The sequence below is a fragment of the Aspergillus lucknowensis genome, assembly GCF_044049455.1.
Source record: "Aspergillus lucknowensis strain CBS 449.75 chromosome Unknown BJX67scaffold_33, whole genome shotgun sequence".
NCBI classification, from domain to species: Eukaryota; Fungi; Ascomycota; class Eurotiomycetes; order Eurotiales; family Aspergillaceae; genus Aspergillus; species Aspergillus lucknowensis.
Window position 1 is genome coordinate 1 of NW_027263577.1, and position 257,278 is coordinate 257,278.

At 49.3% G+C, this 257,278-nt stretch overlaps 97 protein-coding genes and 1 non-coding gene across 98 annotated transcripts; 52 read left to right on the plus strand and 46 right to left on the minus strand.

The window, feature by feature from the left end:
* Nucleotides 1–1,803: 1,803 nt before the first annotated feature.
* BJX67DRAFT_382944 (uncharacterized protein) lies at nt 1,804–2,433 on the plus strand (the record flags this gene model as incomplete). The annotated part of the gene is made up of 2 exons (XM_071033331.1): nt 1,804–2,025; nt 2,098–2,433. The coding sequence occupies 2 exons, from the start codon at nt 1,804–1,806 to the stop codon at nt 2,431–2,433; spliced, it is 558 nt and encodes a 185-aa protein (XP_070884180.1).
* A 1,516-nt stretch (nt 2,434–3,949) lies between these two features.
* On the minus strand, nt 3,950–5,305 carry BJX67DRAFT_382945 (uncharacterized protein; the record flags this gene model as incomplete). Its single annotated transcript, XM_071033332.1, has 2 exons — nt 3,950–4,684; nt 4,760–5,305. The coding sequence occupies 2 exons, from the start codon at nt 5,303–5,305 to the stop codon at nt 3,950–3,952; spliced, it is 1,281 nt and encodes a 426-aa protein (XP_070884181.1).
* Nucleotides 5,306–6,073: 768 nt separating this feature from the next.
* On the minus strand, nt 6,074–7,749 carry BJX67DRAFT_358973 (inosine-uridine preferring nucleoside hydrolase-domain-containing protein). Its single transcript, XM_071029615.1, has 3 exons — nt 6,877–7,749; nt 6,513–6,802; nt 6,074–6,441 (listed from the first exon to the last, which is right to left on the minus strand). The coding sequence occupies exons 1-3, from the start codon at nt 7,249–7,251 to the stop codon at nt 6,174–6,176; spliced, it is 933 nt and encodes a 310-aa protein (XP_070884182.1). The 5' UTR covers nt 7,252–7,749; the 3' UTR covers nt 6,074–6,173.
* Nucleotides 7,750–8,184: 435 nt separating this feature from the next.
* On the minus strand, nt 8,185–9,822 carry BJX67DRAFT_358975 (NAD-dependent succinate-semialdehyde dehydrogenase). Its single transcript, XM_071029616.1, has 2 exons — nt 8,393–9,822; nt 8,185–8,347 (listed from the first exon to the last, which is right to left on the minus strand). Exons 1-2 carry the CDS (start codon nt 9,757–9,759, stop codon nt 8,227–8,229), a joined length of 1,488 nt encoding a protein of 495 aa, XP_070884183.1. The 5' UTR covers nt 9,760–9,822; the 3' UTR covers nt 8,185–8,226.
* A 715-nt stretch (nt 9,823–10,537) lies between these two features.
* On the plus strand, nt 10,538–12,029 carry BJX67DRAFT_389438 (uncharacterized protein; the record flags this gene model as incomplete). The annotated part of the gene is made up of 3 exons (XM_071034497.1): nt 10,538–10,938; nt 11,005–11,341; nt 11,419–12,029. The coding sequence occupies 3 exons, from the start codon at nt 10,538–10,540 to the stop codon at nt 11,767–11,769; spliced, it is 1,089 nt and encodes a 362-aa protein (XP_070884184.1). The 3' UTR covers nt 11,770–12,029.
* Nucleotides 12,030–13,683: 1,654 nt separating this feature from the next.
* BJX67DRAFT_373303 (arrestin family protein) lies at nt 13,684–14,982 on the plus strand (the record flags this gene model as incomplete). The annotated part of the gene is made up of 5 exons (XM_071031377.1): nt 13,684–13,736; nt 13,784–13,927; nt 13,973–14,267; nt 14,312–14,731; nt 14,782–14,982. 5 exons carry the CDS (start codon nt 13,684–13,686, stop codon nt 14,980–14,982), a joined length of 1,113 nt encoding a protein of 370 aa, XP_070884185.1.
* A 403-nt stretch (nt 14,983–15,385) lies between these two features.
* On the plus strand, nt 15,386–17,551 carry BJX67DRAFT_186154 (major facilitator superfamily-domain-containing protein). Its single transcript, XM_071025251.1, has 4 exons — nt 15,386–15,663; nt 15,708–15,783; nt 15,830–16,140; nt 16,187–17,551. Exons 1-4 carry the CDS (start codon nt 15,472–15,474, stop codon nt 17,267–17,269), a joined length of 1,662 nt encoding a protein of 553 aa, XP_070884186.1. The 5' UTR covers nt 15,386–15,471; the 3' UTR covers nt 17,270–17,551.
* On the plus strand, nt 17,551–19,166 carry BJX67DRAFT_186224 (uncharacterized protein). The gene has a single exon (XM_071025252.1). The coding sequence runs from the start codon at nt 17,833–17,835 to the stop codon at nt 18,868–18,870; it is 1,038 nt and encodes a 345-aa protein (XP_070884187.1). The 5' UTR covers nt 17,551–17,832; the 3' UTR covers nt 18,871–19,166.
* A 261-nt stretch (nt 19,167–19,427) lies between these two features.
* Nucleotides 19,428–22,413, minus strand: BJX67DRAFT_359008 (ankyrin repeat domain-containing protein). The gene has a single exon (XM_071029617.1). The coding sequence runs from the start codon at nt 22,367–22,369 to the stop codon at nt 19,886–19,888; it is 2,484 nt and encodes an 827-aa protein (XP_070884188.1). The 5' UTR covers nt 22,370–22,413; the 3' UTR covers nt 19,428–19,885.
* A 1,145-nt stretch (nt 22,414–23,558) lies between these two features.
* On the minus strand, nt 23,559–24,641 carry BJX67DRAFT_382953 (uncharacterized protein; the record flags this gene model as incomplete). The annotated part of the gene is made up of 1 exon (XM_071033333.1): nt 23,559–24,641. The coding sequence occupies one exon, from the start codon at nt 24,639–24,641 to the stop codon at nt 23,559–23,561; it is 1,083 nt and encodes a 360-aa protein (XP_070884189.1).
* A 2,563-nt stretch (nt 24,642–27,204) lies between these two features.
* Nucleotides 27,205–27,900, minus strand: BJX67DRAFT_359010 (uncharacterized protein). The gene has a single exon (XM_071029618.1). The coding sequence runs from the start codon at nt 27,843–27,845 to the stop codon at nt 27,330–27,332; it is 516 nt and encodes a 171-aa protein (XP_070884190.1). The 5' UTR covers nt 27,846–27,900; the 3' UTR covers nt 27,205–27,329.
* A 3,315-nt stretch (nt 27,901–31,215) lies between these two features.
* On the plus strand, nt 31,216–32,310 carry BJX67DRAFT_359011 (uncharacterized protein). Its single transcript, XM_071029619.1, has one exon. The coding sequence runs from the start codon at nt 31,871–31,873 to the stop codon at nt 32,150–32,152; it is 282 nt and encodes a 93-aa protein (XP_070884191.1). The 5' UTR covers nt 31,216–31,870; the 3' UTR covers nt 32,153–32,310.
* Nucleotides 32,311–32,495: 185 nt separating this feature from the next.
* Nucleotides 32,496–35,389, minus strand: BJX67DRAFT_382956 (prion-inhibition and propagation-domain-containing protein; the record flags this gene model as incomplete). The annotated part of the gene is made up of 4 exons (XM_071033334.1): nt 32,496–33,548; nt 33,646–33,901; nt 33,961–34,282; nt 34,339–35,389. 4 exons carry the CDS (start codon nt 35,387–35,389, stop codon nt 32,496–32,498), a joined length of 2,682 nt encoding a protein of 893 aa, XP_070884192.1.
* Nucleotides 35,390–38,099: 2,710 nt separating this feature from the next.
* Nucleotides 38,100–38,366, plus strand: BJX67DRAFT_359019 (uncharacterized protein). Its single transcript, XM_071029620.1, has one exon. It carries the CDS (start codon nt 38,122–38,124, stop codon nt 38,347–38,349), a length of 228 nt encoding a protein of 75 aa, XP_070884193.1. The 5' UTR covers nt 38,100–38,121; the 3' UTR covers nt 38,350–38,366.
* A 312-nt stretch (nt 38,367–38,678) lies between these two features.
* On the plus strand, nt 38,679–40,054 carry BJX67DRAFT_382958 (uncharacterized protein; the record flags this gene model as incomplete). Its single annotated transcript, XM_071033335.1, has 2 exons — nt 38,679–38,777; nt 38,849–40,054. The coding sequence occupies 2 exons, from the start codon at nt 38,679–38,681 to the stop codon at nt 40,052–40,054; spliced, it is 1,305 nt and encodes a 434-aa protein (XP_070884194.1).
* Nucleotides 40,055–41,141: 1,087 nt separating this feature from the next.
* BJX67DRAFT_373308 (uncharacterized protein) lies at nt 41,142–42,232 on the plus strand (the record flags this gene model as incomplete). The annotated part of the gene is made up of 7 exons (XM_071031378.1): nt 41,142–41,234; nt 41,302–41,430; nt 41,541–41,624; nt 41,666–41,692; nt 41,725–41,748; nt 41,782–41,878; nt 41,943–42,232. 7 exons carry the CDS (start codon nt 41,142–41,144, stop codon nt 42,230–42,232), a joined length of 744 nt encoding a protein of 247 aa, XP_070884195.1.
* A 407-nt stretch (nt 42,233–42,639) lies between these two features.
* On the plus strand, nt 42,640–43,526 carry BJX67DRAFT_389441 (uncharacterized protein; the record flags this gene model as incomplete). The annotated part of the gene is made up of 1 exon (XM_071034498.1): nt 42,640–43,526. One exon carries the CDS (start codon nt 42,640–42,642, stop codon nt 43,450–43,452), a length of 813 nt encoding a protein of 270 aa, XP_070884196.1. The 3' UTR covers nt 43,453–43,526.
* A 1,097-nt stretch (nt 43,527–44,623) lies between these two features.
* Nucleotides 44,624–45,749, plus strand: BJX67DRAFT_382960 (GPI anchored serine-threonine rich family protein; the record flags this gene model as incomplete). The annotated part of the gene is made up of 6 exons (XM_071033336.1): nt 44,624–44,681; nt 44,751–44,829; nt 44,886–45,017; nt 45,093–45,268; nt 45,351–45,609; nt 45,680–45,749. The coding sequence occupies 6 exons, from the start codon at nt 44,624–44,626 to the stop codon at nt 45,747–45,749; spliced, it is 774 nt and encodes a 257-aa protein (XP_070884197.1).
* Nucleotides 45,750–46,346: 597 nt separating this feature from the next.
* On the minus strand, nt 46,347–46,724 carry BJX67DRAFT_382961 (saposin domain-containing protein; the record flags this gene model as incomplete). Its single annotated transcript, XM_071033337.1, has 2 exons — nt 46,347–46,594; nt 46,670–46,724. The coding sequence occupies 2 exons, from the start codon at nt 46,722–46,724 to the stop codon at nt 46,347–46,349; spliced, it is 303 nt and encodes a 100-aa protein (XP_070884198.1).
* Nucleotides 46,725–50,025: 3,301 nt separating this feature from the next.
* On the minus strand, nt 50,026–51,974 carry BJX67DRAFT_389443 (nucleic acid/nucleotide deaminase domain-containing protein; the record flags this gene model as incomplete). The annotated part of the gene is made up of 2 exons (XM_071034499.1): nt 50,026–51,578; nt 51,620–51,974. The coding sequence occupies 2 exons, from the start codon at nt 51,972–51,974 to the stop codon at nt 50,026–50,028; spliced, it is 1,908 nt and encodes a 635-aa protein (XP_070884199.1).
* A 1,213-nt stretch (nt 51,975–53,187) lies between these two features.
* On the plus strand, nt 53,188–54,694 carry BJX67DRAFT_373311 (uncharacterized protein; the record flags this gene model as incomplete). Its single annotated transcript, XM_071031379.1, has 4 exons — nt 53,188–53,555; nt 53,588–54,326; nt 54,364–54,564; nt 54,605–54,694. The coding sequence occupies 4 exons, from the start codon at nt 53,188–53,190 to the stop codon at nt 54,692–54,694; spliced, it is 1,398 nt and encodes a 465-aa protein (XP_070884200.1).
* Nucleotides 54,695–56,372: 1,678 nt separating this feature from the next.
* BJX67DRAFT_389449 (major facilitator superfamily domain-containing protein) lies at nt 56,373–58,166 on the minus strand (the record flags this gene model as incomplete). The annotated part of the gene is made up of 4 exons (XM_071034500.1): nt 57,798–58,166; nt 57,026–57,747; nt 56,765–56,976; nt 56,373–56,704 (listed from the first exon to the last, which is right to left on the minus strand). The coding sequence occupies exons 1-4, from the start codon at nt 57,975–57,977 to the stop codon at nt 56,373–56,375; spliced, it is 1,446 nt and encodes a 481-aa protein (XP_070884201.1). The 5' UTR covers nt 57,978–58,166.
* Nucleotides 58,167–58,377: 211 nt separating this feature from the next.
* Nucleotides 58,378–60,674, plus strand: BJX67DRAFT_359026 (fungal specific transcription factor domain-containing protein). Its single transcript, XM_071029621.1, has 3 exons — nt 58,378–58,437; nt 58,490–58,655; nt 58,711–60,674. The coding sequence occupies exon 3, from the start codon at nt 59,083–59,085 to the stop codon at nt 60,595–60,597; it is 1,515 nt and encodes a 504-aa protein (XP_070884202.1). The 5' UTR covers nt 58,378–58,437; nt 58,490–58,655; nt 58,711–59,082; the 3' UTR covers nt 60,598–60,674.
* A 134-nt stretch (nt 60,675–60,808) lies between these two features.
* BJX67DRAFT_373313 (ABC transporter substrate-binding protein) lies at nt 60,809–61,744 on the minus strand (the record flags this gene model as incomplete). The annotated part of the gene is made up of 1 exon (XM_071031380.1): nt 60,809–61,744. The coding sequence occupies one exon, from the start codon at nt 61,742–61,744 to the stop codon at nt 60,809–60,811; it is 936 nt and encodes a 311-aa protein (XP_070884203.1).
* Nucleotides 61,745–62,487: 743 nt separating this feature from the next.
* BJX67DRAFT_382967 (glutathione S-transferase family protein) lies at nt 62,488–63,307 on the minus strand (the record flags this gene model as incomplete). The annotated part of the gene is made up of 2 exons (XM_071033338.1): nt 62,488–62,709; nt 62,789–63,307. 2 exons carry the CDS (start codon nt 63,305–63,307, stop codon nt 62,488–62,490), a joined length of 741 nt encoding a protein of 246 aa, XP_070884204.1.
* Nucleotides 63,308–64,845: 1,538 nt separating this feature from the next.
* Nucleotides 64,846–66,686, plus strand: BJX67DRAFT_359028 (uncharacterized protein). The gene is made up of 4 exons (XM_071029622.1): nt 64,846–65,045; nt 65,091–65,193; nt 65,245–65,405; nt 65,458–66,686. Exons 1-4 carry the CDS (start codon nt 64,982–64,984, stop codon nt 66,309–66,311), a joined length of 1,182 nt encoding a protein of 393 aa, XP_070884205.1. The 5' UTR covers nt 64,846–64,981; the 3' UTR covers nt 66,312–66,686.
* A 2,732-nt stretch (nt 66,687–69,418) lies between these two features.
* On the plus strand, nt 69,419–69,885 carry BJX67DRAFT_382969 (uncharacterized protein; the record flags this gene model as incomplete). Its single annotated transcript, XM_071033339.1, has 2 exons — nt 69,419–69,578; nt 69,644–69,885. The coding sequence occupies 2 exons, from the start codon at nt 69,419–69,421 to the stop codon at nt 69,883–69,885; spliced, it is 402 nt and encodes a 133-aa protein (XP_070884206.1).
* A 181-nt stretch (nt 69,886–70,066) lies between these two features.
* Nucleotides 70,067–71,086, plus strand: BJX67DRAFT_186307 (uncharacterized protein). The gene has a single exon (XM_071025253.1). It carries the CDS (start codon nt 70,247–70,249, stop codon nt 71,042–71,044), a length of 798 nt encoding a protein of 265 aa, XP_070884207.1. The 5' UTR covers nt 70,067–70,246; the 3' UTR covers nt 71,045–71,086.
* A 92-nt stretch (nt 71,087–71,178) lies between these two features.
* Nucleotides 71,179–71,883, minus strand: BJX67DRAFT_359033 (uncharacterized protein). The gene has a single exon (XM_071029623.1). The coding sequence runs from the start codon at nt 71,485–71,487 to the stop codon at nt 71,212–71,214; it is 276 nt and encodes a 91-aa protein (XP_070884208.1). The 5' UTR covers nt 71,488–71,883; the 3' UTR covers nt 71,179–71,211.
* On the plus strand, nt 71,584–73,510 carry BJX67DRAFT_186317 (SGNH/GDSL hydrolase family protein). Its single transcript, XM_071025254.1, has 10 exons — nt 71,584–71,883; nt 71,939–71,945; nt 72,015–72,051; nt 72,111–72,163; nt 72,210–72,331; nt 72,381–72,399; nt 72,446–72,535; nt 72,585–72,678; nt 72,734–73,030; nt 73,082–73,510. Exons 1-10 carry the CDS (start codon nt 71,679–71,681, stop codon nt 73,385–73,387), a joined length of 1,230 nt encoding a protein of 409 aa, XP_070884209.1. The 5' UTR covers nt 71,584–71,678; the 3' UTR covers nt 73,388–73,510.
* A 958-nt stretch (nt 73,511–74,468) lies between these two features.
* On the plus strand, nt 74,469–75,592 carry BJX67DRAFT_359040 (Rieske (2Fe-2S) protein). Its single transcript, XM_071029624.1, has 3 exons — nt 74,469–74,716; nt 74,764–75,286; nt 75,345–75,592. Exons 1-2 carry the CDS (start codon nt 74,474–74,476, stop codon nt 75,001–75,003), a joined length of 483 nt encoding a protein of 160 aa, XP_070884210.1. The 5' UTR covers nt 74,469–74,473; the 3' UTR covers nt 75,004–75,286; nt 75,345–75,592.
* A 929-nt stretch (nt 75,593–76,521) lies between these two features.
* BJX67DRAFT_359046 (putative DSBA family oxidoreductase) lies at nt 76,522–77,802 on the plus strand. Its single transcript, XM_071029625.1, has 5 exons — nt 76,522–76,840; nt 76,891–76,969; nt 77,015–77,055; nt 77,119–77,243; nt 77,313–77,802. The coding sequence occupies exons 1-5, from the start codon at nt 76,807–76,809 to the stop codon at nt 77,709–77,711; spliced, it is 678 nt and encodes a 225-aa protein (XP_070884211.1). The 5' UTR covers nt 76,522–76,806; the 3' UTR covers nt 77,712–77,802.
* On the minus strand, nt 77,803–78,677 carry BJX67DRAFT_359050 (CFEM domain-containing protein). The gene is made up of 2 exons (XM_071029626.1): nt 77,967–78,677; nt 77,803–77,917 (listed from the first exon to the last, which is right to left on the minus strand). The coding sequence occupies exons 1-2, from the start codon at nt 78,193–78,195 to the stop codon at nt 77,874–77,876; spliced, it is 273 nt and encodes a 90-aa protein (XP_070884212.1). The 5' UTR covers nt 78,196–78,677; the 3' UTR covers nt 77,803–77,873.
* A 311-nt stretch (nt 78,678–78,988) lies between these two features.
* Nucleotides 78,989–79,752, plus strand: BJX67DRAFT_373318 (glutathione S-transferase family protein; the record flags this gene model as incomplete). Its single annotated transcript, XM_071031381.1, has 2 exons — nt 78,989–79,141; nt 79,192–79,752. The coding sequence occupies 2 exons, from the start codon at nt 78,989–78,991 to the stop codon at nt 79,750–79,752; spliced, it is 714 nt and encodes a 237-aa protein (XP_070884213.1).
* A 23-nt stretch (nt 79,753–79,775) lies between these two features.
* Nucleotides 79,776–80,771, plus strand: BJX67DRAFT_186451 (uncharacterized protein). The gene has a single exon (XM_071025255.1). The coding sequence runs from the start codon at nt 80,017–80,019 to the stop codon at nt 80,581–80,583; it is 567 nt and encodes a 188-aa protein (XP_070884214.1). The 5' UTR covers nt 79,776–80,016; the 3' UTR covers nt 80,584–80,771.
* Nucleotides 80,772–81,300: 529 nt separating this feature from the next.
* BJX67DRAFT_373319 (uncharacterized protein) lies at nt 81,301–82,669 on the minus strand (the record flags this gene model as incomplete). Its single annotated transcript, XM_071031382.1, has 5 exons — nt 81,301–81,760; nt 81,829–81,971; nt 82,039–82,257; nt 82,306–82,410; nt 82,469–82,669. 5 exons carry the CDS (start codon nt 82,667–82,669, stop codon nt 81,301–81,303), a joined length of 1,128 nt encoding a protein of 375 aa, XP_070884215.1.
* An 888-nt stretch (nt 82,670–83,557) lies between these two features.
* Nucleotides 83,558–85,445, plus strand: BJX67DRAFT_389464 (putative GABA permease; the record flags this gene model as incomplete). The annotated part of the gene is made up of 6 exons (XM_071034501.1): nt 83,558–83,716; nt 83,768–83,838; nt 83,905–84,018; nt 84,072–84,154; nt 84,233–84,610; nt 84,658–85,445. The coding sequence occupies exons 1-6, from the start codon at nt 83,576–83,578 to the stop codon at nt 85,443–85,445; spliced, it is 1,575 nt and encodes a 524-aa protein (XP_070884216.1). The 5' UTR covers nt 83,558–83,575.
* Nucleotides 85,446–86,321: 876 nt separating this feature from the next.
* BJX67DRAFT_389467 (phosphotransferase enzyme family protein) lies at nt 86,322–88,271 on the plus strand (the record flags this gene model as incomplete). The annotated part of the gene is made up of 5 exons (XM_071034502.1): nt 86,322–86,457; nt 86,489–86,953; nt 87,051–87,160; nt 87,208–87,286; nt 87,340–88,271. The coding sequence occupies 5 exons, from the start codon at nt 86,322–86,324 to the stop codon at nt 88,041–88,043; spliced, it is 1,494 nt and encodes a 497-aa protein (XP_070884217.1). The 3' UTR covers nt 88,044–88,271.
* A 228-nt stretch (nt 88,272–88,499) lies between these two features.
* BJX67DRAFT_382980 (uncharacterized protein) lies at nt 88,500–94,543 on the minus strand (the record flags this gene model as incomplete). The annotated part of the gene is made up of 4 exons (XM_071033340.1): nt 88,500–90,690; nt 90,740–91,484; nt 91,562–92,655; nt 94,179–94,543. 4 exons carry the CDS (start codon nt 94,541–94,543, stop codon nt 88,500–88,502), a joined length of 4,395 nt encoding a protein of 1,464 aa, XP_070884218.1.
* A 1,043-nt stretch (nt 94,544–95,586) lies between these two features.
* BJX67DRAFT_382981 (uncharacterized protein) lies at nt 95,587–95,946 on the minus strand (the record flags this gene model as incomplete). Its single annotated transcript, XM_071033341.1, has 1 exon — nt 95,587–95,946. One exon carries the CDS (start codon nt 95,944–95,946, stop codon nt 95,587–95,589), a length of 360 nt encoding a protein of 119 aa, XP_070884219.1.
* Nucleotides 95,947–97,835: 1,889 nt separating this feature from the next.
* Nucleotides 97,836–98,462, plus strand: BJX67DRAFT_359058 (cysteine-rich secreted protein). The gene has a single exon (XM_071029627.1). The coding sequence runs from the start codon at nt 97,964–97,966 to the stop codon at nt 98,444–98,446; it is 483 nt and encodes a 160-aa protein (XP_070884220.1). The 5' UTR covers nt 97,836–97,963; the 3' UTR covers nt 98,447–98,462.
* A 185-nt stretch (nt 98,463–98,647) lies between these two features.
* Nucleotides 98,648–98,990, plus strand: BJX67DRAFT_359059 (uncharacterized protein). Its single transcript, XM_071029628.1, has one exon. The coding sequence runs from the start codon at nt 98,667–98,669 to the stop codon at nt 98,925–98,927; it is 261 nt and encodes an 86-aa protein (XP_070884221.1). The 5' UTR covers nt 98,648–98,666; the 3' UTR covers nt 98,928–98,990.
* A 318-nt stretch (nt 98,991–99,308) lies between these two features.
* On the minus strand, nt 99,309–100,367 carry BJX67DRAFT_382984 (uncharacterized protein; the record flags this gene model as incomplete). Its single annotated transcript, XM_071033342.1, has 2 exons — nt 99,309–100,093; nt 100,154–100,367. The coding sequence occupies 2 exons, from the start codon at nt 100,365–100,367 to the stop codon at nt 99,309–99,311; spliced, it is 999 nt and encodes a 332-aa protein (XP_070884222.1).
* Nucleotides 100,368–101,295: 928 nt separating this feature from the next.
* BJX67DRAFT_359064 (cytochrome P450) lies at nt 101,296–103,847 on the plus strand. Its single transcript, XM_071029629.1, has 5 exons — nt 101,296–102,123; nt 102,215–102,431; nt 102,481–102,549; nt 102,602–103,204; nt 103,268–103,847. The coding sequence occupies exons 1-5, from the start codon at nt 101,911–101,913 to the stop codon at nt 103,687–103,689; spliced, it is 1,524 nt and encodes a 507-aa protein (XP_070884223.1). The 5' UTR covers nt 101,296–101,910; the 3' UTR covers nt 103,690–103,847.
* Nucleotides 103,848–103,999: 152 nt separating this feature from the next.
* Nucleotides 104,000–105,570, minus strand: BJX67DRAFT_389475 (uncharacterized protein; the record flags this gene model as incomplete). The annotated part of the gene is made up of 3 exons (XM_071034503.1): nt 104,952–105,570; nt 104,511–104,861; nt 104,000–104,481 (listed from the first exon to the last, which is right to left on the minus strand). Exons 1-3 carry the CDS (start codon nt 105,043–105,045, stop codon nt 104,000–104,002), a joined length of 927 nt encoding a protein of 308 aa, XP_070884224.1. The 5' UTR covers nt 105,046–105,570.
* BJX67DRAFT_359069 (serine/threonine-protein phosphatase 2B catalytic subunit) lies at nt 105,281–107,802 on the plus strand. Its single transcript, XM_071029630.1, has 4 exons — nt 105,281–105,711; nt 105,781–106,112; nt 106,174–106,431; nt 106,482–107,802. Exons 1-4 carry the CDS (start codon nt 105,603–105,605, stop codon nt 107,364–107,366), a joined length of 1,584 nt encoding a protein of 527 aa, XP_070884225.1. The 5' UTR covers nt 105,281–105,602; the 3' UTR covers nt 107,367–107,802.
* A 128-nt stretch (nt 107,803–107,930) lies between these two features.
* Nucleotides 107,931–110,185, plus strand: BJX67DRAFT_373328 (CeGAL family transcription factor; the record flags this gene model as incomplete). The annotated part of the gene is made up of 5 exons (XM_071031383.1): nt 107,931–108,029; nt 108,090–108,181; nt 108,238–109,215; nt 109,275–109,926; nt 109,970–110,185. 5 exons carry the CDS (start codon nt 107,931–107,933, stop codon nt 110,183–110,185), a joined length of 2,037 nt encoding a protein of 678 aa, XP_070884226.1.
* Nucleotides 110,115–112,034, minus strand: BJX67DRAFT_186571 (general substrate transporter). Its single transcript, XM_071025256.1, has 2 exons — nt 111,660–112,034; nt 110,115–111,605 (listed from the first exon to the last, which is right to left on the minus strand). Exons 1-2 carry the CDS (start codon nt 111,882–111,884, stop codon nt 110,250–110,252), a joined length of 1,581 nt encoding a protein of 526 aa, XP_070884227.1. The 5' UTR covers nt 111,885–112,034; the 3' UTR covers nt 110,115–110,249.
* A 183-nt stretch (nt 112,035–112,217) lies between these two features.
* BJX67DRAFT_359074 (glycoside hydrolase family 32 protein) lies at nt 112,218–114,474 on the plus strand. The gene is made up of 2 exons (XM_071029631.1): nt 112,218–113,830; nt 113,886–114,474. Exons 1-2 carry the CDS (start codon nt 112,321–112,323, stop codon nt 114,329–114,331), a joined length of 1,956 nt encoding a protein of 651 aa, XP_070884228.1. The 5' UTR covers nt 112,218–112,320; the 3' UTR covers nt 114,332–114,474.
* Nucleotides 114,475–115,242: 768 nt separating this feature from the next.
* On the plus strand, nt 115,243–116,456 carry BJX67DRAFT_359076 (NmrA/HSCARG family protein). Its single transcript, XM_071029632.1, has one exon. It carries the CDS (start codon nt 115,381–115,383, stop codon nt 116,323–116,325), a length of 945 nt encoding a protein of 314 aa, XP_070884229.1. The 5' UTR covers nt 115,243–115,380; the 3' UTR covers nt 116,326–116,456.
* A 16-nt stretch (nt 116,457–116,472) lies between these two features.
* On the minus strand, nt 116,473–117,369 carry BJX67DRAFT_382991 (oxygenase MpaB family protein; the record flags this gene model as incomplete). Its single annotated transcript, XM_071033343.1, has 1 exon — nt 116,473–117,369. One exon carries the CDS (start codon nt 117,367–117,369, stop codon nt 116,473–116,475), a length of 897 nt encoding a protein of 298 aa, XP_070884230.1.
* Nucleotides 117,370–120,447: 3,078 nt separating this feature from the next.
* BJX67DRAFT_389482 (S-adenosyl-L-methionine-dependent methyltransferase) lies at nt 120,448–121,818 on the minus strand (the record flags this gene model as incomplete). Its single annotated transcript, XM_071034504.1, has 4 exons — nt 120,448–121,216; nt 121,280–121,403; nt 121,450–121,579; nt 121,651–121,818. 4 exons carry the CDS (start codon nt 121,816–121,818, stop codon nt 120,448–120,450), a joined length of 1,191 nt encoding a protein of 396 aa, XP_070884231.1.
* Nucleotides 121,819–122,194: 376 nt separating this feature from the next.
* BJX67DRAFT_382993 (uncharacterized protein) lies at nt 122,195–122,777 on the plus strand (the record flags this gene model as incomplete). Its single annotated transcript, XM_071033344.1, has 4 exons — nt 122,195–122,344; nt 122,394–122,407; nt 122,456–122,537; nt 122,601–122,777. 4 exons carry the CDS (start codon nt 122,195–122,197, stop codon nt 122,775–122,777), a joined length of 423 nt encoding a protein of 140 aa, XP_070884232.1.
* Nucleotides 122,778–123,449: 672 nt separating this feature from the next.
* On the minus strand, nt 123,450–124,681 carry BJX67DRAFT_186594 (nucleoside phosphorylase domain-containing protein). Its single transcript, XM_071025257.1, has one exon. It carries the CDS (start codon nt 124,308–124,310, stop codon nt 123,480–123,482), a length of 831 nt encoding a protein of 276 aa, XP_070884233.1. The 5' UTR covers nt 124,311–124,681; the 3' UTR covers nt 123,450–123,479.
* A 525-nt stretch (nt 124,682–125,206) lies between these two features.
* Nucleotides 125,207–128,673, plus strand: BJX67DRAFT_373335 (uncharacterized protein; the record flags this gene model as incomplete). The annotated part of the gene is made up of 3 exons (XM_071031384.1): nt 125,207–126,665; nt 126,715–127,955; nt 128,515–128,673. 3 exons carry the CDS (start codon nt 125,207–125,209, stop codon nt 128,671–128,673), a joined length of 2,859 nt encoding a protein of 952 aa, XP_070884234.1.
* A 1,232-nt stretch (nt 128,674–129,905) lies between these two features.
* On the plus strand, nt 129,906–131,464 carry BJX67DRAFT_359083 (uncharacterized protein). Its single transcript, XM_071029633.1, has one exon. It carries the CDS (start codon nt 129,920–129,922, stop codon nt 131,357–131,359), a length of 1,440 nt encoding a protein of 479 aa, XP_070884235.1. The 5' UTR covers nt 129,906–129,919; the 3' UTR covers nt 131,360–131,464.
* Nucleotides 131,462–132,445, minus strand: BJX67DRAFT_389485 (S41 family peptidase; the record flags this gene model as incomplete). The annotated part of the gene is made up of 1 exon (XM_071034505.1): nt 131,462–132,445. The coding sequence occupies one exon, from the start codon at nt 132,443–132,445 to the stop codon at nt 131,462–131,464; it is 984 nt and encodes a 327-aa protein (XP_070884236.1).
* A 1,423-nt stretch (nt 132,446–133,868) lies between these two features.
* BJX67DRAFT_359084 (uncharacterized protein) lies at nt 133,869–134,833 on the plus strand. The gene has a single exon (XM_071029634.1). The coding sequence runs from the start codon at nt 133,999–134,001 to the stop codon at nt 134,656–134,658; it is 660 nt and encodes a 219-aa protein (XP_070884237.1). The 5' UTR covers nt 133,869–133,998; the 3' UTR covers nt 134,659–134,833.
* Nucleotides 134,834–135,801: 968 nt separating this feature from the next.
* Nucleotides 135,802–137,512, minus strand: BJX67DRAFT_359085 (histidine phosphatase family protein). Its single transcript, XM_071029635.1, has 3 exons — nt 136,887–137,512; nt 136,704–136,833; nt 135,802–136,650 (listed from the first exon to the last, which is right to left on the minus strand). Exons 1-3 carry the CDS (start codon nt 137,488–137,490, stop codon nt 135,843–135,845), a joined length of 1,542 nt encoding a protein of 513 aa, XP_070884238.1. The 5' UTR covers nt 137,491–137,512; the 3' UTR covers nt 135,802–135,842.
* A 297-nt stretch (nt 137,513–137,809) lies between these two features.
* Nucleotides 137,810–138,520, minus strand: BJX67DRAFT_383000 (uncharacterized protein; the record flags this gene model as incomplete). Its single annotated transcript, XM_071033345.1, has 1 exon — nt 137,810–138,520. The coding sequence occupies one exon, from the start codon at nt 138,518–138,520 to the stop codon at nt 137,810–137,812; it is 711 nt and encodes a 236-aa protein (XP_070884239.1).
* A 1,782-nt stretch (nt 138,521–140,302) lies between these two features.
* On the plus strand, nt 140,303–141,092 carry BJX67DRAFT_359088 (uncharacterized protein). Its single transcript, XM_071029636.1, has one exon. The coding sequence runs from the start codon at nt 140,436–140,438 to the stop codon at nt 140,907–140,909; it is 474 nt and encodes a 157-aa protein (XP_070884240.1). The 5' UTR covers nt 140,303–140,435; the 3' UTR covers nt 140,910–141,092.
* A 732-nt stretch (nt 141,093–141,824) lies between these two features.
* BJX67DRAFT_383002 (thioredoxin-like protein) lies at nt 141,825–142,314 on the minus strand (the record flags this gene model as incomplete). The annotated part of the gene is made up of 2 exons (XM_071033346.1): nt 141,825–142,002; nt 142,094–142,314. The coding sequence occupies 2 exons, from the start codon at nt 142,312–142,314 to the stop codon at nt 141,825–141,827; spliced, it is 399 nt and encodes a 132-aa protein (XP_070884241.1).
* A 363-nt stretch (nt 142,315–142,677) lies between these two features.
* On the minus strand, nt 142,678–144,515 carry BJX67DRAFT_383003 (major facilitator superfamily domain-containing protein; the record flags this gene model as incomplete). The annotated part of the gene is made up of 7 exons (XM_071033347.1): nt 142,678–143,231; nt 143,287–143,790; nt 143,850–143,945; nt 143,996–144,170; nt 144,236–144,287; nt 144,332–144,408; nt 144,456–144,515. The coding sequence occupies 7 exons, from the start codon at nt 144,513–144,515 to the stop codon at nt 142,678–142,680; spliced, it is 1,518 nt and encodes a 505-aa protein (XP_070884242.1).
* A 361-nt stretch (nt 144,516–144,876) lies between these two features.
* On the plus strand, nt 144,877–146,777 carry BJX67DRAFT_359092 (Zn(II)2Cys6 transcription factor domain-containing protein). The gene is made up of 4 exons (XM_071029637.1): nt 144,877–144,997; nt 145,043–145,585; nt 145,648–145,866; nt 145,942–146,777. Exons 1-4 carry the CDS (start codon nt 144,924–144,926, stop codon nt 146,762–146,764), a joined length of 1,659 nt encoding a protein of 552 aa, XP_070884243.1. The 5' UTR covers nt 144,877–144,923; the 3' UTR covers nt 146,765–146,777.
* On the minus strand, nt 146,778–148,855 carry BJX67DRAFT_359094 (S-adenosyl-L-methionine-dependent methyltransferase). Its single transcript, XM_071029638.1, has 4 exons — nt 148,680–148,855; nt 147,483–148,606; nt 147,326–147,434; nt 146,778–147,268 (listed from the first exon to the last, which is right to left on the minus strand). The coding sequence occupies exons 1-4, from the start codon at nt 148,797–148,799 to the stop codon at nt 147,080–147,082; spliced, it is 1,542 nt and encodes a 513-aa protein (XP_070884244.1). The 5' UTR covers nt 148,800–148,855; the 3' UTR covers nt 146,778–147,079.
* On the minus strand, nt 148,856–150,613 carry BJX67DRAFT_359099 (Zn(II)2Cys6 transcription factor). Its single transcript, XM_071029639.1, has one exon. The coding sequence runs from the start codon at nt 150,468–150,470 to the stop codon at nt 149,016–149,018; it is 1,455 nt and encodes a 484-aa protein (XP_070884245.1). The 5' UTR covers nt 150,471–150,613; the 3' UTR covers nt 148,856–149,015.
* A 47-nt stretch (nt 150,614–150,660) lies between these two features.
* Nucleotides 150,661–152,400, minus strand: BJX67DRAFT_383007 (glycoside hydrolase family 13 protein; the record flags this gene model as incomplete). Its single annotated transcript, XM_071033348.1, has 1 exon — nt 150,661–152,400. The coding sequence occupies one exon, from the start codon at nt 152,398–152,400 to the stop codon at nt 150,661–150,663; it is 1,740 nt and encodes a 579-aa protein (XP_070884246.1).
* Nucleotides 152,401–152,655: 255 nt separating this feature from the next.
* BJX67DRAFT_186835 (MFS maltose permease MalP) lies at nt 152,656–154,579 on the plus strand. The gene has a single exon (XM_071025258.1). It carries the CDS (start codon nt 152,840–152,842, stop codon nt 154,463–154,465), a length of 1,626 nt encoding a protein of 541 aa, XP_070884247.1. The 5' UTR covers nt 152,656–152,839; the 3' UTR covers nt 154,466–154,579.
* A 752-nt stretch (nt 154,580–155,331) lies between these two features.
* BJX67DRAFT_383009 (uncharacterized protein) lies at nt 155,332–155,800 on the minus strand (the record flags this gene model as incomplete). Its single annotated transcript, XM_071033349.1, has 2 exons — nt 155,332–155,575; nt 155,664–155,800. 2 exons carry the CDS (start codon nt 155,798–155,800, stop codon nt 155,332–155,334), a joined length of 381 nt encoding a protein of 126 aa, XP_070884248.1.
* Nucleotides 155,801–158,331: 2,531 nt separating this feature from the next.
* On the minus strand, nt 158,332–160,579 carry BJX67DRAFT_359105 (C1 family peptidase). Its single transcript, XM_071029640.1, has 4 exons — nt 160,324–160,579; nt 160,167–160,255; nt 159,254–160,114; nt 158,332–159,197 (listed from the first exon to the last, which is right to left on the minus strand). Exons 1-4 carry the CDS (start codon nt 160,442–160,444, stop codon nt 158,763–158,765), a joined length of 1,506 nt encoding a protein of 501 aa, XP_070884249.1. The 5' UTR covers nt 160,445–160,579; the 3' UTR covers nt 158,332–158,762.
* Nucleotide 160,580: 1 nt separating this feature from the next.
* On the minus strand, nt 160,581–161,843 carry BJX67DRAFT_359108 (uncharacterized protein). Its single transcript, XM_071029641.1, has 2 exons — nt 160,967–161,843; nt 160,581–160,903 (listed from the first exon to the last, which is right to left on the minus strand). The coding sequence occupies exon 1, from the start codon at nt 161,704–161,706 to the stop codon at nt 160,981–160,983; it is 726 nt and encodes a 241-aa protein (XP_070884250.1). The 5' UTR covers nt 161,707–161,843; the 3' UTR covers nt 160,581–160,903; nt 160,967–160,980.
* Nucleotides 161,844–164,567: 2,724 nt separating this feature from the next.
* BJX67DRAFT_359109 (uncharacterized protein) lies at nt 164,568–166,305 on the minus strand. Its single transcript, XM_071029642.1, has one exon. It carries the CDS (start codon nt 165,952–165,954, stop codon nt 165,664–165,666), a length of 291 nt encoding a protein of 96 aa, XP_070884251.1. The 5' UTR covers nt 165,955–166,305; the 3' UTR covers nt 164,568–165,663.
* BJX67DRAFT_359112 (uncharacterized protein) lies at nt 166,306–167,916 on the plus strand. The gene is made up of 3 exons (XM_071029643.1): nt 166,306–166,550; nt 166,607–167,018; nt 167,090–167,916. Exons 2-3 carry the CDS (start codon nt 166,956–166,958, stop codon nt 167,594–167,596), a joined length of 570 nt encoding a protein of 189 aa, XP_070884252.1. The 5' UTR covers nt 166,306–166,550; nt 166,607–166,955; the 3' UTR covers nt 167,597–167,916.
* Nucleotides 167,917–168,054: 138 nt separating this feature from the next.
* BJX67DRAFT_359113 (cytochrome P450) lies at nt 168,055–170,103 on the minus strand (the record flags this gene model as incomplete). The annotated part of the gene is made up of 4 exons (XM_071029644.1): nt 169,735–170,103; nt 169,584–169,679; nt 168,730–169,528; nt 168,055–168,670 (listed from the first exon to the last, which is right to left on the minus strand). Coding segments are annotated over exons 1-4 (1,442 nt in total), but the record flags the coding sequence as incomplete, so codon positions are not given.
* A 314-nt stretch (nt 170,104–170,417) lies between these two features.
* BJX67DRAFT_359117 (uncharacterized protein) lies at nt 170,418–172,032 on the plus strand. The gene is made up of 6 exons (XM_071029645.1): nt 170,418–170,720; nt 170,771–171,155; nt 171,210–171,395; nt 171,451–171,481; nt 171,563–171,569; nt 171,633–172,032. Exons 1-6 carry the CDS (start codon nt 170,571–170,573, stop codon nt 171,966–171,968), a joined length of 1,095 nt encoding a protein of 364 aa, XP_070884254.1. The 5' UTR covers nt 170,418–170,570; the 3' UTR covers nt 171,969–172,032.
* Nucleotides 172,033–198,720: 26,688 nt separating this feature from the next.
* On the minus strand, nt 198,721–200,928 carry BJX67DRAFT_187008 (Zn(II)2Cys6 transcription factor). The gene is made up of 5 exons (XM_071025259.1): nt 200,760–200,928; nt 200,599–200,702; nt 199,891–200,536; nt 199,123–199,838; nt 198,721–199,062 (listed from the first exon to the last, which is right to left on the minus strand). The coding sequence occupies exons 1-5, from the start codon at nt 200,835–200,837 to the stop codon at nt 198,819–198,821; spliced, it is 1,788 nt and encodes a 595-aa protein (XP_070884255.1). The 5' UTR covers nt 200,838–200,928; the 3' UTR covers nt 198,721–198,818.
* A 128-nt stretch (nt 200,929–201,056) lies between these two features.
* Nucleotides 201,057–202,576, minus strand: BJX67DRAFT_359126 (putative MFS maltose permease). Its single transcript, XM_071029646.1, has 3 exons — nt 201,330–202,576; nt 201,228–201,273; nt 201,057–201,170 (listed from the first exon to the last, which is right to left on the minus strand). The coding sequence occupies exon 1, from the start codon at nt 202,555–202,557 to the stop codon at nt 201,352–201,354; it is 1,206 nt and encodes a 401-aa protein (XP_070884256.1). The 5' UTR covers nt 202,558–202,576; the 3' UTR covers nt 201,057–201,170; nt 201,228–201,273; nt 201,330–201,351.
* Nucleotides 202,577–203,286: 710 nt separating this feature from the next.
* Nucleotides 203,287–205,174, plus strand: BJX67DRAFT_389488 (glycoside hydrolase family 13 protein; the record flags this gene model as incomplete). The annotated part of the gene is made up of 3 exons (XM_071034506.1): nt 203,287–203,358; nt 203,421–203,841; nt 203,895–205,174. 3 exons carry the CDS (start codon nt 203,287–203,289, stop codon nt 205,172–205,174), a joined length of 1,773 nt encoding a protein of 590 aa, XP_070884257.1.
* A 242-nt stretch (nt 205,175–205,416) lies between these two features.
* BJX67DRAFT_383020 (uncharacterized protein) lies at nt 205,417–207,157 on the plus strand (the record flags this gene model as incomplete). The annotated part of the gene is made up of 3 exons (XM_071033350.1): nt 205,417–206,162; nt 206,213–206,660; nt 206,726–207,157. The coding sequence occupies 3 exons, from the start codon at nt 205,417–205,419 to the stop codon at nt 207,155–207,157; spliced, it is 1,626 nt and encodes a 541-aa protein (XP_070884258.1).
* Nucleotides 207,158–208,812: 1,655 nt separating this feature from the next.
* On the plus strand, nt 208,813–210,201 carry gprD (the record flags this gene model as incomplete). Its single annotated transcript, XM_071033351.1, has 2 exons — nt 208,813–209,391; nt 209,467–210,201. 2 exons carry the CDS (start codon nt 208,813–208,815, stop codon nt 210,199–210,201), a joined length of 1,314 nt encoding a protein of 437 aa, XP_070884259.1.
* Nucleotides 210,202–210,368: 167 nt separating this feature from the next.
* BJX67DRAFT_t72 lies at nt 210,369–210,466 on the plus strand. Its single transcript has one exon. It is a non-coding gene; the product is annotated as a tRNA-Pro (tRNA).
* A 632-nt stretch (nt 210,467–211,098) lies between these two features.
* BJX67DRAFT_383022 (NADP-dependent oxidoreductase domain-containing protein) lies at nt 211,099–213,406 on the minus strand (the record flags this gene model as incomplete). Its single annotated transcript, XM_071033352.1, has 6 exons — nt 211,099–211,294; nt 211,340–211,503; nt 211,556–211,685; nt 211,734–211,804; nt 211,849–212,745; nt 212,801–213,406. The coding sequence occupies 6 exons, from the start codon at nt 213,404–213,406 to the stop codon at nt 211,099–211,101; spliced, it is 2,064 nt and encodes a 687-aa protein (XP_070884260.1).
* A 615-nt stretch (nt 213,407–214,021) lies between these two features.
* BJX67DRAFT_359133 (uncharacterized protein) lies at nt 214,022–215,474 on the plus strand. Its single transcript, XM_071029647.1, has one exon. The coding sequence runs from the start codon at nt 214,094–214,096 to the stop codon at nt 215,435–215,437; it is 1,344 nt and encodes a 447-aa protein (XP_070884261.1). The 5' UTR covers nt 214,022–214,093; the 3' UTR covers nt 215,438–215,474.
* A 20-nt stretch (nt 215,475–215,494) lies between these two features.
* BJX67DRAFT_383024 (HET domain-containing protein) lies at nt 215,495–217,795 on the minus strand (the record flags this gene model as incomplete). Its single annotated transcript, XM_071033353.1, has 3 exons — nt 215,495–217,314; nt 217,383–217,627; nt 217,686–217,795. 3 exons carry the CDS (start codon nt 217,793–217,795, stop codon nt 215,495–215,497), a joined length of 2,175 nt encoding a protein of 724 aa, XP_070884262.1.
* Nucleotides 217,796–218,344: 549 nt separating this feature from the next.
* On the minus strand, nt 218,345–219,478 carry BJX67DRAFT_383025 (uncharacterized protein; the record flags this gene model as incomplete). The annotated part of the gene is made up of 1 exon (XM_071033354.1): nt 218,345–219,478. The coding sequence occupies one exon, from the start codon at nt 219,476–219,478 to the stop codon at nt 218,345–218,347; it is 1,134 nt and encodes a 377-aa protein (XP_070884263.1).
* A 2,461-nt stretch (nt 219,479–221,939) lies between these two features.
* BJX67DRAFT_359137 (uncharacterized protein) lies at nt 221,940–223,300 on the minus strand. The gene has a single exon (XM_071029648.1). It carries the CDS (start codon nt 222,929–222,931, stop codon nt 222,440–222,442), a length of 492 nt encoding a protein of 163 aa, XP_070884264.1. The 5' UTR covers nt 222,932–223,300; the 3' UTR covers nt 221,940–222,439.
* On the plus strand, nt 223,230–224,411 carry BJX67DRAFT_187071 (ankyrin repeat domain-containing protein). The gene has a single exon (XM_071025260.1). The coding sequence runs from the start codon at nt 223,527–223,529 to the stop codon at nt 224,151–224,153; it is 627 nt and encodes a 208-aa protein (XP_070884265.1). The 5' UTR covers nt 223,230–223,526; the 3' UTR covers nt 224,154–224,411.
* On the plus strand, nt 223,663–224,954 carry BJX67DRAFT_359138 (uncharacterized protein). The gene has a single exon (XM_071029649.1). The coding sequence runs from the start codon at nt 224,189–224,191 to the stop codon at nt 224,471–224,473; it is 285 nt and encodes a 94-aa protein (XP_070884266.1). The 5' UTR covers nt 223,663–224,188; the 3' UTR covers nt 224,474–224,954.
* A 1,504-nt stretch (nt 224,955–226,458) lies between these two features.
* Nucleotides 226,459–227,623, plus strand: BJX67DRAFT_389498 (uncharacterized protein; the record flags this gene model as incomplete). Its single annotated transcript, XM_071034507.1, has 1 exon — nt 226,459–227,623. One exon carries the CDS (start codon nt 226,459–226,461, stop codon nt 227,374–227,376), a length of 918 nt encoding a protein of 305 aa, XP_070884267.1. The 3' UTR covers nt 227,377–227,623.
* Nucleotides 227,624–227,801: 178 nt separating this feature from the next.
* BJX67DRAFT_187084 (Zn(II)2Cys6 transcription factor) lies at nt 227,802–229,720 on the plus strand. Its single transcript, XM_071025261.1, has 3 exons — nt 227,802–228,285; nt 228,335–228,782; nt 228,835–229,720. The coding sequence occupies exons 1-3, from the start codon at nt 227,874–227,876 to the stop codon at nt 229,520–229,522; spliced, it is 1,548 nt and encodes a 515-aa protein (XP_070884268.1). The 5' UTR covers nt 227,802–227,873; the 3' UTR covers nt 229,523–229,720.
* BJX67DRAFT_187085 (putative MFS multidrug transporter) lies at nt 229,721–231,759 on the plus strand. The gene is made up of 3 exons (XM_071025262.1): nt 229,721–230,089; nt 230,139–230,956; nt 231,011–231,759. The coding sequence occupies exons 1-3, from the start codon at nt 229,919–229,921 to the stop codon at nt 231,591–231,593; spliced, it is 1,572 nt and encodes a 523-aa protein (XP_070884269.1). The 5' UTR covers nt 229,721–229,918; the 3' UTR covers nt 231,594–231,759.
* A 71-nt stretch (nt 231,760–231,830) lies between these two features.
* BJX67DRAFT_383030 (BTB/POZ domain-containing protein) lies at nt 231,831–232,288 on the minus strand (the record flags this gene model as incomplete). The annotated part of the gene is made up of 2 exons (XM_071033355.1): nt 231,831–232,195; nt 232,267–232,288. The coding sequence occupies 2 exons, from the start codon at nt 232,286–232,288 to the stop codon at nt 231,831–231,833; spliced, it is 387 nt and encodes a 128-aa protein (XP_070884270.1).
* Nucleotides 232,289–236,320: 4,032 nt separating this feature from the next.
* On the plus strand, nt 236,321–238,256 carry BJX67DRAFT_359144 (aminoglycoside phosphotransferase family protein). Its single transcript, XM_071029651.1, has 3 exons — nt 236,321–236,817; nt 236,877–237,258; nt 237,313–238,256. Exons 1-3 carry the CDS (start codon nt 236,419–236,421, stop codon nt 237,936–237,938), a joined length of 1,407 nt encoding a protein of 468 aa, XP_070884271.1. The 5' UTR covers nt 236,321–236,418; the 3' UTR covers nt 237,939–238,256.
* Nucleotides 238,257–239,430: 1,174 nt separating this feature from the next.
* On the plus strand, nt 239,431–240,381 carry BJX67DRAFT_383032 (uncharacterized protein; the record flags this gene model as incomplete). The annotated part of the gene is made up of 1 exon (XM_071033356.1): nt 239,431–240,381. One exon carries the CDS (start codon nt 239,431–239,433, stop codon nt 240,379–240,381), a length of 951 nt encoding a protein of 316 aa, XP_070884272.1.
* Nucleotides 240,382–243,442: 3,061 nt separating this feature from the next.
* Nucleotides 243,443–244,792, minus strand: BJX67DRAFT_383033 (BTB/POZ domain-containing protein; the record flags this gene model as incomplete). The annotated part of the gene is made up of 1 exon (XM_071033357.1): nt 243,443–244,792. One exon carries the CDS (start codon nt 244,790–244,792, stop codon nt 243,443–243,445), a length of 1,350 nt encoding a protein of 449 aa, XP_070884273.1.
* A 638-nt stretch (nt 244,793–245,430) lies between these two features.
* BJX67DRAFT_383034 (uncharacterized protein) lies at nt 245,431–246,285 on the minus strand (the record flags this gene model as incomplete). Its single annotated transcript, XM_071033358.1, has 1 exon — nt 245,431–246,285. One exon carries the CDS (start codon nt 246,283–246,285, stop codon nt 245,431–245,433), a length of 855 nt encoding a protein of 284 aa, XP_070884274.1.
* Nucleotides 246,286–251,760: 5,475 nt separating this feature from the next.
* BJX67DRAFT_187126 (SDR family oxidoreductase) lies at nt 251,761–253,062 on the minus strand. Its single transcript, XM_071025263.1, has 5 exons — nt 252,822–253,062; nt 252,714–252,772; nt 252,291–252,665; nt 252,048–252,245; nt 251,761–251,996 (listed from the first exon to the last, which is right to left on the minus strand). Exons 1-5 carry the CDS (start codon nt 252,895–252,897, stop codon nt 251,913–251,915), a joined length of 792 nt encoding a protein of 263 aa, XP_070884275.1. The 5' UTR covers nt 252,898–253,062; the 3' UTR covers nt 251,761–251,912.
* A 635-nt stretch (nt 253,063–253,697) lies between these two features.
* On the plus strand, nt 253,698–255,406 carry BJX67DRAFT_187128 (uncharacterized protein). The gene has a single exon (XM_071025264.1). It carries the CDS (start codon nt 253,794–253,796, stop codon nt 255,222–255,224), a length of 1,431 nt encoding a protein of 476 aa, XP_070884276.1. The 5' UTR covers nt 253,698–253,793; the 3' UTR covers nt 255,225–255,406.
* Nucleotides 255,407–257,278: the final 1,872 nt, after the last annotated feature.

Genomic DNA, 257,278 nt, shown 5'->3' on the forward strand with positions numbered 1-257,278 from the left:
TATATTTTTTTATATATTTATAGAAAGTAGTATACCTATTAAATCTTTTTTATTATTTTTTTAATTTCCTAGTATCCTTTAAATAGTAGATTATAATATTTCTAAATTACTTTTTTAACTATTTTATTAGATATTATAATTATTTTATTCTATAATAATATTCTATTACTTTCTTTAATATTATTTATATTAAATCTCTAGGTTTGGATTATTCTATCTTCTTTTTACTCTTTCTTAAGTTATATAAAAAACTTATAATTATTTATTATAACTACTACTACTAGTTATATATCTTAATTAAATTATAACCTATTTTTATTAATTTTTAGTATATTTATCTTAGGATTCTTAATATTTATTATATAATTAGGGTTTCTACTTAGTATATTTATTATAATATTTCTTTTACTATTAATATACTTAATCTTGAATTAGTATTATAAAAGCTCTTAAGCTTATTATACTTGTTATTTTTTAAGTTCTTTTATTATTATAAAGAATATTAAATTCTTATAATCTATTTAGATAATTATTTTATGCCTTATATCTTGTAAGTAATATCTTTAATACTTAAATCTTTTAATAATTACAAGCATCTTTTAGTTATATATATTATAATTCTATTTAGCTTAGGTTATTTTTCTTAAATAAAATAAAATAGGTTATAATTTCCTATTATTATTTTTTTATTTAATTAATATATCTATTTTTATATAGTTCTACTATTCTGGATTATATAATTATAAGATTAGTACTTTCTTAACTATTTTCTTTACTAAATCTATTAATTCTTGTTTAGCTTGTCCCTAGATAAATAGTATATTATCCTTAAGTAATTCTATTATAGGTTATAAATTTTGTATATATTAGTAGAGATATTCTTATATATATCCTAATATCCCTAGAAATCCCTATATTCCTTTTTTATTAATTAGTATTGGCCAATTCAATATTATATTAACCTTTTCTTGCAGTATTTACCATCCTTCTAGTATAAGTTTTATATCTAGATATTTAATCTTTATAGCATCAAATTTGCACTTTTTAATACTTAGTATTAGTCTAGCTTATAGCATTATTATTATAACTTCTTAAATATATTCCTTATATTCCTTAGGGTCTTCCAAATAGACTATTATATTATTACTCCCTTATCACCCTGAAAACAAATCCCCTCCACCCCTCTCGAAAGAGGACGGTTAACCTACTAGCGCGTCTATGGAAGTGGAAAGTCAAGACTGCCTGATGGCCGTCCTGGATCGTGTTATAAGTACGACGTCTACCAACACGAGATATAGCGAGCAACTGATGCCACTCCCACGTTCCCTTGGACTTTGACGGCTGCGGAATTTAGGAATGCTTCTAGAACAATGATGCTGAGATGCAATTTCATCTTACGTATCGCGACCCACAGCTCGGGTTCAGCATCCGAGCTGTTCACCCACGGGGCTTCAACCACGTCTCTTCCAGCTTCCTGGATAAGTCTGGGTATGTCTGAGGTATTGCATTGGTCGAGATTACGGGGCATTGGAACTCCACTGGCAAGCCCTCTTGGTAATTCGATCCGAAACTGAGTTCCATAGGACGAAGGAATGTGCCTCCCCGTTTGTTTATGTACTCGGAAGGTGCACTTTCCATACCTTCCATTTTGCCTTCCATTCTTCATATTTACTCCTTCATTGTGTACATAGACACAATGTTTCCGAAAGACACAGAGATGAGCGATGATATTCAACATCCATGCAGAGAGCCATTGCTCCGACACCCAAGTCGCTCTGAAAGAGGACGCTCTTCCCCAGCATAATGGCCGTCTCATACGATCTCTCTCTCGAAGGGCGAGCCCCCACAATCCTGCAAAAGTGCACTCGGGACGGAGTCCCCATTTATTGTGTGCTCATAGTGATCTGCTTCCCACTTCTTTCTCTGCTACAACTCGGCAATGGGTCCTCGCAAGCCCTGATCTGGCTCACCAATATCCTCACTGCCAGCGGCCTGGTCAACTATTTCATCATGTCAGTAACATATGTATGCCTTTATCGCGCTTGTAAAGCCCAAGGCGTCGATCGTACCACGTTCCCCTATTACAGCTGATTCCAGCCGTACGCGGCCTGGGCCGGAGTCATCGGCGAGGGCCTGATTATAGTTTTCTATGGCGACGCAAGTTTCAAGCCTTGGGATATCGCCAGCTTCTTCACCAACTACACCATGGCTCTCTTGGCTCCGGTTACATTCACCTTTTGGAAGGTTGTCCGACGGACCCGATTCATTGGTCCGTTGGAGACCGACTTGGTGTGGGAACGGCAGACTGTAGACAGCTACGAGAGGTCGACGCTGTCACAACCGCAGGGGTTCTGGGTCGAGTTTAAGATTCAACTACACGTGCCTCGTCTCGGCAATGGCGGGTTTGAAACCAGCCGTGTCAGCACTCACTAGCGCATTGGAATATCATGCTTGGGCAAGAGAGCTGGCGGGGATCCTACCGCTGTCTGCTTTGATTGACTTCATCGACATTCCCGGAAAGATTCATATCCTCGAAATGACCGGTACCGTTACCCTGTGGAGTTGGCCGATTACGCCGTCGGGGAGCCGTTTGTTGTTGTCCGATTATCATACACATAATGAGTGCTACCTCGATAAGTTTGGAAACAGCATGCGATTATTAGCGCTGGATGGCCGGTATGGGGATCAATATGTCATAAGCAGCCCTGAAACAGTCCGGCTATGTCTCTCGTCTCACGAACTGCGGGAGATTAGGAACGACCACAAGAATATGCGAGGAAAGGATTTACGCATTCACCACCTAGAATTTGTTCGAGTCACCCGGTCAGCCGGAGGTCCCTGTGCCGCTGGGAAACACAGTGGGACAACGCGCCCTCCCTCAGCGTAGTTCAATCGCCTCTACCTCAACCGGGGTGCTGAAATCACTGCTTCGTATGCGCTCGTGTCTGCTATAGGATGGTTGCTCTCGCTGGGTATGGCGATCGTAAGTGGCATTCTCAGGTGCTATATATCGTTGGCATTTTTGCTAGTCGTTCCAATCACCGGCTCAATTGTATCTATGATTTACGGCACCAAGCCTCGAAAATTGCTTGTGGATGGAGGTAGTTCTCACGAACGCCTGATTGTGGTGGTCGAACATATGAATTCGGCCAAGTGGATGGTGTTCTATGGGGAAAGCACCATTGTGAATTCACTGCTCAACTGCCCCCTGGAGCCCAATGGACTTATGCTGTCCTCGTCCGCGGCGCGCTGGTTGAAAATCATTCTCATCCTCAACCAATGGGGCCTTGTCATCGGATCTGCAGCCATGAGAGGCTGGGATGCACTTTTCGTGACATTCTGGGTTCTCTTCTTCATCATCTCCCACGCCTATTTGATTCCTCCCTGGCGAACCGCGAAAGTGTGGATGCGGCTCAATGCGAATATCGGTCTTCAACGGTTTGGGACCAAACTTAGTTCGCGAAGGGCGTTGATGAATACTATTATTGCCCTGAATCCAGATTCCTTTTCTTCTCCCGCCTCTGAGCAGAAAGTAGAACAATCTAGAGTCAGTGAAGGGGGTATGAGTTGGGTTGACCCTGTTCTAGCGACGGGAGACAGCAGTTGCCGATGGCAAAACGCGACGCGAAGAGCATTAAAGGAGGCTGAAGAATAATACTATAGTGAAGAAATAGCGTCATCGGCATGGCATGACGAGAGTGGGCAGTTGCTAAGCACGGATTGGAATGCAGACTATCCGAGTTGCCGTGAGAACTACTGGGAACCGTTTGTTCTCGAGGGATTCACATGGGGGCTAGGGTCCGGCAAGAGGGATTAGTACCAGGTTGACGAGTAGCGGTTGAGGTCAAATGTAAATCTTATCAGTATAGACCGTGCCTCAAGGGGGCGTTTGGGTATGAATCCTGCTTAAGAACCGGAATTATGCTTTAATGATACAACAGAACTTGAGCTACCACCCACTTCCCACACGCTTTGGGCCTAATCTGAGCTTTCCCTGCTTCTTGCCCTGGCGCAGCTTCCACACACGTTGTACGTAATCAACTGCAGTTTCCTGACCCAGCTCGCTCATTCCACTTGTATCACCGATAGTTAACTTGACTGCGCCAAAGCTGTCGTCCTCTAAGATTCGCTTCAGGCGGACTGTGCCGATGTATTGGCAATGAATTTCCGATGTCCGACTGTTCTTCACCTTGACAATGACGGCTTTCTTGAGATTGCGGTCATAGAGATCCAGGAGCAGCAAATGTTGGGTGATGGTAGTAGATGTACCTGTCAAAATTGCCCCGATCTCGATATTAGGGGATTGTGCCCTTTCCCTCTGTTCTAGCTCAGGTCGTGTAGTTTCGTTGAGGTCGACAACCCTCCAGACAGCCGCTGCAGCCCCATCACTTGCGATGTCAGCTTTGGCCAATAGTTCCGGTCTCCCTAGTGCCTTGGGGACAGTGAGTAAATTTGAAGGACACCAGCAGAATGACTTAACATCCATTCCAATCTCGTTGTGCAATAGATGCTGGCAGGGGATACGTTTGAGCGCGCGAACAATGCGCTGGTAGATTTCGGGAGATGTCAACCCCTCGACTGAAACTCCAGTCAATAGACCAGCAATTATGGGCAGATCAGAGGTATAAGTGGAGTGGCGAGAGTTCAAAGCAATCAGAAGTTCGTTCAGGTTTGCGACGACATTCTTTCTGAGAGTTCAAATTATAGTCGATGCCAGCTGATGAGGAAGACTGGAGGGCTTCTTGGGTTGGGCCAGAACTTCATCATCGAGATCAAACTCCCCATCTTTGAAGATAAAGATGACTTTCTTACACTTTGGTAGCTCTAGCGCGGTCCATGCTCGGCTAAACCAGGGTGACAAGATAATGGGACGGGCGGCAAATTCCATGTCATCCCTTACTGCACACTCCAGAAGAAACCGGTCATGAACCAGGGTTAACCCAGCCTTGGCATACATTTCATGCATAGTAGCAACTGCCTGTTTGCGTAGAGGCCCGTTATTTTTGGGAAGAGAGATGGCGTCCCACCAAATTCCGGCAAAGTCTCTGTCCTTTGCAGGTTTCGCAAAGTAACTGAAAAGGCATTTGTTGACATGCACCTTGTCTGGATCGGAAGCATTTTTATGATCAATTGGAGCTCCGGTACCATCAGCCCATGTATGCGAGATTGCGATGAATTTCTCATTTTCATACACCAGTCTCTTGCCGTCAATATGCCAGGCTGTAGCGCCGGTCGTGGGGTTACAAACAAGACTATTGTCGAACTCTATCTGTTCACACGATGCTGGTGAATCGCAATGATGCATTGGGGGCCTGGTCGAGTGATCCCCTGTTGCAGGCGGGCACGAATCATCACTGCATTGCCTGTGCTCCTCTTGAACAGAGAAACGCGTTAGCGGGGATGGGAAAAGCATAGGACCGAACAATGCTGAATGCTCGGAAGGCAGACTGTTAAGAATAGAGTTGACGCGATGTGCGCATATTTTCTTAGTCGCCCGGGCCTTGACGGTGACCAGCTTGTTGTTATCGCCTGCGACGGCATGGACCACATCTTCCGTCCGTCCTGCAAAGCTGGGATGCCATCATCATCAGCGTCTGGATTGTGCTCTGCTCCATCTTCGTGACCTACATCTACCCGCCCGAGCAGGCGGCTGGTGACTGGCTGCGCTGGCACTGTGGGCTGGAACTGGTGCGCATCAGAGTTCCGTTTACTTCGCGGCGGCCGATGCTAGGAGCTTTGATCTATATAAACCCCGACCGGGTGGAGACGGACTGGCTGAACCTCGTTTTGGCGGATTGCGATGAACGGCGAGGCTGGCTAGCTGCTTTGTTTGAGCTCATCGAGCGGGGCGAGTCTTCAGAGAAGTATCAAGATGAATACTGGTTGAAATATGTTCAGCAGAGTGTCTACATGGGCGCTAGAATACAAGCGGAGCTGGAGAACTGGGGCATCAGAAGACCTGTACCCGAGTCCTGCTAGGCGAGACTTGTTTTCCATTGTGTTATTTGCAGTCGGACTTGGGGTTTAGAGGTGTTTGGGGATGGCTAAAAGTAAAGATTGTCTACCAGAAGGATTCTATTACGGCACCACACATGCATATTTTAAGCTCAGGAAAGTATCTGTAGGAGGACGTGCTGGTAATCTTAAAATGCTGGCGACCTGACCACGTCTACCTAGATCGGATAATGGTTGCAGTGCGCGTGATTAATAGCCCCCTGCATCAACCTATCATCAATTATATCAGCTGCCATCTGCTCAGATACCGCCAGTTCTAGATACTGGTGTTTCCAGCCAGTATCCCCCTGCCTCCAGGCGTTTCGACCATCAGGATAGACATGGTTACGTCCTGTATCGTTCCCGACATAAAAGAGACGCCCTAGACCCTCGATGGCATACATGACCGTGAGAGGGTCCCATGAGTTCCTCGATTTATTATAGCCACTATCGTTCACTTAGTTTCTTGTGGTATGTGCAACGTAGTGATGCGCGCGAAGAGGATGTGGAACACAGACCTATACCATGTGTACGCGGCACGAACGGGATCGCCCTCGGGGCCATCGGAGGTCAAGGGAGCTCCCGTGAAGACGCGCCTCCCGACTTGGTCTCCGATAAATGTGATGGGGCCAGGCCATGTATTTACGACGTGGGCGGTCGCAGAGGAATTGTACCCAAAGAAATTGAATTCGTATCCAGTGGGATACGAACCGCCCATCACGACGAGTTCTTTTACTTTTTCCATCACCAATTGCCTTCCGGTACGAGGCGAGTATGCGTCCGGTCCGGATGAGAGGAGGCCCGACAGCTATGAGCGGGGCCCCGGTGAATGTCAGCAGGCAGGTAGAATTCGGGAGAAGCAGAGTAGGTAGGTGGGAGTACGTTATCAAGAAATCCAATACTAGTGACCGTCACTGCGTGGTCTTGTTGCTCGGAGAGGACTTTTCGGTACAGCTCGACAGGGTCCCATGTGCCGCTAACATCGCCCCATGGAAGACTCGCATTGTGTCGCCAATGGTATGCAACCTTGCTAGCATATTCACCATTCTTGTACTCATAGTCATCGAAAAAAGTAGCGTTTGTAAACGGTCGCTTTAGCCCTAATGGGACGTGGGCATGGTTGTAGTAGCCGAGAAGGCCGGACGCGGCCAGGCCACCGTAGGCGGATGGGTAGTTGATGTTCACCCCCAGGAGTTTTACCCCTGGATGAGTACAGGCTAGAAGAAGGGCGCCTGCATCGCTGAGAGTCAAGGACATCAGTAGGGGCCACGGAAGAAAGCTTCAAGGAGAAAAGGAAAAAGCTACGAGCATACTCAACATCGCTGTACAGATCTGTATCAATGATAACATTCTTTGTGAGAGGAATGACCGCTAAAGCGATGTTTGCTAGGCAAAGAAGAAGCCCCAGGGTGCAATCTGCAGATTTCCAAACTGGTCGCATTGTTGCCACTGAGCTTTTGATAATAGCTATTTACGAGAAATCTTTTTAGTATTTATTGGTTGTGGTTGAGGTGCGATTTTCGCTCTTGCGAGGGGTGTCTTCCCAAGGAACAACTTGAACTGAGAGGGAACAAAAGTCGATCTGAAGCTGTCGTGTTTCTTCCGAAGAAGGACACTCAATGAGGCTCACCGCTCACCGCTCGCCTCTTTAGCATCCGGCCTCTTTGGAGCAAAAGGCTGTGAGAAAAAGCCATCGGGCTTGCTCGGGGCACGCCAATCTTGCTTGGGGCACACACTCCTCCGCTCGGGACACACTGTGAAGCCGGAGATGACACCCGGGCACTCCTGTCGAATTTGTACTAGTCCCGAAGAGGAACGAGAGTCTGCTCTGGTTGTCAAAAAGCGTGGAGTCTCCAATTCTCGGCTGCTTGAACAACATGGGTTCGCAGGAGCGCAGTCGCTGATTGGTTGCTGAAACCGCGAGAAAGGATCCACGGGTCAAGCAGATTTAACTTCGGGAGTCGATCGGGAGGAGAATCAGATTCCTAAAAAGCGAAAGCTTGAAGTTTATATCCACATAAGCCGAGCCGACGATAGCACGTTCCACAAACCCTTCTGGATCCCTGTGGAGTCTTGTCCGCAAGTGGCTTGATTTATCGATCGTTCTCGAGAGTTGGAGGGTGAAAAACCCTACCCGAGAGGGTCTGGCTTTCCGACTCAGCGCCTGGCAGACCGTTTGGGCTAAGAGTTGGCGAGAGGAATCGTCAGATTGATTATGCTAAGCTTATTTATCTACAGGTGAGAATAGATCGTGTTGATGCCCCCAGTAATAACGGTCTTGATGGTCATGTAGTCCTCGACGCCATACTTGCTTCCCTCACGTCCAAAGCCAGAGTGCTTCACTCCTCCGAATCTGCACAGGTCAGTATAGACTATTCAGAAAGGGTGAAAGACTTACGGTGCTGCTGCGTCTGATATCACTCCAGTGTTGATCGCAACCATGCCGAACTGCAGGCTCTCCGACACCCGATGCGCTTTCGCCACATCTGTGGTAATAATGTAAGAAGCTAAACCGACATCGCACTTGTTCGCCCGCCGGATGACCTCCTCCTCTGTGTTGAACTTGGCGAGGGCAGCGACTGGACCGAACGTCTCCTCATTCATGACCGTCATTGTATCGTCGACGTCGGCGAGGATGGTCAGCTCGTGGAAGTTCTTTCCAAGAGACGGTAGACGGTTGCCTCCGAGGAGCACCTTTGCATTCTTCCTCACGGCGTCCTTGACGTGTTCTTCCACCTTGCCCACTCCCGTCGTTAAGGGCCCGTGGGTCACCGAGGCGTCGTCGAGGCCATTGCCAACGCGATACTTGCTGACCTCCTCGACGAGCCTCGCGCTGAACCGGTCGTAGATGCCCGCCTGCACGTAGATCCTGTTCGCACAGACACAAGTCTGCCCAGTGACCTTGAACTTGCTGACAAGCGCACTGCTCACTGCAACTTCAACATCCGCATCGTCAAAGACAATAAACGGCGCATTCCCACCAAGCTCCAAGCTCAGTTTCTTCAACGTCCCACTCGACTGCCTCATCAGCAACTTGCCCACGCGCGTCGACCCCGTAAACGAAATCTTCTTGACATCCTCCGCCTCACACAGCGCAAGCCCTAAGCGAGGGGTATTCTCCAACGCAGTAACAACATTCACCACACCCCTTGGCACCCCCGCCCGCTCTGCAAGACACGCCAACGCATTCGTTGAAAACGGCGTCAGCCCATCCGACTTCACGACAACCGTACACCCCGCCGCCAGCGCCGCCGCGATCTTGCGCGCCCCCATCGCCATCGGGAAATTCCACGGCAGAATCAGCCCACATACCCCTATGGGCTCCTTAATCACCTGTGTCCGACTACTCGGGTTACTGTGCGGTATCACATCGCCGTAAATCCGCGGCGCCTCTTCGGCAAACCACTCGAAGAAGCTCGCGGAGAAGAGGACCTCGCCCTCGGCGTCGGGCTTCGCCTTACCGTTTTCGGCGGTAATGATCCGGCCGAGATCCTCTTTATTGGAGACGAGGAGGTCGGAGATCTTGCGCAGGATGCGGCCGCGTGTTCGGCCAGAGAGGGCGCGCCAGGTCGGGAAGGCGGCTGAGGCAGCGGCGATTGCGTCGCGAAGGTCGTCTGTTGTCGATTCGGGGCATGTTCCAAGGACGCAGTCGGTTGCTGGATTTGTTACGGTGAATGTTTGCGCGGATTGGGAGGGGAACCACTGGCCGTTTCGGTAGGAGGATTCGATGAAGAGGCTGGGGTCTTTGAGGGCGAGGGAGGCCATCTTTCAGAATTATTGAGAGGTTCAGAATATGGACAGAATGGAGATAGTTTTGGAAGGTGAGGAGTATTAAGAGTATCTGCATCGAGATGAGGGGACTTCCCCGCTCATGGGGAGAAGGGTCTCGGCTCGGCCTCAGAGACGCTAGGGTTCTGGACCCGAGATGGCATCGGCTGATCTTTGAGCGGTGGAGATGCTCTTTGGGGCGATCTCAAGTGAGTCCGGACCAGTTGGATCTAAATGGTCCAGCTTCATGTATCTTGTTTTTCAACCTAATCTTTGAGCACCACTACGTAGCTTTCGATGGTCTCGTCGTGAGGAGTGCCATATCGCTTCAATTGGCGGACGAAATCATCCTGAAGTTGAAATATTTACCCTTTTTAGAGAATCTATCCCGGCAATGAGCTCAGACCTCCGTCAAGCTGCCAGCTCACCAAGTCGAGTCGGGACAGGGAACCGAAAATCTGCCGCTTGCTCTCAAGATAGGCATCTGGTGGACTAAGAATAGACTCGCGACAGTGACCCGAGCCGTGCATATCGGAATACAGCCGTGAATCTAGACCTCACGGGTCGGAACCGGCTCGAGGAAATGATACCCTTTACACGCTTTCCGAATGTCCCATGACTATAGCCCAGACAATACCCCAGAATCAGCGACTTGAGGTCGGCCCCCGATCTATAAGTAAGCCCTCGCAAACCCATCTGATGCCCAGATCCAGCAGCAATTAGCTTCTTCAAGACGAACACATTCATACTCATAGCATTAACTTAATATCCCATCATGGCACCAGCAGCCCTCCTTCCCACAGTGACATCCACTCTGCCATCCACAATCCCATCCACCGTCCCACCCACGGTCGTCGGCCCTACAACAAAACGAGCCACGCGCCCAACCAAGAAGCTCCCCAGATCCCTAATCGAGAATGCCAGAGTCGAGCAGCCCGTCCCCTTCAACCCAAATAAACACCTCATCTACCAAGCCCCTGAGAAGATCCACAAAATGGCAGACTTCGGCCTCGACGGCGCAGGGATCTCCCCGAATGCCATCTCAGAGCCCTTCCCGCTCTTCACCGAAGAAGCTATCAGGCAGATGCGCGCGGAGATCTTCAGTGAGCCCGTCCTGGCGGAGTGTCAGTATGCCTCGAGCTTCTGCACGAATATGATTCGGGGGATGGGACATGCGTACGCCTATCCCTTCCCTTCCCTTCCCTCCATTGCACAAGAAGGGAACTAAATAACAAGTAACAGCCGCGCCCCCTTCATCTACGACGTCTGGAAATCCCCCGAAGTCCTCTCCAAGATCTCCGCAATCGCCGGCATAGACCTCATCCCAGCCTTCGACTACGAAATCGCCAACATCAACATCGCCATCAAGGACGACGACCACCAGGCAAACGGGAACGGCAGCACCGCCGCCATAAAGTCATCCATCACAGACGACAACGTCCCCGCCTTCGCGTGGCACTACGACTCCTTCCCGTTTGTCTGCGTGACCATGCTCTCAGACTGCACGGAGATGGTCGGCGGCGAGACCGCGATCCGGTTGCCCTCGGGGGAGATTAAGAAGGTTCGCGGGCCGGCTATGGTATCCCTCCCATCCCCCCCCAAACTCTTCTTTCCCATGCCCTATCGGAAGTATAAGACAGAGACTAAGAAGAGTAGGGCTACGCAGTCGTCATGCAAGGCCGGTACCTCGAACACCAAGCGCTAAAGGCGCTTGGCGGCCGCGAAAGAATCACAATGGTGACGCCTTTCCGCCCCGTCGACGCGCTGGTGCGCGACGAGACGATCCTCGTCGGCACGCGGGGAATCAGTAACCTGGCCGAGATGTATCCGCAGTACTACGAGTACCGGCTCGAGGTGCTCGAGGAGCGGGTGCGGGCGCAGAGAAAGGCGGAGCGAGCGAGGGAGGTCGCGGGGAAGACGTTTGATGTGGAGGCGAAGAGGGCTTGGTTGAGGGAGCAGAGGGAGTTTTTGGATTCGATGTTGAGGGAGATGTTTATTCCTGAGTAGGTGGATGGAAGATGAAAGATGAAAGATGAGGGTGACTGGTGACTGGTGACTTTAGCGCTTGCATTTGTTGACGACCAGATTGAGCCTGCCTGCGTTTGGCCTTACTTTCTTGCTATAATGATGAAATTGACTGTGTTTGGCTCCGTCTTCTGGCTTTACTCGAGATGATTGCAATCGAAGTGATCGGAGGCCAACTTATGCTCGTATCTCTCTTCCATCAAAAACCAGCTGAGCAAACCAGACGAGTCTAGAACGGGCACGGAAGGTGAGTGGAAACCTGAGACAGTGATGCTATCCATCGCTAAAATCTTAGGACGCAAATAAGGCGAAACACGGGTCGAAGACTGATTTCAAAAAGCGGTCTCCATGAGTCCAATCGACTCACCCGTGATTCCGCACAGACAAGGCTTTCCTTTTTTCAAGAAGGGGGTAATGAGGTGGCATCGCCAGTGTATGGATCTGTTAGATATTTGGTCGCGGCCATACAGATAAGTAGACTCTAAGAGTCAGAGGGAAGAATTCATGTTTGGAGATTGAGTAAACCAGCATTTCCGGCGGACAAACTCTCAGAATCCTTTATCCCGGAAGTAATAACATCTGGAGAGGCCTTGTTACATCGGCCGAGAATTTCATTTTCCTGAGGAAACACGTTGACAATGTCCTCCAGGCGGACTGCCACCCTCATTGTCGACAAACTCCAGGGAAAACCTGCTGGCTCCAACTCGCAAGGATTATCCGACCGGGAGCCAGAGGATTCCCTGCCGGCCGTCGGCTTCTGCACCCGAGAAAGGCAGCACCAGGGTCGATCCTCCTAAGGGCAAGATCTTATCATCGGCTGGCAGTCCGAGATAGCTTCAAGGCGAGCGATGATTTGAAGAAGCCCAGCTCACTAAATCTCAAGCTCCGCTCAAATATCGACTGGCTTCTCGTTGACGTCGGACACAAGAATATCTGCTGCAACACAATTCACAAGATTGAGCTGCCTCCGCAGATGTCCCGATCGCCCGTGTTAACAAGGCTTGAAACAACTGGATTGAAGTGTGCACTCGAGAACGGCACACACGGAATCCTTCCTTGTTCCAGGCTCGTGCCGTGACGGATATGGGAGGACCACGAAATGTGTTCAGGCAAGTGTTTGATGCTGCGAGTGGGCAGGAATCAATCAATGGGCACCCAGCTCGCAAGAAGTTCCAAATGTGTCACCGACGGGCCCGTTCCAAAAAGACAAGGTGTCTGCAAAAGGTGATCCCGAGAATTCGGACAGAGAGGCTCCGGCGCCAACGAAGACTCCACTCTCAGTGACAGTTGGCTGACAGGGTCCAAGGGCAGTTCTGACAGCTACCTGTTTGTTTCTCAACCATCGCATCAGGACATTGCAGACACACCATTGGATCAGTCGACGGCTCTGAAAAGAAGCGTTGAGCGATGTGGATGGCCCAGCAGAGGTCATGAGAACATGCGAACGTCAGCGCTGGTGCCTGAATCCTTTTTCTGGTGATCGTCACGGATGCTAAGATCGTTACGGGTTAGTTTCGCAGCCAGCCGCCTGAGATCATTTCAGTGTCATGGCTTCTGGATTGAAATTTTCATGTGCAAAGCGACGACACACTGCCGATCGGGCCGAGTTCAAAGTTCTAATCGGCTCTTCGAGTTGTGAACAGCCAAGTCAATGGCTGTCAATCGTTAACAGAGGAGGCAATGTCGAAGGTCAAATGCTGTCATGCCATCGTCTCCGGTGTCTTCAGTTCATCCGAGGCCCGGCTTCCTGACATGGGGGCTTCACGTTATGTTGCTCGACAACATTCAAGCCACTCGTCCTTCCGTTTGTCGACATTGCATTCGGATTCTAAACAAGATACTGCGACCCATTCGAAAACAGTCCCAAATCGTTAGCCGTTCTCTTTGGCAGCAATGATGCCGTACCCGAAAGGGGAGTGTGTAAACAAGAGCGAATACGTCGATGTTGAGTACGTCACCCACGCTACCAGAGGGCGATTCTGACCCGTCCTGATAGACTGGATCAAGAGGACGTCGTCTTCCAAGGGTCCGAGGATGAGGCGATTGGCGTCTACCTGGGCGGTCGTCTTGCCTTCAGGTTCAAAGAGCCGACGGCCATCACACACATTCGGTTACACCTGTCTGGTGTACGCCGAGTCTCGTGAGTCCACCGTGCGATCAGTCCCTTCTCAAACTAACTTTATAGTGCCCCTACTCGAGCCGGATGGATCAGAACATCGAGAGAGTCAGAGTTCTACAAGCGAACGTGGGAATTCCACGATGCGTCCCAGACCGCGCCAGAGATTCTCCCCGTTCGACACCACAAATACCCTTTCAGCGCGGTTCTCGAAGGAACTCTGCCCGAAAGCATCGAAGGTTTTAGAGATGCCTCCATCACGTACTTCTTCAAGGTGGAGATCGGTCGGAAACATGGCAAAGATGTTAGCTACCGGAAGCCGTTGCGCATTATTCGGATTCCGAAGCTGCAGGCTGTTGATACGGTACGTCATTCAACCAATTAGTATATGTTTCCTAACAAAGGCAGACGCTTGAAGAAGTATGGGCGAACAAAATCGCGTACCAGGTCCATATCCCCAGCAAAGCCGTCGCTTTCGGGACAGCCATCGACGTGAACTACGGCTTTGTCCCCCTTTTGAAAGACTTGAAGATCGATCGCATCGAAACGCAGCTCTCAGAGCTGCGCGAATTCACTCTCAATGAAGACGATCTGGTTTTGGCTCGCAACTCTGACTCAACCAGGATTTTATCGAGCGATCGGTATACAATAGATGAGGGCGCACAGGACCCAACAAGGCCAAAAGGTGGTTGCCAGTTCTCACACTCGATTCCTCTCCCACAGAGCCTACGGCAGTGCGTGCAGGACACAGATACAATGGGGATTAGAGTCAAGCATAAACTAAGAATCTACGTGCGGATGCAGAATCCTGACGGCCACTACAGCGAGGTATGATTCTTCCAGCTTCTAGGGCTTGCGAGCTGAGCTGACAAATACAGCTGCGCATCGCAGTCCCCGTCTCGATTTACCTATCCCCGTCTTACAGGGTCTGGGACGGCTGTTTTACGGGAGAGGCCCCTCCCCCAGCTTTAATCGCGAGTGGCGACGGTGAAGAGGCTCCCCCAGCGTATGGGCAGCACGAGATGGATCGGATTTACGAAGGACGTGACGAAGGTGCGGGCACACAACTCGTTACGTGAATGCATTCCCATCGTGAGATAAATGCGGGCACTGTATGAAAACTCCCAACTCATGCTCTCTAGTCGATAGACAGTAATCGTAATGTTGAATTTTGCTTGAAGCAGACATTATGTGAGCACACTAACCCAATGCATCCATGGATCCATCCAAATCGGCCCAACAAACCATCCGCCGGGCCAACCCTCATGAACACGAGGTCTCCAATCGGTGCCTCATTCCTCCGATCTCTCGCTTCGCGCTTTATGGCAGCCTCTCGTTATCCTCGTTATGACTTGCCCAAGTAAGTCGTGACGAGGTTTCTAATGACTCAATCGGTGACTATGTTGACCCGAAGGAAAATTCATCGCGCCACATAATGTTATGTGACCCAGGACAATGTATATATCACCAGCGCTCTGTTCAGTCCCAAAAATGGAATCTCATGCTCGACAAGTACACTTCTCTTGCTGTTCACGCTGGCCCCAAGCAACCGTTCTCAACAACCCACAATGACTAAAGATGAGACTTCTCTGGCTGAGCCCGATGTGGCCAGCTCTGGGCAGGCCACTCCTGTTCCCAAGAATGAAGCTGTAGAGACGGAGTTTAGACTCGGGAGACGAGGTATTCTGGTGTTCCTCACCCTCACCGTGTTGACCCTGATGGTTGCCCTCGATGGCACATCCATCTCCGTTGCTCTACCTGTTTGTCTCCCACGTCCGCCATTGGAACCAAGCTCACAACCCAGATCATCACAAGAGACTTGAAAGGCACCGCAATCGAAGCCTTCTGGAGTGGAACCTCATTCCTTCTCGCGTCAACAGGTGCGCAATTCCATCGTCTCTCCTGGGCCAGAGTTAACAAAGGCAGTCTTCCAACCCAACTTCGCCTCCCTCTCCGGCATCTTCGGTCGACGACCGCTGGTCATGGTCGCTTTGACCCTCTTCTTCGTCGGAACCGTCGTCTGCGCTGTCGCAAAGAACTTCACCTACATGCTAGTCGGACGGTCGATTCAAGGAGCCGGAGGCGGAGGCGTGATGGCGCTGACCGAGGTGATCGTCACCGATATCGTCCCCCTCCGCCTTCGAGGCCAGTACTTCGGCATCCTCTCAGCCATGTGGAGTATCGGGTCCGTTACCGGTCCGATTCTAGGTGGTGGATTTTCGCAGGATGTCAGCTGGGTATGTCGCCCAGGAAGCTTTGTCGTGTCTAGCTAATCGAGTCCAGCGGTGGATCTTCTATATCAACTTCCCCTTCATTGGAGTTGGAGCAGTCTTTATCGTCCTCTTCCTCAAGCTGAACATCATCCCCACGTCTCTCGCCGAAAAGCTCCGTCAAATCGACTATGTCGGGACCATCCTATTCGTCGGCAGCATGTCCTCATTCTTAATCCCACTGACATGGGGTGGTGTTCTCTACGACTGGGATTCATGGCGAACCCTGGTCCCCCTGATCATTGGAGTCGCTGGCCTTGTCGTCTTTGTATTCTACGAGTACCGCTACGCCAAAGACCCCATCATCCCGCCTAAGATCTTCCAGAACCGCACCGCGTCCGTCTCCTTCGCCGGTAGCTTCCTGCAAGGATTTGTCCTCTGGTGCCTCCTCTACTACGAGCCCCTCTACTACGAAGCCGTGAAGGGCTACTCCCCCATCATGGCCGGCGTCGCCCTCTTCCCCGCAACCTTCACGGTGGCACCCAGCGCGGGAGTCGTCGGCTTCCTCGTCACCAAATACGGGCATTACAGATGGGCCGCCTGGCTCGGTTGGTTCCTGGGCACACTCGGCCTCGGCCTCCTGTGCTACATGGACGTCGACACGAGCATCCCCGCATGGATCTTCATCAACATCGTCCCGGGCATCGGACTCGGCCTGCTCTTCTCATCGCTCGCGTTCGCGATCCAGGCGTCCGCTACGAGCGACACGCTCGCAATTGCCGTGGGCATGTTCAGCTTCTTCCGTGCAATGGGACAAGCCGTTGGCGTGGCGATTGGCGGCGTCGTCTTCCAGAACCGCATGTATCACAATCTGCTGCAGTACCCCTCTCTTGCGCCCATGGCGAGCGTGTATAGTCAGGATGCGGCGGGGCTGGTCGAGGTCCTCAAGGCCATGCCGGATGGGCCTGATAAGCTGAACATGCGGACTGCGTACACGGATAGCTTGAGGATTGTGTATGCAGTCTGCTGTGCGGTCTGTGGGGTGGCGTTTGCGTTGAGTCTCTTGACTGAGAGCTATGATCTCAACCGTGCGCTCGAGAGTAACCAGACGCTGCGGAGTGAGAAGAATCCGAAGGCTGATGTGGAGGCGGAGTAGGCTGCGGGTTATAGAAGTTAGATTTGATAGACTTGCTTCAGCGTGGACAACTAGACATCTCTCCCATCATGAGTTTAATGTTAATCAAGCGTGAATCTTCCTTTCACAATCCTGACCGAAGCGGAACAAATGCCAAGCCGAGATCATCGCTGGATCCTATTTTTGGAACTTGAATACGAACCTCGCGTCGAAGTCAATGATGTCGACAACCCTCTCTCTCAAACATGTTCCCTGCATTTTCCTCGTTTTCAGCCGTGATCTTCATCATTTATTTTCGGCCCTCGTTCTTGGCTCGCCATTCTTCAAGCCAGAGCCTCGTGTCCTCGAAAACCTTGTCGAGGAAATCCCTGGTGGTTCACGTCTCTCAGAGCCTCGCCAAGCAACTCACTGTTGCTCGCACACGAGGCACCTCGATGATTGGCCTTCAAGCCAGATTGAGAAGCATGAGTCGAGATCAGGATCCGAGCACTCCACCACCCTCATGAATCAATTCTCGTTTATGAGGGGAAAACGTCCTCTCGTCTCTCTCCAACCTCTCTTCCCATCATCAACCCAACGCCAAAATGCCATCACGACTGACGACCCTCCTCCTCACAACCACCCTCTCCCTCTCACTCCTCCCCTCAACAGCAGCATGGACCTTCCTGTGGGAGAACCCGGAAGGCTATAAATCCATCGAGCCAGGAAAATCGGAAGAGCTTGCCCACCCATGCAAACGAATCAACCACCCGAAGGGCGCATACTTCGAATTCGACGCCGAAGATGACCCCGTGACCATCTATCTCTACGGGTCGACAGACTGCTCCGGTACACCGGGTGGAGAGGCAAGTCACTGGCTTGCGAAGGACGCATCGAAGCCAATTCGGTCGTTCGAGGTCGTAGATGACTCGGAGCCAGAGAGTTCGTCGTCGACAACACCGACATTGACAACGACGACGATGACAAGATCAACGACGACTAAGACGCAAAGCCCTACCACGACAACAACAACAACAGAGACAGCATCATCGACCCCCGTCCCTGCAGACTCGGACTCGGACTCAGACCCAGACTCAGACTCAGGGTCCTCAATATCCGCCGGCGAAGTCGCAGGCATCGTCGTCGGCCTCCTCGCCACAGCGGGCCTCATCGGCGCAGCAATATTCTTCCTCCGCCGACGCAACAAGAGACTCCAACAACAACAACAACAACAAGAAGGGCAAGGAGGACATCCTTACCCGCCCTCCAGTTCGATTTTCCACTCGCCCCCACCCCCAAACCCCCCCATCGCCGCCCACGGCTACGGATACAGCCACAGCCACAACCACAACAACAACAACCAGCCACCCTCGCAGTATTTTCCGTACTCGCCTCTCCACGACGGGTCGCGGGAACCTGTTACTGAGGTCTCGTCTTTGGGACGGGCGCTATGGGATCAGGGTCAGAAGGCGGGCATGTTTGCGGGGGGTGGCTCTGACATGACGACGGTGGCGGGAGGTGCTCCGCCGCCTGCGTACACGAAGCAGATTCGGGTTGCCGAGCTTGCGGGGGATGGAAGTCGTAGCGAGCTGAGTGGGAGCCAGGCGGTTAATGAGATGGATGCGATGGGGAAGCCGTTTTAAAATTGACTGCACGGGTGGGAATGGTTAGCATTGGAATTGTCTATTGGGTTCAGTTTAGTTCATTGGGACATGGGCGTTTTGATATGAGTATATATACACATATATATATATACATATAATGACAGCGGGATTCTGCATTAGGGTATGTTTGGACTATCGTGAGATTCTGGCAGTGGAGACGGACAAGCTTGAAGCCTGGTCGAGGGGCAGTTTTCTCGGCTCTTCCCACCCTTTTGTATTGGTAGTTTAGATGAGATATTAATGGCGGAATCGTCTAGTTATCTACCACACTGTCTGTAGTTATTGATAGGGCATAGCATCAGTCATCTCAAGATCGACTTATCTTTCTTTCTCTCTCATGTGATGTGCACAGAGAGGAGACCAATGCTGTTCAGAGCATGCATCAACCTCTTCTTCTGGACCAAAAAAAAAAAAAATAGTTTTTAGGTGGGAGGCTAGCACAATTTGGGCTTTCTGATTGTATGAATCTACGAAGCAGTGGAATGGCGGTACTTAGTATTATTAACGCCTCGGCTGTGGACTGGGAACTGGAGGCCAACGTATTCGGTCCATCATTCAGCAGCGAAGGCAGACGCAGACATACTGTCACTTAAGATGGGCTTTAACAATCTGAAGAACTAGAGTGGCTGTTATGAACACCAAGAGTGCAACAACAGTTAAGTGGCCAAATAGAATTACAGATCTACCTCCTCCAGAAGATTTCCACCCCAACTGCAGACATTATTCAATATTGGGGGTGCCGCAGAAACAGGGAGAATTGTTGAAGCAGTCAGCTCAGCCACCAATGTTGGACTACCGATCCCTAGGCCACTATTGAGAAGAGTTGTCAATTGCTCCGCCAAAACTGGCTGAATACAGCTTTTGTTTCTTCTGACCTTCATCGAATGATAGCACAAGCATCTTGAGGGCAGCGCATGTTCTGATATTCGGCCAAGGAAATATTGCCAGGGTGGTAAAATCCCCATGACGCAACGATGCGTGAGGTGCGGAGAGATTATTGCTTCTTCTCACGCTGGGCAAGAAAGTCGGTGATAGACTGGACGATATCTTTCGCCCCTCGATCCATGGCCAGGTCTAGAGCTGTCTGACCACGGGTATCACGGGCGTGAGCATCGGCTCCCGCTTCCAGGAGGGCAACCACGGCCGCCCCCTGACCACATCGTGCCGCCACCTGCAGCGCCGTGTGCCCCCGAGGATCTCGCTCCTCCACACTCGCCCCGTGCGATAGTAGCAGATGGATCAGGTTTGGAGAACCTCCTTCGGCGGCTTGCAGCAGCGGAGTGATGCCCGCGTCGGTCTTCAGGTTCGGGTTTGCCCCACGGGCGAGCAGAAGTTGCATCGCCCGCTGCTCCCCCTTTAGGGTTGCCACGTACAACGGCCGCCATCCCAATCCCTGGTCCTCGTCAATACTGATCGTGCGCGTCAGCTTGGTAATGAGCGGTTTTTGGAGAGTGAGAGCGGCTGCCGCCAGCGCCATCGCCTTCACCCGTCTCCGCAGAGTCTTTGGGGCAGCGGTGAGTATTTTGAACACCCGATTGACATTTCGCTGTCTGACTGCATGGTGAATCAACCGCTCCACCTGCGGAAACGGCTCTGCATCCAAGATGTAGACCAAATCGAGATGGCCTTGTGTGGCAGCCACCTCAACCGGAGTGTGACCTTCCCGATCCTTGACAGAGGCCTGGGCGCCGCTCTGTAGCATGAGCTTCGCTATAGTTGTGTGGCCACACTGCGCTGCCTGGTGTAAGACCGTCCGCCCGTCAACCAGCTCGTTGAGACCGTCCCTGTGCTGTTTTAAGAGAAACGGCACCAGTATCTGCTCGTAGGCTGGAGGAAGTTTCCGTGCTGCTAGCGCCGGGAGATGTCGCTGGATGTCCTTCTCCCGGAGGAGCAGTTGCTGCATCACCTGGACATGGCCCGCTTCTGCTGCCAGGAGTAATGGCGTCATTTGTTCCTGGTCACGCACTAATGGATCGGCTCCTTGCTGAAGCAGCACACGAACCGTATCCAGCTGATCCGACATGCTTGCATGGTGTAGGGCCGTAGAACCCCGGGCACAGCGCGCATCAACAGGCCATCCGTGACGCAAAAGAAGCCTGATGATAGCCATCTCGCCCGAGAGGATTCCTATATGTATTGGAGTGACTCCCTGGGCGATGGCGGGAGACACCCGGCTCTGGTATTCCTCCCACCGAACCACTTGCAGGAGCGCTGCCACGACGTCGGCCTGGCCGTATCGTACAGCAAGATGGAGCGGAGTCCATCCGCTGCTGTCAGCCATGTAGGGGTCGGCTCCGTGGTTAAGCAGCCGCTTCAGGATCTCTACAGACCCTCTTGCAGTGGCGATATGCAGCGGGGCCAGTCCGTTTGGATTCATCGTGTTGACCTCTTTTGCATACTTGGGCTGAGCCAGCAGCATGGCCAGGACCGACCCACAGCCCAGCCGCACCATGGCATGCAATAGAGTCGCTGGATGCTGCGGGTTTTGTTCTCGATGCAACAGGGTCACCACCATCTCCCCTTGCTGCATCAACACGCATGCTGTCCCGCTCCGATCCCTACTCAACGCACAGTCCAGTGCCGTAAACCCTCGATGGTCCTTCCAGTTGCCGTCCAGACCGGGTCGCTGCTGCTCCAGGAGCATCGACACGACCGCTGCCCGTCCCCAGCCGGCGGCCTCATGCAACACCGTGGTGCGATCCACCGACCCAGGACTGGCTCCCGCATCCAGCAACAGAGTCACAATCTCTGTGTGGCCATATCTCGCCGCCAGTTCTACGGCCGTCAACGTCGTCAGATGTCCGTTAGCATCCTCCTTCGTGCTTCCCTCGCTTCCCTCCCAACCCACAACGGCATCAACCGGGACCGGATAGCCCAACAACAGAGTCACCACGGCTTTCCGGCCGTAGGCGCTTGCCAGATGGAGCGCATTCCACCCCTTCTCCCCGCCCAGGTTGGGGTCGGCCCCGGCCTGCAAAAAGGCCTGCGTGCGGTCCGCCGTGGAGGCCTTATCTGCTACGATGGCCATATGCAGAGGGGTCCAGCCGGATGTGGTCTTGACGTCGATTTCCAATGTAGACTCAGTGACCAGGCGCCGGAGATTGTTGACAGTGCTGCCGGCCTGGGCAGCATGGTGTAAGACTGTGTATCCGTTTTCTCCGACCTTGGTGCTCAATCTCCCTGTATCTTTCCATGTTCGCCAGACCCGACGCACCCGACCAGGAAGAGATACGGTTGATTCTGCTCCGGGTCCTAGCTCGGGCGGCGGTGGTGGATCTCTGACGTCTGTGGTGTGGTAGGAGGGAGCGGGTGAGGGCGGACGGGTTTCGCCCCGCCCCGTCTGAGCAAAGATATCAGAATAGTGGGGCGGGGGGTCAGAAAGCATGCCTTTTTCCATCTTCGTGTGAAGATCCGATTCTGTCTCAGGTTTGGTGAAGAGGCATCGTTGTTGAGAGAGAAACGTCCGCATCACCACCATCACTATTTGAAACAACCAAGCATCACGAGAAAGAAAATTGCCCAGCGAAATAGGTGCAATTGCCAAGCGTGGCGCAACAGAGCTTCAAGGCGGATTCCCCACCTGCGACGGAGGGGATACGCTGTCTCTGAACACAGCCACTGGGCCAATCCGCATGGTCTCGAGAACGGGGTCTTGGCCGAGATTCCCATCACTCGTCAACTCGTACATACGGAGAAGTCGGCTGGTCGGGATCGCCAGGAGCCTGCCGCCAAAGCCAGTTGAGTGTCTACGAATTGAAGCTGAGTATGAGTCTTAGGGGCTGAGAAAGTTTCGATGGGATTATTTTACCGCCCACAGCATTCAATGTAATGCATGGGCCGGAGTGGGATGATGGAGACAACAGTCGCCAACACGGTGGTCTACCGGCTCTCTCACTCGCCAGAGCTGTTGACGTCGGGGTGCGGACGTCCATTCTTAACCGACACCGTGCAGGAGCCAATCAAATTGCCTCTCCATTCTCTTTCCCACCACTCTGTTCCTCCAGAATGCGTCAATTACGTGCTGTTGGAAATGTCCTGAGGGTGGGACCGGTGTAGTTGACCCCGTGGGGACCGAGATCCGGGGTCCAAACCTCCGATGCCACAATGGTTTTTCGGGCCCACCTGCTTTTTGAAGCTGTTACTCGCGCTGTTACTCGCATTTTTTTTTTATAACCTTGGAATAATTAGTGAGCAACTTACCCGGAGCAACCTATACGGCGATCGACAAACCGGATGGTCAATTTCACCATCCAGCCTATCAATTAACATCCGTTAAGTGCATCCCCAAGCTTTGGAGATGTCTGGACATAGACCACTCCGGCGCTCAATCCCGCTAAGCTTGGCATTCTTCCCTCCCCGCCGGACGGGGCTCGACCCACAGACGCCCGGATGAACAAGAACAACAGATATCTCCCCTATTGTTAATCGGACATGTCGAGGAAGTTCACAAGGAGCTACGGTCCTAGCTAGGAAGTAGGGATCTAAACCGACGAGCACCAGCAAAGCGATCAGGTGAAAGACACACCACCCCACCTACGGGGAAAGGATCTCGGGAAAATGCTTCAACAACAAATAACAATGCGCGAATGAGGAGCAAAAAGATTTCAAGAGTAAATCATACTCGTAATGTAAGATACCCTTACCCTTCCTAGCTTTCTATCGGCGGGCTAAAAAGGCTTATACCACAATTTCTCCATCCTATTCCCAGGCCGCCGCGAAGCGCGCTGCCAGCGCCAGGGATGTTCTGAATGCTCCCAGAGCCTATACGTATCATATCGAATAATTCCTAAATTGCGCTCGCCCTGAATAACGGAGTGAAAGCCATCATAGTTGTAGAGAAGCATGCGACTCTTTGTATCACAACAGCGACACTCATATTGGTATCCCGTACATCGCGCGTAACGTCCGTAGATCCAAGCGAGAGCGTGCATGTGCGGACAGAGAAATATGCCCTCGGTATTGTGCGGCGGTCGATAGGCGTTAAGCGATTCGACGGCCTCTCCTAGGGCTTTGTGCGGCAACGACCAGTATACGTTGTATCTGGTTGTGACTATCAGACAGCTGTCTGCGTCGAGGGTAACCATGGTCGTGAGAGCAACGAAGGCGTCGGGTTGGCTTGTAACGGAACAGTTATGAAGAAGGCACCGTTTATTTTTAATTACTCGGAATTGAAATTCCTGACGGATGTTTCGGTGAAGGTATCGGCTTGGTACTCCTCTCTGTATCCAACTGGCCAGTTGCACACCATTCGAGTAGGTTAAGGCGAGGCACGCACATAGATCGACAACACCTACGTTGTTGCCGCAATACCGACTTGACGGCGGGACTCTATCTACAGCCCACCGATCAAACTGGTAGCTTCGGTGGAGCTTGAGACAGTCGCAACAATATAGCCAGCGGGAGTCTTCGAGCTTGAGCAGGAGGTTATTCCGTGGGATTTCCGGGTTACTGCCAAATAGCTCGTATGGCGAGTCACCAAAGGGTGTTATTGGGCTGGTCAGATATCTCGGCCAGGCCAGTCGTTCATCGTCAAGGGCGGAGTGCAGGAGTTGGTAGAGAGGCTTGCAGGTAAGCGCAAGGCATACTTGCGACACAAGTGGTAGATGTGGTACAATGAGTAGGAGAATATCGAGGGGTAACTCAAGTAGGGGAGATCTCGGGGGCTCTCCATGCGAGGATAGAAGCTCGTAGTTCGCTCGCCGCTTGGAGAGTCGAACAAAGCCTAAGAGCTTGTTGATAAAGTGCGGCATTTTAGGGCTTGCTTCAAGATTTGTTAAGAGGGAATTTTCGTATGAGTTGAGGGGCTGTCCGCATCGTCATTGTGCCTTATGACTCTACCATGCGGATCTCGTTTACGGACGAAACATCCGACAGAATAGAATGCCGGGAAAGTATAAATAAAGTCTTAAGACGACCGAGGAATGACTAACGGAGGGCCATCAGCCCTGCATTGTATAGGAAAATCAACCCCCTTTTGCAACTATTGTACACAGCAGCATGATCCAGAACCTTCGAACAGCATCCGGGGTAGCATGCCAGCCTGTCCCATAATCAAAAACGGCCAAACTAGCTATATCCTTCACCGAATATTCAATTTGAATGTTGCATGCGCCGGTGTGGTGGTGCTCCGGGACCGTAACCCAGTCGGTGCGGTATCTCGGGAAGCTCGAAAGAGGGATGGTGTTTGTGCTCCATCCGGGTGGGTTCTTTTGAACATCACGAAGAGAGTTGGGAATCTGCGCATCGTGGAAAATGGAGTGTGTGGGGGAATGGTCGTCGAGGGAGGTATGGCGAATTAGGATTGTCAGGACAGGACGCGTGCCTGCATGAGATCGAGGAAGGGGGAACGCCGCAGGCTGTTGACCGATAAAGGTAACGCACACCCAATGCAGGATCGAATGTGAACTCGTCTTGGCTTCACCCGAAGGCTACTAGTCACCAGCACTGCGTAGAAGTGCGAGTTCGTCGCTGGTGGCCCCTCGCCACCATCCAGCCGGCCCTGAACCGGAGGGGTTCATCGGGGGTGACTTTCTCCACCTCTCCCTCGGACGCTGTGGGAAACCCGCCGTGGATCACTGGAACTAGTCCAGGATCCGGTGAGCTTTGCTCACATACCGGCGGACCGCAATCTCCTGAACGGCATGCCTTTCGCAGCAAGCAGACCCTGCGTCCTCCCTCGCGTTCAGTCTGTCTACGACAGCTTTTAGCTCGGTTAGCATCAGGTCGTTTCGCTCCAGGCTTGCCTCAATCCTCGATTGCCATTCCTCGTGATTCTTGCCTTCCGATTCACGGGTTTGGAACTCTTCATCAAGCCGCGTCTGGATGCCGGACTGGAGACGATCCATCCGCGTCCGAGGGTCCTTCATTCCCGCTTCAAGGGCAGCAAGCTCAGTCCTCGGAAGCCCCTCAGCGTCCGAACTGGCGTCAGTGGTCTTGTGCTTCGCCTCCCGCGCCTCGTCCCAAGCACGGGGCCAGATCCACTTGACGCCAGGCCATCGTTGGGCCCAGTCCTTCCCGACGAGAGAGAACAGAGAGGTGAAGAAAGTCAGGCTGTTCCAAACATGTTCAGCTGCGGACTGACTCATTGTGTAGAATGGGATGTACTTAGCTTTTGTGTGTGCGTTGGTACGTGATCGTAAGAACCTTTTGGGGGGGGGAACGCAACAGATTATAACAGCGAGTGCAGCTCCTACTCAACAGGAAGGAACGATCATGGCCACAACGATGTGTAAGTAGCAGAGGAGCAGCGCCCAGCTGAAGAGGAAGGGGCGATTCGCAGTTGGAAGACTGTTCTGGGGCGTCACAGCGAGATTAAACGGGGGGATATCTATGCGGGTGTTTGTACGTGCTCCCGTGGATATATCGAGGTGGACACAAGCTTTTCTTGAGTGTGACCATGTCTGCCTGGCTTATGTGGTGCGAACTAGAGTCATTTGTTTGGGAGGCGGAGCAGAGCGAGACTAGATATCACGGACTCGAGCATAGGGCAGGAAGTATTCTGTACGTTGGATTCATCTCCTGTGTCTCTGGAACATGCTGCCGGGATGGTATCTGGAATGAACCTGGCTCTAGTGGGGGTCGGATCGATACCACCAGTGTAGACGACGCCGTGAGGAAGGACGAGGTTGTAAAATCTCGATTCTGTGATGGGTAGGGAGGCCAGGGACAAGATACCCGTAGCACCACGACCTTAACCAGGTGGTGAGATTAGCCTGCCGTAACGGATGATCGTACTGCTCACCATCCGATTTTTCAATCGGACCCGTATCTCTGCTCCAAACTGTAGGTAAATGCTCGCTCGCTCGAAAGATGTGGATCATAATCGTCACAACCCCCCCCCAAGGGGGCGGAACCACATGGGCTCTACGCTCCAGGTGTCTCCATTCTCTGTTAACAGCCAATCCAATCCGCTTTTCACAAGTGTTCATGACTGATAAGGCTGAAATGGATGCGTCCTCGGGGTCGAGCCATGACGACCGTCACTCTGGCTCTCCCGTTAGTTCTTATCAGCGTGGTATCAAATATTAAAGTACTCACGGAAATTAGCTGTGCTTGCTAAATGGAGAACACTACAGAGGTAACAACATAAGACCAAGTAGATTCCCACGGGCTTTGGGCTATCAACGAGTCTAGGAAATCTCTATAGAATGGTTACCAAGCTGGTTGGACGTGGATGCTAGCAGGGAACCATCAATGACGGGCACTCAAAAGAGCACGTTTAGCTTCAAGTGTTTTAGGTGGCTAGTTACATTCAATGTTTTCTGTCGACTTTCCGTCCTTTCGGGCTGCAGGGGAGATACCTCGCCCCATTTCCCATTGACAAGCCTGGAGCAACCAGATCCGAGAGACTTTCACCATTCGCGGAAAAGGTGGTCATTATCGTTTCCGATACAAAGTCACTGGGGAAAGGCCTTCTATCAGGTAAACCGAAGGTCATTTTATACAACAGAAAGCCCCAGCTCCCTATCTAAGAAGATGAGAATCTTCGCCGCGAGACTAGTATCCTGGTACGTCCTCTCCAATCGCAGTGACTCCAAGAACCAGTCGCCACCCTTCTCCCTCCAGGTCTCATAATAATACCCTCCGCCTCGAATCTGTACCAACCCAGCCGTGTGCTTGAGGATGATTTGGTCTTCCATGGCCCAGATGGCTCGCACCTCGTCGGGTCCTTTTTGGTGCAACTCGCCGGGCCCGAACATATGCAATGTTTGCGCATCCGTAAAGAACTTGCGGAAAAAATTCGTAAATGTCGTGGCAGTCGGAAAGTGAAATGAAGTCCCCCCAGATTTTAAGATGGACCCGTCAACGTCGTGGAAGCTGAGAGTGGCATCGCGCAATGCGACGTCTTCGAATCTGTCCCATTGCTTGGTGTCGATGTACCGGCCGTATTGTGATTTCTTCCGGACAATGACTTCAGCGATGTCGAGGGGGACGATGTCGGCGGGTGCTGGCATGGCGAGCTGATATTTTTGTGATAGTTCACTGATAGTCTGGGGTGCGTGCTATTTAAGATCTGGGGTAGAGGTGTGGTTGCAGCTCGCGAGGACTCGTTTTTTCAGTTGCGCGCCACAAAAATGTTTAGTAATAGGCTTGGTGGTTAGGTGACCTATAACATGGCTCCTGAGAATTTCATTCTATAAGACCTCTTATAAATACTTACTAGTACTATTGACTTTAAAATAGCAGCTTTAGCTACTAATATAAGTTAAATACTTAAAAACTCCTTAATAATTACTTTATTAACTACTCTTTCTATTATAATTGCTTTTTTCTATTTTCTAATTACTAATTTATTAGTTTAGAAGTAATATAACTAGTACTTATATAAGACTGTTAGATTAGGGGTCCGCCAATCGATCCGTAGGAGAACGCCTAAGGATATTCTTGACAGGATAAAGAGAATATAGATTGTTAGGGTCAAATAAAGTATAGAAAGAGGCAGATAACTTAAAGTAATTGGTAAACAATAGATATATTATTAATCTAGTAATAATAGATAGAGAATAAAACTATCTAAATATAGGTAATAATATGTCAGAGAACTTGGACATTGACAGCCAATGGATCTGCTGTGCCGCAGCGCCAGGCCACAGCATAATGGAGGAAAGATGTGCTGACCTGGTTATATCAGGTAATATAATGCTAGGGCTAATCTAAACTATAATAGTATTAGGTAATCTAATATAATTAGATATAGCAGAGCAGGTACTTTAATATAAGTATTATATAGTACTTGAAGATATTATAAAGATAAATATATAAGGACTGCTATTACCTATATCTAGAAGTTTTGTTTACTATCTATTATTAACTAGATTAATAATATACCTATTATTTACTAATTACTCTTGATTATCTGCCTCTTTCTATACTTTGTTTGACCCCAAACATTCTATATTCTCTTTACCCTGTCAAGAATATCCTTAGGCATTCTCCTATGGATTGATTGGTGGACCCTAATCTAACATAATAGTCCTTATATATTAAGTCCTATAATATTACCTAATACTATATACAAGATTGCCTGCTTAGATATATTAGATTACCTGATACTACTATAGCCTGGTTTTGTCTTAGCATTATATTACCTGATATAACCAGGTTAGTATATTATTATTTCTTAGTATTATAGTGCAGAACTGTAGTATAGCAGGATCTATTAGCTGTTAATATCTAATTCTCTAATAATCCCCCTTCCTTAAGGTTTTTGTCCCTAAAAATATAATAATTATAGTGGGTTAATATTGACTTCTAGTGTTAGATTTGGGTCCACTGATTGATCCATAGGAGGATGCCTAAGGATATTCTTGACAGGGTAAAGAGAATATAAGATGTTTGAGGGTTAAACAAAGTATAAAAAGAGGCAGATGATCTAAAGCAATTAGTAAACAATAGGTATATTATTAATCTAGTAATAATAGATAGTAAACAAAACTTCTAGATACAGGTAATAGCAGTTCTTATATATTTATCTTTATAATATCTTCAAGTACTATATAATACTTATATTAAAGCACCTGCTCTACTATATCTAATTATATTAGATTACCTAATACTACTATAGTTTAGATTAGCCCTAGCATTATATCACCTGATATAACCAGGTCAGCACATCTTTCCTCCATTGTGCTGTGGCCTGGCGCTGCGGCACAGCAGATCCATTGGCTGTCAATGTCCAAGTTCTCTGACATCTAGTTCTTGACAGCCATGGAAGCCACCTCATGCCTGCCTTCGATAAAGCATCTAGTGATAATAATATTATACCTATCTACATTCCTCCTTATTTATTGCATCTCTTGCAGCCACTAGATGTTGGTTATTTTGGTCTATTAAAGCGTGTATATAAGGAATTGGTGGAGTGCAGGATACGCCTGGGATTTAACTCTATCAACAAATTAGACTTCTTAAAGGCCTATCTAGAGGCCCATAAGAAGGTATTTACATCTAACAATATCTAGAATGGCTTTACTGCTGCAGGATTATTGCTATTTAACCCTCAGCAAGTTATTAAGAGGTTAAATATCTTATTCCACACGCCTATCCCCCTAGAAAGCTGTGGAGGTGCCTTTATATCTTCCTCAATGCTAGCAACGCCACCGGTTGTTTGTCAAGGACTCAGTCAACAAACACACCATTTATGCGATACAAGCGGAATGGAACCGGGACGTGCCCATCGTGGAGGCTCTTCTCCGGATATCTCTGTTTCTGAGTCAACCCCCAATGAGAGTTGAACTGGACTGAACCTGATGAACCCTCGACCATGCCCAACTCGTCAAGATTCTCCTATTTCGGTCAAGGGCGGCGATCGTGCTCTGAGATGTCGCTGCAATTGGCGCTTACCGTGGAACGCTTCGGGGTCTCCCGCCAGGGTCTGACTGTTCGATGTTGAGCTCGGCCTCTGCTTGGCGATCCTCGAGGGCCGTCAGGGGTATTGGCCACTCCTGACTTCGGAGGAGTCTACCTTGGCATTCGCTGCGGCTCCTGCCTTGCCCCAGCAATTTAGCACTGCAGGATGGGTTGCAAGTGGAGATCATCCTCTGATCATCATGAAAAGAAGGGTTGAGTTCACCATTCGACTGCTCGAAGGTGAACCTAAATTGCATGCATGAAAAATGCTATTACTAGACACACTTGCAATTACAAGCCCTTGTGGAGTTGAAGCTGAAGCACAACTTTAGCATGGTCCCAACAAGGGAACCATGAAGGGGACTTTCCTTTGCGTTACTCTCAATGTCAATTGGACTGTGGTGATCAGCAAGCAGCCTCAATGCCATTGTGCTGTTTCCATCAGACACTGACCATGATTTTCAACGCTGTGACATCCACTTGACTACCCTGAGGGATTACGTTGACTACTCTCATAGAGCGCCCGCTCAACGCCATTGATAGCTCTGCTCCTCCTCGATACCATGGATCTGCACGACACCTGCACATGCCGGTCCCAGAATCCGCCTTTTTCTTTGGGTCAGTGGACGGTGAATATCAGTTGCAGCAGTTTACCAGATGATGCTTCAGGATTGACAGACTTGAACCCTGAAAGTGACCCTGTTTCTCTATCATTCCCGCGAAAAAAGAAAAAAGAGAAGGCTCTGGTAATGTGAGTTCTTTTTGAATAGGCTCCTGAAGGCGCGTTGAACCCTTTTGTGCTTCACGCAATGCCTGCAGAGAGGGTGGAGTGGGGGAGTTACATTATTATTGCCAAGTTGCCAGGCAAGAGCAAGGATTTTTGATCATGATGCACTTGTCATTTCGCTGTCATTCTTTTCCCTCGCCCCATTGCTTGGATGGCTCGACGTCTCTTGAATGACTCACCGACAATTCCTTCTTTTCTCTGGGCGTGTACCCCCAGTCGGCCAGAGGACGCCAAAAAATACTTCCTCGAACTCAGCCACCACCCACACCTCAACATCACCCAATCTTCAGCTCAACTGGACGCCCGCTCATCACATGGCTGAAAACCGAAACTATTTTCCGCAAGTCGGACGGACCTGAGGGTCTGGATGGAGCCTCCCCTTCATTGGCCCGCCAAGATCCAATGCGACCCATCTCAGCCCTAAGGTCGAATGAAGGGCGAAAGATGGAAGAAGCGGCTGAAGGAGCAAATGCCAAGGAGTATTCAGGGCTTGAACCTCTCAGGGCCAGCGCGGAGCAGCGAGTCTGCTTGGCATCGTTCTTGGCCTCGTATTGATGGTGAAGAGGTCTGAGGAGCCTATAAGGGGGAGGACAAAATTAAAAGAGAGTTTGGGCATTCTTGGGAAGGGACGATGGGAATGGGTTGGGCGGAAATATAAAGCGTGGTGATTCCATGTCCTGAGTCCTGGTGGAGAAATTGCATTCTTCATCCATCCTCATCCATCATATCCTTCTTGGGCCAGACGACCGAGCTCGACCCTATCGTCCAGGCCACTCACCCATATCCTCACCTCTCACCCCTCTCACTGGACCACCCGCCTCTCAAACCTTCGAGTCATATAACCCCATGTCCAAAATGGCCTCCCCCGACGGCGCCCCCGGCAAAAGCAAAGCCCTCCTGTCCTTCGTGATCCTCGTCTTCTTTACGAACCTTGGCATCCTCGCCCTGCTGGGTGTCCTCGTCTCCCAGGCCTTTGTTGTCAATGACAAGCTGCACACGGGCGACGCCACGGTCATCGCGCATATCGCAGAGGATATCCTTCCCGTTTCCCTTGTGACCATGCCCTCGCCGGTTTACGTGAATGTTATGAATACACCGACTGTGACTGTTCGGGCGGATGTTTCTTGATTGTGTCTAGCTAGTTTGAGTTAGACTATAGAAGGGATGAGCGGTGGAAAGGGTTTCAAGGGGAGTCATGGCAGTGAGGAGGATGGGGTAGGACGGGGTTGGATGGTTTTATCTGCGAATAAGTACATAGTGAGCAGACGGACCTGGGATGATACCAGCAGACCATGTACTTAATCAGTCTAATATAATATCTGTCCAGGTCGCGATCTCGCTTAAAAACAACAAACCCAAGAGTACAACGATTGAGTGGCCAGATAGCAGTACAGATCTGCCAGACGATCTCAACCCCAAATACATTGTTCATTGTTCAATTTTTTTTTTTTTTTTTTGGTAGTAAGCAACCCTAACAAGCGATAACCACCCCAGTCCCCAACCCCTCAGCAGACGCAGCCATCAACGCACACTTGAAACAACACCCGCCCTCCCCCTCACGGTTCTTCCAGACCACCGCATTCGTCCCCGTATGGCAGCACCAAGCCCTAGCAAAGACCTCGCTCTGCGCACCGCCAGCCGCATCAATGACGAGAATCGCGGTTCCTCCACTCGCACCCCCCCGCCTGGGGACTTGCGCTAAACTCTCGATGCTGCAGATACGGAACGTGTATTGCGACCCACGGTCTGGATCCACGCGGTGTGTGCCGCGGCACGGCGGAGCGGCAACGAACACGCTGTTTGTGTACAGGGTGAATGTGCTGAATGTGCGAGGCCGATGGAGGCGGAAGTCGAGACGCACGGTGTAGGGTTGTGCGTCGTCAACCTTGGTTGATGCGGCTGGGGCCTTGGATAGTCGGACTGTTTGCAGGGTAACAGCGTCTGTGTCCGATGCTTGCGAAATGGCTGGTGGTGGGGAGGGGAGTGTCCATCCCGTGCTGCTGTCTGTCGTCACGAGGGGGTTGTGGTCGTGCCCTCCCTTGTCGCCCCCTTCCGTGTCGGCATATGGGGGCGGGTGGGCTGAGATTGCGATGAGGAGGCCGTACGTGCACTCGGGAAGTGCGGGTGAAAGGCAGGGGCCAACCCAGCCGCCGAGACACTTCACATGCCCGCGATTCGAATCAGACAGGAGGGAAAGCGGCGCTAGAACCTTGCCCACAACGGAGCGATAGTGCCAGTACGACGCCTGTGGGTAAACGATGCCGTAGTTGCCCTGGCGCGCCTGGACCGTCTGGCGCGGCAGTCGGGTTCGCAGCGTAGGGGAGAGCCCGTACAGCGCCGTGAGAATGGACACGGGGAACGTGGTCCCCGGGAGAACCAACCCGGCCACCCAGTCTACGAGGGAGACCTCGACGCTGGGGTTCTGAGCGCCGAGACTCTCGCGGGCGCGGGCGACTTCGGCGTGAACCTCGGTTGCAAACGGCCACTGCATCTGGTCGACGAAGAGAATGATCCCGTCCAGCTGCTGGTGCATCACAGTTAGCGACCACTTATTACCCCCCCTGCGGCATGGGGTGCATCTTCTCCGCCCACAGCTCGGCGGCGATCATGTCGAAGAGAACACTGCAGGTGATCCCCCCATACCAGCACGAGTTGTCCCGTCGAATGCGGAGCAATGCCTCGCGTGCAAGAAGCAGCTTGCGCATGAAGTCGATGAAGCTGAAGGACCGAGTCGGGTCAATCTTCTTGTTGCACGCAAGGAGAAAGATGCTGCGGCGGTGTTCAACACTCGGCACTGGGGAGATGCTTAGGGCCCCGAGGAGGTCGGTGATTTGGTGGCGCAATTTCACCTCCTCGCCGGGGTCTAACCATGCGAAACTGACCATCCAATTAGTTCCAACTAGTTGCTATACTACTAGCAGAGGTGGTGATCGTACTTGCTGGGGCCGATGAGTTCCCGCACCGTGTCGAACCCCTTTCGGTCAGTAAAGTCTTCTCCGAGACCTTCACGAATTTGATTCCACTGGCTGTCAATCGCGTCGGAGGTAAGTGATTTCGATTGCGCGGCGTGCCATGTGGGTGGTGGCTTGTCGCTCGAAGCAGGTTTCGCTATTTTCTTCCACAGTGTGATTTCCCTGGCGAAGCCAGCCAGGGACGTTGACCCAGGCGACCAGCCGGTGTATTTCGCGTCAGTGTTGATCTCGAGTTCAAGAAACGGTTCGGCAATGGCTGATACGCTCTCCGGAGTAAACTGCAAAGCTTTTGGTGTGTTAATTACGCAGCACGACGGCGGAGGGCCAGATGACACTGCTTACCAAACGCTGGATGAATTGGCTGGGCCTTCGACTGTTCTATTTCTTCTCCAAGCCCCACAAGCCAATGATAGCAAGCGAGGGTGTCTGGCTTGGAGTAGAGCTTTTGTATGACCAATGCCCCGGCATTATCGTACGGCTCGGTCGGGGGAGCGGTTGGTGCTGGACTCGACGGATCATCAAGCGTCGCCGCGATCAAGGCCTGGACCACCGACTGCGAAGACGCAGCGGTGGGAACCGGTCTCTCAGGTCCAGAGCTCTGTGCGGGCTTGACCTGCACTGCCCTGGGGAATACCTTGCTCGTCGCAGCGCCGCTGGCTGTGGAAAGCATCTCCAGTCGCAGCGAGGCCGTCTCGGCGATGAGATCGGTCGCATCGTCTGCAGCGGCGACGAGGGTCTCCAGCTGCTCCAGATCGCTGCTTCGCATGATCTCCGCGCGGAGCTGGACGCGGCCTTTGTCGCGGATCGCCGGCAGCAGCGACGCGAGCGAGTCATTGATGGCCTTGAGCTCACCGAGCAGCGCCCGGAATTTCTTCTCGTCGGTGACAGCCCATCGGGCTTTCTTGAGAGACGACGTCCCCTGCTGTGACTGGACGTGTCGTTCGTGGAACCTCGAGTATGTTTTCTGGAAGGTGGCCAGCAGCATCTCCCTCGTCGGCGTGGTCTTGACAACGGACCCTGTGTCTATACTTGCCTGCGCTGGGGCAAGCCCATAGCGCTTCTGCAGCAGCTCCAGATCTTCAAAGTAGCGTACAAAGCACGCCAGCAGCCCCGCGACCGCCGGACGCAGGGTGTTTCCTCGAAGCGACTCGTCCAGGACCGCAAGCTCGTCCTCGGTGATCTCCTGCTCGCCTCTCTCCACGCTGATTTCGGTGATCCCCACAGCATCTCCCCACACCATGAGCCGCACCCGCTCGACTTCGATCTTCGTTTGCAAGATCTGGCGGTTGACGCCGTATCTTGCGGCGGAGGAGATGGTATCGAGCGTCTCGATGCAGGTGTCGAAGAGGGCGGCCAGCCCCACGATCCCTACTGCTGTGCTTGCGATCTCCATGCTGAGAAAATGAAATCACTCTGCGCGTCCAGGTTCCTTGATTCTTGCAGACGCGGGGACGAGATCCTACGCCAAGACGACGATGATCGTATTAAGTGTGGCGGAGCAGAGGCTCTGCGCCCGACAGGTGATGCCACAGGTGATCCCATCTCACAATTCGGGATTGACAATACAAATCATAATGGCTATCTCTTACGGTAGACACCTCCCCTAGAGCCGACTCCAGATCACACACCCAAGAGCAAGCCCACCCTTGCTGGCGGTGCTGACAGCACACGCGAAGCACGCCCCCCTGCCGCGGACGAGCACGGCGTGCTGGCCGTACTGAGAACACCAGCCTCGCGCGGCCAGCTCGCACTCTCCTCCCCCGGTCGCATCAATAATAAGCACTCTATCATCATTGTGCACGTACCACGGTAGCTGGCTGATCTGCAAAATGTGCTGCATCTTCGGGATGTCCTGGTTGTGCACGGCATGCGGCCCATCGATGCATGTCGGGGCAGCCAGGAAAGTCACTTTGTTGTACAGGGGGAACTCAATCGGCAGCTTGTTGATGAAGACTCGCAATATAGCTCTCTGCTCCGGCTCCTTGGCCTTGCCGTCGCTCTTCTCTGTATCTTGTTGACTTGTCAGAACCGACGCTGTCTTCTCAAGGCAGATTGCGGCGAACTCGACATGCTCCTGCGAGCCTTGTGGTCCCACGGGGACAACCCAGCTGGAACGGTCTTGGATGCCGCGCAGCCATTCTGCCGATGATACGCCATCCTCCCTGCGATGGAATAATGGTGGGAAGCGGTCCGACTGCTTGTTGGGATCGAACTGGGGGAAGGCTGCCTCTCTGGCATGGGCGCGCCACCAGCCATCGGTGGCTCGCTGATCATCCCCGTCACCCCCCGCGACGACTGGACATGGACTAGGGCCAATCCAGCCATTGACTTCCTGAATCCCCTTCATCCCCCCGAGCACACGGCCCAGGACCGTGTTTGCCCGCCAGTAGGATCGGTCTCCCACCACAAGCCCCGACGCATAGTACTCGGCTGCCCCAAGATGTCGCAGGCTCGGCGTCGCATCCACAAGCGCCGCCATAATGGTAAAGACAAACATGTTCCCGGGCAACATTAGGCCATAGAGCCAGTCGAAGAGATGGCACGAGGTGTCCAGGCGGCGGCCGGCCCGTATCCCCGCGTACACCTCCTCAGCAAAGGCGCGCATTTCTCTGAGCGCCGGCCACGCCATCGCCTCGGCGAAGCGGACCAGCCCCTCGACCTGCCGGTTGTGCACCAGACTATGCAGCTCTACAAGCTCTGGGTCTTCCTTTGGGTTCGGGGTTTTGATCCGGACGCCGGCGAGCCACCGCTCTGAAGCCTGCATCGCGGCAACGATACGGGGGCTTACGTTCCCAAATGCTACGTCCTCTGCACGCTGCACCATCCGATTCCGCAGCTCGTGGGCGAGCACAACCAGCACAAGGAACTGGGAGAACGCGGAAGGGGGGCTCAAGGCGATTTGCGACAGGGATGGGCCTCCCAAAACATTTGGGAACGTGCGGCTGCGGTTTAGACGCATCAGGATCTCCGGCACGAGGGTCATTGATGATGTTCCGCCTTGGGACGCAAGACTTTCCAACCCCATAAAACGCAGGAGTTCCTTGTCGGCGGCCTCCTCGTTAAGAGGCCGTGCGTCGCCGGCGACCTGTGCGCTGCGGACCCGCTCCACGAGACTTTGGATGGAGGGCGCTGGGGGCTCGTCGGTGTCGCTGTAGAACGTGGCGGACGTGTCGTTGTTGCCCCTCGTCCATGCGTTGAATTCCGCCATGTACCCATCAATGCTGCGTGTCCCTGGGTATTTGCCCACGAAGAGATGGCGGGACTAGGGCCATGAGCTACAGGCTTCCATACTTGCATGGCTAGGGGGCATACCTCGGTGTCATGCTTGGTAAAATCGCTCTGGTCATGCCCCTTCTTGTCGGACACACCCATCAGAGCTGTTCCGCGATTAGTTGTGCGCTTTCGTAGCTCGGCCACATACCCCATGCAGGATACAACGGCTTGACATGTTCCCTCTCCGCGTGTCTCTGGACGATGAAATCATCCGGGTCCATACCGTAGAAGTCCGGACAGGCGTATGTTTCGCCATCGCTCATCCAGAAGTAGCTGAATCCCAGTGACCCTCGTAGCTCCGTCCTCCTTCGCATCGTGTTGCCCAACTTTGCAAGCTCCCTCACCAACAAGTCGTATTGGACCTCTCCGATGCTCTCATTGTCGTCCGCATCTGCAACATCAATCCCCGGCGCGCCGCCCACACTCGCCGAGGACTGGGACAGCTGAGTGATTCGGGAGCTCGCCGCATCTGCCAGCTCTGCCCCCCCCGCCTCGAGGTCCGAAACGGCCTGCTCGATCACCTGGAGGCCGACCACGTCCGCCGAATGCTGGATCTCCGCCGCCATGGTGCTCCGAGCCCGCACATCCACGTCTGGAAACAGCAAGAACAGGCTGTCGTTGAAATCGCGTAGATCGTCGACAAACCGCTGGAACCGCTTCTTGTCCCGGATGGCCCAGCGCGCCGTCTTCACCAGCGAGGTGCTCTGCTGGAGGCCCGATGCCGATGCCTGCAGACGGGCATACGTTTTCTGGAAGGTCGTTGCAAGAGTATTATTATTGCCATCCCAGCTCCCCTCCGTAAGAAGCCCATGATCATCATCGGGCATCACCTCCAATCCGTATCGCCGCAACATGGCCGAAGTGTCCTCAAAAAGCCGCCGCATGCAGCAGAGGATATCCGAGACGGCGTCCACAATCCGCTGCTGTCCGAGGCGCGCGTCCAATCCACGCTGTGTCCGCTGGCGCGAACCTCCTGATTCACCCGCTTCTACAGCGGTGAGGTTGGACAACCCCACGCCATCCCCCCAGAGCGCGAGGCGCACTCGCTCAATGCCGACTTTGGTGGCGAGCACCTCGTAGTCTGTGCCGAGCCGGCGGCCGCACTCGATGGCCTCGTGGAGCGACAGACAGGTCTTGAACAGGGAGAGGAGGGAGGCCACGCCAATCGACACTCCAACTGGCTCCATCCTTGCGTTGTGCAGGCAGGAAGAAACTTGGCTGCGGTTCGCCTCGTATTTATCCTCTTCCACTAGGATGAATCCAGGCTGGCGCGGCGCAGGCCTGCAGGCCAAGAATGACACTGCCCCTCATCGTTGAAGCGGGGCGGGGGGGGGTGAGGCTCAAGTTCCTTTCATTGTTGTCAACCCGTCGCAAAGAATCGCAGTCCCAGCCAGCACGAAATCACGGAAATGCCCCTTCCAATGCAAGTTTCCCTCCCCCTGGCACTGCACCTGCGCAGTCCAGTCACATACGATCTCGTCTCGAACCGGCGCTGGAAGCCCGGAGAGGTAAGAGCACATCCACACCGGTAGACCGAAGACCACACAGCATTACTAGTAGCCTTGCTCATAGAAACCAGAAGTTCGACAACGGCCGCACGCTAAATCAGTTTGGCTTCCTCGAAGAGCACTCCGACCGCGGCAAGGCAACCCTGCTCTTCGCCGCGATCCTCCGCGCCATCTTCAACCATCCAGACTGGGCACAGCTGCACGCGTTCTTCACCGCGCGGTTCAACAACAAAAGCAAAGACAAAGACAAGACAGGGCAGCAGAGCAAGAAAAGTGTCAGCCCAGCCAGTCGCACACTGTACCCGTTTGATAAGGAGAGCCTATTCAGCAGCCGCCAGACGCCCAAAATCGTGGACTTCCGCACGGATCTCGAGTCCGTGAATCTGCCCGCCGACTTCGCATCGCTCCTCGCGACTGCAGGCCGCACGTCGCGCTCCCGCATGCTCGGTCCAGACCCCCAGCCTGCCGCCATCGGGCCCGCGATCAGCGCCGCGTTCGGCGCCGGCGCGTACATGGACCTAGTCTACGCGGGCCATCCGCCAGGGAAGTACCCCGAGCTGCACTGGATCGGCGAGCAGCTGTACGGGTGGCCCGACGGGGAGCTTCAACCGCTGACGCAGGCGACGAGCAAGAAGGGCGGGCGCGGGCGGTATTGGGCCGAGTGGGCGGCGCTGTGGAAGGAGATCGCCGAATGGGTGTACGAGCACGATAGCACGGCGCTGCAGCTCCGGTTCCTGGGGTCGCACAGCTACAAGTATCGGCTGAGCGAGGAGGAGAACCGGTCGTTCGACCACTTTGGAAAGGTTCCGCGCGCGTACCTGGCGACGGACGCGATCAATGCCGCGGATGCGATCCGCGATGTCTTTGCGCAGCTTGCGGCGGAGCCCGTGCGCTTCCAGGGGATTGAGTGGTCGTATTTGGAGATAGACGTTCCGTCTGCTGTGAGCGAGCAGTTCTATAAGCGCTTTGGCACGGCCGGGAAGTCTGAGCCCTCCGAGAGGTATGCGGAGCTTTTGCGCGCGGTTGGAATGGGCTCGTCGCTGGTGTATGACGAAGTCAGTCCTGTCGCTCTGAAACCGTGCCCTGCTACGTTCCGTGGAGCCGCGTGGGAGGCGTGGCTGTTGTCAATCGAGGGGGGCGACGTTGTCGTTGTCGAAACGGTGTTTCAAGCTCTCTGGGCAGTCACTTTGCTCTCCCAGCTCCCGTTGGACATTCGCATTCTGGACGAAGGGGAGAGGTTTCCCAAGTGCCGGGATCCGACGGAAGTATATATATAAGCTTATATATGAACAGATAATATATAGTTAAATACCCCCCTAGAATTTTGCCTTGTTTTTTATATTAATATACTCTATCTAGCTAGCAAAGATAAACTACGATTGTAAATATAGATAGATTACTAGCTACCACATAGCCAGCTAGCGCTATTTATGTCTTGTCCTGAGAGGATACGCCAATTCCCAATAACACAGGGTTACAGGCACCTGGTCTAGTATACCTGCCCGGTTAGCGCGCATAGGTCGATGCGTCTGCATACTCTGCCAGTTACGAGAATCTGTTAAGTAAGGCAGAGATATTAGTACTAAACGAGATATCACTCCACTCTGCCGAATAATAGAAAGAGTAGAGACAGGTGGGAACTGTGGCAGAACGCGATGCAGCCATATATACTACCCAACGGCATAGATTGAGACGGAGGACCTCGTAGAATACTGCGAGGGGCCACCGCATGCTACGTCTACTGCTCCACCCGCAGACTTTGGCACTGGCAACAGCGCTCTATAATACCAAATATCTCCAAATACTTGACATAGCGCGCTCGTGCTGCGACCGTACGGGCGACTGCCTCATCTAGCCCCCTTCGGCGTTATCCTACTTTTGTTAAGGATATCGGCATTGCGCGCGTTTTCTTGCTTATCTAAACCCTAGTCTACGCGAGTAAATAATACTGCGTTATAGTACGAAAGCTTATTGTTATCTAGCAAATAGAGAATCTAGGTACCACGCGTTGCAGTAATATATCCTAACTTCGTTCGGTGTGCTCAGAACGAGACCCAGCTCGCTCGAACGGAGACGCACACAAGGAGGTGCTCGCTCGACTGGGTCGAGATTGGCTTAGGCCCAGCGGAGTCTGTTCACATGGGCCGGGTTGTCAAGATCCTCCGAAGCAGTTGTCCCGAACTTATTGACGCCCCAACCTGGAGGACGGATCCACGTCACCTCAGCCCGTCTACCGGGGGATGCCACGTCGTCTGTAATCATGGAGGCCCCAGTGGCCCTTTCGGTTCGTAGATAACACCCGGAAAGCACCCTGCGGCCCTCCTGGGTCACCTCGACATACAATCCCATTCAACATCAATCACCATGCCCAAACGCGTCTCGGTCCTAGTCATCGGCGGCTCCCACGCAGTCCTCGCAGTAAGCCAGAAGCTGCTCCGACAGACCTCGCGAGTGGCAGTTACCCCTCCTTATCCCTTCCAAACAGTATTACTTCAACATTGCCTCTTCCCGGTTTCTTGTTAAGCCTGAGAGCTTCCTACCAAGCAAGTATCTCTACTCCATCCCGGACGCGTTCCGCGAGTACCCAGTGGGCGCCTTTGCCATTATCAAGGAACTCATTATTAAGATCGACTGCTCCACAAAATCTGTGTTCGTCGCTTTAGCCGCATGGCTTCGACTACCTTGTCATCGTGTCGGGCAGTACAACGCCGGCGACGCTGGGACAGACAGGGTTGAGACTGCCCCTCAATGGCTTTGTCTGAGGATAGAGCGGGGGCTATATATGAGGCGCAGGAGAAGCTGCGTGCCGCCCGGTGGATTCTCATTGGTGGTTCGGGGCTCCTTGGGGTTGAGATCGGAGGGAACTGTCCAAGGCTCTGGGTCCCAAGAAGGTCACCCTAGTGTCGCGAGGCAGTGTACCGCCGACGAGGCAACCGCGCCTGTGCAGAGGACGGTGCTGACCCATGCCAGGGTCGTCGACGCAGTGTACAAGGCGCACAACTAGGTTTACAAATTGAAGCTGTCCACGGGGCACGCCTATAAAGTCAATACATACATTGCTACCATGGGCACAATCCCAAATAACGCACTTATCCCGAAGAGTAGAGGGATAGGTAGATGCCTACGAACAGCTTAGAATCTGGGAAAACAACGTTAGCTATATAGGCACGTATGCTGTTAGTAACATTACCTGCCACCCCTACCAGCTGTTTTCGCGCGTTTCTCTGCAGGGAGAGACAGTAACACCAAACATTGTGGTGGCAATTGAGAATAGGGTGCAGGTTGCTATGTACTCAGCAGCGGCCTTAAAAAATAATAGTTGTCCCTGTAGGACAATCATCGGGGACAGGGTAATCAGGGGCTGGATGCTTTTTGGCTGCCTGGTTCGGCTCTTCAAGTACAAGGATTTTTTGACGTACCAGGCTCCCAGGTTCTTACGGGGTCAGACGGGTTGAGTCAGTCTGCTACGTGGTTTTCTTTCTTCTGTTGGATCTCAATAATGCACATATACTGGATCTAATACATCTGCTTTACCATGTTATCTCCAGAATCCCTAGGTAGCTCACAGGTGGGCTGGCCAGGGTCATTGGCCCTGCCTGACACGTGAATTAGTAGGGTTTCATTACGGTAATTCGTCTCCCTGCAAAGGGTACTCACATGGTCCAAGCTGTGTTCTTTAGGGGAAGGGAATTTTGCCAAGGAACCCATTGCCAAAGCTGAGAATCAGATGGATTTAATACATGGCGAGCTGCTCCCCTGGTGTTTCCACAAAGAACCTGGCATTCATTTCCACCCAAACAGACCGTGTCCTCTCACCATAATCTGCCCTTAACCTGGAACATATCCAAGAACTGAAATAATCATGCCAGGCAACGACACCAATCACTGTCGTATCTTATCCCTCCCGGAACAACTCATCCGCTCAACCAACACGCAGAGGCCACCCCAACCTAGACGCCGGTGCTATTCAGAGACAGCCAACGTTGCCAACGGGTCATTCCCCCGAGAAAGACCCATGACCGGCTTCGAGCATCGAACGAGTTCTGTGCTCAGTACTTCCGCATCGAGTAATTGCAGCTCCACCATATACAGCATCGAAACGGCTTCGCAGATGGAGTCCCTTGACCGTCCCATGTCCGGCACCTGTCCCCCGCAGAACCCTTATGCGTTGTATCTACGAGGTGTTCCCGGGGCGGAGACGGAGGCGGATATACTATTATATCCACGGCCCGCAGACACTCGGGATAATATACATAGTCTCGAGGGTTACTGGGAGTCCTTACCAGCTTATTCTAGCGGTACACGCATATCATATCTTTCTCCACTACCAGGGTCAACACGCAGTTCGCTGAGCCCCTCGACGAGCGCTGGGCATCCTGACGGCGAAGCACTCACATCAATATTTCCGGCTGAGGTGGTGGGGGAGAAACCGCAACAGGATATATCAAGGCCAAGATTATGCGGGTTGCCTTTTTGGGTGGCAGGTCTGATACTCCTACTGTCTGTTATAGCCATTATCCTGTCTGCAGCTCTGGCGGCGGCCAAGACTGGAAGGCACGTACAGCAGCAGCAGCAGCCCCAACAAACCACGACCGCGTATACTACGGTCACTGCACACCAGAGTATCAGTCTTTCTACTCTTATCCTGCCCCCGCCAGTGCCATCGATTGATTGATCTCCTGCTCCGCCTACATATGTATGCTATGCTGTCGTGCTCATCTACCTCCGCTTTCATTTACCTCTGCGTTCACGCTTCGAGTGCACTTGGCCGGTTCAGTACCAGCGGCACTCGTGACACTTGGATGTTCTTCAATCAATCTCATGATATGAATTTAGGAGGGGAGGTGCCGGCCACGTGAGCCTCCGGGAAGGGGAGGAAGAGTGGCAACTACAGTGCCTTGGATACATTGATGGCGGAGACGATTATTGCACCTGTGATTCCTTCCATAGTTGACATTCCCAACTGCTCTCGCATGGGGGTGACTCCCTCTATGCTCGACAAGTGGAAACCCAGAATCTCTCAGCGCCCGGGTACATGGGCCTGGACTAGACACTTGTGTACCTTGCCCACATGCTTGACCTGTGGTGGAAATACTCTTGGAGAAGTCCCAAACTACCAAAAGTTCCCCATCTATATACGTGTTGTTAACGAATGAAGTCTGAGTCATCCGAGGCGAAATGAAGCCTTGTGCTAATCGCCCGGTTTGAGATCCGAAGAGGCCACCTCTCGCTCACACAGCAGCGAAGGCAATATTCAGCAAATGGACGCAGATCCGCAAAGTCGGAAGATCCCGAAACCCACAATGATCATCAGTACATATATGCCAAGAATCAATCCATGGATCAACTGTACCTCTTCCGTCCCGGGAACTTCCTCGGCAGGTACCGATGAAGTTGTCCCGCGGAGCAACTTCTATTCGAGCCCGACCTCAGGCGAAAGGCAACGTGAACCAAGGGCCGCAATTTGTGGATGAAGGTATCCTGCGACCTACCAGCCACTACTAGTGAACTGGAATCTCTATCCCATAACGGTACAGCTCTGACTATTGACTCTGGACTTCTCATTCGATAGCTAAACGCCTGGTCTATGGTGATCGGCGTGAGCAGTGCCTCGGTTCGATTATATTTATCGACCGTTAACAGGCTAGTGGACCGCATGACGAATCCTCATATCGTGGGCTTTCATGTCGTGCGATGTTGACAATATGATGTAGGCTTGAACATCTATAAATGCAGCTTTTGGCATCAAAGTCGTAGGCACAACAGGGAACAGACAAATCCTACAACAGCAGTCTTCTTGAAGAATTCGTCACTCTTTTTGATAAAATAACTTCTCCAAAAACACCATGGCCCTACAATTTATCTTTGTCTTGAATACTATTTTTTTTGGCTCTCTGGTTTCAGGTCTGTGTGTTCTTTCGCGACTCAAGAATCACCAACTTGGGAATAGAACTAACTTGCCGCACCGGACAGGGCTGTCTATTGACTCACCTGCTAGTGGTAGCCAGCTTGACGTTAGCCGCAAGACAACCGTGACCTGGTTCTCTGACAGGTCAGCGACTCGAGCTCTCAATAAGAACCAAACTTCTCTACTCACTAGTTCCATAGCTCCGACCCCGACAAGTTTGGCCTGTATCTAATCAACGATGCCCGCCTTCCAAGTATTAACCTTAAGATTGCAAGCGATATTGATACCTCGGCTGGTTCGTACAGCTTCGATGGGATCGATGCCATCCCTGGGTAAGAATGACATCCCTGGAGGTTTTCCTTGTTCTTTTCTTCAGGGAAAGCTACTGACAGTCTCTCATGCGGCAGCTCTGGTTACCGATTTGACCTAAAGGACACGAATGATAGCAATATCCTTGCACAGTCTGATCAATTTATCATTGTCAGCAAGGGCACGGACACAACTGTGGCTTCTGCCGGATCCAGCAGCACAGTCACGAGAACGACAACATCCACCACAACCGTGGACTCTGGTGACACTGACTGTAAGCTTTCTACTCTTATTGTTCTTCTGCTCTTCATTTGAAAGTCCCCCTTTAATTTGACCTCACAAGCTGACAAGCCCAGCAACGACCATTACCTCCACAAGCTCTGATGACGACACCACCACCAAAACCGAGGTAGCCACGATGGAGACAACTGCTGGCACAACTTTGATCGCTAGCTCAGCATCACCCTCCGAGTATGTCTCTGAGTCGTCCACGCCCAGCAGTTCAAATACCGGCAGCGCCGTGACCACAACGCCCAACTCCGCTCCCTCCTTGACCTGCGAAAGTCCGAGCCCAAGCGTTATGGCAGCTATCATCGCCCTCTTTGCCTGGATGTGGTAGTCCAGCCACTCAGACGTTCTTGCCGGCCACGTGTGTACTAATTGGGCTTGGGTCAAGCTATTGTAGCATCTCTTATATTTCCGCTATAGCTTCTAAAATTTGCCGTGAAACCTTCGTTATTCCTTTTGTCGTTTAATGGTTTTTATTCTTCTTTCTGCTTTGCGAGCTCTACTGGACCTCGAAGGAAGAAAATCACAGTCTTTCTCAGCATCGTGTTTCCAAATTGTGATAATTAGTATAGTCTGTGAAAGGAGCTATCTTCGTCCTGCTGGGCCCTGGTTGCGTAATATCTAGGATCCTGCGTAAGGCTGCTCGGAAGATATGGTAGCATAAGGTACAATACCACCACTAGGGGGTTATGTACGTAAGGCACCCGGACAGCCTGAGCATACTGAGCTTCCGCTCTTTGTAGAATGTTTGTGCAAGGTACAGGTGTACTGCCGCCAGAGAACATGAAACCACTCTGAAAAAAAATGCTGTTACCAGCTATATTATACGATACGAAATACTCAACACAGGTAGTAGGCTTCTCTAATCATACCAAGCAGCGGCAGAGTTGGTAGCGTTCAAACGAGCCAGTACACTACCATCTGTCTTACTCCATCTGCAATGGCAGCGAAAGCTCTCGACTTCCCAACCTACAGAATAGAAAAACCTATTAGATATACGAAACATCTCCCTGTAAGCCATCTTACAGTGCCCTTGATCCGAGATGGATGCCACGCTGTCTCCTCTAACACAATCCGGCCAAGGCACACACCTCCTCCGCCTTAACTGTCTCCTCAAGGAAGCTAACGAGGACCGGAGCAAGCTTGTCCGCAAACTCCCTGCAATTATCTTCCTGGCTGCTCTCCGTTGCGTTAACGCAGAGGGCCTCTACTTTGCCAGCAATAGCGTCTTCTGTTGCGTTCTCTTTCACTTGACTGAGAATGGTGTTCACAGCGGCCTGGCAAAGGTTGCATTCGGAACTGGAGGTAGCACCTGTTGTCTTATTGTCAGTAAAATTTTCAAGAGCTCGGGTACGCAGGATGAGTGAGGATGTATCTGGTAACTGACCTGCTGCGATGGCAAGTTGCGCCATGAGGGATATAGCGAGAAAGACGGGAGTCATGGTGGGTGATGTGTATGTATGGAAATGATGGAAACGGTCAATATGCTCTGCTTCTTCTAACGAATGTTGGATGGTTGAGGGAGTATCGCGCTGCTAGGTTGGAAACGAGGGCATTTAAATATGATATCCGTTTCGTGTCCATCGGCGCCGGGGGTCAAACGCGTTCCTGGAAGTCTGTCCAACCCGGTGACCGGGACTACTATGTAACGAGTCGTAGTAGACAGCCGGGATCCACCTATACACGGCCAGATGCCGAGGATTGATCGCGGGAGGGAACAGAACCGAGTAATAGTAGACTTATGTTTAGCGGATTAGCTCTCAACGTTCAATCCGGGATCCACGTGCAAGCCTGCTCTGCCTGTGAAGAGCCTGTATCTGGCCGCGTGGCCAATGATTCGAGGCGATAGGGTTCCGGTTGGGTGAAACTCCTGGGGGGCGGGCAACACTGGATCTCGGCGATCGTCTCTTCACAAGTTCCTCCGGAGCTAGTGAGGTCGGGTCCAACGGCTTGTTCCAACCTCGGCCTGCTGCCGGCCGGACGCGCGTCTTCTGGACATGAGAGATACCGTTTATGGGCGAGGGGAGTTTTCTGGCTGCCCGAAATCGTCGGCTTTGTCGATCCTCAGCTCCAAGTGTCATATCCTTAATTCCCGGCCCGGCACAGGCCCGTTCAGGTTGGACGGGAGGCGCAAATTCGGGAAATATGCCACTCGCGTGTTTTCTGGCTCAGAGGTCACCCTCTGAGCTCTGTGGGTGGATCTTAAATAAGTGTCATTTTACGATCCCGTACTTATAATGTGAGGATTAAAGACTTGATTCCACACATTGGGCGGCGGAGACGTTATTGAAGATTACCTTGCAATACTTCGTTACCTATCCAACCGTCGTTTCTCTTTGCTGTCGCTGTCCATAAAGGCAGACATCAAACTTAGTCATAGAGTCGTGCATTCGAACTGGCCAGTTTTGACCACGCCAAGACTGTATAAAACATTATTGGATTACTTCGAAAATGGAACTGGAATGTAACTAAAATTGAATCTACAGACGAGTGAAATCTTGAGTCTGTACTCCTAAATCAAATCCAAATGTGGCACCCAAAATAAATCAAATGTAGCCCTTCCGGCCAAAAAGTGGTCATGGTTAAAAATATAACTCTAATTCAAACTTGACAGATTTGGTTTACCCCCGCTGTTTGTGTGGTTCGGCCGTTGATGAATTTCATGCACCAGATTCACTTTGCTCCGCGGAGGAACATTTCAACCTTCAACTTTATTTGCCGAACCTGAATAAACTTATTTCTTCTGCTGGCTCGCCCACAACCAACAACTGACGCTGAATACCTGGTTTCGAGAGACCTGACCTCCGACAAACCCGATCCCAAGACATTGAACTTGACAATCAGTTCCGAATTCAATTGGACCGTTTTCAGACTACAGCGCTCCTTCAGCCTGTTCGTCCTTTGCAACCTGTGTCTTCAAAGAATCAGAAACCGAAAGCCTCGACAGTTTGTCAATGGAGATCTGAAATTTGCGACAGATACATTGGATATTTACCAAAATTCAGGCCATATTCACAATACTGCAAGTTTTCAACAAGGCAAGGCCTTACTCATCTAAGATACATGTTGACTCAAAACTCTTTGGAAGTTCGACGAGCAATGAGTTTCATTCAAGCCGCACTTTCACGGAAATTATCAATTCACGCGAGACAGCTAGGTAGGTACACAGGCCGTGACTTCATATTAATCGAAATCAACTAATGTAAGCGCCAGAACTCTGCCCGCTCAACATAGAGCTTTTTGTCGTTGCGATAGTGCTGTCGGCAATGTTTGGACTTATTGTCGGGTGCGTATGTAGCTGTGCCACCCGAAGGTATAGCGGTATTCGGAGAATGAAAAAGGTAAATGGTGCAGAAAATGGCCAACGAGCTTCAGTGGGGATCCAAGGATGGTACGGATCACAGGAATTACACCAGCGAACGAGGAGTTATGACAGCCTACCTGGGGACATCTGGCCACAAAGAGTTCTGATAGTCACAAATCCAGACAGGAACTCAAAAGTTGGAGATTGTCTACCAGAAGCTACAGTTGATCTAAAGTAGAAGATGGAGTCCAGGGTTGTTCTAGCGATTATTTCGGGCTCATATTCGGACTGTTCCATCCAGGCTTAACCAACACAATAGACAAGAGAAATTAACATACTCCAAAATCAAATCTATTACTTGCAAGTCCTCGTTAATATTGTGACTCTTGAGTAACTTCAAAGTAACTTGGGGGAAGAAACACGGCGCTAACCGCGTATCAAGGAACGCTTGCCTCGGGGAGACCGATTTGTTGGCCAGTCAGTTGTTGAGACTCAGGGTCTTATACAATATGAAGTACAAAATCGCCTTAAAGTACAAAACTTAACTGGTATATTGAGCACATTAGGGCTGTCGCTCTTCGACTCATAAGGCGGCCCGTCCATTGAAGCGCTTGTGCCCAAGTCTCCCCGCCTCATGGCAGCCTTATAATTTACTTAAGTTGCACTGATTCGACGGAAGACGTGAATGGCAGCAAGATAAATACGGAACTTTAGCGACTTTCTGTTAAGCATTTTCTCTGTAGAAGACGGTATGCTTTCTAGAGGAACTAACCTCTAGTCTCCGTTTATACGCAATTCAAGCACTTTTCAAGACTTTAGACGTCTGGTGTCAACCATTTCGTTCCTGGATATACACTGCGCGCTGCATAGAGATTACCATCCAGATCTCTCTGCAGTCAGGAGTGGGCAAAACCTGACCCGAACGTGCGTGTGAACAGCTCCAATAGTAATGCTTTAAATTGGTCTGACCTTCAAGTACTTGATAATTGTTTGTTGACCCTCGAGCCAAAACCGTGATAGAAGTGATATATTGGGCTATTTCCAATATCTATTGGACTACAGCATAAGAATTCATTCAGTCTCTAGGAGTGAATCCACCAAGAGGGAACTGGGTGTCAAATATACCCCTGTTCAAAGATATTTAGCCTTTTGGGTTTCAAATAACAAAATCAGATGTTCATCTATCTATGACACAACGCCAAATTCATTTCACGGCAAGTATAGTAGGAACACACGTTTCAGGGACAAGATATAGTGGTCAGCAAAATAATATGCCAAGCTTGCCATCCTGCAGGCCCTTTGTGGAAAGATGATGAAGCATAATGAAAGTTTCATAGAAACAGATGGCCTTCACAAATTGAGCGCGTGATATAGTGGTTATCAAAATCGCTGACCGACTCTGTAAGCCTGACACATTCCAGGGCCTCTCCGTTGACCTTCTAGAAGGTGAGCCTTTGGTCTCCACTCGCCCAACTGACCTTCAGGATAGTGTCCTTGGCAACAAGGTACAATGAGTTCTGTTTGTGAAGGGTAACCATGCCTTCAAGGTGCTCGGTGTCGACCACTTGTGTTGACAAACCTTTTCCTCGAACCTCTACAGCTTCTTTGTCGTCCAAGCACTTCAAATAGTACGTTGCATCATCCGAACCCGTGGCATTCTCAATCTGGATTTCCAGAGAGCGCAGGGAGCCAACTATGTAGACACTCGAGGATTCTCCAGGGGTTAGACATCTCAAGTTTTCCGATCCTTGGGCCAATATGGAATCATCTAACTTTTTTTTTATTGGCTTCGTGCAGTGCTGTGAATGGGGCGGACTATCCGTTGGCATCCGCCCCTTCTCTGAATTAGCTATATTCTCTGCAGGCAGATCGCTGACACCGACAATTTGGCTTGATTCTGGTAGCTGGGAGATACGGCTGCTCTCTCTAGTTGCCTTGGATGTTATTGAAGCCCTTGTCGTTGTCCTAGATAGCGGAAGCGTGAACAAGGTACTCTCATTTGGGTCTGGATAGATGACTTTCCGGCGAGTGGACAATAGCGCGACACATGTCTCTCTGAAATGGTCACCTAAAGTTTGGCAAAAACTTTGCTCTAGCTCCGCAAGTTGTGGTATACAAGGCATCCGCCAACCAGGATAAAGTCGTCCGTGAGATTTTGGTGTGTATACCTTCTGATATAACTGAATACATAAGTTGCAAAGAAAGCAGGCATCTTTGCTCGAGCAGATTACTCGCGGCAATAACTTCGGGCGATCCAATTCGCAGTGGGCAATCAGTTGGATCTCAGCATGGATTTTTGCCTCTCTTACGGTTTGCATGACTTGGTTAGAGTACCGGTCCATAGCGTGCTGTTGACTAACATTCAATATGGCGCAAATTTCTCTTAGGAGCTTCTGCTGGCTGCCCCTTGGGCTAGCCTCGGTGATTTTGGATTGCAAATCAGGAGAGTAGCCCTTGGTTATAGGAGGATCAAATGCCTCCTTCGGGAGTCGAACAGGGATTGTTCTCATTGCTCGAGCCAAACGAGATATCTTCGCCGTTCGGTACAGGTACCTAGCGAGTTCCCAGTACCTGCCAACCTTGCTAACGACGTTGAGCAAACTTTTCCTTGCGGTGGGAGCCATTGCCTGATTTGGGATGATCCCAATCAGGTCAGAGAGTCCCTCGATCTGCTGTAGTCGACGAATGCCTTGGACAACCTCCACTAAACGTGTATCAACCTGAAATTGGGTCCATGAGTCTAGAAGTTTCTCGACTTCTTTTGCTTCTCGCGTGAAGTTATCCGCGGCCTTTGACAAGTTCCCGTTATTCAACTTCCGCCTGACGATCTTCACAGCTAGCAGGGATTCTTGGAGCGTGGCTTTGAAGGGGCGTTTCGCCGTCGTTCTTGATCTAAAGGCCAGGCGCAACCGAGACAGTATACGCGATGAACACATGGAAACCACAGCTGTAAGGATATGTTTCCCTATGTCTTGAAAGCAAGTTGACTCTACTATTGTTAACATTTTTCATGAGCAAAGTCTTGCCACTCACCAGAGACAGATGCGAGGATTGCGAATATGCGTTCGAAGCCCTGCTCAATATAGTGAATCGCGTCTTCTCCGTCTTTGTAACTCGCTTTATTCACGGCCAATATGACATTCAGGATACCTGATTCGGGGTCCTCCTCTAGGCATACAGCAGGGATATGTTCGGCATCATCTTTGCTATGCGCAATGAATGCTAGCGCACAGGCTAGTTTACACTCGGTGTCAAAAGATAATGTAGAGCGTCTTCTGAAGCCAGGTGGACAATGAGTGCGGTTACTCGATGGTGGCGCTGGTACGTGGCGAAGTAGGTGGGATATTGCAATGTTCTCGGCACAAATAATTCTGATATCGTTGGACATGGAAAGGATGATATCTTTGTAAGGGCTTGGAAGCAACGATATCCCGTAGATGGTAGCTGGAAACTTGTTCAAAACCTCCCAAGTTCTACCCCCAGCCCTCTACCCCGCCTTGTGTAACCACGAAATCATTGACTGTTGCTCAGGTTCTCCTCGATTGGTCGCCAATACACGCTCCTCCAATGCCCAACACCCAATCTTGAGCAGGGCTACACTCCCTGTTAATAAATATTTCTTAACATAACATTCTGCTCTGTCGGAGATTGCAAATAGTTCATCCTTTGCCTGATGTCTCTTATATCAGCTTGGCAGGCTTATAGCCGCTTTTCGTTTCGAGCTCCATGCCATAGTCTCTGATATTCAATCAGTTGGTATACATATGCCCCTTCCCGGTACGCTTCCATGGGCCCAAACGGGTTGGCACTTGACTTTGGAGCTTGCGGTATGTGCAGATACCACAAGCATTCCGGTATTGCAGTCACGGTTGAGGATTCTACAAGATGATCTTATATTTATATCGAGGGCTAGGGGCTCCGAGTATCACGTCACCAAGTCGAGCCCGAGAGAATCTAGAATCGGATCTCGAGATAATCGGAGGTACCTTATCCTTGAGTTGTGATTTCCATTTCGAGTGTGGTGGTATGATATCACCTGGGTGAAAGGGGCGGGCACCGGCCTTCCGGCAACTGAAATCGGTCGCCGGCCAGAAGCATATTCAATCACCGTCGGTGTTTGCAAATATGTTCAAGCGGAGATAGCTTCCCACGGGCCCTAGGTTGTTTGTAAGAACTCGGCGGCCAGAGCCCTCGCTGTTTGGTGTCCACTCTCCCTCTCTCCTACTGGCTGACGAACATTTGCCCTTCTATCGTTTCCTGTATATGTTCTGGCTGCTCTCAGGATTAGTTCCCCAATGGACATGCTTTCCCTTTGCTCTCCTCTAATCGCGCTGCCTGACTACATAGTACCCTCCAATGGAACAGGACGAAGAACCACCCAATGGAGGTTATGGCTGGGTTTTGCTCTGAGGACTTCTCTCCATTGCTGAATCAACGACCTCGGGATATTTCCTGCTTGCATGGCGAATCAATCTAATGTTTGTTCGAGTGGAGGACCGTGGCGTTTGAACCCGGTGTCTGATGTAAGGCCCTTTGGACTGTATATTGGAATGCCCCTGTCTGGCCAACATTCCAGATCCCATCCACAGCCGACTGGGTTTATGATTGCGCGATCCAACTTCCAGGATGGCACCTGTCCCCGTCTCCGTCATCCCACTTCCCCCGGGCGACGAGTATTACGACCTGGCACATATGCTCGCAAAATCACCTCCAAGAACGCGGCCGCGCAGATCTGGTTCGACCGCGGCTTGGTCTGGTGCTACGCCTTCAATCACGTTGAGGGCTATAGATGCTTCGAACAGGCCATATCCCACGATCCCCAGTGCGCCATGGCCTACTGGGGCCTCGCCTACGCAACCGGACTCAACTACAACAAGGGCTGGAGGTTCTTTGACCCTATGGACCTGAAGCACACCATGAAGGTCTGCCACGACGCCAGCTGGCACGCTCCGCGTCTGATAGAGATTGAGTCCGTGACTCCTGTCGAGCCACGCTCATCAGGGCTATGCAGGTGCGCTACCCCATGGACCACCCCGTCGCGGACTTCGCCCAGATCAACCACTCGTACGACCAAGCGATGCGAAAAGTGCACGAAGAGTTCCCCAAGGACCTCGACGTGATGACATTGTACGTTGACTCCAAGATGCACATTACGCAGCGCAAAATGTTCGACAGCAAGACTGGCCTGCCCATCGAGATGTCGCCTGTCTTCGACGTCCAGCACCTCTTTCAGGAGGGTCTGCGCCACCTCAACGCTAACACAAACTCCGGCGTCCTCCATTTCTGTATCCATTTCTGGGAAATGTCCGCCACCCCAGCCGTTGCGCTCCCACCCGCAGACCATCTGCGCACCCTCGTCCCGGGCGCGGGCCACCTGCATCACATGCCCACCCACCTTGACGTGCTGGTCGGGGACTATCGCGGTGGGATCGAGTCCAACACGGCCGCGGTCGCGGCAGATGAAAAGTACCTGGCCCGCTATGGCGCGAAGAACATGTATAGCGTCTACCGGCTGCACAACTACCACTCCCTAATCTACAGCGCAATGCTATCAGACCAATCTAAAATTGCACTCGCAACACCCGACCAGATGGAAGCGTCCATAACTACGGATGTACTGCTCACAAAATCTCCACCACTAGCGGACTGGCTCGAGTTCTTCCTGTCTGTCCGCGTCCGTGTCTACGTCCGATTCGGGCTCTGGGGCGCGCTTAATGCCCTCCTGACGCCGGAAGAGCAGGTAAGAATAAGGAGCTCTACTGCGTGACGACGGGAAGGGCATCACCCACGCTGCGAGAGGGAACCTCCCCGAGGCATATCGGTACAGAGAGCTATACAAAGCAGCAGCAGCCAACGTTCCAGCCTCACGGCGAGACCACCCGAATTGCGTGGTTGACATTCTCAAGGTCGCGACTGCCATGCTAAACGGCGAGATCGAGTACCGGGCGGGCAACTACGACGTCGCCTTCCGCTGCCCTGTGGCAGACTGATTAGCTTAATACTATCCGCCACAGATAGTGGCCCACCCGTGACTCTCAGACCAGTAAGATGCTCAACGAGATATGGACATTCCAACAGAATTTGTTGAACAATACTGGACAGCACTAGGGACTTGCTGCTAAGCCATCCCCCCCCCTTCCCCCCAAAGAGAAAAAAGCTTGTAATACAGATATTGTGCAGCTGATGCCAAGCTCTAATAAAAAAAGCAAGTAACTCTACATATTGTTAATTTTTCTGATCCAGGACCGCCAGTAAGAACCAACATTTCTTGTATTGGGTTCATAGTATTCCATTATTTGAAGTTTTAATGGGAAAGGAACCACTCGGTACTTGCTCTTAATTCCATTACCTCTTCGCTATCGAGGTCGGGAGAGAGACTAGCCAAAGACAAAGACTTCACAATGAGCTCTTGTTCCGTAAAAGGAGACCTGATCATTTGTCTCCGGCTATTGATGGTGACCTCAGACAACTGGGCTTGAACATTGTGAACTTCATTTCGGATTTTCATTGAAAGCCGAATGTGGTCATTGGCTAAAGCTAAGCGTAGGCTTGATTTGAGCTTGTCAAGCGATGCAAGCATTTCTTGGAGGCATGTCTGATCGAAAGGCCACTGCACTCGATGAAAAGCAGTTGATATGCAGGAACCGGAACTTGCGATACCAAGTTTTCCCGCCATGTCCTCAAGCAGCTGTCGAAACATGGATATTGGCCCATCATGTGAAGATAAGCTCTTTATTTTTATTATAAATCTTAGTATTCTTGTCTTATTAGGTATAATTATCTTCCAGGCCTTTATTATTAATAACAAGCTATATATAAGTAGTACATAAGTAATATATAAGTAATATTATGATTATTACCTATATTATATAGGATGTCTTTCCAGTCTTTCTTATAACCATGCCCTTGCTAGTTTATGCGCATACTATAAATATACCTACTATTCAAGTAGAGGCCCCCTGATTATGTCTAGCTAGTTTTAGTTGGACTATATAAGGGATAGGTTGGTGATGGGGGAGGATAAGTAGTGGAAAGGGTTTGGGGGAGTCATGGCAGTGAGTAGGATGGGATAGGATAGGTAGGATAGTTGTATCTAGAAATATATATTGTAGTAAGTAGATAGACCTGCAATATTACTAGCAGACCATGTATTTAATCAGTCTAGTATAATATCAGTCTAGGTCTCGATCTCGCTGGCATAGTCCCCTAAATCTGGGATGCTTTCCCCTGAAGAATCCAAGACCCACTCAGCTGCCGTTCAACTAGATGCACTCTCTGGCAGACTAGGTGATATTTTTATTGAATTACATGCATGCCTCAGACCGAAATACTGAAGTTAAGATAGAGGGAGAACACTTTACAGTTATTTTCTGTTCTTTGGACAGAGACTGCAGACACGAGGGGGGACTATTTGATTTAGTTAAAGGACGTGAGGTCTCAATAGAGAAGATGACTGTCAGATGAGATCAGACTTGATCCTGTAGGAATGGGTGGCGGAGCCTTATCGTGTAGATGCACACGGCGTCTCTTCAGTATATGGTAATGATTGAATACACTACTCAAAGGAAGCCAGAGCACGGCGCGGTGCCACATCAGAGTGCCTGGAACTGCCATCTGACTTTCAGGAGGAATCAGAGCTAGTCAAATAGAGCATTGATAAGCACAGGCAGCACGCCAAGCGTATATATTGTATCTAGCTAAAAAAAAAAACTAGTGAGGAGCTTTCGAGGACAGGGCACCGAACCACCAAACGGTCGCCCTTACAGAAAAACACAAAACCCAACTCTCACAATATATACATAGAGTCTAGATTCCTATCTCCCTCCCGATTATTCGACGTAGCACCATCCGCAAGCAGCTTCTCCTTCTGTACATTCCTGCGCCAAAGGAGATACCAACTCGCCGTATACAAAAACCCCGCGATGCACGTCAATCCAGCCGAAACTGCGTTCCCCTGAATATACCGCGGCTTTTGTGAGCTCGGGTAGAGCTGCGACGAGACCATCGAGGAGATATCCGCCATTGTGTACACCATTGGCATGGCGATTGCGCGTTTGGAGTCTGGTGCAAAGGTGTTTGTTGCCCAGGTCACGGCGAGCGTGGAAATTGGGAATAGGCCTACTCTGGAGATTAGATGCTAGGAGACGGGCGTGGAGAACAATGGGCTTGCTTTCTTACCGATGACGAGAATGAACATGCCCGCATACCCAGCGCCAGATACAGAGCTTCCCACGCATATCAGGTAGCCGGCTGCAACGGGGACACAGCAGCCAATGATAAACGCGCCGCGTTTCTTGAGTTTGTCGGAAAGACAGACGATGGTCACAAGGGAGATGGCGCCGAGGACGTATACAGGGATCGTCAGGTAGTTAGCCTGGAGGGATGTATATCTGATGCTGTCAGGAAAGGGTATTAATTCATGGGCCGGGAGGCACGTACCCGAGTCCATTGATAATCGAAGGCAAAAAGACATTGAACCCGTTGATCGCAACGGACGAGGTAAAGAAAGCGACTCCCAGCAGGTAGACAAACGGATCCCGGAGCGACTCCCTCGCCCACTTCCAGTCAAACTTCTGCTCGCCGCGAAGAAAATAGTCTCGCTGTTTCTTCAGCCGCATGGTCTCCTTCTCCTCCTCGGAGAGGTACCACGCGGTCTCCGCAGAGTCGGGGATGAAGATCCAACCGATCCCACCCACGACCATGGTGATGCAAAACTCGACGATAAACAACCACCTCCAAGCCTCAAGCCCCCTTTGCTCCCCCATGCTCTGAACCGCATACGCGAAGAGCCCGCCAAACGCGCCGGAAATGCACTGCGCCAGGTTTGTTGTCATGATCCGTTTTCCGGCTTCCGCCTGCGGGTAGATGGTCGAGTAGACGAACGCGAAGCCGGGGGACAGGCCACTTTCGGCGGCGCACAGGATCATCCGCACGGCGATGGCCTGGCCGTAGTTGTGGATAAAGGCGGTTCCCAGGGTGGCGATGCTCCAGGTGAGGAATGCGGTGCCGAGGGCCCTTTTTGCGCCGAAGCGGCGGACTGCAAGTGTCCAGGGGATCTCGCCCGCGAACGAGCAGAAGCTGGACAAGGTTTGGATGTTGTTGAACTGGTTGCCCACGAGGCCGAGGTCTTTGTCGAAGCCGAAGACTACAGCGTGTCCGATCTAGGGCACGGTTAGAGTTGGAAGTTTCCTGGATGCGAGATTCCGCTTACATTGTTTCGGTCCAAGGCAGAGAGGACGATGAAGATGAGGGAGACCGGTACAAGGAATGTGTCGAATTTTCTTCGAGCGGCGGCCTCTTTCGCGGGGTCAATATAGATGGACTGACCGTCGACTCCAACCTCGGTGTCGACGACTGCCACGTTTTTGGCTTCTTTTGTGTCAAGCTCCATGGAGACGGTTGGTGCTGGAATAACGAGAGAACTTTCAAGTGAGGAAGCTCGTTCTCCGTCTGGAGGACATGAGCATCAACCTTATACTTGGCCGGATACTCATACTGGAATTCTACGCGTATGGGCCGATATCGATGGAGAGCCTGGTAAGGTTTAAGCCACTGCTTACCCTCAAGTGCGAGCAATACCTCATCTGTTGATAACAATCTCGTCGGAAAAAGCCGAAGAACCGAGATATGATAGCAGCTGTTCATGACAGATAAGCTATACGCTAATCCCTTCTCGAGTGGCTTCCTCCGAAGAAGCCCGAGCATCCATCCATGGATTCCGCTGCATCCCCTCTTTCCCCCCCCCCACGGAAGCCTTCTCCTCGGTCGTTTTCCAAACACTCAATGCCACAAACGAATTCCCCATTGCGCCAGGGCCAAAGACTGGCCAAAGGAGCGACCGCATGTTTGAGGTTGGTGTCAATGTCGCGGGTGCTCACACGGTACGAGGCTAACTGGCCCTAGATGTCGTCGGAGAAAACAAAAGGTCACAAGCCGTAGCTGCCCTCGAATAAACCAACAATCTTGTTGACAATCCTGCGTGCAGTGTGATACGAAGACACCAAGTTGCTCCAATTGCCAAGACGCAGGCACACCCTGTCTAGTATATCACTCGAGGAACAACACCGAGGTAGGCACCGAATTCGAGCTGCGGTATTTCTTGCGCCAGCTCATGGGCATGTTAGGTCCCTCGCAACTATGTCTCCGAACTAGAAGCAGAGGTCAGGAAGTTGACGCAGGAGAACCGCCAACTGAGAGCACGCGCAGCCTCTTCCTCCGTCAACGGCGACATCACCACTCCATGTTCCCCGGCGAACGTCGGTCCCGCCCCCTACTTAGCAGCGAGCCCCATCACGTCCGACACGAGTTCAAACCACGTGCAAGACCTGGTACAGAGCGTCAGGGATGTTGTCGTGGAGCCGTCGCGGCAGACACCATTCCTCGGCCAGAGTGGCGGCATCACGCTGGCCAGACTGGTCATCTCAGCAATTCGCGCCGACGCCCTGCCCTCGCCTCTACTGAATGAGTCACGTCCACATATCCCTTTACCATCACCTATGGCCGTCGAAGCTTCGCTCCCGCCGCGGCATGCCGCAGACTACCTGGTTGATGTCTACTTCCAGTACCAGACGCCGCACCTACCCATCGTGGGCCGTTCGGACGCTGAGGAGGCGATAGAGAGCGCATACGAGGCGATGGATGGCCGAGAAGTACCAGGCAGAGCGGTGGAAAGGGATATTTTAGTATCGTTCATGATCCTAGCCATTGCGCTCTGCGACGTGTCGAACCCGTCCGGCGGCCGACCGAGTCAGAGCGAGGGATGTTTTAGATCGGCCATTGGATGGTACGAAAAGGCCATCACGAGCTCAAAGAGCGACATCGAGACTCTCCGTACTATCCTCTTACTGGCCCAGTTTATTGCATTGTGCCCATCTCGCGGGAGTCTGTGGCATTTAACGGGGATCGCGTTGCGCTTGTGCATCGATATGGGACTGCATTGGGAGACAGACGACCGGGCCGTCAACATGAGCTCAGCCACGTTATACGACCGCCGGCGCCTCTGGTACTCAACGTATCAATTCGATCGCATGCTGTGCATCACCCTCGGTCGCCCTTTTGGCATTATCGACGAAAGCATCCGCGTTCCACTCCCAAACCCCTGGGCCATCCATCGCGGGACCCCCAGCAGCGAATTCGACATTCACAGCCAACGAGCCCACAACCACCTATTTCTCCTCTCAAAACTCGCATCCGAAATCAAGCATGTACAGCACAGCCAAGTCTGGGCGCTGAAGATCGCCTATCCGCGGGCGGACTACAACCTCTGGGTGCAGGACATCCAGCCCCGGCTCGAAGAATGGTACGCGACCATCCCCCCAATGAACAAAGCGCACCAAGCGTCAATCTTTGCAAGCCAGGCGTACTGGGATTACGTCTACAACAACACGCTCCTCCTGCTGTACCGACCCAACATCTCCACGACGGGGTCACACATGACATCCCCGGACGCCACCGTCCTCGCCTTTGCCGCTTCCTGCCAGCTAATCGCAAGCATCAAGACCCTCCAGCGCGAAGGCGGCGTCGATATCCTCTGGCAAACAGCCCACCACCTCTTCATGGCCGGGCTCGGGGTGATTTACAGCCTGTGGCAGTCCAAGGAGGTCCGCGACCAGAATCCGCGGGGGAGTAGCGTGTCGACGCTCCAGTCGTGCGCCTCGACGCTGTCCGCGCTTGCCGAGAGTTTCCCGGGAGTTGCAGGCTGCCGGGACGCATTTGATACGCTTTCATCGGCGACAGTGAACTGGCTTGTTAACGACAACGCGGGCGAGCCGCAGCATGATGGCCATCACCGGGAGTTTCGGAAGCAGGCCGAGGATCTCCTGCAGCAGCTGCGGCCGGTGCGAGGGGTGAGGGAGGAGGGTGGAATGAAGATGTCCGACATGATGGTGGCTGATGGGTTTTTGTTTAGTGAGATGCTAAGTAGTGCCGCACAGTGGCCGGATTCTCAGGATAGTGCGTTAGGAGATATGGGCTTTGACACGCTTGGGGGAGGATTTTCTGTAGTGAATTGATTCTCCACTTGTCTTTAGATTGTAAGGAGTCTGTTTACTTGCTAGGTTGGTTGTCCCTTGGTTTGAGGAGTAGAAAGGTAGGATACAAGAGATGCTGCAAGTCTCTCAGTTTTATTACTGACTATCAACTTCAAATAGCTATTTACCAGCTGCCAGCAATGTCAATCAGTCTGCCTCGCATCACAAAGAAGCCTGTTTCTCGACTGCCACCTCAACCTCGACATTTGCAACCCTGAGCAGCAGCCGAAGGCGCATCATCAACAAGCCCCTCGTACGCAATGGGCTCCTCGATCAGCCGCGCATCCCGCAACCCTAGCTGCCAGCGCTCATACCCCCCACGAGGGATCGAAGTCGTCGTCCACATCCCATTCCTCCGGAAGTCATTGGTAACAGCCACCACAACATCAATCGGAACATTAGGAAACAGCTCCGCAAGCTCGGCACGGAACGCGTCCTCACCCGCATCATGCTCCAAAACCCACTCGATCCCCCTCTGCAACCCGATACAAAACCGCCTCTGCGCGTCCAGAACCTCCGGCGTAATGGTCTCCGTCTCCCGGTAGTACACGCTCCAAGGAACATCGCCCTGCGTCACCATCTGCATCGCAATCGCAACCTCTGTATTCCGCGCCACCATCGCCTGCGCAGAGAGATTATCCGTGACAAAGTAATCGCCCATCCCGCCCTGGAACAAATCGCCGAGCATGACGCCGTCGAGATCCTGGATGTAGTCGACGCCCCGGGGGTCGACCCCGTGTTCGCGGAGGAGCATCTTGAAGAAGAGGCCAACGCTGGCGCCGCCGCCGGACTTCATGAGCACAGTGCGGCCGGCGACGGCGGATAATGAGAAATCGGTCTTGTCGCTGGTTCGTCTCAGCAATGCGAGCGGCGACCGGTTCGCGATCTGCGCGAACACCGTGTAGTTCTGGACGCGGTTGCGGTACATCGAGGGCACCCAGATTCCGCCGAGGCACATGGTTGCGCTGCCGTTGGCGAGGGCGTCGAGGACCCCGTCCCAGGGGGTTGGGATTGTGACGGTGACGCCTAGACCCAGTTCGCGGAAGAAGCCGTGGCGGAGGGCGATGTACTCGGGGAGGTAGTTAAGGTTATATCCTGTGGCGGTGAGAGGGAAAGGTTGTAGAGCCATGGCTGGTCTTTTTTTTTTCTGCGTTAAATGGGGAATTGGATGTATGTTGACGTTGAGACTAATATAAGGTATATGGTTGGCACTGTGATAGCTGCTGAAAGGTAAGGTATGCAGATGAGATCTTGGAATCCTTGCTAGAAAGGTTGGAAAGAGATAATATCTGGAAAGTCTACTCAAATACACGTCTCGCTTAAGTATGTTCAATCCAAATTGGAATGAAGATTTTATCAGAAGCCTCAAGCTGAGATTTATCAATTTTCGGAGAAACCCGAAGGCTGTTTTTGGGAAGAGTAGGGATTACGAATTTTGGATTGTCAGTAAGATTAGCCATCACCATCTACCTAGGATAGGGCATGTAATATGCAGTGATCGGGATGCATTGAGGGGTCTTTACACAAGGCTATCTTTGGCTGCGTCCCAGGTCACCGGCCGCCAGGGTGGGGGGTAAACCCTAAGGACAAGTCTATCGGGATTAGTCGAGGGTCGAATTTACAACTGGACAATGCTTCGTTCATAGGCACCATTGAAGCACCTTGGAAATACGTCTGTTTCTCACTCCCTAAGGCCCTTGTTGACGTCGGGCCAGGTCAGGTACTAATAGACACTCCAAGCAGTACCGGAGGACATATCCTCTATGAATGTCACGTTCTAGGTAAAGCTGTAACCCCCATATGTACGCTACAGAGCCACTGCCTTGTACCCTCAGATTCTTAATATCTGAAGTCAGTCCGTCAACCACTGCATCATACCAAACCACGCGCCCTAGCCCGCCGATCCCGCATCTCAGCCGCACACCCGTCTCTATTATAGATACTATATACAGACGGATGCTGCATAACAGCCTGCGCCCACGCGTAGAATTTCGGCGCCATTTCCTCCAAGCCCGCAACCATTGTTCTTGGCAGCGGTGCGTTGTCAGTATAGGGCAGGGTGAAGATCCGCATGATGAAGGAACCCGTTAGGACCTAGACCTGTTAAGACTAAACCCATACCTTAGATAGCAAAAGAAAGATTTCGAGCTTCAAAACGGCTTTCAGTACTCACCTCGGCCATCGTGAGTTTCCCAGCACCACCAAAGAACGGCCCGGCATCTTGCAAAAGCGGCTCGATCTCTTTAACAACCGCTTCCGCATAGCGCCTACCGAGCTCCTCGGCCTCTCCATCAGTCCTCGCCTCAATTGCTGGGTAGTAGTGCACGTTCGCCTTGGCGAAGTAAGTCTCAACGAAGAACGCGATCCGCTGACGAGCAAGGGCGCGCTGGGGATCGCCTGTGTGCGGCGTCAGATTCGTCGACGCGGCCGAGTCGGCAAGGAACTGCGCGATGAGTGCCGATTCTAAGATGACGGCGTCGCCGTATGTTAGTGCGGGAACCTTTCCCGATGGATTGATCCGCAGATATTCCGGTGTCCGTGGCTTCGTGTAGTCAATTCTCTCCTCTTTGAATGGGAGATTTAGCTCGGCCAGGGCGATGTGCACGCGGTGTGCCCCTGCATTCTTTGTTAATTCATAATCTGCAATAGGTGTGTAGATACTGCATCTGGATTGGAGATGGAAATCATACATGGGCAGTTTCGATTGGTATATAGCGTGATTGGTGCAAGGGGAGCCATGGCTTATTGCGCTGGGCCGGGGCAATGGTGAGCTCAAGGTGGCTGATACTTCTATATCGTTATAACAGAGATGGAGGGGAGAGTAAGAGCCCAAGCGAGAGCGGGTTTGAGGAAGAGAAGTCCAGAACTTGCTCAAGGTTTTGCTTTATGGAGAGTAAAAAGTGACCTGACTACAGTACATCACCCGCATGAAGGTGTATATCGCATCGGCTTTCTCCGAAACGGTATCTGCTTTGCTTGACAACGTTTATCATCCCTAAGTCCCCATCGGCTTTTTCCAATCAAGCGATCCGATAGTCACAGATTACGAGATCATACTTTTCATTAGCCAAGCCGCTATCGAGTATCTGTAGACAACATTAAAGGTATTGTTCATTAAAACTCCTCCGCAAAGCAGCCATTAGCCATTAATGGTAATAAAAAGTCCAATTGCTCAAGGGGCCTCACGCACTCAAATTCTCGCTGAAGGCCGCTCTGAAATTAGTTTAAGTATGATTCACCACCTGTTTTGTAGGTAAATGGAGACGCTTGCAAGTTAAGGTAGGTGCTCAACAAGTCGGCTGTCGCCCTTGTCGTGGCGCTCAGATAGCCTCGAGGTGGACTGAGAAATAGATGTTAGACTCGCTTATGACGACATTCCCACAGGTATATAAAAGCCGGAATAGGATGACGTACCTAACGCAGACAATATATCCAATGGGGCTGTTTTGACAAAGTGAGTTGAAAAGTGGACGGAATAAATTCTGGTATAGCCACTCCTGTAAAGTTGCTAGTGACAGTGTCACAGTATTATATGTATCAAGCCTCTACTAGCGACTAGGATTAGAGGTGACCACGTTATCACCAAAATTATATAGACAAGACTCAATATTAATAAACATAGTGAACAAATGATGATTTAAGGACTACGAAGAAGCAAGAGCCTTGGGTAGTAAGACCTGTAAACTTCTGCGAACCACTGCTCTATGAGGGTCACTGAACAACTGTGATAACGCTCTATTGGTAATTAATAGTGCCACAGGAGAGAACTGAACCCGCATTTTAGGAGCTTTTGGCAGCCCATGGGAGATTACCTCAAATAAGGGCCAAGCTTCAGGTTTAGTCTGTTCGAAAATAACCAATCGTCTGATTGCTGAGCGCTGAGTGACTGGTGGGCCATCTGGACCGATAGTCAGTCACTTACTTCATCAGGTGCCAGTCAAAGAAATGCCAGCGAAATGCCCCACGTTTCAACGCTCTTATAATCAGTTGGCGTTTCATGGTCAAACCTGCTCGGTAGCATCCAGGAACCGCAGGAAATGCGGTGTCTCCAATTCTCTTGGAGCCAGCGCAATCACATCGCCCCGTGGCTATGGCAGAGGCTGGTGGCTGAGTGACCGAAGATCGACGATTGATCACTTTCGGGCCGCGCGAAACCGCAGCGATCTTCGCCCAGCCGGTCATGTCTCCTGTTGTCTGCTTGGCCTTTCTGACCTCTGCATCAACCAACCAACTTCCTCGAGTGCCATTTGCACAGCCATGCCAATGCCCACCTGACCCCTGCTCTCGCTCTCGCCAGCAATATCAATATCCCAACTCCAGACTCCCTTCACATTCCTTACCATCTACATTTCTCATAGACTTAGGTATGGTCACCGACGGAATCAGCTGCAAATCATGTCCGACGCTGTCTATCCTACTGTGGAAACCAGGTGAGTATCTCATCATTCGAAATCACCCCGGTTCTGACTTCATAGGCAACAACTGGCGAGGATGCCGAGCAAAACCAGAACAACTACTTGTCAAATCTCAGGGTAGATCACCTGATATAATACCCGAAGATATTCAGGTCTATATAATGTTTGTGAATTCCCTTTGCCATTATTGCAACATAACAGCTAACTTGGCAAGACTGGCAAGTGCAAAAAAGATACGTGCCTGCCACCGATGCCAACACAGTCTGACCGACGCTTTCTGTATGCCTACTTCCTGGTGGTCGGAGTACCTCAAAAACTCAAACGGCTATTTCGGGTGTGAGGCGACTCGGGAATCCGGTTCTTATACAGGATTTAGTAGGGATATCCCCTTCAAATGAATTGTGCCCAAAGAAACTGACTAAAAAAGATACATGGGCCTTCTTCGAAACCAAGATTGTTGATAACGATGCGCATTATCGTTGGTCAAAAATCAATATCTTCACCCGATGGCTATGTGCGACAGGCCAGACAGGTGTCCTGGTGTTTGACTCGGATGATTTTAGTCCTCCCTTAATATCTGCGAAAGATTTAGGGACTGCGCAGTGGAATGATCCTTTCTGGATATATATCCATATAATGGAAGATATCGCTCGTCTCAATGACCTTGCTGTTTGGGCCATTCGCAACAATGTCAGATCAATCGAGACACAGCAAAGGCCGCTCGGGAAGCCGCAACCAGATTATCGACGTTTACATGATATCGCTCGACATGCGGTCCATGTCACAGAGGCTGTTGACGTTTGTCTTCAGACTCTGGGACATATACTGAAACAGCACGAATGCTATGTTTGTCCGAGTCACACAAATATATGTGACAAGAAAGTCACCCAGGAGGTTTGGCAAGACGTCCACACTCGGTTGGAATTTTTCCAGACGTATATCGGGAGCTTACACTACCGATCAATATCAAACGAGAAGAGGTTGCAGAACGAGATACAGCTGGCGTTTAACACGGTTTCCCAGCATGATGCAGCCGTTACTGTAGAGATAAGCCGCGCCGCAAGGTCGGATAGCGCCGCTATGAAAACTCTTGCTTTCGTCGCTCTCACATTCCTGCCGCCTACATTCCTCTGCGCAGTATTCAGCATGTCTTTCTTCAATTACAGCGCTGATTCTGACTGGCAAGTCTCTGGGAAGATTTGGATTTATTGGATTTTCGCTATACCTACCACGATCGCGACAGCCCTTCTGTGGCTTTTCTGGTCCAAGATCTTTCCCTAAAATTGTGGCGAGAAAAGTGTTACGATTATTTCACGGCCCAACACAGTACGAGGACATGCTACACAAATGACTATCGAGCGCGGCTTGCTGGCAGTCTGACAAAGCAGGCAGGTCGACGCAATACGTGGTATCCAGTGGTCGAGGATTGGCGCACCATGATCCTAAAGGAAACAGAAAGAAAAGATACCAACAAACCATCATAATTGATTTTCAAGAGAAAACCACGTCTGTGATCCCCGATGTCCCAGTAATGCAGAGAACGCCTAGGTTGAAAGCATTATTAGGCAGAAAAAGCGCAAACAAGACAAAAGTATCCAGTTGGTTAAGTTGCTGCCATTCAGTTATAATAGCCATTTCATTGTCGTCCCATAGAAATGCGGCATGCCACAGCTCAATGCTCTCGCCCACCCCTCGTAATTCCCCCGAATTTTGACTAGTGTGACTTGGCATTAGGGATTGGGAACCAATAGAAGCGTGCAGGTGATCGTGCCAGTCTCGGGACGTACCTTAGCATGGGATAGGAGCCGGTACCTGCCTGTAGACAGACCATTGAAAACACAGGACGACGTTGTGATCGATTTTATCGCGATATGAACCTTTGTTGTGTATCGAGCGGGAGCCATCCTTTGCACCGTTGGCGGACCCACCCTCGGGTCCTCCCGAGCCCCTTTCCGACGCTTGGGACCATATTGGTGAGATAATTGGCCATATTCCAAAAAACCGAGTAAGTTTGGGACTAGGGACCAAGAGAAGAAAAAAGCGCCTCCCTTATTCAAGCCAGGGACGCGTTATTTCGTTTACATGGCATATTTCGGAATGCGTAAATAGAAAACTGACTGGGAAAACCGGTTTAGAGGACTGTCGGGCTTTTAAATAATACCAAAGTCCATCGCCACAGACGAGCCAAATAGACACAAAAACAAAACGAAACAAGGCAATCATGTCCTGCCGTCATGAGCGAACGTTCACGGGGAAGATTGTCCATAGTGGAGGCTAAACTCGAGTGCGCTCTTGTTTTTCTGCCCAACTAATCGCGACCACTGTTCCGAGGTGGCGGGAATGCAAGGTCCACCACATCCACTACATCAGTCATGGGTTGATAAGACATCCGCAAGACCCTGCGAATTGTGTAGAAGACAGATCCTCGATCGAGCTAGTCCATGTCCAACGGCCTATAATGGGTGGTGTTGTTCTCGGCTCCTTATATCACCGTTGATGTTGAGAGGGGTTCCGACCGACTCGGGGACGGACAAACTGTCAGACCGAAACCTCAGGGATTAGTGGGTTGCTTCGACGAATCAAGGGCACCTGCTGAGGTTAGCTCAAGCCAAGATCTTGCATTTGGGCCCCCAAAAAAGCAAAGGTGGGCTGAATCACCAGGAGAATGGAAAAGTGAGAGACGAGGGAAGGTAGGCGAGGGGACACGTCAGCGGTTCAGGGACGTGCAGGGCGTTCAGGTGAAGAATAGAGGGCGTTCAGGCTGATCGCCTTGAAGGGACTGAAGGTAGGGCGGTACGGTCACTAACTGACAAGTAAAAAAAAGAAAGGATTGTCAAAAACATACAACTGTAGGGATTCGCATGTGGTCACCCACCATACTACTAACCTACCGGCGTGTGGTTTAAGTACGGCTGAGCGGACGGGAAGCCCTGTTCTCCACACCCTATGGTCGTATGTGCTTGATGTCTTTAAGGAACGAATCATAGGAAGGGGTTCAATTGTATGTGAATAGCTCAATTGGCTTTATGGTCAACATGGTATGACTTCAGGAATAATCTAGTGGCTTTTTTTTTTTTCCGCGGTGAAGACTACCTCGAGACATCCAAATCCGATATTTACCCACGAACAACTTGATTGATATGATTACGCTCAACGGGTGAATGTTGCACTAAAACATAAAGGAAAGGCTACCGTTAAGGTTGTAGAAAATCAAGTACATATGCAATTAGTCTCTACTTTAGAGAGCAAACTTATAGGTTTAGAGAGTGATCCTACGGTTTAGAGTTTAACCCGCAACGAAATCCAGGATTGGTTGGGTGCGCGGGTGATGACCACGGTGGGGGCGGATAAAGGAGAGAATCGAGGGGGAGCAACCCCAGTTCATGTGGACCTAAGGAAGAATCTCGACGTGGCGTACAAAGGTCGTGGTGACGAGGGAGACTCTCCCGCCAACGGCAATGACAGAAACAGCAATCACAACAAGAAAACAAGGTAGGGAAAAGGAAAGCTAAAGGGCTAGACTCGTCGGTCTGCTGATTTGGGCAAGAACCCCGTATTGATCAGATACTGGACATTCTCACGAATGGACTGCGCCACCGCCCCATGGTTTGAGTCAGGCGGGACATTTACATCTCCCAGATTGAGACCGTTCGCCTCCAGTGTCGGTAGAAGAGGGAAAAGCAAATGTGACTCGCCAGTCTGGAGGATAGCGGCCCTAAGCCTGGCAAGCCACTCTGCCCCCGGTAGCCTTTGAAGACAGTATCCATATTCTTGGAGAATATCCCAGATAGCTTGGAAACGGAGACCCGCCCATTTTCTGGAGTAGTGCAGAGACGGACACGGAGGCAACGGCATCAACGTCGTAGACATACAACCATCGGTACGCCCCGATTTCGATACACCGCAATCAGCTTCCAGATAAAGTCGCGCGGGTTCGCTTGCCCGCCTGCCGACCCGATGATATATCCAGGGTTGATGATGGAGAGATGTGTCTCCTCGAACGCCGGGTGCTGGCTGCACGCGCGGATGATCTGTTCTGAAACATACTTGGACCGACTATAGCCGTTCCAAAGTCGATTGCCAATGTCTTGCGAAAGTCCGCTGGATGGGGTTCTGCCTCCAGATATGAAAACGAAACTTGTGAGGGATGTGGACTTGGCGGCGGCTTCGACGTCGAATCCACATTGGCTTGCAGCAGGCTCTCGTAGTCGAGAGTGTAGTGAACCATTGCGCCACAGTGGATGACCCCATCCACCACCTTGCTCGTAGGCCCATGTCCATGCAGAAGCTCGAGATGGGCAGTGGTCAGCCCAAATGCTTTCTGTGACAAGTCCCCAGGCCACACTGTATAACGGGATCGGAACGATTCTTGCCACCAGCCCTCCAGTATGGCGCGTTTTCGAATACAATCGTCAGGGCTTGCTGGTGAGCAGCGCCTAGGTTGGGCGCCCCTGGGTCTTGCGGGGAAGATCCTCTACGCAGCTTCTATGGCTTTGATGGGCTGCTTGATGTGTCTTCTATACAGGGTGGGGACTATGGAAGCCACCGGTGAGTGTCCTTCCTCTGTTTGTGTCGTCCTGCATCAGCCTAACGCCAATCAAACTTCATTACAGAAACCGTGGATAAAATCGAGTCTCGCAACCCAGGCATCTTCGGCACGCAAGGAGAATACTCCCGAGCGGTTTCCGTGACGACAATCGGCTGGATGGCCGGCTCGCTCGTTACACCGGTCGCGGCGGGCTCCGTCGTCGAGTGGTTCGGATATCTCGAGTTCCAGTGCGCCTCAGCGACCGTTTGTGTGGTGGCGGGCGTTGTCTCGGCTGTTTACTTGGGTCGAAAGATTAGAAGAGAATAGCACCTCTGGCTGCATCCAATGATAGTCACTGACTTATTCCACCTTTCACCACCATGCCAAGCGGACTAGTAACCAAATAAATGGGGTCAACCACAGGGCACCCTCTCTTTTCATGACCTCGGCTGCGGATCACTAATCGGCTCGGAAGATTCAACCTTTCGATGATTCTTGACCTCATGCCGGATTATCTCCAAGATGCCTTGATCAATCCACAAATCAATATCTCTATCCTACCTCGGTCTTCGCATTACCTTTTTTATATGAAGCTCCGCCTTTGCCTTGGAATACCGTCTACGAACGTCCGAGATAGAGAGCGGACCATCCACACCACGACCGAACCACTACAAGTCAAACAGCTACGATGTCCCTTAACCCTCAACAAAAGCCCGTCCTCGCTGTAATTGGTGTCGGCCCCGGAATTGGCGAAGCCGTCTCGCACTACTTCGCGACAAAGAACTTTACCGTCGCCCTCATCGCGCGAACGGAGGAGAAACTCGCCAAGATCCAAAACACTATCAACACCGCCGTCGGTCGCCCTGATGCATCCAAGTACTATGTCGCCGACGCACGCAGCGAGACTAGTCTACAGTCTACCTTTGCGGCTATCAAGGACGACCTGGGACCCGTGAACGTGTTGATCTATAACGCGGGCTCGAGACGGTTCACGCCGCGGACGATTCTCGAGACGAGCGCCGAAGAGTTTGAGAGTTTCACGAAGATCAATCTCTTCGGGGCTTTCTATGCGGCCAAGTGTGTGCTTCCGGACATGTTGGCCAAGGGTGCTGGGACGATAATCTTCACGGGTGCAACGGGGTCGATCCGTGGGAGCGCGGGGCTGAGTAGCTTTTCGCCGGGGAAGTTTGGGCTAAGATCGTTGAGTCAGATTATCACGAGGGAGTTCCAGAGTCGCGGTATCCATGCGGCGCATCTCATTGTCGATGGGCCGGTTGAGAGCGATCTTGTCGGTGGGGTAGTGAGACGGCGGTGGGAGAGGGAGGGGGAGGCGGGCAGCGAGAAGCTGAAGGAGAAGGATTTGTATCTGATGCAACCGAGTGACCTGGCGGAGATATATTGGTATCTGTACACACAGCCGCGGAGTACGTGGACGCAGGAGCTTGATGTGCGGGCGCAGAGGGAGCAGATGTTTTCCAAGATGTAGATACAGCCTGAGGCAGAAATGGAGTGGGTTTACTTTATTCCGGTCACATGACTTTGTTGCCTTGCGGCAGGCCAGGGGCGAGATCAATGAATCCACCGAAAGGCCCGCTTGTTCTCTTCTCGCACTTCGGACCAATAATGGCCAGGGCTAGGCCGCTGGAGCGAAATTCAGCGGTCCCTGCAGCTCTTGAATTCTGGGCGCCACCACTTCGACACGGAGTACGCTAAAAAAAGGGTGCTAGGTCGGATTCTGGAACAAGACGGGGCGGATTCGGTTGAATGCGACCCCAACTCCGCCAACCAGCAGGCCGCGAAAATCAGCCAGACCGGCGGGGGGAGATGAACGATGCTGTGTAAGGCTGGCAGCCCCTTTTCAAGACTTCTCTGCAGCGCTGTGACTGGCTTATCAGTGCCAGAGCCGGCCTTGGCCATGGGTCGCGTCATCACTAGTACGTTTTCGTCTCCAACCAACTGGGCTTGTCCCGAAGATGGAGTCGTGGAGGATCCTGAGCGCTGGGCAGTGTCACATTGGCCTTTCAGACCGCATCTGAAAATTGTTCCCCAGCTGCCATCCAACACCTGACATCCACACCTTCATGTCGTTCGTTTGCGTCAGCGTTTAGGTGCTGAACAGAATGTGGTTTGCGCCCCTCGTGCTCACGACCTTGCTGTCATGGTCTCTGAGCGTCTCGGCCACGATTCTGCAGAATGGGCAGCCGCGAGACGATCCTTACCCAGGCCAGGTGTCCACCATCAAGCTCGATAACTCCTGGAGAAGCTACGATGCCGATGCGCCTGAGATCGCCTACAAGGGTCGCTGGGATAGTAAACACATTTCTTGTGAGTCTTCTCCTGCTCTTGTTCGACTTGCTGTCGACTGCTAACTGTTTTGTAGGGTGGTCGTATGTTTTTCTCCCCACTTGACTCCTTTTCTCTGTCGGCGCCGCATGAACCATCACTAACTCGACCAGTGCACCGGGGTTCAAAGTAAAGTTTTCGGGAAGCAAGGTGCGATCGAACGTTTTTTTCCCCCACGATGGGATGGTTAATAATGATATCGAGTCTAGCTTGCGATAAGTTTCGGCGAACACACGTCGGAGGGCACGCTCGTCGCATACCGGTACCTCCCCTCGCTCAACTTGAAGGGCACGGTTATAACTTGGTAGGATCGGGGCTCTCGACTGGCTATTCTCGAACGTTACCGCCGACGCAACATACCAATTCATCGGGCCCGGCACAGAGTACGAGGAACTACCTACGGATGGAGACCACGTTTTTGAGTTGAGAGGTATGTGGGACCGGACTTCTGAAAGCGAAGCGGATACTGACATCTTTAGTCACAAATTGGGGCAGAGGATAAGTACATCGTTTCGGTCGCACGTTCCGCGCTCATTCCTTGCACAGTGCAGATCGCCGGCGTATCCGTTGACGTCGACGACCACCTCACGCAACCGCCGACCTACAAGAAGAAAGTGGAAATCATCGGAGGATCGTACGTCCGTGCTGCTCAAGTGGGAGTAGAGCTTCGCTAACAGAAGTAGCCTCACGGGTGGCCAATATGCGACTTATGAAACGCTTTCATCCTGGGCCTTCGTCTATGCACAGGGGCTAGGGAACGTTGAATTCGGGATCACGGTAAGCCACCTTCGTATTCCTGGTACTTGGTATTGGCATGCTGATATGCTGGCAGGCCTACCCCGGAGCCTGTCTTTCCGATATGCAATGCTATGGCGGCGGTGTCCATGGAATGATCTGGTACTGGCACCATGCCTCCGATCCCGGCTCACGCGCGCGCGAAATGTACGACCATGACCCAGAGGAATGGGACGTCACCGCTGAACAACCCGCCGACTTGGTGATTATCCAAATGGGCGGAAACGACCACCGTTCGCCGAATGAAATCCCCGGGGAGAACTTCTATCAAGGATACATTGAACTTATCGAAAACATCCATCACCACTGGCCCGACGCCTCCATTGTCATTATGGTACTACCTCTCCCCCCTCCCTGGGCTGTCGCTACTTGCTAACGGTGCCAGACTCAATGGGGCTTCTGGAACCTGAAAGGCGATGAATACGTACAATCCGTGATTTACGAAGAAGAAATTCAACGCGTCTACGAACACTTCAAGGACCGAAAATGGCGATTCGTCTACCTCTTCCATACTGACGGCATCCTCAGCCACAACGATATCAACCCGAAAAACCACCCTACAGATGTTGGGCACATCAAAATCGCTAGCCACATGCTACAATGGACGAATCTTATGCTTGGATGGGAGCTGAAGCCACGAGGCGAAATGCAGCACGGCACGCTTTACTGGAACAACATGGAGAATTATTGAGTTTCTTTTACTATGGATAAACTTTTTTTTTACGTTACCCTATTTATACTTAGATGGGATTGGATGGATTGGATATTATGTACATAATGACCTGCATTGTCTGTCCATCGGTCCTCAGCATATGAGGCGTTTCTCAGCAATGCGTGACCGGCAAGTAATGTATTCATGGCATACAGCACATTATCTTTAGGGAAGACTTCGAAGATGCTGATCTTGATCTAAGAAGACTTGAGCCGTATATTCATATGAGACCTACTGCAATGACAGGATATCCAAGAAGGACCCACACTGTCGGAACTGGGACTGCATGGGCTGCAAGTGCAATTACTGCAAGAGTGATCCGAACTCTAAGGACTGGGATTTTCACGAGTGGAGAAGAACCTGTATCGTGTAGCGAGCATCTCCGTCATGAAAGCTGAGGTAAATGCTCCAGAAGAAGTGAAATGAGCCCAAACCAATGAATTTGAGCACACAAGTTGAAGATGGACTTGGCCGTCTAAAATGAGGAAGAGTAAATACGATTCGCCCCAGAAAAGCTTCGTCCTCAAACCTAGAGCAGGGGGCAATCTCTCCTCTGTCGATGCTCATCGTCATCGTCATGCTTGCTGGTGGAGCAAAGAGGAAGACCCTGCCTGAAGCTTGGGGTTGACGACCTCGACACTCCCAGACGTGGTGTTGAGGGTTCAAACAACCTTAATCAGCGCTTCGGGAGAAGGTCGACTCTAACGCCTTGTTCACTGTCAATTTGGAAATATATATTCCCAAACTCCATCTCATACGTGGACGGTTTGAGGTGCGAGCGTCAACATGCCGATGGGTTGCCCCAAAGGTGACGCCCAAAGAAAGCAAACCGAGCACTATGCGACAGAAGTGACGGATTTCGAAACCTCTGCATATAGCATGGAGACATTGCACGTCGTGCAACCGTTGAGTATGTTCCAAGTGTCGGGCTAGGGCTGGCAGTTGGGGGAATCAGAGTTGAGGCGGTGTGGGGACCCGGTTGTCGGCGGTTTTCGGAAGAGTTTGACCAATTTAGTCGAATCTGGCATGATGGATCAATAATGAATCTTCAGCCAAATCATCGGGATGAACCCCTTCATCCGGGCATTCCAATCAGGGGCCGCCTGGTATCGTGTCGGCCATGCTTCTGATTTCCCTGATATATCCGAACGTGCTCACGGATGTCAAATAACACCAAGTTGCAAAGCCTTTAAAATCCCCAACGCAAAAGGCGAAGATCCCGTCGAAGCAGATATCGAACTCCCAGGAGACCTGAAAGATCAGGTTCTCGTCTTCCGATATAAAGGCAATTTTCATGCCATAGACCATGTAAGTCTCGAAAAGACCCTGTTCCAACCAGTTTATTGACCATTCAGCAATGTCCCCATTCTTCATTCCCTCTTTCCCAAGGGACCCTATTCGACATTGAGGACTTCGGCATCACTCTCAGCACGGGAATCACCTGTCCGAAGCATGGGTGGTCCTTCGACATCATTTCAGGAAAGGCGGACCGCGGCAACTACAGGCTGAAGGTCTGGGAAGTGCAACTACGTGACTCGACTACTTCCAACGCCGACAGGGAGATCTGGGTACGGCGAAAGCAGCGCATTGGCTGAGTCACATGATTTGTTGGGCGCACACCCAAACCATTTAGTTTACATGGGACCTCACGACCTACGATGCAAAAGGGACTGGCTGTCCTGCTCCCTTTGATGCAGGGAACCTATTGTGCCTGGAGCTCACGTCGAACCGGCGGACTATCAAGCTGGAGAAGACGGATTCCACGATACCCACGATATTCATAGAGATAGAGACCTGTTCACTGATGCCAATATGCTCTTGTTCCTGTTTGTTGTTCGGGTTCCTTATATTTATAGACCTGCCGCTCTCAGTTCGCATGTATTCACCGCGCGACGATTCCTCGCCCGGCGGTTCAGAGATCTAATTCTTATTATAGCTTGCATAGAACCCCGCATGACCGGTCACACCGATAGCCAACTGTGCAGAGACGGGTTCCCCCGCACGTTAGCGTCCACTCCCTTACCGCCGGTGACGTCGAGCATGTATAACTCCCCAACTATAGCATGGAAAGTGCTGAGTCTCGGGCGCAATCTGTCATACCCCGACACCCTCTAGCGCTTGAGACCATTTCGTCTCCCCAGATACAATCAGCCACGGAAGTCTGTCACGAGTCTCTTCACAGATGTAAGCCACCCTTTCTGCACGATTGCTGCTACCTAGTGTCCTAGGAGGAGGAACTGTTAAGTGAAAACGCTTGCTATAGTTTTTTAAATGGTGGAGAAAGACAATCCTCCATGTCTCTTGGAGGGTGGTCAGGCCCAGGCCATGGTGCAGCCGAGAGTTAGCGCACGCAGAAGGCTGTCTTCCTCGATCAAATGGCATATCTCCGTTGCAAAGCTGACTCCATCTGGATAGATAGAAATATCCTCGACCTCGCCACCATTTCGGCGGCCGTATACCCCTAAAAGACAGGTCTTTCCGTTTTCTTGTACTCGTATTGCACATGTCAACAGCTCAAGCATGGGACTGCAGCGCGCACTGAGACAGGCAAAGCACCAGCCATCAGCCTCCAGGGCTCCGATCTCACAGCCCACTCGCAGGTTCCACACGGTAGGTCTCTCGTGGCCTCCGAATTCCCCAGTCCAAATCTTATTCGGTTAGTGAACCCTTATATCACCCGGGATATCTCGCATATCAGAACGACTAGCACATCCAACATCTACCGTCTATTCTTCCCGAGCGAACCCAGCTGCCACTCCCCATATCAATTCTGGTACGACACTCTCGACAACCGCTCAAGGCCGGCCCTCCACAACCCACCGATGAAGACGGGGTGTATCGGCCGGACCCACTTTATAAATGCAGCCGGTTTAGTCGGTTGAAGCAGGTGAGGCAGATAAGGGGCGTGCTTACCCCCCTGCATGTGCGAGTAGTGAATGTGGGTTCTTTGCGGAGAGGGATTGGTGGGTTGGTGGCGGTTGTAGCACTACAAGCGCACGTGGTATGGCGGAGGTAGAGGGGAGTGAGCTTTGAAAGTGACGATTTTGATATTTCCTGTCCTTCCTTTTTTTTTGCAATGAACTATCTTGATGTTAAGTTTCTCGCGTGGTCGACCTAACCCCTAGCTGCGCGGCCGAATAGTTGGATGACCACCCCCTGCGAGACGACGATATTGGATGGCATGTCGCCCTAAAAATATCAGAGGGACTTGAATCCTTGTTGATTTACGAGCCTCAAGCCGGGCGACAAATCAATAAATCGGAACCGCCGAGGTTGGCGCATCCCCGCATTCCCGAGTGCCGAACGGAAATACTTCATGGCCTGGACAACCGGGCATGATGAGCTCCTCGATTCAAGTCATTTTTTAACTTTCATCGAGAAGTTTATGATCAATCAATATGGGCAAAAAAATCGAGTGTTACATCGATATTGGTGCGTGAATCCATCTCCCCTTTACAGTCACATGCAATTGACTCCGACAGTATCGCCATATAGCTTCTTTGCGTTCTCCTATCTCCAGGCAAATAAAGCGGCTCTCGAAGCCCTCGGCGTAGAATTCGAGTACGTACCAGCCTCTGAGAGTTTGTCTGTCAACTAATTGTTCAGATTCATCCCCGTCTTCCTCGGCGGCATCAACGTCGGGAGTGGTTCGTCAGCACCTTCCCAGAAATTACTTAACTATACAGACCCAGAACTGTTAATATATTCAGGAAACAAACCACCCTTCACGCTCCCCGCGAAAGCTGCGTACGGCAAATACGACAGGAAGCGCGCCGAGCGCTACTTCGGCTATGACTTCGAGGTTCCCTCGTTCTTCCCGATCTTGTCGCTTCTGGTCGTTCCCACCACTACGCACCACGCCTCTGAATACTGAAGGATGAATGAAGGCTAATGAGTTGTGTAGCCCCAACGCGCCTTAACGTTCATCAAGAAAACGCACCCGCGGGAAAAATACGAGGTCGCCTTCCTCGCCCTTTTCGAGGCGATGTGGAAGGGACACGTCGATGTCTCCGTTGCTGAGAATCTTGCCAGCACGCTTGGCAAGGTTTTCAGTAAAGAGGAAGTTCAGCACATTCTCGCTGGGGCGAATTCCCCCGAGATCAAACAGGAGTTGACGGGTGTTACGGGAAGGGCTGTGAACGAGCTCGGGGCATTCGGATGTCCGTGGTTCTGGGTGCATGATGGGAAGGGCAATGCGGAGCCGTTCTTCGGGAGTGACCGGTTTCATTATATGTGGGATTACCTGGGGCTGCCGCATAGGGATTTGGAGTTGTTGCCTGGAAGAGGGGGTGGGAAGCTGTAGGGAGGTCTACAGGTGTGTTGTATCCGAGCCATTGGGAGTGATCACCCCACGACTTAACCACGGATGGAGAAGAAAAAGGTTTACTCCGAAGTCGATGATACATTTAATGCATTCTCGACGTACAACAAAGTTGACAGGTGATCCAGCATAAAAACCTTCGCTTTACTGAGCAGCACATAGCTTCTTCGTAGCGGGAAGGACTTGGTCTATAGAGCGTTAGCTGTGGACCAGAATCGGCAATGGCCGAATACTCACTGATGGCCACGTCGGAGCCGCACTTCTGGATAACACATCCAGTAGCAGCGCCCTGCACCTTATCGAAGTTCTCCTTCTTGCAGACGCACTTGTAGTCCGTGGTCTTGCAGTTGGTCTTGCTCTTGATGGCGTCGTCGAGACAGGGGATCGCGCACTTGGGGATGTCGTTGACTGTCTGGGATGCTGCGAGGGTCGCAAGGGCGATTGCGAAGATGGCGGAGAACTTCATTTTGGTTGGATTCGAAGGTGAAGGGAATGAGTTTTTGTTCTTGTCTTGCTCTGTGGGCGAGGTGATGATGAGGAGCAGTTGCAGTCAGTCCATCACGGCGGTTCTTATAGTCTCCCATCGCAACAAGCTCAGCTTCACAGATTACGTCTCCGGGGGGCCTTGAAATTTGGATCTCCCGTCGGACGGAGCTTCTTTGCCGGCGATCAGCGGAACCGGAGAAATGCATCCAAACAGATCTATCCCTGGCGTCGATAAGCTCCACCATTCTCTGCACCAGAACGTCGCTCCCAGTGATCGTCAACGGCGGTGTCTTTCCCCATGTCTTCTCCGCATCGCTTACAAGTATTCCCCAATTTTGATGAAACTGCTCCACGGGAGGTCACTCGGGAGATGGAAGAATCGGTATAAGATCATCTGCGATCTTCGTTCTGTCGGAGCGACGTGGTTGCATTGCGCTTGTTGATTGCGCGTCGACATTGAGCCTTGGAGCGAAAAGTTTCATCTTTCAGGAGGAGCGTCGCCAGAGCTGATTAGATAAGCTCGGAAGCTGCGGCGATGCCAAGACCATGAGTCAGCAACGACACCTGAGGCGGCCACGTTCCCCGCAGAGGGAAAAGGCGCAACGCGGGGAGGTTCTTTGGTCATTGAAGGGAAAGCAATAATCGCCCGAGATGTCACCATTTCTTTCACTGCTGACACGACGCTGCTTAGAAATCCATTCTTCTGCCTTCGGGCATATAATCCCCACAGGCATCTCTTCTTGAACCACAAAGCAGGCAACCTTGGAAGCAAAATGGCCGCCCCCAGGATCATCCTCTACACCAACCACCTGTGCCCCTTCGCGCAGCGCGCCCACATCGCACTCAAGGAGCTGGGCCTCCAGTACGAGGAGGTCATCATCGACCTGGAGAAGCCAAGGGAGCCGTGGTATCTCGAGATCAACCCGGTACCCTCCTCTTCAACCCCTCAGTCTCATTGCCATGCTGACTCCTCTAGCGCGGCCTCGTGCCCACGATCTCCTACAACGGTACCATCATCCCCGAGTCCGCCATCGTCGCCCAACTCCTCGCAGACGCCCACCCCTCGCACCTCCTTCCCCCTTCGAACACTCCGGAAGGCGCCATCAAACGCGCCCAGATCTCTTTCTTTGTTGATTCCTACACCAGCAAGGTCCTCCCGGTCGTCTGGGCATCCCACCGCGCCGGAACCCCCGAAGAAAAGAGCGCCCTCGCCGAGGACCTCGTCCAGGCGATCGAAAAGAACAAGCTTGAGGCCCAGCTATACCCGGAAGGTTCTGGATCCGGACCCTTCTTCCACGGCAGCGAGAAGCTTACTCTAGCTGAGGTGTTGACTGGCTCCTTCCTCCTGCGTCTGCTGTCGTTGCACAAGCCTGAGTATGGATTGCTTGCGCCAGAGTTGCCGAGTCTGTTGGAGCAGCGCGTACCGAAGTTCCTGAAGTGGGCGCAGGCTGTCATCCAACACAAGAGCGTGAACCATCTCTGGAATGAGAAGCTTGCTGGGGAGAAGGCTGTGGCGAGGTTGAAGTCTAAGCATTAGCTGGGCGGTCTTTTAGCTTGAGCACTTTGTTGCATTTATTGATTAATGCGAAAGACAGCACTTTGTCTTTTGAATTAAGCATTCGTCTCCGGTATTGCAGTCTTAGCGCCGCCTGCATCGCACGGCCCGACGAGGCTGAGTCCTCCTGAGATCGTAGCTGCCGACGATTCGGTCCCAAATTTCTCTCATTCCCACGACAACACTCCACGAAGCTCGTCCGCTATTCACGTACTGGCTCTTTTCGTGCAGAATGGCAGAATCAGAATGCCCCCGCAAAATCCCCTGGCCAACAATGTTCTTCTGGATGGTCTGCGTCTCCCTCAATTCGATCTCGCAGCCAACAGGCAGGGTATTAGCTCTGTCATCCGGACACCCGTCAGTTCTCCGCAGCTCCCCGATCATCTCACTCTTCGACTCCATAAGCCTGGTCGTGTCCTGGATGACCGCCGTTCGCTCCTCAGGCTTAGGTATTCGCCGCGAAGCAACACGCATCCTCCTCCACCGTCTGGTCGACGACAAGGGGCACCCGGACATATAAAGAGCCTAAAGAACCGAACCCGAGCCCGATGGGTCTCATTCGGTCTCGGCGCACTACCGCAGTTCATCAAACTCTTCGCCAGCACCGGCGTAACCGTGTCGCAGGTCTTCGGCGCGATGTATCTCATGTCCTGGGTTGTTTTCGAGCTCCTGGCCCTAGCGGCAGCACCAGAGGATCTCTCAACCCTGTCCCGTAGAACAATAGCTGAACGGCCCCACCACGAGCGGTTAAGAAGCATCTGGGCAACAGTTGCCATCCTCGTCAGCAGTATCATCTACTCTCTCCCCGCGTGATCGATACGGCTTAATTTCCGCGAGATGCTCGCAGCGCGAAACGAAGCTCCAGTTCTCACCTTCATCCTGAGCTACATCATCTTCCCAACCGGGCTCCTGGGTCACCACGTGCCTGCCTGGGGAGATCTCCTCTGCGACAGGGCTGGAAACTGGGCCGATTCAGGAACCGCGTACGAATATCTCACCATGATCGGGGTCCTCGTGCACTTTGGAGTCCCCCTTGCCGCAGTGGGGATTGGGGAGCCTGCTTTTGTGTTTCCCGGGATGATGGATGTCCCCGGGACGAGTAGGGTTGTTGGGTGGTCGCTTGCTGTCGGGTGTGTGGTTGGGGGCTGCTTGGTTTTGAGGGCGTTGAGGTGGAAGGGGGGAAGTCGGTTAGTGTGGTTTCTTTGCAGGTGCTGTGTTTGGTTGTTCAGCCGCTATTTTATTATGGGTGTGTTTATGATCAGGCCGGGACGTACATGCCCGCTGGGACGCAGTGGCTTGGATGATATAGCGGTTGAGCACTGCTTGCCTACGAGGAGATGGACGCAATGGCTCTGGTGTGAATAGCACCAGTCCCCATGTTCCTTCTCTCCACATCTCTTTTCCCGCTGTTTTTGGTTTGACTCATCCTGATAGATAGTGTAGCAAGAGTGTGTTTGTGCATTAGGGTATTAAGTATGTCTCATCATTAATATAGACCCGCTAAAGCATGTAAGAAAACCAGCGTTAAACCTACTTTAATATCCCCGAGCCCTCATTCCTCTCCCGATCAGCGAGCTCTATCGCCTCATCCTGCACTCGAAACTGCACAGACCTGAAAATCTGCAACCCTGTCCTAGCACCCCCACCATCGGTCTCCGGATCATCTACTCGCCGCGAGTCCACAAGCCTCATTCTATCTCCATCGATGCCCCCGGTACTGTAGACTCGAGTCCGGGGAAACGATCCATCCGTTGAGGTGGGTGTCTTTGACTTGCGCGTTGACCGAGAGGAACCGTCGGTATATGAAACGCCATCCTTATCCTCGTAGACCGCGATTATGAATTTCAGTGACGAGGTTATTTGGCAGACGACGCTGAGCGAGAGGTAGATTTCCGTCGCTGTGGTTGCATAGGCACCGAGGAGGGTGGGTTCGTTCGAGTCGAGCTGGATCTTTGTATAGTGCAGGCGCAGGGCTGCGAGGGGGACCAGGCTGAATTATATCACGAGCAACGTCAGATTAGGAATCATAGAGGGGAGAAAAGGTCCGGACGAACATACACAATTCGGCAACCCAAGGCCAGAATAACGAGCAGCTTCTTCCTCAACGAGACCTTCACGTGCGACATCGCCAGCGCAGAGTACACGAGGAGCGAGACCTCAGTTACAATGTCGAGGGCTGTAATCGCCCGCCAACGGGGGAACTATAATGCAGTTCTATGGTCAGTTTCTATCCGTTGTGACTCAACCGAACTATGGATGCCTCCATACTAGACCACCGCATTGGGCGCTGATATCCGTCCACGGATGCCGGTCACACCTGATCGCTAATAATAGTACCGAGAGTATCGTCCAGATCACCGTTATTGCAAGGATGGCGCGGATGAAGCGACGCTGCATTTGGTAGAAGAGGCCTTCGTAGAAGACGCATGTAACGATCTTCGAGAGGCCGAGAGTGACGATTGATTGAATGTCGGCGGCGTATCCTATCTTCACAGGTATCAGTGCCATTGCATAATTCGTGCCTCAAAGCACTACCTTGAGCATTCGATCTCGGTGGCTCGCTGCAATAAATTCAATTCGCTTTCCCCAGCCATAATGAACCTGTGCCAACACCAGCGATGCTTGCCCAAATGCTAAAATCTGAGAAATCGATGTTAATGGTTAACTTAGCAGCAGCGAGGAATTCGATGATGCCTACCACAAGGACAGCAAAGAAATAGTCGTCCGCCTGCACGATCTGCTTTCGAAATGAAGAAAAAAGACGTGCAATAAGGGAGGCTAGAGTCAAGACCAAGTAAAACGAAGTGATCACCACAACCAGCCCACTGTGCTCTTCGTCGGTGTCAGTGGTGAGGGGTGCCTTAATGCCCGAAGGAAGCATCGTCCAGGAAGCCAACATGACAAGCTAACGAGCCGGATGCATACGTCGCATCGGGGACTCGGCAGCTTTAATGCAAATGAAACGCGATAGGCAATATGGGCGAGGGCTCACCCTCCTTTCGGTTTTGTCTTATTTTGCAGAAGGTTCCATACCACACAGAGGCTATGCGAGCAACGCACATATCACACCCCTCGATTTACAACAGCATTGGACGGCGCTTCCGAATCACAAGTCCAACGTGGGCTCTGGGCTGACGTTCGGAAGGGCACTGTCCCAAGGTTACACGAGCTCGGCCACGCAGCACGCGTCTCTCGCAATATTCTCGCACGTAAGGGCCAGCGGCATGGCAAGGGCGTGCTTACGCTCGTACAGAGGCAAGGGTATACTCCGTGCCGCGTGCAGTGCCCTGCGACTCGTTTATTCCTTGAAGTATGGCTCGATCTGGTGGACATTTCTCACGAAGGACTCCGCCTCACGAGTCAGATGGATCCTGGAGAGGAAGCCCTAGGAATGGATTTGCCGCCAGACCCCAAAGGGCTGGCTGTCAGCATTCCTCGCTTTGTTCTTCCTGCCTAATCGCCGCCACCATTCATGCAGCTAAGACTTTCTGTACGACGTAAACCTCCTTGGCGGTGATCAGGTCGCCCATCCCCCAGTGATGGGCAGTCCATCCTCGATGCATTGGACCAATCGGGCTGACTGAGGAGAGAAAACGGTCAGGCTCCTCGTTGGCGCAGATCGGAGGGGACGACGGACAAAGACTCGGGTTGTATCCGGAGGATTAGCCCTCATAATCCAGACGCTGTGCCCCTTGCTTCCCTTCTCTCTCGCTGAGTCTTTCCCCCCCCTTCTTCCAATTATTTCTATTCCCTCTCCTGCTCTGTTGGCAGGCAGATTCGCAGCGTGATAAGTCGTCCAATTAGCATGCAGGTCACTGGCAAAGCACCCCAGCTGGGGACGCTGGACGTGGAGTGCCGCACCCTGTCCCCCGGCGCTGCGCAGCAGACAGGAACGGTGCTCGACGACAGCGACATGCACCGGATGGGAAAGGTTCAGGAACTGAAGGTGTGGCTTCACGTTCTGTGCATGCTATCTCAATCCTCATGTTTGCAACAGAGAAACCTTCGACCAGTGGCGGCACTGAGTTTCGCTTCGGTCCTACAGGCGACCTGGGAGTTTGTTTTGATGTGTGTCGCCCCCCCCCCTTTGCCCGCGTTCGATTTGACGAGAGCTAATGCAGGTCTGGGGTATAGATCAAACACCGAAGGTCTCGAGAATGGCGGCCTGGCTGGGATGTGCTGGTCGATGATCTGGACATTCATCGGGTTCGGCTTCATCATCGCCTCGCTGTCCGAAATGGCGTCCATGTACGATAATCGACCCATAACTGGATATTCTTTTCTGACACTCACCGCGACAGGGCACCAACATCGGGCGGGCAGTACCACTGGGTCTCCGAGTTTTCATCCCCTCGATACCAGAAGTTTCTGAGCTATATCACAGGTTGATCCGACCTTCTTTCTCTTCTGTGAACGTTAGAGCTGTCATAGCTGATCCTTCGCCCACTAATTTGCGACACAGGATGGATGTCTGTACTCGCATGGCAGGCTGGGTCGGCATCGGGATCGTTCCTGACAGGCACCATCATCCAGGGTCTGATCACGATTCGAAACCCGGACTATACTCCGGAGGACTGGCAGGGAACGCTTTTTGTTTTTGCAATGATCCTCATCATCTACATTTTCAACGTGTACGCTGCCGATGCGATGCCGGTCCTCAACAACCTGCTCATGATCTTCCACGTCCTATCTTGGACCGTGATTCTGATCGTCTTCTGGGCCATGGCGCCCCATCGAACAGCGAAATCCGTCTTCACGGAATGGTCGAACCAGGGCGGCTGGTCAAGCATGGGATTGAGCGTCATGATCGGCCAGATCTCCGCCATCTACGGCTCCCTCAGTATGTTCCTCGCTTGCCAGTCATCTCTAGAATCCTAACGAAGACAGGCTCCGACGCAACGGCACACATGTCTGAAGAGGTCAGCAACGCCGGCCGCAACGTCCCCCTCGCCATCGCCTGGGGCTACTTCAGCAACGGCATCATGGCCATCATCCTCCTAATCGCCTACCTCTTCTCCATCCCATCCGTCGAAGGCGCCCTGAACGACGAAACAGGATTCCCATTCCTCTACGTTTTCAAAAATGCCGTCTCAACGGCTGGCGTCAACGGGCTAACCGCGATAATCCTCATCCCCGTGATATTCAGCAACATCTTCTTCAACGCCTCGACCTCGCGCCAGACATTCGCATTCGCGCGCGACAGAGGCCTCCCCTTTGCGCGCTGGATCGCCCGCGTCGATCCGTTGCGCAAGATCCCAGTTAACGCGATCGCGCTCTCCTGCGTCATCAGCTGTCTCCTCTCGCTCATCAACATCGGCTCCTCGACGGCCTTCCACGCAATCATCTCTCTCAATGTCGCAGCACTCATGTACACGTATATCATCTCGATAAGCTGCGTCATCTACCGCAAGATCTGGCACCCGGATACCCTCCCCCCGCGTCGGTGGGATATGGGACGGTGGGGGTTACCGGTTAACGTCGTGGGCTTGGTATACTGCTGTTTTGCGCTCTTTTGGTCGTTGTGGCCGGGGAGTCGGCATGTGACTGCAGAGAATTTCAACTGGAGTGTCGTGATCTTTGGCGGGGTTTTTGTGATTAGTTTGGTGATGTATGTTGTTAAGGGGAGGGCGGAGTATACAGGACCTGTAGTCATTGTTCAGCGGAGAGAAGATTAGCTGTGGATGTGATACCCGAGTATGTTAATGGAAACACAAATTGCAGGGACTGAACCAGGTGATTTCGCGTACTCAGTCCTGCCGAGCCCCAAATATATATTATCGTAGACAGCTTTCTTAGCGGCGCAGATACAAACTCCGGTGGGGAGGGTTGGTGGAGATTTGCTCTGTAGGTACCGCCATCAATGCTCTGTCTACCGACGAGTGCTGGAGCGCACAGTGGATGCACCGTGTCCGAATTAACTTGATGAATGCGCAAGGGATCCTCATAAACCTCTCTTCATAGGGACTTAGTATCTATGACCACAGGGTGGCTGACTACCAAGAAAAAATACAGAGAGGTCATTCAGTGAAACAGCGAAAAAGATGCAGCAGGAGAATATCCGTCCCTTAGTCCATACAAGAGTGCAGGTTGGTTGATATCCAATCTTCATGTAGGTCAATTTTATCGGCTGAAAGATAGTACTATAGCCAATCACGTTTGGCTTCGAAGGCGAGTCGAGCGACAGGCAGGAAAAACCTGAGCCCGAAGCTGCTGATGAAACAGAACTTGATTCCCCTCTCATGATTCAAATCAAGCTCCGTAGGAAACGGGAGTTTCCGAGAACGACGAACCGATGTACTTCTTGTAGCTCGACCTTGACATCCGTACGGTCCATTCGTGCTACACTAATGGTTGATCGCCTCTTGTCTCATCTTCAACCAATGTCAAACCGCGCCTTTTACACGCGGGCCGCATTTTTTGTCTCATCGACCTTGCATCAAACCAAGTCCAAGGTATTTCATGACTTGTCATTTGAGAATGTTCAGCAGTAAGCTTCAAAACCACTCTACGACAGTCCCTTCACCACTTAGCTTGTCCTTTACAAAGAATCGATGCCGGAAGAGACGATTTTCTTCTGTTCCTCCGGACGGTTCCTATTCAACGAAAAAGCGCGTCTTCGAGAACGGTATGTGAGGTTCAATGTGTCTGCACTTAAGAACGCTGTTTCGAAGCATGTCGGTCATGGGAGTGTTTAAGAATCTTGTCAAGATCAGCGAAGGTGGGTTTAATCGCGTGCTATTAGCCACCATGGAAGACGGGTTCCGAGCTATAGTGAAGATCCCGTACTGGATATCAGTGCCCAAGACATATGCAACTGTCAGCGAAGTCGCAACCCTTATATTGCTTCGTTCTAAGGGGATACCGGTTCCTGAAGTGTATGAGTGGTCTTCGACGAACGACAATCCAGTGGGTGTCGAGTTCATTATCATGGAACATGCTCCGGGGGTCGGCGCTGATACTCGTTGGTTTCACAATACGAAACACCAAAAACATGCGTTGGTGACAGGGATCGTCGATCTCGAGAAAAAAATTTTCGACATCCCCTTTGGTGCAGTTGGGAGCCTTGACTTCAAGAGTGATCTCTCATCCAACTTGCAGGGCCCGCTATACGTGGCGGGCACGCCAGACGAAGCCGGAGACTCGGAAACCTCCTGCATGGACCAATCGCAGATTATATGTTTTGGTATGGGCAACGGGCCGAACTGGAGCTAGACAGAGGACCATATATGCTTTTCTGAGGAAGTTATGGACATGCGATCACCAAGCTAAACCTTCTCCAGGGACCGACCCGAACGACTATCTTCTTGCAACTGCCGAAAAGGAAGTCAAGTGGATCGAGAAATTTGGGAAGCCTCTTGAAAGTGATTTTCCTCACAACACTGTCTTTCCTGTCTTTCCTGGTCCCAACCCCCCGAAGACTACCTGGCGCTCCTCAAGAAGTACTTGAAAATCGCGCCATATCTTCTTCCGAGTGATACTGGGAGTAGTTTGCGTCGACTTACTCTACGCCATCCTGGTACATCCCCTGCTACCCGCCGAATAATGAAGCCTTGGACTATCCGCGACAAGATCTCACCCCTAGTAATGTCTTCATTTGCCCGAACACATGTAAAATCACGTCCATCATCGACTGGCAACATACTGTCATCACTCCATTGCTCCTTACTGCCGGGTATCTCAGGCTGTTTGAAAATCCCGAGCCAGAGCCCCCCACCGGTTTGATACCGCCAAAGTACCCGCCGGATTACGACACGATGAGTCCTGATGAAAAAGCCCAAGTTGATAAACCTATTAGACGGCAAAGCCTCTTCTACCTCTATCGTGTCTTCAATGGCGGCCGCAACAAATTGCATCTTGAGGCCCTTCAAGATCCCCTGGTTCTACAGCGCCAGCATCTCGTAGATTTCGCAGGTCACCAATGGTCGGGCAACCTCATGACGTTACGTGGGACTCTCATGCGCATGCGTGATCTTTGGCATCATCTTCCGGGCAAGGATGCTGGCGTCGAATGCCCCATACAATTTTCGGAACAGGAAACCCGTTACCAGGCTGAGAATGAGCCAATGTGGTACAAGTTGAATGCACTTGTCAGCCACTGGCGCAGTGAACTTGGCGGGCTCTCGGAAGAAGGGTGGCTATCCGCTGAGAAATATCACGCTGCCGTGATAAGGTATGAGACCTTGAAGGCCGAGTTCTCAGACGGCGGCAGTCCAGATGAGCTGGAGAAGATCAAACGAGGTTGGCTGTTTCAAGACCACGAGGATTTTTTTTAATAGCGAGCACTTATTATTGGTGGATTCGCTGCAGGACGAGATCAAGGAGGAGCGACAAGGACATGGCGCCCAGGTGAATATTGCTCCTCGACCACCTCACTAGCACAGTGCTAATGCTTGTAGGTATTGGCGCGCACCATGCGACGCTTTAATAGGGGCGCAAGTCTGGGGGGGCTGTAACAAGTGTATGTGAACGTATCCGCATGGTTCTGGAAAATCACAACTCTGATCTTTATCCCTCGAAGTAGAAGCGAGCGGGCAGTCTGAAGCGTGGACGAACCAGGCAAATAACATCCTGTCCGCCGTCTCCCAAAACCTTGGTATTGTTACTATTTTGCTCTGGGAAACCATGCTGCCGACCTTCAGCCCTTGGAGGATTCCGATCACCGAACTGGCTGGAAAGGAGCCACACAGCCACATAGAATGGGGGGAGTCCGTGGTAGACTTGCTCCTCTATTACCAGGCGGCCAAGTTCACCACAAGCCGCTGTCCATTCACAAGAGGCCAATTCAATTGCCGGTAGCTGCATCCGAGGGCTTTGGGGTTCTGACAAGCACCTTCCTCAAAGAATATCTCGATCACTCCTTCATATCCGTTCTCTGCTGCCCATGACAGGGGTGTACGGCCAAATAGGTCCCTGGGGTGTAATTCTATTTTTTCCGATTTAATCAATATCCTCGTGACTTCTTCGTGGCCGTGTGCCGCTGCCAGGGACAAGGGGGTGAGACTGTCCCTGTCTTTTGAGTTCACATCAGCGCCCGCCAGAACAAGCTGCTGTACCACTTTTGCATGACCATTTCTGGCAGCCTGAGCCAATGGTGTCCGACCAAGAGAGTCCTTAGGGTTCCGGTCGAGGTCACCCTTTTCCAACAAAAGTCGCACTGCTTTCTCGTGTCCATTTTCTGCTGCTTTGAATAAAGGTGCTTGGTGATGGACAAAATCCTTGTGATTGCAATCAATGTTCTTGTCCTCCAATAAAAGGCTTATAATCTGTTCATTTCCACTTGCAGCAGCCCACCACAATGCGCTTCGCCCTGACGGGCACCTGGCATTAATATTAGTGTCGCTATGGTTCCTCAGTAGCTTTACTATTGACGGTTTGTTATGAGAACAAGCCCACAAAAGTGGTGTCTGGCCGAATAAAGTATCCTGTAAATTGGGGTCCACATCCTTGTTCATGAGCAGCAATTCTGCTACTGCAGTGTGTCCATTTTCCGCGGCTTTGCACAAGGGGGTCTGGCCAAAATGGAGATCTCTAGCGTTCACGTTGATAGTTTTATCTGCCAGAAGCAACCTGACGACCTCTTCATGTCCATTCTCCGAGGCTAAAAACAGGGGTGTTTGACCGGCATAATCTCGATGATTGACGTCGAACCCCCCGGCCTGCAGAAGTTGTTTTACTATCGCTGTGTGTCCTTGCTTTGCAGCCGAGGATAACGCTGTAAATCCACGAATATATTCAGAGCTTATATCGGCATCAGCCCTTGTGAGGAATTCCCGTACCACTGCTTCGTGACCATTTGATGCGGCCCTAAAGAAGGGAGTATGGCCATCCCTGTTCTTGAAGGTAGGGTCAACTGCATCATTCGACAGTAGTAGTGCGACTACTTTGTGATGTCCATGTTCCGCTGCCCACCAAAGTGGTGTTTGTTTATCAATGGACTTAATTCCACGAATGACATTTTTTGTCGCAAGAGATGAGTCCGAAATACCCTCGTTGTTTTCATCCCACCATAGTTGAGGATGGGGCAGATCGTATCTACCCACTGCGTTGACATTGGTGTCATTTTTTGTAAGCAAAACCTTGACTACTGCATCGTGTCCGTTGACTGCTGCCCACCAGAATGGAGTCCGGCCCCAGGAGTTCTGGACGTTATGGTCATGTCCGCTAGCAATTAGGGCCAACACTGCTTCTTTCAGACCGAAGTATGCTGCTAGATGCATTCCCGTCGTCCCCTTGGGTGTATCACACGAGGATAGATAGCCATTATCATGCTCTGCCAGTAGAACGCGGCCCGTAGCGAGTACCTTGGATTCAGATCTAAGGAACTCTAAGATTAAATGATCCCCACCGGCAGAACCCTCTCGAGCATGATGCCCCCAGTTCCGAGCTGCATAGTCATAAAGAGGATGTCGCTGCAGGCGGTATCTTAGAGCCGCATCTGTCGTCGGGGGCATGTTGAAGGCATCCAGAGACAGGTAGGTGACACAGGCTTTGGCAATGTGATTCTGTGCATTAGGGAACCAGCGATATAGGGTTGTCTCGAGATACTCCTGTGCTGTATAGTGCACTAAGTTGACCGTATCATTCTCCTTATCAGTCGTCACTAGCCCCTCGCAGACAGAAACAATTTCATCCAGCTCGGGGATATTATCCAAGTCGAAGTGTGGCACACCAATCTCCACGGCAAGGGCATGTTGAAGCTCGAGAGTTCTCAGGGGCCTTCTGGCGCAGGTGATCCACGCAAGAGCATGCCTTGCGAGCTCTTGCAGCCCTTGATTCTGCATTTCAATTCTTGACATGGTCTCCTCATATACTTGATTATATGCTCCCGACCCCTGTGGCAGCTTTTCGAGTGCTTTTATGATCAACTTTGGCCTTGTCATTCCCTCCAGCGACTTAAGGTGCAGTTCCGCAAGGAGAAACCTGCGTTGCGTCAGAACACACTGCAAACTAAATATTCAAAGGACTGTACATTTCTCCAGCAGCATTGATAATTTCTGTCCTGACTCTCTGCCGCAAATCAGGGTTTCGAACGACACAGGCCGAGAGTCTTGACATACGACCATCAAGATACCTTTCCAAGTCTCTGCTGCTAGCTCGTATCTCTAGCAATCCGCTTTCTTGGAACAGGTGTTTGATATTAGGATTGTGTCGGGAAGTTGCGAAAAGGTTAAACCGCGTTTGTTTCTGGAGATGAAATATCTCCTGCAGCAGCTCGGCGCGAACAGGGCCCGCACATTCATCCAGGGCATCGATCACAAGGAAAACTCGGGAGTAGCTCTTGATCACTGACTCTAATGCCATTACCAAGTCACGAACGGATGGACGAGTATCCCTTCGTGTGTGGATGTTGTAAAGCGACTTGACCTTGGAAGGCAACTCGAAACGATCTTGGATCAATTGCTTCATTATATTAGCCACCAGGTGCGCTGAGGTTTGTTCGTTTTGTTTCTTATAGCTGCAGAATAGACAAGCTATCCCTGTCTCACTCTCATCAGGAAATTCCTTGCGGAGGCTGTCAACAACAATAGACGACATCATTGTTTTGCCTGCTCCCGGAATCCCAGGACAAAACAGCGTTTGGCCCTCATTCCTGACCCACTTCTGATATTCTGCTGCTTCTAGCAGCCACTGCCCGGTGCCTTGCTCGCGCTCACGGAGGATATTGAGTTGCTGGGCAGAAAAGTTCGTCATGGTTAGCCACCGGGAAACAAGTCCTGAATAAGTATTTAGTGAATCGCACTCCAAAGGCTTACTTTCTACAGCTCCCTATCCCAGGCTGTGGACAACTTACGATTAGTATCCGAGGAAGGTGCCCGTTCCAAATCCCGATTCCCATGAATCACAGAAAGAAGCTCCTTGGCATACGCTGCGCTTGTTGCCGCAGCATATTCCCGCCATTGGTCATTTTTATGTGAGTCTGCATAGTCACTAATGCCTCGAATGACCAGGCAAGGGAGACTATCCATCAACCCAGCAGCCTCCATCTCGAAGCAGAGGATCCCGTGTTCTCGCGCTAGCCGATCCCTCGTCCTGCCATGCTTCATAACTTGATTGCCCGAGGCGATTAGACCATAATGCACCTTCGGGTCATCTGTGGTTCGGGGGTTTCGAGATACGATTTTTGATTTGTCACAATTTCCGCAGCAGGTTCCTGGATCGGGGTGATCGTACTCTGCCTGAAATAGGTTATCTGACAATTGGTCCGGATATAGTATATTTGGAAACGTGGTTGGAACCTTCGTTCTAATCTCTGCGAGGTGGGTACTGATCCTGTTCTCTCCCTTCCTGTGATTAGCTTCCACCTTAGCTGTCGCAGTCAGGAGGATCTGTGGAGGCTTGTTCAATGTGCCAGTAGGTTCAAGATAGCCCTCTCGGATTGTTTTACCATAATCATACTGCACCACACCAGGGAATCTCCCAGTAGGTCTGCTGACGACGATATCTCCAAGTCGAACATCAGAAGTCTCACTAGGGGCTCCGCCGCCGATACCCACAATCAGGCCATAGCGTATGTTCCGGAAGCTATTAAGCATCTGATTCACCACTGATGTTGCGGAAGTCGTTCCGTAAATCCCTGATGGCAGGCAGGCTATCACAGTGTTGTGAGAACCAATCCTTCCCAGGGTGTACGTATTATGATCGCTTGTTGGGACTGGGAGATCGGCATGGGTGTCATCCAGGAGAGCCTGGGCGGCCGCCAATTCAACGGGTAGTGCGCATATCCAACCAATCGTGTATTCGTCACGCCTTAATTTTATTCCCGGAATTGGTAGAGTAGATAACGGGACGGATTTAACACTGATTTTCGTCGTGAGGTTTCTTTGCATTCCTTGGGACTTGGTCCCCATCCATCTCCAACTCAGAAGCTTGTTTAGAAACATTCCACTGCGGGAGTATTAGCAGTCTTAATTCATGGTTCTTCCCTATGAGATTAACGATGATGGTCTTACATCAAGTGATCATCTGAAGCGGGCTGAACATCAACCGTTTCCGAGATTTGCCGAGGAAATTGTATGCTGTCATGGACAACTCGAGGTGCGCTCTTTCCACATTCAAGATCCAAATTGGCTGTTCATTCATTATGAAGAAAATGACTAGGGCGGTGCAGATGACTATCAGCAATTTAACAGCTTGAGATAACAATGTTGGGCAGCATAATCAGGCAGCAATACTCTTCATAGCCTTGTGTAGTTCAAGATATCCTCCAGCCATATGAGACCACGGCTCTTATTGGGTTGACTACGTACTACGTGCTGAGTATGAAAAGAAGCAATATTAATTATCTAGGGTGAAATCTTGTAGCTCGAAGTCTTGTCTCAACTATTTATAACTACTAAACTCTAGCTTTAACTAGCTTTGCATAGCTTGATATGTATATATCAACATCCTTCATTGTCGCTGCAATTGAGAGAACCCATACCAACCCCCGAAGCTCCCCGTATGTCTATAGTTAGGCATCCTACACACAAGGCGTCATAAGAAAAGTAAGGAAACAAGAATTAAATACCAAAAAGTGGAGAAGCAGGTGAGTCCGAGACATAAAATAGTAGAAGTATGATTTTGTTCACCAAGCCTACTAAAGAAATGACGCTGCCCTACTCGGAATAAGGCTCCAAGGAGACGACCTGGTTCCCACAGTAGCCCTTGTCTTCGCCACCATCCTCTTCATCATCGAGCTCTATGGCGCCCAACCTGTGGGCACTAGCTATGCATGACAACCCTCATCATCTTCTGGTTCTGCGTGGTGATCACCCTCTGCCTGGCCTGCGACGGGAACTAGTACTTCTCTGCGGTCTCGCATACCCTGCCGTCATCTCGTCTGACAGGTTTTGGCCATTTATACCTCTGCATGTTGACTGGATATGTTAATAATAAATCAAGCTAGAGGAGCGAAAGGGCTTGGGGGAAGTGGCGAAGTTGAAAATATCTCAGTAAACAGTACAGAATCTAGATGACCAGTTTATGTATCCATGGTCCACAACTTGTACCTCTCCTAGTACCACCTTGTAGGTGCTAATATCGTATCTAGTTATCGGAGAGCATGTATCCCAAGTAGATTGCATTGCAACTCGCAAATCACGGCAATTTGGACCATTGTAGGGAAATGACTCTAACACATTACTTGACAGAAACAGGTTCTGGTGACCAAAGCTGGAACCGGTGCAATGGCTGCGGGTGCTTTTGTCCGTATTTCCCATACCACGTACAGATATGTCCCTGATCACAGCTTAGTCTCTCAATCAGCGAGATAAAAGAGTGCTTGACTAACCGTTAACTAGTGGCCAGCTCTGTGGATTTCCACATCTTGGATCCCGATGGTCCGTGCGGGCATAGGCATGTTTCCGCCGAGACACACCCAGTTTGTGGTTAGATGGGTGATAGAAAAGCTTGGTCTGGGCCCCGAATACCTCGACTCGCTGTCGAAGATATTGTCAATAGGGTCTCTCCAGTATATCTTCACCACTGGACCTTCACCCTCAGCTCCAAGGACAATCGAGCCCTCCGTGCCCATCGCACCAGGTACCTTGAAAGGAGGTCGACCGATAGGCAGCGCATTCACACCAGAGGCGTAGATAGTTTTGGTCTCACCGGGGGGGATTTTGATCTTTTGGAGCTCACCATAGTCCAACTGCGTATGATCGGACATGGAGCGCATGAAGGCGCCGAACATGGGTGCGACCTCTTGAATGAAGAGCGTTTGAGGCTTATCACTGAGGTCAGACTTGTTGTGGATAACGAGATTGAGAAAGTGTTGCTCCCCGTCGACGGACATGGTGATGAGAGTGATGCAGGGTAGGGTTGTTTCTGAGAGAGTAAACTTCGACCGAGTTCCTGATGGCAGATGTAGTGATGGGCACAGGCTGAAACTGAGGGGACCCGGACTGAGCCTTTATAGCATGGTTCTGGTGCACCGGATAGCCTGATCTGGGGTCTCGCATTTCTCTCACATTCCTGATGTTTGATGCTGCAGAATGTTAGGCGTCAGAGCAAGTCACATCTGAGATCATAAACGCAGCAGGAAGTACCGTCTCTCTCAGCAGAGCTAGAGCCCCTTCCTTCAGTTATTGCATGCAGAATGAGCAGTGTAACGTGGTAGTCACCTACATTCCGTGCATCATGTACATAGCAACGCTTGGCTGTGACTTTGTCCAAAATTGTTCTAGTATGGAGCGACTCGTGGATGTCCTCGGGTAACCTCGGGCTCATCCACAGCAATACTGATGAGCTGTAGATCTCCCAGTTAGGGTACTCTCCGCATCCGGGGGGGCGAGGAATGGTGCGACATGTAGGTGGGAAGGAGGATTAGCCCTGAACGGATGGATCTGCATCCAAAGGTATTACTATATGGACATCACGGCTAGAACAACCGGCTGGCACTCTATGAGTAGGTTTGTTCGAATCAACTAAATTTACAAAAGAAAGAGGAGTCCTTTCAATGTCCATTTATTCTGCTAGTCTGAAGAGCTGATCATATCTGTCATAATATTCATCGCAAAGTCCATCATACTGTCCATCATGTCACCATCATAACACCATCATGACATTCATCATAGAATCCGTCCTAATATATGGCAGTCCCTTGTCCGGGAGACCTTTCGCGCTCTCAAAACGAAGGTGGGTTGTGAAATCGCAACATAGAACAATGAAAGATCGTTATAGCCTCCTCATTTGAGTCGAGACACAGGGAAAACCAAGCTGGATAAAAAACCTGTGCCGAGGTTTGGTCGGTAGAGAAGTGGATACTGAGCGCATCAGAATAGTTCGAATTGAAAAGAGCGAGGATATGGCCATATCGCTTCCACCGACTCGGTACCATCATGGCGTGCAGGAAGAAATCTCCGGCGCCGCAGTGCACATGACGTAGGTCTCCGTCCAGGATGTTATCTGCACCGGTATATAAGTCGTGTAGGGCTGGTAGGTTGTGACGCAATTGTCGCAGACACTCGTCGGACCGGGCCGGCAGTTTAGGCACTTGTCTGATGTGGGATATCCGTCTGGGAAAAGACCCAGTCTCTCTGCCTCTGCTGCGGCTTGGTTTCCGCCGGGTGGTCCGTCCTGTCCTGCGTCCGGATTCGCAGCCGGCTTATCTCCCTGACCGGCAGGCTCACCGGGTTTGAACTGGCCAGCAACCATTGTGACCAGCATAATGAGGAGGGTGGCTAGGGTTCGAGGCATCATGATCGGCGCTCGAAGCGAGTCAGCTAGAGATCTAGAGATCTTAGGTAATGAAGAGTGGATTTTAAGACCTTGTATTCGGGGATTTGAGCTGAGAATGTCGACTGAGGGAAGCTCGCGAGACTGGATGTACCGTAAGTGGTGCGAGAGTGACTTTAATATAACCTCGACTGCTCCTCTTCACGAGCAGGACCTCGTCGACGCGGTACGTTTCTGTGCATGATGCTCAGCAGTCGTATAGCGATTGAGCCAGTGGAGGTGCGACGTCCTTGCCTACGAGTCTAGCATTCCTAGGTCGTCCAGCCATGTGCAGTGGAAGAGACCACACCCTTGCTTTACCTAGGTATACCTTCCAGCATTCCTAGTTGTATATCAACCTTGGAAGCTGGCCGCGAGGATTCAACTGGCTGCACCGGGTAGCATAGACGGTCGATACGCCAGCGCTGTCGTGATTTGGGTCTGGCTATAGATGACATGACCATGCTGTCTTACATTATATATGACAACATTTAGTATAATCACTGAATATAGCTTGTCGTGCAAATATTCTAGGAAATGGATGTGTTTCCATTGACCGACATTAGGTGGAGTAGAGGGACGTTCTAGGGCTACAAGGCCCTGTGGAATGAAGCCACCAAAGTCCACAACGCCCATACTGCAAGCAGAAAGTGAGACCATGTGGTGAATTCTTTCCAAATGACCATTGCAATATGACCTGTCGACCGTTGAGCTGTGTCATCTCCAAGTCCGTGAAGAACGCGCTCATCGAGGTCCTTGTTTTCGCCCTGCATGCGGTACCGTTACACAGCAGGTTTATCCTTGTATACCCTTTCCCAACCTTGCCTGCCCCATATACCGCGGCGGCGGAGAGTCAGGAAGACCGTCCCGGACTGCTCGGTTGGGATAAACCGGCGAAAACCGCCTTGCATTCCTTTATGCCCCCAGGTGTCAAAGTGGTACATGTTCTCGGCCCCTGTTCTAATGCAGCTCTGGAGCTGCAACGCATATTGGTCCTTTTGATATTTCTAACCCTTGAAATGCGAGTAAAACATGGTTCAAAGTCTCTTACCTATTCTAGACAAGGTCACTCTTGAGCACCCATACGATATGCTTCAATTTGGCCACTGTTGAGTACTACGTCCAGTGACACCGTTCCCGTAAGGAGCACAAGTGAGGAACCTCTGCATACGACCAGCGGAATCGCGTTGTTCACGAGATGGCTTTTGTCTCAGTGGTCTACTACCCTTGCAGATGTTCGTAAAGCCCTCAACTGGAATGCACCAACTAGGACAATGGGTGACCACAACAGAAAGAGGTATAAAGGTGTCCACGGAGGATGGCGAAGGATTCCTTCAATTCAATCGTTCCTCCACTGACATTTGCATTCTAACAACCATTAGAAACTCTCGCCAATATGAAATCCATCCATCTGGCAGTCCTAGCCCTTCAAACCTCTGGCCTCGCTGCGGCCAGACAGTTTGCAAAGAATATCCCCACCATCGAAATCAAGCCCGGTGCCACAATCCACGGGAACTCCATCGAGTACGAGGACCCAGACTGCGATCCCGCGGTGTTCACGTGCAAAAAGGTTCAGACATGCGTCGCTGAGGGAACCTTCCCCACCCTCAGCGACAATCTGAGGTACTGTGCCTGCTGTCTGCCAGGCCAGCGGCTGCTCGGGAGCCCAGAAACCGCCTTTGACTGCTGCGCGAATGGTCACGACCTGGTGGGCGCCCCAGGCGTTGGCTATCACTGCTGCGAGACGGGGTACACCTGGGATGGCCACCAGTGCGTGATGCCATGTTCCGGAGGCAAAGTCCGCGATCCTAATACTGGCCGATGCGTGTGCCCGGAAGGTCAGGTGGAAGGCCCCGATGGGGACTGCCGTCCTTCACCTAAGTGCGATTCTGGCTTGGTGGCGGGTAAGCAGCGAGTGCGCTTTCGGAATAAAGAAACCGTCACTAACACTGCTCTCATTCTAGGTAAATGCTATGTCATCGCCCGGGACAATGGCCAGATGCTAGGACTTCGAACCGACAACCTCTACTGGTTTGGACCAGAATACGCTGAGCAGCGATACAGTAAGTTCAAGTTCTGCAAGGACCAGAACTGCGCCGCCGGGCAGATCATCGAGCCCTCGGACAAGATCCTGCTATGGGATACTTACGGATATCCCAAGACTGGGTTGCTCGGGGGCGGGTGGCTCAACAACGCGCAGAACGGAAACCATATCGGTCGAACCACCGATGTCAGCCTTGCAGGAAAGTTCAGCATTGGCAAGTGGTCCTGTGGGAAGTATTGCTTAGGAGGATTCGAATGGGGGCTTGGGCCTGCTTGTCCTACGGATTATCCTGCCATTACTTTCTTCCCGAACGACCCTCAGGTATGCTTCCCAGTTGAAATAACCGAAGTGCCCTGCGATATCAAGCAGGTGAGCAATGACTGCAACTGGGATGATGGATGTGATTGCTGCAAAAAGACGGGCCATACCGAGCTGTGAGAATGGACATCTACCGAGTCTGCAAGGGGGTTGGAAATTGTTCCAAGGGGATTTTAACCGTCGCATAATAAACGGACAGACACTGTGCTGCTTAAAAGTTAAACTGAATCGTATAAAAGCACAAACTCCAGACAATTGAACGTCATGCCCTCCACTCCAACCGTTGTCGGTGACTGCTACTGCCAGCCCTATATACGATATGACCTTCTGCTACGGCCGCATGCGCCAGCTCGTTCGCGGCGGCCCCTTTGCTCTGTTTACGGCTGTAAAGAGCGAGCATCTCCAGTGTACCGAGTCCGCAGCTCTCACAATCAATGAGGAGGAATCGACTATGGCTGTTGCGTGGGTCGAGGGTCATATCTTTGTTGAACGCAAGCCAACGTGGTACACCATCACGGACAACGGAACACGGTATTTGCAGAATTCCGAGTCGAAGACGTATCTTCTGGAGGGCTTTGACATTGTTTATTATAATCTATAACTGTGATTTGTGATAACAGCTTCGTCATTGGTGATGACAGCACAGTTCAATGTGTGGTCGACGGCGCTGCTGCTGCTGCTGCTGGTGGCGATGTATTGACGGTCAAGAGGATTCCCACGGGGCGGATCTTTGGGCTGGAGAATGTGGAGGGTGCGTAAGACCGGGCAGCAAACTGTCGAGAACTACTCGTATAGACTTAATGTAATCTTAAACCTTCAGTAATCGACGCAGGTCCAGAATTTGTCTTATATACACGGAAGAAAACCTTAATGAAAAAAATACACCATATCAAACAGGCCGTCATATTTTTACAAAATGCCTGAGATAGCATTTGAGGACAAGAGCTATTATGAAACGTCAGATAAGCGTCCTGGATACCACCTATTCCATTTCATGGCGTTCAACCCGCGGTGCTTGAGTTGGTAACTCGGCATAGAGCGGGTCTGCCATCATCTCATGTCTCGTAGGGCCAATGGGCGCCGACAATTCACTTGGCGCAACGTCAGGCCACTTACCCTCCTGCAGAGGGATAGCCGCGATGGCGTTCTTCTTCTTACGCCTCCGAAGCAAGAAAAATGCTCCGGCAATCAGAGCCAACCCTCCAACGCCTCCGACCACGCCGCCTACAATCGCGCCAACAGGTGTCGAGGATCCGGAATCATCATCCGACCCATCTCCCGCGTCCCCGCCGGCAGCATCCCCTGGGGGGCCGGAGACGGTCGGCGTAGTAGTCGACTCCGTCTCGCTGGTAGTAGTGGCCGAAACAGCCCTTGCGGTCGGAAGATCGGAGCGTGAAAGCCACGAGAGCGAGAGCGTCTCAGTAATTTGATCCTCCTCATCGTCTTCCTCGTCATATAGCGTTCCGTACGTGTACATAGTCTCCACCCACGACGAGCTTGTATCCGTGCACCCAAAGTCGGCAACATTCAGCGCTGGCCACGTGCGCGTGTGGCACCATTGTTCACTGTCGTATGTGCACCGCAGAGCCATTTCGTCTTCCGTCAGCGCCGGCGTCGCGGATACTTCGGCCGAATTGTAACACGTGCTGTAGATGGTGCATGGCGCTGTGGTGGAACTCGTCGCGCAGCAGCCGACCATTCCAGGGAACTGCGAATCCGCGCTGTAAAAGGCGCACGCGTTTCCATATTGGCAGCCCAGGCGGGAGTCTGGGGGGGAGAGAGGTATTGGTTAGTTTAGCCGGGGTGTTTGGGCAGATGTGGACACACTTTTACTGCGTTCGTAGTAGCCACAGACTGAGGCTTCTGCTTGGCTTGTTGTGTCGTCGCGGCGGGAGAGATGGAGTCGTTCGCGGACAGACGAGGGCGCAGGAGTCGGTTCAATGCGTGTCGCTGTTTTGGTGGCTTGCGCGACTGTTGCTTGAGGAGTTTGCGGCGTGATCGCGTTGGCTGCGACAGCCAGCAGGACAAGAGAGCTTATCATCGCGTCCTCGACTCGAGAAGCAGGAGGAAAGAGAAATGTCTCTCCTCTGGCTCATGGCGGGCACTTTTGCTCGGACTTGGAGAAGCCCATGGACAGGGCGGAGCGTTGACGTTTTGGGAGATCCGAAGCGAGAGTGGATTATTTCCCAGGCTGCCCAACCAACCCGCGCTTTCGGACTGAAGTAGCAGCATCAAAATCTTGGCAGGGCTTGGTGAACATGGCCACTTTTCTGTTCGATGTTTTTGACATTCCTTTCACTTTTCTCCTTGTCAGGTTGAGTGCCCAAGCAGTCACAAGCCAAATCTTCGCCGCCACATCGAGCGGCTCCCCAGCCAGTCTTGTAATGCAAGTATGGGTAAATGCGCTGAAGAGGTAATATGGGGCGGAATCTGCGTGGAACACGATCTTAGTCTTGTGGCTCGAGAGAACTCATCCGGCCCTCAGGAGAAACGCCAGCGGCATTGGCGCATCACGTGCGTCCGCTTAGTCAGGCAGCGCGAGTGCGCTGCCTGAGGCATCAGATTCCTGCGACTTCCAAGCGGACCCTGACGATGGAGGGTCGGCTCCTTCACCGTGAATAGGTACGTCTTTTTTTCTTTCACATATGGTATTGGGAAGTGGTTCCATAGATAGGTACTCTGCTGGTACCGTGGCCGCCTTGCGGTTATGGTCATGATGTTGACTCTCCTTCAACTGTCAGTCAATGGGGCCTCGAATCGACATCCCTCTTGGCACAACAATTTGTTGATTCTCCGAGTTGTATCATTACTTTGATCCCCTGTATTACTCATTTGCAATACTGTGTCTTTCTTCACATATTTAAGATCGCCTTGGTCGACGCAGCATCTCCCCACATTGACTTCTACATTGCAATTAGTATCTCGCGGAACTGGGGATCCGAATGCTGTGTCTTGGTGGATTGTCATCGAGTGAATATACTGACGATGGGGCGAATCCTTGATTCCCGGTCCGTGTTGGTAATATGATGATGATGATGATGATGATGATGATGATGATGCACAATTTGACGGCAGACATATTGACCCGCCTATTATCCGTGGCGATCGACGTATCCCCGCACTGTCATAAATCCAAACGCAGGACACGCCACTGGCGGCACTCAAACCGCCGCTTCATAATTGCATAAATGGGATATCGTGCGCCATACCGAACCGACGATCAGCGATGATCAGTGCGGAGTGGCCCACCAGGTGCCTAATTCAGCGAGAAGCCGATGCAAAGCCCCTCGAATTCCTCAGTTATCCATTGGTTCATGCCTCAGGTTGTGCATAAGTACTGATTCATCGGTGAAGCGAGTTGGTTATAGCTCCAATCCCTGTGCTTAAGACAATTTGAGCTCCGGGCACCCTGTTTTTACTCCATGAGTGCCGTCGCAGATGAAACGAGACCTGGGCACAGGCGCTCCACTTCAAGGTATATAACCCTTGGTCTTCTTCACCTTGAAACCGCCACCATCCACTACGATTCACTATCCAGTCAATAAGAAGAATTACTTCACGCAACTTCCCTGGAAATCTACAAGATGCTCCCCGGGTTTACTGCTACAATCCAGAGTGTGGAGCCAGTTACACTTGTAGGGGGCTTGGTTTTAGGCACACTCTTCCTTTATCTTTTATATCAACGTCAATCTCTGCTCTTGGTCAACGGCAAGAAGCCTTTAGAGCTTGGGTATGGACACGCACAACAGCGATACCTGCACCATGCTCAAAGCCTGATCAAATCTGGTCTAAGCAAGGTAACCTCGGAACTTCAACCCCCTCCCCTACGCAAGAAACATGCCCCGAACCAAAGATTTACCGGGACCTGCTAAGTGTGCTAGTAATTAGTGTTCAGTGTTTAATATAGTTAGTGAGAGTGGCGTTAAGACAGTACTATCTCCAAAGTACGCCAATGAGCTCCGCAGCCACGAGCATCTGAGCTTTGGCGGAGCAATCCAACGAGAATTTCACGCAAACATCGCGGGATTTGAACCGTTTCAATCGGCAACAACGTCCGACGAGATCTTCCAAGATGCGATTCGAATGAAGTTGACACAGAGGCTTGGTTAGTATTCCTCCACGGCTACTGGAATGGCTAGCTGACTTACCGGAAGGAACTATCACAAAGCCATTGTCTGACGAGGCTAGCGTTGCGTTGGAGAAGAACTGGACAGACAATACCGGTGAGTGTCGGCCACAAGACCACATAATCGTGTATTGATGGATTTAATATAGATTGGCACACCATTCGTCTGAGGCCCAGTATACTCAAGATTGTTGCCCAACTTTCGTCCTTGGTCTTCCTAGGGCACCAAATCTGCAGGAACCCAGACTGGCTCCGAATAACAGTCGACTACACAACCGATTCCTTCTTAGCGGCAGAAGACCTTCGGCTGTGGCCGATGTTTCTTCGGCCCTTAATAGCCAAGTTTCTTCCCTCATGCCGGAAAATTAGGGCCGAACTCCAAGAGGCTCGGGGCATAATCACGCCCGTCCTTGAGAGGCGGAAGGTTGCTAAGAAGGCGGCTATTGAACGAGGTGAGGAACCTGAAAAGTATAACGATGCTATGGAATGGATGGAACAGTGTTCCAAGGGCCGTCTTTATGATCCTGTCACGGCACAAATGCTCTTCTCCATTGCAGCGATCCATACGACTTCGGACCTTATCACTCAAGTGCTATGTGATCTTTGCGGTCGTGACAGTCTCGTGGACGCTCTTCGCGAAGAAATCTTGACAGTTATCAAGGAAGAAGGATGGAAAAAATCGACACTCTATAAGCTGAAGCTTATGGACAGCGTGCTGAAAGAAAGCCAGCGACTCAAACCAACTGGCATTGGTACGTGTCGCCCACTAGACCATATCTCTTCCCACGGTCCCTTATATTCTAACGATAGTTCAGCCACAATGAGACGCTACGTCGAAGATAAAGTGACTCTGTCGGACGGCATCGTTATTCCCAAGGGAGCACAGATCATCGTCTCCAACGACCGGATGTGGGATCCCGCGGTGTATCGCAATCCGGGAGAGTTTGACCCTCGGCGATTTCTAGAATTGCGCGGAATGCCCGGCCACGAGACAAGTGCCCAGTTTGTTGCTCCGTCTCCAGAACACATGGGGTTTGGATTCGGAACACATGCGTGTCCTGGGCGATTCTTTGCTGCAAATGAGGTGAAAGTCGCTCTTTGCCATATTCTGCTGAAGTATGACTTTAGGCTTGCACAAGGCTGTACCCCGCAAGTTAGGAGAAAAGGAACTTCATTGACTGCAGACCCACTGGCGAGGATTGAGATACGTAGGCGCAAAGAGGAGATGCATCTGTAGATGTTTTGGGATGCTTATTTGAGTTTCATAAATAGGATGATCAATGGTCTGTCGCCGAATTCACGAAAATCCAGAAGACATTGCACAAAATTTGCAGTATTCATGAGCTTATTGAACCGGGAAACTGGGTTTTGGTCCTGGAGGCGTACCTTTTCGAACAGCTTTGTATTGCCTTGATATTGAGATAGGACTGTAAACTGTTGCCTGCTGTCGGGTAATGATCTTCTATCTACCACGTATTTTCCTATCTAAGACACTTCTAGAGTTCGTTTCGGAGATTCCCAGCAAAACATGTAGTTATCATTCACTGTTATAAGCCTATAACTACCAAGATCCATAGCGCTTGCCTAGAATCATGAAGCAATTGGAGTGCTTCAGCTTTTACAGGATCTATGCTTGTATATTCGCCAAGCCAACACTTTTTGATAATCTTGCCAAAGAGAACATCATCAGCATTTGGCAATGATGTAAGCCAACAAAGCTCGGGGTTCTCATTAAAAAAATAGTACTTATGGACCCGCCAGGAAGCAATAGAGTAGAGGATCCAACCAAGGTGTAGTATCTCAATCCGAACATTCAGATCATTTGCGTTTGCTGAAGCAATATCAGAGTCAAGTGGTAACAAGATAGACTGGCCGAAGTCTGCAAGCACGAGCTGTTCATCTATAATCAAAACAATCCAAAGAGCAATATCATCCACAAATACCTTGCAAGAGTGGACATATGAGGAAGCCTTAATAAGACTTATTATCCATCCCACCTTTAGAGTATCTTCTTGTTCTGGATAATCTTCTAGATAGGTTTCAAGACTGCTTGTGCACGGGCTAGTTCGATCCCATACTGAGATATATTAAAGTGAGGGATAATCCCTTCCCAGTTTCCCAGGCATTTGAAGACTTGGATTTCATTCTCAAGAGTCTTCTTGTTGATTTTGTTCATGTATTCTACGTCTCCAGCGTTTCGGAGTTGGGATTGTTTGGCTTTCTTAACAACGCGTCCTTCCCCTATCTTGTAAACAATCCCAGTCAATCCAATGCCCATCACCGGGAGGTTAACATAAGGATCATGAGTGAGCGGAGACGGTTGATTATCGTCGGGTTGACTGGTAGGATCCCCAGGATTCATAGTTTGAGGGGGAGATTGAGCTGTTTGGCGGGATTGAGGGATGGAGACTCCGCGTCAGTTCGAGGCGGTCCAGTGTAGATGCGCGTGGTTCGGGGTTGCGGCTGTGAGAAGACGGATCTTTAGCAGCTGTAGACTACAGCGAAGGTGTAAGTTCACCTTTGGGTCGCACTGAGTGGTGGGGGGATGGATTGTATTGCGGAGCCGGTCGCGGACTTTGAAGAGCATCATCATCAGTAAAGACAAAGATTCAAGATTCAAAGAAGCAACAAAGATATTCCTGGAAAATGGAAGATCTATTCATCCTTTCAATCGCGGAGCCGAGAAATTGCCGAGAATTCAAGCCATAATCGCGGTTGCCTTCACGGCCTTTGAACCGTCACACCTGTCTGATCAATTGCTCGACTGATAGCTCCGTGTTAACCGCCGGGCCTTGAAAGAACGTCACCGATTTGTCCTCAGCTGCCCTCCAAAAATCGCGAGGAACAACACCACTCGCAGCACTTGGTATGTTTGTTTTTGTTTGCAACTTCGCGACCTCCTTGAGCCTCGTCATTTCACCCAATCACAAGCGTTGGCTGACGTGTTCATCCTTGGACGAGGCAGAGTGTCAGTCTGCCTTGTCATGGCGAGTGGAGTCAAATGTCCCTCAACGTTCGTTCTGACAGGAGGAGCTCTGTCGATCAGGCAAGAATCGCTGATGTCTTGCCTTGTCTGCGTTGTGCTTTCTTCTCCCTCCACAATCCTCTGGCTCGGAACTTCTCACAAGCCAGACTCAACAGTTTCAAAAGATGAATCCCGACTTGTTGACAGGTACAATGTCGGTGCCGGAGATTGATTTCTCATTGCACACAATGGACGATGGGACACAGGTGTCGACCCGTGAGCGGGTCGTGAAAGGTACCGCCACAAACTCGGAAGCTCTGACTATCCAATCACTGGAAAACTAAGGAGGGTGTGCAATGCTAGAGGTGCAAGCGCCGCCCATGAAACCTCCATCAGACGAGTTATTCTGGTCGTCCGAAGACCCCTCGAAGCCAGACCTCCAGGTCCTCCAGCAGCACCTGTTTCGCGAGGGTCGACTCACAGAAGACCAGGCGTTATCGATCATCCATGCTGGCACTAAGATTTTGAGGTCCGAGCCGAACCTTCTGGAGATAGACGCCCCGATTACGGTCTGTGGCGATGTTCATGGCCAGTTCTATGACTTGATGAAGCTGTTTGAGGTTGGAGGCGATCCGTCTGTGACACGGTACTTGTTCTTGGGGGACTACGTTGATCGTGGGTACTTTAGCATTGAGGTGCGTACATCCATAACTTGTCGCCGAGGAACGGGCGTGTGGTCTTAACATTCTACCTCAGTGCGTTCTATATCTCTGGGCGTTGAAGATCTGGTATCCGGACTCGCTATGGCTTCTGCGCGGTAACCACGAATGTCGACATCTTACCGAATACTTTACCTTCAAGCTTGAGTGCAGGCACAAGTACAGCGAGCGGATATATGACGCTTGCATGGAGTCATTCTGTTCTCTGCCGCTGGCGGCAGTCATGAACAAGCAGTTCCTCTGCATCCATGGTGGGCTTAGCCCTGAATTACGCACGCTGGAGGATATCAGTGCGGTATGTGGAGATGAGTTCTGATCGTTCTAGCGACCTCTAACAGTCGGCAGATTGACCGGTTCCGCGAACCCCCAACCCACGGCCTCATGTGTGACATTTTATGGGCCGATCCGCTAGACGAGTTTGGCGATGAAACAACAGGCGATTTCTTCCTTCATAACGACGTCCGTGGCTGCTCTTACTTCTTCACCTACCCGGCTGCCTGCGCTTTCCTCGAAAGAAACAACCTGCTCTCAATAATCCGAGCACATGAAGCACAGGACGCAGGATACCGGATGTACAGAAAGACACGGAACACCAACTTTCCCAGCGTCATGACTATCTTCAGTGCACCAAACTACCTGGATAGGTATAATAACAAAGCTGCTGTGCTCAAATATGAGAACAATGTGATCAACATTCGGCAGTTCAATTGCAGTCCGCACCCATTCTGGCTGTCAAATTTCATGGACGTCTTCACGTGGTCCCTGCCCTTCGTCGGCGAGAAGATCTCCGATATGATGATGGCTATCCTCAATACCTGCTCGAGAGAGGAGTTGGAGGACGACGAGACCACCCCTTCCACTGCTGCCGTTAGTCCTGCTTCTCCTCCCTTGCACATGGATATCGACGAGCCCATTTTCAATTCGAGCGACAACAAGCAACGAGCTATCAGGAACAAGATCCTCGCAATCGGACGTCTCTCGCGTGTGTTCCGAGTTCTCCGTGAACAATCCGAGGACGTCACCGAGCTGAAAACAGTCACGGATGGCCGTTTGCCGCCGGGAACTCTGATGCTTGGTGCTGAAGGTATCAAACAAGCCATTAGCACTTTTGAGGATGTGCGAAAAGTTGACCTGCGGAACGAGCGTCTGCCGCCGAACCCGGAAGAAGTCGTAAGGCAGAGGGAGGAGGGCCTGCGCGCAGCTTTGGAGCGTGCTGACTGGGAAGCGTAGTGTGCTGGTTTGGCTAAAACGCGCTGCCTCTTTCAATCGCAGGTGCATTACCTCTCTCGACATAAGCAACAGAAAAAATTGCCCGAAGCCAAAAGAAACAAGGGGAAATAATCTGATCTTAGGGCGTTGGAAGACTCCGAGCTGGATTTTACCGCGGTCATCTTGAAGCAAGGGGCTGAATTGGTGGCCATTGGCCTCGGGGATGGATCGGCGTTTTGAGGACTATCTCTAGCTCTGCAAGGCATCTCCGCCACATACCGGTCCCTTCAGGCTGCCATCAGCGATTATGCTGGAGTCATATCTCATGTATTTTTAAGGATGTAAAAAGCCAGTTGTGGGCCGCCTCCAGCTGGGCTCGGGCCCGCCCGCCCGCGGGCAGGAGGATCATTTTACAAATTAGGAATGTGGGGAATGAGGTTACTAAGAATTGACTAAGCCTTGTTCCACCCCAGTTCCCTCGACGCTGAAGTGTTACCCGATTTACTTCCTCTACAAAGTTGTCCTCAATAGTCCCGAGTGATCATAATCCTGAGTTACCTTTTGAATACTGTACACTAGTTGGAAATGAGCACTCCGTCGGGCCACGCAGGGCGTCGTACCCGGCAGCCGCCCACAAAATGCGCCACGAGAGCTTGTGATCAATGCAGACTGCGCAAGACGAAGGTACGCCTAAAATAAGGACCCCAGTTTGGTTGACTATGGATTGCTCAGAGACAAATGTAGTGCAGCCTGTCTCGGCCATGTGAGCTATGCGTCGCAATGGGCTTCGAATGCACGTTTATGAATCCCCAGAAGAAGAGAGGGCCTCCTGCTCAGTCAGTCTGTCTGTTGCTCTTGACATCGGATGAGTAGACGTGCTAATTCCTGGAAGTCGAGTGACGCAAATTCGAGAGCAGCAGCATCGGTTGAGAAAGGATGCGGGGAGGGCTGATCTGATTTCGATTACTGGGGCTGCTCACGATAGTCCTCCCTTGGAGGCGTTGAACCCAAATACGCTGGAACCGAGGGAACAGGTCTCATCACCGCAATCAGAACGACAGCATCAGCCAAGCCACTTTGACAATGAGCCCTCAAAGACCTACGGAAATAGTATCCTGACTACCAGCACTCCTTCAACAACAGCTTGGAGCAGCGGTGCTGACCTGGATTATTGGCTTCCTGACACTCTCAACTCCCAGCCGGGCCCGGTTTTCGGCTTTCCCGGGAGTAACATCTTCGTCAAAGAGACACTCCCTCCAATAATCGACGACGTTGTTGGCGCCGGCCTAAATAATCTAGCGTCTTTCGTGACAAGCGAAAACGTTCTCCCTCGCCCAGGAGGCATGGGTGCATTGCAAATCGACTTCTGGCCCTCATATATCAACGAACAGAGTATCATCCCCTGGATAGACGTTTACTTCGACCGACTCCATCCAACCCTTCCAGTCCTTAACAGATCGTCCCTGTTCACCCGGATCGTACAACAAGAACATCGCCGTAATCCTCAGTTCGGCGCTATGATTCTCTCCCTCTGCGCCTTTTCACTCACCCAGCCAATAGATATCAGTGAGCGTCCGACGTCAGCGTCACGAGCGGATCAGGCGAAAGTGCTCGTAAACGAAGCAGCACGAATGCGCACGTCTTCCGACTTTGGCGAAAATCCTTCGATCGAAGCTGTTTTGACGAGTTTCTTCTTATTCGGTTATTTGTTTGGAAGCAATCAGCACAATGCTGCTCGGCTCCGGCTGAGAGAGGCCATGGATCTGGCGTGGACTTTGGGATTGAATAATCCGGCTACCTATGCCGATTGCTCGACTGAAGAGAAGGGCCTCTGGCTGAGGACGTACCTCGTTTTATCTGTCACAGAAAGGTATTTTGACTCCCAAGTGCCGCCTCCCGCCTGAGCTATCAACTAACAAGCAGAACCAGAGCATACGCCCTCCAACGCCAGCATCCCATAAGCTTCACTGGCCGCCCACTGGACGTGATCCGCGCAACGGACGAAATCCGCAACGCGACCCAGCGCCTGGTATCCGGTATAATCGTGCACACGGAGAGAGACGCCGCGGGGATGATGGGGCTCGCGCTGTTAATGGAGATCTTCGACGCCATAGACGAGGATATTCTGATCTGCTGGAACGCGCGGTGCAACGTATCCAGAAATAGCGGCAAGTGCCAAGTTCTAACTGAAGAGAAGGCGCTAAGTATCTACCGTAATCTGGCGCGCGTCAGTGATGGGAGTCGGTATAGGTATAATCGGAGGGAGAACGATCGGTTCGATCCCGACGAACACGATCCGGGGGTACCATTGACGAGATATGATGATCTTGATGACGAGATTCGGACACTACGGGACCTCCTCTTCCTCTCCGAAACGCAGTGCGCGGATATACTGGTCACACAGAAATGGGTTCAGGATCGATTGTGGAATCTGTGTTTCAGCCACGGGTTATTATCCAACTCCCCTGACCCCGAGACTCCAGAACTCAGCTTCCAATATGCGGTGCAGAATGCCGAAAGGACACTGAGATTATGTCGGTCGCTACGGATTAGTGCGATTGAAGTGCATGGGGTTGGAATTGTAAGTACTCGGCGTACGTCTATGGCTATCCATCTACTAAGAGGCACAGATTGAGAAATTGTATAACATTGCCACCAGTGCTCTGTTAACGGCGCATACAGGTACCGGTCGAGCTGTGGGTGAACTTCAAGCGATAGATTCACTCCAAGTGCTCGCCGGTAAGTATCTGAAGCTCCTACAGACACTCCGCGGTGGGAACCATCCTTACGCGGGACCATATAAGGCGCAACTTGTGTCACTTGGTTGGGTGGGAGGGTAGCAGTTGACGAGTTTATGCTTATAGATATTATTTACATTCAACCGTCCACACTCTTTTCACACAGTCAGACGGCACCCTTTCTACTCGGCTTCGCCCCGGTTGTAGTTTGATAGTTGCGCCACTTCCACATCGGGATCCCCGCATCATACATCTCATCCACCTCGGCAAAGGTACGCCCTTTCGTCTCCGGCATGCAGAAATATACGAAGACAAGCGTACACGCCATGCATCCCGCAAAAACTAGATACGTCTTCGCCCCCAGATTTGCGGCGTCAGCGGACGTCAACTGCGGGACGGCGAAGGTCGTAATGACCGCCGTTGTCTGTGCACAAGCGATCGTGTACGCCATGGTATGGTTGCGCAGTTTCGGAGTCGCGATCTCGGCGGGCATCAATGCAGAGAGAGAGTAGAACCCCGCGCCCCAGAAGAAGTTGAAGATAAAGCCTAGTGCGGCGATACCGAGGACAAAGGTCTTGTCTCCTGCGTTGAAGGCGAGCCCCCCGGCGGCGGTGTCAATGAGGAGGAGGATGGTCATCCCGACAAAAGCTGTGGGCCGTCTTCCGACGCGGTCGATGACGAGCGGCGCGGCGATGGTCCCTGCCAGAGTGCAGCAGGAAGCGATAACGGTGAAGGTGAAGGCGTCGCCGACGCCAATCTGGGTGAGAAAGACGGTCGTGTATGTTGTCGAGAGGATGATTCCGGAGATCTGATTGAGGGAGTAGAAGGACCCGGCTGTGAGCGTGCGCCTGAGGTTTTGGCGGTCGAATATTTCCCAGAACCGGACGTTCGCAGTGAGGGCGCGCTCGTTCTCCTCGCAGAGTTTCATGACGCGGAGCTCGTCGTCGACCTGCCAGTCTGCGAAGCCGCGTAGTTTACGGAGGTTACGACGTGCTTCGTCGAGTCGGCCCTTGCTGACGAGCCACTGCGGGCTTTCGGGGAGGGGGATGGTCGCCACGAGGATGAGTGCGGGAAGGGCACATTGGATGGCGAGCGGGATCATGTATTGCCGTTTGTCGGTTAGATTCTTCGTTTCGTTGACGATGACGGTTGATACGACACCGGATAAGAGGGAGAGGATGTTGATTGATGTCACGCTACGGCCTCGCATGGACGGCGGCACAACCTCTGAGAGGTATAACGGGGCAGTTGCGTTGGCAATTCCAATGGCGATGGCATTCAAGAAGCGGCCGATGACGAAATCAGCGATGTTCCTGGCGAACAACTGCAGGAATCCTCCTCCGATGGAGAATATATACGCGCCGATGAGAGGCCATTTTCGTCCGAAGTAGTTGTTTAAGGGCGAAGCAGCGATTCCGCCGACGATTGACCCGACCAGAGGCACGGAGAAGACCAGGTTTTGATTTCGCGCAGTTAGGACCAATGTGCCGTCGACGGGGTTTGGGCCTTGGAATTTGTCGACCTGATTTATATTGGTTAACCCTGTCAGTAGGTGGATGGTAGAGGGTGGTCTTACAAACTCGGTCAACGCTGCGATAGGGGAGATGACCTTGTCGTCGAATCCGAAGACAAACGAGGCGGACCCAAAGGCGACGCACGCGAGGATCAACCATGTGTTGACAGCCCCTTTATCAGAGGCACTGGCCTCGGTCTGGGATGGGGTTTCAACGCCATCGACGTGCCAACTTTGAGCAGACTTTTCCGCCATGGCCACGTCTTTACAGTCGGCACTGGAAGTCATTGGAGGAGGAACAGATAGTACGGCAATCGTCGGAAAATCAAGAAAGTGAATCCCGTCTCGTCTTGAGCGGAGAGTCCCTGCAATCTTTGCAGCGAGACATAGGTGTCTTTATAATCCCAGCGAGGGCCTACCCCAGGCTCAATCCGCGCTGGGGTAAAGCGTCATGGCAGGAGAACTGGGGTTCAACCATGCCGTTTCTCCGCAAAATCTCTCGCGAAGATCATCAGGTTTCTCCGAGAGCCTCCGCGCTGGCTGTCGCCGAGCCAATCTGACCTTGTCTGCTCCACGTTTCTCCTGCATTTCTCCGACATCCCTCCGACATGGGCCACTACCCATCCGGATTGCAATGACAATATAGACCTTCCCCCTTTCACTGAGGAGAATGTCCGCTTTAAACTTTGTCGCCGGGGTCTTTTCAGTTTAAGGCATTCTAATCATGGCCATCCAGACGCAACCACCCCAGCTTCCTCAGTCCGACACCACAACCACGCCAACGACGACGAAATCCAACTTCTCGATTTCAATACAATGTTCCAAATTTTCAATGTTCTCAAGATGGAGACCATCATTCCACCTGCTCGCCGCGCACGGATGGCTGAATGATCCGTGCGCCCCTGGCTACGATCCCGCGACTGGCCAGTATCACCTCGCATTCCAATGGAATCCCAAGGGCAACGATTGGGGCGACATTTCCTGGGGCCGCGCCGTTTCGTACGACCTCATCTCTTGGGAGGTAGATTCGGAACCGAGCCTTGTTCCATCGGCCCCGTATGACTGCAAAGGCATATTCACGGGATGCTTGCAACCAACAAATATCAACGGGCAGGAAGATGGCACGCTAGCATGCTTCTACACCTCTGTTAGCCAGCTGCCAATCCATTATACTCTCCCTTATGCGACTGCATGCGAAACACTGAGTATTGCTTTGTCTCATAACGCGGGGCGCACGTGGGAGAGGTATCACGGCAACCCTATTCTCGGCGGACCACCGGCAAACCTCCATGTAACGGGATGGAGGGATCCGTACATATGTGCCTGGCCTTCTGCATCCCATGTAGTCATGAATTCACACGGGGAAAGTGGGAAAGACGCCATGTACGGCCTTATCTCAGGCGGACTAGCCGGGCAAACCCCAACCGTATTCGTCTACGCCGTCGAACGCAGCGCAATGGAAAATTGGAAATACGTCGGTACCCTGCTGGACGTCGGTCTTAACTTCTCCCCCTCAAGATGGTCCGGAGATTTCGGTGTCAATTGGGAAGTTTCCAACCTCGTGACTCTGAAGGATGACGAAGGGGTTTCACGCGATTTCATCATTATGGGCGTGGAGGGCTGTATCCCACAGGAGAACAGTAAACAACCAACAGCGCGAGATCGGAGAATTCAAAGGTCCCAGCTTTGGATGTGTATTAGGGAGAATGACCAACCCTCTTCGTCGACTTCGGCCCTCATGCAGTACGGCTTTGGTGGGATTTTCGATAGCGGCCTCTTCTACGCGGCGAACTCGTTCTGGGATCCTGTCATTCGGCAGCAGATTCTCTTTGGATGGATTACTGAAGAAGATTTGTCTGATGAGCTGCGCAGGGAACAGGGATGGAGCGGAATGATTTCGCTGCCGCGCGTGCTCCACGTACAGGCGATTCACCGGGTTAAAAGGGCGCGGTCTACGGTTTCCTTGAGTGATATTACGTCTATTGAAGCGTCGCCAGACAGATTTGGATCGTATACGGTTCGCACGCTGGGTGTTACGCTTGATCCGCGGGTTACGAAACTACGAGAGGGGGCAAGAGTGAATACTCGTAGTGACTTGAATTTGGGTGTGGATGTGGATGCGCAATTCAAAGGGAGCGTTGTTCCACTCAGTACGGACAGATGGGAAGTTGAGGCTGAGATTTCGGTTGGTAGGAACTGTCAGAGGGTTGGGTTGGAGATTTATCATGGCCCAGGTAAGGCTTGCCTCTATCATTCATTAAACATCTTCTAACAGATACCCTCGAATAGATCCGCGCCATAAATCTGCTCTCTTCTGGGACCCGATATCAGAAACATTCCAGATCGACCGGCCGGGGATTGACGATGCGGAACCCTCCAGCGCACGAACCAACCACGCCCCTGAAACCAGTCCGCATACACTATTCATATTCACATACGCTCAGTCAAGCCAGGGTGAATCTGCAGAGGCCTGTGATAACCTCCCCGCGGCAGAGGCAGAGGTTGAAGAAACGTTACGTATCCGCGCGGTGTTCGACACCAGCGTCCTAGAGGTCTTTGTCAACGAGCGGACCGCCATTTCAACACGTATCTACCTTGTTGGCGAGACGTATTCAGCTACTGCTTGTGCTGCGCTGCGATTCTTTGCGGAGCCCGTGCATGATAACAAGGGAGAGCTTAGTGCTCCGGCAAGACTTCTTCATGCGACAATCTGGGACGGCCTGGCCTGCAAATGATGCTCACCTACGTATCCGAGGGATGGTGGCTTACAGCTAGGGCGGATTGGGGGGATATTTAATGATCCATCATATAGGTAAATAGACCATAGAAATTAGGGAAAGAGCGCTCCTGTGATGGGGTCGATGACGAACGAAAATAGTTGATCATACTCGACTGGGCTCGAGTAGCTCTCTATCGTAGCTTGTTCTGTGAGTTGTCTGCTCTGCCTGCACACACACATATATATACCTTGTGAAATAAGATAAAAACCCTTAACTTAATATAAAATAGGCAAAATTATATTTAAATAATCAAAATACTAATAATATAAGGATAGGGAGGTTGGTTACATAAATGCACAGATTTTGGTGCTGGAGGAAACACGTCCGCCCCTGTTTTTACACGCGGCAGATGCAGTTCAAGCGCAAAGCCTGCTGTATCCCATCAAGGACAGAGCTGCGAACGCCTATAGGCCCGGTCCGATGGCAGTCGACAAAGCTCCGGCACCACACCAAAATGAGGGCAGAAGGAGATCGCCGCGTGCAATCGTCTCTCAGCTGCCTTTTAGCTCCAGGATGACCTCGTGTTCCACCCTCATTGGGACGGAAACATGTTCTTTCCGTTCCGATGCGAGGAAACGTAACCCGTCCGCCCTGTTCGGCCCTCCCCTTTGGAGACTTTGCGTGTGACTGCAGGCTGATTGGAGGGAATCAATGATTGACAGCGTGCTGGGCACTCGTTATCGTTTGCTCAGTGGAAGCTGCTCCTGGGCCAAGAACGAAAGCTCGTATTCTGTCTGGGTTTGGCACTGTCTGGGCAAGTTTGTTCACCACCATCACATCGAGGATGATGACAGTGAAGGAGATAAAGCCGGACTTTACAGCACGTAGATTTGTAAAGAATGGATGTTGATTTCAAATCAGAGTTGCTACACCCATGCTTAGTCACCGCAATAGTATTTAAGCGTGAGACCAGGCAGCACCTTGACTGGGGGTATTCAATAATCTAACATACCTAACGCTGACCGATAGCGCTGCCAAAGTTTCTATACTCCAGCCGAGTCTCCATGTCAAAAATCATCTCCGTCATCGGTGCAACCGGCACACAGGGTGGCTCCGTCGTCGACGCCCTGCAGAAGGACAACAGCATCTATACCATCCGCGCGATAACCCGCAACCCTAACAGCGATGCCGCCCAGGCTCTGACCGCAAAGGGGATCAAAGTCGTCCAAGCCGACGCCAGTGATGTAGCCTCGCTAGTCCGCGCATTCGAAGGCTCGTCCGCAATCTTCGCACTGACCGACTTCGTCGCCCCCTTCGCAGCGAGCGGCCCCGACCACGCCGTCGAAGTCGAATCCACGCAGGGTATCAACTTGGCCAAGGCTGCGTCCCAGATACCAAGCCTAGAGCACTATATCTGGTCGACGCTACCTAATAGCAGGGAGCTCAGCGGGGGGAAGATTGTTGTCCCGCATTTCGACTCCAAGAATCGAGTAGACGAGTATATAAAATCGAACCCGGCGCTTCTTTCCAAGACGACCTTCCTCCTTCCAGGGTTCTTCGCGGAGAATTATCTTTTCCCTATGCTTGCGCCCATCGAGGTACCTGGTACAGGCCAGTATCTGCAGCTTGGGTGCACGAGTGCCGACAGTCAATTCCCGAGTATCGGACACGCGCGGAGTAATGTTGGTCCCTTTGTCAGCGCGATTTTAGCACAGCCGGAGAAGACGCTCCCTGCGAAGCGTGTGGCTGCGTATACCGAGGTGACAAGTCTCGGTGAGATGTTGGAGACTTGGTCCAGAGTCAAGGGTAAGAAGGCGTACTATACGCGGGTTGACAGGAAGGTGTATGATGCATTGTTCCCGCTGTGGGGGGACGAGATAGGGATCATGATGGAGTACTTTGATGCGGTGCCGGATACGAAATGGGATAAGGGGGGGGATACTCTGAATAAGGATGATCTTGGTGTGGATGGACTGGTTGATGTGGAAGCTGCGCTGCGGTTATATTAAGTGATACTCAAAGTTCTCAAGCTCTGAATCGGTCTGAAGAGTATGTAGAGAGAGTGTCAATGAACCGTAGGAGCAGGGATGTTAAGATATTAGGAAGAGATAAGTCACCCAAAGACTGAATCTGGAGCAACGTAAACATCTAAAGTATCAATGGCTGCGCATCCTCATGTCCCCATTAAACCCTCTCTGCTTCAGTTTTGCAACCATCACCCGCCCACGCTTCATATAATACCGCTTTGGGAGAGATCGAATAAAAGGAGGCGTAATCTTGTACTGCAGAATCATAAGCTTGCGGTTGAACCGGTCGAACTTCGTCGTTGACTTGAGGCCATAAGCAAGCCTCACCCTCGGAGGGAGGTAGTCCACTGAGAAGATCCTGGTCAAATACAGGGCTAGTGGGACCAAAGGCTTGAACACGAACGGCAGCCGCGGGTGCATGATGTGGTAGAAGACTTGCTCGCCCTCCGGCACGAGATTCTGCTCGTTCTGGACGATATGTTCGTAGTACTCGTTGAAGGTGTGGCGGTCCTGCGGCCACTTCTCGCGCGGTACTTGAAGTGATGTGCCGAAGACAGAGAACTCTTGGTACACACGCTCAGCTCTGTCCGCAGGCAGGGGGCCATAGGCCATCTCGTACGACTTAACCCAGCCGACGTAGAGAGTTGCTGCGACCCAGAGCTGGAGGTCAGGGTCTTGAGCGCGGTACGCAGAGTCGCCTTCACCTCCTTTTACGCGGGAATGCATCCGGTTGACCCATTCCCGGATGAAGTTCTTCTCCTCCTGTGTGCCGTACACCATCATGTAGACGTAGATGGCGGTTTTCTCGGCTCGGTCGAGCTGTCGGGTTGCGAACTCGCTGTGGTTGTGGACCCCTCGGGCGGCGCCGGGGTGGGCGATCTGTAGGAGGAGAGCACCGAAGCCTCCGAAGCCTGTGATACTCTCTTTGAGAATCTTGGGGAGTTCAATGAGGTCTTCGTCATGGCGGAGGTTTGGGGCTTGCTTCTCCAGGTCCACGTTGGAGTCACTAGAGTCGGAACGGGACATTGTTATGGTCTTGATGAGAAGCTTGAACTTCGAGGAGACAGAATGAAGGAGCTCTCATCTGTGAGCCCATTCTGACGAGCTTTATATCTTTGCTTCCTCTTCGCATCGACGGTGCATATGATGATACCCCGCGAGTGGGCTTATCAGGGACGCATAGATCGAGCATAATTCCGTACATAAAGCATGAATTAGAACAGTATGAAGCGAATATTTAATATAGCTCCTATAATATATATAATAAGAGTAATTATCTTTCTCTATATTATAAGGCTATTATTCTACTATAACTAAGTTACTAAGCACTTCTACTTATTAGAACTTATTTAGTTTTAAAATATCTAAGAAGTCTTTTTTATCTAGCTATTATTCCCAAGTTAAAAAATATTATATTTCTAAGAATCTATTAAAATCCTAAATATTATATATAGACTTGTCTGACCCAACCCAAAAACCGAACCCAAACCCCACCCAACTGTTAGATTAGGTCCGCCAATCCTTCCAAAGGTAGGAACCTAAGGGTATTCTGGAAGTGAAATAAAGAAAGAGTATAATTGTTAGGGTCAAACAAGTATAGAAAGAGGTAAATATCTTAACCTAATTAGTAAATAATATAGTATTATTAATCTAGTTAATAGCAGATAAAGAATAAAACTATTTAAATATAGGTAATAACAGTTCTTATATATCTATATCTATTATATCTATTATATTTATTTATTATATTAGCTATGCTATTTATTATATTTATTATAGTTTTTAGCTATAATAGCTATGACTATTTTTCTTAGTATTATATTAATATATCTATATTACTATTATCAGGTTGGCACAACATGCTCCTGTCAGCATCATGGCAGGCTGCTGCAGCACATCAGATTCATTGGCTGTTGATGTCCGAGTTCTCTGACACCAACCCGCCAAGAAATAGGTCGGGTTGGAAAAATAAAAATCCGCGGGGATTTTGGGTCATGACTAAGCAACTCGTGACCCAATAGTTTAATCTAATAGGTTGCCAAGACTTCTAGAATTCTAGGGCTATAGCCCTTATCTAGCTCTTATCTATATAAATTATCTAATTAGATTTAGGGGCTTAGTATATTCCAAAATAAAATTACTATATTAGGATAGCTTAAATATATAATACCAGCCTATTACTAATCTTTAAACATGTATTTTAGCTTGTTTTTATAGATTTTTATATTTTTTTATTTAATATTTAGAAATTTTATATATTAAAATATATTTGTTACTAGTAATATATACTAAAATTACTAATCTAACTAAAAAGTAGGGCTTTTTAGTAGGGCTATAAAATATATAATAGTCTGCTAATAACATATATATTAAAATATATATTACTATATTACTATATTTTGTAATATTTTTAAACCTTAATAACTCTACTAATTATAAAGATATTTAAATTTTTATTGAAAATATAGAATATTCATATAGTAAATTATCTAAATATAGTATAAAATATTTAAATATTCCTTATTTAATTAGCGCGGATTTTCATGGATTTTCATGGACTTTTTTATGGATTTTTTTAAATCTGCAGGCGGATTGTTGCTAGGGCAACCCAACCTGTGACCCGCCACGGGCGGGTTGCCTGCAGTCAAAAACCCGACCCAACCCGCGAGTTGACAAGTCTAGATAAACCTATATAGGCAAGGTGTTGTATCTCATCTTTTCTCTTACTACCTATCTTCTTTGCTTTAATAATTATAAGATTGCTATTTAGGTTCTAGGATTAATTCCTATACTAAAATAAATAGTCAAACTTTTCCTCTAATATCTTCTTGTATTTTTTATAAGAAATGGGTTAAGTAGCCTGGGTTTATATTATAAGAAGAGGCCTATAGGTAATACTATTAAAAAAGGAATTTTATAAAATATTAGAATAAATACTAAGTTAAGACATGCTTATGCTATTATCTTGTTTCTAGGACTTTATTAAGATATTTTATTAATATTATCTAGTATCGTATTTATGGGGATAAGTATTATATTATAGTAGAATTATATATATATATTAAAAAGTTTATATTATTCTATTATATTATATTCTAGAACTTCCTAGCAATAGTTATTAGGAGTACTAGGGTATATTCTAAAGATATCTTGTATATCTTGGACTATAAGTTTAAAGACTAGCAGCATCTTTAGCTTAGGCTTTTTTTTTTTTTGCTTTCTTGTAGTATTTTTTAATTTTGTTAATAAACTTTTTTTCTATCTCTTTTATTAGCTATCCTATCTTTTATATAGTAGAGAATACATGTTTAAGAATAAAGAACTGTAAAGGCATCCTAAATAAGAGTCTGAATAGTAATTATTAGTTAAAATATAGAAGCAGGACAAGGCCAAAGGCTGGCAATATAAAGCTGAGGTTGAATATAGAACAGAACTAGAGCCTAATACCTGAGATAGCAGCTCTTGCATCTTGTGTCCATGGGAAAAGGACAGGGCTAGAAGAGACAATTCTTGTATAGTCTATTTTTTAGCTTGTTGAGTATATTCAAGAGAATAATAGGTATTTGATCAGCCATGAGGCTTTGGTTTGGAGATTTTTCTCGGGTAGGGGAGGGGGTTGAAGTTCCAAGGTTTACCTTGCTTAGACCAGACTTGATCAGGCTTTAAGCATGGTACAGGTATTGATATTGTGCGTGTCTATATCCAAGCTCTAAAGGCTTCTTGCTATTAACCAAGAGCAGAGATTAATATTGATATAAAAGGCAAAGGAAGAACATGCCTAAAACCAAGCCCTCTACGAGTGTAACTGGCTCCACACTCTGGATTGTAGCAGTAAACCCGGGACTACTAACTGGTCCTCGGCCGGCTGACAGCGTCTAACGGCAGCGATAATCACAGGTCAGCGTCCAGCATGGAAACCAACAAACATCTACAGACCCTGTACTTTGCGGGGAATTGTGCATAAATTATGTAGTAAGGAGCCAGCTTCTGATATAAGTAAGAAATTCCACAAGACAGTAGCCTAGGGATAGGTTAACCAGCACTGTACTAATAATACTAAATATTAGATGTCCTTCCATCACCCATGTGAACGATTGGTTTAGTTCATTTGGTAGCAATAATAACCCCCTCGCCCTCCCCCGGCGGTTGATAGAAAGCAAGGTTCGTCAAGCCGACGGAATTCAGCAGCTCGCGCCATTGCTGCTCTGTTCTTTCCAGCGCTCCCACGTGCACCATCATGAGGAGACTCAGACACGCAGACGCATAGTCACAGCCTTGATTGGGGATGATGTTCTCGTTAATCACCAGGCGCGAATACCCCGGTTCCATGGCCTCCACAATATGTCGGAGGATCTCGCGCGCCCGCTCATCCGGCCAGTCGTGTAGGACCCAATGTAGGTAGTAGACCCGGGCGCCCTTGACGGGCTGGGGAGTGAAGAAGTCGTGGGCCATTGATTCGGTTGCGTCGGGTGGATTGGCGAGATCCGAGAATACATGCGGTAGGTCTTGCAGGATGCGTCGGCCCGGCGTGTGGGATGGAGGGCACTTGCGGTTGAATGCCTGTATATACCGTCCCTCGCCGCCGCCGACGTCGACGAACAAGACGGTCTCGTCGGTTGGGTTCAACCCAGCCAGAAGAACGCGGTCGATATCGAACCAGTCGACCCACGATGAGGTCCTTTGCTGTTTGATGGACATGAATTGCTGGAAGTCTTTGGCCAGCGATGGGTTCTCGCCGAGCCAGCTGAAGTAGCTGAGCTTGGTATTCCTGGATAGCTGAAAGGGCGTATCCTCGATTGATGCGGGGGCTTGGTTGTCGTTTCGGCGGAAGAATTCTGGAGCGTAGGTCACGCAAGCGTGACCGATGTCGAAGCTGGAATTCTCGTCAGCCATGCACAATGGGCTACTCTGCTGACCAAAACAAGGAGACGCTCACGTTACTCTCGTCGTGGCCTCCATGACTGGATCAGCCATGACCATGGTCAGAGCGGAGGGCGTGTAGAGCTGCACTCCGGCCTCGCGGATGTATCCGGTGGCTACGAGGACTTTCAAAACCTGGCCTAGAATCAGTGAGTTGAAATTCGCCCGCCGTTTCAATTGACCTACTCAGAACACTCGGACTTGCACCGCACTTCGCTGCAATCTCCTGCGTGGTGATTCCCTGACTCTGGTCGCGGATGGCTCGGAAAGCCCCCAGTTGGACCCCCATGCGAAGGGCTAAGGGCACAGCCAGGGTCTTCCAGCATGATGATTCTGTTAGCATGTATGTTATCTCGCACTGGTATGCCATATTAGATCCCCACATACCAGGGACACGTCCTGAATCGCCGTCTCAGGAGGAAACGACAGTGTCTGGACCAGGTCTCGAGCGGCGCCCAACGCCTGAACCCGAGTATTCTCATCCAAAGTTTCTCTGGTCAACCTGGCGGTCTGGGCAAGAGACACGATCTCGTCCATGAACGATGAGTTCGACATTGCGATGCCGTTCAAAAGTGGCCAGGGGTAAGGTTGGGAAAGCGAGACAAAGACCGTGGTGGCTCTGGACAGGCGACGATCAGAAGTTTATTTCACTCAGGGGTTACAGGGGCATGGGATGAATGATTAACCAAAGTGTTAGTCTGCGACTCCCCTGCAACTTGGACACCTCTGGATGGTCCATCAAGACGACGAGGTGGGCAAAGTTGAATCTGGTTTAGTTCCAACGCATCAATCAATCCGTGTGATCCGCCCTTGGTTGGAACAGAATCAACCCATGTCACACCCATGCCGCTTGAGATTATTTGAACACACAAATACATAAGCGTGATCATGACCAACTGCGGCTGCGGCTGGTTTCCACTGGGGACCGACCATGGACGCTTCGTACCGTGGTGATTCACTGCTGGGTGTGTGTATCGCCATTGTGCCCATTCAGATCGTGTTGGTGGCAGCTCGGTTCTATACGCGGCATGTTCAACACATTGCATGTACGCTAGACGACTATGTCATTGTTCCTGCGCTGGTTGGTAGAATTTCCACCGGGTCATTCATCGCTAATCGGTCTGGTACAGATTGTTTATAGTGTGTACGCCGTCATCTCTGCTCCCACGAAGGCCCTCGACTGACCATCAAGAGTACTCAAAGTTGGCGGATTAGGCTACCATCTGGAACATGTTCAGCAAACAGCGCCGGAGAAGTTGGAGCACCTGCGAAAGGTTGCTTCCCTGACAATCCTCCCCTGAACGCTTGGATGTTGATTGTTCTGTATGTGCATCCAGGGCCTCTTCGCCTCGCAGATCATGTGTTACCCGGTCATCGTGACGTTCGCAAAGCTTTCAATCGTGATTTTCTATACTCGGATCTTCCGAACCCCCAAATTCCAGATCTTATCATACGCCGTTGGGTTCATTGTCGTGGGTACCGGAATCGGTGTCCTCTTTGCAGCAATCTTCTAATGCTCTCCCATGCCACTTGCCTGGGATGTATCACTTCGCGGTTCATGCATCAACCAACAGGCATTCTTCCGTTACGTGTCGATTCCACAGATCTTCACTGATTTTGTGATTTTGGTCATGCCGCTTCCATATGTCTGGAAACTGAACACTCGTTTGACCAACAAGCTGGCCTTAATGGGTGTCTTCTTGCTTGGAGGACTGTACGTACGGAGTTATCCGTGCCTTCCCAGCGCCCCCACCGCCTTCGTCGGTTTGGGTGCGCCATATCTTGACCGCTGCACCAAAATATCAAATGATACTTTGGTTTGTCTGCAGTCTGCTATCTCCACACCATATAATCCTTTTGGTCACATAATCCTTTCAATTTTTTTTAAAAAATAAAGCTATTTGCAACAACTATGACTATTTATCTATAAAAAAGTTGTTGCCTGCCTCTATAGCGCGTCTCTTATTCTCTAGAGCCTGCTAAATTCTTTCCTCCAGGTATTATAGGCAAGAGGTTCTATATAACTTTATATATTGCTTATCTAACTTCTTCTTCTCTCTTGCAAGATCTTTGACTTTTTGGTCTATAATAGATCAAATTGTATTACGAGACTTTATAATACTAGTATCTCTAAGGGTCTTAACCTGTTGCTTTGTAGATTCCTGATATTGTAATACCTGCGCGGTCTAAATTCTAGAAAGTATATTGATCTGTATTTAAAGCTGTTTAATAATTAGACTTGTTAACCCGCGGGTTTTGGGTTGACCGTCTCTCATAACTTGGTTGCCTGACGCTACCGTACCGTAGTGGATAACGATCTCCTCGTCCCTCCGTAACGGCCGCCGTCGCAACTTCATTTTGCTACAATTTTCGCATGCAGCTCCTCCCACATGGTCGTAGTTCGGCTCAAACAAGAGCTCAGGTCCTGCACTGGCGCGTGCAAACATTGGCAGACTGCTAAGCTCAGAGATATACTCCGAGAGCCTGCTTCTTTTTCTGATATGATTGGCCTGTATGTTCGTGACCGCATTAAGCAGAATCGTCGGCGGATCGTTAAGGTGACCTGTCCGCTTGAATCCCTCTGGAGTAACCTTTCCGAAGTCATATTGCACAACCCCACCATGATCGGCACACGGTTGGCTAACCACCACATCTCCCAGTCGGATGTCCGCCTCCTCACTCGGAACACCTCCTCCGATACCTACCATCAGACAGAACTGGATAGACGGAAAGGATGATTTCATTTGGAAAGCGGCTGCCGCGGCTGAGTTCGTACCAACTTGGCCCGCTAGTAGACAGGCTATGACGATGTTGTGTTCACTAATTCTGCCGAGCGTGTATATGTTGGTGTCGTTGACATCGTGATCGATTTCTTCGAGCTCATCGTCAAGCATTTCTTGCGCAGCGGTAAGTTCGATGTGGAGGGCGCACACCCATCCTACTTTGTAGTCTTCGCGAGGGGGTTTGCGTCGCTTTGGCACCGAAGTAGTAGGAACAGAAGGGCCAGGATCTGCTCGACACAGGCTGAACTGGGCTGGTGTGGCCATCGACAGTTGGAGAACGTTGACTGTGAGGGCCACCCTGTAGTGTGCGGCATGTCATGTCGCAACCCCTTTTGTTCAGCCTCGTCTGTCTTCAAGGTTGAGTGATGGCCGTCTAGCTGCGATCCGAGCAGTGGCACGTGCACTCTGACATCAGCAGCAAAAGAACGAACAAACACTTTCCAGTATTGAACATACCTAGGTAAGATGGGTCTGCTGCTCTGCAGTCGAATGAACTGGGACGAGACCTCGGGAGGAGTTCCTTGCTGCCAAAAATAGTGGGGCTGACGTCCGATATTGAAGCAAGCGGGTCCACCATACTGATTTCTTCTATATGAGACTGGACGAATGATAACGTTCACAACCATCGAGCGGTCTATAACCAGGTAAAAATAATCTTGCAGAGACCTTCTTTCTCTCAACGAAGCACTGAGGCACTGAGGATGCGAGTCACGTGGACTTAACCCTTTTAGGAAGGTGCCGGTCGATATCACGTGAGGGAAAGACCTTTGAGGCTTTTGCCTGCAGACACCTGAGGAATCCAGGCGACTTCTGGGTCCAGAGACAACACAGCTACCGAACAACATGGTCGTGAGCAAATTGTGCCCTCGTGAGGCATCGACTGGAAGTGCTGTTGATTGTGGATTGAGGAATGATTGCGTCGATATGATTGGTCAATCGGACACTCTAAAATGGTGCGCTGCTTGAGGAAACGTGACGAGGCTCTGGACACCACAGCCTCTCCGCTCCAAGTTAGCAGCACAACTTCCCCGAGGAAGAGGAACCGTGGGAAGCGTGTCTCTTGGCCGACGATGTCCTCGTCGAAAAGACGCTTAGCACACAATGATTACCGGGTCGGCTGGATTACTGCCTTGCCGCTGGAGATGGCGGCGGCGATGGCGATGCTGGATGCCAGCCATGCCCCGCTCCCACAGCCAAAGGGCGATCACAACACTTACCACCTTGGGGAGGTCGGGGATCACAATATTGTCATTGCGTGTCTCCCTACAGGGGTCTATGGACTTACTTCTGCAGCTGTCGTTGCAAATCAGATGCGCCTGACGTTTCCTTCTATCGACATCGGGCTCATGGTCGGTATCGGAGGTGGAGTGCCCAGTGCATTGGCGGACATTCGCTTGGGAGACGTCGTCGTGAGCAAGCCTACTGGTGGATTCTCTGGCGTCGTTCAGTATGACTATGGGAAGGCTCTCTCGAATGGTACTTTCCATCGAACTGGGTCGCTCAACAACCCCCCGGAGCTGCTCTTAACTGCGATCGCTGATTTACAAGCAAAGCACAGGATGGGAATTAATAACATCGCTGCCCACCTGGAAAGCGCTGCAAAGGCGCGACCTGCGATGGGGAGTTCGTTTGTCTACCCAGGCGCTTCGGAGGACCTCCTATTTGACGCATCCTACGCACATGTCGGCGATCAACCGTCTTGCGGGGGATGTGACTCAAGCCGAGTAGTTACCCGGTGTTCGAGGAAGTCGAGCTTGCCGCTGGTTCATTACGGCCTGATTGCATCTGCCAACCAGGTCATGAAAGATGCTGCAACTCGCGATAGGCTGGGCAAGGAGCTCGGAATCCTTTGCTTTGAGATGGAGGCTGCAGGCTTGATGAACCATTTCCCGTGCCTGGTCATTCGAGGCATATGTGATTACTCGGATTCCCACAAGAATAAGCAGTGGCAAGACTACGCAGCTTCAACTGCGGCCGCATACGCCAGGGAACTACTGCAATCCTCCGTCCCTGCCACTGTAATCCCCTCGCGGCTGAGTGATGTCCGTAAAGTACAGTCAAAACTTCCCAAATCCACCCCACAATTCTTTGGTCGGGAAGACGAGCTGGAACAGGTCAGACAGGCTTTTAAGGCCGACAAACAAGGAAGACAAGCTGCTGTAATTTGGGGTCTAAGTGGCTACGGCAAGACGCAACTAGCTCTTCGATACATCACGTCCTCGAAACAGGTCTACGACTCCATTTTGTGGATTGACAGCTCATCCAGGAGTATCATGGAAGAATCGTTCGAGCAGATATCGCGACGTATCGAGGGCGGGAGTGAGAACCGACAATCTGGAGTTGAGGAAGTTCTGCAGTGGCTAGAGCAGGATACAAACCAGGCCTGGATTATCGTATTTGACGGCGTGGAGAGCATGGACGATACCGACAATGTCGATGATCTTGATATTCGCGATTACTTCCCCTCGTGCGACCATGGCCACCTACTGTTAGTTACCACTGCTTCAGATCTGCATTCGCGCCTCGGATTTCCCGGGATAGAATTACAGGGCGTTGACGATAGTACCGGGGCGAGCATCCTTATGAAATGCGCCGGGAAGGTGGCCCAGAATTCATCAAGTGAGTTGGACTAGACCGTCCTATTGAGCGCTGCTGATTGTCTTCTTAGACATCCACGCGGCGATGTCCATTTCGCGGAAACTTGGAGGAATGCCGCTTGCGATTGAACAGGCAGGGTCATATCTGTCCTATGGTCTGACGCCAATAGGTGATTATAACAGGCGTTTTCAAGAGCGATTCTTTGATAGAACCCTGAAGACCCCGACAAGGAAGTATATGGGATCCTACGAGAGGGGTCGCACCCTTTGGACGACCTTTGACATGCTTTACAATGCTTTGGAAAGGAGAAGCCCGGATTCTGTGCGGCTGCTGCAGCTCAGTGCATTCCTTGGGCGTGGTTGGATCCCGTTCAATACTATAGCCAGAGAAGATGAGCGCGACGAAGGTTCGCGGTTGGCCACATCCGTATCTACCGGAAGCCATCTGACGGACCAGTTTTCTAGCCTGGCCCCCTGGTTCATGGACCTGCGTTCTGACCCATCCATCCTAGGCGCGGCGCTGACGGAGCTGGAAGAGTCTGGGTTTGTTAAATTTAATCGGAGCGAAAGTGACACCGTGATTGAGAGCTTCGCCCTCCATGACCTTGCTCGCTCCTTCATTCAATCAAAGTCGTCGCAGCAAGAGAACAAGGAAATGGCGGCTGCCTCGTTCTTTCTGAATGGCCGACAGCTGTACAATGGGTCTGGTATCCCTGAGGAAAGTGTTGTCCGTACATACATGGGAAGATTGGTCACTGTCCTGGACCAGTTTCTTACCCATATTCCCAACGATATGCTGCAGGCGCCTGACGGGAAATACTTCAGGCTTTGCGCCTCTGTGGCACCGCTGTATGCGAGGATTTGCCGCTATTATGGACGACTAGAGACCGCATCAGACCTCTGGAGTATCACCTTCCAGTATCGATTCGTATCTGATGACGTGACGTTGCAAAACTCTGCCTCTGCAGTGCATCTTGTGGAGCTTATGGAAGCCGCGGACATTGATTCCAGGCTCGGAAAGTTTGCAGAGGCGATAGACAAGTACTCGGAGGTCGTCTCCACTTTCCAGTTAGGCCACCAGGATGACGACGATATGAGTGCCAGGGCCGCTGGCCTCCTTCGAGAGACGCGCGAAAGGCAAAGGCAGCGAGAAAGCGACTCCGGGCGAGCGATCGCGGCAGTATCGGTGCCCAAGGCAATTGCGCAAAGTGGTGGTCGCCAGGGACCGGCGCATGAAGAGGAATGGGAAGCTGTAACGGACTCTGAAGAGGATGACGAGGAATGGCAGCTGCGCACTGAATACGAAGAGGCAGTAAGTCTGTTCGGCGAGCAGGGTGGGGAGAGCTTCTACCGAGTGCAACGGTTGACCTCGTACTACCATGTGCGTGGTCGACGCAAGAAAGAAGCGAAATATCGAGAGGTTATCTGGAAATACGGCGAACGCAAATCTGGCGGGCCGAACGCGGCAAGTACAGTCGCCTTTCGAGCTCTATGTGATTGCTATTCTACCATAGGGACCTTGGGGTCAAGAATTGTCAAAGACCTGCATTTTGCACGCACTTGGGCTGCAAGCTTTGGGTCTGCTGCCTTGGAAGAATTATTCTCTTCCGACCAGGGTCCGAGTATCTTGGAATCCCTGGCGATAGGCGATTGGGAGGTCCTCAGTCTGCTCATAGAGCGCGATGAAATGGACACGGTATTTTGCTGGGCGACGCTGCGACCTCCTGACATCCGCGACGCACTGTTGGACCGCCTGACAACGCACAAGGCGTTTAACCCTCAAGATCTTCTCATAACTGTCGCTACTCGGCCTTGGAGTGGCCCTGCGATCGCCGCACTCTTTGACCTGGGTGTGGATGTTAACTATACAGACGAGCTCGGGAAACCCGCACTCCACCATGCCTGCGCCGCCGGGGACGAGTTTGGGGTTCGAGCTCTACTATCTCGCGGTGCTGACGTCTACTACACGAATGCTACTGTCCCACCAGCTGTTCATCTTGCGGCGGAAGCAGGCAGTGTACCAATGTTGAAAGTTCTGTTCGACCACGGCGCATACGCGACTCAAACCGACGACTTTGGCAGGACGGCTCTGCACGCTGCAGCCGCAGCAGGGAGACACACTGTTGCTCGCTTCCTTTTAGAGCTTGGGATCAATGTGGCGGAGCCAGACGCCTATGGCCAAATAGCGCTCCACATTGCAGCACAAAATGGGAGCCTGGCCGTCATCGATGCCCTATTTGACCATGGTGCATCCGTCCTGCATACTGACACCGCGGGGAGAACGGCTCTCCACTTCGTAGCTGGACACGGCCAAAGGGACCCTAGTAAAGCCGGAACGGGAGAATTCGAAGAGACATTGCGCCAGTTGATTGGCCGGTGCCGAGAGGAATTACTCACGGCGTCCGGGCTGGGCGTGCCTTCAGCGTTGAAAGTGATCAATGCCCGAGACTGGGACGGTCGAACTGCGCTGCATGAGGCTGCGAAGTGCGGGAACGATACCGCCTATAAACTATTATACGCCTCTGGCGCGGACCCTGACATACTGGATCACAACGGCATCAGTAGTGCTGACGAGCTGCTGCGGAGGAACAAGATAGAGGAATGACAGTACACCCTTGGCGGGGCTGCCCTTGCTTACGATGATGGCCAACCATTATTTGAAGTACTTTCGATCGGCCGTCCTAATGTCCGAGTCTCCTCTGGGGAGAGGACGATGAATCACAGTAATAGGCGACCGGGACATGGCTCTGGAGCAGCGGAAAACGGCACGAATATTGACGAATGCGAACTCGTCGATACCGCTATATCCCATCTTCGAGCCTGTTTCCGGCGGTATCGCAGCGTGGGCGACCCCGTCTCTGCGATCATGTGGCTGGCGATGGTGAGTCCCGAGTTCGTGAATTATCTCCGGCGCCATGAGGCTCTACCACTGCTAGTGCTGATGCACTGCGGTGTTTTGCTTGTGCAGTTGGATGGGCGGGTTTGGTGGGCAGAGGGGTCGGGGAGGGCGTTAGTCCTGGATGCGTTGCGGGTTTTGGAACGGCGGATAGTGCTAAGAGTGCGGTGGTGTGGCCATAGCAGCAGGTTGGGTTGTGATGACAATCTAAGTGTCTTTCACTATTCGAGGAGTGGAGAAAGAGCCGCAGAGGCTGGTCTCTTGTCTCTCTCGGTAGATATGTCGATCGTTGTTTGGCCCAGGGTATAAATACGAGCGTAGCCCAGCCTTCTCAGCCTCCTTATTCTTCTTCTTGTCATTAGCACTGAGCACAGCACGGCATGGTTGTCATCACATCCATGCCCGATGAACTGCTCTGCCTCATCTTTCAGCATTATCAGAACCACAAAAAGCAGAGTGTGCTGCCATGGCTCTTGGGCTCGCGTCGCCTTTACACCGTTGCAATACCCCTCCTATACCGGCATATCTCCGTAAGTATATACAATGTGCCCTTGCTTTTACGACCGTCCGACGGCATAAAGCACACCCTTGAGACACCCGTCTTCAAATATACGAGATCGCTCTCAATATGGCTACCCGCTCACACGAGCGACCCCAAACCGCAGCTGAACGACACGACCCACTATCTTCGCTCAGTGGAGCAAGTGGTCAGCATGATGAACTCACTGGCCAGCTTGTCGATAGCCGCGGAATCAGGTACCACGTTTGGCGATCGTACCATTGAAACAATGATGAATTGTATTGCTCTCGCCCGCATACTAAAGGCCTTACCTCCATCCCTTACGAGTCTCGAGCTGTGCACACCACTGGAACCCCCGGCAAATGTACCCGCTACACTCGTCGAAGAGTGGTATGGGCCCCAAACTAAGACAGGCTGCTGTCTCATATGCCAGGGGATTCGAGAGATCCTCCCACGCCTGCACCATATCCGCCTACGACTCCCGACCCTCTGTCCGGCGCTGCTGTCTTCATTCGGAGACGTGTCGTCACCATCGTCGTCGGAACTGCAGCTCCAGCTCCGCACAGCGCTCATCTGGTTTTCAACGGGTCGATGCCAAAGCAACACCATGCCCTGTGATTGGAATCCAGACAGGCTATACATGCAATGGGAGCTCTACGAGAAGGCCGCACCAATGCGAAGCAGACTCATATCTGACGCCCGCAAGCTGTACCTGGCGAAAGCGCTGCCTCACATCCAACACTTTGTCTTCCCCGATGTGAAACCCGATGACGGACTCACGGCGTTCCCAATCACAACTGATATCATCGCCCCTCAGACGTCTGCCTCCGTGCTCGAAGTACTCTCGTACCGAGGAGAAGGGCAAGCGCGCATCTCGGATAATCCGGATGAACACACGCCGCACACGATCCGAATCATGGACTCGCCCCATCCGCCGGGGGAGGAAGAGTGTACGTGTACCTGGAGTGAATACGTGGGCGCACTTAACGGCCTCCTTCCTCTCATCGAGGGCAAGGGACACTGGAAGGCGACGCGGACTAAGGTCCGACTACCAAGCGCGTTGGCTGGTTCTTCTGGGCTCGGTCTGGGCTCGACGTTCGATTGCGATCCTGGCTACGAAGAGGCGAGCGTGTTCCGCGCGAGGTCGGATCTGTCGTGCTCTATGTGGAGGTATGATGCGTTGCGGATCGAACCGGGGCATTACCCGGGTGTTCCGGGGACAGTGCAGCTCTTTCATTATTATAATGATGGTGGTAAATGTGTGGGGAGCTTGCTCGACGTGCAGTGTGAAGGCGAGTAGCGGTAGATGATTATATCAGGGTTTAGATAGTTTGAGCGTCTCTGCAGGAGGGTGTACGCCGTAGACACATTGATTTCTATGAGGATAATGCAAGGTTATAAATCATTCGCCCTTCCTAATTTCCTCCCTTACAATCTCCAACGCCCTCTCAAACGCCTCTCCCGCAGGCACTTCGATATCCGGAATGACGCCAACCCCCTCCCAGCTCGACCCCGTCACAGGATGCACGACCTGCTTATGCGGCACAGAAAGAAGAAACGAGCCCTCCAGTACACAGTGAAATGGCATATTCGCCGCTCCAGCAGTCTTCTCACCGACGACCGTGGCCCGCTTTCTCGCCTGAAGTCCATACGAGAGGTCCTCGCCGCCGGATATCGACTCTGAGCTTGTAATCACGATAATAAGCTTGTTCTGACCGGATCCCGAGGACTTCAGCGGTCTTTCAGCTACGAACTCCTCGCTCGAACCATCCGCCGGGTTGAATGTCCTCAGCCAGAGAGTCGGTTCCTCCCGAAGATAGCTCGCGACGAGCGCGACGGTCTTCGGATCCCCGCCGCGATTCCTTCGAAGATCGATAATCAGGGCGTCGGCATTTGATACAGAAGAGAGTATCCCATCTACCCGCTCACGTACACCGTGCCAGTGGACAGGGACAAAGCCTGTGATCTCGACGACGGCAATATTTCCATCTAGCCTCTTGACCTCCCCGAAGCCGTACTGGAGTTTCGTGAGTTGCTGCACCTGGTCCTCTACTGAAGGCTCGTCGGGCGAGATGCCAAAGAGGCACCGGAAATGTTTGTCGCCGCTCAGTTCTTGGAGGGTTGAGGTTAGTGTACGCGCGAGTGTGTTCGCGTCGGCGACGTTGTCGTAGGTCCCGTCGGAGAGACGGCTCTGTAGTGCGTTTGCTATCCGTGTGGCCGCCGCTGGATCAAGGTAGAACGATTGGACTGCGTCGATGACGTTTTCGATTACAGCGCGGCGTGTGATCTCATTGACGCGGAGATCATCTTCCGTGAGAGGGGTGTTCGGCCCGGCAAACCAGTTGCGGAATACGGGGTATTTTTTGGCATGTCGCTGGGTTGCCATTTTGGTTGGATTTGTGAGTTTTCAGGCGGGATTTGGATATCAGTGGACGGGTTTTTCTTGCACTAGTCTTGCATCGTGATGCGATTTATACCCCGCAAGCGACGGCTAGGCAGGGTGGGTACGCACGCAACACGAACTGACTCCAACAGCAGGCAGCTCGAGATTGCGCAGTCATTGAACCATTGAAGGGCGTACCGAGCATCTATTCGCAATCAAATGTTCCAGACAACGAATAAGTACGAGATCGTGGGGAACCGTGGTGTGCAATGGTGGCTGTCAGGACTAAATACTGTTCGAGAAAGAAACCTATCTATCAAGCTCACTCGACAGACATTCGTCGATCACGTCGATGACCCGCACGATACAGTCCGGTGTCCTCGTCTGATAGCGCAATCCATTCAGCTTCTGACGATTCACCGTCGAATTACCAGACATCTGGTCTGGTCCCAGTCAGTCCGCTCGCACAGCAGCTTGATCGATTCGATTTCAGCATTCCGTCGGTTCGGGTGCTCAGGACATTCCCATTTGGAGTAATCTACGATCATATGTAGGGCTCTCAACAAGTCAGGAAGGGTAGGATGTTGTTATTTAGTCGAGGTCGACAGCAGAGGCACGGGCAGGGATGCCATGGCGGATGGTGCTGTAATAGTTAGGGCTTGTCGGGTCACATGGCCTGTCAGTGGCGGGAGACGTTCATATTATATACACTTCACTCAGTGTGAATTCAAGATCTATGAAATACATTCCGTATGGCCCCACAAGCTTCTCATCACGGAAGGTTGTTGAAGATCCCAGGTCTTAGCGGAACGATTAAGCTTGGCTGCCCCTCCAGCTCGGATTGCCCAATCCCTCCGGCCAACGGAGCCTCGCCAACTTCGCTCACCTTTTCACCACCAGAAAGTCCAATACACGCTCAACCCAGAATCCCCGGCAAAACCAGCGCAGCAATCACCATGCCCTTGGACCTCTCACTCTGCCTGGTCCCAGCCCACTGCCCCGTCACCCCATTCCACCTCCTCGTCTCACCAAAAATGCAACTCCGAACCCCCTGGGGTCCACCATCATTCCATGGCTTCATCAACCTACCGCCCGAGTTGCGCCACCATATCTACAACCTCTGTAACCTCTCAACCCTCTTCCAGCTCATGCACACAACCGGCCAACTCCGCGCCGAATCATCACCCATCTTCTGGTCCCGCCAGAATACAATCCACTACCGCTTCGACCCGATAGCCCTGCAGTACTACACCAGAAACCAGCCGGGCCTCATCACCCACTGTCCCGGTTTCGCAAGTAAAGTAACAACACTCGAAGTCGACCTGTCAGGCGAGGGCGATGCCGTGCCTGAGCTTTGGACAATGCTCGAAAATGAAGCCGACGACGAAGGCGACGACGCCGCGATCTTCAAATTCTGGCACCGCATCTGGGCAGCCGTGCGCGCTCTATTCCCCGCCGCGAAAACGGTCGTGATCAGACTGGAGCATTCCGGCCTCCGGGCGCCGCCTGGGTCCCCCGACCTGGGGAGCACAGCGAATGCGTTGATAAAGACGGCGATGGGCCTTGCGCCGGCGGGTATTACGCCGCTGCTTGCGTGGGCAAATGAAGACGACCCCCACCCTTGCGAGTTGTGGCGGATGGATGGTGAAAAGCAGTGGGTTCTTGTTCGGAAGGCCTGGATGCCGTGGCGGGCGACCCTGCCGCAGAGGACGTGGACCCCCGACGGTGGGCTAGGCGATTTCCTGACTTGGAGGAAGGTGTCCTTTTTTGCGCGCATTGAGGATGCCGGGTTGGAGGAGCTGAGGCGAGGGATACATACCTGGTATACTCGACGAGCGAAGCGCGACGATACTCAAATCGATAGTGCTGAACCCCGAGGTGACATTGAGGTGCACACTGATTCTGATTCTGCTTTCGATGGGCTGTGGATGGGCTTTCAAACAGTCAGTCCGTGGTATCATAGGAACACGTATCACGTAGACACGCCAGCGGATGTGAGGGCGATTCTGGATATGAGACAGGAACGGGTTGACAGACTAAGGGCTTCTGCTGGGCTCTTGGAGGGGAGATTGTCTGAGGCAGCGAGGGAGGACAGACGCGCGTTTGAAGAGCTCTTCTTCGCGCAGATGGAGGAGCAAAAGTGCGTTGCCCCGGGGACATCGCCAGAGCACTCCTGGTTCTGGACGCACGTAGCCTCGCGTGCTCTGTATAGATAAATTGTGGAGATAACAGACTGCAAGGCAAAACCAAAGCATCATTTGATGTTTTGGTGCAGCAGTCAAGAGGTTATGAGCCTGGTGACTCTTAAAGAGGGTGACTCTTAAAGAGCACTTTAGCCCAGGGTTTGATTCCAGGCTAGAATAATTCTAGAGCAAAACCCATACCAGACTAGCTAAGGGCGGTCCGCGAGGTTGGGAGGGGCACCTCCTCTGGAGATTGAGATCGTGTTAGGCTTTAGAAAATAATATCCCTTTCCCTTGCCTAAAAGGGGGGTATATAGAGATAACAGACTGCAAGGCAAAACCAAAGCATTATTTGATGTTTTGGTGCAGCGGTCAAGATAAATTGCTGGGTTTATCGCTTCTTGTGAAGCGGTAGCAGATGACAATCCTTTATTTACACGCCCTGCTTGAACAAAAGCGTTAGAGCCTCGGACGAGGGACTTCTGTGTGGAAATAGCAGACTGCAGACAAACCAAATTATTATTTGATGTTTTAGTGTAGTAGTTAAGAGGTTATGAGCCCTCTTAAGAGCTAGCATGTCCTTGTTTGTCTGGCTAATGCTATATTTTAGTCTAGGGTTTAATTCTAGGCTAGGACAATTCTGGAGTAAAACCTATACCAGGCTAGCTAAGGGCAGTCCACAAGGTTAGGAGGGCACCTTATCTGGAGATTTAGGTTGTGTTAGGCTTTGGGAAAAGATAACCCTTTTCCCTTGCCTAAAAGGGGGGTGTGTGGAAATAGTAGACTGTAGACAAACCAAAGTATTATTTGATGTTTTGGTGCAGTGGTCGAGAACTTCCGCCCAGCTCCTCTCCTTTGGCACGCCTCCACTCGCGAAATCGTGCTCGAGATCCGCCTGCGTAAAGACCGACTGACCCGGGACGTTCTGGATGCTCGACACCTTGGTGGTATCGTAGACGAACTGGACGTGCAGCGGGTCATGCGCGAGCTGGATCCTCAGCTCGCGTGGGTGACATGGATCGAGAGCAGCTTCGACCTGCGGCATCAGCGTTGGGGATTTCGACGCCGACTCACGGCGTTTGTAAAGAGCTACTAGGTCGCTCTGCAAATATTCAATTTAAATTATATCCGTTGGTACTGTCTTTTAGCTACTTATTCCGAGCTCGTCGTCTGGAGTAACAAGAGGGAAGTAGGTTTGTTGTATATCATACTCTAAACTACTCTGTAAAACAGACCTCCTGGTACCTAGCCCTCTCCTTCAGCGTATCAATCCCGCTCAGGAAGCCCTCCACGGAGCAGAACCCGTTCACCGCGTCCTCACACCCGATAAGCCCATCAAGCGGGAGGGGCGAGCCGTTCAACAGAAACCGGATGTACTTCGACGTCCCCTCCACATCTTCCAGATCTGGATTCACATACAGAATTGGCTCCAGAGAGGTAAACGAAGTATCTTCCGGGCATGTCCAGATCTCTGCGATAAGCCGTGCCCCGAAGGGCGTCATTTCGTTTAGCGAGAAGGTATGATTACGCGGTGCGTGGTCTATCGCGCTCGGCAGCCCATCAGGTCCATGCTTGAAGTACTCGAGATCCAGAGCCGTGATCACGGAAGCGATGATATCGTCGTGCGACATGTCGAGGTAAAACAGCTGGCCGAGGGGGAAAGTCTTCGGGTTCGAATCTAGAGTAGCGTTGATGCTTGTGTCGCTGCTTGTGATCGTGGTCCCCTGTAGTCGCGCGGCGAGTTCAAGGACGTATCCTATCCCCTGAGCGCGGCCGGACGGCGAGCCGTAGGCATAGTCGCCGTAGAACTGGAGGTCGACATTATATGCGAAGTCCTTCCATTCTTGCTCTGTGAATAGACTGCAGAATGCGGAGGCGCCCAGGCTGGTGTATTCGTAGACGCAGAGGTTTTGCAGCGCCAGGACGTCGGACGCGGTGAGGTTGAAGTCGCTGGGAAGGTAAGATGAGAGACGAGCGACCGCATTTTTAGTGTACCGTGAGATGAATGTTGTCGCAGCCTCGTCGCTGTGGAAGAATATCAGTTTGTGTACTGCAGAACCAGAGCAGAGCAAACTCACCCTTGGGACATGTCGCCAGGGCACGAGTCGTAGGAGGCAAGGGTGTTGTTATAGCCAGATTCCTCGGTGATAATAACCAAATCATACTGGTCGTATGAACTATTGGCCCCATAATTTCCGAAGAAACCGCCTATCTTCGTTAGCTACCAAGCATCAAATCGCGTACAATCTTAGAGGGCGCACTAAGCCACCAACGCGCACTCTCCAGAATGCGATCCTGAGACGTCGTCCGGAAAACCGGCTTCGGGCGGGCCGTGCCATTGGGAAAGACGTTTAATGATTCGTCCCAAGAGGCGACATGCTCACGGTCAGCGCGATAGAGGAGTCTGCCGTACTTGATCCAGAAGTCTGCGCCGGAGGTTGCCTCGGTTGCAGCACCAGACTCAAGGAGTGTGTCTTCGCCGAGAACATAATCCCAGTCGTTGAGAAAGCTCAGGGGACCACAGCCCACTGGTTCCCCTGGGTAAGATTCGCTGTAGTTGGTCAATTTAGAGGCAAACTCCTCCATACCGCCGCCATCGAGGGGGTAAGGCGTCGGGAATCGCTGAGCGTGACGATGCAAGACATGGACTTGGGAGAGTTCACATCCTTTCGGGACTCCCTTTGGAAGGCTGAAGCTCTCAGCGTCTTTGTACGGGCTCAGGTTGGCCCAGCTCCTGGTCATGTCAAACCCCGAGGGATACGAGGCTCCCGTTGGGGCGGAGGCTGGGACGGAGGAAGACGCATGAGGCACAGCCGAAGCCAGGCCGGCAATTGCGGGAAACAAAGCAGGAGAGAGACCCTTCATGGTGGGAAATCGATTGGGAAGCGGTCGAAAGTGTCGGCCCGGCGATGCAGCGGGCGTCGGATCTTTTAAATTGCTTTATCAGGATCGGCAGCGACACCCCACTTGTTGGCCATGAAGTTGCATCCTCGTCAGTGCTTAACCATCTTGGCTCTAGGTTTGGAAAGCTCTCGTGTCCTGCCTCCACATTGGTTTTCTTTCGTGGAAACTGGCAAGGCACATGTTTCTTGGGGACAGCACGGAACCGACAGGTGTGGAGCTAATAAACTGAAGAAGAGTCTTGCGATAACCCTCACGTAGGATACAATAAAGTGAGCATACCCTAGCCACCGCCATCACCTCCTCCCCCTCCGCCACCAGCACTCCTGGACCTGCGGATCTCCTTCTCCAAAAGCGCCAACCCGGTGATAAAAACCATCTTATCGAAAATACTCCCATAGTCCACATTGATCTGGAACTTGCCGCACTTCTTCCAGCTCTTCGCCCCATTGTTCAGATACACAGCGATAAGCTCCTCAGTCCGCTCATCCTGCAACTTAAAGCTCCTCGTCCCCAAGAACGACGGCTTATCATCCCCGATCCCCACACTATTCGTGCGCTTCCACACAAACGCCCGACGCTCGCCACCGGGCAGCGTAATCTCAAACCGGTAATGTGTCGTCAGCTTATGCCTTATCAAATCCTCCCAGACGACATTTCTCGCGTCGCGATTGGGATCCCCGAGCCCGACCTTGCAGTGCCGCGAGAAATTCAGGAACTTGCACACGGCTGCGACGGGCGCGTCGTCGGTTTCGCCGGCGTGGTAGGTCAGGTCTGGTTTGCCCGGCGTGATGCTCGACGTGCGCACGTAGGCCAGGGGCGCCTTGTCGTCGGTGTAGAGGCCGAAGTCGTTCCTGCGGCGCCGGTGGTAGACGTGGAAGAGGCGCGAGGAGGCATGTGTTGGCGCGACGGTGCTGTAGATTGAGGCGTCTGCGGAGCTTTGGCTGCCGCGCCGGGCGGGGCCGGAGGCCTCGAGATACTGCTTGGAGGACATTTCGAGGGATTAAACAGAGAGTGCTCTCTGGGAATTCCTCGACAACTCCGGGCGAGGGGCTGAATTTAAAAGCTGCTTGAGGCGCTGAAGGGTGTCAAGGGTGGAGCCTGATCGCCAGCCCTGGTCCATGGGTCCACGGGTGCGAATACGAGCGCACTGCCTGGGAAAAGCCAAAACCTTGTTCGACCTGTGAAGAATGCGGAGAGCCCTAGGAGAAACATTTGGCCGGCGGGGCAGCTTTTGCTTCCTTTCTCATTGCCTTGTCTGTTTCTGGTGCTTGAATTCCTTGTCGGCGATTAGAACTCATTCTGGAAGATACACACGAGGAGTAGAAAAGTATGCGTATCTTGACTCAAAAAACCTCACATTCTCCCTGGTGGAAGCTTTTCTTACCAAGCTGTTACCTTTCCACGCCTGAGGCGAGGTACAGAAGTCCTGGGATATCTTCGTTGAATCTCACTTTCTACCTTTTTCACCTTTCTTCCACTTCGGTACCACAAGAATGCTAATTCTGGCTGCTTTAAACCATTCCTGCGCCACCGTGACTCGTGGGCTTCGCACAAGGCGGGTTCCCAACGCGCGTTGCAAATATATATAATAGGACTCGCAAGAAGCCGCAGCGCGATCAAAGACGCAAAGGATACAGGCGTCGAGATGGTCCTGTGGGTTGGAGCTCATCCCCTATGTCCATTAAACACATCGTTTTCATCTTCTCGATAGAGTTTGCCTCTTCATACTTTGTCAATCAATCCGATCTGCTTCTTCATGCCACGAGAGCTGTAACCAACATTTCTGCCTCCCTTGTGAACGCAGCAGGTCCACAGATAGATACCGTTACAATACTCGGGTTATTCAAGTGCATGATATCTCAGAAGTTATTTTTCTCCATGTTGTGCTGATCGTTGGTTATTTTTGTCTTGGGTATGGAACATAGACATTGCGTTGGATGAAGGGATCATATTGCGACGAAGCAGAAAGTCAACTCTTCTCCTACAAGCACACATGTGTACAAAATATTTATTGTCGCGGTAATGGTCAGCTTCTCTGTTTGTTATCCGCTGCTCTCGACCAAAGATGGTCGTGTCACCGTACCTTTTGTGGCGGCCTCACAGACGATACATGCATTCTGACACAGCAGTTACAAATGAGCGAATCATTCCTCCCACCTGCCAGAGGTAACCAAATCAGGTAACCTCATCCAGGGGAAGCTCTCGGTGAGACTCAAAATTCGGTCTGCGCTTCTGACGGTTAGGCGACGGTTAGGCGCCCAGCATGAACTCAGCCTCGCCGGTCCCTGGGGATCTCAGACCTCCCGAAGAGCCGAGAAAATAAAGCTCCCACGGTTGCATGAACTGTGGGATAAGGTCGCATCCCAGCCAGCTCTATGCGGCAATCTTCTGCGCTGGCAAGCCCCCAGAAAGAGCCAGGTGAAGCGCTTGGGGGCCGATTGAGCTGGCGAGGAGGCGCAGCAGCCGCAGCTTCTCTGGAATTAGAAGACGCTAACCAGGCCAGGTTAGGTGATCGACGAGGTTGAATCTCGATTTCACGACCCGATTCACGACCCGTCCAATCAGCATCGTGGCTGTGTTGCTGTTCATGCGGCGCTTGGCCCAGGGAAGCTTCTTGGTGCGCCCAGGATGAGACATGGCGATGCGCAGCTGGAGAGAGACAACAACTCTGTGCGACATGGCGATCCGTCACCATGAAGACAATAATAGATTCATACCTGCTAGAAAAGGTATATAAGGGCCATCAAGTCTCTGGAGTTCTGGTCTTCATCACACAACCATCGCATCAAACAAAACAACTCAACAACTCATCCAATCTTCTCCACTCTCATCCAGAGTCACTCGCTCAAAACAACTTTAATCCAACTACTACCATCACCAACTACCAAAACTTCCAATCGATCAAAATGAAGACCTCTTTCGTCGCTGTCGCCCTCTCCCTCTTCGGCGCCGCCCTGGCCGCCCCCTCCACCGAAGTCGCCGCGCGCCAAAACAGCCAGTACCCCTACAGCATCGGCGGCCTCTCCCTCAAGCGCCTCGAGAACGACCAGCTCAACCTAATCTTCTCCGCAACCCGCTACTCCGACGCCGGCGAGGCCCTCCTCTCCACAACCTGCCAGACCTCCTGGAACCCCTCTCTCCCCGCTGGCCCGGAGAACCCGCAAGCCTGCAAGGAGCCCTCCTTCAGCTTCTTCTTCCCCTCCGGCGCCGGGAACCTCGAGGACTTCGAGCTCACCCTCGCTGGGCCCGCTGGTACGGTCCGGGGTGAGATTGCCTCCGGCCCCAAGTATGCTTGTGGGGACTATGACGGCACCATTGAGGGGGTTATCTTTGAGTGCAAGACTACCAACGGTGGGGAGTTCTTCTTCCCTCTGGTTTAGATGGGGATTCGGTTTCGGGATTGCAACTGCATCTGCTTTTGATTGAGTTGGAGGATCGGCATAGCGCTACTACTGTTTCTTGTTTGTTATTGTTGATTGTATGCGTTGCATAGTAAGATGGGATGAGGGATAGATAATAGATAATAGAGTTTCACAGTTAATGTATATTATCTTTCATGGAAATACTGGTCCAAATGTTTGTACTTTGATTCCATTCAAAACCTTTGCAAGTGGTAAGCTAAGCTTGGTTGGAAATATACAAAAACCAGGTTTTTACAACTCGGCATGTTTACATGATGTGTATGGAGTATATATACAAGGGATCTGGAGGATTATTACTAAATCTGCCTTGATCCCAGACCGTTTCCGCTCTAAGAGACTTGTGGTTAATCGCGTGAGGTTGTCAATGGCGAGCTGCGGAAAACTGATCGTTGGGATATATATATCGAAATGGTGAAGCAAAAGCCGCAGCGAGTTTTCGTCGTCGCCTCGGGTGGGGGTCCGTGTTGGGGTCGGTCCTGGTCTTCCGGGTTCTTCGGAGAACTTACTCCCCATAGCTTTTGGTGTTCTCTCGAGATTCCCAAGGTCCTATTCGGACAAACTTTACGGCCCTGATATCAGCTTGATAGGAACGGGAAGCTGGTGGAGCCTGCCCAGGTGCATCACTAGCGACCGATGGGTCGCCACGGACGTGCTATACACAGCCTTTGTTTGGCCATTTTAGCTGTCACAATAAATTATGGGCGAGATGGCCATCCATTCGAAATACGGGTTGGGTTTGGGGCTTTGGAAAGAGTCAATTTGCACGGTATTGCAATCAGCTGTACTAGAACGATTGAGTGTGAAGGCCGCCAATTGCAGAAGGGAGATCAAGCCAATTCGATAATACCATGAAACTAATAATGTGCCACTGCTCTATACTCGCGCCGACCGTGTACGGATAAACTGTAGAAGCCTCGCTCGGTCCATAATCTCGCCTTCCACCAAGCGCCCAACCTCCTTTACCGTCTCGTCAACCCTCTCATAGCGGACTAAAGTCGGTACAGAGCTGACATTCCACTTCGTCCGGTAAACATTTGATAGATCTCTCCATCTAATACGGTCAGTCAGTCAGCTCTACCTGCTTTCCATACACTTGTCTTGCTCTCTTCGCATCTTTTATTAATCAGAAGCAGGAAACGTACTCGGGTTTCTGTCCAACGCCAATAAAAGCTACGCTGGGAGCGTGATCCGCGGAAAAGGCTTCTTCGAGGTACGGCATTGCGGCCCGGACGTCGGGACACCATGGCTTTCCGGTCTGTGGATCGGCGGAGGCGTGGAAGGAGAGGAAGAATGCGGATTGGTCGGCGGGGAGGTCCAGGGATTCGGGTGAACCGGGGAATTGGAAAGCAGTGAGGATCGGCATTTTGTATTTACTTTTTCCACTGTGCGGAGATGAAGACAGAGAGGTGTTCGGTTCAGAGTTGGAATCAGGAGGAGAGGGTGGGTTGATCTGGTTTCGAGGAGGCCTAAGGCGACCGAAGCCATGACTAATCGGTTGTTACACTCACGCGACATCGTTGGAATGCTTGAGGAGGAGAGTTCAAATGCTGACCGGAGATCTGTGAGAGTGAAGTAAGTCTGTGTTATTCTTACATATTTCCTACATACATGTTCTCCTGCTTCTTAACCCAAATAGAGGGGATCATGCATGGACAATCATCCTTCGTGTCATATCCATTCGGCCCTGCCCCCCTCTCCCCTCCCTTCACATCCTCTTCTGCAACCATCAACTCTCCCCCCCGGCTTTCTGCTTCTCCCCCTCGTCCCTCTTCCGAATACTAACCCACCCCATCCCAAACGCAAACACCAACGCCGCCGCCGCCCCAGCCGTAGCAAGATAAATAACCCTCACAATCGCTCCATTATACGCCTTCAACACCCCCTCCAACTCCCCTTCCCCAACAGCATCTCTCACCCCCGCCGCCCCGGCCTCAACAAGCCTCGCCGCATCGACCCGCGGGGCGTACTCCCGAAGCTCACTCTCCAACCCGCCACTAAAGAGGACCTGCGCCAGGGACAAAAGAACCGCACCGCCCAGATTCTGCGCGAGGACCACGAGGCCCGTCGCAATGGCGTGCAGCTTCGAATCCGCGGCGAAGTGCTGCACGGCGAGAAGGGGCATTTGCACGCCCATGCCGCGTCCTATCCCCTGGATGAGCTGGAAGCCGACCCAGTTTCGGGTTGCGGTGGAGGGTGTCAGTGTGGTTAGGAGGGCGGTGCCGAGGGTTGTGAGTGTACTGCTGGAGATTGCGAAGGGGAGGTAGTAGCCTACTCGGGTGACTGGATACAAGGACTTTCTGTTAGCGGGATTTTGGGTGGGATTGGGGAGACACACCGAGTCCACCGGTAACCATGGCAAAGACAATCGCCGGCAAGACAGAGGGCAAGATGTACACGCCACTCAATGTCGGCGATGTATCTCGAACAGCCTGGAAATACATGGGTAGATAATACGAGCAGACAAGAATACTCCCCATAAAAAACCCGTAGTTTAGACAACTGCTCCAGATGATGCGTCTGCCGGCCAGTGAAAACGGAATCATGGCACCTTCATCCATGTAGTACTCCCACGCGAGGAAGACGAGGAATGCCACGCCGGCACCGCAGAATAGCCCGATAATCGTCGCGCTGTCCCAGGCGTAGCTTGTTCCGCCCCAGTTCAGGGCGAGGAGGAGCTGGATTGCAGCTCCGGCGAAGACGGTAAAGCCCGGGAGGTCGAGGTTGCGGAGGGTCGTGGGGATGGGCATGGCTTTTGTGTCCGGGGTGCGGTTGTCGGGGATCGGAACGAGGAGGAGGACGGGGCATACGATTGCGGCACAGGGGAGGTTGATGTAGAAGCCTGCGCTGTGAGACAGGGGATATAATTGGAAGCAGGAGGGTTTGGGACCGGGAGCGTACACCATCGCCAGGATGCATGTTGCGTTAGGGCTCCGCCTATCAAGGGGCCTGAGGCCAAGCCGAGTTGGGACAATCCCATGAGGAATCCGATCAGAGCTGGCTTCCATTAGATAAATTGCTGCAGAGCAATGGAAAGGATATGGTACCAGGTCGTCGCTCCGAAGGAACACCGGCATGGACGATCGCAAAGGCACCGTTCAACAGGCCAGAGGCTCCAATACCGGCGAAGGCGCGTCCGATTATCAGCATGTTCGAGGACTGAGCCGCGCCACATAGTGCAGATCCAAACTCGAAGATGGCAAAGAAGGTGAGAAATAGCCACTATGGCGGGAGCTGTGAGTAGTGTGCTCGTGCGACGACCAAAGAAAGACAAGAGCACTGCTGACCTTGCTATGGAGGTATGTGTACATCTTTGCGGCCAGCGGTTGGAGTGAGCAGCTATCACGGTCAGATAGCACCCATGTTGAGAGCAAAATACCCACTTGGTCAGGAGATAGGCCGTCCCGTACCAGCCGACATCGTTCAAGGAGTGAAAATCCGTTGTGATGCGAGGGATTGCCTAGACGGCGTATTAGCAGAGTATGGGCGATGGAGCATATGACTTACCGTTCCCACGATAGAGGTATCGAGCAGCATCAGAAAGGCAGCGAGTGTAATCGAGGCCATGGTTGAGACCAGGCCGAGCCCAGTGAGGTGGGTTGTCCCATCTGTCGACGGAGCTCCATTGGAATTATCCAAAGAGCTCCTTTTGGACGCTGTGCTCGCCATTGCGCGTTATTCTCTGGAGGCTTTGCAGCCTCCCTGGCTCGAGAAGTCCACCGCATTTATATACCGTCGTCCAAGAATCGGAGCCATCTCAAGAGAGATGCTCCGACTTAGACAACGGAGATAACATCGCATCCTCATCGTCAGATTACGAACCGGAGTCGGAGGCTCCACGACGCTCCGACTCCGATCGTCGCCGCTGCTGGCCGTTCACTTATTAGGACGGCGCCCCAGACACCGGATGCACTTTCAACCTCCTACTCCTGATTCTCGTCTTCCTAACTCCGGAACCAGATTGCTGTGTCCAAAATGGTGCGCGCATGCACAAACTGTGTCCGTGCCAAAGCCAGGTGTTCCGTCACGCACGGAGAAAAATGCGAGAGGTAAAGCCCACTCAATAGTCTGCCTGTGCACCGTTAATAAGGCAGGTGTCATCGCATGAATAAAGACTGCCACCCATCGCCTCCAGTCCGTAAGCGACGAGCCGTCAAGAAGCAGCCCCGAAGTAACGCCAGGGTCGAGGAGCTCGAGGAGAAGTTCAACCAACTCGTCGTCCTGCTGCAATCGACGTCGACTACCTATACCTCCTCTGGGGGCTCGACGGCAGCAGAATCAGATCGCGGTAGCACTGCTGCGCCAGTACCTCCTGCGGTAGAATCTACCTCTCGCGACTTGCTTCTCCCCGCTGAACTTGAGCCGAGTATCTCGGACTCGGAGAGATATCTCGATCGCTTCCGGAGCGAGATAGTGGCCAATCTCCCGTTTCTGGTTTTGTCGCCGTCCATCACGGCCCGGCAGCTTCGCCAGGAGCGCCCACTACTCTGGCTCAGCATCATCACTGTGGCCTGTACACGGCCGGCGCAGCAGAGAGCATTATCCAAGGAGGTGCGCGCAGTCTTCGGACGGGAGGCTTTCGTCGAGGGAACGAGGGACCTTGATTTTCTCTGCGCAGTACTGGTTTACGCCGCGTGGTAGGACCCAATACCTGTATACCTTCATCTCCAAAACCGCAGACTAACGCTCGACACTGCAGGGACAAATGGTTTGCCTTCGACAAGTGCATCACAACCAGCCTCGTCCACCTCGCAATTTCCATCCTGTACGAGCTGGGCCTTGACAAGCCGCCCTGCCAGGACCCCGGCCTCATCGCCTTCTACGACCTCAAAGAGCGCAAGAAGCCCGCACGGCTTCTGCGCCCTCCGACTCTCGAAGAGCGACGCCTTGTCCTTGGCTGTTTCCTCGTTAGTACGGTGTAAGTCCCCTCAGGACCTACCCAGCCTTATCTTATACCCCCACCTCGTCAACTAAAAATACCCCCCCCTGGTAGATCATCAATCCAAGGCAAAGGCGAAAGCCTAAAATGGACACCATACTTCGACCAGTGCGTTCGAGCCCTCGAAGAGAAACACGAACACGCCTCCGACCTCCTCCTCACGCACCTGGCCAAGCTGCGCCTGATCTCCGAGCACGCAGCCGAGTATCTCGCGTCAACAGAGTACACAGATCCCACGCTGCGCGCGGACGCCTCGGTCTTCCTCAAATCCCTGCACGCCCAGCTCCGAACCGTCAAGTCCACCATCCCGCCGGAATTGCGACGAAACAAGATCCTCCTTCTCGAGCTGCACAATATGGAGTCGACGATCCACCAGGTCGGATTCCTCCCGGTGGCCGTGTCCGTCGCGAACTCAGGGAACACGGGCGCCAGCAGCCAGGCTCCGGCTCAGGCTGCATGTATGCACGCCTGCATGCAATCCGCAAAGGACACCCTCGACACCTTCTTAACGATCCCGCCCGCCGAGTACGTCGGTTTCACCGCGCTCGTGCACACGAACATGATGCGCGCCTTTATCACGCTGTACCGCCTGGCGATCTACGAGCATCCGGCGTGGGATGCGGCGGTCTTGCACGAGAACGTTGATGTCTCGTGGGCGCTGGGCGAGACGAGTCGGCGGTTTGCGATGGTTAAGGATGTTGCTGGATTACAGATGGGCGACGGCGAGCAGGCGAGTACGTTTGATATAATGGCGGGGATGGTTGCGAAGATGAAGAGGTCCTGGGATGCGATGGTTGCGGCGGCGGAGGAGGACCGCATGGCTGGGGTGGATTCCTTTGGGTTGGATTTTATGGAGTTGTGGGATTGGCCGTCGTAGGGGTAAATTGATTGATTATTTGATCTTAGATACAATTATGTCCCTATAGCCCCTCTAGCATGCCACTACGAGTAGTCGTCTCTCCGTACACCACCACTATTATCCTCCGACCCCCGACCTCCCATGCTGGGAGTCGCACCAGATTACCTGCCAAGGTAAGGCAGGCTTTCCTTGCCTTCTGCGGCATACATCAAACGGTACTGCCTCCGCGCGCGCATCCGCCGATACAATACGGACAACCGGCAAACTAAAGTCGGCTATCTGACTCCAATCGGGGGGATAGAGTCGGGTTGGCAGGTAAGACGCTCACGCTCCCTATGGGAGCCGGAGCTGAGCCTTACCGGCCTTCCTGCTCGCCTCGAGCGCACCGGCCAGGCCGAACTGCGACGGAACACCGTTAATGCGGTGGGTCGAGTTCAGGTTCTTCACGACGACCATCTGGTAGCATGTTGCGGAGCCCTGGCGAGAGGCGATAACGGACCAGGCAAGGAAGAGTTCCCAAATCTATGATGTTCGGGTTAAATACCACAGATTAGAGAATAGACCATAGCGGACACTCACCCTGTACCATCTATTCCCATACTTTGCCTGGATTGCTTCAACATTCCCAACCCAGTTCCGGTACCATCTCCAGAGGGTTCCAGAGTAATGTACGCCGACAGTATCGATTCTATCTTCTGTCAGCGATCTCCCACGGAAGAGGAAGCAAGTGGCTCACCCTTTAACCTCAAATCCGGCCTTCTCCAAAGACCTAATATAACACCACAGCGGTGTCGACGCGTCCGCACCGCGGAAGATATACTTGTTCAAATACAATCCCCAAACAAAATCCTCGTACTGCCAGGCCTGGCGCAGCCCCGAAAGCTGAACGTACATTGCCCCGTCGTCGTTTAGCATATCGTAGCACTGGCGGAAGAACGTCGTGAGTTTTCGGATCCCCACGTGCTCGCCCATCTCCAGCTGCGTGATCTTGTCGTACCGCGTGCGCGGGATATCGCGGTAGTCCATACACACAATGCGGCTCTGGGATTCGGGAATTCCGGCCTTGCGGAGCGCATCGTTGCCCCACGCTGTTTGGTTCTCTGCGATTGTGAGACCGGTGACTTTGGCGCCATAGTTCATACTCGCGAATTTTGCGAGCGTTCCCCATCCGCATCCGATGTCAAGCATGGTCTCGCCCTCCTTGAGACCGATCTTCTCGCAGACAATAGCCATCTTGTTGTCCTGTAATTCCTCAAGGGTTTCCTCGCGGCTTGGGTCGGAGATGACTCCCGAGGTGTATATCATGCGGGGACCAAGGAACCAGGCGTAGTGGTCGTTGCCGCGGTCGTAGTTCGGTCGGATCTGTTCTTCATCCTGCGCCTTGGTGTGGAAGATGACGTCGATGAAGAAGGTAAAGATGATAAACTTGAAGAGATCCCAGGTGAACGCGAAACTGGCCCAGTCGTGTCGATATTCCAAAACATCGAGCACGTCGCCGTTGAAATCGACGTGTCCATCCAGGTACATTTCCGCGAAGGTCTGCATGGGAATTTTGGTCTTCCCGTGCCATTTTGCACGGTCGCTTTCGCGTTTAAAGGTCACATAGTGCTCGATGGGGCGGCCAGGGAGTTTGACCTTGTTGTTGGTGCGGGGGCTGAAGGTGGAAGTGTAGGTCCAGACAACGACTAAGATCGGCAGGAGCAAAAGGATGGTCAGGAACACGAACGTTTTCACTCCACCGCCCAGCAGAAAGGTCAGGAGAGCTGGGAGGCCGACGAGCGCGCCCGCGACCGGGAGGTTGGGAAAGCTCTCATTTCCAGCACCGTCAGCAGCCAACGGGGGGTTATTGATGGCTGCAGACTGGAGATTATTTTTAGCAAGCCTGACATGGCACGACAGGACTCCAGCGAGGCCTCCAGCGACAGGGACTCACATTGGTCAGGGCGATTCCGCAGTCCTCGCCGGTTCCGAATTCCGACGGCTTCGCGGCTGGAGTCTTGATGAACTCGATGTCGCCGGGGAGCTCGGTCTCCTTGAATCCTTTCCCGGCCATGATGTAATCCGACACGCTTCCTCTGTTGGTGGTGAGGGACGAGGAATGAGAAGAGGGGAGCGTTGAGGACAAAAGACCCCAACCCGGCGGTCGTCCCGTGCACGTGTTTGCCAAGCCGATAAACGCTGCGGCCTGGGGCAGGAGTCCGGTGCCAGGCAGAATATGTTCCAATGTTGGAACTGACGCATTCTCAATTGGTATATTAATTATAAGGGGTCAACTGACTACGGAATCAGCAACCAACTGCGAAGCCACTGGCACATGCGGAAACCGCTCCCGAATCAACTCCAACTTCTCCACCAAAATCGTCTTCGAGATCTGTTGCAGATTGCGAAACGAGAAAATCACATTCTTCATGAACACAATGTCGTCGATCCGGCTCGTCGTCTCCTCCAGCGTCACTGCGGGCCCATGGATCACTACGTCCGCGATCGTATTGATGATCTCGAGCAACTTGCTCAGAATCGACGACCCGTGGATCTGGACCGTGTTTTGCGAGATTTTGGTCAGGAATTGGCGGAGTTGGTTGGATAGTCGGAGGGGCATTTCAAGTGAAAGGGAGGGACAGGAAGCGTTGGAGGATAAGAGGCAGTTCGACATGGCCATTTGCCAGAGTAATGTGCGCATCCACTGTCGCGTGACGACGAGATCCGCTTGCTGCATGTCGGTTAAGAGGGAGACCTCAAGCTCCCAGAGTTCGTCTGCTAGCTCACGGTGCTTCTGCTCGACCCAGGCGACGGTGACGTGGCTGCGGTCGCCAATCCAGAGGCTGATGAAGGTTGGCTCCAGCAGGAGGAATGTCTTGATAACCTGGATCCAGCCCTGGGTGATATATGGTCCCAGGGCTGGATCTTCGTCGGGAAATTCGGTGTATGGTGATAATGTGGGCGGAGAAAAGTGCAGGATCGACATGAATCGTTCGTGGATGAAGCAGAGCCAGTAGAGGCGCTGGCGCCGTGAGCGTTCGGGGAGGTCAAGAGCCGCCATAACGGCCTTGTCATCTATGCGGAGCAGGTGCAGCATGCTGATTGCTTCGCGGAGGTAGAAGAAGCCCAGGTCGTACTGTCCGAGGCTCATGTAGCACATCTGGATATAGACAGAGGTCACTGTGCGAAGGATAGACGGGCGGACACCCGGGAGAAGGGGTGTGCGCAACTCGATCGCTCGCCGTGTGAGCTCCTGGATTTGCTCTGACACATGAGATGCCTTGACGTTCGACTGCGTGAGGTCGATTGTCACCCCGGTAAACGCGTGGACGAAGGCGGCACGATCCCTGTCGGTGTCCATCTTGGATATGGAGTCCTGGATCTCGTCGCTAGTGATGATCGGGTTGAATGGATACACACAGAGCATGTATTTCGGGATGAGACTGTGGAGGTAGGTGGTTGACAAGGGCACGGACAAGTCCGGGGGAGAGGCGGGTCCGGCCCCTGGTATGCTACGATCGATCGCTCCGTTTTTCTGTGAGGAAGACTTGTACTCTGAGATATGCGTGCCTCGCCGAACGGCATTCTTGCGTGATCGGGCGCCCCTGTTGTAGGTGTACGTACAGCGCAGGTCCAGATGCTCACACTGTTGACAGCGCTGTTGGCCGTTGCACCGGACTTTACGCCGCCTACACGGGTCGCAGGCTTTGAAACCGTTGTATCTGGGGGGGCGCGACTGATCCATCGTCCTTGTTGCAGCTGAGACAAGAGGTTCTCGCCCGGCCCTGGGATGGAGAGAGAGGACTCGGGACTTTGGAAATCTTGGAAACCCCACAAACTGGGCACTCGACCTGGAGGTGCCGGTGCCGAGATTACGGAGACACGCTATGCTTCTTTGGGATGGCTTGATTCAGATGAAACTACGCTAGCTGCTTCTAGAAGGATGCCTCGTAAATCCGGCCCTCCCACGGCTGCAGGTTTGCGTCACCAGCACTCGCTTCCTCTCCAACGCTGCTGATCAGCAGCTCCCAGCCTCGCCCTTCGACCTGCTCGACCTTCTGCGGGGTATCAGAAAAGTTCAACGCCACCAACACGGATTTGCCACCCGATTTCTTCATGTAGCTGAAGACCTCCCCGTTCTGCTCATCCAGCAGCTCGAAAATGCCAAACACGAACAGATCCGCATACTCCTTCCGCAGGCGCAACATCTTCTTCCAGAATGACAGGACCGAGCTTGAGTTATCATTCTGTGCTTGCACGTTTATCTCCGTGTGATTGTCGTGAGCCCGCATCCAAGGCTTCGCTGACGGGGGCGAGAACCCAGCATTGGGCTCTGCACTCCACTGCATCGGTAGCCGAGAATGGTCTCTGGCGAGATGCTGCATTGCCTGAAGGGCTTCCTTCAGCTTGTCGGGATCATTGTTGCTCATTTCCCGTACCATATGGTAGTAATTGGTACTGTCGACGTCCTTGTACTCCTCGACGCCCCATTCTTCCGGAGCGTTGACCATGCCGATCTCCTGGCCCTGGTAAACAAACTGCGTCCCCGACAGCGTGCACTGGAAGATGGCAAGCATCTTTGCAGACGCATCGCGCGCCTCCGGGGTCTTGTCGGACCCAAAGCGGGAGACCGACCGGGCCTGGTCGTGGTTCTCCATGAACACCGTGGTCCAGCCGTCGGTGCCATTGAGGATGTTCTGTGTCCGCTGAATTGCGGTTTTCATCTCGGGGAGCGCCCAGTTTCGCTTGCCAGTGAGGAATTTGTAGTCCTTGCCCATGCCGAGATCCACGACGTCGAAGGAGAACACCATGTTGAGCTCCTTCTTGGCTGCGGAGACGTAGCGTAACACGCCCTCCATGGTTGGCGTCTGAGCTAGCTCGCCGACTGTCATGGCGTCGTACTTTTCAAGGACCTCGTTCATCTCTCTTATATACTCGTGAATTCGGGGGCCGTTGCAGAACAACGAGAATGCAACCTGCGTTTCTGACTCTGGGCTCAGCACCGGAGCATCAGGATACGCCGGATCCTTGCTATACATGTTGACCGTGTCGACACGGAAGCCGTCCACGCCCTTGTTCAACCAGAATTCCATAACGTCCTTGTGCACGGTCTTCCGGACGTCTGGATTCTCCCAGTTGAGATCCGGCTGCTCGACGCAGAACAGGTGAAGATAGTACTCTTCTGTGGTCTCATCCCACTCCCAGGCACTGCCCCCGAATATCGCGCGCCAGTTGTTTGGCGGACAGCGCTTCCCATTTGCATCGTACTTGGCCGGCCTCCAAATGTACCAGTCGCGCTTTGCGCTGGTTTTGGACGACCTCGACTCCTTGAACCACGCATGTTCATGCGAAGTGTGGTTCACGACGAGGTCGAGGATAATTCGCAACCCTTTCGCGTGACAGGCGTCGATCAGGGTCTGCATATCCTCCACTGTACCGTAGGGAGCGTACACCTTCTGATAGTCGGAGATGTCATAGCCCATGTCGTACTGCGGACTATCGTACATCGGACAGATCCAGATGGCGTCGACACCTAGACTGGCGATGTAGTCCAGTTCTGAGAGGATGCCGTTGAGATCGCCGATACCGTCGCCATTGGAGTCCTTGAAGCTGGCCGGGTAGATCTGGTAGATGATGGAGTTCTTCCACCATTTCTCTGCGGGAGCGGATGCCATGATGGAGCTCGGGAGGAATTGGAAGATGCTCGTTTCACAACCGGGAACTCCATGAGAGGCATATAAATACATCTCATGGCTATCAGAGAAACTGCACGTGGCCAGTCGGTATGCACGGGTTTCTCCGATTTGCTCAAAGTCGGACCGATCGACGCTCCTCGGGCGGCATTAGCGTGGGAAATGCCCATTTCTCGGTCCGACTTTGAGCCAGTAAACACTCAAGATTTCCCTCGTTGGTCGGAAAAACATTTGTGACTCCGCAAAAAATCCGGGGAATGTCAGGGGCCCCTCTGAACACGAGCAGCTTCTCCTCACACCCCAGCGCCCAGGCCTTCCCCGGCTGACCATCGGTTTGTATATAAAAAGCGCTGTAATCCCTTCGATGCCGATCCCTTAATGGCTTTCTCCTTATGAATCCCCACTGCCATTGACGAACTCGATGGAGCCCGAAAAGTCAGCGAATATTGAACACGTCGAGACGCACGGCACAATCCCTGCGCCCGGCCATGCTGAAGTCGTCGTTAGCACCGAGGCCCAGGCGGCACTCGACAAGGAAGCCACGATGCCCGCCCTGCAAGCGTTCAAGGTCTATCGCAAGGCCGTCGCCTGGTCCATCTTGATGTCGTGTGCCATCATCATGGAGGGCTACGACGTCGTCCTCATCGGCTCGTTCTTCGCGTACCCCCAGTTCAACGAGAAATACGGCCACCTCATGTCCGACGGCAGCTACGGTCTCGATGCGAAGTGGCAGGCGGCCATGACGAACGCCATGAGTTGCGGTCAGATTATTGGTGTTTTCCTCAACGGTATCATCTCGGAGCGCTTCGGGTATCGCCGTACCCTCATGGGCTGTCTCGGCACTACCATCGGCTTCGTCTTTATTCTGTTCTTCGCGCCAAACGTCCAAACCCTAGTCGTCGGCGAGCTGCTCATGGGTGTTCCACTGGGCGTCTACCAAACTTTAACAGTCACATATGCGACAGAAGTCTGCCCCGTCGCCATCCGCGCATATCTAACAACCTACGTCAACCTCTGCTGGGTCCTTGGCCAACTTATTGCCTCGGGTGTTCTGAAGGGCCTCCAAACCCGCACCGACCAATGGGCCTACCGCATCCCCTTCGCAATCCAATGGGCCTGGCCCGTCCCCATCTTCGTCGCCGTCTGGTTCGCCCCGGAGAGTCCCTGGTGGCTCGTCCGGCAGGACCGGCGCGAGGACGCAGTCAAGTCGCTGAACCGTCTGACGACCGCCACCATAGCATCAGCAGATGTCCCCTCTGCCGACGAAACCGTCGCCATGATCGCATACACCAACGCCCTCGAGAAACAAATCGAGACGGGAACCTCCTACCTCGACTGCTTCCGCAGCGTTGACCTGCGCCGCACCGAAATCGCCTGCGCTGTCTGGGCCGCGCAGAGCCTCTGCGGCTCCGGGCTAATGGGGTATAGCACGGTATTCTACCAGCGCGCGGGGCTGGCAGTCTCGCAATCATTCACCATGTCCCTCGTGCAATATGCTATTGGCGTCGTGGGCACCTTCGCCTCCTGGACAATGATGACCTACTTCGGGCGACGAACCCTCTACGTCTGTGGCCTCGCAGCGCTAGCAGCCATCCTCTTTGTCATTGGCTTTGTCTCCATCCCACCCGCCAGCACGTCCCTCTCCTGGGTCACGGGCTCCATGCTCCTAGTCTACACATTCATCTACGACTCGACCGTCGGCCCCGTCTGTTTCTCGCTCGTCGCCGAGATGCCTTCCTCGCGGCTGCGCACGAAGACGGTCGTGCTGGCCCGGAACGTATATAACGTTCTCAACCTGGTCACGGGGATCATCATCCCGTACATGCTGAACGTGGACGCGTGGAACTGGCGTGGTAAATCCGGGTTTTTCTGGGGATCGCTGTGTGTTTGCTGTCTTGTGTGGTCGTTTTTCCGGCTTCCTGAGCCGAAGGGACGGTCGTATGCGGAGCTGGATGTGCTTTTTGAGAGGCGGGTTAAGACGAGGGAGTTCCGGAAGGCGGATACGGGGTTGTTGGATGTTGGCAGGGATCTTAAGAATGATGTCTGAGTTGACTACTGGTCGTAAGCTGTTTGCTTTGTTGTCGCGTTACCGTGGGTGTAGCCGCAGCCCTTGTATCCTTGTATTATGATCTAGCTATGCTGTCCGTCACTCTGAATAGTGTATCTTCAATACCTCCCTTGTGGCTGGTGTAGGTCAAAGTATGTCCAGTAGTCCTGGCTGACTTATTGCTCGACGGCGTATTCGGACTCGGCGTCGCTATCCACTGCTTCTCCTTTAGTTTATTGTCAGGCAGCATAGAGTGCAGGACTTGGGGTATTGGAAACATGAAGCGATCCACGTGGGAGCTCGGATGCAGGATTTCCACAATATATATCGCAGAAGCAATAATAAAATATCTCCAGCTGACGCGACTATCTGCAGGGATCGGCGTCTCTCCCACGTAACGGTTTCCTTGGCGAAGCGGCACTTGCCTTGTACTCTGTATATGAATGTATCGAAGGGCCTCTTTGGAAGAAAGCGGCAAAGAAGAAGAAGAAGGGGTATTTGTTCTATTGCACTAATGGAACCCGCCTCGGGAATAGCCGGGTCCCCGCTCCGGGCCTTGCCGTTCCACCAGTATATTCTCAGATTGTTACTCTCCTACGGAGGGCGATATTTCAGTTTATCATGGTATAATATGAAAGGTTGGGGATGATGTACGCCTTCCGTGCGTCTCTATTCTAATGAGAGCGTGCGCCTGATTGATACACGCTGATGCCGACACAATCCCATCATCTCCCCTCCCACCCCAATATAATTCCGTCCATTCTATCCGACGGAAAAGGCCACACTCTAAGATGCAAAATGCCGTCTATTCTCTATGACACAAGGCCTCTCTCTCCCTCGCGAATATATATGCATTTGCCGTGTATTCATGCCTGTCCCTGGCGCGGGTTCGGGTTCGGGCCGCTGCTTGCGTCGTTCTTCTTGAAAGGAGCGGAGGGAAGGTTCAGCTGACGTAGGACGCGCAGGTGTTCAGTTTTCAGAGCTTTGAACTCCTCGTCGAGTTGGTTGTGCCATGGGTAAAGGACGAAGACCTGGAAGGCCAGGGCGGAGGAAGCGACAGCGAAGTTGACGAGGGAGATTCCGCGTGTGATGAGCATGCTGAATTGGGGTCTGAACGAGTGTGTTAACTGTGTTAACTTGTAGAGTCAGTATGCTGGTAGAATGGCGGGGGATCTCAGCTCGGCAAAGGGGGTCTTACTGAGAGAAAGAGTGGTACTCAAGGCTTGGTCTTTTCGTACGCTCCGGAGGCGTCTTCCGCACAACACAGAGGAAGAATCTCCAACCCAAGGGAAACTTTTGAAGTCGAAGAGCCACGCAGCCGCCGGCATGAGGCATAAAACTGGCCTTGTTCGGCGATTGTTCGTATCTGTCGGGTCCGACGGTCAATCGGCTGTGGGTCTCGTCTGCTATTGGAGGACTAATGACAACCTCGGCAGTCCGCACGCTAAAGGCGCCTTGCAGCTGAAGAAATTCGAGCCGCTGAGCAATAAGACAGTGAGCAAAATAAAAGCAGGCAGCTTAATAACTACTTAAATGCGGCGAAGTTATGTTCGGGTTTAGTATGCTCAAGTCCTAGCCGTCGTGAGATGGTGATATCATCCTTCGTTACGCAGAGAACGCATATTGGCTAATCGAGAGCTGGCCTTTGGCCCAAGCAGATCATTGAACCTCGCTATGGGGTGTCAATCGAATGAAAATCAGTCCCAAGATAATTTTGCTGGCGGATTGCGGGTATTAACTCCATACATCACTTCATAATAACCTGGTGGAGAAATCGTCGAGAATTGAGTGAATGGGGAGCTCGACAGGAGAACCCTAACAAGCTTAAATGGATGGCTTTGTCGAGTAGCTCGCTCTAGTAATGAGAAAGCTAGGATGATTGGGTCAGGTTGCTCTATATACCCTTCCGGAGTGCATGTAGCATGAAATTGTCTTGTGAAGCCTCATTTTCCCGTTTAACCCTCGACAGTTCGATTAAAGTTGAAAGCCGAAGTCGTAATTCGGGGTCTAGTCATGAGCAGTGCGCAATCCCGTCACAAGGAGTCTGAGCCGCAGATATCCAAGGTGACATCAACACCACGGTCATGCCTCTCGGCGAGGTCTAATTAAGAATGTTCCGCGCCATGGTTATAAGAACCTAAGGGAATGGCCCCTATACACATGAAGGCTGGAAATCAATAACCATGGTTTGGCTCGGTTAACATGAGGACTTGAGTGTGGTGTTACAAAGAATTTCTCTGGTAAGGTTATCATAACAACATAGACTCGACCAGTGGGAACAAAGAGTACTCGTCATCTTATAGGTCATCGCCAATGGTCGTCCGTAGGTATAAACTGTTTCTATGTCGCGCAAAATCCATACGCATTCAATCCGCTCTTCTGTGCATAAGCGTATTGAGGAGACGAAACAACTCATAAAACAATGCAGCTACTGGCCACTATTCTATTCCTCTGCGGGCTGCCTCTAGTCCATGCCCAATATCCTCCCCCTGGGCCTCCCCAAAGCCCTTCACAACCACCCCGACCCCCATCCCCACCCCCCAGACCTCCAACAACGTTGACCACCACAACGTCTGCTCCAGAAACAACGACATCCGCTCCGGCAACGACCTCTTCGCCAGGAACTACCTCTGCTCCCGGGACCACCACAATATCTACACCAGGAACCACGATATCTTCACCGGGTACCACCACTACTGCTCCAGGGACCACAGTCACTTCACCAGGAACTACCACAATCTCTACACCAACAACCACAGTCCCTCCTGCAAATACCACGATCACTCCTCCAAAAACCACAGTGACTGCTCCAGGCACAACTGTCACTTCACCGGGAAACACCACAGTCACTTTGCCAACAACCACAGTCTCTCCTACGAATACCACGATCACTCCTCCAAAAACCACAGTTACTGCGCCAGGAACTACTGTCACTGCTCCGGGAAGCACAGTCGTTGCACCAGGGACTACAATAACCGTCCCAGGGACCACGACAGTTACTCTTCCGGGGACCACCACAATCATCGCGCCAGGAACCACATTTACCGCACCAGGGCCTATAGTCACCGTTCCAGGACCCACTACAATCACAGTCCCCGGAACTACCACCACAATCACCGCTCCCGGAACCACAGTCACTGCCCCGGGAACCCCGACATCACCCGCATGCCCCGTCCAAACAGTCGCCGTGGGGCATCACGGGCTCACCTTCACCCCGGAAGTGCTCACCGTGGCGCCAGGATGCCAGGTGGAGTTTCACTTCTATCCAATGAACCACTCGGTGGTTCAGGCTTCATTCGATAACCCGTGCCACCCGCTGAGCGACACAGCGGTTTATAGCGGATTTGTCCCTGTTTCAAGTGGCGAATCGGTGAGTCTGCCCCTGCCCGCATCCTCGTGGGAATGAAAAGTAAAATAGGACCGACTGACCTGACTTCTGCTGTAGTCGGTCGTGTTTACCGTGACCGTCAACGATACCAAGCCCTTCTGGTTCTACTGTGCGCAGGTCGGCCATTGTCAGGCTGGGATGGTGGGGGTTATTAATCCTCCGTGAGTCCCCACTGTAATATAGTAACCTCACTCGGTCTAATCCTTTTCGACAGGGTCGATAGTCCGAATACGCTAGCTGCGTTTGCTTCAGCTGCCTGCAGGACAAAGGACAGTTCGGTGCCAGCCAACATCAACGGGGGGGTTTTCTCGAATAGAAGAATGGCCTAAACCACCTGGATGAGCCCCCAAGTCGCCGAGAGTGGGCCGGTGGGCAGTACTAGCCCGAAGCGCAGAGATGGTGTCCCAACCCAGTGACTTGGGGCGACTCAAAAAATGGATTTCACCCTATCGTTCTTGGTGGTCGTATGCATGATAATGTAGCATTCCAAAACCTGCTGTGAAAATCATTATGTGTAGTGCATCAAATTGGAAAGACATTCAACCAGTATTTTTGCTACGTATTTCTATCGGCATTGAGCACAGCAGAAGCATGATGTGAATTGTTGGAGATATTATTTCCAATCTCGATCTCAGGTTGCGGCCAGCCCTAGAAGACGCCCGCGAGCACGCTGAGCCTGCGAAAGAACAATCATAGCTCCCGGATACGTCTGCAGTAAACCATGGCTCGCATCCTCGCCGGTTCATCAAAGAACTTGGTTCGCTAAGAGACATATTGGCTGGAATGTGGTACGCTTGTTGATGTATCTGTCTTGCGATGGTAGAACGTTCAAACCAGCGTACACGACGGGACGATTATATCTGATTTTGATGATTTCAAGCAGTCACAACCAATAACACACAAGAAAGGTCATGCCAGAACACCAAGCGGATCCCACCTGGGCAATACCTTCGGTGACTGACGTAGAATATCTCGCACCTCCTTCGAAACGAAATTGAAGTCTACAACGGCCTGGAATGTATACTCGTCCATCCAGCGGTCTGTCATAACATACCAACCCTTGTCCCCAGAACCCTCGCCCCAAGAATTCTCGACGCGCCATCGGACAGGGTGACCATTTTCGATGTGTACCGCTGTAATGACCATGGCGTGCGTCATCGCTGATTCCCCGCTCGCAAGGCGCTCTGCCTTGTTCAGCCCAAGCGTGACATTAAATCCGAGGGAGAGGTCGACAACGTCAGGATCCATGACTCCGGAAACGCGATCGGAGAATTTCCCAACGTCACAGCCGAAGAACACAGGGTGTCCGGCTTTGAGCATCGATATCACGGCGTTCTTCAGGATCTGGGGCGGGAGTCAGAGAATAGACTCGAACAATCGATCATGGGCGGGCGACTAACCTTCATTTCTACATTGACGTACGTGAGCGGCTGACCCTCTTTCACGTTTCCCAATTTGTCTACGGTCAGAAGACGGTGATATTCGTTCCTGGGATCGTTAACGAGGCTATAGAGCCTCGTCGGAGACACCTTGCTGTTCGACGACTGGGAGAATGCCTGTCTGCCGAATTCTAAAGGAGTCTGTCGAATCTCCCGTGCCTTTCCCTCGGCGTTGTTATACTGCCACACGAAGGGCTCATCCGGATTGGGTGGAGGGCCGAGTAAGAGTGTGACGAGAGAGTGGATCTCCTTCAAGAAGTTTTCCTTCGATTCCGCAAGTTGAGCTCTATCCTTCGGATGCGGGCTACGGGCAAGCTTGCGGAGAACGAAGGCATGCTCGCGTAGCTTTGCAGTCAGCAGCCAGTTCATCTTGCTGCTGTTCTGCGCGTTGAAATTGTCCGGGTAGACATCGTGCGGCACTAAACCATACTTCTTTACCAAATTCGCGACCATATCCCATTGCCCACCGTCGGTAACGGGGTCTTCGAGGAGTTTCTGCACCAAGCGACTGGATACGTCCTCGTCCGCGGTCTCGATAATCGTCTCGAAGAACCAGTTCGCCTTCTCGATTTTGTCCCAGTAGAAAAGGTATGCCTGGCTGAGCTCGAAGTCGGACAGGCCGTAAGCCTTGATGATCGGAACGCGGAATATGTTGGTGGAGGCGAAGAGCCAGCATCGCCCTGAGGATCGTTGGTTCGTGATCGGCGATCCTTCAATCGGAATCTTGAGGCTGAAGATCTGGGTGTCAGATTGGATGGCTGATCTGTTGGCGAGGACGTCGGTGTAAGAGGCGCTGGCTAGGCTGGAGATCGCGAGACGATTCTGTGGTTGGTCAGATTACGAAATTTTGAAAGAAAAAGGAAACCGAACGAACCTTGGGATCACCCAGCAGCGTCTCGTTCCAATCCTGCAAGCGTCGCAGCGACACCGTTGGCTCCGGCTCTTCGGCTTGGTACGGCGGCGCTGGTAGATTCAGCAACACCCCTCACTAGATCCTATCCGAGCCCAGTGGGGAAGGAAGAATCACGTACGCGACTCAGTCTCATGTTTCTCGATGCGGCGATCGGCCGGTGATGGGTCGGTAGTATTGCGTTTCGCTCGAGCGGACTTTTCATCCAGGGGACGCACGGGCTGCGAATAGCTCGTACCCATCGTGGTTGCACGAAGAGCGGTCGCTTCAGTTGTCTGAGTGTGGTTTGGGGAGATGAGGAGAAGAGGGATGAGAGAGAACAGAGAGAAGAGAGAAGAGCGGGGTTGTGAGGACCCGGGAAGGCGCGTGACACCCACCAGGAGAAACCTCGCACGCAATGCTTATCTGAGTGCTATCTACATCCCAGGATTGTTACACTACCAGCGCGATAAATCTGACGCAGTCGAGCCTCGAAGCGTTGATATGTAGTTTGTGAACCCCAGCAAAGCGGGCTCTAGAAGACAATAACCGCAGCATCAGAATTGCAAGTGGCTGATATCATCCCAGCGGGACCGCGAGTCCGAAAGCTTCCTCCATCGTTCGGGTTTCGGATAGGTCTTCAGGGGCAGACCTGGATCTTCGCAGAGGCGTAGGCAAAACCCAATGCGGTTAGCCGGGGATGAGACCGCTGACCTGGTACTCTGCAGTGAGTCAGTCAGCGATATCAGCGGTAATTGTAGAAGCAAGACTAAAAGTAAACATACAACAACCTGTCTCATCATATGTGGCTACTAGTGGTAATAGTAGACCCGTTCCCTTCGCGGGACTCAACAACAAACCACGGCCGGGGGAGGCGGGGATCAGGCTCGTAAACTCCATGGCTAATGACGCAACATGCGCACTCAGCTGTGCAGTGGGCATAAACCTTCTGCAAGATACGTTTGCCGTTCGGTCCGGGGGTGTGCAGCCAGTTCTCGAAGAGCAACTTCTCACAGCAGCCACATGTCCGTCCACAGCATCCACCCCGAGCCGCACAGTCTGACCGCAGGTCATGCCACCGACGAGATCGGCCGTCCTTCTCACAGGCTCCCAAGTAATGCCAATCCAACCACATTAGTGCATTGTTCGGCTCGCGGTAGAACGCGTCAGTCATCTCTCCCTGAATATTGCGTAGCTCGGCGCGGAGTCTGCGCAGATGAAGCCTTTTCTCTTCGTCGGTAGGTGTAGATGCGTCACTTGTATGCATGATGGACGTTGTGGTTGAACGGATATCTGGGTGTAGGTTGTAGATGTAAATTTCTTCACCGTTTTCCGGGCTGAGATACTTGATGCGTTGCCAGACTGCATAGATGTGTCGAAGTTTGTCGAAACGCCAGTTAAGATACTCCCGCGCATGGCTGTAGTACCACCGTGGCAGCAGTCGGATTTTAGTTTGGTTCCACCTCACTTGGGCGAGGAAGATCTGGTTGTCGGTCCACCCGACGGTCCTGAGTATTGCTTCCATCCCGCCCACGGGAGAAGCAAGTTGGTACACAGGCGGTGCAACTGTATGACGGAGAGGCGAATAGAATGAATGAAGTGAGTAGAGTGAATAGAGTGAATAGAATAGATACTTGTTAAAAATGTAGTGGGTAAGGGATGACTGGCACAGTGCTGAGAGCTTGAAGAGGGGCTGGGAAGGAGAAGGAGCGAAGCGGGAAGACAGCGGGGGGACACTGGTGATATATCTGCAGCAGGAATGATTAATATGACTCAGGATTTGCGGGGCGAGTAGGTCATTGGTAGGGAATATGTTGCATAGGAAATGAAATTCTGCCTCGCAGGCTCTGGGTGGTAGGGACTTCGTCCGCCAGAGTTTGCGGAAAAGTGTATCCGCCCCCACCACGGATATATACCACTCCCTCTTCGGAAGCATTCGATAACCGGGAGGACTGAGATGGGGGCAAGTGCAGCCTTGAATTAGATGTATGCCGGCCCGACCACCTCACAATAACAAGAATGTCCCGTCCCCATTAGGGGCGTTGACATATGACCGCACCACAGGCGTGCGTTCTGCTCAGGTTGCCCATTTTCGAACGATGCAGTAGTAAAGTCAGGCTCCTTGGCTGGCATCTACCTTGCTATATAAACGTGCTTCAATTCTGCGATGCCCTGGTTTATCTAAACGTCGTTCATACAAGACTCTAGAGTTTTAGTACAGGGAGAGTAGATGGCCCAACAAGGCACTTTATGCCTTTCACGAAACAATTTTCATCAGTAGAGTTTCAGTACACGGGGAGTAGACAACCGAACAAGGCACTTTATGCCTTTCACTAAACAATTTTCATCAGTTTGAATCATTTCAAGTGGGCAAGAGGATGAGGTTTGGAAAGACAGGAGCAGTGGCTCGGCAAGACAGAGAGGTGTATAGAGAGGAGAGAGAGGAGAGAGGGGAGAGTGAGAATGTTTGTTGGTGTTTTGTGTGTGGAAAAGAATGCTCAAAGCAGCTCGCGCTCGGGTACCTTTTGGAAAAGGCTTTTGGGTTGAGCGTGATATGTGAGCTTCGGGGACCAGTTGTATCCCAGACCACATGATGTAGAGAAGCTTCATGGGCCTTGTTTGTTCCTTTTCTTTGTCTGGAAATCGTGGTTTTATCCACCTTGGGGTCGGAGCTCGAGGTGTTTCCACCCGGGTCACGGCGGCGTTGACTGTCCGACCTGGAGCGAGCTTTCGAGTAATCGCACAGGTTGTTTGTTGCTGTTCATATTTTTTTTCGACGGTTTTTATTTCCCGCTCATCAAGTCTGCACTCGGCTCGGGGGGCGACATACGTCAGAGCCGGATGGGAGAGTCATCAGTATGACTGAGGGTGCCTCAGATTGGAGGATAACGGCTGAAATTTAAGGGTCTTCGGATGAGTGTTCGTCGTTTGGTAGGCGACGCGGAGGCAGGCATATGTCAAAACTCTTTTGCTCGAGATTGGGATCACGAATAATCGCATGGTGGTAGCTCACAGTCATGAAACTGCAGGAATTGTGATCTCCCTCAGGGACAGGAGATGATGCCGGGATCATGGGATGAAGCGCTAACGCACCCTTTTGCTTCCACTTCGATAGGAATACAAAGTGACGATTTCTGGCTCCGGACACATGACTGTCTGTCGTGTAGCAGGAAATCGCACGTCGACTCGCAGGCAGATCGGACCGCTGAGTATAGAGAAACCGATCTCGATTGCTCTCTAACACTTGATTGGGTGTCTCACTTGCCCAGGAATTAAGTTAGCTATTCTATATTGTTTTTATTGCCTATTTTAGTAGTTAGATTACCCCTATTTCTCTTGTATTTAGTGCAGTATCGCTGCTACATTCGATGAATCAGACCTTCATATTCTTTGGATGGTGGACCGAATATTACGTGCGCCACGAAGTTCGACATATTATTATTAATGACGCAGGTAAGGATACGGAAGGATTTTAAAACCTCACCCACCCCAGTCCGATATAATGGTGAGAATTATACCGGCGAAGTTTTCTGTTTCTGAAGGTCTAAGTTCTTCGCAGCGTAATCGTTCGCCAGGACTGAGTCACCAGTCAGATGCATCACAGTAGCATTTTTTGGCCATCATCTCACATTGCCCCAATAGTAGTATCTGCTGCCGGGGAGTTTGCATTAGAAGATGAGTTTAGAAAACTCTATAGTCTTTCGTTGTTCTTGTGTTTCCTGTGTCGGTAGTTAGATGCCTTCCCTTTCCCTTTCCATTTCCGTTTCCTCTGTCTCTCTATCTTTCCATATCTCTTTATTTTTGTTTTGGGTAACCTGTGCCAATATTAGCATCTTGCGGATATTGATATATTCCAAGTAGTACATTTTTCCCCCCTCGCCCAGTCCGCGAAACCCCATCCAACATGGCCAAACTTGCCAAGAACCCTTTGGGTTGCTGCTGAAATCCAGTTCAATCGAGGAGTGGTGTGAGGAGCGGTGTAGGGAGTCTGGCCAGGAGGATCTATTAACAAATGAGGTGTCCTGTAGTTCCTTATTCGCTTTCTTTCAGTCTTGTTTTGTCTGGACCTCTTTTGAATTCTCTTCAATTTGTTCCGCGAGTGGCATTCTGTTCAAAACTGCTTCAATCATTATTGAGAGCGCCAGTAATAAGAGCAGAGGGGGAGGATAACAAATGGATAATAAGCAGGTAAACCTGAAGGATAATATGAATGTCTTCATCAAATTCAATCCCAAATGACATCTTTAGCTATACAATGGGAAGTGGCACCCTTATATGCTAGCTAATCTGCAGGAATTAGCCCTAAACTAAATATACCAGCTGCCATATCCCTGTTTTAACAGGCACTCCAGGCGACTCTCATGCAAACAGACACCACGGTACATCCCCCTAACTCCCACTTTCTTTTCACGGCAGCAACGGAATCGCCTAAAACATACACACTGGCCATCCACAAGCCCTATGATTCCTTGATAACCTGACCTCAGAGACTGTGTCAATCAAATGTGAACCCAATCTGCTAGGGCTCGCCTGAAGAAAGTATGCAAGAAGTCCATGTTTCTCCAGGTCCTGACAAAATGCCTTTCTGGAAGCAAAATTCGCCTCTAAGTGGTTTTGATCCATTGTATAACCTCTATCACATTACCTCCCCCAGTGGTTGTTACCTTGTTGTTGGTGCTCTGTAATACATACAGTCCCCAAAGCCACACCATAACCCATGAATCATGCAATATATAATCATACACCATCAGATAATAGGGATAACATTGATTGGGGTTCTCAATTCTACCTCTGTGCTTCCTTCCTCTCCAGTACCCAGTCCATGATTTCCTGCCGCATCAGTACTTTCATTCAAAGGCTTGTCTGTATGTGCAGCCAATTCTGAAATTATGGCATATTTATTATGCCAGCACTTGTCAATGATGTTGTTTATCAGCAGATTACCATCTAATTTTGGAAACTCCACGTTTTGTAGCAAGTCCACAACCTTGGGCCCACGCTCGTAAGGGTCCTTAGTAAGACATCAATCTCCATAAGCCTCAAAGCCGTAGTTTATGAGGTAGTACAACGAACCGAGGGCGAACTGCTCTGTCCGAGGCCCTAGGAAGCCAAATGTTCCACTTCCTCCCAGGTCCGTCTCGTTACTATTGAGTATTCTGCCATCTGGAGCCATACTTGAGGAAGATGCCATTTTCTGAAAAGTAAAATCACTGAACGATAGATGGACAAGACCGATTCTGCGAAAATATTCGATATATCTTGAGCTCGTTATGGAATTGCTGCCTCTCAAATTCTCCAGACTTTGCGACCTTGACCATGATCAGAGGTTGGACCTCGTAGACGAAGGAGATACCTATATAGTCTTGGCCCGCGTTCTGATGAGAGGTTAAATGTTATCAGCTATATGGCCTAAAGCTTTCCTAGCCAGCAGATAAGTGAAAGAATCGTCTTTATTCTATTCCATTTTAAAGGAGGTGGCAGTCTAAAATACAGTTGTTGTTGGCTCTGTTTGTCTAGGTGCGCTAGCCTGATTGAAAGAAGATTTTAGAGCTGATCTGAGACAGAGTGAAGTCATTAAAGGTGAGTCGAATATTCGAGGAGGGTGGTTGGCGCCTTGAGCCATGGTAACGGCTGCCGATGCGGTGAGAAACAGCAATGTGAACCCTGAACCAACATAACATGTAACAGTCTGCCTTGCAAAGAGGACAGCACGCATGGTGTGGTCAACCAAGTCCTCGTCGTGCAGGTTCTCAATGCAAAATCGTGTAAGCATCGTCGCGGGTGGTGCTTCCTGACCACGAGTTTTTCCTACGTGGATCGAAAGGATTGGATACTACTCAAAGACCCCTCGCTGTGCAATGTGTTTGCCACTGCCACCCTATTGCTCCGCCACCCTTGAGTCTGCATGAGTGAACGGTATTTGTCCAATCCACATAACATTGTAGCGTGTCAATATTGTATTGGCTCTTTGCTCGAGTCCTTGGCTTGGTACTTGGTGGGGCAGCTGGCGACATAACAACTCGGGCCTGTCATGGGAACTGCGGGGTTCCACAACAAGCCTCACCACCAGCTACATCCCTATAAATATAGGATGATGATCTCATGCTTGATTTCTAGTCCTTGTTAACCAATATACAATCCCACACCCTTGCACGCCCTTGTACCACTCTATCAAGATATTTAATAATGTGCTCTATTTGGGTTACCACCACAAAGTATACATGCGGTCACGAAGAGACTTCGCGTGAAGCACATCCCTGCCCGAAAAATTGTGCCCAGCCGTGGTCAGAGTCAAAGGTCGGAAATGCCTTCCCTATCAAAACATGTTCGGCCTGCTGTTGATTTAGTAGAACCCCATATGGACACGGGGTAAGGCACCTCCCCTCAATCTGTCGCAGCTGGCATTCTAAATTTCCGAGCCTCAGGTGGTGAGGTGCAGCAAGTGCCCTGAAACAAACGTTGTGAGAGAAAGGGGAAATTATTACACGTGACTTGGAGTGACTATCGGAATAAGGGTAATTCCGGAAGGGTTAGCTCAACATTTTGATGTCAGGTTGAATATGGGAGAATTGTGTGTATTCCAAAATTCTGTGTGGGTGCGAGCATCCTTCAGGGGCAACTCGCGCATAATAGTAAATCCGCTCCAGCACTAAACCCAATTGGGAATATAACACACCCCCTCAGGTCCAAAAGCACCTTCCACTTTAGGAGCTAGCTCGATCTCAACACCACACTCCTTCTATATAGCTTTCGCGTCGTTGCTTTCACACCTTCATGTTACTTGCCTACGTTGCAGTCCGATCCATTATCACCCCCACTCCAGGATTACGTATCAAGGTATAAGCTTCTCATTTGTTATATTGCCTCGTATCGTTTTATCGGCACCCGCGTACTAACAAACAGCACGGACCCAACGCCAATTTTTGCCAATAGTAGCCGTAAGCCTCTCAACGGAGGGTGCAATAATCACCGAAGACACCGGACCTGGAGGGCTAGCCCCGCACTGGACTGTGAAAATCACCGTCACATATCTCGACACCCTAAACACGCACCAAAAACCCATAACCTTCCAGACGCGTCGCGTGAGCGACGACTCCCCATACCAGCTGCGCTATCTGCTAGATGGTCAATGGCGCGATGCAGAGGTTGGCGTCGGATGCATGCTCGGCATAGACCTCTCGCGCAACTCCAGTATCAACATCGCCGATAGCGGCGGGAGATTCGCGAGCCTACATCCAGGCGAGGTCTGGGAGGACTCGCTCTCTGTGTTCCACCTCGACTGGGAGTGTCCTGATGATGACGGTGCTGCATACGTGGGCGATGCCTTTCGGTTACAATATATGGGTGGGATTATGGGCGGTGTGAGGGGCATAAGGAGATTGTTGTCAGTGTCGATGCGTTTGGGAGGGTTTTAAGTCCCAAGGATAATGTCGGAAGGGCGAGATTGGTATTTCAGCGCCCGAATGTCCTTGAAACCGATTGGTGTAAACCGTTGAGGAGATGAGTTAATACAAATTCTGAAACTGAAACCAAGGGACTGGGGGTTCTAAAGATTAAAGGGGATTTAAGGATCGTTGCTTCGACCCTCCCTGCTTACCTACATCTTGCTCTTGGAAGGCAAAGCTCCGTGGGGACAAGGTACCATCGTGGACTAATCAGAAGGGTTCGATCCAGAAGAGTTAGCTACAGACGGGAAGCTGAATATAAAGGGACCAAACAAGCACGTGCAAATGGACAAGATATTGCTGCTTCTACATGGTTTTTATAATTTGATTATCTTGATATAATGATGAAAGAGGCCATGCGCTTGAAACCTGCAGTACTAGATAACCTAGGGTGACCCTACGAGGAGGTCTTTAAATAATGTAGGTGAAGAACTTTGACACTATTGTCCTACTCTTGGTAAGACATTATAAAAGCTGTAGAGAAATTACAAGTGTAACACACAATGCTGGGGTACTGGAATTATGCACTGATCAAACAGCTAGAGTCTCATAAAACCCCCTCAATCCTTCAAAGTCACGACGTATAACAGCTACGTGAGTGTCACTCCTCGGCGCAATCCTGATGGGAAATTTCTTCGGACAGATCAAGAATCCTCCCTCGTATCCTGTCTCCACAGATACATCAGGGGCACTACCCCGCTCAAGGTTGAACGCCCAGACGATCTTTGCAATATTGATCTTCAACGAAGCCTCCGCCATTTTTTGCCCAGAGCAGATTCTCCGCCCTGCGCCCCAGCCATATGATGTCTTGCGCTGTTCGTTCGGTTCAAGGGTGATGCTGTCTTTCGTACCGTACTTGTTTCCTCCCAGCCAGCGGTCGGGGTTGAAGACGCTGGGATTGTCGTACTCGTTCTCGTCGTGGTGGATGGCCCAGGTGTTTGCGAAGAAGATAGTGCCCGCGGGGAAGACGTAGTCTTTGTATGTGTCTGTTTGGGTGAGCATGTGTGGGATTCCACCGGCAGCGACAGGCCTCCAGCGGAGGGTCTGAGCGGTTGGTTAGCAAGAAGAGAGAAAACTAAAGCGATTTGTTGGTTGGCCATTACCTCGTGCATGCAGGCTTCGATATACGGTAGATTCTCCAAGTCATCCATAGTGGGCGATCGTTCCACGCCGCAGACCCGATCGACATCTTCCTGAGCGCGCTTCAGCGCGATCGGGTTCTCGAGCACGGCAAGGAGAAACGACAAGAGTGTTGAAGATGTTGTATCCGAACCAGCTTCCATAAGAATACCACCAAGATACGTCGTGTGCTCATCATCCAGATGATTCTTGGCCTGATCATCAATCAATTTCTCCATAAAACAGCCTGTCCTCACACCTTGCCGCATCCGCTCCTGCGTTGCGTTGTAGAGTCTAAAATACAATGCACGCTGATCACGCCGGATCTGCTTCGCCCTCCGCTTCCAGGGGGCCATGAACTCGGGAATATGCTGTAAGAAGGTAATACCATCAACTGGCGGGGCTGCACCGGGCTCTAGCAGCGCCGTGAACCGGTTCTGAACGTCATAGAGCGCTTGGACGTTAGGTGAATTAAAGTCCTCGCCTCGCTGGCCGAAAACCGAAGCTAGAATGACTGCAGTGGTGTATCGTTGGATATGTTCGTAATACCGACCAGGCTCAAGGATGATGTCGTACACGGTCTGCGTGGCTTCAGCCTCCTGGATAGGAAGCATGGCGGCGAGCTCGCGAGGGGTAAAAAGGCCCTGAGTCGCTTTGCGGAGGGCTTTCCAGCCCTCGCCGTAGGGAGCGAACAGAATGTGCGTGTGGTTTTTGCAGATCAGCTCGTTGGCGATATAGTTTGGTGGTCGGGAGGAGTAGATGTGGCCTCGTTTCTCGAGGAGCCTAGCAGAGTGAGCAAATATGCGGCCACAGCATCGCCTGGAAGGGCTCGACTCACTCCTGCACATCTCTCCAGCTATTGAGCACCACGACGTTTGCTGGTCCGAACTTGAGCCCGATTATCGGGCCGTACTGCTGCGTCCATTGGTGGAAACTCCACGCCGTTAGCCGCAACATCCAAGCCACCACAAAGCCAGGAGAGAACTGACAGTGTAAAGGCTTTTGACGGCGGAATCAAATTCAAATTGCCGATCAATGGAAGCGGCTTTGGTCCTGGTGGGAAATTCTTCGGTCGCAAGCTGGCCCAGGTATACGGAGCGAGTGCGACGATCAGCGCTGCGATAACGGCCACCAGATAGGAGGCAAGCGAGATCCCGAGGTTGCCCGTCCAGGGTAGCAGTGTGAGGCCCATGGTTATCGTTCCGTCTTGGGGCGGAAGAGAGACTGGCGATGGTGATGAGGGGAAAGGAACTGTTTAAATTCCGCAGTTTATTAAATAATCTAATCCGAGTTTCGCTCTTATCGCATGGAAGCCCCCAAGCCTAGCCTTGAGGACTAGTCAGCATCTCGAGCACAGCACCAACAGGCGAAGTGAACAGATGCCAATTCAAATGCGGGGCTCAGCCGGCCCCATCGTATCCGGATGATCTGGTTGAAGGCTAGTCTGCCGTGTGGAGAGCTTGCGCTCACCCGAACAAACTAATCCTCGATTGAATTAGCGCTATATTTCGGAGAGGGGCAAAAGGTATTGCGCCAAGCGGCGCAATATCACGTGACTACTATCCAATAAAAATCGACGACCAGAGAAGCGTGGCTGATGATTGGATGTAGGTCACGTGTCTTTCTGCAGACTCGCGGAGACAGCCGCGGACCGGACTCGACGCGATAGCCCGCTGGGCGAGGCAACAAAAGTACTTCTCCTGAGCTCGTCGGTGCAGGGATCAGCGTTCTTCATGAAGAGGTTTTCTTCCCGCCCCCGATATATCTCACCGTCACCACCGCGGGCAGGCCATGCATCCCAAGCACCACGGGCAGGGTTGCCAGCATGACGCTTAATGCAGTGCAGAAGACGAATCTCAGCGTGACATGGATTCTTGGAGGGCTGGCAACGACCACGGTCTTTACCCGCATGTATGTGCGGTTCTTTCAACAACAGAAACCGGGTTGGGATGACTATGCAATGATTCTCTGCTGGGTATGGACGTTGAACCTTGAACGACCGAATAAGAAGTTGACCCAGCCAAGTGTCTCGCAGCAACATCGGCTTCTCTCGCCTCGACCGCCATCCACTACGGCCTCGGGGTGGATCTCAACGACATCCGCAACCCAGCCGACAGAGTCAATGCCTTGAAATACCTGACTCTCGCGCCCAGCCCCAGCATTCTCAGCGTAGCCGTCGGCAAAATCTCGATTGTCCTCTTCTTCCACCGTCTCCTCGACGTGTCAATGACCAGGTCTCTCTCAGTGATGCTCTGGATCCTCATCTTCATCACCGTCTGCCTCTCCCTCGCCGCAGTCGTTGCCGTCCTCGCCTTTTGCATTCCGACCGTCTCCATCTGGGACAAGACCGTCCCGCCGAAGAGTTGCATGGCACCAGAGACACAATTGCGTATTGGTCTTACTCAGGCTTGTATGTCAATACCATCTTTTTAAAAGGGCGCGTGCCAATACTGATCACGGAAAGCGTTCAATGCGTTCACCGATTTCGTCCTCGGACTCCTCCCGGCATATTGCTTTTGGAACCTGCAGATACCCCTCCGCCGTAAGATAGGCCTCATGCTGCTTTTCGGGGTTGGTGTTTTTGGCTGTGTCATCACGAGCATTAAAGCGTACCAGCTGCGCAATTTAACGGGGCACGATAATTTGACGAGTATGTCTATCATCTTCATGGTATAATTGGGTCTTGCTGACACGGAGATATCTAGAATCTTGGTCCCCAATTACAATCTGGAACACGTATCTCCCCTCCCCTGTACCCCTTGAGATTCAACGCGTAAAGGCTAACAAATTGTCACCCTTGTCGACAAATCTATCTAGTGCAGAGGTAAAAATCACCCCCCTCGCCCCCTTCCCGCCCTGTCTAGCCCCTCGCTAAGTCGAAATCCAGATGTTCGTCCTAATAACATGCGCAAATATCCCCATGATCCGCTCCCTCTTCCGGCGCATCTTCAACATTCAGTCCTCCGCACACGCCTCATACCCGCTCCAGTCCACGCCGAAGAGCAATTCCCTCTCAAGAAGGACCAAGGACAGATACTTCTCGCTTGGGAATAGCCAGAATAACATGCAGAGTAGTATTTCTGCCTCGAGAGGGACAAGACGCAATAGTGTTGATCGGATGTACCCGCTGACGCGACAGGATAGCCCGCCTAATAGTGGGGGGGAAATGGGGAGTGAGAGAGGAATTATTAAGGGGACAGAGTTTAGTGTTAGTATTAGCTAAAAAGGATAATAACGCCACCGAGTCGGCCACCTCGGCACAGTTACGAGGCCTTGACTTGGAATGGTCGTCTTTTTCTCGCGATCAGTTCATTCGTTCCTCATTTAAAGTAGCCTCATGTTCGGCACGGCGCCCCAGGGATCTCTGGACAGAGAGAGTCATCGGTTCCTTCGCCCTCCGGGGCCGGCGATCACGCTTTTCTCCTCTTCGCCACACACACGACACAACGCATGCACTAACACATATCAAGTAAGGCACCCATGAGCACCGCTCTAGTAGTCGTATCTAGAGTGGAGAGTTAATAGTAAAGAGCAAAGAAGGATATGCTGGGTGTATACATGTTTGATTAGGAAGTGACTTTCTCCCACGCATTAGGGTCGAGACCGGACTGTTGCCTGAGGCTTCATGGACCATGTCGCAGAACTCCAGGGCGATCTGTGAGGGTCAGGACAGACAAGAGATTTACTTGGCCTGATGTTTGCTCGCGGATAAGAATTCCTGACCACCAAGGTCACAAAGGGCACAATATCTTGGCCTGAAGCTTATCCTTGTATGTCCCGCTATAGAGTTAGGGTTTTCTGTCTTGGTCAGGAATGCATTCTCACGAGACAAGTTATACTATTAGGCTATTGCTTCCTCGGACAGTCTATTCCACCATGCTTGCGAGTAAGAGCAGTTAAACTGCCTTTGTATCCTCCTTGATCAGGTCTACTGCCTGCTTTGTAATAGCATAAATAGTAGCTAGAATATTCCCACTTATCTATATTGGAATTACACTTGTGTTGATAACATACAGCCTTCTTACCCTGTACACGCGTAACTACTTATTAATAACCTTTCCTATTGCACAAGTCCCTAGAATATGATTAAAGATGAGAATATTGTCCTGTATACATGCCCTTACTGTTATTGAAGCAACAACCTCTCGTGTGCTTCTAACCCCGGGCTCTCACACAGGACTTCCAAAGGTTTCAGATTGACTTGTCTTACCTGATGCAATCATATCTAATAAGTATGAGGACTTGTTATAATTAGGTTAAAGTTAAGGTAAAAAAGTAGGGCTAGCTTATAGTATATATACTATAGCTTATAGAATAAGTACTAAACAAATTGCTTTGCAAAGATAGTAATAGAATTACTAGTACTTTAATAATAGTAGTATTAATTATAAAAATAGGAAAGCTAGATATAGTAGTAATAAGTATTCTTAAATATTCCTCTAGTTCTTATCTTCTAGTATACCTTTTAAAATATACTATAAAGTATACTGTAAGGCATCGGGATTCGGCAAAAGTATTCAGCTGTCGCGATGCTGGGTGCCAGCAAGCGTTGAGCTGCCTAGTCTTTGTGAGGGAACTTGTTCAGGCTTATATAGAGGATTCTATTGCAAGAGAAATAGAACAAATTACTTAGAGAACTAGGATACATGCAAGAGTCAGGATCCTCATATAATCGGCCGTCGGGCCGCCGTCGGGCAGCCATCTGAGCGGGGTCGTCGTTGATGCCTGCCGGTTCAGGCATCGACCGTGACATATACCTAATTATATTATATATCCCTGTATACTTTAAAATATATTTTTAGGAGTATATACTAAGATATATAATTATATAATCTTTACCCTAGTTTATAGGTATTAACTCTAGTAACCTCTATTATATAACAGGGTAAATAGGCTAGTTATTACTTATATAGTACTAGTATTAATATGTCAGAGAACTCGGACATTGACAGCCAATGAATCTGCTGTGCTGCAGCACCAGGCTGCAGCACAATGGAGGAAAGATGTGCTAACCTGGTTATATCGGGCAATATGATGCTAGGGCTAATCTGAACTATAGTAGTATTAGGTGATCTAGTATAATTAGATATAGTAGAGCAGGTGCTTTAATATAAGTATCATGCAATACTTAAGGATACTATAGGACTGGATATATAAGGACTGTTATTACCTGTATCTAGAAGTTTTATCTCTATTTATTATGAACTAGATTGACAATACTATATTGTTTACCAATCTAAACCCCAAGTATCTACCTCTTTCTATATTTGTGTCAGAGAACCAGACATTGACAGCCAATGGATTCCACTGTGCCGCAGCTCTGTGCCGCAACGCTAAGGAATAACAATGTGCCAACCTAGTTATATTAAGTGATATAATACTAAGGCAAATCAGGACTATAGTAGTATTAGGTAATTTAATATATCTAAGCAAGCAATCTAATATATAGTATTAGGTAATACTAGGGAATTAAATATATAAGGACTGTTATTACTTATACCTAGATAATTTTATTCTCTATCTATTATGAACTAGATTGACAATACCATATTGTTTACTAATCTGAACCCCAAGCATCTGCCTCTTTCTATACTTGTTTGACCCTTAACGATTATACTCTTCTTCATTTACTTCCAGAATACCCTTAGGTTCCTACCTTTGGAAGGATTGGCAGACCTAATCTAACAATTTGTTTGACCACTTAATAATTATACTCCCTTTATTTACTTCTAGAATACTCTTAGGTTCCTACCTTTGGAAGGATTGGTAGACCTAATCTAATAATAACAGACCCTCGAGTTAAGTAAAGAGAGACATTACTATTAATAACATGGGTAAAAATAGTAGTATTACAAGTAGCAAGACAACTTTAGCTTCTACCAAAAATATTATAATAAAGCTTACCCCCAAGGAAGAACTTGAAATACTTAAGAAATAGCTTGCAGCCATGATCTTAGAAATTAAATTACTAAAAATATTTAAGGGTATTAAAATAAATAAAGCTAAGTAGTTTAATAGTAAGTATTCTACTTTAAAAAGATATCTAACTTTAATAAATATACATCTTTAAATTAATAATTTTATTACTATAGCTAAGATAGATAAGGTTATATTTACAGGTACTTATCTTACAGGTATAGTATTTAATTAGTTTAAATCCTATATAAAAGACTATTATAAATAGAATAATAATAGCCAAGATAATATAATAAAAAAATGTTTAATAGCTATAAGAAATTTAAAAAAAGGATTATATATGTTTTTAGTAAATTTAATACTAAGCATATTATTAAATAATAGATTAATATACTATAATAAGGAAAAATAAGTATTAGAGAACTATCTATAAAATTCTACTAGATAGTATTAAATCTTAAATAGAATAATATAGTATTATAATCAAGATTTTACTAGATACTTAAGCTAGAAATTAAGAATATAATAATATATATCCTATATAAGCTAAAAATCCTTAATAAACTAATCAAGATAGTATCTAGAATTAAAAGCTAAATAATTAAATAATACTAGGAAAACTATTAGTAAAACTAGAATAACTAAAAAAATAAGAAATAATATAGTATCAAGAAAGACTAAGATAAAGATATTAAAATATAAATAAATACTATTATTAGTAAAAGTTAGAATAACTAAAATAGTAATAAAAAAAAGTTTAATAGTAAATATTACAAGTATAAAAAACCTAGATATATTATAAAAAAATATTATAATAAGAAAAATCAAGAACTAGCTACTTATAATTTACAAATAAGTATTATAATAATAACTATACAAGCTAATACTGCCTATTTAATAACTAAGCTAATAAACTAGGAATAGTAACTAGTATATACAAGCAAAGATATTAATACTATATATATACTTGTTAATATAGAAGATAATATAATAGTTATCTTAAGATTAAATAAGCTATATAAAGAATAGCAAGAAAATATAAAGAGACTAGCTAATATAGTTATAAACATGGAAATTAATATAAAAATTTATAAAAAAAAATATAGAAGCTAGCAATAAGAAGGATAGAAAGACTTAGTACTATAAAAGAAAAAAAGAAAGAAAAGAATAGTACTAGAAAAAAAGTAAAGAAAAATTAATATTAGATACTAAGAAATAGAAAAGATATTTACTAGACTTTAAAAAGAGGTTGGCTTAAATATTATATAATATAAATAAATTACTTATAAATTATTGCAAAGTATACTAGCATAAATCTACTAATATAAATAATTAATAATACTATTTAGCAAAAAAAAAAAAATAATAATAATAAAATCTTTTTTTTAACTAACAAGTTTTATGGATAGTTAATAGTTTAAAATACTAATAAAATAGTAATAACTTAGTATAAGACTTGTGAAATATAGATAGAAATCCTATAAGAAGATAGAAATTATAAAATTAATAATTTTTTAGAAAATAAATCTTATACTTGCATGCTACTATAAATAACATGCTAAAAATAGTCTAGGAAAATATAGCAAGATTATATTATAGAATATAAATAATATAAAGACTAGATATTTCTACTATACCCTAAATATAGGGAAGTATAGAAATAGATAGTAGAAGAACTTGAATAAATATTAAACTTATAAGGAACATGCTTCTATAATAAGTAAATTAGATATATATAAAACTACTTATATAATTACTACCTAACTACTAGAGGGATATTATACTAAAATATTAACTAAATATTTTATTATAATAATTTTTATAAAAAGCATATCTACATGAAATAAGAGTATAGATAGTATCTATAGAAACCAAGTATATTAGATAAACTAGACTATAATTGCCCTATAAAAAAAAACTATAATTATATTTTTACAAGTAAAGGATATCTATATTATTATAATCTAATAATATATAATTACAAGATTAAGAAATATATCTGCTACCCTAAAGAATAGCTAGTAATACTATATAACAAGAATTACTATTATAAAGAAAAACAGAAATAATACAAGAAATATTAATTAAAAGTCTAGCTTTATATAATTAAGAATTAGATATTGCTTGTTATACTTGCTATAATTAATAGATATAATACAAGAATCTTAATAAACTTAGAAGTAATAATAGAATTTATAAAACCTGAATTTACTAAATATCATGGAATTAAATCTAAACTAACTAGAAATTAAGTTTAAATTATTAGATTTAGAGGAAAGTTGCTATATAATAAACCTAAGATAAAAATAGAGGCAACCTGAATAGATTTAGGAATATATATTAAAGAATTAATATTTAGGATTATGCTAATAAATAAAAGTTAGTATAATATAGTTGTAGGAATGCCATGAACCAAGTATTAGTTAGGAAGAAAAAAAAGTTGTAATTAAAAAATGCTAGCTAGTTATGGAAAAACAAGATTATAATATTTAAGCTTATAGTATTAGAGGAGAATTAAGGAAAATCTCTAGTAATAAGGATTAAATAATAATAATAACCTCTAAAACAAAGACCAAACTATTAGTAATAATAGAAAAGATATATAAGATATTAAACAAATAGATAACTAGGAACAATAGAACAGGTATCTAACTCTAGGAAAATAGATATTCCAGGCTAAAACTAAAAAAAATTTATAAAGCTAAACTTACTAAAATCAAGAAATTATTACTAAAGAAATACTATAAGTTTATTAAATTATTTATAAAACTAGATTATTAACTACTAAGATATAATATATATTATAAAGCTAAAATACTACTAGTTAAAAAAATAAAGCTAAAACAAGTTTAATAATTTAGGAAATTGCTAGAAAAGCTAAAACTAAAATAAGAATTTATTAAAAAATTCTATACTACTAGATATATTAAAAAATTAGATTTACTATACTTAACTAGACCTATATTTATATCTAAGAAAGATAGTAAAAAGCAACTTGTTCTTGACTTTTAATAGCTAAATAATCTTATAATTAAAAATACTAATAAGATACTATATATAAGATAAAAAAGAGACTTGCTACAAGAAGCAAAAATTATAATTATATTTAATATTTAATAGGGATACTATAATATCCTATTATAAAAAGAAGATTAATATTTAATAGCTTTTCTAATAGATTTAGGGTTATATTAATAGATAGTTATACCTATAGGACTAATATAATTATCTATAGAATTTACTAGGTTTATTGTTATGAACCCTCAGCCTACAGTCAGCAGAGCGGAGTCACAAGGCAGAAAGTCAAGGCTAGGAAGCCTTGGGCCACCAACCAGCTACCAAGAGCCACTTTGGATTTAAATCCAATCTTAACTACAAACCAATAAACCTGAGTATTGCCTGACTCTGAGATAAGGACAAGCAATACTACAAGAATATGACCCATGGACCACATGCCCATATAGATAATAATTACCATCACAAGGAAATACTGCGTATCCTCCAAGTACAATAGAAAGACCATAGTTTAAAACTATAGCCACTATATGACTACTATAGCCTACTACAAGGATAAAAGAAATAGGAATTATTACAAGGAAGAATTTTAAATTGCTCTAAGGACGTGGTAAATAGAGTTACCCTAAAATAGACCATATAACTATATACTATCTAGTATACTATCTTGAGGGTAGGAAAATGGTATATAGGACCTGGCAACCTGATTAGATATACTATCTAGTATACTATCTTGAGGGTAGGAAAATAGTAGGAATTTAGGAATACTTAAGAATGCTTATTACTATTATATCTAGCTTTCCTATCTTTATGATTAATACTACTATTATTCTAGAGTAACTAGTTTAAAGGATTTTTATAAAGTAACTTGTCTAATACTTACTTTATAGGCTATAGAATATATACTATAGGCTAGCCCTACCCTTTTATCTTGACTTCTACCTAACTATAATAAGTCTCTATACTTATTAGATATGATTATACTAGGTAAGACAAGTTAATCTAAATCCTTTAGAAGTCCCGTGTGAGAGCCCAGGGTTAGAAGTGCATGAAAGATTATTACTTTAATAATAAATTAATCACTAGTTAGTACAAGTTGTACCTTAAATTAACTTAAAGCTACTAATATAATATCTTAGTACTAGTACCAAGTTACTATACCTTCTAAAAGTAAAATCCTGCAAGAGACTATTGCTAGAATACAAGCACAACTTAACAAGCAAACTAGGGTTATTAATCAGGTTACTAGTAACCTGAACTAGCAATTTAATATATCTAAAAATAATAAAACTTCTAAGAAGTATTAGGAGATACTAGAGCAGCTCTAGGACTATATTCTCATGCTTGAGACTAAACTTAAGACCAAGGCCTTAAAGGTTAAGGCACCTGAACCCTTTGATAGCAATTAAACCAAGCTATACTTCTTCCTTATATAGATACAGACCTTTATTAATATTAACTAGGACAAGTTAGTCAGCAAGGCTGACAAGGTTATGTTTGTATCTACCTACCTCAAAGGAAAAATATATAAGTGGTTTAAGCCTTTTATAAGAGAATAGCAGGAAGCTAGAGAAGACAGAGATAAACTAGCTAGTAATACCAGGCAGCTATTTACAAGCTACAACTACTTCAAGGAGCAGCTTACTCGTGTCTTTAGAGATATTAATAAAACCTATAATGCTAAAAGGCAGATTAGGAAGATATACCAATCCAGGAGGGATATAGGCATACTTATCTTGGAGTTCTAACAAATCATATTATACCTAATATAGGAAGATAATACTTTTATATACTACTTTAAGAGGGCCCTAGATTACAATATCTAGAAGAAAATAGTATTTTTACCTAGGCTTAATACCCTAGTAGGGATATATAACCTAGTATCTAGGATAGGAAACCAGCTTAGAAAGCTAAGGGAATAACAAGACTAATAAAACCATAGGGGATACTATTCTAGAAGGAATCAGGGTAGATATAATAGCTATTATACTAATAATAACTAATAACTCTAGACTAGACCTCAGGGAAATAGCAACCTATATAGATCTTGACCTATAAACTTAGATATAATAATCTCTAAGGTAGAACAAGATTGTTGCTAGAAAAAAAATCTATACTTTTCTTATAGCAAATCTAGTTATAGAGTAGTAGATTGCAAGAAGCAGAAATAGCATGGCTAAAGACCCTAAAGGGGAGCTAGATAATATTAACTAAGGGCCATACAGGAAGTTATAATACTAAACATAACTAGGAAGTAGGATAATAATGCTAGCAAGACACCTACTATAACCCATGATTCCCTAGAAGAGGTTAAAAGGGCCTTAGCTTAGGATAAGCATGCTATAATAAATAATACCTAGGATGCTACTAGAAGAAGGTAAAGTATATCTCTAGCAGCTTGGAATAAGCTTGGACAAAATACTAGAGGATAGGATCTAAACCTTATACTAATCCTACCAGGAGCAATAGCTATATTACCTGGGGATACAGGAATAGATATTAAAAGGTATGTTAAGTAGATTACTAATATTGCTAGCAAGGTATACAAGAAAAAGAAGATACTCAAGGTAATTACCAAAATTCTTGCAAATATTAAAAAAACAATTAAGTAGCTAGATAGAATCCTCTAAAAAGAATTGCTACACTAGCCAAAATATTAGCTTAGTGCTATAATTTCACGAACTAATAAAGAAGAAGCTGAGAGGATAGGTAGGTCCTACTATAATAAAGCTACTAATAACAAGCTAGTTTAGGAGGGAGAATATAGCAACTTTCCTGTAATTATATAGAAAGTTAACCTACTTAATAAATAATATAGAATATAGCTAGAAGGCCTTAAATCTAGAAAGAAGGGATCTAGTAGTAGGTTTATAACCCTAGAAGAAAAAGCCCCACAAGAAGATAATACTAAAAAATACAAACCATGCTAGTATTAGCCATGGGCTACTAGGCTACGCGAGAATAAATAATATTGGAGATAATAACTTAAATTTTTAAAGACTAGCAAAGACAAGCTTGCCTATTAGATAGATAATATTATTACAGCCATGCAGAAAGACCCTTGAAAACTTATTAAAGGTTTAAGAGATTTCTTTAATTAATACCTATATCAGGATCTAATATGTTAGGAAAGAACCAAGGATTATTAGTAGAAGTATATTAAAACTTGTAACAAGCACCTAGAAACCTATACTATTTATAGATAGAATAATAGTAACTACTACTTGTAACTATACAAACTATTTAACAAGTAGTCCCAGGAGTTTAAAAGGCATCTACTATACTAGCAGGATTAGTATAAATATATTAATACTAATACATGGTATTCCAGGTATAATAATATACTATAGCTAACATGCTATAACTTATATTATATATACTATAAGGATACTAAGCAAATTACATGCTACTAGCCAAGATAGCCAAGAATAATTAACTAGAATAACTTATATCCATACTAAAAAAAGCAATACTTATATAAATTATACTAGCAATATCTAGAACATAAAATATACTATTAGATAGCTTGCTATAAGAATTATTATATTATATACTACTAGGCTAAGCTTAGAAACTATTTTCTATATCTAAGGCAAGAAGAACAAGTACTAAAATAGGAAGAATAGTACCTTGTGGCTACTAAGACTTGGGTAGGAAAATACTTTACCTAACTTGCTAAAGTATAAGGAAGGCAAGCCTATATCTTGATTAACTTAGAAGCTATAGAAAACTATATTAGCCCAAGTTTTATAGGAAAACTAGGAATTAAAAGTATTTAAAAGGAAATACTAATATCTATAGCAGGACTAAACAGGGAAAACCTAGGAAATACCTTGTTAATAGTCAAGTTAGGACCTCTGCCTGTTATAGTAAAGAAAAGGACTTTTAAACTAAGTTTTAATGTTATACTCTTGGGCAAGTATAATATAGTATTAGGGATCCTATAGCTTGAGAATCTTAACCTAGATATTAACTAGATCAAAAGAAAAATCTAGTAGAGAAATAACAAATAGCCCAAGAAGTAAAAGGGACTAGAAGGGGCTAGTACCCTATAGCATGCTTATATAGCAAAGTATAAGACCAAGCAATCTACAGGGGGATTAAAGACTAGTAATTAATCCACAGGCACTAAAAGTCTAGTAAAACAAATTATTATAGCAATATCAAGATTATTAGAGAGGATATAGCTAATAAACTTACCTAGTTAGGCTATTAGTAATATTATAAATAGCAAAATTATTATAAATAGTAAAGAAGTAAGATTTTAAAGAATACTAGTTACAAGTAACCAGGTCTATAAGGAACTAACTATCCTAGATAAGTATAGTTGATTCTAGGACATGTTCTAATAACCTAATAAACTAGAGTTACTACCTTATAGGCCTCACAATTATACTATATCTATTAAGAAAGGTGTTAAACTGAATTATAAACAGATTCTACTATTAAACAATCAAGAATCCTGAGTATTAAAGGAATATATTAACAACCAACTTAAAAAAGAAAATATCCAATTTTTATACTTACTAATAGGATATAAAGTCCTATTTATACTAAAAAAAAAAAGAAGTAACTAATCATGTATTAACTTCTAACTACTCAACAACATGATTATCAAGGACTAGTACCTATTACCCTTGATTTAGAAAATCCAAGACAAAATTCAAGGGGTAGTATAGTTTACCAAGTTTAATATTACCAATACCTACTACTATATTAGAATTATAAAAGGAGAAAAATGGAAAATAGCATTTTAAACAAAATTCAGCTTTTATAAATACCTGGTAATGCTATTTAGGCTTACTAACACACTACTAATATTTTAAAGGTTTATTAACAAAGTACTAAAGCCCAAAAACAAAAAAAATAAAGAAGAGGAAAAGGATAACAAGGAGAATCTACCTCAACTAATAAACAAATTCGCGCTTGCATATCTTAACAATATATTAGTCTTCTTGAAAGATAGGAAATAGCATGTAAAGCATGTCAAGCAAGTCCTTAAAAGAATAAAGAAAGCCAAATTATAGTACAAACTTAAAAAATATGAATTCCATGTCTAAGAAACTAAGTTCCTGGGCTATTAGATTATTATAAACAGGCTAAAATCTAAAGTCTCTAAAATAATAGCTATCAGGGAATAGCCTATACTAAAAAACCTAAAGAAACTATAATAGTTTCTAGAACTCTTGAATTACTATTAAAAGTATATTAACCAATATATATTTTATATAGCACCTTTATTTAAGCTATTTTAAAAAGAACAAGCATATAAATAAACAAAAGAATAATAGAAAACTTTTAATACTATAAAAAAAGCTATTACTATAGTACTAATTATACTATAATATAACCTAGAGCTACTTATAATACTAGAAACTAATATATTAGACTATACTATTAGAGTAAGAATAACTTAGTCAGGACCTAATAGCAAACCAAGACTAGTAGGATTCTAGTTAAGAAAACTAATAGGACTAGAAATAAATTATAATATCCATGATAAAAAACTGCTAGCTATTATAGTAGTATTTAAATATTAGAAAGTCTACTTGCAAGAAGCAAGATATACTATTACTATAAAGTCTAACTATAAAAACCTTACCTACTTTATAATAATTAAAAAGTTAACAAGAAGATAGGCAAGATAGGTAGAGCTACTCTTATAATATAACTACCAAATTAAGTACTATAAAGACATGAAAAATAGCTAAGCTAATACTCTTAGCAGATAACTAGATTACAAGGACAAGACTAGAAAACCTTGACTAGTAATTCTAAGGAAAAACAAAGACAGAATACTTAGAAATAATCTAATAATCCTGGCAGCTACTATATAGTTATTAGGCACTATAATTAACATAATTAAGAAAGCCATAAAGGAGGATAAGCTAATATAATAAGTCCTTATATCCATGCTAGAAGTACTAGAGAAGAATAGGATTTTCTAAATTAAAGGACTTATCTATATTCTACTAATACTTGTTCCATAAGTTATTAAAAAATATTATAATATACTAGCACATGGATATTTTAGTATAGACTAAATATATAAATATATTAGATATAACTACTACTTCTAGAATATAAAAAAGAGGGTTAAAAGCTATATTAATAACTATAAAATATATTTATAGGACAAACTAAAGTAGCATATATTATATAGAAAATTATAGAATCTAAAAGTTCTATAATAACTATAAGAATAGATTATAGTTAACTTTATCAGGCTACTACCAGAAGCATAATAAGGAAAAGAAAAGTATAATTATCTTGTGGTAATCTTGGACTAACTAATAAAATATATCTACTTAGAACTAATATAAATAACTATAATAGCAAAAAAAATAGCAACTATTTTTATTAATATAGTTATTATAAACTATAAAATACTAAAATATATTATATTAGACCAAGACAAGTTATTTATATCTAAATTTTAGAAATTAGTAACTAATATTATAGGAATTAAACTATATATAACTACTATATATAGACTATAATTAAATAGATAAACTAAGAGGGTTAACCAAATAATTAAGTAATACCTATAATATTATATAAACTATATATAAGATAACTGGGAAGAGCAACTATCTATAGCTTAGTTTGCATATAACAACTTAATCTATAATATAACAGGAATAATACCTTTTAAAGCAAATTATAGATATTACCTAAACTTGTATAGTAAACTAATCTAAAAAGAACTAGTTATAGAAGAAGCCAACCACTTTATATAAAAACTTAAAGGAATCTAAATATAACTTACCTAGGATCTTGAGTTTATTAACCTCAAGATAAAACTTTACTATAATAAAGGGCGCTAGAAGGTACTAGACTTTAAAAAAAGGGGGAAAGTATTCCTACTCTATAGAAATATCAAAACTAAACAACCAAGTTAGAAACTCGACCATGTATAAATTGGACTATTTAAAATTAACAAGAAATTAGGGCTAGTTAACTATTAATTAAAGCTATCTAAATCTATAAAAAAGATATATCTAGTATTCTATATATTACTATTAGAACCAGCATTAGAGAATACTAAAATTGCTAATAATATTAAAATTAAAGAAGAGAAATAGGAATATAAAGTTAAGAAAATCCTAGACTACTAGAAAGTCAGTAGATAATTACAATACCTTATATAATAGAAAGGATATAATACTTTAGAAAACACTTGGGAACCTATTAAGAACTTAATAAGCTGTGCCTAAAAAATCTAGAAATACTACTAGCAGCATCTAGTATAAAAAAGTTAACATTCTACTAGAAGGATGGAGACCTAATTATCTAAGTCAGACTAGGATTGTCTAATATAGTAGCAAGTTAAGTAGTAGCCTTGTGCTTGTTAGCAAGGCACTCTAGCTCTTGGAGATCCTTAGTAGTTAAAGGATCCTTCTTATCCAACTAATCTATTACAGTTGTATTATGATCCAATATTCTTAACCTATACTTTTTAAAAAACCTCTCTTGTTTTTGTAATTGAAGGATCTTGGATATAGCCTCTTGCATCTTTTAAGAGTATTCTAGCTATAAGTACTAGGCCTTCTCTAAATTAGCAAATACTTTTACTTAATCTTGTTCAAGATTATTTTACTACTTTTTAATATAAAATTGTTTTTTGCATTTCTAACTATAACAAGTATATAATATACAATTTCAACTTTTTAAATTTATTATACAAACCATACCATGCAAGAAATAGTATTTACAGGGGTTATTAACAGGGATACTATTGGTAGAAATCTATTTGGACTAATAAAAACAATTAGCAAGGTAATTCTGCTTAAAAGGCATAATAAACTATTATAAAGAAAATTTAAGAAAACAAGAGACTTACCAAGATAATAGGAAAATCTATACTATTTATATTTTCACAGACAAAAACTAAAAGAGAAGGAGATAATATTATAAACCTTTAGCCTATAGTTAGTAGAGCAGAGTTATAAGGCAAAAAATCAAGACTAGGAAGCCTTAGGCTACTAACCAGCTACCAAGAGCTATTTTGGATTTAAATCCAATCTTGACTATAAACTAATAAACCTAAGTATTGCCTAACTCTAAGACAAGAACAAGTAATACTATAAGAATATAACCCATGGACTATATACCTATATAAACAACAATTACTATTACAAGGAAATACTATGTATCCTTCAAGTATAATAGAAAGACTATGGTTTAAAACTATAGCTACTATATAACTACTATAACCTACTACAAGAACAAAAAAAATAGGAATTATTATAAGAAAGAATTTTAAATTACTTTAAGGATATAGTAAATAGAGTTACCTTAAAATAGACTATATAACTATATACTATCTAGTATACTATCTTAAGAATAAGAAAATAGTATATAGGACCTGGCAACCTAATTAGATATACTATCTAGTATACTATCTTAAAAGTAGAAAAATAGTAGGGACTTAGAAATACTTAAAGATGCTTATTACTACTATATCTAGTTTTCCTATCTTTATAATTAATATTATTATTATTCTAGAGTAACTAGTTTAAAGGATCTTTGCAAAGTAACTTATCTAGTACTTATTTTATAGGCTATAGAATATATATTATAGGCTAGCCCTACCTTTTTACCTTAACTTTTATCTAACTATAACAAGTCTCTATACTTGTTAGATATGATTATACTAGGTAAGACAAGTTAATCTAAATCCTTCAGAAGTCCCATGTGAGAGCCCGGGGTTAGAAGCGCACGAGAGGTTGTTGCTTTGATAACATTTATAACCTATATATTATAATAATATTTAAACAAGACTATTACTATCTATTTTAATAATATAATTATTTATTTACAAGATCCAAGAAAGCACGAGAAATATATACAAGAAGTTATAATAATAATAATAGAAGCTAGACTTATACTTAGTATTAAAAAATATAAGTTTAATATTACCAAGATTAAATATCTAGATATAAAGTTTATACTAGAAGGATAGTAGATACTATAAGAAAAGGTTAATATAATATTAAACTAGCCTATATTAACTAACAAGAAAGAAGTATAAGAATTTCTAGAAATATTAGAATATATATAGGAATATCTCTATTAACATGTATAAAATTTATAACTAATAATAAAGTTACTTAAGGATAATATACTATTTATCTAGGAATAAAAAGAATAGGAATTAATAGATTTAATAAAAAAAATAATTAAAAAAGTACTAATTTTATAACTACATAATCTAGAATAATAGAATTATATAAAAATAGATATATTAAGAGAAGGAATAGGAATAATCCTTAAGTAAAAAAGTAATAATAAAAAACTATAACCTGTTTTATTTTACTTAAGAAAGCTAATCTAAGCTAAAAAAAATTATAATACTTATAACCAAGAGATACTTATAATTATAGAAAGATTTAAGTATTAAAAATATTACTTATAGGGAGCCAAGTATAAAATAATTATTTAAATAGATTACAAGAATTTAATATTCTTTATAATAATAAAAGAACTTAAAAAATAATAAGTATAATAGGCTCAAGAGTTTTTATAATATTAATTCAAGATTAAGCATATTAATAAAAAAAATATTATAGCAGACATGCTAAACAAAAACCTTAACTATATAGTTAATATTAAGAACCTAGAAATAAACATGCTAAAGGTTAATAAAGATAGGTTATAATTTAACCAAGAAGTATAACTAGTAATAGTAGTTATAATAAATAATTATAAGTTTCTTGTATAACTTAAGAAAGAATAAAAAAAAGATAGAATAATCTAAACTTAAAGGTTTAATATAAGAAATATTAAAAAAAGTAATAGAGTATTACTATAAAATAAAATAATTATAGTACCTAATAAAATAGTTAGAAAAGTAATTTAAAAGTATTATAACCTACTATCTAAAGGATACCAAGGGATTAAGAAAATAATAAAAAAGATTTAACAAGTATATTACTTTTTATAAATATATAAAAAAGTATAGGACTATATTATATAATATAATAAATATAATAAAAATAAGTAATTATAATATTAACTATATAGCAAAATATAAATACTAGAAATCCTAATAAAACTATAGAAAAGTATTATAATTAATTTTATCTAAGAATTACTATTATTAAGAGATTCTATTATAAAGATTATATATATAGATATAATCATAATTATATATAAATATATAAAATACATGATTATCTAACTAATATAAAAGGATATAATTATAAAAAAGTTAGTATATCTAATACTATAGGAAGTATTTACTTGGACTAGACTACTAAAATAAATAATTTCTAACTAAGACAAGCTATTTATATTAAAGTTTTAGAAAATACTTATAGAAGCATGTAAAACAAGACAAGATATGTTTATTACTAATTATTAACAAATAAATAGACAAACAGAAAGAATAATTTAGTTAATTAAATAATATTTATAATACTATATAGATTAGAACTAGGATAATTAAGTAGAATTATTACCTATAGCTTAATTTATAATTAATAATATAAAAAATGCAATAATTATACCTTATTATATAAATCTTAGGAGAAATTCTAGAATATATTAGGAAATACTACTAGCTAAAAAATAATTAAATATAATATTAGTACATGTTACTTATATAAAGGTATTATATTAATTTATAACTAATAATATTAAATAAGTAAAAGAAAAGATAAAATTTTATTATAACAAGAAGTATAAAAATATATTATAACTTTAAAAAAGAAGGAAGGTTTACCTACTATAATAGATAATAAAAAAAAAGAACTTTAATATTAAAAGTAAATAACTAAGTAATAAACTTAATACTATAAAATATAGACTATTTAAAATTAAAAAGAAACTTGTAAATAATAACTACTACTTAATACTACTAGCAAGAATACAAGTTTATCTAGTATTCTATATCTTATTACTTGAACTAATAAAAAATCTAGAAAATACTAATAATAAAATAATTAAGGTTAATAAGAAGTATAAAGTCAAAAGAATCCTAGACTAATAAATAGAGAAAGGTTAGATTTAATATCTTGTTAAATAGAAAGGTTACCTACCTAAAAATAACTCTTAGGAACTAATCAGGCACCTTAATTGCCCTAAGAAGATTCTAGAATTCTAGTAATAAACTAGTTAAAAAAAAGTCCTCCAAAGAAAATAATAAGAAAGTATTAGTAGTCTGGGCGACAAAGGCCTGCAAGGTTTTATTTAAAATAACTAATACTTGTTATGCTTCTTTAATTTCCTTTTATTTGTACTCTTCCTCTTCCAACTTTTCTAACTCTTTAATCTCTTTGATTTCATGGGAAATAAAATCACCCGCATGGTAATTAAGGAGCTGTTCTTGTTTTTAGATGCAACATGAATAGGCTAGTAATAGTTTAATCTACTCTTGAATTTCCAAGTTTTTTGATTAGAGCTCTTGCTATACTACCACGAGATATTTCCACTCTGTATTAAAAAAGGATGGCTTAGGGATAACATATTTTTAACCTAACTATATATACTTGTTACAACAACTTAAATCTTCCAATTTCTTACATGATTTATCTAGCTAGGAATACTAGATACAGGGTATAACTATTATAAAACTGCTCTCTTTAATTTGATACTTAAAATTTTGCTTTTAGATACTAGAGTTTGAAGCCATAATAGGGTTAGTACTAGAATATTAAGAAAGGACAGGATAAGTATAACCAAACTTACCTGGGGGGAAGTACTACTTATTATGTCTTTGGGACAAAGACCTTGAAAGAGGGGGATTATTAGAGAACTTGGATATTAATAGCTAATAAATCTACTATACTATAGTACCAGGCTATAGTATAATAGAAGAAAGATATACCAATCTAGTTATATCAGGCAATATAATACTAGGGCTAATCTAAACTATAGTAGTATTGGGTGATCTAGTATAATTAGATATAGTAGAATAGGTGTTTTAATATAAATATCATGCAATACTCAAGGATACTATAGAACTGGATATATAAGGACTGTTATTACCTGTATCTAGAAGTTTTATTCTCTATTATAAACTAGATTAATAATACCATATTGTTTACTAATCTAAACCCCGAGCATCTGCCTCTTTCTATATTTATTTAACCCCTTAACGATTATACTCCCTTTATTTACTTCCAGAATACCCTTAGGTTCCTACCTTTGGAAGGATCGGCGGACCTAATCTAACATAATATAAAATAATAATATTAAAGCTCTTTAAAATTATTATAATAATAATTTTGTTATAATTATAATAATAAGTATTAATAAAATAAGCATAAAGGAAATATTATTATTGTCACGGTCGGTGCCTGAACCGGCAGGCATCAACGACGACCCCGCTCTGACCCCGCTCAGATGGCTGCCCGACGGCGGCCCGACGGCCGATTATATGAGGATCCTGACTCTTGCATGTATCCTAGTTCTCTAAGCGATTCGTTCTGTTCCTCTTGCAATATATTCCTCCGCGTAAACCTGAACAAGTTCCTTCACGAAGACTAGGCAGCTCGACGCTTGCTGGCACCTGGCGTCGCGACGGCTGAATACTTTCGCCGAATCCCGACGCCTCACACTTTTCTACTTTTTAGGCTATTTATTATTTCTCTATTAAATCTTCTTTCTAATCTAATTAATATCTAGATTATGATTCTTGAGTTATAAGATTTTTAATACTATATTATACTTGCCTAAGAATATAATATTAAAACTTAGTTTAAAAGTTTTTCCTTTTACTATAATAGGTAGAGGTCCTAACTCAACTATTAACAAAATATTTCTTAGGTTTTCCCTGTTTAGTCCTAATAAAGATATTAATATCTCTTTCTAGATATCTTTAATTCCTAATTATTCTATAAAACTTAGGCTAATAAAATTCCTAGTAGCTCCTAAGTTAATTAAGATATAGGCCTGCCTTTCTTATATTTTAGCAAGTTAGATTAGATATTTTTTTATCTATATCTTAGTTGCTATAAGATATTATTCCTTCTATTTTAGTATTTATTCTTCTTATCTTAGGTATAAGAAGTAGTTTCTAAGCTTGGCTTGGTAGTATATTATATAGTAATCCTTATAGCAAGTTATTTAATAGTATATCCTATATTTTAGGTATTACTAGTATAATTTATATAAGTATTATAGCTTTTAATATAGGTATAGATTATTTTAGTTAATAATTTTTGGTTGTTTTAGCTAGTAACATGTAACTTACTTGATATTCTTATAATATATATAGTATAAGTTATAGCATGTTTTCATGCTTAGAATACTATTAGTATTAATATATTTATACTATTTCTGCTAATAGGGTTTATATATTTCTAACTTTTATAACTACTTGTTAGACAGGCTACTTAGCTATAAATAATAGTTATTATTATCTTATCTATAGATTATATAAGTTTCTAGATGCCTATTATAGGTCTCTATATATTTCTACTAATAGTTCTTGGTTTTTTTCTAACATGTTAGGTCCTAATATAAGTATTTATTAAAAAAATCTCTTAGGCCTTTAGTAAGCTTCTAGGGGTCCTTTTATATAGCTATAATAATATTATTAGTCTAGTAGGCAAGCTTGTTTTACTAATCTTTAAAGATTTAAGTTATTATTTCTAGTATTATATATTTTTATATAGTCTAGTAGCCTATAGCTAATACTAGTATAGTTTATATTCTTTAGTATTATTTTCTTATAAGATTTTTTCTTCTAGGATTACAAACCTATAGCTAGATTCCTCCTTGCTAGGCTTGAGACCTTTTAGCTGTTATGAACCCTCAGCCAACAGTCAGCAGAGCGGAGTCACAAGGCAGAAAACTAAGGTCAAGGAGCCTCGGACCGCGACCCAGTTGCCCCAAAGCCACTCTGGATTTAAATCCAACCTTGACAATAAACCAACAAACCTAAGCACTGTCTAATACTAAGACAAGGACAAGCAATGCTACAAGAATATGACCCACAGACCACATGCCCATACAGACAACAATTACTATCACAAGGAAATACCATATATCCTCCAAGTATAATAAAAAGACCATGGTTTGAAACTATAGCTACCATATAACTACTATAACCTACTACAGGAATAAAGAAAATAGGAATTATTATAAGGGAGAATTTTAAATTACTCTAAGGATATGGTAAACAAAGTTACTCTAGTAAAAGACTACATGACCATATACTATTTAGTATACTATTTAATAGTAGGAGAATAGTATACAGGGCTATATAATCTAATTAGGTCTACTATTTGGTATACTATTTAATAGTAGGAGAATAGTAGAAACTTAGGAATACTTAAGGATACTTATTATTACTATATCTAGCTCTCCTATTTTTATAATTAATACTACTATTATTCTAGAGTAACTTGTTTAAAAGATCTTTGCAAAGTAACTTGTTTAGTACTTACTTTACAAGCTATAGTATATATATTATAGGCTAGCCCTGCCCTTTTACCTTAACTTCAACCCAACCATAACAAGTCCTTATACTTGTTAGGCATGATCATACCAGGTAAGACAAGTCAATCCAAATCCTTTGGAAGTCCCGCGTGAGAGAACAGGGTTAGAAGCGCACGAGAGGTTGTTGCTTCGATAACATTAGCTATATTTTATATTATTTATTAAATAGGTTAACTTTCTATATAATTATAGGAAAGTTGCTATACTCTCTTTTTTAAGCAGGCTTGTTATTAGTAGCTTTATTATAGTAGGATTTATCTATTTTTTTTAGCTTTTTTATTAGTTTATAAAATTATAATACTAAGTAAATATTTTAGCTAGTATAGTAATTTATTTTAAAGGATTCTATCTAGCTACTTAATTATTTTCTTAATACTTGCAAGAATTTTAATAATTATCTTAAGTATTTTTTTATATATCTTATTAGCAAGATTAGTAATCTACTTAATATATCTCCTAGTATTTATTCCTGTTTCTCTTAGTAGTATAGCTATTACTTCTAGTAGATTTAGTATAAGATTTAGATCCTATTTTTTAGTATTTTATTCAAGTTTATTCCAAGCTACTAGAGGTATACTTTACCTTTTTTTAGTAATATCCTAGGTATTATTAATTATTATAGCATGCTTATCCTAAGCTAAAGCTTTCTTAGCCTCTTCTAGAAAATTATTAGTTATAATAAGTATCTTGCTAGTATTATTATCCTACTTTCTAGTTATATTTAGTATTATAACTTCCTATATGGCTCTTAATTAATATTATCTAGCTCTTTTTTAGAGTCTCTAGCTATGCTATTTCTACTTTTTATAATCTACTATCCTATAACCTGGTTTACTATAGGAAAAGTATAGATTTTCTTTCTAGTAATAATCTTATTCTATTTTAGAAATTATTATATCTAAGTCTATAGATTAAAGTTTATATAAATTATTATTTCCTTAGAATCTAGCCTGGAATTATTAATTATTATTAGTATAATAGCTATTGCATTTATCCTAATTTTTCCTAGTATAATACTTTCTATAATTTTATTAACTCTATTATTCCCTTAGCTTTTTAAGCTAATTTCCTATTCTAGATACTAGATTATATATCCCTACTAGGTTATTAGGTCTAGGTAGAAATACTATCTTTTCCTAGATATTATAATCTAGGGCCCTTTTAAAGTAGTATATAAGAGTATTATCTTTTTATATTAGATATAATATAATTTATTAGAATTCCAAGATAAGTATATTTATATCCCTCTTGGACTAGTATATTTTTTTAATTTACCTTTTAGTATTATAAGTTTTATTAATATCTTTAAAAATATAAGTAAGCTATTCCTTGAAATAGTTATAACTTGTAAATAATTATTTAGTATTACTAGCTAGCTTGTTTTTCTTAGCTTCTTACTATTTCCTTATAAATAGTTTAAACTATTTATATGCTTTTCTAGTAAGATAAGTAGATATAAATATAATCTTATTAGCCTTACTAGCTAATTTATTCTAATTAATATTAATAAAGGTCTATATCTATATAAGAAAGAAGTATAACTTAGTCTAAGTATTATTAAAGGGCTTAAGTATCTTAATCTTCAAGATCTTGGTTCTAAATTTAGTCTTAAGTATAAAAATATAGTCCTAGAGCTACTCTAATATCTCTTAATATTTTTTAAAAGTTTTACTATTTTTAGGTATATTATTCTACTAGTTTAGGTTACTAGTAACCTGATTAATAACTTTAGTTTATTTATTAAGTTAGGCTTATATTCTAGTAATAATCTTTTACAAGGTTTTACCCTCTAAAAATATAGCAGCTTGGTACTAGTATTAAGATATTATATTAGTAGCTTTTAAGTTAATCTAAAATACAACTTGTACTAACTAGTAATTAATTTGTTATTAAAGCAATAACCTCTTATATACTTTTAATCCTAGGCTTTTATGCAAGATTTCTAAAAGGTTTAAATTAACTTGTTTTATCTAGTATAACCATATCTAACAAGTATAAGGACTTGTTATAGTTAGATTAAAATTAAGATAAAAGGGCAGGGCTAGCTTATAATATATATACTATAGCCTGTAGAGTAAGTACTAGACAAGTTATTTTACAAAAATAGTAATATAATTACAGGTACTTTAATAATAGTAGTATTAATTACAAAGATAGGAAGTTAAGTATAGTAGTAATAAGTGTCCTTAAATATTTCTTCTTTTGTCTTGTCTTTCTGGTCCTTATTAGTATAGGACCTACCCTTGAGTAGCCATATACTAGTTAGTATATAGTATACCACTTTTTAGTAATATACCATGTTACATGCCCTAGTAGTTTATGGGTATTCCACTCTGGTAGCTTCTACTATAAAACAAGGTAAATAAGCTGGTTGTTATCTAATTAGTGTTAGTATTAATGCAAGGTAGTAATACCAAAGCTCTTTAAAATTATTATAGCAATAATCTTGTCATGGTTGTAATAGTAAGTACTAATAAAATGAGTGTGAGGGAAATATTATCATCTGATAATATTCCTGCCTTGGTAATGTTGTACCTGGCATAATATTTTCACCGCCTTGACGTGGGTCATAACATTGGCAAAAGTATTTGGTTGTTATAATGCCAGGTACTAGCAAGTGTCAAGCTGCCTAGTCTTTGTAAGGGAACTTATTCAGGTTTTTATAGAGGATTCTATTATAAGAAAAATAGAACAAATTGCTTAAAGAACTAGGATACATGCAAGAGTCAGGATCCTTATATAATTGGCTGTCGGGCTGCTGTCGGGCAGCCAGCTAAGCAGGGTCAGAGCGGGGTCGTTGATGCCTGCCAGTTCAGGCACCGACTGTGACAATAGGTTTTGGGTTATATATAGGTAACCTATTAGATTTTGGATAATCTAATAAGTTACCAAGCTATACCAAGAAATAAATTACTATATTATATATATATATATTAAATATAAATAAATTACTATATTTAATATAGTAATTTATTTAAAGATATAGATTACTACCTAATCTACCTACATGGATTTTTTAGACTTTTTGGGTTAGGTTAGTGGGTTTTTCAGTAACCCATGGGCGGGTTTCTAATCCCCATAACCCAACCCAAAACCCACTGGTTCATCTTCAAAGGCCATGGGTCAACCCAAAACCCGCGGGTTAACAAGTCTAGGCATAGCAGATCCATTGGCTGTCAATGCCCGAGTCCTCTGACACGCTTGCCCTTGCTGTCGACTCCATTATATGCTCTACCTTCTTTTTCAGTGCAAAGGGCCGGTAAGTTAAAAGAGGTCACTTTACAGGCCAGATAATGCTAACTAGTGTTACAGTTGGCAGAGCCCACGCTCCTGGCGCCGGTCGTTACCCCTTCCCCCCTCCCAGGGCAGGTCGGCCGGCCGGCGTGCTGGGCAGCGGGGTTCGGTTTGTGGACATCTCGATCGTGATTATCCAGACGCAACCACCCCAGCTTCCCCAGTCTGACACCACAATCAAGAAAACAACCATTCAGTGTACAATGGTCCATGCATTAAGAGTAAGTACCCTGACAACTACAGTCACTTCATGGCTTCATTGACCATCCCTCAGCCTCATCTCCTCCCCCATCGGCTCATGGGTATGAGCGTCCTGGGTCGGGAGATAGGAGTAGTATGATAAACGGACCAAGCGTAAGTAATCCCCTGCCATGAACCACACTGCCAATGATAATGTTCTTGCTGTGAAGGAATAGCAACCAACATCGGCGGCCGCCCGAGAAACTCACACCAGGCAATGACGGTCAAAGGCACCTTCGAGAGATGCATTTTCCAGTTGACGGAGTCGAAGTGACGCCCAGAATATCCACGAGAATTAGCTCTCCCGCCATCCTCCATCTGCAACCACAGCCTCCGCCCGGCGAGAATACGATTGTCCTATGAGGATCTTGCTTTCACCCTTTTTGCTATAGAACTCCTGCACATGCACAAGGCAAACATCTTTCGAGCAATGCCAACTACCAACGGGCACACCTCGATTGAGCGTCTATCCGGCCTGGGTGGAGATTCAACAAGGATTATGGTTCCGACAGAGTCTGAATGGTGCGGATTTTGCGTCTCGGAGCTTATATGAAACCCTAACTGTGCCATGACCTCAATATTAAAGCAACCTCATTTCGCTCTTCGATATTCCTCTTCTACACCTTGTGATCCTCGAGCCAGGTAACCACAGCCCTGATACGTACCTTCTCACATCGTGGAAGGAGCAACTGGTAGGCGCTGTCCATCACCTCTATTTCCTCTCCATACCCGAAAAAAAACATACCACTTCGAGAATACTAGTCTTCACAACTTCTACGTCAAGGATGTTCCCAACCATCACCATTACTCGATTGGGGTCTCCCCCTTACACAATGTCCTTGGGGGACTGCCGGTTTCTCTGGCTCGGTGCGCTCATCTCTCGGATAGTGGCAGTTGGGTGGGTCATATGGGCATGGTTCTACTTCAGCAGTACAGGATAGTAAGTCATACAAGAAGATAAGTTCCTCATAGCCTGAACAAAACTCACCAGTGCCATAGTTATCGCCCGGTAGATCGCCTGCCACCCGCGTCTCCTGCAGAGCTCCCTAGAAACCAGCAAACAGTCGAAGAAAGACGACGCTCCAGTGAGACAGGTGTAGCTGGGGAGTCGAAGTAGGTCGTTTCCCGTCATGAAGTGACTTCTTACGACCGCTCGATGCTTTTCAACAACTCCAGGCAACTCGTAATAGCTCCTCCAACCCCGCTTATCCCCTTCTGTGGTTACCTTTCTCAACTGTTGTCTTGGTGTGCGTTGGAATTGTTAGGATAAATGGACCTTGATGGGCAAAAAGCATGTAGTGGCTCCCTGGTTTCTCTGCTCCGCATGTACTGTTGAAGCTGTCGTCTGGAACCAGGATTTTCCGGTCTCGATGGAGGCTGTGGCCTCATCATCTCGAACGTCTCTAGAGATAGTGTTTTAGCAGTGTCTGCAACAATTCAAATATTGCTTCCTTCGCTATAATTGCAGCCTCGTTCCGTTCCGTCTACCAGAATGGAAATTGAACCCTTCTTCACTTGAGTCTTCGATTTGTGACAGTACCGAACTATAGACTCTGGCGTAGTTGTTTACCAATAGGCCCCGCTTGTATACAAGGTAATGAATGCAAATAACACTAATTTGACACCACTCCTTGATTACATACTTTCCATCCTTCGCCGCAACGGGTCGGGGGCACTGCGCGTGGCAAGGACATCGCAAACGCCAACATGTCTCAGAAGTTGACGAAAGATTTCGTCACTGCATATGGCATGGAATACTTAAAATATACGGACTACCAGCACGCTGACTCTGAATGGTGGCGACTCTGCGTGCCGAAACTTCGGCAATGACGACCAGCGGTCTCGACCATGAGTGGCTTTGACGGAGGCTGGAACCAAGCACGTCTCATTCAGAATTCGGGAGAACTTTGATACTGCCGCAGATGTATGGTACGGATTGTGAGAGCGTTCACTAAGCAACCTTTGGGGTCGATTTCTAACTGTCAATCTGGGTTGAAAGTCGCAGCATCAGCACTAAAGCCCGACGATCCACGTGACCGTCGTAGCTCTGTGACTCGAGCGCTACAGGTAGAAAAGGCTAATAATGATCTCCGTTTCGCAGAGTTACTTCTGGATAGCCCACCGCACTATCGGTACGTGCGCGACGAGGTCTCCAGGAACCGCACCACCGTGCGGGACCACCACTTCTCGAGTAAGATCTTCTACAGATTCGGTCTTGAGAGCCAGGTGCTGGGGGCATACAGCGGGGCAAGACATATTTGGAGCGTAGACAGAATTTCGAGGCGAGGGCTGAAGGGTCCTAGGAGATGTGGATGGCAAAGAGGGAGGACTCTGAGGAGTTTGGTTGGGGAGCGCATAGTGGAGGGAATGGTATTTGCACTGGGCTGTGATAGAGGCTTCTTTCCCCCTGGGATAGAAGTCCTGCTACATAATTAACCTCCTTATATGCTGTAGACCTGCTTCGGCAAAATCCCAGGCGAAACCCAGCAAGCGTCTGGGGAGGCTAACACTATCCACTGTGCGCGTTGTACAGCTACAACAGCCAATGCTTAGCCTATCAGCCTTCTCCAGACCCATGCGGCGTCAAGACGCGAGTATCCTCAGTTTTTTCCCTTCGTCTACTCCCAGCTGGTTAGTCCCCAGCTCGACTCGAAGGATAAACCTGTCTGGTGAGAGAATTGGGTTAGTCTACCAGAGGATTAGACAGGTAACTTTCACCACGAGGAGCATCCACGGGCCCCACGTAACAGCAAGCCGCGTCCTGAGGGTTGAAGTTCTTCAGGAGGCATTCACCGTTTCTTCAACGCTGCACATTGGCTCGAAGCACTCCGGGAAACAGTTCCTCCCCCACGTGGTTCTGTCCCTGTTTGAGGCATACCAAGGCATGCGCTCAATGCTCTCCATTTCCCAAAGCTCCAGGCCCCCGCTCACGGCCCGACATACTAATATCACGGGCGTTGGCTGAGCTCGCCACGGATCCGGCCATGACTCGCACGCTAAATCTCGTCTGCGATAGATCATTCTAATATTACTCTGTCTGAGCTGGAAGATAGACGCGAAGACAACATTGAGCATCCGACCCTATCGCAGAGAAGGACTGGTTGACGACGTGCACGCGGTAGATAGTCAAGCAAAGAATGCACTTAGTATCATCTCTATCTCACGAACGCGTAGCCCTAGCTAGCGCCTCCCCCGAAAAATCTAACAGCATTCCAAGAAATTTATCGAATATGAATAGCGGCGGTAAGTGCGCTACATCCCGGCAATTCCGACAGAGACGCGTAAAGAGCTCCTTCATTTGTTCTAGTAGCCGAAGGTCCTCATGGAACGTCGGTGCCGTGGGGTTCTCGATCATATTCCAGAAGAGGGCGATGGTGGATGAGAGGACGAATTGTGCGTGGATCCTGAATGAAAACACGATAAGTGGATAGTCGGTCAGAACAACGATGCAGTGGAAAGCTCACCATACTGTGGGCGGCTGAATCAGACCCTCCACGCGGATAAAATACAGCAGAGTTGACCGCACTGCGTGGTAATATAACTCCACGCTCGACGCAAGCGGAGCTGTTCCCCCGGAATGTGACATACTGGATGCGATACTCGCCTCGTGGATCATTCGCAGGCAGTAATAGTACTCAAGATGGATATTCATCCCGCGAAGACTAAAGTCATGCACCTTATAGTTCGGTCTCAGGTACGCCTCAGGATCTGGCTGGAAATGGACCGGGAAGCTCGCCTTCAGCTCACTAAGTTCATGATCTAGTTGCCGGATATATTCGAGCCGTCGAGCTTCCGGGTGGGTTTGGGCTTGCTTCGAGTAGAGAAGTCGGTAGAGTTTAGACTTGAAGAGGGAGAATCGGAGATCTGAAGGGTAGAGGAGGATATCTGATGATAAGGGTTCGTCGAGGAATTGTCGATCTGAGGTGCTTTGGACGTAGTTTGGTGGGAGGTCCAGATCGCAGTCCGCGTCGTTGATTAGAGGGGGTTGGGAGCTTCGGATCGACATTTCTCTGTCCATTGCGTAGCACGCCCAAAATAACGCGCGCAGATGGGTGTGCTCCCGGGTCTCCGCGGGGGTTGAGTGTTTTCTGTGTGCACCGAGATTATAAAGTATTCGTACTGCGATACCGAGGAGCAGTTTGCCGGCGTCGGCTTCCCCTGCTGGGGTTATGTATTGTGCCTACAACGTAAGGTTAAGCCGTCGAGTTGTGGGAAGGACGAGCCGCACGTACAATAATTAAAATGGCTTGAAGAGCTTCCACATTACTTGGCTCAAGAATCAAATGAGGTAACAGTGTCAGCGCGGCCCTCATGTAGGAATCCGGCTCAGCCTTTGCAAAGGAAGGATGGTGCCGATGGATCAGCGAGATGAAAGCCGCAAATGCACTCAGGCAAGCCTTGGCCACTATATGTCGTCGCTCATCAAGGGAGCCGGAAGCGTACTCTTCGAATAGTGTGTACGCTTTACTGGGCTCGAGTGTGGGGAACATTGAGTATAGATGTTGGTTAATGTAGTGACTTATGCACTGCTGGATCAAGTCATTATCCGGCCATTTCGGAACGACGATTCCTGATGGTCTCATAGTACGCCGTTGATTCTGCGATGCGACCACAAGCGCCGAGAACAGGTCGAGATCGAAAGGACGGCCTGTTCGGTGGTAGACGCTCGATAGAAACGCTTCCTTTGCAGGCGAGTTCGGTGACAGCGGTCCGGAGCAATCTAAGTGCCACCTAAAGATCTCAAGAGCGGAATTAACGTTCGCAGGATCGCGTATATGAAGAGTTGCTTCGGGTTGCAGTGTCTTTGGGGGTGAGCCAGCGGCACGGCGTTCTCGCTCTTCCAAGTTCCGAATTCTAGATTTTGCCTCTAAAAGTTGCCTAGTTCCACGATTAGCTACTAGATATCACTCACTGACTTTGTTCTAGGTTAGTGGCCATACACCTTGATCGATTTCTTCTGTGGACGTTCCAGGACTGTAAGGGTACAGGTCACCCCGGCTAGACGACATGTTTCACACGCTGGTTTCTCTCCATCACAGCGAATCTACAACGCGTCGACGTCAGCGTACATCACGCGGTGTTAGGGAAAAGATTCCGGTACCTTCTTGTGCCGACAGAGATCGCACGCAACACGTTGCCTCCCGCCACGCGGAGCGCGAGTGTCGTCCGAATCAGCCATTCCAGAGGCCAATCAGAACCCCGGAATCATATGTCTTCGCGCTTAACATTCCAACTGAAGAGCGGATCTCGATTAGACTGACGAATCACTGCGGGTGAATTGACGATGAGATCGTTCTGGGGCTGATGCGCTTGGAGAACTTCAATTCCGCTGACTCAGCCGCGAAAAGCCGCCAGGAACTGCGTCCTCAGGCACCAACGTCACAACACACGTTGGTCTGCTCGATGGACAACAGCCGAAACAGAAGAACACTAAAATGCAGAACTCATATGCGATGCCGAATTGTGTGGTGACCGATGCCTCGTTTCACCAAGAAAGCCACTGAGGGAAGAGGTTAGACGATGATTTGTTACAACTTGCGAGTCTTCTTCGTACTTAAAATATATTTAGTGCTCCAACCTCAGATCGAACCGCAACTGCCGTCGGGTCTTGACAGGAAAGAAACACCTTAATCCGGGTCCCATAGTAGATCGCAGCTAACAAGTCGTATAGAATCAAAGAGTTGTACGCAAATCTACTCCTTAACCCTATCCTCTCGAACCTCAACCTGCCCCTCGTACGGGTCGACCTCCGTCGTCCGAAACTTCCTCGCCGAAACCCTCCTCTCAAACAACAAATCGAGCTCCTCATATGTCCTGCCCCGAGGCTCCGGCACACGAAAGAAAGCCCAAATCAAACAAACTAGACAAGTGCCGCCCCAGAAATACGCGGACCGCGCGCCCCAGTTCCACGCTGAATCGTTGAGCTGATAATTCGTTAACACGTTCACAACAATATTACTGATATTGTATCCCGCGCGCGCGAGGTTAATCGTTTTCGCCTTGAGGCGGGTCGACGAGAGTTCCGAGACAAGGGAGTATGTCACAGGCCCGATGGTGATGTCGTAGACGAAAGTGAAGATCATGAGCATGACTCCTATAGCCCATTTCGCGGAGTTATTTGACGAGGGCGCGAAGGAAAGACTACCAGTTATGATGAGGAGGGTGAAGAGTCCCGATAGACCGAGAAGGTGGATTCGACGGCGCCCCATCGCGGACATGAGGAACCACGAACCGATTGTACCGAGGACGCCGAGGGCGTATTGGCCAAGTGAGAGGTTAAAGGAATGGATTTCGGGGAGACCAGCCTGCACGCAGAAGTAGGCGAAGTAGCCCATTAGGTTTTGTCCGTTGAGGGTTTGGACGATCCAAATGCCACAGACGATTTCAGTGCGGCGGAGGTTGACACCCTTGAAGCAGTCCAGGTAGCTTGTCCCCGCGGTGAGGGACTTTTCGAGCTCGTTTGTGTGCTGTATCATGGCGATGGTGGCGTCTGGGTCAAAGTCGCGATCCCGGGGTGAGGTGAGTCGTTGCAGAGAGCGTTTGGCGCCAGCGATATCGCCCCGTCGAACGTGCCACCAGGGTGATTCGGGGGCGAAGAGAATTCCAATTAGAATGGGTAGTGGCCAGACCCACTGCACGGCGAATGGGATCCGGTATGACCACTCGTCGCCTCGCTGGAAGGATCCTCGATTGACACCGGCTGCGATGAACTGACCGAACACCCAGCACATATTGATATACGTGGTCAGGTAGGGTCGCAAGACGACAGGACAGACTTCCGAGGCGTACGCAGCGGGTAACGTCTGGAAGATACCCCAGGGGATACCGGCGAGAATTTCAGCGGACAGAAGCATCTGCACGTTGACGGCGAAGAAGAACAGGAAAATAACAGCGTTCATCGCAATCAGTGCGCTGATCATCGTCCATCGATAGCCGAGGCGCTCCGAGACCAGACCGCTGATGATGAGGCCGATGACTTCACCCACACGCGCTCCGTTTGATAAAGCAGACTGCCAGGATGCGGGTACATTCCACTCGCCATCGGCGGATTGAACACCGTATTTCTCATTGAAGGCCGGTGATGCGTACAGCGATCCCAGCAGAGCGAGATCATAGCCCTCCATAATCAGGGCTGAGGATAACAGGACTGACCACGCAACGGCCTTTGGATAGAGACGAAGGCCTTGCCAGAGAGTCATGGTCTGCTCCTGTCTGGCGCCATGCTTGCCGTGGGCCAGCGACTCCTTGCGCTGATCATCGTTCTGCGACATGATGTGCTCGTGAGGTTGATATTGTACAACAGAAGACAACAGCAGATCGATGGGCAAGGAGGGGATCTGTGAGGGCATTTATATCCCCCATCCGCAGACGATGCAGACGATGCGGCCCATGCAGTGAATCTGGGGTCTCTCCACATTCTCAAATTTGTCGTTGATTGAGGTGGGGAAATTCTCCTCAATGGCAAGCATTCTCGACGCGGATTGGACAATCGGTGCTGAGTCGGCGGTTAGTCGGAGGCAATGCGGTGCTCCAACACCCACTCCGAGACCGAGGTTGGAGGGTTATAAAGCGGCCTTCTTGTCAACCACTTTATTTGCACGTAGGCGAACGCGACTTCGGCCTGGATCATGTCCCCAAGCGTCATCGAGGCCGTCCCGACCGGGACCAATAACTGGTGGAAGGAAGCCACCATCTACCAGGTACTTGTGCAGCGCACAGCGTGCGCATCTCTGTGACCACACAGCGATAGCTGACTCAACAGGTCTATCCAGCATCTTTCAAGGACTCAAACGGCGATGGCTGGGGCGATATCCCCGGTGTTATCGAGAAGGTGCCGTATCTCCAGTCGCTAGGCGTGGACGTCGTGTGGCTCTCACCCATGTACGACTCTCCCATGCACGATATGGGATATGATATCTCGGACTATGAAAATGTCCTACCAGCATACGGGACGGTCGCAGACGTCGAGAAGCTCGTTAACGAGTGCCATAAGCACGGAATGAGGCTCATTCTGGACCTTGTCGTGAATCATACCAGCGACCAGCACAAGTGGTTCCAGGAGAGCCGGAGCAGCAAGGATAGCCCTAAACGCGACTGGTATTTCTGGCGACCGCCTCGTTACGATGAGCACGGCAATCGCATGCCGCCGACTAACTATCGGGGATATTTTGCGGGTAGTACCTGTTTGTTGACCTTCATTGCCCACTTGTTCCCAGAAACTGCTGACCAATCACAGGGACGTGGGACGAGCACACACAAGAGTACTACCTTCATCTCTACGCGAAGGAGCAGCCTGACCTCAACTGGGACAATCCGGAGACCCGCAAGGCAATCTACGACAGCGCAGTCCGCTTCTGGCTGGACAGAGGCGTTGATGGGTTCCGTGTCGATACAGTCAACAAATACAGCAAGCACACGGACTTTCCCGACGCCCCTATCACCGATCCCAAGAGCTTTATCCAGCCAGCAATTGGGATGTGGTGTAATGGCCCCCGCATCCACGAATTCATTCGCGAGATGTACGACGAGGCTCTCGAACCGTACGGCGACGTGGTAACCGTCGGCGAGCTTGCCAACACACCAGACCCCGCACATGTTCTCAAATATGTCGGGGCATCCGCTAAGCAACTCAGCATGGTCTTCCATCTCGATATCGGCCATATCGGAATGGGCGACAGCCTAGAGGACAAGTACATACTCCAACCCTGGGAATTGACAGAGATGAAATCCATCGTCAGCAAGTGGCAGTCCTTCATCGAAGGGACGGACGGGTGGACAACAGCCTTCTGCGAAAACCACGACAATGGCCGGTCCGTGTCGCGATTTGCGTCAGATGCGCCGGAGTTCCGCGTGATATCGGCGAAGATGCTTGCGCTGATGATGGTAGCTATGACAGGAACGCTGTTCCTGTATCAGGGACAGGAGATTGGGATGATTAACGCCCCAAGAGACTGGCCGATCGACGAGTATAAGGATATCGAGGGACTGGGATACTACCGGGAGGCCCAGACCCAGGTTGCTAGTGGTGTTGATCCTACACGTGAGCAGCGCATTATGGATGGCCTGCGGGTCCTGGCTCGAGACCATTCGAGACTCCCGATGCAGTGGGATGATTCTCCCCAGGCTGGGTTTACCGCGGGTACTCCGTGGATGCGCACGCATGATCTGTACCGGGAGATTAATGTGAAGAGGCAAGAGGGAGATCCAGAGAGCGTGCTCTCATTCTGGAAGAAAGTACTGCGTTTGCGGAAAACGTACCGTCAGTTATTCATCCATGGGGCATTCGAAGTGCTAGACTACGAGAACCTCGAGACATTCTGTTTTGTCAAGTCTAGAGGCGAGGACTGCGCACTGGTGGTGTTGAACTTCACTGGGAAAGAGCAGGATTTCACACAGGCAGAAAAAGCAGAAGGGATGAAACTCCTGGTCAGCAATTACCCTGAGGCACCTCTTTCTGGTTCTAACAGGTTGAAGCCCTATGAGGGCCGCATCTATGTTTTCAATAAGTCAGCATAGAGTGAACTACATAGAACGCGCATACTCCGCGGCCACTAGATCATGAACTCAAGTACCATTATTATACATTTATACCTTGGAAACACACAGTACAGTTCCTCGAACCTCGACCTCAACCACCTGTATCAGTCCCAGAGGCGGTTAGCGAGGCCTTTCTTGGCATTCTGTGATGAGATCCAAGGTTCGCACCGTTCTCTTCTTCTTCTTCCTCCAACACTCCACATATCAACTCTAATACCCCGATGCCGCGCAGTAACGCCGCAAAAGCTGCATGCGATGCCTGTCGTCGCCGCAAAGTCAAATGTGATGCCCAGCAACCCTGTATCCGATGTCAAAATGCCGGTCTTGCGTGTCGCACGACTTCCATCCCCCGCAAGAAGGGCCGCCAGGGGTCCACAGCGACCGTCCTCCGCGAGCTACGGCAGGCCCCAGAACAGACTGAGAGTCTCTCAGCGCCTTCACCGACCGGGAGCAGGACTGATGGCCATTTTCTAAGACAACCAGGGCTGCTGAACCCGACTGTTGTCCAGAGCTGCGCCGAGTACTTCTTCGCACGCATGTTGGGGACAGTGCCGATTTTTCTTCCCGCCACGTTCCAGAATCACGTCGATCGCATGGCTGAGTCTTTACACTCGTACTGTCTCGTCTGTGCGTTTTGTGCCTTCATTTTTACACAAACTGGCTATGCGTCATGGCAGAATCCGGACAATCCGACAGCAACGCCCGGACGGTCTTTCCTGGAGGAAGCCCTAGCTACTCGTCGACATCTTGATCCTTTCACAGCACCTATTCGACACGGGATCACGATCGCTTTTCTCCTATACGGTTGCCAGATTGGTCTAGGGAACCAGCGACAGGCGTACTATTTTCTACGGGAAGCTACCACCCTTTACACGGCGGGCATGCTGGACCAGCCGGATGCGGAGGTGGATGAGGGCCGCCCCTCGTTCGCGGGTAGCCTCTTTTGGCTTCTCTTAATATCAGAAAGGTACGTTGTACAGAGAATCTGCTACCGTGATAATACCTAAATGGATTCAGAGCCCACGCCATCCGAAGACACCGCCCCATCACCTTAGAAATAACCTCCGACAGCCCTGCCCTTGACAACACCCACTCCGATTCCTTCAGCACCGGCTTCCGCTGCCTCGCAGACCTTTACCGACCCTTTGACCAGTCCTTCCTCAGCCGCTGGAACGGCACCGAGACCTCCTTCTCAAGGGAGTCCTTAATCCAACTGGAGGAGCACCTGCAGCAAGCCGTCCCCACGGACCTCGAGCTGCCCGATATTCTCCTCGCCGACCTCCGTGTCTCGCAGCAATGGCTGCGCACCATGATCTGGCAACTAGCCACAACCGCCGGCTTCCTCTCGAGTACACCGTCCCATCCCTGCCTTGATTTACGGTACCCATTGCAGATAGCCCGGGACCTGTCGCTGGCGACGTGGAAGCTCTCGCGTGAGAGTATGGCAACGCACGGTGTCGGACTGGTACGTTGCATCCACGAACCGTAAGAGCAAATAGCATGACTCGCAAGCTGACATATATGCCGCAGGTTGAGAAAATATTCGAAATAACATGCACATTAGCCGACGTAATGGCCTGCCTCTCCCCAGCCCGAATCCGGTCATCGGGCTTCGATGTCGGGCCCCAGGACTATCTCAAACACCTGTGTACGCTCATCCACGGTCTCCATGGTGGAGATACAAAATTCCTTCCCCTGCTGCTTGCCAAAGTTAGTCAAACGCTGCCGTCTATGTTAGCGCCGATTAGTCGTCATCTGAGTTTGCCGGCGGCGCCAGATTCGGGCCCTTCTTCAGAGTCAGAGCTGGCTGAGATGGTGTCGCCAGCAGCGGGCCTCGGGAATACAAGTGGGTGGGAATATAAAGAGTTTAATTGGGCTGAGATGAGTCGGATTGGTGATAAGACGCCGGAGATTGAGCGTGCGTTGCCGGCCTATACCCTGCCACTCACGAACATTCGTTGATAACCACCGCTTGGTATGGCCTCTGAACTTTGCCATGCCCAGATCTGGTTGCTGATGTGTGCTGAATGTGTCGGGAAATTTAAGGGGGGGAGGGGGGGTGAACCAAATGCAGAGGACAAAAAATGATATCTTATGCTTTTTGTATGCCATGATAATTTCCCCCAATCAACCGAAAATTCACACAGGTCGATTTGAGACAAGGAAAAGTTAGCCCTAGTACAAGGTCTCAAAGGCCTTCATAATGACCATGCTGAGGCATGTTCTACATTGGAGTGTCCTATATGGACCCTTACTTTGTTACAGCTGGTACATACGACCACAGGGTGTGGAAAACAGGGCTTCCCGTCCGCTCAGCCGTACTTAAGCCACACGCCGGTAGGTTAGTAGTATGGTGGGTGACCACATGCGAATCCCTACTGTTGTATGTTTTTGCTCACCAGTTCTTCTTTTAATTGCATCGATTCCATTTTTTTGACTTGAGTGGACGATCTGGTACTTCCATGGAACGCAGCCATGTGGACCCCTATCGGGGAGGTTGGCCCGTGAAAACATAATTTCCGAGCATCATTTGGTGGTGTTCTTGAATAAGCGTGATTTCTTACAATCGACTGAGAGATATCATCCTGGAAGTGGACAAACATGAGAGAAACTCCTTTTTCTCAGAATGCTACTAGCCGGCCAACTCCCAATTTTTGCAGACTCCTATCCACGATATTTGCCCCGTCTACTCGTAAGAGGGGGTTTACCCATAATAACCGGTGGATTCTGGTACCCGGTATTCCGATCAGCGCCTCGTTCAAAACTAACGACGGCCAACAGCGCTTGTGTGGATATAAGCTTCGAGAAAGAGTGGGATCCTGCCGATCGCACAGCAAGGATTAGCAATCTTCAGCTCAACAATTCATATTTTCGCGGGGACCATCACATGCGCATTATTGGCGGAGCTCAGTCTGCCTCCTGAGCAGGACCCGACGAGCAGAATCTGAGGGACGAGTGGAGCGTTATTAGCACCGGAGAATGCACCGGATCAGGTTTGTTGGATGAGGATCGAGTCTACAAGAAGGCCATACTTTGGATTTGGATCCCTAGCGTTGTCCATAAAAGCTTCGCGGAAGTGGGAACATACCCAAGAGCATGATGGTGTTGCCCCCCTGAAGTACTCGTACACTTTGCCTCATGGCTGGAAGGGCGACCCTTAACTGCGAGGGAATTTAAAATTCAGTATTCCTCTCATCTCATGCCACACTCCTGCACTGCCGGTTCACACTATGATGCACTGTAGATCAGATCTACTCCGATGTACGTAGTCCCCGTCGAACTGTGGCCACCTACGAATGTGCGATCGGCTACTTAGAGGCATGAAGTGATTCAGTGGAGCTCCACGATCTCACGCGAACCACCTGCAGTGTTTCCACGCGCTTTGGTTGGTATTTTGCCGACCAACCGTCACCCAAAGGCCCAGTGATAGGCTCGAGGGTAACAGCTCCACCGAATGCTCTGCATACGACTCACGTACGCTAGCGACAAGCTTTTGCTAATAACCCCACCCCTGCAGGACCGTTCGAACCCCAGCTCCGGAGGTTAAAAGGCGCGTGCTGAGCACGCTGACCCTGCGTGTTGAACCCCCGGGGCTCTCCAAGGAAGCAAACGCAAAGATGGCGGCTCTTATCCGTGCCCTCCTCCTACCTCACGGCGAAGGAACCCGAATCGACCACCTCATCCCCCGACAAGCTCCTGCCCACGATGAGCCCGTCGAAGGCGCCACCAAGGCCGGGTTCATCGCCATGGGCATCTGCGGCCTCTTATCCTTCAGCGCCACATTAGGGCTCCTGTCATTCCTCACCTTCCGCTTCATCTTCTGGGATCGTTACTATAAGCGACCGCTCATGCACAACCAGTACGTCGTGCTAATCTATAACCTCCTGTTGGCCGATCTCCAGCAAGCCACCGCGTTTCTCCTCTGCCTCCACTGGGTGAAGGAGGGCTCCGTGTACTTCCCAAGTGCGGCGTGCGTCCTCCAGGGATGGTGGATCCAAACAGCGGACCCGGGCAGTGGCCTGTTCGTTATCGCGATCGCGATACATACTGGTGCTGTCGTTTTGCGGGGGAGACAGTTGCCGTACTGGGCGTTTGTGACGTGCGTTCTGGGGCTGTGGGCATTCATTATCATTCTGGGGATCATCCCCGTGGCCGTGTATACCTCTGAGACATTTGTCATCTCCGAAGCCGGCTGGGTAAGTCACAGCCTTGAAGCCTACTCTATATCCTGCCATCGAATCGATAACCATCCCTAACTTCCTGTCTTCCAGTGCTGGATAAGCCCAACCCACGAAGACGAACGCCTTTGGGGCCACTACTTCTGGATCTTCCTCGCTGAATTCGGCACCGTCATCCTCTACGGTTTCATGTTCTTCTACCTGCGCCGCCGCATGCTGCAATCCGCAAAGCTCCGCCCCAACCACCAGGAGAGCCTGAAGCGCCTCAACCGCGTCGTCATCTACATGGTCATCTACCCCTTCGCGTACGTCCTGCTATCCCTCCCGCTCGCTGCGGGGCGCATGTCTAGCGCGCGGCACGTCGTACCCAGCCGCGTGTACTTCGCTGTCGCGGGATCGCTCATGGCGCTGTCGGGGTTGGTTGATGCTGTCGTGTACACGCTTACGCGGCGCCAGCTGCTCGTCGATACGGAGTTGAGTGCGTCGGATGGTCCGCACTATGCGGCGTATCATGAGGGGGGGACGGAGACGTACCGGACGCAGATCACGAGTAGTGCGAGTGGCCCTGCTGCTGCTGGGCGGGAGAGGAAGAAGAGGGGGAGGAAAGGGGGGGTTGGGACGAGGTTGTGGAAGGGGTTGCACACGGTTAACGAGAGTGTTGCGGATGGTCGGGATGATTCGACGGAGGAGATTGTGAGGAAGAGTGACGTGGAAATGAAGAATATGATGATGGAGCATGGCGGGGTGTACCAGGAGACGACGATCGAGATTACCCATGAGCCCATGGGTGAGGAGGAGATGAGGGTGAGGAAGCAGGATAGTCGATGAAGTCATGGAATCAGTTGACGATTTTCTTTTGTTGCTGTTTCGTTCCGTCATATTTACTCCTGTTGGTTCTCTTCTGTTGTACTCAGCTATATGTAAGTTTTATAATGAAAAGGATCCTGGGGATGTAGGCTCGTAAAATCAGATTGCAAAGATAGAGTGACAAAGTAGTCAGTATGGGCGAGTGGTTAAGGCGTTAGGCTTGGATTTCTTATTATTGAAAGCTATCTAGTTCATTCGTGATCCTAGTCGAACCGTAGTGCTGACGATGTGTCTCTTTTTTTTTTTTTTGTTCCATATGTTTCGTCTCGTCCCTGTTCGATGGTTCATTTGGACTAAGTACTTTGTTGATGAAGATAATACACTGTCGCCTAGAGTCCAGGTTCATTACTTACTACCTAGACTATGTAGAGCAGGAAGTCAGTAGGTTGTGAGAACAGTGGTTGTCTTGTTGCTCAATCATCATTATATATAGGATTTTATTCCTACATTAGTTATGCTATAGAATATCTGACTTTAATAATAATAGGTTTATAGTGCTCCAATCATCAATCTAGTATTGTTATTATCAAAAATGGAAGGATGTCATAGAAACCTAGAATGTAGAACGTTATCAACAGTAGATCCGTAAAAAGCATAAGAAAACAGTAGAAAAACAGATATCCTGCACTGTTCCTGAAACGATTGGTCCTGCTAGGTACCTAGGTACTCTCTGCATGGCTCAGGCCCTAACAAGGCCAGCACAACAAACGTATCTATTATATAAACCATTTTGTATAGCTCAAAGCTACATAAATGCTGGTATACTGTATATCAGACTGTATTTCTGCCAGAACAACGGCAGCCTACAATATCAGATTGCAAAATCCCGAACAGCCGACAAAGGATTATACTGCACTCTCAGTCATTATCTCCAAAAACTCTCACAGGCAACCAGTCATCAGTACAAGACTTGAACCGGGTAGTGCATCCATCCAATCTCGCCATCTCATCACCACCCAGCGCCCAGCCGTCCAAGTCGAAGTTCTCCGCAATACGAGTAGCATTGACGGTCTTGGGTATCACACTGGTACCGCGCTGCACACCCCACATGATTCTTGGAAAGTCAGCACCATAAACAATAGATAGGCGTTGTACGTACAGAACCTGCTGCGGTGACTTGTCTATTTTTTGGCAGATGTCAAGCACCACCTGGTCCTCTAGGAGTGGAGAATTCGCAGACCCAAGGCAGGAATAGGCTGTACAGTGGATGCCATGATCGCTGCAAAACTGTAGAAGCTTTTTGGATGGCCAATACGGGTGCAGCTGGATGCTGTTAACACGGTATATGAAGGACGCCAGAACCCGGTGACATTACCTCAACTTGGTTAACAGCAGGGACAATCTCGCAGCATGGATGGCTGAGGAGTCTTGTTAGGTGTGAGACGCCGAAGTTTGAAACACCGATATTCCGCACCTTTGTTGTTGGGAGCTTTTGCATCTCTTGCCTGTACGGTTTAGCAGGAACTGAACTACTGAACGGCATTCTGTCATACCAAGTGTTTACAAAGTCCCAATCCCCCAACTGGGCGGAAGGGTTCCCGGGGTTAACAGATACCGGCCAATGCTGTATGCGTCAGTCAGTTCCGTCCGATATTGAAAAGGACCTACCATGAGATAGAGGTCAACGTAGTCCATACCCAACTCAGCAAGTGACAAATCCAGAGCTTCGTGGACGCGCGTATGCCATCTGTTGTCCAGCTTTGTGGTGATCCAAACCTGACTGCGCGAGACACCGGAGTCCTTGACAGCTTGTCCTATTTCATGCTCAACATCAGAAGACATGGCTGTGTCAATATGCCTGTACCCAATTTTCAAGCCTGAACGGACGGCCTCATAAACCATACCAGGTTCCTGGGTCCTCCGAGTACCCAAGCCAACCGCCGGAATTGGTGCTCCTGTATTGAGGAGAAAAGATCTGTCGGTGCATCTGGCATGGGAAGAGGTAAACAACGTGGCCGTTGAAACTCGGCTTGGAGAAGTCTTTGAAAATGGCCCACCACGGTTCATACCCAAAAGACCAGCTAAAGCAGGCAGTGGAAGCGGACGCTGGAGCCGACGACTCGCAAGAGACATCTTGACGGCATCAACTAATGAGACGGTATTCCGCACGTTGGCCAACGAGGTGGAAAATCCCTGTCTACGACCAGTCACCCAGGCCCCGAACTCGCCGACCATGGACTGGATGACCTGCTTCTCATCGGGCCGGTGCTTGACGGTCAGTTTTGCGCTGCCCTGGGCGTCATAGTGGGTGACTTCGTGTCCGTTGAGGATAAGCGTTCCGTTTGTCCCGGTCAGTGTGATCGATGAAGCGGCTTCATGGGCGACGCGCGACAGCCGCACATGGCCTATGCAGTTCCTGGCCTCCCAGTTCATCAGGATATCAGCGACATCGTCGCCGCCGTACTTCTGAGACGGCCGCACAGAAGAGACCTGCTGCGCCATGACGGAGGTCGGTAGCCCAAGAAGCCACACAAGGAGGTCGAGCATATGACAACCAAGATCTTCCTATATCTCCAGGTTAGCGTCTAGTCTATATTGTACACTCTATGAGAGGACGGACCGTAACTCCAACCCCAGCCCGCGCCCGCCACGTCTCCTCAAGGTTAGTGATATTCAGCGCAAGATCCGCATCAACAGCAGCAACATCCCCGACAAGCGGGACCAACCTCCTCAGATCAACGAACTGCGGCTCAAACCGCTTCTGGAAGGTGATTCCCATCTTAACCGGCAACCGGCTCATCCTGGAATACTCCTCCGCGGACCCGGCAACGGGCTTTTCCTTCAAGATATGCACGCCCGCGGCTGCCAGCGCGGTGATACATTCCATATGGGCACCGTGCGGGACAGATACGATGGCGAAGTCCGGCTTGGGCTTGTGGCGGTGTAGCAGTAACGATAGGGAGTCGTAGGTGGGGACATCTGGGTGCTTCCTTGTGAAGGAGTCCAGAGCGGCGCGATTTGTGTCGCAGACGGCGGTGACGGAGAGATCCGGAGTGCCCAAGAGACTGAGGAAATGGCTCCTGTACCCGCGGTATCCGGTCCCTACCAGGGCGATGCTGTATCTCCTGCTCAGACAATAGCGGATAGAGTGGTGGTGGGCTAGGGCAAGGGTAGGCGGCGTAATGAAAGCGCGAGTCCGCTTTGGATATGGCGAATATGGGGGCATCGTCTGCCTCTGATTTCCAGTGAATGCTCAATGGCGGAGTTTCTTGATGGACTTAGGGTTTGGAATGATCGATAGAGTAGCGCTGGGCGACTCATCCTTTATGCAATGCCGGATAGAGAGGCAGCAGCAGAGCCGCAGTCTCCGAAAGCCTGCAGGCCATCCCGCAGAGAACTATCGCCCACTTTCGAGTTTGACGGCCAGTCTGCGGGCAAGGAATGGTCCATATCCAATAAGAACCTTCTCCAAGCCGACTCAACCCCAATCCGCTGCAGTAATTGGTGAATTGTGTGTCGACGGTGGTACTGGGTAGCTTTGCATGCAGTTGTCCCGCACGGCAACCGCCCCGTGTCCTGCATTTGTCGACCATCCAGACTAATGCATATTAGCTGGCTGGGAACATGTAAGTCTGTCCCGGTCGATCCCTTTTGGGAATGACGTATCAGCATGGTCATGCCATCAGCGCTTCGCCGGATTATTGCGGGATGCAGCAGCCTTTTTTTTTCAGTTCCTCGTTCCAGTCAGGCTGTTGCATCGCAGAGATTGAGAATTGACATCCAGTCAGCCTTGTCTAAGCCACGCAGATTCGTATAAACCCCTCCCCCCCCGCTCTGCCCCTCTATAACTTCATCCTCCAGGTACCTCCTACCTAGAACTCTCCCAGGTGCCGTAGAACGCCCTTTGAAAGACATGTACCCCTGGAAAGCTCTCTCGACATGGTCCCCCTTCGAAATCGACGCCCTCGGTCTCGTCACGCTCCTCGGTGCCAACGAGGTCGACGTCTCCGTCGGCCGCTTAGCGCCCAGCTACTGGCTGGAATACATGCCCCTGCTGGCCGGGTTCGTCTTTGCAGGCGACCGATTCCGCACCAAGCAGTCTGCATTCATGCTCTACAATATCTCCAGCGGCATCGTCACAGGTAATCTAACCGCATGGTTCACACGGTGGATGCAAGTGCAGGAGTTTCACGTCTCTCGCAGCCTCGTCTATTGGGAAGTCGACGAGACACCTCAGTCTCGCTGGATGTACATCTTTGCCCCGGCCCTCGTCTCAGCTACCTTCAATAGCTTTCTGCTGGCCATGACAGTCCTCTCGCATGACTGGTACGGGTTTGCGAATGCAATCGCAATTATCCTCCTCATCATCATCCGCGCCTACATGCTGCAGGAGAACCGCCACGCAATCAACCAAACCGTTGCGGCGGCAAAGCCCCTCCCCACCACGTATTCCGGCGCACTGGAGGCCTGGAAAGAGAAACGCAAGAAGGATCCCGAGGCGCCTCGCCCGCTACCACACTCCCAAGAGTGGCGGCCAGAGGTCGCCAAGATCCTCATCGTCATGCCGGACTCGCGAGCCGTCACCATGTTCATCCCCGAGCATATCTTGCGCGGTGTCTTCGTCACCGAAGCACCACTGCGCTCCCCCAGGGTCTACAAGGTGGTACAGTGGGCCGGCTGGGTGGCGTTCGTGGTGCACGTCGTCACACTCGGCATGGTGCACCTAGCGACGCAGCTATACGTGGTTGGCCTGATAGTCATCCCGACCGTGCTGATCTGCTACGGGTTTGGGTGCGACGACTCCCGGATTGAGAGAGGGTGGCGGTCGTTACGCGGGGAGCAGGCGAAGCCGTATATCTACCGTGCGGGACCACAGCTGAAAGCAACCGTCTTTGAGTGGCCCGAGGACGTCGAGTTCGGCAGGGACGGCAAGGGCGCCCTGTATAGACGCGAGTTGGCGTATATTCCTCCGGAGAAGAGATCGACTGCACGGCAGGACTTGTATGCGTGGCTGGATCTGACGGGGCAGGAGCAGAGGAGTCTCTGGGAGTGGCATTTGCTGCCTCATGTACGCGGCCACGATGACTCCTGGTGGAACACTTTTAATGAGAAGCAGAGGCTCATCAGGGAGCGGCCGCCGGATGTTCGAGCCCTTAAGGAGCGTATCCAGGCTGCTTTGACGACCGAACGGCCTCGCCGTAGGGCCTTATACTGGCGGTATAGGGGTGTGGAAGATATTGAAAAGGGTGTCAAGTAATGTGATAACAGATTACCTGCCTAGAACAATTCCTAGCATTGAAGATTGTTCTCAGGTTTATACAAGGGTTATAGACTCCTCCGGCGAGACGAGAGCATGCCAAACTTCTTTGAACCACCTACTCCTTCTGTCTTCGGAACCATGAGAGATAAGGGCCAACCCGACTCTCTCAAACGTGTTCTCAGGCTGGAGCTTCGTCAAGACCAGGAATGCATCGGCCGGGATGCGCGTGTCCCCCACCATGTCAGAGCGTTTCTCACGAGGAACATAGAGCAGATAACATGGTGCTATTCTACACGAGCCCTTGCCAATGCACCGAAAGAACCCATACCTATCCCGGTCCACGTAGGAATCCGCATAGAACCATACACTCGCACCCAGGAGGTCCAAGGCTGGCTCGGCAAAGGCGCATCTCGTCCAGACTTGATTGAGCGGCCCGTCGGCTTCGACAGTATACAGCGCGCAATCAGCTCGCTGCGTCCCCTGAGTCTTTGTCCTCTGCACTGGCGTTGAGCAACCTCGACAGCGCGTCCGCCAGAATGCGGCCCCCAGGGACGCGCGCAACCGGATGAAGCCCGAGGTCACTTCTCCCAACGGGTTCGCCCCCGCCAGCACGCACTCTGCGCGCTCGATCTTGTTGTCGAAGAAGGCCGAGAATTTCTTGCCAGGCTGTATGAAAGAAATTCCCTCGGGCGCATCGACGCTCGCCCACGACCACGAGGGCGCTCGCCAATCTCTCTCGCCCATTGCCGGCCGCGGCCGAGACGGACGGCCCCTTACATACCACAGCAAGCCCTCCATGAGCGTCGCCCGCCAGATCCCCGCGAGATACTCGCTTTGGATGTTCTGCGACATGATCTTCGCGGTGGCCGATATGGCAGGCAGTCTGTCGGAGGGCACCTTGATATCCAGCCTCGCATAGCTCTCCACGATATCAAGATAGTTGCGATAGATGAGCATCGTAAAGTCATCCCCGACTAACCCGCCACCACCCTCGTCCGGCCTTAGCTGCGACAAAGTCTTCAGCTTCGCCACATTCATCGTACTGGGTAAGGGCCTGAAATGCGGCGCGATCGCCCCTCCGCCGCACTCACAGCGCAGAATCTCCTGACAGCCGACCTGGAACTCAGACCTGGCGCAGAAGAGGATCCGCCGCGAGAGCATTCGTTCCTGATACACCCACGCCCGCGTGAAGAGCGGGAAATGCGCCCTGATAGTGCGTTCTTTGTCCCGTTTCAGGTCTACCTTTCCTGCACCCTGGCAGTCTCGTACGCCGATGGAGATGTCGCGGAATTCAGGATCCTGGATTTCGAGACGTCCGTCGGGTATCGTCTCGGAGAAACAGCCTCCAGATGACTGCGCCGATGCCGCAGCTGCAATAGTGAGGTAGCTGTTGCGGTAGATCTCGCCCATCTTGACGGACTCCGTCTCCCAGTCGACCCTGGAGTCCTGAATGATACATAGAGAGTCGATCCAGAGGTACTTCACCCGCAGACGACGGGTGAGTACGACTGCATCGCGGAACGTCTTGGGCAGGTCCGTCCACGCGATGAACCGGTGGTACTCGTCAATTGTAGTCGTCAGCGTCTTGGTGTGGATCTTGCTAGCGTCACCCCAGCAGTGCGAGAGACAGACATATGTCCCTGTTTCCGCCTCGGTCGTTTCGAGGCGGATTCCGGGATGTCCCATTTCAGAGGTGATCTCGGTGACATCGAGGACTCTCTTGGAGAGAGGCACATTACGGCCGGAGCCACATTGCTCGTGTGTGGCTTCGCAGGCTTGGATGAAGACATGGGCTCGTTCAAATGATGTAGGCAGGGCAGTGTTTCCTGTTAGCATGGTTGACTCGGGCATTCCCTGGACTCGGGGCCGCGTGTCTAGAAATACAATGCGATATCAACTTCCACATAAGTCCAGTTATTGTAGATCGCAGAGGTGAACGTACCTCTGAGAGTAAAATACTGAATCTCCCGCTTCCTATCCCCATCTGTAATCTCGAGGGTAAAGCTCGAACCTAGCCACTTAAAGGCCATGCCCGCCAGATGTAGCTCTGAATAGCCATAAACCGAACCCAAACCTGTCAGCAGAGCCGCAAGGAATCTGCATCCTCTGCACCCGCTCTCAGCCGAGGAAACCACATCGCCGAGTGTGAACGGTTCTGTCTTGTATATTGCCGCGGCCTGCTTTTCGCTGTGCATCGTTAGCATTCCCTGCCATATATAATCAAATCGGCCGAAGTGGCATGTACGCTTTCGATGCAGATCTGGTCTTCGGCTTCTTGCGACAGTTAAGGAGGCAGCCATGGGTTAATTCGGATGTAAATGGGTGTATCGTATTTGAAGCAGAGTGCCTTTCCATCGCTGTGGTGAAGAGGTCGACTCAGGTCGGTTGGAAGTGCTTGTTGATGAGATCGTCACTCCCAATCCACAGGACGATTGGGTGCCAGGCACGAATCAAGCGGGGTAAGCACCCGAGTCGACGAATAAGACTGGTTATATACATCTCAACTGGTAAGCGCTTCATCCATCAGGTAGCCACTTTTTAACGTCCGGTCCATCAATTAGCCACAGGATTGAGTTAGAGTTGTTAACAGGAGGGTCTGGGTCACCCTGAACCTGCCATGGGTTCGACTAAGGAAGTCTCGATGAGGGATCGGTCATTTCACCAAAACGCCACGCCGACGGTCACTGATTTACTCGGAAAAGGGGAGCCAAATTCGGATTAGCCCTAACTGCACGCCTTACACTTGGCCGCCTTGCCTTCCAATGAAGAATACAGGGGTGGGTGTAAATCAGTTGAGGAATGAGCTATCGGAAAACTGACATGTAGTGGACGTGGTTGGCTGCTGTTCACCCAACGCTCAACTTAACAACGATAAGTGTATCCAATGCAAAGCGAAAAGAATTCTCATTTGGGTTTCTCAGAAACCCACTGACAATATTCAGAGACGCTCATAGACGCACGAGGACTCTCATCCCCCTCACCAGCCGCGCTCAGCTTAGGCCCTTGAATCTCAAACGGCACCGGGCCGATGAGGCCCGGAATGACCTTCCCCTCGCTATCCTGGAGTTTGAATTTCACCTCTAGCTGATGCGCGACACAAGCCACATTGAGGGTAGCAAAGTTCACAACTGCGGCTTTACATGAGACCGGTGCGCTCTCAACTAGTTGCGGTTCGCCTGGTGGGAGTTCCTTTTTCCCCTCCCAGGCAAGTAGTTTATCCTCGGATCTGGCGGCGTCGACACGTTCCTTCTTCCAAAGGGTGCTTCGGCCACGGACTGCATAGAGTGTGTGCAATTTTATCTTGAGTGAGACGAGCGCGAAACCTGCTCCCTCTATCCCGATTCGGACGGGGAACGGCTCCCACTGCGTGACTGTGCCGGGTATCTCGACCGAGACCTCCACACCCTGATGCTTTCTTCCACTGAGAAGCAACCCTAGCTTCCTGGGTTGTATCTCCTCTACCAGTTCCATGGAGGGCCCCGCTACGCTGACTATCTTGGTAGGCGGCGGGAGAAACGACTGCCCGTTTTGGTAATTGGCCTTCCCCGAGGCAGAGATATGGTATTCGATGAGTGCTGAGGCCTTCCCGTAGCCGAATGGTTTGTCCTGCTCAGACTTCACTTCCACAGTCGGTGGGAGCGGATGGGATGTCTGGAATCCGACGAAGGGAGTAGCAAGAAGCCACTCTTTCTTTCGTCCTCTCTCTGCGTCTGTCTCCGGAGGGATTTCTATTGTAGCGGGAACGCGGAAATGGAAGGTGAACTTGTGTACACCAGGCGGGAGTGTGGTGAGTGTATCAACGAGAATAAGGCGCCTGTCGCATAATGTCACTTCTGCTTTCCATCGCTGTTGAATGGGCATGATGATGATCGAGAGCTCGCGGAAGATGCGGGTTGTTGCCCTGCCGGACAGCCTCACGGTCAACTCTGTGAGGTGTAGGGGCTCGCGGGATTCGAGTTCAACCGTGCCCTTGATAATGCCGCCGGGCGTGACTTGGCCTGAGACATCTTTGAGAGATGTCTTCACGTTGAGAACCATTCTAATCGTCAACTATCGGTTGAAGTGACGTTTGTTCTGTGTGAGACGCAGCGCCCAGGAGAGCCCCAGTTAAGGCCTGCTCAGATTTAAGTCAGGACGTGACTGCTTATTGCCGACAGGTCGGCGACCTGCCAAGCGAGGGGGCACAACTTTTCCAATTTGCCAAGGTGTAGATACGAGGTGGCGTGGATGGGAGATGTTGAAGGGGATACCGAGGCTGCGAGAGACGCAATGGCGAGATTGTAGGAACTTCTCGTTGTTTTCTCAAGGGGCAGGAAGCTCTTCATCGTGAGCAAGCTGAGCGGGTCGCAGCCATATCTTCCGGCGTAAATGCCCTCTGTGTTACTGGATTCAAGAAAAAATTCTCTGGCGAGGCAGAGCGCTTGTCGGGTGGAAGCGAACTTGAGATAAGCCACCTTTGTCTGTATACCGAATCAGATTTTTGTGAGGCTTTGATCTTTGAATCTTTTATTCTCTATCCAGGTCAAGTGATCCAATGCCTCCTTCTATCTAGAGACTAGTATAAACTCCTCTTTATATTCCCTGAAAGCTTCCTTGCAACTGCTACTCCCAGCCACTGGATCATGCTGCTGAGGACCAAGAACAGAGCCCGCGACACCGAAACCGCCGGACGGTGTCCCAGGCAAGGATCAAACTTGCAACCTCAATTAAAAAAAAAAAAAAAAAAGTTGACAAGAGTGGGGTTCGAACCCACGATCCTCTCGGAAGCAGGGTTTTAGTGATATTTAAGTTTTGTACACTTCTGTTGAAGAGGTTAGTATTGCTATTCTTTGCAAACCAATCAAAGTGATTGCGTGACTGACAAATCTGCCGCCTTAACCACTCGGCCATCTTGCCAATAGAATCCATCGTTGTCAGCACTATTAGATGAAAGATTTCAGATGATAAAACTCGACTTTTATCATCCAGCCGCGTTCTGACGATCCACCGGCGGTAACGACTCGGAGAGAGGGAGAGACCCCGAGACAGATTTGTTGACCGTCATCGGTATTGGTGACGGAAGAATTCATTCATCTGACTGTATTAGGATTGGCCAGCGTCATTGCTCTGCCACCTCCTAATATCGCTTTTATTGTTCCTTCATTTCGATTCACTCATTCAATTGCTCTTCCTAATGTGGTTATCGTGAAGGCCTCTTACAGGTATAAATATTGCTAGATAGCACTTAGTTAGCAACTCAGATTCTTCTTCCGCTTTCATCCATGATATCTTATACGGTAGGCCCATATGCCCTTCCAAGGTTGTCATCAAGAATATACAAGAACGCTGCTGATGGACTCCTTAAAGACAGAAAAGCGAATTATTGAAAGCTGGTATCTCAGCGAACGAAGGAGGCGCCAACAGATACCATGTAGACGGCAATCGGGGATCAGACAATCACAATCCTCACCAAGGGGCTTGCCCTTTATGAAAACGAAGTTGTTGGCGCAGTTATTATCAGACTTGAATGGGACGTTCCAAAGATTATTCAGGCTGCCCATAGCCGCGAGGACCGTACCGATAGTAGCGAAGTATGGAGCCTGCGGCACACGTCGTGATAGCGAGAGGCACGGAGGACCGCGAGAGTTTGAATTTCCTGGGGACGACGTGTATTGAGTATTTGTTTACAAGGTGGGTTCTGACAGGCCAGCAGTGTTGGCAGCGTTGGCTTGCTTCAAGGGTTTTTCGCCCAGAGTCTCAGAAGAGGCTTCGGCAAGAGACGGATGAGCGTGAGCATTCACAGGCCAGATGGCGATACACCAATGTAGCGTTCGGTCTGGGCATCCTCGCGGTACCAATCGTGGGTCGCATCAAGGTCCTAGACTCGCCGGAGCGTTTGCCTCAACTTATTTCCGCGCTACATGTGCTTGGATTGCAGGAGGCCATGTTCTTGCTAAGGTGCACAGAAGCCGGGTAATACTGCCACTATAGATATATCCGTTGTCTCCGTTGGAGCCGGGGCAGCCACTTTGCGTTAGCATCTGAGGAGGACAACAACAGAAGCCAGAGCAGCCTGGACTTGCATTAATTGGCGTCTGGTGGCGCCGCCACCAGAAGCTAGAGCAGCCACTTCCATGAGCGTCTGATGAGGACGACAACGGAAGCTCGAGCAGCCGCTTTCCAGCCATCTCTTGGGTTTCGGCGGCAGGAAAATTCTGCATGCTCGCCAAGTTTAACAGGGATCTGAATACGAAGAGCAAATCATAAACATATATAGCACAAAGGGCTGGTGGCAGGGCGTCAGCCAGCAGTCAATAATTAGCACCCTGTATTCAAGAAATGTCGTGTGCAGATCAGCACTGCCAGGTCTGAGATTCGAGGCGGCATTTCCCGACAGTGCTCGCGGAAACTGCGAGTCTTAGAAGCAGATGTTTTGAGAACATGCCAAGAGAAATTCGCACATCAGATCGTCTTTGTTCGACAATTTTAACTAAAACAGATTCCAACTGCCGGCAAAAACTGGTTAAGTCCTACACGGTTGTCCCCTCAACTGGAGCCACGCGGTAACTTAGAGAAGGGATTGAAAATGGACTTTTGACCTGGTGATCTCTCTCGTTGAATTCTAACTCGTGGTTGAAGAGGGAGTTGTTTTCACTGGCTATTGTCGCTTGCTATATCCTACCGCGACTGGCAAATCTTCGGCTCAGTTCCATCTTGTCGCCGTGGATCAAGGGAAAGTTCATCCCTATCAGCAACTATTCCACGGCAGGGTCTTGACAGAAGATTCAAAACAAACCAAAGAGATGCGGTGCTTCTTAGGCTGGTATACTAATACCAAAGTGAATATTGGAACAAAAACACAACTTCCAATGCTTGCAAGACAGAGATTCCATCGGAAGAACATTCGAAGTGATAAATCTTGACAAAATAATGCAGCCGTGTATTGAATAGAGAAAGAGCGGCCCGGAGCCGAGACGGGTTCGAGAAAGGGCGAGAATATCATCATCCCGCTGAAAAACGTCAATCCTTTGAGGAACGACAAAATCTCATGAATATTCTGGTTTGACACCTCCTTTCTCGACGAGCATTGGCAAGGCTGACTCGTGGTCCAACCCCAGGAAAAGCAAATACGACAAGGCTCCAACTCGAGGGCGCGTCCAATGAACCTGAAGTCACACCGACTTTGTCCTGCGAGCCACCCGCAATCCCGACTCGGCTCCCTGTTGTTGTCAATCGACAAACCGCTTGTGAAAGAAATTTCGAGAGAAAGCGACGCACCGGTTGCATTCGATCGACCTCAGCCCATGGGCCTGACTCGAGTCGAATTACCAGATCGAGATCACGCGGTCGCTGTTGCGCTCTTGCGATCGAGCCATCGGTACGCAGCGACAGACCTTGGGGGAAAGCCCTCCTGTACAGATGGGCGGCGTAATTCCATATCACAAGAAGCGACGAAGTTCCGGTGATGAGAAGGGCGATGAACGATATCGATGTGTCTATCGACCAAGCCATGCTGGCTGCTTGTTGGGGTTGCTCGAGTCTTCATGGTGCTGGATGGATGTCGTTTTTATATTCAATGGCCCAAACCAGATTCTGGAATTCGAATGAGCAGATATCTGTGCCGACTCGATCATGGTGGGAGTTGTTCGACGAAATGGACAAAGGATGGACGAAGCACCTCACGGAAACCAGCTTTTTGAGAGCGGTCTCCATTAATTCGTCAATCACCAGAGCCAAGCGGCCACTCTGCATTAGCTTTTGACAAGAGGGCTACCATAGTCGGGCGAACATACCCACTCTGCATTAGCTTTTGACAGGAGGGCTACCGTAGTCAGGCAAACATACCTACTCTGCATTAGCTTTTGACAAGAGGGCTACCATTGACTCAGCCGGCGGCATGAAACAAAATTCTGGCCTCGCCCAATTAGATTGCTCACTCAAGTTCGGGCGACACGCCAGCGACCGGGGGATACCACCGAGTACTTATAACGTGCCAGCTCTCAAAAAGAAGAAGCCCCTCTCCAAGGTGAAAGAAAGACCGATCCCCTAACCTGCTTTTTCACTTCATAACTATGCTTGAGAAAGCACCTCGAATCCCCGAGCAGGTATGGAACCAACACAAAGAAGCGCTCTCTTAACCGCCATGAAACATCGCTCTTTGCCACTTCTTGAGCTGCGAGTGCAGTACGGCGCGGATGTTAATGCAACTGGGGGCTATGGATTTCAGACTCCTCTTTCCGAGGCCACGACCATGGACTGGTATGAAGGGGCGCAGTTTCTTCTGGAGCACGGTGCGAGTGTTAACGACACTCCATTTTACCTCGCCATGTCCGCTGAATATCAACGATACGCTCCGGACGAGCTATTCAGTCCTCTTGGAAGCGCCATCAACGACGGTAACAAGAAAATGCTAGCCTTACTGTTGCAGCATGGTGCCGATGTTCTTGAGACAGCTGCCCTCGATTACTCTGGCTCTCAAAGCGCCCTGATGTTTGCACTCCGCCTGGGGGTATACATTGAAATTATTGATCTGCTTTTCGCACAACTCCCGGAGTCGGAAAAGCACCCCGGATGGGAAAAGGCGCTGAAGCTTGTTATGGGTGACCTTGGAGACTTCGAAACCATTACTCAGCAGCGGATAATTGCCAAAGTACAGTTGCCCTCGTTACTTCCACCAAGGCAGTCCAGAAGGCGTGGGATGCACAACCTGAAAATGAATGGGGTGATTGTCTGAACGGCGAAATTTTGCTGAACGCCATTGAGATTCTGATGGAATTAGGCGCCTCAATAGACCCTCTCGGCGATGTTAAAACGACTTTGGTTCAACGCGTGGCTCGCTACAGCTGCGAGAAATTGTGCTCTTACCTAGTCAACCATGGTGCCACAGTTGACACTCCGGCAACGGATACTTGGGGGACACCTCTCCAAGAAGCTATCAAGGAAGGCTATGTGGGCATAGCAAACATGTTATTGGAGCACGGAGCAGATATCAATGCGCTCCCAGCCAAGAAACGCGGCGTTATTGCACTACAGGCAGCTTCCATCGATGGATAGTTTGACCTTGCTTACGTCTTCTTGAGGGCGGAGCCGATGTCTCTGCGCCAGGTGCACCCGAAAAGGGTAGGACCGCAATCAACGGCGCCGCGGAACGAGGCCGTATTGATATGATCAAATTGCTTCTGAATGCATATGGAGATGACGTAGACCTGGAGCCAGTACGCTGCGAGGCTGCGGGTTATGCAGAGAAGGAAGGTCATTTCCTGCTTGCCCAGTGGTTGCGAGTGTGTTCAGACTCTTCGCCCTGAATTAACTGCACGAACATGTGTTGGTTTTTTTTAACTTTTGGCCTTAAAGCATCCGTATCCTTTATCGTTCGTTGCGTTCTTCGGCTTGCACTAGGCACTTCGCCAAGCGAGCTTAGCAAGATATCCATCAATAGTTATAGGGCGTTTTGTTCCGCTGCAGACACACCAGCATCTGCTCAACCCGTGGACACACATCCTATTAATCCTAATGAAGAAGTATCAATCTCCTCAGGGTCTACGTTTCTCTTGGAACCAAAAGTTTCAGCCTAGACAAATCCACAGCCGTACAACGAAATATTAATGCTGCACCCTCTCATCCCATGGCGGTTTCCGATACAATACCCATTGGTCCAGATCCAACACCCCATCCAAAGGCGTGCCTTTCGCTCCACAAGCCCATTTCACCACGTGAATCAGCCTCCTCTCATTGTTCTCCACAAGGCTCGGCGCTAACCCGATCCGATTAGCCCTAACGGCTTCTTCCCTTGGAGTTTCCCAATTTCACTTCAAGAATATCTGGCTGAGGTCCTTGCTGGGTAGCTAATGCTATCCTCGGGCACTTTGCTTGACAATTCACGCTCCGAATTAGGGGTTTTTTGGCGTGATAATCAGGGTAAGTGGTGGGTGAGCGATGCATCACGTCGAAAATATATATGCGTACCACACTGCCCTTGAAATGATGTTTCCCTATGCTACGCGACCGTCTCTCTTCCGGACTATCAGACCCTTGAGAAGTTCAGTGACGACGTTGGAGCAAGGATAGATAGATATAGAGGTGAAGCGGAGACAACAAAATCTGGGATTCCAACTCCTTCAAGTCTTGGAAGGATATGTTGCCCCGTTGGAGACGGCCGACGCGAGTCTGCCAATTTCTTCTGCGCCGTCTGGTTTTGACGAAGCGCTTGAATGGGACATTGACTGCGCACGAGGGAAGGATGCAGATCCAGGAACTATGGAGTGGACACGAGAAGGTGAGTGAGAAATGCGGAGAAAGAAACGGGGAGTCCGGCAACAAGGACAAGAAAATTGAAGAGAAGATCGCCAGAGGACAGGAAGGGAAAGTTGAGAAGAAGATGGCGAATAAGATTGATGGACGCACGTCCAAGGAAGTCAAGGTTCACAATCGAAAAGCAGGAGACGACGGAGAGGATGACGCGGAAGGCAGAGAGAAGGCCGACACATTGGCGCAGACAGAGACAGGGGCGACAATGAAGATCAAATGGCTCGTTGATTCTCGGAGACGAGATCCGCGGTTGGGGGATGCGAAGCCGGCGAAGCTGCAATGTCACGGCGATGTCACGGTGCCGCGACGACATTGCTGGCACAATCTTCTGCAGATTGAATATCATCATTTCCCATGTTTCACGGCCTGCTCTCTTGCAGCCACTTGCTTCAGAGAGCGAAATCTTGATCCGTCGATCATCGGCGGCGAGAACCCGTGCCCTGACGGGAATCGAGCATGCACAGTTCGGGACCGAATTCTCCGTCAAGTCAGCTCGAGGAACGCGGAAGCCGAAGAAGCCATTGATTGGAGGCGGATTCGTCATCTCGCGCGTGCTCGTATTGGCATGATGCCTGGTGGCTGGATCGTCGCCTGTCTGGCAGGGTTCTGTTTGGGCAATACGAGGTGCAAGTCGCCGCTATTTTTGGCTGAACATGTCTCACCTTCAGTGATAAAAGGTGGTCATCTCCTGCTCAACAGATGTCTCAACTCCACCCAGAACATTGACGAATATGCGCGTCACAACTCTCCTCTCGCTGCTTTCAGCAGCCACCGCGGTCTGCGGTCAAGAATACACCGCACACAAACTCTACCAACTAGACAATGGAACCTGGCTAGAGAACATGGCCCAGCGCACTGGTCAGTCTTACTACCTGCGCTTTACCAGACTTGACAGCCCCGAAGTGATGGAAGTCGACCCAACCCATCAACACGGCGATCCGCGCACAGTCCACACCTTCGACGGAGCCACAAATGCGACGGGTATCACGGAGCTGTCTAGAGACAACTATGCAGTCCTCACGCTGAACCAAGCCGTCGACGCGACGACCGTGTCGCTCTGGACGCTCCAAATGAACGCCAGCTCACCCATCGCGACCAAGGTCGCCGATAAGGTTGCCGGCTCGGCGTTACTCAATGGTCTTGCTGTTGTCTCGCCTAATATCGTCTTGGCTACTGATACCCTCGTTGGTGGGATTGTCAGGATCGACCTGAAAACCGGTGAGGCCGATAAAGTGCTCGAAGGAGACGCTTTCACCAAGGGCGTCAATGGTCTTAAATACAGCGAGCCGTACCTATACTACACCAACTCCCTTGAGGGAGTCTTTGGCCGGGTCTCCGTTGACCCTTCCACTGGTGAACCGACCGGAGAGGCCGAGGTGATCGCGAGCGGCGACGTTTTGGTTGGCGCTGACGACTTCGCTCTGGCGTACTGGACTGAGGCTGCATTTGTCGCGAACTTCGAGAACAACAATATTGTCCGCGTCAACTTTGATAACGGCACTGCTGAGGTGGTCGTCAAAGATATTCCGGCGCCGACGTCGGCGACGTTTGGAAGTTCTGGTGGGCTGTATGCTGTGACGAGCGGGACTGGATCTGATGGCGGAGCGAGCTTCTGGTCTATCTATGTTCCTGATGAGACCTACGGATGATATACGATAGACCTGTCAATTGCTGAATGTAGTATATCGTCTGTTTTTGCTTGATGAATGATGGGACATGGTTATACTTGTCTTTGACTGTCGGGTTGGCAACGAGGAAATCATCTGTGTTCTCCTCATGGCTGCCAATCTGTCGTCGCACTGCAGGAGTCTTAGTTCATTGTAGAGGCGAGAGGAAAGCGATGTCCGACCCGGCCTCGCTGCAGCGTCCTCCAACCCGACCTCGGTAGGATCAAATCCCAACCTCGAGGGATCTCATAGAGATGACGGTTGTACGATGGCGTGCGAGGACGAGACGCCTGCCTCAGGCAAATAACGTCCCCAAACGGGTTAGTCTGCGTTGCTGACTAAAGTCGCCTGTTTCCCTCTTCGGGAACCTCAGCGTCCGCCCGTGGGCCAGGCCTCTCCCCAAACCTGTGTGAACTCGGACATTGGGAATTCACAGCCAAAACCCTTTGTCTTTCGTCACCTGCACAAATACTTCTGCAATGATTGAGCCGTGCTACACTTGCCGTCGACGCCATATCCAGTGTGACCGGTCTCAGGTTCCCTGCGCCAAATGCCAAAAGGCGGGCCTGCAATGCCTTGACAAGAGGCCGATCCGGTGGGTGCAAGGGGTAGCCATCCGAGGGGGCATGCGGGGACGGCGGTATGAAAACGCTTCAGTTTCTTCGGCTCCGGTTCTCAAGACTGAGATGCATGCTATCCCGCCGAACGAGCTTCAGCCGAAGACCAATGCTCAACCTCAGCTACTTGTTCCGCTGAATGCACCGTCATCAGGTCTCCAAACGCATAGTAATATCGCTTCCGAGGCGCCTTTTCTTGCCGGTGTGCCATTGGCTATGAATGATTCTGCCTTGGTGGGCTTGGATTCGGCATCTCGATATTACTTGGAATATTGTAAGTTGCCCCGAAGAATGTGGTGCCAGGGAACTAATATATCGGACAGACAATGACCGCATATGCCAGCTTTTTATTGTTTACGACAGTCAGGCGAATCCGTTTCGAAGTCTCATCCCTCTCGCACTGACCGACACTGTGCTCTTGGATTCTGTTCTCGCCTTGGCTGCCCGCCACAGGGCGAACTTTGACCATCCATTCTCTGCCAATGGAGTCAAGGAACCCCCTGCCTCGGAAGGACCGCTGCGTGAAGCGCTTCGTTTCAAGCACCGTGCTATACAAGGGCTCGCTCATACCCTGAACAGACAAAACTCGTATCAAGACGCCACCATGGCTAGCATCTTCCTACTTGTTTTCTTGGACCTCTTGGAGTCTGGTTGCGACCGGTGGAACTACCACCTTGAAGGGGCAAAGACTTTGATGACTCTAACACCGACTGAAGATCCTGGCCTGACCCTTCAGAGGATCCGACAATTTATAGCCAAGCAAATACACCTGTATGTCTGATCCCCTGAATAACTGTGCTCGCCGGACTGACGTAACTGTTAGAATTGAGGCGCTAGGAGCGACATTCGTGCGCCCGCATCTACTCTCCCAGTCGGACTCGATAGATAGCTCGACGAATTTACTGGAGGACGTCGTCGAGGAATCGTTCCTTGGATGCCCGGAATTCATCCTCACGTCGCTGCAATTCCTGTCCATTCAACGCGATATTCTCGCGAATGGGAGTCCATCCGAGCAACCATCGACTGACGATATTGTGTCTGTGATTGATGGGGTGAAGGAATTTGACTGCTATTTGTGGGCGTTGTCTCTTCGACGGGAGTCTGTGACTCGCAATATTGGGGACCTATGCAGACTCGCGAGGGCGTATCAGCTCGGCGCCATTCTGTACGGCCAACGCGTGCTTGATGCGCTTCAGAACACCTGGAACCCCCAAAACTCAGTCGTATCGGAGCTCGTCGAGCTCATCAACACCCTCAAGGACGGATCGAGCCTACTCAAGTGCATTCTCTGGCCGATTACCGTTGCAGGTCTGGAATGTCAGATCGAGTCCCAAAGAGATCTCCTTACCCGCGCCTTGGAGCGATTCTGGATGGATACACATTGTTTGAACGTCATGAATGCTGCAAGGATCCTGAAGGCTCATTGGACAAAAGTCGACGAGAACAAAACGGTGGCGTCCCAGTGGATCTTCGATATTGGCCGGTTGAGCCATGATTGGCTGTTGATATAGCAAGCTTGGTTCGGTCCAGTTCGTGGCTCCCCCACTCCGATGAACTTCCTAAAGCGGCTTACTGGATATAACGTCAACGCTTCGTATTTGCCGGCGCCGCTCCACTCTCTTCACATCGACCGCGGAAAAGCGCCGAACGACCCTGAAGAAATGGCCAGTCGCAAACTCGCCATTTAGCCAAGCATTGGGTTGCGGTTTCTCCGCTCCTCTCCAGTCAACTCCCTCAAACAGAAGGTGATGGGAGCGAGGTCGAAGCTATTACGAAATGCAAACGACTCGCCGCACTCCGTAAGGCAGCCTATTAATAATGCCATCGAATCTCTGCGTGCTTGAATGATTTAAAACCGGAAGCAAAAGCATGCGGCCTCCACCACCAAACGTTTTTGTGAATCGACGATGACGTCGCCGACGAAAGCGGAGTCCGACGGCTCTCTCTCAAACGAAAATGTCGGAAATATCGACGAAGCAATACTGGAGCAACTTGGACGGGAGAGGCCGGCTTCGTTTTCTGGTGCCTTTCCGGAGCTCGCGTTCTGCTTTTCTATTGTCATGTCACAGATCCTCGCAGTAAGTTGAACGATATTGCCTGCTCTAGCCAAAACTAACACGCCACCAGGAGTATTACATCTCGGGTTCCAACGTTTTGATTCCTGCTTTGATCGAACAGCTTGATTTTCCTCCTGCTTCCGCAATATGGCCTTCCACGTCGTTGTCTCTCGCCGTCACATCGACGCTTCTTATCTTCGGCCGGTTGACTGACATGTTTGGCGGCTATGCTGTCTATATTGGCGGCGCTGCATGGCTAACTATTTCATCCATCATGTGTGGTGTCTCCAAGTCATGGCTCATGCTGATCGTGTGTCGCGCCCTCCAGGGCCTCGGGCTTGCCGCCTTTCTTCCGTCTGGTGTTATGATACTCGGTAAAACCTATCGACCAGGTCCGCGCAAAAACTTCGTTTTCAGCATTTACGGTGCATGTGCGGCTCTCGGCTTTTTCGCCGGCCTTTTCTTTTCCGGATTATGCAGCCAGTACCTAACGTGGCGATGGTATTTCTTCATCGGTGCCATTCTCTCTGCCATTACAACATTGTCGTCTACGTTCTATATTCCGCGTGACTACAAAGAAACGAGGAAACATGGCAGCCAGATGGACTGGATCGGCGCTGTGCTCTCAGCCTGTGGAACGGTCCTCTTCGTCTTTGCCATCGCCCAAAGTTCATACGCGCCCCAGGGCTGGCGAACTCCCTATATTCTTGTGTGTTTTATACTCGGTGCATTGATCCTCGGTGCTATGGTGTACTTTGAAGGATGGGTGGCCAAGAACCCTCTTCTCCCCGGCGACATCTTCGCCGTGAAATATATGAAGCCGCTCGCGATTGCACTCCTCTTCCTCTACGGGACACTAGGCGTCTTCCTCCTCTACGCCGTCCTATAGTGAGTTCCCGCCTGGAAAAGTTATCCGAACCTCATATCTAACTAAAGTCCTAGCATGTCCGAATTTATGGGCGCAACCCCCCTCCAAATGGTCGCATGGACAGTTCCCATGGCCGCAGGCGGTCTAATCATCTGCTGTGTCGGCGGCCTAATCTTCCACCTTATCCCTGGTACTATTCTCCTCATAATCTCATCGTTGGGCTACGTTGGCTCCGGCCTCTTCTTCGCCGTCATCCCGCTGGGCGGGAACTACTGGGCGTTCGTTTTCCCCGCGATGATCTGCGGCACGATCGGGATCGACATCAGCTTCAACATCGCGAATATCTTCATCACGACGAACATGCCAAAGGCGAAGCAGGGGCTCGCGGGGGCGCTGATCAATTGTACGCTGCACCTCGGGATTGCGGTCATGTTGGGGTTTGCGGATATCACGCATACGCAGACGCTACATCTGGGGGAGTGGAAGAGCTATAAGGCAGTGTTTTGGTATCAGGTTGCCCTTTCGGTCGTTGGGCTTGTAATTGTGGTTCTTTTTGTGAGAGTTAAGGAGGCGAAGAGCGAGTTGACGGTTGATGAGAGAGAGGCGTTGGCGAGGGAGGCTGGGGTTAGTGTCACCGTCGGCTCAGGTGAGGCTTGATTTTCGTTGAATCCCGGGTTGGGATTCAGCGGGTCAGGCAAGCTACTCATACTTCTTTACGATGCATGTAGATAGACCGTTTGATTTCAAGATAGATTCTATCCCCTTAACATGTGTTAGATTTCCGACCTGAAGACGGCGGTCCTTTGATATTCAAAATCCAACTCGTACATTTCAAGGGCAGAGCTACATTTTCGATGACCCCCAGCGCCAGATGCGTCGTCATACATGCTTCAGTCAGAATAGGCAAATTCCCTGAATATCCGTCCTCTCCGAGTCCTCATTAGGCATGCCCTTTTTGTTGTGGTGTTCAATCTTCCCACGCAAGGCCAATACACCTGAAACTTGCTCTTCCAAGTAGTTCATCCCAAAGTAATCCGTCGCCTCGAGAATATCCTCCAAGGTCTCAATGTCGCCCTGGATCTCCCATTTCTCAAATACTCCAGTATACACGAACTGCATGACAACCTCTAGTGTGGTAGCGGAAATATTCCCCGTGAAATCCACGTGCTCGCGATCAGCCCATGGGCCCCGGAAGAGGGCGGCAAAATACGGCGACCAGATACTCAGTACGTCTTTATGGCGCTTGAAGGTCTGTCCGTCTGTCGAAAGTGGTGCATCAGCGGGGGCTAAACGTCGAAGGTGGCTCGCCCATTGCTCCCTCAAACGAAACCTAACACGACCACAACAGCCATACCACAATCCTTTGATTCGACAAAATGTACAGGCCAGATGAGAATTGTTTCTACTGTAATAGATGCTATCCATGCAGTATTACATTGAAAAACTGTCCAATTTGCTGCTACTATATAGACTGCAAAAAGGAAGGTCATCTAATAGCAGAATGCCCCAAAGTCTGCCCCTGTAAAAAATAGTACAGGAAGAGCTATCGCGTAGATAAGTATCCCTAGGTATACTATGGGCTCCGCCCAGTTGCACTTAGCAGGAAGCGAAAATATTCTAAACTGCAGGTTGAAATCAGCGGGTTAAGAATCTCGGTTCTATTCCCCAAACACGATGACCCATGCTAGCTATTAATCCTGGTAAACACTAGAAATATCAGTTACCTTTATAACTTTCCCACTATCTATTAACAAATTTTAATATATCTATATCTTCTAGGACGTTCAAGCTCAGACAAATTTCGTGTTTCCCACTCTACAGGAGGTTTTTACCTAGACCATTAATCAGATAGCTAAGAATCTCCTGCCTGGTTCTTCTTCAAACCATACCAGCAAGAGATAAACAAGCACAGTAAGCTAATAGCTATTGTGGAATACCTGCTAGGTTTGGTTTTCCCAGGGATTAGGCAACTTGAAGGATAGGTTATGTGTGCTATAATTCTATAGAAGGTTGCTGCCAGTAGTATACATTTAAATGCCTGGAACCAGCCAGCCAGCTACATGAATATCTTAAAAGACAACAAAAACTTAGAATGGTAGTAAGACTATATAGGCTAGTACAAGGCCTTAGTAAGACAAATTATTCACTAGCACGCGCAGGAAATCCTAGATGGCTTAACAGCGAACCTCTATCACTACATGCTCTGGATGGGGAATGAAAACTGGTCAACAAATTTTATCACACTATGGACGTTTCCAAAAGGAGCACTGGACAACATGTGATATGAATCTTGCTCAAATATCCTGGAGGTAGTATTTTGTAGAGCTTTCAAGACTTACCATGGTCTGCTTGAGCCTACCAATAGCCACGCTAGCAAGCCTATGGAGAGTTTTGGTCTTAATATCATGACACTACTCGTGCAGTCTAATCAGTTAATTTTATTAATAAGAATCAAGGCCAATTCTGGACCAACACGTTCCCTAGATTGTCAAATTGCTTACTAGATTACCTTTTGTGGGGCCTAAAAGGTATAGAAGCCTGCAGTTGCAACAAGGCTATTCTTCTAAAGGGATTTCTATGCCCTCCTAAGAGAGGCCCTCGGTAATGATAAAGAACTAGTTATTAAAGTATAGAAGTTTCTCTAGCAAGCCAACCATAAGCCTAAGCTAAATATAAGCAATCCAGCTAAACCACTATTTACGGGTAGTCTCCATACACCCTTGGCATTTTTCTTAGATTTTGCCACCATATCTCCTGCAAGTGATAAATCAGCAGTAGTCCTAGAACTAGAAAACTTGGAAGGCATGCTCCCATGGTCCCTCCATGGTTGTTATTTTGATGACTGGAAGTGCCTGATTTGGATATATGACTTTAGTAATTTTGGCAAACTCAGTTATAAGGTCCTTTCCAAGTCTACTCTAAATAACATATTACTAGAACAGTATTAGTTATTACTCAAGAGGAGCCAAGCAAAGATTGTATTACTTTGCAGGCCACACATGGAAATAATAGTAAAGATAATATATGGCAACCAGATTTCCTAGCATTTATTAAAAATTCGTGGATTTGAATATCACATGTATCTCCAACATGAAAGAAGGCCTGGAATGGATTAATATTGGGTATATATTAGAACCCTAACCCTACCATTTAAAGCCTGGCCTACAAGTACAGGCCATTCAGCAAGGCTTCCTAAGGTCCTCAGGTTTGCAGCAAATCTTGTTGGGTTAAAGGGAATTCAGCCCTATTTTATTAAAGCCAGCCGCGTAGTAGGGTCCATTCTTAGACACGCGAGAGCTAAGTATTTAGGGCAAATACCAATGACAACCAAGACTATTAATAATGGCATTCGCCTTTGGCTTTCACAGAAAGGCATATTAGCTCTTGAAGATATTTAGGAAATCAAGAGGCTCGGGGGCATACTTACACGAGGCCTGTTAGTTGTCCTATCTACCCTCCCTTGACGGGCAAAGGAATAACAAGCATAATGGCCCCAAAATCCGCGAGATACCGACGCTACAAAGCCCGAGAAAGTCAAAATCTATCAATCTTTCGACCCAGAACGCGCGAACGAGATAAAAAGCCTTGTCAGCAAACATGTTGAGGAACGTGAGAGCAAATATACCACTAGCCTGGCCAACCTTCCACCAGAGCCATTGTATTCTTTGGAACCTCAGCAACCTTCAGCTGCCCTGATTCCCGAGCTACTTACCCCCAGACATGAGGATTCGACTACAGGTACTAGGAGCCCAGACCCATCAGACTCCGCCACAACACGACGGGCACCCACTACGCCCACCGTGGAACCCATCACATCTCTTAAACACTTCACAGATTTCCGTCGAATAGACGAGGAAGCATTGGAGAGCACGGCCAAGATAAGGCATTTACTCGACCAGCGTCAAGCTGAAGTTTTCAGCACTGAGAGCACTGACAGCGCGGAAGGTGCCGAAGCCAACTTCGAACTGTCAATAGAGGACTTGGCAAAAGTGATCGATGATGCGATCTGCCGTGGCATTTTTGTTGGCGGGAAAAATACACGCAAGAGCGCAGCACGAAAGGGCCCAAGACCAGGAGTGTCCCGAGCGGGGCCAAGGATGTCAGGATTGGACAAAAGAACTGGAGAACATAAACAACAAAGAGTATTACTACACCGTGACCTGTGGCGTACCCTATGACAGAATAGTTCGCGTCAAAAACTGCCCTATCATATTTCCCGCAAAGATGGATGTCAGGGAAGGCCATGTGTACGTCAAAGTTGAGCTCAGCTTCCTCAGCCAGCGACACCCTGATTGCTATGCTACCCTGGCCACCGCCGACGACCCGGCAAGTCGCCTCGCACTCCGAGTGCGGATAAAAACAAAGAGGGCAGGGAAATCATATACTATGAAAAATCCTCCCTCCACGCGCCGCTCTGCAGGGCCAATACATTCGTTGATGTGCTCCACGGGACGCCTCCCCTCGTGATAGCGGAAAAGAAAAAAAGATACTTGTTTTACCAGAGAGGCCGTGCTCCGGCGGGCCTCGAGGCCTTCGAAAACGGAAACTACACGTAAGAGACAGCCATTCCGCGACATCGGCCCTACCAAAGTGGGCAAAATAGGGCACAGAATCATAGCAATGAAAGTGCAGCAGAGACTTTATCATGCGAGGGAAAGGGTGTTTAAACATCGTTCAATGTTCTTGTATTCCGTAGTTCTAGGTTGACGGGGTACGCCGCTTCTACTGAAGAGAGAGAGAGCTCGATAATTGACCATCAATTTGGGTGTGATTTACAGTTCCATCAGAGTATTACTCCTAGTAGGTAGCGCACGAGGAGTAGGAAGGAGTCCGTGCAAACATGATGAAGACTCCGGAGGACCTTTAAAAATGACTTTAGTGACATCAAGTAGGCGTGCTATTCCTGGTATTGTTCGCAACCCTGTTGTCGACAAAATACTACTGAGGAGTCTTCCTTTCTTTGGTCGCCTGGGAACTGCAGAAACTGCTTTGCTGTCTGTCCCAGATCCCAACCTGGGAAGGCGCGCAAAGCGGCAAAAAATTGAAACGTCATCGCGGATAGGATCAACCACTGGCGGGATTCACCCGCGATCTTGAGATCTCTGCGAACTTTCCCCGCGCGTTCGGGTCCAAGTTGGAACTCTGCATAGAAGTCACACGCCTTACCACTTGGCCACAGCAGCTTGGTTGCTGCGTTCACTCATATACACCTTTATGGACTAATAAGAAAATTCTGCTGGCTGAACCATTCACTCCATTAATCACCGCCTCCCATCCATTCACAACCAACCACGACAGGCCCCTGCGCCTCCCCGCTTCCAAGTACAGTGGCATGACAAAAGTTTGCATCCCCCCACTAACACGCTAGTAGAACCGCTTCCTAATTAGTCTTCGAAAACTATTCTGCTGGCCAAAACAACGCGTCAATTGTTGTACATGATGGTGGTGAAGCAATTAAAGTCTATACAAGTTGCTCGATACAATGCGCAGCGTCGTTTCTCTATTCATGAAACAAAAACGGATGCTATCTTCTCCTCCCGGTCATTCGGCAAACAGCCTCAACCGGTCGTTCCACACGAATTGCAACACAAACGATGACTGGTTTCGGTATACAAGGGGCCGATTTCTATTCAACGAGGCCCAGGAAATGTCGATACGTTCTGTCAAATTCAATATGAATGAGTTAGTAAAGCGCGCTGCTGATTCAGTCGGCTTGACATCTGCACAATGCGCCCGGGTGGAGAAGTTCCCTGATGGGATGTTCAATAAGACCTTCCTCTTCACAATGCAAGATGGGACGCAGGTCGTAGGTAAAGTGCCGAATCCGAACGCGGGGCGAGCTCACTACACGACTGCCAGTGAAGTGGCAACAATGGATTTTGTAAGCAGAACTCTGTTTGACCTAGACTACCCTGCTTCTATCTAATGCATCACTCCCAGGCTCGGAACGAGTTACGCACCCCGGTACCGAAAGTGTTAGCTTGGAGTTCTAAAGCAGAAGACAACCTGGTTGGCGCCGAATACATTATAATGGAAAAGGTTGCCGGCATCCAGCTTAGTAAAGTTTGGCCGACAATGGGTATCAAAGAAAGATTTGAGCTTGTGAAAACAATTTGCGGATATCAAAAAGCTTGGATGTCAATACCTTTCACCCAATATGGAAGTCTCTACTACTCGTCTGACTTGGAAGATTCCGAAGGATGCGCCCTTATCAAGGGGGGCCTGTCATTACCTACGCATCGTCGGTTTGCTGTTGGCCCCTCAACAGGCCGCGAATTTCTTGATGATGGTCGGATAGCATTGGAATTTGATAGAGGCCCTTGTATGACTTTAGATCTTTCTATTCTGAAGATATCTGCTTACACGATGATTCCAGGGAATGGTGTAGAGCAGTACAAGTCGGCGGTTGGTCTTCGAGAGATTGCATGTGTGCAGAATATGGCTCGATTACCTCGATCACAGTTATCGCTATATGGGCCCGGCACGTACTGCCGTTCTCGTTCCAAAAAGATAGCGGCTCTTGAAAGTTATCTTCGTCTTGTGAAGTACTTTCTACCAACAGATCCATCAATCATGACTGCCTTTCTATGGCACCCTGACCTCCACGCAGAAAACATCTTTGTTCACCCTGAAAGGCCAGCAGAGGTGCTAGGTATCATAGATTGGCAATCAAGTGAACTGTTGCCGCTTTTTGACCACGCGCGCCAGCCATACTTCCTCGATTACGATGGTCCTCCATCGACAGGTATTGATCCACCAGCATTCCCAGAGGGTTTCGACAAGCTTGATCCTGCCAAGAAAGCTGAAGCCCAGGATCTGTATCTAAAAATGTCCCTCTCAGCATTATATCGAAGATTCACCTACAGCAATAACATAACATTATTCAATGCCATGGAATTTCGACAGACTACCAGCTTTGAGATGCTACTTCTTGCTCAAAATCTCCTTATAGACGGGGAGGCATTATATCGGTTAAGATGCCTTGATCTCGAAAAGGAGTAGATAGAGCTACCGGGTGTGCAAGCCTCTGGCAATGCGCAGTTTCCATTGCTGTTCTCTGCAGATGAGGTTGTTTTGATTAATAAAGATGCTTCTAGCGCAATTAGAGGTATAGAATTAATGCAGAGCTTAAGGCAATCGCTTGGCCAGATATGGCCTGACAAAGGTGTTGTACAACAAGAGCAATACAATGAAGTAAAGAAGCGTCTAAAGGAAGCAAAGGCGGAGTTCATTAACCAGCTAGCACATTCTGAAACAGAAATAATTGCGTGGGAAGAAGCATGGCCGTTCAATAGCTAGACCAAAAATACAATCTTTTGCCTAATATACTCGGCCACCATTATCTAGACATGATGATAAAGAGGGTTGAGAGCAGCGGGCTAACACTAGACGCCAAAGTGAAAAAAAAAAATATACTAGTTTGAGTCCTAAAACAGGCCTAACACGCAGGATATTCTAGCAAAGTCCAAAAATAGTGGGAAAGATGGAATGTCTAGAGCACAAAACAAAGATTTTAGGATAGATTCTGTCATCCTAGTAACTAAAATATGGCTCCCATCTATCAAGCTATAGTAGCAACTCCTCTACCCTCTTGATTTCCACCAGGCCTGCAATCGCAGACTTCTCTACCCGGTAACATATTTGTTGGGATATCTATATTTGGTGTACCAGGACTAGGAGTCCACCGCATACCACAGCCACCCTATCCCGTAGTTCCTGTCGAACTGCCTCCCGCTCTGCTTTCCAATCACTAAACTATTGGAAAACTTCATGAATAGCCCTCTTAGCAGTAGGTGTAATGAAGCTTGGTATTTAACCACTTAATAAGGGTGAATTTCTTGCACCACCTGCATTGTATGCTTCCCAATTTCCACCGCCTGCACACTCTGCGATCACCCCTGCCACGGAAGAGCAGAGCCTCTGGCCCAGCTTATTACTAAAATCACTCCATTGCTTATTATCTAGTTTAGTACTATATTAGCATGAAATAAGCAGCCATGGTTAAATGTATTTGAGATGCTTAAGAGTTAGTGTAAAAGAGTCCTGAAGCAACGCTGGTCAATCCTTTGGGTTTACCAAGTCCAGGAGTTTGTTTGTAACCATCAGGAACATATCTAATATGATTATATTAGGGAGCATTAGCTGTGTCTCCTAAAGAGTATTACTTATCCAAGAGATAGTTGCTGATAACTCTATTATCTTATTAGGAGGCAGATAGTCCCACTACTCATATATCACGTCCGTTGCATCATCCCACCCCAGTTTCCAAGCTCCAACCAACTATGTAGAGAGTTAAAAGGCCCTCGGACTACACCTGAGTGGCACGGATAAGAGCCCCCTCAAACTCATGCCCGACGGAGAATACTTCCAATCTTTCATTCCTGATTTAACTTCAAGCGTCTATAAATTCTCTTTCTCTCCTTCCACAGTTAGCCGGCTGTCGTCATACCTCCACATTTCTCGATACCCGATTTTCAGGCTTCCACCACCCGCCATGGCTGAAGACTCACTCTACCAGCTGCTGTGGAATGGCCTCAGCACGCTCACAGGAGCTCTCTTCGGCAGTGAAGAAGAACGAAAAGATCCCGCTATATTCGCTCTCTCACCTCCTCTTCTCCGGGAGATCTTTGACCTCCTTTCGCCAATCGATCAGATCTGCCTGTTTCTCAGCTGCGTGAAGTTCTATCGCGAGTTCGAATTTGCCGTAAACTACGATGAATTCTCCTTTCCCCGGTTGCTTCATACCAACACACAGCCATCCGCCAACCCGGAGAACGTTCCGCGAAACCAACTCCTCGTTCGACTCGAGGATTCCCGTTGGGCTTTCTGTAGTGCATGCGTCAATCTGCACCGGCGAAAAGAGTTCACCCCACGGTCTGCCCTCAAAATCTCGCCATTCAAAAGACGTTGTATGCCGAATGCCGGCATCGTCGATCTATGTCCCTGTGCCTCCGTCACATACCGCGACTGCCTGCACATAGCGAAGTATTTACGGGAAACATCACGCGGCAACCCGGTTAGGAAACCCCGTGCGCGTTTGAGACAGGTATTTGGCCTGCTTGATCTGGAGGGACAACGGTTCTGGGTTCATCGCTGTTTTGCCCTTGGCGACGCGAATACCAAGGTGGATCTTTCTTATGGTCTCATCCTTGGTGACCGTCCAAGTTTAGGAATCGCAGATGGACCCCTTACCTTGTCCATGTTAGCTCGTTATACCATCCACTGCAATCCCCTTGCTCCCGTTGCGGACAAGCCTGTCTTTTGCTGTCCTCACCAGGATCTTTTGGATCACATACGGTCAGGTGAACAGTGGAGATACCTTCCCTGTGGTGTACGCATTTTCGGGCCCCGGTCCGAGTCCGACTCTCCCTCCGAATCGGTGACTATGCTTGTCGTCCGCCCCCTGGGGAACGGTGGTTGGCCGGCAGGTATTGGATGGCACTAGCATAGTTGTCCCCGTGCAGAGTGTGGTCCATCGTATAAGGAAGTCTGGGGAAGAGCGACGGACGAGCAGTAGACCAGGATAGCTGCGTGCTGATCCAGACGTTAGCTGTGCGTCAAAGGCGTTTTGGGCGGAAGAACTTGGAAAAACATGGGGTAGCTATGAGCAATGCAATTTTTTCATTGTGATTCCTATCCAGTATATAACTAAACATATAAAGTGCTCCCACACGAACCCTCCCACGGAACCACTTCCCCGACTTACCTTTGGGCTCGTCTTAGCTTCACCCGAAGGCTACTAGTCACCAGCACTGCGTAGAAGTGCGAGCCCGTCGCTGGTGCCCGCATCCTTCCCTCAACGGAGTAGCCGCCCCGAGGAGAGTCAAGCAGATGGGGGCCAGTCGGCGACGTCCCACGACGACCGATCACTCGGCCGCCGCGTCCCGCGCCTCCCGCTTGAGACGGAGGGGCTGTGGAACCAAAGCATTGTCTTCCGGAGGAACGGACTGTAGTCCGCTTTCCATCAGATGCAGCTGGCTGGTCGCCACATCCCTCCATGCCTCGTCTAGCAGGAGGTCTGGAGTGGAGCACCCTTGCGCTTGCGGCCACAAACGGGGGCAAAAGTGCTGGATCCACTCCTTGACGGGAAACATACTATGTATGTTGGACGTCACCAGCTGGATGATGGAAATCAGTAATTCAGCTTGCATATCAACGACGGGGGTACTTACCTGCGCTAATAATAATGGGGTGGTGGGGAGAAGAAGAAAGGAAAATGAGCGAGCGCGGTCCTGTGTTTACATGGATATTCAGGTCATCGTGAGGAAGGTGCGAGTCTTCTCTATAGATCCTGAATTGGAAGGGGGTGAGGAAGCAGAGGAGATGGCCAGAAAGGCAGGTGTACAGCTGGACGTGAGCTGAGGTTAGGGCTGGTTCCTTCTAATTTGGCTACTCTCGTATATTGAAGTCATCACCTGCTAGTGCTCCGAGACAATCCTCCCGGGATACGTTTATATCTTTCAAGAGATTTAATTTGTCTTCGACTGGGGCTGCTGATGGCTTGGGGACACTACGATGACGGCCGGAAGATGGCTCTGCCCACGACAAGCGTCTAAACTACAGCAGGCAGAAGTTCAGCATGCACAGCTTAAACTAACATATTACCGTTCATTCAGTTGATCTATCTGATCCAGTGGAACGCTATGCGAATCCCGCTTCCAATTACCCGTCTTTGAAGGCCAGATGATTCGAAAAACTTGTTCATAACCCCCCGGTTCATTCCATCCATTCACCTTCTCTCTTCGTTTCTGTTTCTGCACTCCCAGTTCTCGCGGCGCAATCTCGCTACCATTAGCGCTGTTTCTGTTCACAGAAATCCCCGAACACTCCCACTACCACCTCATATACCAACCAATGAGGTCCAAGTCTGGCTCCGTAGGGAGCACCAAATCCAGTCTTAGCATTTTAATGCCAAAGGGCCGGGCAATAAAAGAGAAGATCTCACGCGCCAACTCTGCATGCAGTCAGGCAGTTTAAGCCCCATACCCTTCCACATGGCGACTGACATCTCGTACTAAAGAATACTTCATATCAACCTGTTTAAAGGGTATAACCAAACACGCCAACATCCTCCTCATCGGGCCCAGAAACTCCGGTAAAACAACCCTTGCACATATAATTCGTACGAAGTTCGGCAGGTATCCAGATTACCTAGACAGAGACGCGTGGGGACGACACGGTACGTACCGCATATTCGGAACCGCTTACCTTCGTGAGTCCTAGTATTTGAGGTTGATTCCCACAGACAAACACATCTAGTAATTTATTAAAAATATAGATTATTATCTAATTAGGTAATAATATACATGTATAGGTTTTATAGATTTTATAGGTTAGGTTAGTAGGTTTTTTAGTAACCTATAGGTAGGTTTCCAATCCCCACAACCCAACCCAAAACCCACCAGTTCATCTTCAAAGGCCATGGGTTAACCCAAAACCCGCGGGTTAACAAGTCTACAAATAACACATGAATTTATTGGTTAGTTTGAAGATGATCTAGGACCAAATTATTAGAAAAAGGTATTCTAGAGAGGATATAAAATATAATATTCCCCCTATTCTTATTACTGTCGGCATGCAGCTACTAGATATAGATTTATAGAAACTTAGCTACCACTATCTTGGTCTACTATATCTATATAAAATACTGGCTAAAATGTACTAGGAAGTATTATTTACAATATAATATAGCTATCTACTAGGAAGTAATACATGGCAGTATTTTAATAAGAGAAAAAAGCTTGTTTTAGTAAAGCTATCCTAGAAAAACCAACTCAAGACTATTATAACGATACGCCCTCTGCCAAAGCCTATTAGATCTAATAAAGATATATATGCCTGGCCTAGCAAGTATTATTAGTTACTTATATATATTTCTAGGATTCCTGGAAAGTGTTCCCTGAAATTTATATCCCAAAATTTAAGAATATCATGTCTTAGCTGGCAACCAATCTAGTCAACCACTCGTGTCTGCAGCCGGATAATTTGGGTGAATGTCGCCATTTGGGTGACCATTATCGGGAGGACGAGGTTGTAGGTCTCCCGATAGGACGCTGCGGTTGCCTTCTCAAAGATGAAGTAAATGCATTCGGTGGAATATTTGCTTGATCTTATGGCCGGGAGGACACGAGCAACGGCGCCTGCATCGTGCAGGTTTTAGGTGATCTGTAGGAAGCGAGGATCCATTCTGCGGTGTCAGTCTGTCGACAACGGGAGATGAAGAGAAGTCAGAGGAGCGAGAAATATCTATATTTATCCTCTAGAGATAGAATCAGCAGGGCTCCCTGTCCGTGGCTGTCGTCATGTACCCATTGGAGCGGGTCGGGGCTCCGGAACTCTCAGGGCTGGAATGAAGTGATATCTTAAGCAATAAAGATAGAATCAGCTCTTTGTCCAGAGAAGGACCAGAATGTCCACTCAATAGAGTTATCTAATCCTGACTCCAAGAACTCAAGGACTCTGGCATTGAATATCAGTGCTATCTAATATAACAGTCGCTCCTTGTACTACTCGCCCCTCTCTATTTCATCATCGGATTCTTCTGAGTCCTCATCTCGGCTCTCATCAGAGTCGTCCATCTCCTCGTCCGACTCTTCTTCCGGCTCCTCCCCGGGCTCTTCATCCTTCTCCTCGTCCACCGCGCCTTCAAGCTCAACTTCTGTGTCTTCCATTTCTCGATCAGACCCCACATAATCCTCGTCGGAATCCCCCATCTCCTCATCCGATCGAATCATTGCCCCGACCTCCGCCTTCAGTGCCTCGATCCCCAGATAGTCCGCCGCATCGTACAGCTCCTCGAAGATCTGCGCCCTATCCTCCGTCTGCGGATCGTCCCAGTACGAGCTATACATATACCCCAGTACGCGGTGCAGCGTATCCGCCCCAAAACTGCTACCAAAGTCCGGCTCCTCGCTATCCGCCCACTCTCCCTGGAACATAGCCGCAAAATACGGTGACCAGTACGCGAGGACACGCTTGTGCGCATCAAAACATTCCCCGTCAGCCCAGACCTGCACGTCAGTGGGGATATTCGCCAGGATGTGTTCGAGGAGGACGCATTTTATCGGGCCGGGAATATAATACCCTGCCAGCAGGTCCCAGCAGGTATCTTCCGCGACGAACGAAAACATGGGCACATCGAGGTTCCGCTTTGGTCCCTTGGGCCCGTCCTCGATATCGTGTTCGTGCAGGTGTGTGAGAGTCTTCAGATACGACGGCACCAGCAGCCCGCAAAGCTCCCAGTGCTGGTTCTTCAGGCAAATGTCGAGGCATTTCTCGAGTATCCGGGCGCGAGTGAAGCTCAATGCCACCTTTGCGCCTGCTTCTAGTTCGGGTTCCCCGAATTCCGCTGCCAGGGTGTTCAGTTCGTGTGGTTTGTCGCGCATCATGTCCGCGTGGATGAGGCGTGCAATCTCGATATTATCCGCCTCGCACGCATTCCGTAGAGAAGTCTCGAGCAGCTGTGTCGCCAGATCTTCTTTTAGGACTATCTCCGCAACGTCGGTATCGTTCGCCTCTCCGGCGACCTCGAGAGCGAACTGCAGAAGGTTCGTCCGACGGTTCCCAGGGCGCATAAGTTTAATCTCGGCTAGCGTCTCCTGCGCCAGCCGAGTTTCTCCCATTTCAATGGCGCGCCGAAGAACTTTGGCGACATATTTCCGGAATGCCTTGGGCTTTGGGTAGATGAGGGGCTTGAGGATCTCGAACGTCTCGGTATACTTGTCTTCGGCGGTGCCGACGAGGATGTCTCGTATGTAGGGTTCGGGACTCTCTGAAGCTTTGATTTCCGGAATCAGGGCTTTCAGAGATTCTGGGTTGTTGAGGGCTGCTTTGATTTTGTTTTCGAGCGAGGACATCGTTGTGGAGGGCTGTATATCGGATATGTCAGTGTCGAGCGCTGAGCGAACTTCCTATTTGAAGAAAACAGAAATACTGGCGATACTCTTCGCGCAAAGTAAAGTAGATACTGATGGATACATGAAATAGCAATTAAAGATCGATGACATTCACCGCGCCTCGAAGCGACGGTACACCTTTATACAGAAGGTGACAAAGAATGTCGAAAGACATACGAAACAAAACGCCATGAAGATGGCGGTTCTTTATTATATCGACATGAAACAAATACTATTTTCATTGACTTTTCTTTGAAAGAAGCCTTGTTTTATCTGTAGCTCTCTTGGTTGTAGAAGATAAAGACAGAAGTTTAACAATGGAGTCCGAGCTTGGGACCATCCTGGATCCAGAGATGGAAGGACTCTAGAGTCTTGAGGAAATAAGACAAGTACATCTGTTGGCTTCCATTTCCTACGAGAATGTCATCTTTATTGAAAGTAGGACTCACTGAATATAATATTCTTATATTTGGTTTAGTGGATCAGAGTACTCGCAAAGCACCACTTCCGAGAGTATAGCGATAACTCTGAAACAACAAAAGACGTAGCACGCGAAAAATTCAGAAATGGGGATAGGACGTACCTCTTTCCATCATCTCCTACGGCACACACAGCTCAAGACACCTGAGAATCCTCTCCTCGACAAAGAGCGGAATCCCACTCTCGAGCAGCTTATTGCAATCATCCCACCCGAGATTCACATACACCTCGTCCGGGATCTGGTTAAAGATATCCTTCTTGTTGAACCTCTCATGCGTATCCGGCCGGATCTTCGCAAGCACACCCAGATACGGCCACAGCAGGAGGGCAGTCACCTCGTGGGCGTTGACCTTGATGGAGCCCAAAAGCCCCGCGGCGAGGGCCTGAGCCTGGGAAAAGTTAATCATTCTTTCAATCTGCTCCTCGGTTTTGTCTTTGTCAGAGGTTGCGAGGGTGGCGAGTGCGCGTGGATGGGCCTTTGTCTCGTCGAGCAGGTCGGTCAGGAGTACTTTCGCAACGTCGACCTGGGAGTTCGCTGCGGCGCAAACAAGCGCTTTCTTTACCTCGGGGAAGAGGATGGACTCACCTAGGATGCGCTTCACGAGGGCGGTATTCCCCATCTCGATGGCCGGGTGTAGGGCACAGGTCGTGATGTATCGCAGCGCGTCGGGGACGGCCAGGGTCAGTACCCCATCTAGCAGGTCTTCTGCTATGGCTGTGTGCTTTCCGCGAATTGCGGAGCGGATGGCTTGTGGGATGTGCATTGCGGAACTCAGGCTTTCGATCTTGGTGAAGACGAGCGGGGCAATGATCTTGTAGCAGTCGACGTAGCCGTTTGTAGCGGACTGGTGGAGGATGCGTTGTATCAGCTGGGATTGGCGAGGGGAGGCAAGGACGAGGGGAAGGGCCTTGCGGAGGTCCTCGGGGTTGTCGGCCTTGAGGGCGTTGGAGATTTCCTTGTCGGGAGAGAGCATTATGGAATTTAGTGGTAATAGGAGCAAAAAGAGCTGTCTTTGTTGGTAGTAGATGATAGATAGAGGTGTGGTAGTCTGTTTGCCTCCTCTTCGTGGAAGTTGTTGTGCTATTTATACCCCAGACTGCAACAAGACCCCCTTGAAGTATAAGGGCCTTGTTTCTGCATGTTGATTGTTAGAAACATACTGATAAAGGGAATCACATCAGACACAATGAGATTCCAGGATATGAATGGAGCAGAGAATGGACTTTTGACAATGGACTTTTGACAATGAACCTTTGCTAACACTGCCTTTTGCCGGTGCCTCGAAGAGGTTGTATGGAGCCTTGAACAATGCTGATTGTACAGACTGGTAAGGCATTTGCCAACAAGGACTGGCAGTTGAACAAAGAGACACATTTCCTGCCTGAATGCAGGTTACAATCCAGAGCTGCTATACCTACGGATGGGCCACTCTCGCCGCAGCCCTAACTAAGCATCCTCGCCCAATTTCTCCCCCAGAAGCTCCCTTTTAACACGCCGTAGTCCATTCGAAAGCCTACTCTCAAGCCTCAGTACACGCTCACAGCACAAAGGGACCCTCGCCAAATGCTCCTCCAATCCCAGGCAGAACTCCATCCAGTCAGTCACGGTTTCACCATCGCATAGTTCTTCCAACAGGTCATGGCCCAAGTGCTTTCCACACCGTCCCGCCCAGTAAGTATCAGGTAGCACCCAGTTCGTCGCCAGAAACAAATTGCGTATGTCACCAATCCGCGCTCGCGTCAGCGGTACCTCGCTTTAGACCGCCTCCACGATCGTCGTCACGATCTCGGCTGGGAGATAGAGTGTCGTGGCGACGCGAACGCATTCTTCCTTTTGACCGGTATCTTCTTGGCTGGGTATACGCTCAACTCTCTTCTGGAGGTTTGGCAGAGGGAGCCGGTCGCCAGGAGAGTATGGCATTGGCGGGGATGCGACCGGGTCCAGGGAATTAAGGGAATCAAACCACATGTCCCGAAATTGCGACCCCCAATATCTTACAAAGCTCAACGCAAACAACGTCAGGCTTCGCGTGACGATCTCACGGCCCACGATGTAGCCAACGAGCAGCCAGCAATCTACGTGGATGGGGAAGCCAATGCGGTCCCCCTGCCTTCTATGATATATGCGGGCGTACGGATGGAGCATATTGGAGGGCACGCGGAATCGCGTATTCCACTGGTTGGGGCAGCAGCTTTCCATCGCGATGCATGCCTTGTCTGGATCCGTCGGGAGGAGCAGCCGGCCGGTGTACTTGACGAATCCAATCCCTGTCAGGAAGATCTCGGTCGTTTCTGGGTCTTCAACCACTACATAGCGGTTAGAATGGGCGTAGCAGAAACGAAAGGAAACAAGCGAACAAGCACCAGAAGGCAACATACACCCGCGGAAGAAATAACTACGCAACCCAGGCTCACTCGTCAAGTCAGTCTCTTCCAGCTCACTCGCAGGAACCAAGATACTCTTTGCGAGCTTCTGTTTTGCCGCCTGGCACTGCCAGTCCTCTCGTTCGGCCAAGATTCCTCCATTTCTCTGGTGAACGAGGCGTGGATGGGATCCGATGTCCACCGTGCATACTATGTAGGGCGACTCATGCCGGGTCTAGCTCATTTTCTTTTGCTCTAGAGAATGAATAGATCGGAGCTGAGCGCGGACAATGATTTCGTGGCTGATGTAGGTGTGGATAACGCACTTCTTGTTTGAAAGAAGTAACAACTTGAATCCCAATATTTTCCCTGTACATGACATCAGGAAGTGTCACGCTCCAGCCGACAGGACGCTCTCACATCCCAGCCAGAGAACCCTTGGTATATTCGGTGTCCGGGGTGGCAACCTTGACCGGAGAGAATGCCCGCATCCACCTGACGTTGAGTCTGTAGAGCCTAGCCGAATGCTATTGAGCTTATTCTGGCGCTCTATTGCCACTAACTGCATCATGCGCCCATCATTCTTAGCCATCCGTCGCCGCGAAACCGTATCTTCGAGATGGATGATCTGCTTCAGAAGGGCTCTGAAGAGTTGGAGACAGTAACCAGAACACCAGAGGAGCAGGCACCATTTTTGGGAAGCGCAAGACAAGATGTTACTCCAAAAAGGAAAAAAAAAAAAAAGGGGTAAACAGATAGGCAAGGAGGTTGATTACATCTTTTATTCAAAGTGCAGTAAGGTTACCATGTGGCGTAGGCGATTGAGGATGCCGAGTTAGGGCTAATTCGAGCCACGGAATGCTCCGATCGCATCTCCCCTGACATGACTATCAGAGCTTCTGGGGACATTTGCGCAGAAACAACATCCAAGCCCGTCCCTCTCTGACGGCGTATCCTGTCAGAGGATATTATTCTCGGACATCGCACCGCACCATCCTCAGTCCCAGACAGGAGCAATGACGCCACCTGCAGGATCAATCACCCACAGCCCTGCTTCGCCACCCGACCTCATCCATTGTCCCATCTTCCTTACCCTCCAATTACTTCTCCAAATACGGCCTCTCAGCCTGCGGGGTAATCCGCACCATGTGTCGCCGGGTTTGAGCCTCGTAGACCTTGAAATCGCGCAATGCGGAACTATCGGCGTTAGCATGGGGGGGTATTGTATGTCCTCCAGCTCCTTGCTTTTCTTAATTTTTTATTGGGGTGCGAGGATGCTGATATTGTGTCGGCATGGGGCCAGGAGGCGACGCAGGATAACGCGAATCTGCGCCAGCTGCTCGTTGCGACGGGGAACATCTTCACGTATACGTTTATGGCGTGCGTTCCGCTCGTTGTGATCCCGACGTATGATGCGCCGCATTATAAATACGGGCACCAGCTGCTTATCATGTTTGGGGTGGTGCCGATTGTCGGCGTTCTGTTGTTTGGATGGTTGGATAAGTGGAATCGCAAGAGGAGCGCTGGTAGGGGGAGGAGGCTGTTTCTGGGGAAGCAACACGGTCTGCTAGAATGGGCGAGGAGAGAGACACTGTGCGCGGACAGGCGTAAAGAGCAGATAGAGTACGCAGATAGCTGCATTCGAAAAAGTCCAGAGGAGGGTTGGGGGCCATATTCCCAATTTAGAGACCCTAACAGATTATAACGCCCCTACTCAACAGTAACCCGATTATTTACCCTTTGGAGAAAGCACTTTTTAATCTCACCCAGCTTGTGGAGTATCTGACGCCGATGGTTCAGTCCGCTATTACAGAACCAGTGCGGATCGATCAGCAGCTCCTCCAGCCCTAAGCAGAAAGCAGCCCAATTGACGACCTTCCCGCTCTGAAGTAGATCTTCAGCCTCGTACACCAGGCTAGGCTCACACCGCGATATCCAGTACGAGTTTGGTAAGATCCAGTGAAATGCTTCGAGTAGATTCCGTGTATCGTCAACCCTCTGGCGGGAGACAGGCCCACTGCCAGATATCATATCAACAATGGTGACAGCAATCTCTAGCGGGACTTGAGCAACCGAACGTGATTGGAGGGCTCGGTAAGGTATGGTTGTGCGGTTCTCTTGCGTAACTTGTTTCATCAATTCCTGGATTTGTGGGATTCTGAAGGGGCTCCCTGGTCTATGCCGCACCTCATCGTCGGGCATATGCCTTTCGGTCTCCTGCTTCTCCCACCACGACCTGTACGTCGGCATTTCGGCATGTCTTTGTCCAAAGGAGCCTTGATCAAAGCACGAGAGTTCTCCAGGTTCATGATGAAGTCTCTCCAGAGCGCCACCGGCCCACTCGTCCTTATTATCCCTCCAGAATGCCTCTATCGAGTGGACGAGCGGACGGAGGTTGCTCTCGACAATATCAGGTCCAATAACGCGCTTGAGAAGCAACCAGCAATGCGCATGAACGGGATATCCAATCCGCCTACCCTGCTCTCTATGCCTGTCCGGGCCAAGGAGGTCAGCCATATGAAAATCCCAGTTGTAATGGTTCTCCTTTAACCCTCGATAAGGCCAGATGATACGAGCTTTGCTGGAGTCTGTTGAGGCCGGTCCCGGATACCAGTACATGCTTAAGCCAAGTTTCTCTATGCCAGACACCAGAATGCGGTCCGTCTTTGGATCATCGAGAACTTGTTTTCGGGCGTTCAGCCACAGTCTCGGCGGTTGGGAGTGCACAATAAACGTACTCGTCCGGTAAAAATCCCACCACCCATCTCGGCATTGTTTGAAATCCAGCTGTTCCATTTCTGTAGCAGGTACAAAGAATGAGCGCCCTTTGTGCCAATTCTTGAGCAGGCCCTCCCACTCCGGCCTCTCTTCGAAGAGAGATTCATCAAAGCTCCTGAAATCACATGCGCATACAACGCAGTTGAAGTCGGGGTCCTCGTTCTGTTTTCCGAATCTTCTGCGTCTCATTGCGTTCGGGATGTCGTGTTTGGATAAACGAAAGCACGAGGTGCCGCTATATATTCAGTCGGCTTAAGTTTCCTGATGTCACCTTTTGTAATCGAGTAACTCTACAATGGAGTTGGTTTCCGAACATGATTCCCGTCATGCTCAGCCTTGGATCTCCGAAAGTATATCTCTGCGTTTGAGCCCATTACCTTGGTTCAGCCATTCCGGTATCTAGGAAACTATACCCGGAGAATGAGCATCACAAAAATAGATGTGTAGTGATATGTAGTGAATAGAGTGTCCACATTATGCAACCACAATGGAGGACGTTTTGCAAGAAGACTAGGAGGCAGCACGCCAAGCCCCAGTGCGTCCAAAAAGGGAAGGCAGGCGACAACACAGCACCACAAGGAGGGGTGAGAGGGGATGCCTGCGATTTTTCAACCTCGCTTGCCCCAACACTTCTTGTCCCACCCCACAACTGAAGACCATGATATCCACACACCAATATCACATCCATTATTGGCAGCCGTTACGCTCCCCCGACAACTGTATACTTCCAAATCCATCAAGCTTCAGAAGGATACTGACTGTAACGAGTACCTCGACATTCAGGACATCACCGACGCAATCGCCACTCTCGAATACAAGAGCCGAGAAGGGGATATCAACAGGGCATGGAATTCCATACTCAACTGGGTCTTCGACCCTGTGGACGGATTTACAACGGCCCCCAAGGCCAAACACACGCAATATGAGGGACGAGCCGCTTTTCAGACTTTCTTACAAGCAAGAAAGTCAATGGAGTCCGACGTGACTTCCTTATAACCCAAGTTAAAAGGGGAGAGAGTGAAGGTTAGGACAGCACCTGGGACGAAGGATCGAATCAGCTCCAAGACTATCTAGCGATGCAGCACAAAACACGCCAGTTTACGGAATTCTCCCAATTGGTCGCAGGGTGCGCTTTTATCGCTACACAGATGCAACGCAGAGCATCGAATCATGGAGGCCGACGGAGGCTTGGGCTCTTGCGTATGGGACGGGTGGAGAACTGAGGGACTGGTTCCATATCATTCATGAAGCGCGGAAGGTGCAAAGTGCTTTGCGCCATATCCTACATTACCACTAGAAGGAGATGGTCTCTTTGATTTGTCCCAGCGACCCCGCCGGCGTCATACGCTAGTCCGACTTGCAGCGATTGTAGTAGGAGTATGGCGGAAATACAACTTGCTCATGCTCGAAGCTCAACACGCACATCTACGGAACAGGAAAATATCATATGATGTACGATTCAGGGCAATGTGTATCCGCCGTCGATAACGATATCCGCTCCAGTCATGTAACTCGAGGCATCTGAAGCGCAAAATACATATGCCTAGGTATTCAAGATCAATAAATGTTGTATTCATCTTGTTAGAGTACTCACCCCTTTAAGCTCGTAACTTTGGGCCATCCGTTGGGCAGGAATCATGCTATACCACTTCTCGCGCCATTCCTGGGGATGAATATCCAGGATATCCGTGGCAATGAAACCGGGCGAAATACAGTTAACGCGACAGAAATCCACCCACTCGACAGATAGGCATCGTGCCAGCTGGACGACTGCGGCTTTCGATGCATTGTACTACACCCATTAGACGAAAACTCATTCAAAGCAGGGAGAACTAACCGCTGCCTGTTTCTGAGGCACATTCACTAACGTCGCACTAACAGACGCCGTAAAAATGACGTTTCCCCGCCCTTGCTCCTTGAAGATCTTCGCCGCCGCCTGGGCAGAGTAGAAGGCACCGTCAAGGTTGACATCCATAATCTTTCGCCATTCTTCGACGGTGTACTCCTCGGCAGGTATGTTAGTTGTAATACCCGAGTTCACGACGATGATATCCAGCTTCCCGAAATCGGTCTTGATATTCTGAACGGCCGCTTCCACTTCGGCCTGGTTTGTCACGTTTGCTTTGTACGCTCGGGCTGTTATGTTGTTAGCGGATGCGATTTCAGCGGCGAGCTGATCAGCGGTTGAGGAGGTGTTGTAAATTATGGCGACCTAGATGTCTTGTCAGCCCTAGATGCTGCGTGGGATGGGGATAGGTACGTCTGCTCCGGCTTCGGCGAGACCTCGTGAGACTTCTAGGCCAATACCACGAGCTCCTCCTGGATGATGTTAGCTGTTCGCAGTGTTGCGAGCCTAGGGACTTCCTACCAGTGATGGCAGCGACCTTTCCGGTCAGGTCGAAAGCCTTCATGACATGCTGATTTGGGGGCTGAGAGAGGACCATCTTGCGATCAGGGTTTGCTAAATACGTAAAAATAGGAAGTTGCACTCTTCTTAGAATATTAAGTAAAATTTGGAAGGATGGAATCCTGAAAAGGAGTAGCTAATGAAGAGCCCTGAGATGAAGAGAGATACTCTGAGGCATGTCAGTATTGGTCCCCGCACGGGATCTCCACATTGGGAAGGCAAACGCACTCCGCGGTCGGAGTTGCTCCGTCCACTTTGTCAACTTCTTCCTTTTCGAGACAGCGTCTAGTGGCGGAGAGTGCTGGATGGAGAATTATTCCTCAGTTGTGTTCCTGTCTTGTGTCTGCTATCATCATGTGATTCTGTGCCTGTCCACAATCATTCTCCATAATTTCCCGTGCTGTCCTCCTCAGGATGCATTCCGGACCTCCGTAGAGGGTCATCTCAATCCCACAAGGCTCAGACGGGGTGCAGAATGCTCGCGATGGCTAAATCGTTGTCATATTGGTCCCATATTCCGACCAGAAAGCTGGGGCTTCTATATTCGTGGACACTGATTTCTACCACTGACAGCCCGTCACGCAGCAGAATGATAAAATGTCGGCTATTGAAGGTCATTTTCAAGCAGGTTGTCAAGAAGACACCCTGTCCTTTGGTGTTGGTCAAGAAGGCTTCCTTTCCAGGGACACTTGGCCTCATGGAGACAGCGAGTCCTGGCAGCATTCAAGCTTCGTACGGCTGCTCAGCCTCAAACCCCACCCCAACCACGCAACGCCTCAAGGGCCTCGGGAGCGAAAAACGAGGTTCCTAATTTGGACATTCGGATTTGCTCAGGCTGTTTGTTCGTATTTATATTCCGTCCGACCTGCCTTGTGTTTCGCTGTTCCCACCAGCCCTTCGCCAACACCAACCCAGATTCATCAGTCGACCTTGATGACCATGGATCGTCTACCTTCCGAGCTTCTCCATATGATATGCTTGATACTAGATCAGTCAAATCTGGAGGGGTATTCCAGATGGCGCCCCACCTATTCGCTGCGCCCCTTATGCTTGACTTCGCGTCGGCTGTGTGCCATCGCGCAGCCCGTAATCTATCGCACGATCCGTCTGAGGACGGGCGAGCAATACGAAAATCTCCTCAACACCTTCTGCACAAAGCCAGAACTAGCCAAGGCCGTCACCAATGTTGTCTTCTTTGAACAGGAGCGCTACGCCCCTCGGCACCGACAAGTAGCTACTCGTCTCAAAGACCAATCCGCGAAACATCTTGCGGGCGACGCAGTAGTCTCAAAGGCTCTGGTCGACACATACTTGTGCCGGCTCTGGACTGCAGTGCATAAAACCCAACCGCACAGCGCCCAAGCGTGGGACTGGTATGAGGGTGCGGCTCGCGACGCTGCCCTTAACTTAGTTGCCTTGCTTCACTTCCTCCCAAATGTCAGCCTCTGCAAGTTTGTGGGTCGGCCTTTGGTCAATGGTCCAGGTCCTCGCAGGCCAAGTTACTCCGATCTTCCCCGCGGTGAGCCCACCAACGCCACCGCATTTCAAGAGATATTGTCGGCCATATCCAGGGCGCTGGATGACCCAGTATCACACGATCTGGGCGGGAATCCCTTCGCCAAAATACAGAGACTATATTTTATGAACCTGAGCTTTCCATTACGGGGGCCCATGCTTCGGGCAGCCACGGCTCTTCCGAAAATGCACGCTCTGTGCCTGGAATCTGTGTCAAACGTGGAATATTTTACACCCCTACCTCCCACCCCGCTGACCTCTACAATACGCGAGTTGCGGATGTACGTTACGAAGACGCCAAAGATACCCGATCCTCCATGGACCACGGCCCTTAAGGCTTTCGACCGACTTGAGATTTTTCATTACGACCATTTCCCCTCATCTTTCAGCTCCCCCGACGAATTCGCTGCAACAATGGCGGCCATCGAGTCGCAGCGCGAAAGCCTCAGGGAGGTATCCATCAGCATCGATCTGGGCACTGCCTGGTCCGGCGAGTACCCGAAGCGCCACAACATATCTGCCTATTCCTGGGCGTCCTATCCTGAACTTGCCGTTCTCAAGGTTCCCGATATTCTTCTCTACGGAGATCATCGCGGTCCGATCGATCTGAACGCGAGTCCCGGGTTGCCACGGCGCATTGAGGCCCTCACCCTCCAGAATGTTTGGCCGACGTCCAAGATCGACCTCCTGCTAGAGAAGATAATACCTGTAACCGGGCAAGTCCCAGATTTGAAGCAGATTTCCGTGCTCTCGGTGGAATCGTGGCGAGACTCTCCGCCCCGTTCATTCGATTGTACTGTTAACAAGCTCGAATCCCATGGAATCACAGTTAAGTTTTGTGATTTCTAGGTCCGCGCAGTGCAACCCTGTCCGTCGATGAGATGGAGATACTTGTCCCTTGATGGCTGTCAATTTTGTAAAGATAAAATTACAAAAATAACATTCAAAACAAACACCCGTCGGGACTTAGGCTTTGCGGAGGTTACTTCCATACTTTTTGTAAAGCTTAGCCTGACCCAGGTGCTTTGCCCTGTTGCCCACGGCCATGTCAGAGTTCTCAAGCGCCGCTGTGAGCAATAGTGAGGCAACTCTTCAAGGAAGGCGTTAGAGAATCTCACACGGACGACCCTGCGGCACAGGACGAGGGTGAGTGCGGGTATTTAGAGTCGGCTTCGAAAGGCGAAAAGGGTGCATTGGATAGCGTTTTCGAACATTAATGTGTGGTGTATATCGTATTGCGTCGCAGCCATGCCTGAGCCTCTACAACGTTGCTATTGCAGTTAGCGAGAGCCATTTGGTCACCGATATTTATTCCGTCTATCAACGATTCCTAATATAGAGCTCCCCGCGTACCGTAATGACCTGTGTCCCATGGATTCCTGTCCTCCCTCATAGACCTGGATTCAATACCCGTCCTCACCACCGTCGTTCCTCGCCAATGCCTGTTCCTGGACAGGGTCACTCGGCGAGGGCCGATGGTCCGGCCCGAGCATGAGCCACGAATCTTGCGTAGACTGCGAAGAACTCGAGACTGGAGTCATTGTAGTCACTTTACGCTTCTGGCGGCGAACAGGCGCGGTGGAAGCTGCTTCCGACGTGGCCTATAATTCTGCCTAAGGTCACTCAAGCCACCATCATACCCATACGTAGGCTACATCTGACGACTTTTTCAGCATATTCAGTCTGTCTTGCGAATCCAAGTGTCTTAATCATGGCTACTGATCATACCGAATCTCGTCGTCCCTCAAGATACCTCCCCACCGAGCTCCTCTTCCAAATATTCGAATACTTGGCCAAAGATGTCGAAGACTATCAGCCATACGATCGAATCAAGCGTGAATACAAGGGCCGTCACGGTGCCGCTCGCGCACTGGCGAACCTCGCAATTGCGTCCAGGCGATTCCATGATATCGCGCAGCCATTCCTCTGCCGGACCGTCACTCTTTCAGCACTCACAGGGCAACGCTCCCTCGGTAAAATGCTTTCACGGTCACCCCATCTAGGAAATGTTGTGCAACACTTCAACGTTGTAGGCATACAGTGGCCAGCGCCTTGGGTTGAGCACAGACCCTACAATTATTGGACTATTTTCCTGGGTAACACCAGCGGCGTCGGGTCCACGTATCTTAACCCATCACGGCGCGGTGACCGGGCGACGCGTAAACTCAGCGCTGTACACGCATTCTTACGAGCTCTTCAGCATCCTCCGAAAGCTGCCCCAGCTGAAAACGTTCCGCCTGTTCGATGCAGACCCGACTGTCTCACAGAAGATCGCGTGGCTCATGTTTCGAAATAACGGGCGGCTCGCTCGCTGCTGCGCTCGTGGTGTGTTCCAGGCGTTGCAGACCGTCGAGACGATCGAGATATTCAACGCGTATTTGCTTGCCACCACGCGACGATTAATGGACGTCATTTTGCGTCTGTCAAACCTCCGCAACCTGTCTATTCCCTATGCCAAGGCCAGATTGAGGCCTCAGCTATCCTCACCTCCCACGCCGGGTTGTCGACGATCCGCGAGTTGCGACTATCACAGTTAAACTGCGCATGGTTTTCTGTCACTCATGAGCTCGTGGATACCTTCAGAGCCATTGAGGAGCTGGAAGTTCTCCACTTCGAGGCCGCGCCCGACTTTTCGTGGTCCTTGAACCTATCACCTCTCATGGCGGGCCTTCAGTATCACCAGGATACTCTCCAGGAACTGTGCATCACGGCTAGCCCTGACTACCTGTTCGAGGTCCCGGAGTTCCCACAGCAAACCTCCAACTCTCCCAGCTTTTCTTCGTTCCCCTGCCTCCGGCGTCTCGAGATTCCCGATTTTGCGCTCCTCGACTGCGAGACATTCACCCCGCAGCCGCGTCTAAGCTCTCTACTGCCCCCGCGGCTGGAATGCCTTACCATGGATC

Excerpts from the sequence above, each read along its gene's own strand:
- BJX67DRAFT_359064 (XM_071029629.1), top strand. The coding sequence starts at position 101,911 with ATGCTCCCCGGGTTTACTGCTACAATCCAGAGTGTGGAGCCAGTTACA. Across the intron at positions 102,124-102,214 it reads TCAAATCTGGTCTAAGCAAG|TGTTCAGTGTTTAATATAGT; the intron begins GTAACCTCGGAA and ends GCTAGTAATTAG. Across the intron at positions 103,205-103,267 it reads ACTCAAACCAACTGGCATTG|CCACAATGAGACGCTACGTC; the intron begins GTACGTGTCGCC and ends ACGATAGTTCAG.
- BJX67DRAFT_186571 (XM_071025256.1), bottom strand. The coding sequence starts at position 111,884 with ATGACTTCCAGTGCCGACTGTAAAGACGTGGCCATGGCGGAAAAGTCT. Across the intron at positions 111,606-111,659 it reads TCGCAGCGTTGACCGAGTTT|GTCGACAAATTCCAAGGCCC; the intron begins GTAAGACCACCC and ends AATATAAATCAG.
- BJX67DRAFT_359040 (XM_071029624.1), top strand. The coding sequence starts at position 74,474 with ATGAACCCCTTCATCCGGGCATTCCAATCAGGGGCCGCCTGGTATCGT. Across the intron at positions 74,717-74,763 it reads ATTTTCATGCCATAGACCAT|CAATGTCCCCATTCTTCATT; the intron begins GTAAGTCTCGAA and ends TTGACCATTCAG.
- BJX67DRAFT_359010 (XM_071029618.1), bottom strand. The coding sequence starts at position 27,845 with ATGCCAGCACCCGCCGACATCGTCCCCCTCGACATCGCTGAAGTCATT.
- BJX67DRAFT_359076 (XM_071029632.1), top strand. The coding sequence starts at position 115,381 with ATGTCAAAAATCATCTCCGTCATCGGTGCAACCGGCACACAGGGTGGC.
- BJX67DRAFT_359088 (XM_071029636.1), top strand. The coding sequence starts at position 140,436 with ATGAAGACCTCTTTCGTCGCTGTCGCCCTCTCCCTCTTCGGCGCCGCC.
- BJX67DRAFT_359109 (XM_071029642.1), bottom strand. The coding sequence starts at position 165,954 with ATGCTTACACGATTTTGCATTGAGAACCTGCACGACGAGGACTTGGTT.
- BJX67DRAFT_187084 (XM_071025261.1), top strand. The coding sequence starts at position 227,874 with ATGATTGAGCCGTGCTACACTTGCCGTCGACGCCATATCCAGTGTGAC. Across the intron at positions 228,286-228,334 it reads TCGATATTACTTGGAATATT|ACAATGACCGCATATGCCAG; the intron begins GTAAGTTGCCCC and ends TATATCGGACAG. Across the intron at positions 228,783-228,834 it reads ATAGCCAAGCAAATACACCT|AATTGAGGCGCTAGGAGCGA; the intron begins GTATGTCTGATC and ends CGTAACTGTTAG.
- BJX67DRAFT_359083 (XM_071029633.1), top strand. The coding sequence starts at position 129,920 with ATGGTTGTCATCACATCCATGCCCGATGAACTGCTCTGCCTCATCTTT.
- BJX67DRAFT_359137 (XM_071029648.1), bottom strand. The coding sequence starts at position 222,931 with ATGGCTTGGTCGATAGACACATCGATATCGTTCATCGCCCTTCTCATC.
- BJX67DRAFT_359084 (XM_071029634.1), top strand. The coding sequence starts at position 133,999 with ATGGGCCTTGCGCCGGCGGGTATTACGCCGCTGCTTGCGTGGGCAAAT.
- BJX67DRAFT_359126 (XM_071029646.1), bottom strand. The coding sequence starts at position 202,557 with ATGAACGCTGTTATTTTCCTGTTCTTCTTCGCCGTCAACGTGCAGATG.
- BJX67DRAFT_359011 (XM_071029619.1), top strand. The coding sequence starts at position 31,871 with ATGTCCAAAATGGCCTCCCCCGACGGCGCCCCCGGCAAAAGCAAAGCC.
- BJX67DRAFT_359028 (XM_071029622.1), top strand. The coding sequence starts at position 64,982 with ATGGTCACCGACGGAATCAGCTGCAAATCATGTCCGACGCTGTCTATC. Across the intron at positions 65,194-65,244 it reads GATATTCAGGTCTATATAAT|ACTGGCAAGTGCAAAAAAGA; the intron begins GTTTGTGAATTC and ends TAACTTGGCAAG. Across the intron at positions 65,406-65,457 it reads CGGTTCTTATACAGGATTTA|ATACATGGGCCTTCTTCGAA; the intron begins GTAGGGATATCC and ends TGACTAAAAAAG.
- BJX67DRAFT_359069 (XM_071029630.1), top strand. The coding sequence starts at position 105,603 with ATGAATCCCGACTTGTTGACAGGTACAATGTCGGTGCCGGAGATTGAT. Across the intron at positions 105,712-105,780 it reads CCGTGAGCGGGTCGTGAAAG|AGGTGCAAGCGCCGCCCATG; the intron begins GTACCGCCACAA and ends GTGCAATGCTAG. Across the intron at positions 106,113-106,173 it reads GTGGGTACTTTAGCATTGAG|TGCGTTCTATATCTCTGGGC; the intron begins GTGCGTACATCC and ends ATTCTACCTCAG.
- BJX67DRAFT_359033 (XM_071029623.1), bottom strand. The coding sequence starts at position 71,487 with ATGACGCGACCCATGGCCAAGGCCGGCTCTGGCACTGATAAGCCAGTC.
- BJX67DRAFT_186594 (XM_071025257.1), bottom strand. The coding sequence starts at position 124,310 with ATGGCCACACCAGCCCAGTTCAGCCTGTGTCGAGCAGATCCTGGCCCT.
- BJX67DRAFT_187008 (XM_071025259.1), bottom strand. The coding sequence starts at position 200,837 with ATGGCTGATTCGGACGACACTCGCGCTCCGCGTGGCGGGAGGCAACGT. Across the intron at positions 200,537-200,598 it reads CAGAAGAAATCGATCAAGGT|GCAACTTTTAGAGGCAAAAT; the intron begins GTATGGCCACTA and ends TCGTGGAACTAG. Across the intron at positions 199,063-199,122 it reads ATTCAGCCGCCCACAGTATG|GATCCACGCACAATTCGTCC; the intron begins GTGAGCTTTCCA and ends GTTTTCATTCAG.
- BJX67DRAFT_187071 (XM_071025260.1), top strand. The coding sequence starts at position 223,527 with ATGGAACCAACACAAAGAAGCGCTCTCTTAACCGCCATGAAACATCGC.
- BJX67DRAFT_359050 (XM_071029626.1), bottom strand. The coding sequence starts at position 78,195 with ATGAAGTTCTCCGCCATCTTCGCAATCGCCCTTGCGACCCTCGCAGCA. Across the intron at positions 77,918-77,966 it reads CGGCTCCGACGTGGCCATCA|ACCAAGTCCTTCCCGCTACG; the intron begins GTGAGTATTCGG and ends AACGCTCTATAG.
- BJX67DRAFT_359008 (XM_071029617.1), bottom strand. The coding sequence starts at position 22,369 with ATGGTGGTGATGCGGACGTTTCTCTCTCAACAACGATGCCTCTTCACC.
- BJX67DRAFT_359085 (XM_071029635.1), bottom strand. The coding sequence starts at position 137,490 with ATGAAGGGTCTCTCTCCTGCTTTGTTTCCCGCAATTGCCGGCCTGGCT. Across the intron at positions 136,834-136,886 it reads GAGTGCGCGTTGGTGGCTTA|GCGGTTTCTTCGGAAATTAT; the intron begins GTGCGCCCTCTA and ends TAACGAAGATAG. Across the intron at positions 136,651-136,703 it reads CCTGGCGACATGTCCCAAGG|CGACGAGGCTGCGACAACAT; the intron begins GTGAGTTTGCTC and ends ATTCTTCCACAG.
- BJX67DRAFT_187126 (XM_071025263.1), bottom strand. The coding sequence starts at position 252,897 with ATGGTCCTCTCTCAGCCCCCAAATCAGCATGTCATGAAGGCTTTCGAC. Across the intron at positions 252,246-252,290 it reads TGCCTCAGAAACAGGCAGCG|TACAATGCATCGAAAGCCGC; the intron begins GTTAGTTCTCCC and ends TAATGGGTGTAG. Across the intron at positions 251,997-252,047 it reads AAAGTTACGAGCTTAAAGGG|GCATATGTATTTTGCGCTTC; the intron begins GTGAGTACTCTA and ends TTGAATACCTAG.
- BJX67DRAFT_186307 (XM_071025253.1), top strand. The coding sequence starts at position 70,247 with ATGTCCCTTAACCCTCAACAAAAGCCCGTCCTCGCTGTAATTGGTGTC.
- BJX67DRAFT_359105 (XM_071029640.1), bottom strand. The coding sequence starts at position 160,444 with ATGGGTACGAGCTATTCGCAGCCCGTGCGTCCCCTGGATGAAAAGTCC. Across the intron at positions 160,256-160,323 it reads GAAACATGAGACTGAGTCGC|CGCCGCCGTACCAAGCCGAA; the intron begins GTACGTGATTCT and ends TGAATCTACCAG. Across the intron at positions 160,115-160,166 it reads CGCTGCTGGGTGATCCCAAG|AATCGTCTCGCGATCTCCAG; the intron begins GTTCGTTCGGTT and ends GACCAACCACAG.
- BJX67DRAFT_359026 (XM_071029621.1), top strand. The coding sequence starts at position 59,083 with ATGGCCGTCGAAGCTTCGCTCCCGCCGCGGCATGCCGCAGACTACCTG.
- BJX67DRAFT_187085 (XM_071025262.1), top strand. The coding sequence starts at position 229,919 with ATGACGTCGCCGACGAAAGCGGAGTCCGACGGCTCTCTCTCAAACGAA. Across the intron at positions 230,090-230,138 it reads TCATGTCACAGATCCTCGCA|GAGTATTACATCTCGGGTTC; the intron begins GTAAGTTGAACG and ends ACACGCCACCAG. Across the intron at positions 230,957-231,010 it reads CTCCTCTACGCCGTCCTATA|CATGTCCGAATTTATGGGCG; the intron begins GTGAGTTCCCGC and ends CTAAAGTCCTAG.
- BJX67DRAFT_359092 (XM_071029637.1), top strand. The coding sequence starts at position 144,924 with ATGGTGCGCGCATGCACAAACTGTGTCCGTGCCAAAGCCAGGTGTTCC. Across the intron at positions 144,998-145,042 it reads CACGGAGAAAAATGCGAGAG|GTGTCATCGCATGAATAAAG; the intron begins GTAAAGCCCACT and ends TTAATAAGGCAG. Across the intron at positions 145,586-145,647 it reads GTACTGGTTTACGCCGCGTG|GGACAAATGGTTTGCCTTCG; the intron begins GTAGGACCCAAT and ends TCGACACTGCAG.
- BJX67DRAFT_186224 (XM_071025252.1), top strand. The coding sequence starts at position 17,833 with ATGCCATCACGACTGACGACCCTCCTCCTCACAACCACCCTCTCCCTC.
- BJX67DRAFT_186835 (XM_071025258.1), top strand. The coding sequence starts at position 152,840 with ATGGAGCCCGAAAAGTCAGCGAATATTGAACACGTCGAGACGCACGGC.
- BJX67DRAFT_359108 (XM_071029641.1), bottom strand. The coding sequence starts at position 161,706 with ATGGAAGCAATACTCAGGACCGTCGGGTGGACCGACAACCAGATCTTC.
- BJX67DRAFT_187128 (XM_071025264.1), top strand. The coding sequence starts at position 253,794 with ATGACCATGGATCGTCTACCTTCCGAGCTTCTCCATATGATATGCTTG.
- BJX67DRAFT_359094 (XM_071029638.1), bottom strand. The coding sequence starts at position 148,799 with ATGGCCGGGAAAGGATTCAAGGAGACCGAGCTCCCCGGCGACATCGAG. Across the intron at positions 148,607-148,679 it reads GCGGAATCGCCCTGACCAAT|TCTGCAGCCATCAATAACCC; the intron begins GTGAGTCCCTGT and ends AATAATCTCCAG. Across the intron at positions 147,435-147,482 it reads GCCGGATTTGAGGTTAAAGG|AATCGATACTGTCGGCGTAC; the intron begins GTGAGCCACTTG and ends GACAGAAGATAG.
- BJX67DRAFT_359117 (XM_071029645.1), top strand. The coding sequence starts at position 170,571 with ATGACGCTTAATGCAGTGCAGAAGACGAATCTCAGCGTGACATGGATT. Across the intron at positions 170,721-170,770 it reads ATGCAATGATTCTCTGCTGG|TGTCTCGCAGCAACATCGGC; the intron begins GTATGGACGTTG and ends GACCCAGCCAAG. Across the intron at positions 171,396-171,450 it reads GGGGCACGATAATTTGACGA|AATCTTGGTCCCCAATTACA; the intron begins GTATGTCTATCA and ends GGAGATATCTAG.
- BJX67DRAFT_186317 (XM_071025254.1), top strand. The coding sequence starts at position 71,679 with ATGTGGTTTGCGCCCCTCGTGCTCACGACCTTGCTGTCATGGTCTCTG. Across the intron at positions 72,052-72,110 it reads TAAAGTTTTCGGGAAGCAAG|CTTGCGATAAGTTTCGGCGA; the intron begins GTGCGATCGAAC and ends TATCGAGTCTAG. Across the intron at positions 72,164-72,209 it reads GGCACGCTCGTCGCATACCG|GATCGGGGCTCTCGACTGGC; the intron begins GTACCTCCCCTC and ends ATAACTTGGTAG.
- BJX67DRAFT_359133 (XM_071029647.1), top strand. The coding sequence starts at position 214,094 with ATGTACCCCTGGAAAGCTCTCTCGACATGGTCCCCCTTCGAAATCGAC.
- BJX67DRAFT_358973 (XM_071029615.1), bottom strand. The coding sequence starts at position 7,251 with ATGTCCTTGACTCTCAGCGATGCAGGCGCCCTTCTTCTAGCCTGTACT. Across the intron at positions 6,803-6,876 it reads GTATTGGATTTCTTGATAAC|CTGTCGGGCCTCCTCTCATC; the intron begins GTACTCCCACCT and ends CCCCGCTCATAG. Across the intron at positions 6,442-6,512 it reads GCCGCGTACACATGGTATAG|TGGCTATAATAAATCGAGGA; the intron begins GTCTGTGTTCCA and ends AGTGAACGATAG.
- BJX67DRAFT_359099 (XM_071029639.1), bottom strand. The coding sequence starts at position 150,470 with ATGGATCAGTCGCGCCCCCCCAGATACAACGGTTTCAAAGCCTGCGAC.
- BJX67DRAFT_359019 (XM_071029620.1), top strand. The coding sequence starts at position 38,122 with ATGGCCGAAGTGTCCTCAAAAAGCCGCCGCATGCAGCAGAGGATATCC.
- BJX67DRAFT_358975 (XM_071029616.1), bottom strand. The coding sequence starts at position 9,759 with ATGGCCTCCCTCGCCCTCAAAGACCCCAGCCTCTTCATCGAATCCTCC. Across the intron at positions 8,348-8,392 it reads ATATCAGACGCAGCAGCACC|ATTCGGAGGAGTGAAGCACT; the intron begins GTAAGTCTTTCA and ends TGACCTGTGCAG.
- BJX67DRAFT_186451 (XM_071025255.1), top strand. The coding sequence starts at position 80,017 with ATGCCCCCGCAAAATCCCCTGGCCAACAATGTTCTTCTGGATGGTCTG.
- BJX67DRAFT_359138 (XM_071029649.1), top strand. The coding sequence starts at position 224,189 with ATGGAATTAGGCGCCTCAATAGACCCTCTCGGCGATGTTAAAACGACT.
- BJX67DRAFT_359074 (XM_071029631.1), top strand. The coding sequence starts at position 112,321 with ATGGCCATCCAGACGCAACCACCCCAGCTTCCTCAGTCCGACACCACA. Across the intron at positions 113,831-113,885 it reads GGAGATTTATCATGGCCCAG|ATCCGCGCCATAAATCTGCT; the intron begins GTAAGGCTTGCC and ends ACCCTCGAATAG.
- BJX67DRAFT_359058 (XM_071029627.1), top strand. The coding sequence starts at position 97,964 with ATGCTAGGACTTCGAACCGACAACCTCTACTGGTTTGGACCAGAATAC.
- BJX67DRAFT_359112 (XM_071029643.1), top strand. The coding sequence starts at position 166,956 with ATGTTACTTGCCTACGTTGCAGTCCGATCCATTATCACCCCCACTCCA. Across the intron at positions 167,019-167,089 it reads CTCCAGGATTACGTATCAAG|ACCCAACGCCAATTTTTGCC; the intron begins GTATAAGCTTCT and ends CAAACAGCACGG.
- BJX67DRAFT_186154 (XM_071025251.1), top strand. The coding sequence starts at position 15,472 with ATGACTAAAGATGAGACTTCTCTGGCTGAGCCCGATGTGGCCAGCTCT. Across the intron at positions 15,664-15,707 it reads CCATCTCCGTTGCTCTACCT|ATCATCACAAGAGACTTGAA; the intron begins GTTTGTCTCCCA and ends CTCACAACCCAG. Across the intron at positions 16,141-16,186 it reads TTTCGCAGGATGTCAGCTGG|CGGTGGATCTTCTATATCAA; the intron begins GTATGTCGCCCA and ends AATCGAGTCCAG.
- BJX67DRAFT_359144 (XM_071029651.1), top strand. The coding sequence starts at position 236,419 with ATGCGCAGCGTCGTTTCTCTATTCATGAAACAAAAACGGATGCTATCT. Across the intron at positions 236,818-236,876 it reads AAGTGGCAACAATGGATTTT|GCTCGGAACGAGTTACGCAC; the intron begins GTAAGCAGAACT and ends CATCACTCCCAG. Across the intron at positions 237,259-237,312 it reads GGAATTTGATAGAGGCCCTT|GGAATGGTGTAGAGCAGTAC; the intron begins GTATGACTTTAG and ends CGATGATTCCAG.
- BJX67DRAFT_359046 (XM_071029625.1), top strand. The coding sequence starts at position 76,807 with ATGGGCAAAAAAATCGAGTGTTACATCGATATTG. Across the intron at positions 76,841-76,890 it reads CGAGTGTTACATCGATATTG|TATCGCCATATAGCTTCTTT; the intron begins GTGCGTGAATCC and ends TGACTCCGACAG. Across the intron at positions 77,056-77,118 it reads CGGCATCAACGTCGGGAGTG|GAAACAAACCACCCTTCACG; the intron begins GTTCGTCAGCAC and ends TAATATATTCAG.
- BJX67DRAFT_359059 (XM_071029628.1), top strand. The coding sequence starts at position 98,667 with ATGCGCCAGCTCGTTCGCGGCGGCCCCTTTGCTCTGTTTACGGCTGTA.